The following is a 249,754-nucleotide window of genomic DNA, read 5'->3' as shown; positions in this document are numbered from 1 at the left end:
ACCCCGAGACGGACACCATCAGGGCCTGCAGCCTGTTGGAGTGGAGTCTCTCAGCTGTTCTCACCTGGTCAGCAGTGAGGCACACAAGGGTCACATGTGGGGGAGGGGGGAGAGAGGAGGAGTCAGGCTGGAGAGAGCTGTTAACCTGAGAGCCGGAGGAGGGTGGAGTAGGGGCCTGCCAGGAGGAGGGGGGAGTAGTGGGGTTGGAGGTTTGAGGGCAGACAGCAGCTGAGTTAGTGGGGGATGGGAAGTAGCCATAGCATCAAATCTGCTAAAGAACAGATTAAATTTGTTGATCCTGTCCAAGCTGCCTTCAACTCCTCTGCCAGTCGGCCTGAAGCCAGTGATGTTCCTCATGCCGCTCCAGACCTCCCTCATGTTTTTCTGCTGGAGTTTACGCTCCAGTTTCCAAACTAATAATTCAAGATTGTGGGGGGGGATCGGCCCCCGAAGTTGGACTGATGAATTTGTGTTGTAAAGTGGTAGGTACATAGGGGCTCAGATTAGGGGTGTGAGGAGACACTTAGCTCGGGAGAAATCACGATATAAGGTGCACGAGAACGACACGAAAAGATCCTTGAATAGAGTTTAAAAGATATACTCAATGTTGAGATATAGGGCGGGGGGTCTGGGAGGACCTCAAATCATCTGAAACTGGTGTGTGTGTATATATATATATTTTTTTTTAAAGACGAGTAGATTAGATTAAATAGATTCGATTTATTTGCCATTTGCACAGGTACAACACAGTACAGGTACATTGGAATTCTTGTTTATACCTCTCTGAGTCAGCTTTACACACGTGCATAAATACACACTATAATTAAATACTAAATCCCAGTCTGTATGTGAGTGTTGGGAGGTGTTAAAGGGGCTATATGTAGTTTTTCAATGAAATCACTGCTTTATTGTCAGTGGGCTCTAACCTTACTTAGAAATGAAGCACACGCCTGTTTTCTCTGTTGCATGGAACAGCACCTCTTCTGTTATAAATGTGAAGGCATCGGGGCCCTGTTTCAGAAAGCGGGTTTAGTGAAAACTCTGCGTAAGTTGAGCCTGAGATGAGGGAAACTCTGGGTTTTCGGTTTCAGAGAGCGAGATCAGATAAACCCTAGGTTTGTAACCCTGGCAACTTACGCTGTGAACCTAACCTGCTAGGGAGGAGGTTTACTTCAACTAACGCTGAGTTTCTCTGTGACTCCTCCCCTTCTGCGGAGCTTGAAGCGGCTGTCTCACACACAGTTTCATTTCCTCAATTATACTGTCGATATCAAAGCACATATTGGAACGCAATTACGTCTTTAGAAACATCGAAATCACGGCTAAATAGGCCATTTGTTTTCTTTTTTACCCAAAAATGATCTTGAACATCTGTCATCAATGTATGGACAGAAAGTTATCTTTGGACATCGTAAATTTATCCTCAGCACAGAATAAAATCTATAAACTACACTGTCCTTTATAACACAGTGACTCTGTGGACATTAAGGCAAAAAATTTAGGCCCTCTGTGCGCTACAGTGCTGCAGTTTAAAGTAATCTGTACAAAACTGATCAATGAACAGTAACCTTTCATATTGTAGTCGCACAGATTGAACATTCCTATAGTAGTTATCAACTGGATATGATGTGAATATTCTAAGTGAGGATGACTGGTGCAGCTGAAACAAATAGGCTAAATGTAGTTTAAAAGTGAGTTTTTCATTATCTGGTGATAGTCGGAATGTATTTTAACAGCATTTCATAAAATACGAAATGAGCAAGATTGTGACATAGACGTCTTAAACTTCACAGTCAGTTTGAACCTAGAAACATTTTACATTACAAAAAAAATCATTAATAGGCCTGCTGAGTCGGACTGTCATTTATGATCACAGGTCCATGAGGAGCCTAAACTATGTCTAATCTGTTCGATTAATATTTTCATCTTCCGTTATTGTCACCGGCATTTATTCCCGTCAGGTTCCAGCTGAATAAACAGGCCTGTAGCTATTTAAAATGAATAACAGGCTGGAGGAGAATTCCTGCACTTTATCAATCATTAAGGAAATTCCAGTCTGGTTAATTTTTGTTGTGGCAGCCCGGCTGACGGTGAGTGTCCTGGTTTTTTCTCCTTTTTATCAGTTTTTCAGTTTTTTTCCCCTTGGTTTCCTGTTCTCTGCCCGCCTCCCTGAGCACCCCTGTGTGCTCTCTCTCTCTCCTGAGCCCAGCCAACTACCTGCACCTGCAACTCATCAGCCACCTCGTCAGCCTGCCACACCTGCCAGTAATCACCTCATGACTGCCTGTATTTCAACCCCGGTTCTCCACACCATCCTCGCTTGATCGTCGTTGCTCCATACCTGGTGCCACTTCCGTGTTCAAGCTTCCAGCTTTCTTGTTTTTTCACACTTACCCTGTGCCTTGTCATTGTCTTCCCTAACCTGGTCTCTCTGTCTGTTTCCCTCCCAGGTACACTCACCCTCGTCCTCCATTCGGCTGGGCTCGTCCACTGGCCCACTCCTCTCCGGACTTCCCTCACGGGGTCCTCCCTGTTCCCCCACCTCTCCTCGCTTCCTCGGCCCCTGTGTTCCCCGGCTCCCTGGCCCCCTGTCTCCTTGGTTCCCCGTGCCTGTACGTCCCTCAATAAACCTCCTTCCCTCTGAGTGCAGCATTTGGGTCCTCTCTGTCCACACACACACCCGTAACATTAATGATGAATGAGCAATGCTCTATAAAATGCAATATTGTTAACGTATTGATCCTCCACTCCTGCGTTTTATAGCTAATCATGGTCCGTGTTGGCAGCATTTATATTTCTAGCTCCACCCGATTAAAATGGAGGCTCTGCCTTTATTTACCCGTTGCCATGGTGACTCGTAGTATCGGAGCACCATTGACGATGGCTTTTTTTCATCCCCATGCACGCGTTTCCATCAGGCTCAACATACTCAGAGTTGATTGAACTTATTCTGATCGGCCTTTCTGAAACGGAAAACTCAGAGTCTGACAGCTCAGAGTTCTTCAACCCAGAGTTCAGGTTTACACTCAAGAGTTTGTTGAACCTGCTTTCTGAAACAGGGCCCAGGTCAGGATGTAGCCCTCTCTCTGACTACACCACAACAACACAGCTGATGAAATCCAGTCCACTGACACCATAAAATGACCGGCTCCCAGCAAAACACAGACTCCAACATAAACTCCACGTACAGATACAAAACAACAATAAAGGTTTATGTGCTGAAGCCCGTCAGACCAAAGAGAATCAGATGATGTTGGAGAAAACAGTGGAAGGAGAAAAGCTGGAGAAACACTGAGAGAGTCACGTTAGCTCGCCAGCTAACGCTGAGCAGTTGCTATAATTGCCCATGCAATATGTAACGTTATGGCTTTCCACACCTTCACCAACTAACACCACCTAAATTACTATCCTGTGTACCCCCGATATTATGTCAATGTGTTGACTTAGCCTGCAAGAAATTATGTAATGGCAAAAAGCAAATGTGGAGCGATTTGTTTTTACTAGCCTTGATGCAAGCAAGCAGCAACCCTCTGGATCTGAACTAATAGTGCCAAAACGGAGTCAGTCTCCATTGACCCCCTACATCACAACTGTGAGGGGGTGAGTCTAGAAGAAGTTTGACTGGGAAGTTAATGTTTTGTTCAAAGAAGTTCTACGTGTGGGTTTGCTGCTGCAGGTAATATTATTATTGGTGGTAATGCACACTAACACGAAGGAGGTTAACCCTGTCCGTTAGCACGTCGGCCGTGCACAGCTATACTGTTGACTGTTTAAAGGAGCTGAAATTCGCAGACTTTTTATTAACTTTTCATTCACCTTAATTGGGTGGAATGGACACTGTTTACTCTTGAGCTGGAAATCTTCACAGATTGAGTAAAGTTTGATTGTGCAACCCATCTGTGAAGCACTGTTTTGTTATATTACTGGGAAAAGAGGTTGAGGTAATTGTTTACTCAACTGAGGTTATGTTGCCATCTATTTGGGTTAATATCACAGTAATGATACCTCCACCCTTTGTTCATTAACACAGGAAAGTAAAAGGATGGCCCTAAAAACGACCCTAAATAAATATTTTTGTTACAGTTCACCACTCTATCAGCTTTGTCTGTCAGTTGGCCTACACTGCCTGCTAGGACCACATAGAGCCACACAGATCTAGCCGTCCAGGTATCAGATTAAGATTTAGCTATTGCTTTACTGATAAGTTTAGTTTTGCATGCTACATAACGATACTAAAATAACGGGAATGTGCTAACTGCAGTTTTTAAAGAATTGTGCACAGAAGTCCATAACGTATTACAGAAGTGTTTGAATTTAGGATGATAACACTTTGGAACAAAAGGCGCCTGTTAGAAGGTAATGTTAAGTAGTAATGTAACGTTAATGGCCCACCAGTAACTTAGTACCAGTTCAACAGTAAATTTTTACATAAGAGCAAAATAATCAATATACAATCAAAGCTACTGACTGTTCAAGTGGTGTCAAGCAGCAAGATTCATATTGCACATATGAGTAAACAGCGTATTGCACACCAGAGAGGTTATCATGCTGAGGCGGTCTCAGAGTTCAGTAGATTTATGGCAGTTGGGGAAGAAGATGTCAACAACTTTCTACTAGGGATGCACCAAACGTTCGGCCACCAGAATTAATCGGCCGAAAAAAGCAAAAAAAACACTTTAACAGAAGTTGTCCAGTCCCTGAAAGGAAAGAAGGCTTGTGGTATTGATGGAATCCTCAATGAAATGATCAAATACTCAGACCATAAAATCAGATTGGCTATACTAAAACTATTCAATACTATTTTAGCAACTGGAACTTTTCCATACATCTGGAACAAAGGTTTAATAACCCCAATTCATAAATCCGGAGATGTATCCAGTAACCTGGGAAAAATATTCTGCAACATCATTGATAAACGACTTGTGAACTTTCTTGATGACCACAATATTCTGCATAAAGGCCAAATAGTTTTTTTACTAAATTGCCACACAACGGACCATATATTTACCCTCCAGACTCTAATTTATGAAGAATTAAACATTAAGAAAAGAAAGGTATATGCCTGTTTTGTTGACTCCATCTGGCACGAGGGCCGTGTCTATCGGCTACTTGAAAGTGGAATTGGAGGAAAAACATATGATTTAAATAAGAACATGTATACAAAAAGTGAATGTGCCATAAAGATTGGAAACAAACAAACAGCATTCTTCTCCCAGGGCCGGGGAGTGAGGCAGGGATGCAATCTCAGTCCAATTCTCTTCAATCTATATCTCAATGAATTAGCGAACCAATTAGAGAGTTCCACAGCACCTGGCTTCATCCTGAACACCACAGGGATCAGAGGTCTGCTGTATGCGGGTGACATGTTGCTTTTACCTACTAAATAAGGTTTGCAGCAGCACCTAATTCTCCTGCAGAGATTCTGTCAGACCTGGGCCCTGACAGTAAAGACAGCAAAGACTAAGATAATGATCTTTCAGAAACAATACAGAAATCAGGTTACACACAATTTCTATTTAGACACCACTAAATTACAACATACAAAAAACTACACTTACCTTGGCCTCAACATTACATATACAGGGAACTTCAACATGGCTGTGAAAGATCTGAGGGACAAAGCAAGGAGAGATTTCTATGCAATAAAAAGAAACATTAAAATCTATATTCCAATTGAAATTAAAATTTTCCAATTTGTACTAGAACCAATAATTCTATATGGTAGCGAAATTGGGGGTCAAAACTAAATAATGAATTTGACAAATTGGACAAAACAGACATAGAATCTTTCCATACCGAGTTCTGTAAGAACATCCTGCAGGTCCAGAGAAAAACACCAAATAACCTGTGCAGAGCAGAGCTCGGCCAATACCCCCTCCTACTAAAAATACAGAAAAGATCAATTAAATTTTACAATCAGTTAACCCCCAGACATACCCAGAGTCCCCTCAGCCAGCTGGTCCTGAGGCTCTCTGCAGTAACAAGTCCCCAACAGCCTCAGGACAGCAACACCAACTCAAGCAGATCAAACCAAATTATCAACAAGCAGAAAGAAAAATAAATTGAATACTGCAAAGAAACGAGAAAGAAGAGTAAGAAAAGTAAATTCCAATGTTATCTGACCCTAAAAAGAGAATTCATACAGGCAAATTACCTGAGTACAATAAAATGTCCTAAACTAAGAAAAATGTTGACAACATACAGACTGAATGAACACAGCCTGGCCATAGAAAAGGGTCGCCACAGACAGAGCTGGCTACCACAAGAGGAGAGACTCTGCTCCCAGTGTGACAGGGGACAGGTAGAGAGCTGCACTTTCTAACCTCATGCCCTAAATATAAAACACTAAGACAAAAACACTTTGCAAACATTTCCCAAATATACCCCGAATTCAAATTCATATCAGATACACAGAAACTCCCCTATACTGGGAGAAATGCCCAAATGTCAAATAATTGCCGCAAAATATGTCTCCTCATGCCGTGAAGTGAGGACAACCAGTGGAAACTCAGACTGATAAATAATTGTACAAATTTTCAAATTATTATTATTATTATTATTATGATTGCTTGATAATTTAGTAATTGTTTTGTTTTTACATTTGATACTGAATTCTTTTTAAAAAAATTACTATTGTTATTTTTTCATCAATTGATTAAATTTTTTATCTGTTAATACACACACACACACACACACACACGTTTACGGTATTATCTATTTATTTTATTTTAATGTATATATATTTTTTTCTAACACAAACACACATAAGCTTTAATTACTTGTTTAATCAAATGTATGGGGTTGATTGTTCTTATGTAGTTTGTGTGATGCTTTGGCAATATTGTTGTTACACATTCATGCCAATAAAGCTAAATAGAATTGAATTGACAGACAGGCAGAGGGACAGAAGGGGAAAACAGAGAGACAGACAAGCAGGCAGAGAAACAGCAGGGGAAAACAGAGAGACAGCAGGGGAAAGAGAGCCAGGCAGGCAGAAGGACAGCAGGGGAAAACAGAGACAGGCAGACACATCACATCACCATGAGCCCAAATCAAATGATCAACATCCTTCATCTCTCTGTAATAATTAAAATCAATACTGATTCTGTTAGGGTTTGCTGTGTGTGCAGGCAGGAACAGGTTTTAGGACCCAAACGCAGGACATAGAGGCAGAACAAGTAGTTTCTAAATATTTAATCTTAATATTTAAGCCCACAGAATTTACACCAGAGTCCACAATTCATCAAAGGTAATCCAAAACAGAGGTAGTCCATAGAGCAGCAAAACAATCCATAAATAATCCAGGGGAAGACAGAACAAAAGGATTATCCAAAAACAAGGCAGCAGAAACAGGCAGGCAAGCAAGACACACGGCAGTGGATGAACATACTGAACCAGCAAAAGCTAAACAGAAGCAACAAACATTTAAGCACTGGCTAACAAGGAGTGCGGGAGCAAAAACAGCTAATTCTAATAATGACAGCAGACAGATACAGCCAGGCAGGGTGATGAACTGACAACACAGACAGATACCAAACAGGCCCAAACTAACAGAGCTACTAACAAAGCCACAGACAAATCCCAACAGAAACATGAATACCCATAAACAGATATACAGGGCATCCCAGACCAAAACAAGATAAGACAAATGTGTCAGGGTTTGTGGTGTGGAGAAGGTAGGAGGACCCAAATGCAGGACACGTAGGCTGACAGATACAGTTCAAAAGGTTTATTAAACCAAAAGCGAGCACACTTACAATGAGTGGCTGAGTCCAGGTAATCCAATAAATAATAACAGTTCAAACAAACCAGGTTATCCAACTGAAAAAATCCAAGAAGGGAAAATAATCCAGAAAGCAGGGAAACAGAACAAAGAATACAGATCAAAACCAGATAAAACATGGAAACAGACCAGAATCACAGAACTGACATAAAACAGCCAAACAAGGAGTGGTAAATAACTAATACCAGGCAGACAGGTTCCAAAACACAAGACAAGAATCAAACAACAGTGGATCCCAAAACACAGAACAGGCAAGAATTAATCTAAACATAACAGACTAAATAACAGATACTGAACAGACCAATAAGCAAAACTCACAGAGACCTAAACTAAACCGGGCCGATGAGGCAGGCAGTGTGACAGATTCTGGTTCACCATCCAAGTGAACAGCAGCATCACAGAGTCATCCACCTTTGCTCACATACACCGCCATCTTTGATTGGCCCAAAATACATTTCAGCAGCTGGCATTTATGTTTAGCAGACTTACAATAGCTGAACCCTAGGACAAACACTTGTGTGGAGAAAACCTCCCCTAACTTACTGAAAAGTTTCCCCAGCAACAAAAACAACGGCGGTAGGCGCACACATTCACAAAAACAATGAAACACAGTTTCTTTAACAGGACAAAAAGGACAGACGTCGCTCGCACCGGGACTGATGACGGACAGAAACACTTTGACCGCCACGCTGACCTGCAGTGGAGACTGTTGTACGGGATGTACAACACTCTCCACTGCAGGTCAGCCACTCTCTTTGTCAGAGGAGGTTTGTGCAAACTCCTCCACGCAGGTTGGACACAGACCACACCACGGTGTGTCCACTCGACCGTGGAGTTTACTCTTATTCAAACACACAACCATCAGTCTATAAAAGGCATTCCCTTTTGCCTCATCCAAGTTTAAAATGCAGCGTGGTACATCTAAAAAAATTCCATCATTGTTCTCCAGATTGAGACTGACACATAAGCCAGGAAAAGAATCGTCCAATTGAGGTTTAATCAGTCCGACAGTATATTCCTCCAACCTGACAGATTCATGTTCCGACAGTTTATCTGTCCATTGTTCTAGCAGTCTAGCGATGGTTCTGACCGACCTCACAACCAGAACAGCTTCCAAAGCAGTGGCATCCTTCAGCTTCGGTCCAGCGACATCCACATCACCCAGTGTGAGCACTCGTGCCCTGCAGAACCGCTCCATCACGGCCGACCCGGCCCAGAAAGGATGATCCAAACGTTCCCCATACACCACCGGCTCCTCCAGCAGCCAGAGTAAGGAGTCACCGAGCACCCGTCTCTCCTTAATCAACAGCTTCCACACTGTGAACACTCCACGATAAAAAGGAGGCAGAGACTGGAAAATCTGCTTCCTTACATCCATTAGGAACAGTTTTAATCCAAAGCGATGGAAGTTCTGCAGGACCCATCGCGCCAGAGGTCTCCAGACCAAGTCTTTTGGGCCAAAAAGCAGTCTCTGGACAATCTGCAGCCGGAAAGCAGTGCCCCTGCTGGCCAACTTGTCCTCCCTCGTCTTTGGGAAGAAACAAAACAGACTGGGGAATCCAGTGCAACTTATCCCCAAATAAAAATTAACCAAAACATATTGGATCTTAGAGAGTAAATTAGATCCACACAAGAGAGTTTCTGCCACAGAGAGGAGGGCACCAGATTATTAATGATAAGCATCCTCCCTCTATAGGATATGCTCGGTAAGAGTCACTTCCACTTCTTTAATTGCCCTTCAACCTTTTCCAGCATGTTATCCCAGTTCTTCGACATCACCCACTCCTCACCCAGAAACACACCCAAATACTTTAACCCTCCTGTCTTCCAGGCTAGCCCTCCTGGCAGAACCAGATTATACTGCAACACATTTTCCACCACCACAGCTTCACTTTTTCCCCAGTTAACTTTAGCAGAAGATATGCGATGAAAAAACCCCACTGTCCACCAAAACATTGATATCCCTTTGTGTGTTTAAAACAACCATTACATCATCTACATATGCTGAAAGTTGAACAGCTGCTGAACAGCTGAATCATACCCAGGAAAACACACACCAGAAAGATCCTGTCTATTGAGCAGAGGCTCTATAGTGAGGGAATAAAGTATCTCCGTCAGAGAGCAACCCTGCCCCTCTCCGCACATTAAAAGGCACCCCCAAACCACCATTAACCTTTAATATGTTCGCAATGTCACGGTACAGAACCTGAATCATAGCTTTGAAACCTGAGCTGAAACCAAAAGCACTGAGTTTCTGCCACAAATATTCTGTGTTCCTTGTGAAGCGGCACCGCTGCCCAATCACAAACCACTCTGCCCTGCGGGCTCGGAGGCTGGCTCGGGTCCGCACGGAACCAAACTGGTCCATTTCCGGACAAGAAAGAACCAAATGACCCTCATCCCCGCATCCAAAAGACTTCATGGTAAACTTCAATATTTATCCCTTTCTCTACCACAGTCTGAACTTTCGCCACATCATCCAAAAAAATCACTACAGCGCTGTTCATTCGTGGGGACAGACATCACACTTTCAAAGCCTACAACTTCCCTGACAGCATAGCTAGCCTCCTCCACTGAACAGCTGACATGCGGGGAAACCCTCACTGCATGTCTGCGTGTTAGCTTCTCCAGCACCACATGGCTGCCAACCACGGGCATAATGCCCGGCAGACAACCCTCTACACACCTCTCTCACACACCAACAACAAACAACAACTACACAACATAAAGCACTTACAAAAAAACAAAAACACAGAAGAAACAAAGATAGAAACTCACACTCTCCGTAGAATCACTCTGCACTGACACTCACACATCCACTCAGAGAAATAGAGATCCTTTTTGTCTTTTGTACTTTGATGTACCCTTAAATAGTTGAGGGTCAATTTTTGGGCTAATTTACAAAGCCAAAACACACATCCTACAAAAAGGGACATATAAATGTTAGCACTAGCTAGCACTTCCGTTCGTGATAAAGGTGTTGACAGCCCCCCGAAGCCCCTACCCTTACCACAACCATCAGAAATGTTAGTACCTAAACCTAAGTCACTGAATGTATGCATGTCGACCGGCTAACCCTACAGCTGCGCACATCGGCCGTGCTAACAGGTAGGGTTAGCCTCCCTTGTGTTGCTGCAACTTCGGAAACGGTGGCGTTTCATACGGACGCTGAAGGGTACCTATAGTGTAAAATCCTTACGCTTTGTCACGCTGCCTGAAAGCGTCAGTTATGATGCATTGAGATGAGAATGTGTTGATTATTGTATAAGTAAGCACATCATCAGCATTGTACAATCCAGAGTCAAATTCTTTGTATGTGCACACAAGCGTACATAGCATCTGATGTGAAAAACTTCAAGAAACAACAAGAACAATTGTCACAGAACAGAACTTTATTTCTTTCAACTACTACTAGTAGGCCTGCATGCTAGCAGGATGTCCACTCAAGAATCACTTACCATTGCAAAAGGCATGGATATTGATTTTATAAAACAAGAAGAATTGGTGATACTCATTCCTACGCCTGCAAAGGAAAAACTGGAAGAGATTGTGAATCAATCCCAAACACACCAACTAAGACTACCAAATAATTGAGATATGCACTGTCAACAACTACCGCAGAATTAATTCAAATGCAAGAAAACATCATCAACATCCTCTCTGGAAAAATTAATGAGAGAGCAGATCAGCTCGAGAAGATGGTCAAGAAAAACTCTGCACAAGTTGTGAGTATGTCTGAGGCTCTTAACTCAATCCCTCCAGACGCCACCTCTCAGCGGCCAGAGCCACAGGGGCTTGCCGCTTTGATAACTACTGATCACACCCCCCGCCTGAGAGAGGTCATCCCCCCCTCCAGGGGAGTTCCCACGGCTGTTTGCCAGCAACGGCTGGAGGCAGGGAAACACTCCGGGGCCACCAGAATGGTGCGTGAAGCCGTCCACCCCCAGCAGGGGGTCGTTCCGGTGTGTGAGGAGCTCCAGCATGTTCATGTGGAGAGCCTACCACCTGAAAGAGGCAGGTCCCACCCCAGCCCATCAGGGAGGCGTCTGTGAAGACTGAGATATGGGACGTGACCCTGCCCAGGAGAACCCTGACTGACAAAGAGAGGGGGTCCCACCATTAGGCTAGATCCGAACCCACATACAGAGAAACAGCGACCAGGCGCCGCCTCTGTCTCACCAGGTCGAGACGCAGGCAGATGAACCACTGCTGTAACCTCCTCATGTGCCGGAGGCCCGGGGCGACCAGTACGTGAGCTGCCGACATGAGGTCCAGAAGCCTTATGATCGACAGAGCTGTCACCACTGCAAGGGAACAACACGGCAGAGTAGCTCCACCAGAGCCTCCACTCTCTCCTGAGAGAGCCATGCTCTCCAGAGAGAGGAGTCAAGCACCACACACAGGGGAAGGTGAGCCTCTGGGAGGGGAGAGGAGCGCTCTTCTTCCAGTTCACAGTGTAACCCAGGTGAGACAGGTGTGCTTGGCCGTCTGCACCACTGCCTCGTCCTGGGACCGCGCCAGCAGCAGATTGTCCAGATAAAACACCTAATGCCCAACCGCTGCAGTGGCTCCAGAGCACTTGGAGAAAGTGTGCGGGGCCAGGGAGAACGGCAGGCGGTTGTACTGGTACTGGGCGCCGCAGAAGGAGAACTGCAGGAACTTCCTGTGTTCGGGGATGACAGGAACATGAAAGTACGCGTCATTCAGGTCTATGTAGGTGAGCCAGTATCCGTGACGCACACACTCCAGCACCTGCTTTACTGTGAACATGTGAAAAGGTCTCTCCATAAGTGCTTTGTTGAACAGTAAGTAAGTAAGTAAGTAAGTTTATTTGTATAGCACCTTTCACAGATAAAAATCACAAAGTGCTTCACACTAAAATTTTATACAATACAACAAAGTAAAATACAATGTATAAGAAAACACAGATGGAAAACATAGAAATAAAAACCATTAAAAAAACCCATGTCTAACTAAAAGCCTGCTTGAATAGCATTGTCTTCAGTTGGTTTTTAAAGAATCAATAGAATTCACACAACGTAGAAAGGTCCACAGCCTAGGTGCCACTGCTTGGAATGAACGATCCCCTCTGGTTTTAAAATGAGTGTGGGGAACCACTAACAACCTCTGACCTGATGACCTCAAACTACGGGTTGGAGTATGAAGCTGTATCAACTCAGAGATGTAGGGAGGAACTTGACCATGCAAGGCTCTAAAAGTAAGAACCAGGATTTTAAATTGAATTCTATACTGGACTGGTAACCAGTGAAGTGCTGCTAGGTGTGATGTGCGCTCTTCTGTTAATGTGAGTTAAAAGCCTTGTAGCAGAGTTCTGAACAGCCTGGAGACGGTAAAGCTCCTTCTTGCTCAAACAAGTAATAGATAATCCAAATGAGAGGAAATAAAAGCATGAATGATCATCTCCAACTCACCCTTTGACACCAGTGTTCTTAATTTGGATATATTCCTTAGTTGGAAGAAACCTTTCAATAAGAATTACTCCGGAACGCCCCGCCCAACTCCTTCTCTCGGATTTCAACTGTCAACCATCGGATTTTTTACTGTACCATTTTCCCCGTGGTAAGTGTCTCTAAATGAATTATTAAATCATTGTTTTGCATTTCAGTAGAGCAGCAATGTAGAATATTGATGTCCACCTACACTGCAGCCGGTTGTATGTCTTAAAACCTATACAGTCTACGCTTAAAACCAGTGGCGGCTCCTGCCAAATTTCTCAGGGGCAATTGTTGCGATGATGGCTAAGGTGACCAGTTCAATGGTCTAAGTCTGCTGTAAGACAAGGATTGTTCCTTAGGCTACATACTGTACAGTATGTGAACAGCTACATACTTAAGTTCATTCTCAGTGTCTACAATGAATGAACAGTCCACAGTTAAGATCAACAGATCTTTAGACCTTTGGATGTAAAGGCAACTACTTTAGCAATAATGAAAAAAAGGATGACTCTCACAATCATCTGATTTATCTGTGACAAACCTTTTATTTTATCAGAATAAAGCGCAGTATTTACACATAAACAACAAGGCATGTAAGGGGAAATATAAAAGGTATTTTATACTGTTTTTGGTTTATTTTCTGTGTTGCTTTCCTACTTCTCCTTCTTCTTTTTACCCTGCTCAGACAAGATGCCAGTGGTGGCCACATCATGCTACCTCCTATTTTTTCTGTGGTTTCTGGCAATAAAAGAAAAAAACAACAACACATCAAATAATTGTTACTGGTTAAGTGTAGCTAACTTTAAATTGACTCCACCAACACATATAAAACATGGCTTAATAACAATCACATTTAACATAAGCATAAAATTCGGCTTAATAATAACTAATAACGTGTCAGAGTTGATGGCTAACGTTAGCTCCAATGTGCCATTAAATGGACGAGCAAAAATAAAAAGCCTTAACTTAATCCAACCTGCTAAACTATATTTCAATTTAAAAAATAATTTAATGCAATGTATGGTTTGAAGAGCGGATGACTTGGGCTGTGCATGTAGATAAAACTGTGTTGAAATGTGAAAAAGTTCTGAATGTTATGAGAAGTCTGGGTGGGTGTGAGTCGGGGGCTTGATTATGGGAGTTTTGTCTATGGATCTGCTTCTAAAACTGTCATGGCTAAGTTAGATGTGGTGCATGCAAGGGCTTTGAGGATCTGCTGTGGGGCCCTCAGGACTTCCCCAGTCCCTGCCCTGCTCGCTGAAATGGGAGAAATGCCCTTGTGGTTAAGGCGCATTAAGTTAGGGTTACAGTACTGGTAACATGAACTTAATAATTGTCAACATGAATGCAAGTATTTAAGTTGATCCAACATAATGTTTTAAGTTAGGTGAAGAAGCTTTTTGGCCACAATAAAACACATTTCTAAGTAACATGAACTTAATAATTGTCAATATGAATGCAAGTATTTAAGTTGATCCAACATAATGTTTTAAGTTAGGTGAAGAGGCTTTTTGGCCACAATAAAACACTTTTCTAAGTAACATGAACTTAATAATTAAGTTGATCTCTGCAAGAATTAAGTTGTGTTGTGCGAGTTACCTTTAGTATTTCTCATCATAGTCTAATCATGTCCAGCTAACTGTGGTCACTCGTCTGCCTTGAACATGCAAGAGAGGGAAACTGTGGGCCGTTTAAACGTCAACAAATTGTATTTTACGTTAACAGAACTTAAAATTAAATTGTTTTTTGATTAACTGAAAATGTTAAACTCTGTCATGATAGTATATTGAATCAGGAGGCATAATTTGTGTGTCATCCAAGCTCAGTAAAATAACAATTACAAGTAAAAAGTCTAACAGTATCTTAGAACTTGATTTTTTATTTCACAATATATATTTAAGTAATGACTAAAGGTTCCCTGAATTAGTTTTTAGAGTGTATGAGATGAATGTTACTGTGTCAATTTGTAAAGGGACTGATGATGAAACGCTCATCTCATCAAGCTGAGGGCTGAAATGATCTCCTGTGTCACGGGAAATGCAGGCAAATGGCGAATCGCAAAGTAGTAGCCTACTGTGTAACCTAGTGAATGATCAGGCTGCTGTAATCTGACTGTTTTCAACAGATGATATTATGTTTATTGGAACCTCGAGATGTTTCTGTGTTATAATGTCAAACTATCTACAAATATGTATTTTTACATTTGTGATTGCACACATTGGACAAAATTCCACAAATGTGTTAAAAGGAAGTTACAAATGTAACATGACCCACAAACTGACAGAAAGTAATCTGCAAATGTGCAAAAACAGTTGTGTGTAGAAGTCACTCTCTATTTTTGTAGGTACCCACATGGAAAGAATCTATATAAACATATATGTTTTAATATAGGTTTTGAATATATGTGACATAAATAAAATTGGCTGTTTTCCTATATTATATGTACATATATGTGCATACATGTACAGTGGGTACGGAAAGTATTCAGACCCCTTTAAATTTTTCACTCTTTGTTTCATTGCATCCATTTTCCAAAAATCAAAAAAGTTCATTTTATTTCTCAGTAATGTACACTCAGCACCCCATCTTGACAGAAAAAAAACAGAAATGTAGAAATTTTTGCAAATTTATTAAAAAAGAAAAACTGAAATATCACATGGTCATAAGTATTCAGACCCTTTGCTCAGTATTTAGTAGAAGCACCCTTTTGATCTAATACAGCCATGAGTCGTTTTGGGAAAGATGCAACAAGTTTTTCACATCTGGATTTGGGTATCCTCTGCCATTCCTCCTTGCAGATCCTCTCCAGTTCTGTCAGGTTGGATGGTAAACGTTGGTGGACAGCCATTTTCAGGTCTCTCCAGAGACGCTCAATTGGGTTTAAGTCAGGGCTCTGGCTGGGCCATTCAAGAACAGCCACGGAGTTGTTGTGAAGCCACTCCTTCGTTATTTTAGCGGTGTGCTTAGGGTCATTGTCTTGTTGGAAGGTAAACCGTCGGCCCAGTCTGAGGTCCAGAGCACTCTGGAAAAGGTTTTCGTCCAGGATATCCCTGTACTTGGCCGCATTCATCTTTCCCTCGATTGCAACCGGTCGTCCTGTCCCTGCAGCTGAAAAACACCCCCACAGCATGATGCTGCCACCACCATGCTTCACTGTTGAGACTGTATTGGACAGGTGATGAGCAGTGCCTGGTTTTCTCCACACATACCGCTTAGAATTAAGGCCAAAAAGTTCTATCTTGGTCTCATCAGACCAGAGGATCTTATTTATCACCATCTTGGAGTCCTTCAGGTGTTTTTTAGCAAACTCCATGCAGGCTTTCATGTGAGGAGAGGCTTCCGTCGGGCCACTCTGCCATAAAGCCCCGACTAGTGGATTGCTGCAGTGATGGTTGACTTACTACAACTTTCTCCCATCTCCCGACTGCATCTCTGGAGCTCAGCCACAGTGACCTTTGGGTTCTTCTTTACCTCTCTCACCAAGGCTCTTCTCCCCCGATAGCTCAGTTTGGCCGGACGGCCAGCTCTAGGAAGGGTTCTGGTCGTCCCAAACGTCTTCCATTTGAGGATTATGGAGGCCACTGTGCTCTTAGGAACCTTAAGTGCAGCAGAATTTTTTTTGTAACCTTGGCCAGATCTGTGCCTTGCCACAATTCTGTCTCTGAGCTCTTCAGGCAGTTCCTTTGACCTCATGATTCTCATTTGCTCTGACATGCACTGTGAGCTGTAAGGTCTTATATAGACAGGTGTGTGGCTTTCCTAATCAAGTCCAATCAGTATAATCAAACACAGCTGGACTCAAATGAAGGTGTAGAACCATCTCAAGGATGATCAGAAGAAATAGACAGCACCTGAGTTAAATATGAGTGTCACAGCAAAGGGTCTGAATACTTATGACCATGTGATATTTCAGTTTTTCTTTTTTAATAAATTTGCAAAAATTTCTACATTTCTGTTTTTTTCTGTCAAGATGGGGTGCTGAGTGTACATTACTGAGAAATAAAATGAACTTTTTTGATTTTTGGAAAATGGCTGCAATGAAACAAAGAGTGAAAAATTTAAAGGGGTCTGAATACTTTCCGTACCCACTGTATGTACACATATATGTAAATATATATGCACCTATATGTTCACCTATATATTAGTAAAATTATTAAAATCCATAGCCTTGTAAATTTTACATTTAGCTGACACTTTTATCCCAAGCGACTTACAATTGCTATGCATGTCAGAGGTCGCACGCCTCTGGACCAACGAGGGGTTAAGTGTCTTGCTCAGGGACACATTGGGGAGTTGAACCCGGTTCTGTCACACCAAAGCCCTGTGTCTTATCCATTGCACCATCACCACCACAAACAACAATGTTTCAGGAAGACGTGTAGACATCATAGCTTTCCATCTCCTCTCACTTAATTGCCATAGTTAAATTCCATAACATGCCAATTACATGTGATACCAATTTCACGTGTTTGCACATACATAAGTCCTTGCATAATTTTTTTTTAGTTAGTTCGTAGTTATTGCCTTGATAACAGAAAAGCCGCGAGGAGTCGAGGAGGTGGAAATTTGGGAAATGAGAAAGGCCCTCTATCACCAGTGGGAGGCAGAAATGCACTCACAGTGCCTAGAGTGCCGGAAAGGAACAGAAGAAGAAGAAGAAGCCATGAAGAAACGTAATGGAAAACATGGCGGCGCCTATGTGGACATATGTTTGGTAAATAGAGTACAGATACAAAAATCTTTAGACACACGAACCGACAGTTGATGTGAGGATGTGGACGAGCGGTAAGACAGCAGCAGCTTCTCTTAACCTCCTCCACCGGTTCCAGCGCTGCTGTGTGCGGACAGGGTGGAGGACGAGGAATGACGGGCGACAGCGGCGGCTCATGTCCTCAGCGGGGCCCCCTTGGAGGCTCTTGTTCTTTGGCTCTGATCATTTCGCTGTGGAATCTCTTAAACTCCTCACATCCAGCAGGTGTGAGTCCTACACTTTTTATATACAGTCTATGGTCCTACACAAAAAGCCTACCGTTACTATACCGCTTCCAGTGGTGCAAATATCAACCTCAAATGACACATAGGCAAGACAAGTTTATTTGTATAGCACATTTCAACAACAAGGCAATTCAAAGTGCATTACATAAAACATAAAAGCAACAAAGGGAAATTGAAAAAATAAAACGCTTTATAAAAACAGGATAAAAAACAGGTTAAAACAGGACAGTAAAAGTTACCGTGCAGTGACAATCAGGGCACTGAAAATCTAAAAAAATTTAAATGAAAACCAGACGTTACAGTGCAGTGAAAGGTACCAATCTATGGCTTTAATTTAATTAAATTTAATTAAAGGCAGTAGTAAAAAGAAAAGTCTGAATGCTGAAAGAAAGCGCAAAACATTCCTCGCTGAGCTCATCTTGTCATAAATCAGTAATATCTCCTCAACCATTATGCCTAGATGCATAATTCTCCTTTGAAAGGTCAGAAGCCAAGGAATAAAATCCATTGTACATTAACATGTTTATTTTTCCATTACAGACTACATGGAGATGAAATACAGAAAAAGTATGATATTTTCATCCTTGCCTGGTAAAAGAGCTATATTTTAATGCAATAAACCATCAAAACCATCATAAGATAAATTATAATGCACCTGAATATCTTCTAATACACCTGGAATACAACTGTAACTCTAAATTTGATGGAGAAAAAAAGATACAAAGAGACAAATCCATACATTTCCTGGGTGTCTGTGTAGCTCCTACAGGTTGCCAGTAGAGGCCAATAAAGGCCGCCTCTGCTAAAGCAAACTCTTCTTCTCCACTTCAATCTGAGGACAGAAATGAAACTTCCAGACAAAGCCGACCTCACCAAGATGGCGGCCCGCCAGACTGTCTCTGTTGACACAAAGGGCCACTGTTTTTGGACAGAAAACAGCTAGAACAGCGAAAATTGATTACGCCCCCTGTATCGGGTCAGTCCGTTACCAAGTTTAAGGGCAGGCCTGCTCCGCACCACACGCTTCATAGTACTTCACAGTATTGTGCTCATTTGTCACTGCTATGGGAGAGTGTTTCACTGTCTTATGAGTTATCATAGTCATTAATCTTTATGGTTATAATAACAAACTTGAGAATGATAAGTTACTTGATTCAATAGAGGAAAGAATTACATTTGGTCAACCAGATATCCAAACTTTAATATTGCTCTAGATAATGGTATTGACAGGTGGCCCCCTGGGCAGCCCTCCTCCCTCAGCCCAAACCTTAAAACACTTACAGGAAAATTTCACAGTGTGAGGAGAGAAACATTTCCTGATCTACGATCCTTCACTGGGATTAACAGGTCAGGATCCAGCCAGCCTCACATTGTTTTTTGGCTGTTATCCAGTAACATTTATAAAGAGAAAATTACAGTAAATATTCTTGAGACACCCTCCACTGACCATAGAGCAATTCATATAAGCATCCAATTTAGTGCATCTAATACAATCCATAGATCTTGCTACTGGAAATTAAACAATTCCATATTAAAACATGAAAAGGTTAAGACTGAAATTATTAAGTTAACTTACTCTTTTTTTACAACAAGGCTAAAAGGGAGAAATCCTACAACACTAACTGGGAGCTACTTAAGTTTGAGTCAGAAAATTCTTAAGACAGTTTGGAACCTCTGTTGCCAAAGCTAAAAGAGCAGAAGAAGAGGAAGTCATTAGTAAAATTTCCTCATTTTATCAGAGACCCCCCGAGGAAGTTTCAGAGGAGGATAAACTACTTCTTTTACAACTCCAAAACAAATTAGACAAGTTGTATCAACAAAAAGCAGAGGGAGTCTTTGTAAGGTCCAGGAAGAGGTGGCTGGGGGAGGGGGAGCAAAATTCTACCTACTTTTTCCGTCTAGAAAATTATCGATCCAAAATCAATTCCATCTATAATTTAAATATTAATGGGGTCGTTACTGATGACGCTAAATTAATTTCAGATCTTTGTTCGAAATTTTATTGCAATTTATACAGCTCAAAATATAACAAAGAAGTTACATCTCAATTTCTAAACTAATGTAAATAATGTGAAAGATTGATGTGTCAGATAAAGATTATTGTGACACCCCTCTTACAATGGCAGAGGTCACTGATTCTATTGCTCAGACCCTGCTAATCATTTCATGGTTAAATTTAAAAGACATCAATACAAACTATTTTTGTGAAGATCACCCAGAAACTGTTATGCACCTCTTTTGGTATTGCTCGCACACCAGAACATTTTGGCAAAACCTCAGCAGATTCATCATTGACTATTTGAATATTTATAAAGACTTTGCGTTATTTCACATTCATAAATGTAAATTCAGCACTAAAAAAACTAATTTTGTACTTTTTCTCCATGAAGTTGGATATTATATTAATCTGATCTCTGGCTCCAATAACAAAAAGACTAAAACTTATGGTCCTCCCTCTCGTTATAATGACCTAGCTTCCCCTGGCAAAACTCTATTGTATTTTGTCTACATAGTATGTTTGCATATTGTTACGTATATTTTGAAAAGTCACTTGTTTTTTTGCAATAATACTTAAAAAAAAAGTGTTTCACTGCGGTAACGTGAGCCACCAAATGCGAAATCGTGGTCAAGCCAGCCGCCATCTGATTTCTGTTGCTCCTAAAGCAGTGTTATTGTGGTAAGGACGGATTGCGAGTGAGCCGAAGGTGTTTTTTTGTGATGGTCTTAGTGATTAAATGAACACAAATACATACCACGGTAATATAATAATATTACTAATAATAACAATAATGATAATAGTTTTAATAATAATACGATTTATTATTTGTTATTAATACAAATACGAAATGTACCTTTTCTTTGTAATTTTGTGAACTTAATTTAAATCAGATTTGACCTTTCACCAGTGTAAACAGTTAGTTCAGTGTTGTCATGGCTTCTCCTTCCTAGTGTCCTCTACTGTCACTGGTACATATATCATAATGTTTTACTGTTCCAACTATGAGAGATTGCACTCTAAAAATCCCTCAAACAGTGAAAATTAAACAGACTGTTAACATTTCTGTGAACTTTAACCTTTGACCAAAACAATTCCTTAATAGGTGACACCATTGTTGTCAAGCTTCTATTTGAGGTCTGTCTTCATATTTTATGATTCACCCTTAAAAAACAAAAGAAAAATCATCAATTGAATAAATTGATTCATTGAACCACAGGGAGAATGAGTAGGATTTGTCAGAGAGCAGAGGACAGAGATGTCTCCATAGAGTCCCGACCTCATACTTATCAAAAATTGTTATCAATGTTTTAAATGTGGACAATTCAAAGGAACATTTTTACACTGTCTGCATTTTCTACACCTTTGACTGTTGACTGTTAGTTACTTATTGGTTTATTTGCTATTGTATGGTGTGTATGCATACATACACGTATATGTGTGGGTTAAAAATGTATTTTAAAAAGTGTTATATTGAGATCAAAGTTTACAACGACTAAACACAGCACAAATATATCAAAAGCAGCAACAGAACAAGCTTAAAATGTTACAACATTCTAAAATATTCTACAAGTATGTAAAAAAAGTAGTGTGAATATATTTTATAGACAGCTTTAACATGGTCGTCATCTTGGAATAAGGGAATTGTGTGCATGCAACTAAACTCCATGTTCTGTTTGTAGGAGCTCCCGGGATGGGGTAGTGGAGTCCCTTGAAGTTGTTACTCTGTCTGGTGAAGTCCCAGTCAAGAGGTTTGCTCAGCAGAACCACCTTCCAGTCCACAGCTGGCCGCCTGACAATGTGGATGGACGGTTTGATGTTGGGGTGGTGGTGTCTTTTGGCTGTTTACTCCCTGAGAGACTGATCAACAAGTTTCCACAGTGAGCATTTTTTGTGTATCAGTGATGTTTTAAAACCTGTGGACTGTTGCTCTGCTCTGGTCTGGCCAGGAACAAATCATGTTAAATGTGATGACAGCGTCCTCAGTACCCCCCTGAATCTTAAGCCAGTGGCTGACTAATAGAAATCTCATATCTGCCACTGGAGGTCACTTATCCAAGCTATAAATTATAAAAACTGCAGTTAGGTTAGGAATACATTGTACTAAACAAAGTAATGGCAGAGATCTCAGTGTGTCGCCACAATACTCAGAAAAGGTTAGACAGGTCAGGAAACACAAGTAAGTCAGACAGTGAGGCAGTGAGTCTGTTGGAAACATCCATCAGTTTACATTCTGCTTTAACGTTGTCCTACTTTACATGTGGGTTTGAGCATACACCTGTTTCCTTTACAACTTGTCTGACTGTCTCACAGTGCTGTGATTTACAAGAAGCGGTGTCTAAATACTTTTGGCCATTTTGTGTATTTATAAAACAACTTATTAACCTCAGTTACCACATAAAGCTACATGTTTACATGTTGTGCATCTTTGTCTCCTCAGAGTTTTTTGCCTGACATGTGGTGGGACAACAGATCACAAAACTCACGGTCCAGATCGATCCATGGTTTTGAGCCATGGAAACACGATCATTTTTCAGATCAGGGTTAGGGTTAAAATCATTTTAAAATGTGCTACTTTGGCTCTAATGGAGCCGCCTCTCTCTGTCTGTAGTCCCTTTCGATGTCCCGCCCAGTAAAACTGTTTCCTGGATCATGGTTCAACTAGGATCCGTTGCTCCACTACTGAAATGTGATAAGATTGCTACAAAAAGTCATCTCAAAACAATGTTCAGTGTATACGCTGTCCTCACAGCAACAGGGTGGTGTTGGCCTGAATCCATGGCCACTACATAAACTTGGACACAGAGGCATGACAGTCTAAACTGTATATAAACTATGTATGTGTGTCTGTGCACACACTCTTTCCTTGCAGCGGGATTTTAAATGTTCACCCCAGCCTGCTGCCAAGGTGGCGAGGTCCAGCACCCGTCTTCCACACCATCATTCATGGTGACACTGTGACGGGAGTCACCATCATGCAGATCCGCCCTCACAGGTGCACAGACAGAAAGCTTCTCAGTTTTCATCCTATTTTGTCCTCACTACAAACATAAACAGAATGTCCTCACATCCCAGGTTTGACGTGGGCCCCATTCTCAACCAGGAGTTCCATCAGGTCCATGAGAACTGCACTGCTGAAGAGCTTGGAGCTGCCCTAGCCACAAAGGGAGCACATCTGGTGAGTTGTTAGAACATGCCTGGTAGAAGATTGTTACCATATGACGTATGACATACTAACGGTATGGTCACGTTTTGATTGCAGCTGATTGATACATTGATGACACTGTCTGACAGAAGGGCACATAAAAGGGAGCAAGGACAGACGGGTGCGACATTTGGTATGTAGCTCCTGACTACATAGACCCAGTCATCCAAAGAAGGTTAAATTCAAGGACAACCGGACTTGGTTGAAGATACCAGAAGACGTTTCGTCCCTCATCCAAGAGACTTCTTCAGTTCTGACTGGCTTTTAGGGAAACTCGGCTATTTAACCTCAGTGGGGTCGTTTGCCAAGATGATCGATACCACTGCTTCGTTGTGCTCCTGGCTGTGGTAACGCCAGTCGTCATGGTCGTTACAGCCACCCATGGCCAAGTCTGAACGACCATCGTTGGCATCTTCACCTGAGGCCAATAGTTTGTGCTTGTTGAGTTTCCTGGGAAGTGATGAAAGGACAGCATTGTAAGCGGGGGATAAGTAGTGGCGTAGACCCCCTCCTCTGTTCAGAGACGGCTTCTCAACCCAGGTGTAAGTGGCTTCCTTGACACCTCTTTCAAACCATCCATCTTCTCTGTCTAAAATGTGCACCTGGTGGTCCTCAAACGAGTGTCCTCTGTCCTTCAGATGTAAGTAGACTGCAGAGTCTTGACCTGAGGAGTTCTTGTTGAGCCATTAATGTGTGTTGTGGTTGTTTAGTTTCCCCAATATACAGGTCTGTGCATTCCTCACTGCATTGGACTGCATACACTAGATTACTTTTCTTGTGCTTGGGTGTGAAGAAGAAGAAGATATATTTTATTAATCCCACAGTTACAGTTAATTGTGCGGTCTTTAGGGTGGACCAGTATCTGTCTTAAGCTGCGTTTCAATTAAAGGAACTATACCCCGGAACTAGGAACCTTGGGAGGAACTCACTGTTTTTCCACCGGAGGGACCAGGGTCTAAATTTAGTTCTAGGGTTTTTATTTTACCTCCAAAAAGTCCCTGCTCAGGGGGTAGTACTTACCGAAAGTACCGGTACTTTAGGGGGGTGGGGCTTGCTTTGCAGTGAATTTCTGAATGGGCGAGTAGAGGCTACTGGCTTTAACTGGAGAATCCCGGGTGATTTTCTATGACTGCTCATCTCTTTTCCACCGTTGTTTGCAAACCAATAAAATGCAGACCAATACTTACTTTTTTGCAGGGATGTGATTTTTCTGGATATTCCGGACAAGGATGTTTATTTGCGTTCAACTACCAATTTCACACAGGTCTGCGCATCAGTGGTATGTAAGGTGTTTTACTCCCCAAAAAGTCCTTGCTTTGGGGGGTAGTACAACCCAAAAGTACTGGTACTTCGGGGTGGGGGGGGCTTGCATTGCCATGAATTTGTGTGTGTGTGTGTGTGTGTGTGTGAGCCAACAGAGCAGCAGAGGCTGCAGCCTGATGATAGACAGTCCAGGGCCCGTTTGAAACCGTATTTTGTGCCATCAATAAAAACATTAGTTTTGTCATCCATTGCGTTTCAAGTTAAACCAGATTTGACGCTCGAGACATATTGTTATATTATAGGACCCGCTAGTCTCGATAGCAGTTATCCATAAGCTCGGACCTTATTGATTTTCAGGTTTTGAGAAATTTTTGAACCGGGTCCTTTTTAGAGCAGGGGAACGATCCCTATCCCTAATTTTGACCCATGTGTGGTCCAAATACTTGTACCAGTGGCTTGGTGCTGTTCTTCTGAAGGAGTTCAGGGCTTTGTTCTCCACTTCTTCCACGTAAATGTTGGCTTCAATAGGAGATACAGATGAGCCCATTGCACAGTAAAATCCTCAGTTGTACTGGAAATAGGTGGTGTTTAGGCGGAGGCAGATCTTCTCAGGGCTGCGGCTAGTTCTACTATCCAGTGGGTTTTCTTTTAGCAGTCATGTACTTATGGTTTCTACTGCCTCCATAGTGGGGATGCATGTGAACAAGGAAGTTGCATCATAGGACACCATGGTTTACTCTGGGTCCAATTTCTGACCTCGGACTTTGTTCATAAAGTCTTTGGAGTTTTGGATGTGGTTCAGCGTGTTGCCAACGAAGGGGGCTAGGACAGTAGATATGTATTTAGCAATGTTGTAAGTGACTGAGTTAATGTTGCTGGATGGTTTGAAAGAGGTGTCAAGTAAGCCATTTGAGAAGCCGTCGCTTAACAGGGGAGGGACTCTGCGACATCACTCATCCCCCACTTACAATGCTGTCCTTTCACCACTTCCCAGGAAACTAAAATTTTACCTCTTGGCCACAGGCAAAGTTGACAACATTGGTCATTCAGACTTGGCCGCGTGTGGCTCTAATGACCTGTTGTTACAACAGCCAGGAGCACGAACGAACCTGTGGAATCGATCATCTTGGCAAACGACCCCACAGAGGTTAAATAGCTGAGCTTCCCTTCCAGACAGTCAGAACTGAAGAGGTCTCTTAGATGAGGGACAAAACGTCTTCTAGTATCTTCAACCAAGTCCAGCTGTCCTTGACTTTAAGCTTCTTTTGGATGACCTGGATGACTGAGAACCTTCACAGACATAGAAACAGTCATGAATAGGGATGCACCAAATGTTCGGTCACTGAAACTAATCGGCTGATATAGCAAATACTGCACTTTTGGTGTTCGGCCTAATGAGTCAAAAGGCCTAAGAAATTTTACCCGACAATTACTTTGACATGTAGGCAGCACGGAAGCATTTCAAAGTGTCTGAGAAAGTCACCAAAGTCGCTGTTTGCAGACACTGCTCTGTTCTCCTAGCAATTCAATTAAATGTTATTTATATAGCGCCAAATCACAACAGTTATCTCGGAGTGCTTTTCATAAAAGAGCAGGTCTAGACCATACTCTGTGATGATATTTACAGAAACCCAACAGTTCCCACCAAGAGCAGCACTAGGCGACAGAGGCAAGTAAACTTCCTTTAAGAGGCAGAAACCTTGAGCAGGACCATGGGCGGCCATCTGCCTCCACCAGTTGGGGGTGAGGGAGAGAGAGAGAGAGATGGAAGGAGACTGAGAGGGGAGGAAGGCAGCCTATACAATATACACAGAGGTACAGACAGTAAAGGTGATGTTGCTATAGACTGAATGAATAATGATACAGATATTTATAGTAGTGTTAATGATAATAATCGTAATGTTAATGATCATAATAACAATAATAACAATAGGACTAGTAACAATAATTGTAGCAGAGGGTGTTGAGCAGGAACACAGGGGCAGCAGGTGATTTGCAACCACAGATCCAGACTCCACAGCTCCAGAGCCAGAAACACCTGCAGGAAGTGATAGGAGGAGAGAGGAGAGGGAGGAGAAAGCACAAGACTACGGGAAAGGGAAAAAGTGGAAATAGTAACATGCATTAATGGGATGAGGTTTGTTAGATCCCGAGTCACCCATGTTCAGGAGGTACTGGACCAGCTCTCCGTCTTAAAGGGTCTGATCCTCTAGGCCTATGGGTATTACCCTAGTAGGTATGACTGAGGACTGTTTAAGCTGGTGTCGAAGAGATTCGCCTGGCTTCTAACTGTCTTCTTCCGAACGCCTACCCTGCTTACTCTGAGATGGCACCTGACTGAATAGCCCTAGAGCCAGATACCACCCCAGCCACGCCCGTTAACGACAGCTCTCTTCTCATTGATCAGTGCACTTGGTATGGTTGCCAGGTTGGTATTTAGTGGCCAGGAAAATAGGCCCCAAGGATAAGTTAATTTCAGTGGCTAGAGCAACCTATAAGAACCTCAAAGATGTTAAACACACTTTACCTAATTGATTACTACCTTAGTGAGGAAATAACTTCAATGTCGACTATCATTCTTTAAATGCAGTGATTATATATTTTATTGCATAAAGTTAGCAAGGGCAAGCATACAGCTAAAACTGATTAAAATTAGTAAAAATAATAAAACTGTTTAAAATTCAAAACCTGATACAAATAGCTGGGCTTGAATGTTTTTGGTTTTCTTCTTTTTTGGAGAGAAAGGGAGGGGAAGGAGTTGTCCTGGCCAAGGAGCTCTTTCCCTCTTCTGCTGAGCTGATGACTCTGGTGGAAACCTGAGGCTTTGTCCAAAGCCCTCAAATTGTCTTCAAAAGTCTTCAGTCTTCGTCGCAGTTGAAAAGGAGAAAATCTTCCGAGTCCGATGATTCTTCAGTTGTCTTGGCTGTTATGGTTATCCTCCGTGGCATGATCTGTTGAAACTTTGCTGAAGAAATCTCTGAAGCGTTCCCTAGTTGTTTGCTGTTCAAATCCCCATCTCTTGTCTTGGCTCTTGGTCCGGTGCGGTGATGGTCTTGTTCCGAGTCCGATGCCTCTTGAGATCCGCCGAGGAATAACCCCGATCTCTTTCTGGCTTCTCTTTATATATCCTACTCCGTGGCTGATTTCTTTGTCCTATCAGCCACCACCCTTATCCTGTCTACGTGACTACTGGCACATAGATTGTTCATTTGTTTCAGAGATGTCCTTGTTCCCTCCACTCATTTCTCCTGCTGAACCTTCTCTCTCAATGACTCACAGTCATGAGGCTGTCACACTCAGTCCAGTATTTCACAACAAGCTTCAACATGTCCTAACATATTCCTTCTATCACATCTACATTACATGCACATTTCCAATCAATACTATCAAAGCATGAAGCACGAAGATAACTGAAACTCCACCTCCTTGGCCTGTGCTTCGAGGAATGTGAGTATTAATATGACTGGGAGGGGTGGATTCATTTAGGCTAACATATTCTCCATCACCCAGCGGGTTTCAGTAAGACAAAATAAATCAATATCATAATCTGATATTAGTTCATTTACTAGTACACCTTTAGAGGAGAGAGATCTGACGTTTAAGAGTCCACATTTAATTTTCCTATTCGTTTGCAATATAGAACTTATGGTTTTAATTTTTATGAGGTTTTTATGTACAGCTCCTCTTCTGTTTACCTTTTTAAATAATTTCGATGGTCGGGGGGCAGACACCGTCACTATAGGATTTTCGCAAAGTAACTCCTGGAATGGAGGAGCAGAGAAGTGTGTTAGACACACATCAAAGTGGGTCGGACTTGATGAATTCAGTGCGAGGATACACGTGTCAACGTCCGGTTTTCAAAATAGGGTGTCTATACAGGATGGAAATAAGATTAATTGGATTATATTCACAGAAAGTAGAAAACATATTACATTAAAAGTAAATGGACACATGTAATTTACTTCACCGGACCCTTTCAGGCCCCGGACCCACCCACCATAGTCTCTCCAAATCCTGTGGGGAAACACTGAGGAAAAAGCACATGTTGACTATTTAATTTATGCAGTGGTAAAAAAATTGGCAAAATAAATGGAAAAATCTTTCATTATATTCGACTTGGCTTCGGCCAAGAATTTTCATTTCGATGCATCCCTAGTCATACTAAATATAAAATATGAGGAATTCTTCCAACTTACATATTCGTTTCATCCAACAGCCCCAAAAATCACTGTGTCCATGAGCTGGGTGGTGTGGGAGGAACAGACTTGTGACCAAATTAGTCGCCTGTATCGTGCCATTGGATCCCGGGTAATGATAACTGACCTGGACTGTTGTTCACTTTGAGCAATGGAAGACCCTGTGGAATATCACTGTAATGAATCTTCTCTCTGCCATCAGGTTCCTTTGAGGACCACATGGATGGGCAGGACAATAAAACTTCTGGATTTTGTAGGAAAATGTAACATTTCGTTATGTGGTAAGTTTGTTAAATTCAGATTTATTGGACCATGAACAGAGGTGGGTAGAGTGGCCAATAACTGTACTCAAGTAAAGTACTGTTTCGTGTTTTGTTCTTTCTTCAATACAATACCTTGAAAAATCAATATTTGTGATTAAATTACTGAATTAAATTACTAAATTATTTAATCAACTTATCTCAGTAAGTAAAGTTAATAGTACTGTGTGTTAAGCAGAACAGCTTCAGTTAATTAACGTATGACCTTAGGCCCCATCCACACTACTGCGTTGAGACCTTCTGCTATGTTTGCACCTCCCGTCCAGACTAATACAGTTACTTTTTAATGCAGATGGGCAAAACGGTGACGCAGACGCTCACATTTGGCTTTCTGATTGGGTCTTATAACTAATGCAAAGCAGAAACACGATGCTACTGACAGAGTTTTTGATATGGTAGTTTTATTAAAATATTTTGATTTGTGCAAATAACATTTGCAGCATTCTACACTTGTACTGTGTATGTCGTCGGTTACTTTGCGTCGACTCCAAGTCTGTTTTCCACCGCCACAGTCACTTTAAACTCCCGTGTTACATTCAGTAATAGTTCCAGTTCGTTGTTGGTCCATGCAAAATAAATTCTGGTGTTTTTCTTTGGCCATATAGACCATCTGCTTCATGCATAGGTATCAGTTACACTGGGGACGCTACACCACTTTTTTAAAGCACAATTTGTTAAAAACTTTCTGAAATATATCTTGCAGTTAAATAACAAATGAAAATGCCTTTAGAAAAGTTTATTTGCACACTAAGAAAACATGCAGTGCAATTAAAATATAGATGAAACAAATGTGCAAAAAAAGGAACTTAAGCTCATAAAATGACCCCAAAATGTGAACTTTCCCACTTTTTGGCGAAGTTTTCCGTTCTCTCCCTGTGAACATGACAAAAGAGGAGGGAAGACTAAATCATGCCTGCATGTGTGTTGCCTCAGCAGGGATGATATTACATGAGAAAAGTAGATCTAGAGGAGAAAGAGATCTGAAAGCAGCACAGAATGCCTGAGAGCTACACTCACTGAGATTCTATTATATTTATATTAAAATGTCACGTGCTCCCTGAAGTTTGTGTTTCCTTTTACGTAAATAAAACATTTCCACCATAAATTGGTGCAGAAACTTTCACCAGAATGCAGGAAATGAAGTGTTTAATGGTCTGGGGTTCCACCAGACCCCCCGCTCATGTATCTTCAGCATTGAAGATATCTTAAAAACGCTGTTTAAGGATCTTTTTGTCTCGTTCTCGTGAACCTAATATTGCATGTTGTGAAGTGTCTCTTCACACCCCTCTCCACACACATGGCCAGTGTATGTGAACGGCCACTAGATTTTGTGGTAATCTGGATTGGATGTGGATTCGTTTTCAGTTGTTTTGATGTAGACGGAGATCAACTCTTATACACAGCTAAAGCGCTGCTGTGGACCGAGATCGTATTTGTTTTCAAACTCAGTTTTTAAACAAAAGCGGAGTAGTGTGGATGGGGCTTTAGTATTTTCCTATCAGCTGAATCTTTGCTGTCTGAGATTCCTCAGGTCTGATAGCTCTGAAGGGGATTAGTTTAGTTTTGAGAATTATAAATGGCTGTTAGGCAAACAGGACAACTATCTTATCAACAACAGTTTACTGGTCCATCTTGTTTAATACTTTAGTGATGTTGAAAGGGGAGACATCTCTAACCTCTCCTCTTTATAGAGGTCAGAGTGTCAGTCCAGCAGGTGCTTTGCTCAGTTGGTTTTGTCACTTTCAAATGGACTTGCTTGTAACCTTTGCCAGCATTCATTCACAAGTGATGAGTACTAGCCACTCACAGCACAGTAATGTGGGACTTGTTGAAACTCCAGCAGGAAAAAAAATTATGCTATTCAACCAGAGCAAACGAGACAAGTAGACAGCGCTGTGAGTGACAGGAGGCAGGGCTATGTGGGCGCTTCAGCTTTGTGTGTGTGTCAACTCGCTGTTGAGAGCATAGAACAGAAGCGTATTTTCAGTATCGATACTGTGGAAAATGAGTATTAAACCGTTTAAAATATTCAGTATTGGTAAGTATCTAAAATGTATATATTTCACAACGCCAGTTCTGTTAAGTGCAATTTATACATCTGCGTCGAATCGACGGTGTAGGTCACAGTGTGAGCCGCTATATTGGTCTATGTTTTACCCTCCAGGTCACCGCACATGTCACATGACTGAAAACTATGAATAGGGCCTGAGAAGCTTTGCATTGCAATGCTTTGGCATTGTACCGACATTACAATCCTACTTTTAACACTTTTTATTAGGAATCTTTTCAGGGCAGCGGCATTAAGATTTGATGTGTGTGTGTTTGCTGTTGCCCTATGCTACTCCAGTAAAGTGTAACCTGAGCTGTCCTATGTCACTGACATGCTGTTTGCAGATCCAAGGAGGAATCCAGTTCCTGGCTCAGTGCACTATCAGAAGGAGTCCGATACTCTGGCTGTCTGCTGTAAGGTCTGTTAACTCAACTGTTCAACTAGTACTGACAATAAGCTAAACTGCACACCTGTCCTTCTTTACTTTGTCCATACTGCCACATCAAAACATTGCACAGAATTATATTTATTCATTTGAATGAGTGTTTTACAGGATTTGTAAAATGTCCTGAACAACAGAATTCAGGTGGGATATAACCTGTGCAAATGTTCCATCATATCACTTCAATAATGTGACAATAATAAAAAATATATATTTTTTAGAATCAGTACAACAACAAAGTCATGACATGCCCACTACTGTGCTGCAATTACTTTCTCTTTTTAACACAAATTATGAATTTAATATAATTCATTATTATTTAAATTCTTGGGCAATTGCATGACGCGGTGATTGGGCACAAATGCATTCAAATTTATCTTGTTACATTTTACAAAAACTCATCCAATGTATCTATCTAAAGTAATAAATTAATAAAGAGAAAGAATACAAAATAAAGTAGAACTGCAAGCAGTTGTGATAAGAATCCAAGCCTCCCAACGCCAGCTGCGCCCTGCGGACGGCTAGATAGATAGATAGGGGGTCACAGTCCCCAGTGCTCCGATTACCACTGGCACCACTGTTGCTCTTACTTTCCACATCTTTTCTAGCTCCTCTTTCAGCCCTTGGTATTTCTCAAGCTTCTCGTGTTCCTTCTTCTTGATGTTGCTGTCGCTTGGGATTGCCACATCTATCACTGCAGCCTTCTTCTGCTGTTTGTCGATCAACACGATGTCTGGTTGGTTAGCCATCACCAGTTTGTCAGTCTGGATCTTGAAGTCCCACAGGACATTAGCTCGGTCATTCTCAACTACCTTAGGAGGTGTCTTCCATTTTGACCTTGGGGCTTCCAGCCCATACTCATGGCAGATGTTCCTGTACACTATGACAGCTACCTGGTTGTGGCGTTCCATGTATGCACTTCTTGCCTGCATCTTACACCCTGCTGTTATGTGCTGTGTGTATATTATATACACACACACTATATGTACAGTGGGTATGGAAAGTATTCAGACCCCTTTAAATTTTTCACTCTTTGTTTCATTGCAGCCATTTTCCAAAAATCAAAAAAGTTCATTTTATTTCTCAGTAATGTACACTCAGCACCCCATCTTGACAGAAAAAAACAGAAATGTAGAAATTTTTGCAAATTTATTAAAAAAGAAAAACTGAAATATCACATGGTCATAAGTATTCAGACCCTTTGCTCAGTATTTAGTAGAAGCACCCTTTTGATCTAATACAGCCATGAGTCGTTTTGGGAAAGATACAACAAGTTTTTCACATCTGGATTTGGGTATCCTCTGCCATTCCTCCTTGCAGATCCTCTCCAGTTCTGTCAGGTTGGATGGTAAACGTTGGTGGACAGCCATTTTCAGGTCTCTCCAGAGATGCTCAATTGGGTTTAAGTCAGGGCTCTGGCTGGGCCATTCAAGAACAGCCACGGAGTTGTTGTGAAGCCACTCCTTCGTTATTTTAGCGGTGTGCTTAGGGTCATTGTCTTGTTGGAAGGTAAACCTTCGGCCCAGTCTGAGGTCCAGAGCGCTCTGGAAGAGGTTTTCGTCCAGGATATCCCTGTACTTGGCCGCATTCATCTTTCCCTCGATGGCAACCAGTCGTCCTGTCCCTGCAGCTGAAAAACACCCCCACAGCATGATGCTGCCACCACCATGCTTCACTGTTGAGACTGTATTGGACAGGTGATGAGCAGTGCCTGGTTTTCTCCACACATACCGCTTAGAATTAAGGCCAAAAAGTTCTATCTTGGTCTCATCAGACCAGAGGATCTTATTTATCACCATCTTGGAGTCCTTCAGGTGTTTTTTAGCAAACTCCATGCGGGCTTTCATGTGTCTTGCACTGAGGAGAGGCTTCCGTCGGGCCACTCTGCCATAAAGCCCCGACTGGTGGATTGCTGCAGTGATGGTTGACTTACTACAACTTTCTCCCATCTCCCGACTGCATCTCTGGAGCTCAGCCACAGTGACCTTTGCGTTCTTCTTTACCTCTCTCACCAAGGCTCTTCTCCCCCGATAGCTCAGTTTGGCCGGACGGCCAGCTCTAGGAAGGGTTCTGGTCGTCCCAAACGTCTTCCATTTGAGGATTATGGAGGCCACTGTGCTCTTAGAAACCTTAAGTGCAGCAGAATTTTTTTTGTAACCTTGGCCAGATCTGTGCCTTGCCACAATTCTGTCTCTGAGCTCTTCAGGCAGTTCCTTTGACCTCATGATTCTCATTTGCTCTGACATGCACTGTGAGCTGTAAGGTCTTATATAGACAGGTGTGTGGCTTTCCTAATCAAGTCCAATCAGTATAATCAAACACAGCTGGACTCAAATGAAGGTGTAGAACCATCTCAAGGATGATCAGAAGAAATAGACAGCACCTGAGTTAAATATGAGTGTCACAGCAAAGTGTCTGAATACTTATGACCATGTGATATTTCAGTTTTTCTTTTTTAATAAATTTGCAAAAATTTCTACATTTCTGTTTTTTTCTGTCAAGATGGGGTGCTGAGTGTACATTACTGAGAAATAAAATGAACTTTTTTGATTTTTGGAAAATGGCTGCAATGAAACAAAGAGTGAAAAATTTAAAGGGGTCTGAATACTTTCCGTACCCACTGTATGTGCTGGTGCGACCAACTGACCAACCAGTGCTACCAGTGGAAAAGTTAGTCTGGAGCCCTGTGATGTCACAGTTGTCTCTGACACTACAGTTAAGCCTAAATTTTTAATTCTGGCATTTCACTGGCATTCTGCAACGTAACACCCTGGCGATCAGTGATCTCGAGTGGCCATTATTAGAGAAAAATAGAGATGATCGCCCAACTCTTGTAACCTCAGTATGAGTCTGACTTTAAGGTACACTGTTCCACCTGTGGCATTAATAACAAGGCCTGTTCTAACCCCAGACTGTTTTGAATGTAGTGACAATAGCACTTCCTTTTCTTTAGAATTTAAGTCATTCTGATATTTTTGTGGGTCAACCATTTATGTTGATCTGTGTTCCCTGTTCCAGGATGGCTGGGTGGGATTCAAGACAGTGGTCCTGAAGAAAAGGCTGACAGCAGCTGACTTCTACAATGGCTACCTGCATCAGACATCTGGAGGAGTGTTTGTCAGTAGAAAAGGAGGAAGTGAAGCACATCAGAAGAGCCAGAAGTCAATGTTGTGATGCAACAGCTATTATTTTCTTCCTTGATTTGAACACTGCAGACATGACATCCCCAAATAGAATTTAGTTAATTTGTTACTCTTGTCTGTTTTAAGACATCCATATGTATAGTACATTTACTATATTACAGCATTAGTACTGTATACTTGAAATAAATGTGCTGTTGACAGATACCAACAATTATGAAAAGTGTTTCGATTTATTGATTTCTTTATATATTTAACTGAAAAAACTTTTTTTGTATAAGATTTTAGTTACCAATTGTCTTGAATGTAATACCAATGTATACAGGAACGTGCCTGTGGTAAGGGTTGTGTTGACCCATGGTAGCATACTGTATTTTCAAGAACCGCCTTTTTTCACCTACATGACACCTGTGTGACAAATGCTCTGTATTTGTATAGCGCCTTTCTAGTCAAAGCGCGTTTTAACACTACATCGCATTCACCATTCACACACATTCATACACTGGTGGAACAGCCACCAGGGACAACCAGGGGTTCAGTATCTTACCCAAGGACACTTCAACATGCAGCCTGGAGGAGCCGGGGATTGAACCGCCGATCTTCAGATTGACGGGCAGATACTGTCTGTTATGATCTGGCTCTAGATAAACAAAAATGTAATTGAAAATTGCCACTGAGTGACCGAGGAGCTGAGTTATATTAATACATCACTATTACACAAACTACAATTGACAGTTTATTGATCTAGCAGGGATTTATTGGAATTGGTTTGCAGGTTAAATTCAGTTCAGTTTTATTTATATAGCGCCAAATCACAACAACAGTTACCTCTGAACGCTTTTCATAAAAGAGCAGGTCTAGACCGTACTCTGTGATGATATTTACAGAAACCCAACAGTTCCCACCAAGAGCAAGCGCTAGGCGACAGAGGCAAGGAAAAACTTCCTTTTAAGAGGCAGAAACCTTGAGCAGAACCATGGCTCAGGGTAGGCGGCCATCTGCCTCCACCAGAGAACATTGCACCACAGAGCGGAAAACATACCAACAAGCGCCCAAGCCAGAGAGAAGGAACAGAAACACCTGAAGGGGGCACTTACAGCCTGTGGATACCCTAAATGGACCTTTGTGAAAACAACCACAAGATCCAAGAAGAACAAAACTACAGGGGAGGAGGAAAAGAAGGTCAAACGCAACAACATTGGGATTCCAAACGTGTCTGGAGTATCAGACAAACTCAGGAGGATTTTCAACAAACAAAACATCCCTGTGTTTTTTAAACCCAAGAACACACTAAGACAGATACTGGTACACCCCAAAGACCCAAACACAAGAAAAGCAATCTAGTGTATGCGGTCCAATGCAGTGAGGAATGCAGAGACCTGTATATTGGGGAGACTAAACAACCACTACACAAACGCATGGCTTAACACAGAAGGGCCAACTCCTCAGGTCAAGACTCTGCAGTCTACTTACATCTGAAGGACAGAGGACACTTGTTTGAGGACCACCAGGTGCACATTTTAGACAGAGAAGATGGATGGTTTGAAAGAGGTGTCAAGGAAGCCATCTACACCAGGGTCGAGAAGCCGTCATTGAACAGGGGAGGGGGTCTACGCCACCACTTATCCCCCACTTACAATGCTGTCCTTTCATCACTTCCCAGGAAACTCAACAAGCGTAACCTATTGGCCTCAGGTGAAGATGCCAACAATGGTCGTTTAGTCCTAACAACCAGGAACACTAACGAACCAGCAGTATTGACGATCCTGGCAAACGACCCCACTGAGGTTGGGCAGCAGGTGACTCACAACCACAGATCCAGACTCCACAGCTCCAGAGCCAGAAACACCTGCAGGAAGTGATAGAAGGAGAGAGGAGAGGGACGAGAAAGCACAAGACTACGGGAAAGGGGAGAAGTTGTGTTAGTAACATGCATTAATGGGATGAGTTTGCATTGGATGAGGAGAGAAAGAAGAGGAGAGAGGAGCTCAGTGCATCATGGGAAATCCCCCTCTAGGCCTATAGCAGCATAACTAAGGGATGGTTCACGACTCACCTGAGCCAGCCCTAACTATAAGCTTTATCAAAGAGGAAAGTCTTAAGCCTACTCTTAAATGTGGAGAATGTGTCTACTTCCTGAACCCAAACTGGAACCTGGTTCCACAGGAGAGGAGCTTGATAGCTGAACGCTCTGGCTCCTAGTCTACTTTTGGAGACTCTAGGAACCACAAGTAACCCTGCATTCTGGGAGCGCAGTGCTCTAGTGGGGTAGTAAGGTACTATGAGCTCTTTAAGATAAGATGGTGCCTGACCATTAAGAGCTTTGTATGTGAGAAGAATGATTTTAAATTCTATTCTGGATTTTACAGGAAGCCAATGCAGAGAAGCTAAAACAGGAGAAATATGATCTCTTTTCCTGGTTCCTGTCAGAACACGTGCTGCAGCATTCTGGATCAGCTGAAGAGTCTTAATGGAAGTAACAGTCTAGAAGTAACAAATGCATGGACTAGTTTTTCTGCATCATTTTTAGACAGGATGTTCCTGATTTTCGCAATATTACGTACAGTGGGGAGAACAAGTATTTGATACACTGCTGATTTTGCAGGTTTTCCTACTTACAAAGCATGTAGAGGTCTCTAATTTTTATCATAGGTACACTTCAACTGTGAGAGATGGGATCTAAAACAAAAATCCAGAAAATCACATTGTATGATTTTTAAATACTTAATTTGCATTTTTAATTTTTGAGTTTCAGTATTATACCATGGAGCTAACCGTCTTTGTTTTAGTATTTTCTTTTTTAGAGGGGCTACAGAGTTGAGTGTCATTTGCAGCGAGCCTGCAGCACTATCAACAAGATGATCGACTTGGGAGGGACTGAAATTAGCATAGGAGTCCTCCGTTACTTTGTGACTTGATAATGAATTTAGAGCTGATGGAATCGCATCCTTAAATTTAGCTACAGCACTATCAGACAGACATCTTGCATAGAAATTTTTGCCAAATGGCGTGTAGTTCAGCAATACAAACTCAAAAGTTATCAAACAGTGGTCAGATTGTGGCATCGTTCGGAAACCACAAGATAAAGAGGGATTCTGTGGGAACACTATTAAATGTTCAATTTCAATACCATATACCAGAACAAGGTCGAGGGTGTGGTTAAAACAGTGAGTTGGTTCATGAACACTCTGAGAGAAGCCAATGGAATCTAACAGACAGTACTAAAGCTGTAATTCTCAACGTCCACATGAATATTAAAATCCCCTACAATAATAACTTTGTCCGTTTTAAGGACTAAAGTTGACAAAAACTCAACTCAAAACTGCAAATTCAGATAAGAATTCAGAGTACGGACCAGGTGCTCGGTACACTATAACAAAAAGAATTGGTTGCAGTGATTTCCAAGTCCACATTTAATTTTCCTATTCATTTGCACTATTGCTCTTGTGGTTTTAATTTTTATGAGGTTTTTATGCACAGCTCCTCTTCTGTTTACCTTTGATTTAAATAATTCTGATGGTCGGGGGACAGACACCGTCACTATAGGATTTTCAATAAGTAACTCATGGAATGGAGGAGCAGAGATGTTGACAAGGGCAAACATCCATCTCTATTTTCAAAGATGCACACATGAAAATTGTACATGCAAAATTAGATGTGTTAAATGTGGTGAACATATAACCAGCTGAAAATCCCTGCATTGTGGTCCATGCCTAACAAGTGGGCAGGTTTGGATTTTAGAGGCATGGCTCTAGAGATTTTGTCTCCACCACTTTTTTAAAGCACAAATTGTTAAAAAACATTCTGAAATATAGCTTGCAGTTAAACAACAAATGAAAATGCTTTTAGAAACCCCAAGGACCCCCAAAATCTTCTAGTTACGTGAGAGTATTTGCTGATCTGAGGTCTTTTAGATTTGAATGAGTGTGATGATGGTACATTTGGAAGGATCAGCGGCACCGGAAGACCTAGGTGAAATGGACCCCGAGTGGTTGGGGTTAGTGAAAAGCCACTGGGAAGCAGGCAGCAGGGCGAGGCAGACAGGAACGGGGATGACAAGCTGGACCAGACACCGGAGGATCAGAATCCGAAAGAGCTTTATTGCCAAGTTGTATTTGTCAGGTAGTAGGACTTTGCTTTGGTGATAAGGTGCCACACGTAGACAGACAGACAGACAGACAGTTGACCTAAATAAATGCAGAAATACACAAGTATGGAACAAACAGATGCAGAATGAAAATCAGGTTTATTGCCAGGTCCATTTTCATAGGTAGGAGGAATTTGCCTTGGTATAAATTGGTGCTTACAGTACACATGGACATGAATAGAAATATATCAAAAGAGATCAAAAATGTGGGGGCGCAAAGTGGGCTCCTCCAGGTCACATCCTCTGTTGGCATTGATCACCACTGGGGTACGGTAAACGCTACCATCGCTCGGGCGAGCGACCCGAATAACTTTTGATAGTAAGGTGGTAATGCCATGGGGTTTGCAGCGTCGGACTCGGGGGAGGATTTCCAGTTGACCTGATGTGTCACCCAGCCAGTTGGAGCGAGGTCGAATTTTCATAGGTAAATCTGATTCGCGACAACTGAGTGATGTGATTACATTGTACTAGTTGTGATGTGGCAGGAGCTCTTCAAGCTGGCCTCTAGCACAAGAGAGAGCTATGCTGTTAGTGTTAAGGTTTTGGCGACCATTCCACTGCAAACCATCTATTCTTATAGAACCCCCAAACCGTGGACTGGGAGCGAGCAGCAGTAGGCTTTGGCATACTGGTGCCGGAAGCCCCTTCTAATTGTAACAACTGTTCCCTCGAAACGACTTTGTGTGAAACTTCTGTTGTGATGATTCATCGTATGGTATAGCCGCCACAAAGAAGAGAGAGAGTCTGTGAACTTCAGTCATTTCGTTATAAACCAAAAACGGAAGTCACGTGGTCTATTCCTTTTATGGAAGTGAAAGCAACTGGTAAAACCTACATGTACCATGTAGTTAAAGAGATGATTTTAGACTAAAACTAAACCAAAATAACGTTTTTAGTAGGTTATAAAACTAAAATAAATCAGAGTGTGGAAAAAATAAAATAAATAATAAAATAATAACTCTTGCTATTAGGGAGATTAAACATTTGTAAGGCCATTGGTGACCTGTAACTTCAGATTAAGACAAGTAAACTAATGTTATATGTAGCTTAGGATAACAGTTAGCCTATTTATTTAAGTTTATATTATTAAATTCATATTTTAGTTTCGTAACATATTTATAGGCCTTCTTGCTATGTGTGAGCTCAACCAGCAGAGGTCACTCAATAAGGGTTTGACCTTTTGACTTTTGAAGGAAGGTAATTACTGAGTTTGAAGGGTGTGCAGAACTTCACCTGCCTTCCAGCTTCTCTTTCAATGGTGCTATTACTGTTAAAAATTCTCAGCTTCCACCATCTACTGCTGCCCCTTCTGTGTCAAAACAAAACTCTTCCAAAACAAATCTGTAGAGGTGTATACTTTCCTTTGCAATTTTCTCCAGTGTAATATACTTATTAGATTAGTTAAGTAGATTAAATATTTTAATGCAACCTGTTGCTCTCATTAGTTACTGTGTAGGCCTACTTATGTGTGAAACCTTGTGAGCTTTACTGAGAGTCAAAAAGCATCTCCTCTGGCTCTGGGGCTTTCAAGTCTTTTACTGCCTTTCTTGGGTTTAATTCTGTTTGATGAGCCATCAGGGAAAACTATGCACTGTTCAAACCTGTGTAAAGTAAAATAAAAGTGAAATTGAGTCCCAAGACTGGTGATGTGGGCATGTGCAGGGTTTGAGGACTGATGATAGTATCAAGGCTGGTCCCGGTCACCTACCATCACTCTCTGTTTAAATAAATGCTGGACTGGCAGGACAAAGCAGCACACCACTCCTTCCTCCAGCACCATAAAAGAGCCCTGTTGTCACTTTCAGATATTTAAATCATGATTTATGGGAAAGCACAGCTTGTAATTGTGGCTCTGCTTTTGTGCATAAGGAAACTGAAGTAAATGGGTGACCTGTACTAGACACAGCTCCAACCTGTCAACCCTACCCGGGTCACCCACCTTTAGTACCTGCACCCTCTTTACAGACAGCATCTCACATGTGTAGCCAAATACTATATGCTTTCAATGCTCCTAAAGCATTTAAAAATCTCTTTTTGTATTGCATTGGATGTATTTAAAGAAACTAGAGACAAAACTTGAGTATTGGGGGGAAATCTGCTGTTTACTTGGTCATCCAATCTGTTTCTTGGAGGCTGAGTGTAATATGTAATATGGTAACTGGATTGAGTTAATGTTCCTGATCATTTGGTGGGTTATGTGTCTGTTGTAATTTGTTTTCAAAAGTATGTACAACACTGTTGATGTGGTTCTATCTTTATCTTTGCAGACATGTTGCAACATTAAGATGTTATGAGGGATGTGTGTGGACACATTGATTAAGTGATTTGTATCAGATGTGAGAAAATGTCATTAGAAGTTGCTGTTGGTATTCTGTGATGTGACAGAGGAAATATCCAGAAGGTTTTTCTTCTGAATGAAAGGCTTAATGTCCAAATAAAGCTTGGTGTTCATCTGACTGATGACCCCTCAGATTGTTAATTGGCAGTAAAGGCTGCTCTGGAGAAGACTGAACAATGTACTCAGACTTTTTCATCTGTTTAGGGGAGTTTGGCCCCAGTGCCCTTTAGTAAAAAGACAAACAAAAAAACTACAGTGTTTGTGTATATATATATATATATAGCTAAATATTAACCCATGGTTTGAGTTTGATAACAAAGCTAGCAGTTTAAATTTGAGCTTGTATATCACTGAATTAGTTAGCCTGTGTGGTTATCCATTTTGTTGTTGTGATGGTTAAGTTTTCGGCCTAGTAATGCCACAATCTAGTTTCACCCTCTCAGGTAAGCTCCACCCTTCCTCTCCAGTAGTGGCACACACCTGGAGACAATCACCTCATTAAAAGTTGATGTTCAGGGAGCACTCTGGATCTCTCTTAATGCATTGTGTTGCAGTGTGGCTAGGGAGCAGGTTAGGATTTTGGATGGTATGCCATCCAACTTTTGTGAACAATTTTTAAATTGTTTTTATTACAGGCATTTTAAGCAGCCTGTTGCCAAGACGCTGTAGACTGCATGGCCTGTTTTGCTTAGTGATGGGCAAAGCAAGGCTTTGTGAAACATTGAAACGTTGAAGCAATTGTGCCGGAATTGTGTCAAGGCTTCGAAACACTTCGACACCCATCTCCACAGTGACACCTATTGGTCACTTTTGAAATCGACACATCTTGGTAGGGGTTTCATTGAAACAATAACTGACCAGCGTTTACAATTCTAAACGTCTTATCAATACATGACCAACAGGATTTCGGAGAAATCACCATACAACAAACACGCAAACGCTTTCAGATTGTCAGAGACAGCAGATGGGGATTGCAATAAAAGTGTGTTTAAATAAAACACATCTGTGTGTTGTTTCATAAGTAATCACTCATTTAGCTGATGCTTTTCTCAAAAGCAAATCACAAATGCTATGTCAGATGGCATACCTTGGGAGCAACTAGGGGATAAGTGTCTTGCTCAAGGACACATTAATCACATTGGGAACTGAACCCATGTCTCACACCAAAGACATATGTCTACCCCATAGAGACAACTTGTTCATGTTCAGAATCGGAATACTTTATTGATCTCCGACGGTGAAGTCTTTGTTGCAGATACTTGCAAGACATAAAAGGATTAGAAATAATAGGTAGTTGAAGTTAGTGAGTAGAGAATATAATAAAGTATACAAATCTAAGAATATAGCCTAATAAATGATAATAAATCTGGATATCTACAGTATTATACCATAGCTTATTAACAAAGGTATCATGATAATTAGCAGGAAAGATATAGGCCCTAGTGTAATAATAATTAATAATGAGTGCTGGCAGTGATGAAGTGTAATGGATTAAAAATTCATAACTGAGTAAAGTTTAAGTTGTTTTAAGAATGATAAATGAGAATTGGAACAATGTCTCACATTTGTTATATGTCAGGAATTGTATTCAGAAATTTTCAGCTGTTTTGGGGCTGAGTCAGGTTTTTTTTCATAATTGACATCCCCAGCCTTGGAAAAATTTGGCCACATGGAACATTTGTTGCTGGCAAAGATAAGTATTTTTTTTGCCATCATAGGCGGATATAGGCCTACTACAGCACGTCGCTCCAATAAATCAAATGATTGTGTGTCCTTGGAACAAATCTGTCAAATGAGTTAGAGGCTGATGTGCGGTTTGTTCCAAACACTGTGAATCAAGCGTAGAAGCGGCAGGTGTGCCACCTGTCAAAACTGGTGAAACGCACGGAAGCCTTGCTTCACTATGGTCACATGACATTGACGTTTTGAACCACGCTTTGGAGCAGTGTTTCGAAATGCCTGTGCTTCGGGATCTCAACACAGTGTCGACATGTCAGTATCAACCGTCCCATCCCTAGTTTTGCTAGAGTTCACCACAGAGATGGCAGTGGAGGTTGATACCCTGAGTTGCCTTAAACGTCTGCTCCTTGAATGAGGTGGAGTCAGACCTGGGTGGATGATTTACTGCATTAGTTGAGGGTTATATAGCCACTGCTCTTTTGCCTGCCTGATCAACTGCAGATTTTTGTGTCCTGATTTTAAATGGGGATTCTTTTTATGAGACTCTGTTACAAGTGGATGGGCCCTGTGAATGTTTTTGTCAACTACTAGGTTCTGCTAAGGGTGGGGCAATTTGCTTGTTTTTGGGCTGTGTGAGTTCCCTCAGCCCTTTTCCCTCTTCTTTGAGTGTTCTGCCAGACTGACAGGGTGGTGGACTGTAGGAGCCCCTCTTCCCTTCACTGCACGTCATGGTGTGTGTATATGATAGCTGTGTGCGGACACCTGTGGGTGGTGGTGTCAGGGCATCCTGGTGGCAATTCTGGTTTGGTAACAGTTTGCTTTTATCCTTTAGCATCTCATTTATTGTTTGCGCTTATGTAGTTAATAAAACTGCCCAAAACCTGATCTTTAAATTTTGATGATTAGTGAATTACCTTTCCAGTTGAAACGCATGTCTCTCTTGTAAAGAAATGCTCTGTAAAAATAATAAATCCCATGGGATAAATTATATCATGGATCTGTTCCCAAGCTTGCTTATTTGCTTTCAGCTTTATGTTAATCTTTTTCCTAAGGAGGACAGTAGTCCATAAATGTTCATGTAGCACAGAATTAATTTATAAAAATGTATTATATACATATTTATAATATGCCTGAGCTCCTCCTCCTTGTGTGCAATGACCGTTTTATGATGTGAAGACTACTGGATCTGAACGCTTGACATGGGCCTACAACTGTTGTAGACTAACTAAAGAACTAGGACTAAATCTACATCTGTCCACTGCAGGGGCTCTAACCACAGCCTGGAGGAGGAACTAGTATAAATTACTATTGGTATAATATAACCTTAACATTATTTACAGTAGGTTTTAGTCTTCACTAACCCACTGTGCTTGTAAATAATTTCTGGGCATATGTGAGTGAAAGAGTTGCACTGCAGAGCCCTGCTTCACTGTACTATTGTACATAAAAGCCTACTGTATATAAATGTGTATTAAAAGACACAAGTTGACATCATCCAAATCCACAAAAACAGTGCCACAATTACAAGGTGAGGTTACCATGAATCATGATGTAAATATCTGAAAGTGACAACAGGGCCTTTTTCTGGTGCTGGAGGAAGGAGTGGTGTTCTGCTTTGTCCTGACAGTCCAGAATTAATTTGAAGAGAGTGACGGTAGGTGATGGGACCAGCCTTGCTACTATCATCAGTCCTTAAACCCTGCACAGGCTCACATCCTCCAGGTATTGGGGAAAATCTGGGAGGTCCTGAGATGAGTACCAGGGAGAAAAACTAAATGACTCAATGATCAAGTACGAACAGTTCAGAGCACTGCCTTTCCCTGGTGGTTCATCAAACAGAATTAAACCCAAAAAAGCATTAAAAGATCTGAAAGCCCAGAGCTAGAGATCATTTTTGATTCTCATTAATGCTCACCAGGTTTAACACATAAGTATGCCTACATAACTTATGAGAACTACAGGCTGCATTAAAAATATTTACTCTACTTAACTAACACGAGTATTTTCATGTGCGAAAATACCAAAGGAAAATAAAGTTTACAACTCCACAGATTTGTTTTGGAAGAGTTTTGTTTTAACACATAACAGTAGTTTTTAGCAGCTATAGCACTACAGAAAGCTGGAAGGCAGGTGAAGTTATCAGCTTCCTCTGGTAGCAGTGCAGCCTTCTCTTTGATATAAACACAAGTCAAAAGGTCAAATTGGCGCCACAGAAGTGGGTAGAGTGACCTCTGCTGGTTGAGCTACCACACAGCAAGAAGGCCTATAAATATGTTAGGAAACTAAAACATGAATTAAATAATATAAACTTAAATAAATAGGCTAACTGCTGTCCTAAGCTACATATAACATTAGTTCACTTGTCTTAATCTGAAGTTACAAGTCACCAATGGCCTTACAAATGTTTAATTCTCCTTAACAGCCTAACAGGTATTATTTTATTAGTTATTGTTTTTATTTCAGTTAGCTCAAGTGTTTTTTTCACACCCAGTGCTACTTTAGTTTTATTATTTCAGTTTAGTGTTAGTCTAAAATCAACTTTCTAACTACATGGTACATGGGCTACTTTTATTGTGTAGGTTTTACCGGTTACTTTCACTTCCATAAAAGGAATAGACCACCTGACTTCCGTTTCTGGTTTATAACGAACAACGAATTGACTGAAATTCACAGACTCTCTTCATTGTTTGTTCAAAAAGGAATAATGATAAAATGAATAGCCAAAAATGAAACACGGGCCGTTTTTAATTGGTTTTTCGTTTTTTGATTCTGACACCAAAAACGGTTATTTGGTTTTTCGTTTTGAAACAAAAAACAGATAAACGGTGTTTTTGTTTTAGTATTACAAACGAATTACGGATTATCCGGAGATACCCAGAACCACATGGATCCGATTGCCTGCAGCTGGGGAGAAACGCCCAGCCACCAGAGATGCAGCCCACAAATCCGGGAGAGGAAAGAAAAGATGAGCGGGAGAGATTTTTGCTTCAGCGATTATAACTCGCTGAATTTTTTTGCTAGAGTTCTCAAATTTTTATACAAAGTACCCACATTTGTTCACTACAAATGGCACCAATTCAATCCTCTACAAGAATGTCACAGACCTCGTGAGTTGATGTCAAATGCATTGTGTTCCCTTGTTACAACTTACCCCACTACCGGGGTAGGTTTTAACACATGCTGGGGTAAATTGTAACAATAAGACAAACGAAGCAAAAATAGATGCCACACAATATGATATTCTTCAAAAACAGGTAGTGATATAAAAGAACAATGTTTCTGTCTCTATGTAACTATGACTATGACTATGTCTGAAGACTTGCATGCATGTATGTGTATGTAAATTTGTCTAATAAACTTACTTAACAGTATACTTAATAAATACTACTACAATGTACTAAATTAAAGAACATCTTTGTACAACAAAAAGGTCTGTGTTTGTCAATTTGTGTATATCAGAATGAGCTTTATTTGCCAGGTATGTGTACACATACGAGGAATTTGACTCTGGATTGTGCTCACGATGTGCTTACTTATACAATAATACAATACTAAAATCAAACACGGTACAGTATAGAGAACACATATATACACACTATAAAGAAAAACAATATAGACAGATTGAAAATGCACATTGCATATATTCTTAATCAGTCAGAATCAGTGCTTGAAGTGGGCCAGTAGTCACCCGTATGCAGTACCGGCACTTCTACATTTTACTTTTTGCCGTCCTGGGACTTTTCTTGTGTGCCGGCACTTCTCACAATCTGCATGTACGCTTCTCTGCACTTTCCACCAGCGGAGACGGAGTACGGAAAAGATGGATGACACTTTTTAAAGAAGTGTTCCAACCCACCACACCCCTGTCAGCCATTGTTTAGCTAGCTGTATTAGCATAGTGGTTTGAAATTTGAACGGAAAAAATGCATCACATGTTGCCTAAGAAACTACATTTCAATTCAATTCAATTCAATTTTATTTATATAGCGCCAAATCACAGCAACAATTATCTCAGCGCTTTTCATAAAAGAGCAGGTCTAGACCGTACTCTATGATCTATGATGCTTTCAATCTGATATAAGTCATACAATTTTATCTGCAATAGTATAGATACTAAACAAAATATAGTCTTGGTCAATTTACTTTCTTACCTGAAAACCAGTTTTTTCTCTAATCTGAATGTGCCTGTTTCCAGACTTAATAACCACCATGCCTGATCGGGGAGGAAGTAGGTAAATACTGAAATGATCAAATAACTCTTATCTTTAACTATCTTATCTCTAATTGGTGGAATCGGTGTTGTTACAACCATACCCGGTCTCCCCTATAGTTTATGATTTCATTTTTATACGTTTGAGTCTTTTTTCTTCTGTCAAGCTCAATAGATGTATTTTTGTTTTGTGTTTTACATTATTGATCTTTTTTTCATTTCCTGTAAGGTTTAAAGGTTCAAATGTACATGTTACATTTACATTAGTTTTTTAACTGTACAGTGTCCTACTCAGTACATATCTTGGTCACTTCTTCTTCTTTATTAAAACAAATAACAGCTGAAACATCATTTCCAGATATTTAAATATCAATATGGGTATCAGTCTAAAAAATCTAGAATCTGCCAGCGTTTAAGAAGTAGGCTAAAACTTAGTAAACGTGTTTTATTACTTACTTTATGTTGGTGAAATTGATGTCTAAACATTTCTAATAAGTTACGTTTTTTCTCTGATTTATCCAGCCTGCATCTTTTGCACTTTTTTTTAAACAGGGGCGAGTTCAGCGCCGACAAGATGTGGTTGAACGTTTTTTCCAACGGAAACGGTGGTCCTTGAACACCCTGCTGTGTACGCATTTTCCTGCCCTTTTAACACCGTTATGTTTACAAACTTGTCGCAGCTGATTGGGTAACACCTGAGATACGCCCACCAAACGGGAGAAAACTTACCTCGAAGCCCGTTGCAGAACGTTGCGCAAGGTTGCAAGGAAACATCTCGTTCAATCCGAAAACGTTGCAAACCGGTGCAAACCGTTTTGAGATTGAACTCGCCCCTGCTGCCCATGCTGCAGTGTGCTTCCTGTAGCCGACTGGCCCTGATAGGGCTGCTGTCTGTGGAGTGTACCACACTGCTCAGTAAGTGGGGGAGCTGCCGTCTACACTGTCACTACAATCTCAAAGAGCACTGCACGCCAAAGGCCGCTCAGAAAGACAAGTTCCTCCACTCAAAAATACAATTCTACATACAGCCATTTAAATGTATTTGGAATAAAACAGCATATAATATATAATACTGGCCCTTACCAGCCCCCCCCCCCCCCCCCGATCTGTCGAGTGGTAACGGTTCAAGCAGGACAGACTGCTGCCATTTTACAAAACTGCTAAAGTGACATACCACAACAACAACTAATTGGCATGTAGTAGACAGCTTGTTTCCGAAAGTACAGTGTAAATAACGTTATATTGTAAGCAAACATCCACAACGACACTTTGTTTTAAGCACAAGTCAAATTAACAGTGCCGTAAAAACACGGGTAAGTTGGTCGTTTTAAGTTGTCAAACCCTGTTGTAGCTAGCTAACGTTACCATAACATACCCACGGTGCTGGGGTATGTACTTGTTGTCTTGATTATTTAGCTAGCTAGACATTGTCATGACTTGATGTAGAACTGTACTTTTATCGGCTGGATCATAGTTTGAGAATGTGACAGCAGTGTGGTGAAAATTCGTCCTAATAGCGTGGGTTTGATTTAGGATGCTATAGAGCTTTGCTACACGTTTGAATTGTTTTTAGCTGAATGTTGATGTACCCGAACAGAGGGGTCTGCACGTGATGTCATCGAACGCGGAAGTCGCGACCCCCCCCCTCCCCCCTGTCAGGATCATAAGGGGCCTTTCTCATTTCCCAAATTTGTGACTCCTCGCTTCGCGTCTTAGTCCCTTCCACCCGAGATGCGAGCTGGATGAATCAAGGAAGCTTCATCATCTGTCCACTGTTTGAGCTGACAGATCATATGATCTGCGTTGTGAAGATATCTTACAATCTAAAACATGTCTGTCAACATTAAGATATGTAAAAACATCTCCAGGTTGCAATAAACATTATAGCATCTGTTGAAAATCGTGAGATTACAGTAACCTGTCATGACCTACACAGAAATCCAGTAACATAATTTAAAATAATAACTGGCGGTGCAGTACAGAGATTATTTCAGCCCTCAGCCTGATGAGGTGAATGTTTCATCATCAGTCCCTGAACTGTTGGAATGACGTGCAGACTACATGGGCACTATTATTACAACGTGAAACACAGCAGATAAGTGCTTAATGCTCTGGTTGGTATTACAGCCTAATAATTTGATGTCAGCAGCTGTAGGCATGAATCATCCACCTGCCCCCCCACCAACAAATTATTTTATCAGATTTAGAGGCCACACCTATCTGGGCATTTTACCCCACCTCTACCGGTCCCTGCTGCTTTCCAGGTGATATCTTTCTTGTGTTGGATTGATGTATGAGTGTTTTCATTAACGACTGACTGTCAGTCATTAAAGCGTTTCCATCCACGCAATAAAGTCACAGCAAGTATCATGGAACAAAACAAAGAACCTGCAGTTATTAACTAGACAGGATAGACAGAGAAACAGAATTAAACTTTCAGCTTCTATAATCCATGTTTAAACACCCTTAAGGAGCTGAAGATTGATCAGGAGGACGGCTGCTTTACTCCAAACAGGTTCACTGTCTGAACCTGGCCTGTGTGTGAGACTGTGTAGAAGAATGCAGATCTTTTTAATTAACATCAGATCTTGACTGATCCTGTCGGCATGTCAGGAGATTTGTCAGGAGAAATGTGCACAGCGTGCACAAAGCCTCCTTGATCCTCGAGGTGCCTTTTAGGACCTTCAAGATGGCGCGCTGAGATCGATTTCTGAGTCACAGGCTTGAGGATTGAGCAGGCACAAATTTGGGAAATGAGAAGGCCCAAGGCCTTTCATTTCTTAGTTTGTATCTCCTCCATTCCTCTCCTCCTTGGCTCGTGTTCGTCCCTCCCACGCAAGGAGAGAGGAGTCGAGGCAACAGGCATGGAAACGAATGATGATTAGTGGCACAGCTGCATCTTCTGTGCATTGTTTTTAGCAGACCAACACAAAGGCTACAGATCATATCTTCACTATCTGTCAACATTATTTACACTTATTCATTTAGCTGACGCTTTTATCCAAAGCGACTTACAATTGCCATATATGTCAGCACGCACGCCTCTGGAGAGAACCAAGGAACTTGGGGTTAAGTGTCACAATGGTGGATGGTCACAGTGGGGAGTTGAATCTGGGTCGCTCACACCAAAGGCAATTGTCTTATCCACTGTCACCACCCTATTATGACATGTGGTCGCCATAAGCATTATAGCATATACTGATGATAGCATCAGTCATAGGTTACAGCATCATGCACTCACTCATGCAGCCCTATTGACTGAAAAGTTTACTAAAAAAGAAAACACAGGCATTAAAACTGATTTCTTTCATGCCACTGCTCCTTGTACCTCGTGTACACTTATGATGACCATGAAAGTGAAGACCCTGGTTTCTGGACTCTGCATGGGCCTGCAGAGCAGATGTTTTTGAAAACCGTTTTTAAACACTGACTACTCATCAGAAAACTCTACTTTGATTGGTGCATTGTGGCTTGTGACTTGTGGCATGTGGGACTGGATACATGGATACACGATAGACCAGCACCCCCCAAACATGTAAATAAGATTACTGAACCCTAACTTAAAAGAGAACAGGAGGAGCATGTTGCTCTCAAGAGGAGGCGGCTAAAAGGAGCACATATTGGCACACTGGCATCCTGCATCTGGCTAGATCTACGTCAGTCCAATACAGAGGCACTATTCACAACCTGGAGGAGGATTAATATAATATTATTATAACAGTAACAAAAGTATAATGGTAATTTAATAGTGTACTGTTAGTGTAACAGTATAATACGTTCGTATTAATTATATAATGTTACCATACTGATTATAATTTCATAGGTGGGCTATACTATATAGCTTACCACTAATATAATATTAATTCCAGTTACAGCAGTTTAATTTTTGTGGGTTGTTTTCATTCATTAAATCCTCCAAGAAAAATGCTCTACATGGTCCTTGCTCTCTAATTTATTTGATGTTACTATTATTAAGTACTAACATGTCAATAATAACTATTAATGCAGAACAGTGAGTTCAACATTTCCAGAGTTTGCTGTAGCATTTTAGAGTGAAATAATTTTTAATGCCTGACTTTCATTAAACATTTTCTGAGACTTGTTTCAGTGTCACTACAACCTTTTCCAGTACAAATGTGTCAGTGCCAGGTTTTGTTTTCAGTAGGACATTTTAAAGGCACTGTCCTGTCTCCATAGGTTCAGAGTTTGAGATTAGTATTTCACTAAGTGCAGTGTCTGTGTTTCTCATAGTGTTGTCTGTTATTACAGCAGTGTTGTTAGAGGGCCTCTCCAAATCCCATTCCCAGTTACCCAGGAGTTCTGCAACATTATTTCCAGTGTGCGATTCAAACACAGGTTTACTGATTTTGCCACCCATTTTTGTTCACCCATCAGCTGTTAGCAAAATGTAGTTTCTGCTTTAAGGCAGTCCAAAATGTTGTATTATTCCACAGACCTGACATGTGTGATATCAGAAATACGCTTTACGTAAATGATTTGATTGCATGTTTTGCAATAAATAGGTACCTATCTATGGAACAAAACATATTCAAATTGAAAAGCAGCACATTGCAGGAAGGTTACGTTGTTATGTTACATACATCCTTGCAGTGGATCTCTGTTCATAGGTGTGGCTGTGTATGTGCATGGGAGTTTTTTGTGTGCACTGTGGGGTGCCCAGAGACCAAAGCCAGTGTCATTTGGCATAGACTTTTTTTCTGTTTTTACACAAACCAGTGCAGCCTGTAGGACAACAGCCCCCTTCCAGGCCGGAACCTAATTGTTAGCCCCTGGTTTAGCTAGTCCAGGGATTAGCTACTGGCCAGGGAGGGCTATTCACTCCCTCTTCCATTCCCTCTGCCCACTGGGCCTTATCACCATCAATCTGACACCCTGTTTATCTGACGCTGCAGCCAGATCTGCTGGCCTAGGAGAAATGCTCACAAAGGCCATGGATCATCAGCATTTTGATTGTGGGACACCAAATGGCCATTACTCTCTCTGTCCTTAGTGATCCCAGCAGCCTTCTGTCTCCATGATCTCCATGCAGGGGTTGGTCCCAGTCCCAGAACCTGGAACGCTAACCTGAAGGCCTGTCACTTTGTGTCTGTCGTTTGTGCCTTTCTTCCATCTCAAAGAACGGTTGTTCCTCAGCCAGGTTTTGTTTGCTGCTCTTGTGTTCCAGTGGACGGGTTCTCCCTGTGGATTTGTTTTTCTGTGGGCTGCCTTATTATACCCTTTGTCAGAGACTTACCAACAAGTGTACGGTCTGGAGTTTACCACCATCTTCTGATCACTCACTGTCAGTTTAGCTTTATTGTGTTAAAGAAGACGTTAGAAAAAGAAACTGAGTTTTCCATCATGGCTTCTTTTAAGCTGGATTTTCTTCCCGAGATGATGGTGGACCATTGCTCTTTGAATTCTAGTCCTGTGTAAGTAACTCCCTCTGGCCAACTTTGTACGTACTTTATGTTTCCTAGGATTGTCCCGTGTTTCTCTACAAAGGATTGGTCTTTTTTTAAGGTCTTTATGATGATTTTGTATATAATTAGTACTAATCATGAGCGAGGTGATAATAGGCCTAAGAATGAGAACCGCCCCTTTTCTTTGCCATTTGTTTTCTCTTTGCACTTTTTTAAACCTGATGTTTATCTGTGTTCATATGTAAGCTATTACTTCGATACTGCTTCACACTTTGCTTACTATACAAAAGGACCTGGTGGGACAATTCAGCAGCATACCTATGGCTCTACAAAAAGAGTCCGCTCTCACTCTCATATACTTGTCCCCCATGTGCACAAATTCTAGCCAACTGTTTAGGAATGTGATGATAATTTGCTAAGGTATTAGTAATTCCAAAACCATGCTATAATCACTTTAAACATTAGAGAATCTATAGTTTCTCAGGTGAAAATCAGATGTGTTTCCAATCTTTGGACAGTAACTGCACTCACATGTACTGAAATGTACATTAGCAACTCAACTCGGAGCCACTCAATAAGGCTTTATCAACACTGTTGTACTTTCTTTTGTTATCATGGCATTTGATATGTTTACTACTGAAAGCATTTGAAATCAACATGAAATCAATCAACTGCTTTAAAGCCTCCATCTAATGCACTAGTCTTTGTCTTTGTAGTGGGAAGAAGATGAATGGGTCTCTGGACCACCCCGACCAACCAGACGTTGACGCCATTAAGATGTTTGTCGGACAGATTCCACGATCCTGGTCCGAGGAGCAGCTTCGTGAGCTGTTTGAGCCTTATGGACCAGTGTATGAGATTAATGTTCTCCGAGACCGCAGCCAGAATCCACCACAGAGCAAAGGTCAGCCTGTAGCAGTATCACACACACAATCACTCCGTAGAAGTGCACTTCTACGGATTGTCGTTAAATAGAGCATATTCATGCTCTATTTAATATAGAGCATATTCATGCTCTATTTAACGACCCAAACTCTATTTGTTGACTTTTTATCAAAGAACCTTTGTTTTTTTTAATCTCAGATACAAAACTGTTTGGCTTTGAGGACAACACACACACAAGATCAGTAACATTGTTTACTGTCTGCTTACTAATGTGTAACAAATGTAATGTAATGTCTTGAGTATTTGCCCTGTCAAACAGTCCATCAATGTATCCTTTAATGTGTCTGTGTGTTTTCTGATAATAACAGAAGTAATTGTGTTTTTTGTGTTACTTATTCCATTACTACTACTACTACTACTACTACTACTACTAAAAATAATAATTTTTATGAAATTTTATTAAGTGTACATTGCATATTATCAGTAGTCTTTTGGATTAATAAGGATCTCATAATGGTCTAGTGGTATTACTGCCAAACTGCTGTGGGCCCCAGTTTTTTCATACCTTCATATCTTCCTGACATTTCACTGGGGTATACAGCATATGATGGTATTTACGTAAAAAAATAAAAACAAAAGAAAACTAGACATGCAAACGAATCTTAATGGGGTCCAAGTCCCTAGTGCAAGCCACACCTGGCGGCCTGCCAGCACGATGCAAGTCAAGTCAATTTCATGTTTTTGCAATAAAAGCGCCACCTAGTGGCCGATTGGTCCCTTGTTCTTTTTATTTCATTGCACATAATGTGTAAAACATTGTAAACATTTTAGTGGAAGTATTTGAATGAATATATATTTGTAAATGTGTTAATAGTATTAATTTAAATGTTTTTATCTACCTCATACGTATTTGTGTAAATTGTGTATATTTTATGCTACTGCAAACTGCACTTTCAGGGATGAATAACGTATCTACAACCCACCGATCTGTCGATCTATCTGCCTAGATCTGTCTACACTTGAAATTATAGAAATGGGTATGAAGTACATGAAGTGACACACAGGATGAGTGAATAATTACCTCTTATCACTCATGATGTGATTGGTTGCACTGATGGAACATCATTGCTATAATATTGGAGAATATAAAGTATGTTAATATTTCTGAGTGAGCAGGCTGGTGGTGTAGCTGCTGAAACTGAGTTGGACTGTTTAACTAGCATTTTGCTGACTACATTTCTTGAAGTATCTGAAATAAAGCCACTGAATGCTGTATAGCCAAGATCCAAATAGATTTAAAATACTACTTTATTTGAACGTCAACAACTTTTGGGTCTGGATCAGATCTTTGGTCTTTGGTCTTCTATATATTTTTAAAAATCTTCATCCAGATTTTTCATCTTCATTTGCTGTCCCATGTTTCATCCCCGTCAGATTATAGCTGAACAAATACAGTTTAATTTACAGACACTAAATAAAACTTTATTGTGTTAACTTAATGACACTTTTCTTTGTTCTGACTCCGGCTCTCTTTTAGAAGAGAAATGGGCACAATCCAGGTTTACATGCAGTAATATCTCTGTCCACTGCATCAAATTTTACCTTTTACCTATTTACCTGTTTACCTGTTAATTGAACTGGTGATTTCTCCATCTCAGGGTTAGTTCACTCAGAGATCAGGGTTAGGCTCAGAGTTTGTTAAACCTGCTTTCTGAAACAAAGACTGGAAAACATTCATTTCAAAACAGTAGTTTGGAAAATAATTGTATAAATAATTGATTTTGCAACAAAAGCGCAACCTTGTGACTAATTGGCACCAAATTTTGAGTTTGAGACCCTCAGTGTGGCATGGGAAACTACTGGCCCACGTTTCGTGTTAATCAAGACAGATCAAAGCAGAGATATGACATCTCTAACTGTTTGCAACCTACAGGTTCCTTTTTAACTTTTGGATTATCAAAACGCATTTTTTATTAAACTTTTGATCCTGAGGGTCCACAGATTCTACATGTAAAATTATGTACAGTTTAGACACACCACCTAGGAGTAGTGTGTAAAAGTAGGTTTTGCATGTTTTGCGGGGGAAAAATCTAGGCAGAAATGGGAGTGGCCCATAGCATGAGATGCAGCTCAATTCAGGGAACATGTGCATATTAAACTTTTGAATGTGCAATGTACTGTTTGGGAGTTACTGGCCAAGAAGTATTTATCTTGTGATTATATTATTATTATTTCACTTTTATAACTTACAATGTAGGCTGCAGTGTCACTTTTAGCCCAACTACTGCCACTTGCTTCCCCTGTTATGTTAGCTGTCTCTGGCCGATAAACGTTATAAGTATTACTCACTCGTCCTCTTTTTTCACCTTTTTTATCAACCAGTCATAATTATTAGGCTTTCTAAAGAAAATTCAGACAATCAGCTGCCATGACATTTTGCAATAACTAGATTATGTAGCAAAATAGCCTACCAATGCGATGGCTAAAGCCAGCTAGACTTCCCTCAGGCTTGGACCCCTAAAAATCTGAGCAATTTGACTAAGGTTCTAGGGCTGAACAGTTATTTGAAATCGCAATATGATGTACTGCAGTTTTTCAAATTGCAGGAGGTGCAAGGCAACATGTGTGTCAAAGTAAATATTGTCCTGCTGCAGAGATGTCCTGTCTCTTTGTTTTGCACAGATGCCTGCAAAAATCACACCATAATTATTAAAATATGTTTTTCAATGAAAATAAGAATAATTATATAAAAATGATCATTCCCTATAGTATTGCAAATCATTTCGCAGTTGCAATGTCAGTCAAAATAATCACAAAAACCTAAAATCATAAAAGCTGAGCTGCTGGTGATGGAAGTCATCGTAGCATGTGAGTGTTTATGGCTTTTTTAGCTTTTTTGGCACTGGTTTAGTGGCCCAGAATCATCTCACATGGCACTACTCAGTCAGTCAAATCTGTGCGTTGCAACTGGACACAGTGATTGAGTCACGCACAGCCTGTGTGGGAGACGAGATGAGATGAAGTCGGAGAAATAAGCGATTTAGATTTATTAAGTAATGTCACATGGCATCCTCTAAAAGACAAAAGTAGGCAGTTAAGATTTTAATTAAGAATGGACATTATATACTCTTAATAAAGTATATCTTCTTATGGTGCATTCAGAGCAACCGCAAATTTTGAAAGTGTGACACTTTCCTCAAGTGAGTACATTCGCTGCAAGTATTCACACACAATGCGAGAAGGTGATTTTAATGCGATAACGTGAATAAACACAACTCGCCATTACTACAACTGTATGAACCCAAAGTAAACATTTTGCTGTGATTAAATAGCAATAAACGGATTAAACTGATGCTGAAATAACTACAACATGATGCAGATTTGTTAAACATGCTTTGTGTGCTTTGCTTCGTCAGGTCTGTCAGCAAGACAGCAGGACAACAACTTCTAAAATGTTTGTTTTCTGAATGGAGTTTGGATCGATCAGGGTTATGGGTCACAGTAAAGTACAATGATAGCTCGAATAAATTTACAGACACATGTTTTCTGAACTCACCAGGTAGTTCATCCTCCTTGCTTTCTTTTCTCCAAATAATGTCCAGTTTTGTCCGTTTTTTATATAAATATGAAGTCGTCGTCTGACAGAGCTAACAACGCTAACAACAATACTGGAACCCGATGTGACAGAAGCTACCTGCTGAGAAGCTCCAGTGCAGATAAATCAACATTGAAATTCTAAAAACTAAAGTAAAAAGCTATTTTCATAAAAGCAGTTAACTCTGAGCTCCTCCCGCGAGTAAACGGCATAGAATCTGACCGACTACGGGTGTTTATTTGTCCAATAGTTGCAGCGCTGCTCCCTGCTCCTTTCCCCCAAGTTTAGCAGCTCTCAGCCGGCCTGCAGATTTTAAATCTCCCGCTCTGCCCGGCCCTCTACACACAAAGCTCTGAAGCCTTGGTGACGTACGGACAATCTCAACACTGAAAGGCTATTGCGACTCAGCGTCATGCAAATTCCTTTGCGTTGCCGGCCCCGCTCTACCCGTCTTTGCATTGACTTTATATGTAAACTCACCGCCCCGAACGCTCGCTTCACTTTTGGTCTGAAAGCCATTTTGGCCATTTTTAAATGCAGCGTTGTGAAGTGGCACTAACATTACCTGACAGAGCACAAGTCTAAACAATCTAAGAGCCAGTATAATCAAGCCACCAGAAAGAGGAGCATCTGTGTTTTTTGTTTTTTGAATTTAAAATAGTCTTGTTATACCGTAATAACATGATACCTCCCTAGCATTCCCTCCGTATAACAGATGTATAAGCATAAACACAAACTGTAATAACTGAGTCAGGTGTCTGACATGTGTCTCTTTCATTCCCCGGCAGGCTGCTGTTTTATAACATACTATACTCGCAAATCAGCCTTGGAAGCACAGAATGCTCTGCACAACATGAAGATTCTGCCAGGGGTAGGTGACAGCCTCTTTAAACTGCCCTTTCAATGCAAGCTAGTTCAAGTGGAAGCCTTGGACCTCTCTATGGTTGCCCATTAACAGCTATACCAAAGGTGGGGTGCAGCTTTAGTGTTGGACCCTATTGCTATGTGATTAATAATTGTTGTTGTTGTTATTATTATTATTTTGTTTGTAGAAGTGGTTGTGCAGACTAAACTGTCAACAGTGCAAAGGATTTTTTTTTATGTATGAGAGCCTGCAAATATTTAACAGGAAAAGAAAGTCCCATGTCAAGCACAAGGGTTTGCTATGATTTCTCTTCTTCACTGTATAAATTTAATTTAGTTGTTTGACAATGAGCAGTTGAGCTGTATACATTTATTACAATTATTTATTTGTCAGACAGGTAGAGAAAAAATATCCATTTAGGGGGAAAAGGAAACCAATGCCTCTGCCAGCTGGTCTGGGTTGTGGGTGAATGAGTTGGCTGAGGACAGGTCTGCAGGAGTCTAGCAGGAAGCTGCCTGGCAGTTTCATAGGCCCCCTGTGACGAGGTGTTGGGTGTGTGTTCGAATAGTCATAAATAATCGAATAGTTCATGGTACTATCATCTTGTCTTAAAAAACTATATTTATGGGTCCAAGCTTGAGGGGACAGGCGGTTCCAAGTACCAGAGGTGCTGGGAACCCTATTGAAACCATTTCAATTTTTATTATTAGGGGTCTAAGATCGTCTCTAAAATTGTCCCTAGGTGTGAGTGTGAGTGGTTGTTTGTCTATGTGTGGCCCTGTGATGGACTGGCGACCTTTCGCCCACTGTCAGCTGGGATTGGCTACCAGCCCCCCGCGACCCTATAAGAAGTTTTCTGATGGTAAGGCTGTGTTCAGACTGCAGGCCAAAGTGACCCAAATCCGATTATTTTGCTCATACGTGACTCAGATCTTTTTATGACTGTGTGAATAGGCCAAGTCACATGGAATCTTATCTTTTACAGATCAGATCTTTTTAAATGCGACCTGAGTCTGGAAGAGTCGACTCAGGTCGGAACTGATGCGACTTTGACATCACTCTAGAGCAGCTGTTGTCACAGTCCTGCTGTAGACGGAGCCACGGTGAACGAAAAAGGTCCACAAAAGCCATTATTAAACATGTGACTCCCCTTCTTGTCTACCTCGCTGTCATCTGCTCACAAATTCCCTTTCTTCCACCTGAAATCCACCGGACCGCGAGCTCTCTTCTGAGTTAACTATGTGCATGCTACTTGTCCTAGCGGACACAGTGGGGAGAGAGAGAGAGAGGGAGTGAGTTGTGGTGCAGATGCATTGTACAGCGCCAGAAACCATAAAGAAAAGAACAGAAAGTTGCAAACACTTGTCATAATTTGGGAGAAATGTGACCCGTGAGAGGACAGTGGAAAAATGGGAGTCTCCCACGATCTAACCCGGAGCTAACCTCTGCGGCTCTGTTTACTTCTGTAGGCTTACAACAGTGTGCTGCTGCCTGTGACGTCATGTTGTCCTTCTGCGCATGTGGGTCACGTTCAGGCTGTGGACAGTTCACACTGGAGTTTGATATGGGCCACAATTAACAATTCAACACACTCTGTCTAATGCCCCTTTTCCACCGCACGGTAGCAGCTTGACTTGCCTCGACTCTTCTCTACTTTTTTGGTTTTCCATTGGGGAGAAGTTGTAACTGTACCTGTTACTTGCTACCTTTTTTCGTATCACCTCCGTCGATGTTCCAAGCTAGCTGAGCTGAGCTGAGCTGAATAGAATACAAAGGAAAATGGAGGACGGCAGGCCAAAGGCAAGTAGTGTCGAGTCGAGTTGAGCTGAGCTGGTAACAGTGGTGGAAAATGAAGGGAGGTTTATTGTCACAATATATCAAACTATAGAATGCTACATAGCAGACAATATACATTAATACAGAATCAATTATAAAAATGGTAAACAGAAAGAAACTATCATCACTGGAGCAAAGGGGCTTAACCCTGCCTGAACTCTAAGTTGACTAACCCTGAGATGGAAAAATCATCAGTTCAATTAACTATGAGTATGTTCACTCTAAGTTAAGATTGGTCATAGGTGTCATTTACACTGGGGACTCTGGGCTCATGTGGCCGCTTTTTTGCTGATTTGTTCCCCATCACTTTTTAAAAGCATTTGTTAAATATGTTCGGAAAATTAGCTTGCATTAAAAAATGTTAAATAACAAGTGAAAATTCTTTTCTCAGATCCTCTGAGAGTTCTTTGCCATGAGGTGCCATGTTGAACTTTGAGTGACCAGTATGAGGGAGTGTGAGAGTGATAACACCAAATTTAACACACGTGCTCCCCATTCACACCTGAGACCTTGTAACACTAACGAGTCACATGACACCGGGGAGGGTAAATGGTTAATTGGGCCCAATTTGGACATTTTCACTTGGGGGGTGTACTCACTTTTGTTGCCAGCAGTTTAGACATTAATGGCTGTGTGATGTGTTAAGGGACAGCAAATTTACACTGTTATACAAACTGTACACTCACTACTTTAAATTGTAGCAAAGTGTCATTTCTTCAGTGTTGTCAGATGAAAAGATGTAATCAAATATTTACTAAAATGTGAGGGGTGGACTCACTTTTGTGAGATGTATAAATCACACTGTATATACTGGACATGGGTAAATGAAAGAAAAACCTGAATAAAAGATTGGAGAAACAAATAGCATGCAAATACTTGGTGCTCCAGGGCTTCCTGAGCAGTTTGGTGATGTTGAAAGTAATGTAAAGAAAATGCTGCGGCCTTAACAGTCACCAGATCTCAACCCAGTTTCACACCTGGAAGATTTTGACCAACGTGGAAGACATTGCTCTCTACCACCATCTCCATAAGACCAAATAATAATCTAAACCCTCATCTTCAGATCTACGTAGTGATGTCTGTGACTGTCTGATGCTATATGCTAGCATGTATTCGTACCGGACTGTTTTGGTACAGGACTTTCGTAACGGTGAAAATGTGCACCAGTTGCAGTCTTTTTGTGCGTGGAACATACGTTAAGTTTTAAGCACATTATGAAGGTGACTGAGCCCCGGTATGAAATTCCTTCTCGTCCACATTTCAGCCAAAAAGTTGAAGTGAACAGGCTAAAACTGCTGTTGTCTACAACCTGTCCAAGGCATCTGCTATAGCACTCAGAAATGATGGATGGACATCTAGAGCTACCGAGAGCTGCTTAACAGTCACTGCCCATCACATCGCTCCAGAATGGAACATGGTAAGCCATGTTCTGCAAACAAAGACAGTGTTGGAGTGGAAGTTGAAGAGGCCAGGAACTACAATTCCTGTCACAACAGACAATGCTAGGAATATTGTCAATGCAGTCAGTGAAGCTGGACTGGGCCCTCAAATTGGATGTTTTGCACACACAATTAATTTAGCGTCACAGAAAGCAACAGGTCTCAACCAGGCCCATCAGCTGCCAACACATTCTCATCTCAATGCATCATAACTGACGCTTTCAGACAGCGTGACAAAGCAGAAGGATTTTACGCTAAAGGTACCCTTCAGCGTCTGTATGAAACACCCCCATTTGCTACGTTGCAGCAACACAAGGGAGGCTAACCCTACCTGTTAGCACATCGGCCGCGAGGGTTAGCCTGTCAACATGCATAAAGTCAGTGACTTAGGTTTAGGTACTAACATTTCTGATGGTTGTGGTAAGGGTAGGGGGTTCGGGGGGCTGTCAACACCTTTATAACACCTTCTCATAGAGACGCTTCTAGAAATAACTACGCTTTGTCACTCTTTCTCAAATCGTCGGTATATGCCGCCCTGAGATGAGAACGGGCTCCAGCTGCACACATATTGGAGAGCAAACAGGAAATGCTTAATATACCAAAACACACCCTTAAGGCCTTTTCACATGGGAATTGAAACTCTGCTTGCGTAGTTGCGCTTCTCATGTGAACAGAAACCGAGACAAGCACGCCTTGAGTAAACGGGGCAGGCATCGCTTGTCGCTACGCCTGTTGCGATGCCTGCGTCTCCCTTCCTACACTCATTGAAAATGAATTACGAGGCACGTAAATTATTTCCCGTGTGAAAAGGCCATTATTCGTGATGTCACCACCCGCTGGAACTCCAGTTATGATATGCTTGAGAGGTACCTTGAACAGCAAGCAGCTGTATACTCTGCACTGACAGAAAAGGCCCTCAAGAAGAATAAAGAAATAAGAACGGTGTCTGACCAGGATGTGAAAATGGCAGAGGAGGTACTTGAGGTCCTTAAACCACTAAAAATCCTCATAACACTGATAAGCACTGAAGCTGCATCTTCAGTATCAATGATCCTCCCCCTCAAAACTACAATCCTCAAGTCTATGGAACCCAATGAACCAACTTTTGAGAGAAGTCAAGGCTGCCATCACAGAACACCTGAGGAACAGATACTGTACTTGTCATGACTTCCTCCAAAACATGCACAGAACTTGATCAAGGTTTCAAGGCCCTTCCTCATGTGGATGATGCCTGTTGTGACAGAATCTACAACAGCCTCATCACAGAGATTGTAACCATAGAAGAACAGGTATTGTTTTAATTTGCTTGTGCATAAACTGAATTCATTGTATAATTTGAAATACCTTCTGCTACAGTGCCAGTAGTACTAGTTTATTAAAGTTGTGACACTTTATTTTGCAGAGTGAGGAGACCACAGCAGTTAGTTTATCCCTAGTAACAGGACACCCAGAGGCATTACCTCCTCCTGTCAAGAAGTCAGCCATGGCTGAACTGTTTGGTGAACTCTTCAGGTGGGAAACAAGCCTACTTTGAAGCTGGTGAAGGAAGAGGTTACTTTATACAAGGCTGTGGACTGCCTTTCACTGGATTCCAACCCTCTTGTATGGTGGAGGACCAATGAGCCCACATATGCTCATATTGCCAAGTTAGCAAAGCGCTACAATGCTGCACCTGCTACCTCAGTCCCTAGCGAGAGGGTATTTTCTGCAGCTGGAGACATTGTAACTGCCAGCAGATCTGCCCTTTCTGTGGACAATGTGGATAAGTACATTTTTCTGACAAAAAACATGAAAGTTGAATGAATCTGAGCAGGCCTACAAGATGGAGCTGTTGATGCTGCACTTTAAAAGTTACACACACATTTCTTAAAAAAACTTCATAATAAACAACCAGCAATTTAATGTTTGCATTTTTTTCTCCTTACTGTACCAAAAATCAACCGAACTGTGACTGTAAAACCGAGGTACATACTGAACCGTGATTTTTGTATACTGTTACACCCCTACTATATGTCCTTAGTTCTGTCTGGCTGTGTTTGATAGATAGAAATTCTCCTTCGAAAAGGCTAATTAAAAAAAACCAACAATTTAAACATTTGCTTACAGTATTGTGCTTTTTACAATTAGATGTCAGCTTTTAGACATGTTTAGGTTTGAAATGGCATTACAGTGTTTCCCCCAGGATTTCTTTCAGGGGAGTAGACCCCACCAAAACTACTAGTGTCGCGGAGCAGGTATGTTATGGATATGTGGTGTTGTCAGTTGCCTGTTTAGGCTCATCAGCTTCTCCATTACCCTTGCTCTAAAGTTACTACGTCCTGATGGAGCTTGCTACAGCATTGCTACATTGACATATTGGGCAACAAGACCGCGGATATGGCGCTATAATCAGTTTTTTCACCCCAAATTCTGTTTTCTGTTTAGATTTTTCTGAGTACACATTTTGTCATCAGAAAGAGTGTGTAAAAATGTGGTGGATGAATTAAATTTCAACAATTCAGTAAGAAAATATTACAAATTGAATCAATATCTATGGAGACGATTCCTAATAAATGTAAGCCTATAGCAACAGTAGGGTATTAAAATACTATAAAACTATGTAATAGGGGGCAATTCAGAATTAATGCATTGTTGAAATATATGTAAGTTATTCCCCTATTGGGAATTGGTTATTACTTGAGAGCCTCCATATGCTGCTGAACAATGGAGTTAATTTGGTTTCAACATTATTTGTGTGAACACATATATCGATCCATGTGTAAATGTGTAATCTGTAAAAAGAAAATACTCTGTTAATCTGTTAATATATCAAAGCCTATAGCATTTCAAACTGCTTAAATTAGCCTAGCGTCTAGCGGACTTTTCCTCTACTCACAGCTTAACAAATTACATGTATAATACAGTGTATACTATTTCTTACTCACCGCTGGTTTAAATCGCTGCCTCTCCCGACACAACACCATGGTTGAATTTCATTCACCTTTTGTTGAAACATAACAGCTGATATTTCCTTAGCGACAGCAACAAGCTAGTGCTTTCAGGCAGATCTGCTGTACTCTGAAATACGGAAATGACGACGTCAGCAGGCAACATCACGTGGTCTACGAAAACAGCCGAGTGACACAAGTCGATATTTTTTTCCACCGGCGGAAAGAACCTGCTTGTTTCAGAACTCCGTTTTTGTAGAAAGGAGATCGACAAATACAAGTCGCACTCAAATGCCTGTTCGAAAGTGTCAAATTTTTACATTATATTACAAATATTCACGTATGCTTTTCAACAATTTATAAACTCAAACTGAACTCACAAATGCCTATTTGAAAGCTGTAAATGTTAGGAATATATTCACAAATGTGGGTAATCTATTTGTAATTATTTAACATATTCACAGATATTTTTTTAATTTGTGGAATGTTTTTGTGTATTTGCACATCTGTTTTATATCCAATCCAATCCACTTTATTTCTATAGCACATTTAAAAAACAGCAAGGTTACCAAAGTGCTTTACAACAGTATAATACAAAACACACATAAAAGTATACATGACATCAACAAAACTATCAACAACTAGGACCACAACCAATCTTTATGGTACACTAAAAGCCAAGGAGTACAAATGTGTTTTTAGGCAAGTTTTAAGAGTAAGAAGGGTGGGTGCCAGTTTAATATGGGGAGGTAAATCATTACACAATTTGGTGGCAATAGCTGAAAAGGAACGATCACCTCTAGTTTTCATCCTAGTTATTGGCACGTTTAACTGCATATGATCCGCAGACCTCAGTGACCTTGACAGGGTGTAAATGTGCAGAAGCTCAGTGATATATGAGATATACTGAGGTGCTAGTCCATTTAATGATTTAAAAATAAGCATCAACATTTTAAAATGTATTCAAAAATGTATAGGAAGCCAGTGAAGCGATGCCAAAATTGGAGAAATGTATTCATGTTTCCGAGTTCCTGTTAAGAAACGAGCCACAGCATCTTGGACTAGCTGTAGGCGTGAAAGAGAAGTTTGGTTCACGCCTATATAAAGTTCATTACAATAGTCCAATCTTGTTGAAATTAAGAGAAATGAATCACATTCTCAAGAAGATAAAAAGTTAAAACATGTTTAATTTTTGCTAATTGTGGATTTTACCACACTATTTATTTGCTCATCAATTGAGTCTACAGACAAATCACAAATAAGCCAGCAAGGTCTAGGAGTTATCAAAAAGAAAATATAATCTAAACAAAGACAAAAGAAAAAATTAAGTAAATATCTTGTAAAGCTTACAGAGGTCATATGATTTAACAGTTTTTTTGTTTGTACACTCAGGTATTGAAATAACATATTGCTGTAATGTTGCTTCAGAAAGCTTGGCTTCTTTTTTAAGAATTTTGACTTGTGTAAATAAAATTTGGTTAAAATAATTATAATAATAAAATTTATGCTCTGAAAATAAATTTTTGTCATTTGTAGTGGATCCAAACAATACATTTTCCCACCGCAATGCAAATTGAGGGTAAATATGGACAACAATAAATTGTGACACTTTACTCCAAAGTTTCTTGGTATTTGGGCAAGACCTTTTTCAGTTTTTGCAAGTAATAGTTAGTGGGGTAAAACCTGTGAAGCATTTTAAAAGAGATCTCTTTAACTTTGTTGGTTAAACTTATGTGGCAAAAGCCAAACTTTTTCTCAATAAATCTCTCCAACAAATGAGAACCAGTATGATAAAGCAGCGGGTATACTCCTAATGTCCTGTAGGAAAAGTTGACAAATTCCCTTATTCTGACTTTTAGGTTGCAGCGAAAAACAAATGTTCCCAACAGTTGTTTCCTTCACATCCACCAGTGTAGGGGATCATCAAATCCATTAAAACCTTTAAAAAGTGACATGACAGCTGAAGGAATCGCATCGAAGACGATAGAGAAGTGGTGAAATATGGATACTATAGTGATGAATAAATTCAATGTAGTTATAAAGTTGACCATGTTGGTTTAATAATTGATTTACAAGGAAAATGTTATTGTCATACCACTGTTGAAAGAAAATTTATTTATTTTTATACAAAATATGTTGTTCCAAATATAAAACCTATGAGGAGTGCAGAAATGCTTGACCAAGCCAGTAGCATTTGTTTATGAAATGAAGAAAGTTTAAGAGGAATTTATTCGATATTATAAGTGCATACCAACAAAAACTGGAGACCACCAACTGAAGAGAAGACATACTGGGGTACACACAAAATCATAACGGACTTTATCTATGGTTTTACACATTTGTTGATCTATATATAAAGATAGTGCAGCGTGTGTTACTCTTGATATTCCATCGGCCTTTGAGTAAAATCCTGCCTTTCAATAATAAATGGCGTAATAGCCATGGATTAAATTTCTTTTTCTTCATTTTTTCAACAAAGGGAATGAGACTATTCCTGCATCTTTGGGTTTCATTTTTATCAATAACAATACCTAAATAATTAATACAGTTTTTCACAGGAATATTAGCAATTAAATCAACACCACAAGTGCTAGGAATTCACATTTTTTAAGATTTAAGACCAGAGGCTTTACTGAAGACTTCTATTATGTCAATCTCAATAGGAACCTTGGAGCTGTCTTTTAAAAACAGTTGACTAATAATAATTGTTATATGCGCTGGTGTCTTGCTAGTGAGCCAGCTCCTCGAAATGACGGTGTGTCTGTGCGTTTCTTCTTTGTGTGTGGAGTTACCACGAAGCTCCACTCTCGCTGAAACACCAACCGAGACAGAGAGCAGTCTCAGTAACGTTGAACACCACAACAATGTTGCGTGATTAAAGTTCAAATAATTGAGCTTTTGAGGCAAGGTGGGGGGGGGGTAACAAGGGTACAGGGAAACACTGCATTATAAAACAGTAGCTTTTATAGTTAATTATTGACGTTGCATCTTTTTTTCTTTCTTTTTTTCTTTCTTTTTTTTTTAAACCAAAATAGCTATTACGTATTGGAAACACTAATAAATTTAAAAAAAATTAATAAATGAAATTCTTAAGGTAGTAATGATTAGATAACCAAATAAATCAGGGGGCGGCTGTGGCTCAGGAGGTAGAGCGGGTTAGCCGTTAATCGGAAGATCGGCGGTTCAATCCTGGCTCCCCCGCAAGTCGGCTATTCCGCCAGTGTATGAGTGAGTGTGAATGTTAGTTTCCGTTTGAGCACTTAGGCTCAGTGTATGAATGTGTGTGACTGGTGAATGCAGATGTAGTGTAAAAGCGCTTTGAGTGGTCGAAAAGACTAGAAAGGCGCTATACAAGTACGGAGCATTTACATTTACATTTACATAAATATGCTACCAGCATGAACACCATCTTTTTAAACTGTGTCAAAACTGGCCATCTTCATCCTATGACGATAACCAAACCCTGACTTCTGAAATGACTAACATGGACATGATGTCTCTGCCAACATTACTGAAATGCATTGCAGAACACACGTGCATATTCCAGTGTTATGACTAGACTGTTTTTGTTGCCTTCTTCAGATGCACCATCCAATCCAGATGAAGCCAGCTGATAGTGAGAAAAACAATGGTAAGGATTTCCTTTGATACTACAAGACAACTCTGTACACAAAAGGCCTATTTCTCTCAGATATTGTTCACAAATCTGTCAAAGTCTGTGTTAGTGAGCACTTCTCCTTTGCCGAGATAATCCATTCACCTCACAGGTGTGGCATAATAAGATGCTGATCAGACAGCATGGGTATTGCACAGGTGTGCCTTAGGCTGGTCACAATAAAAGGCCATTTGAAAATGTGAAGTTTCACTGTATTGGGGGGTCTAGGGGGGGTCTGGAAACCAGTCAGTATCTGGTGTGACCACCATTTGCCTCACACAGTGCAACACATCTCCTTCACATAGAGTTGATCAGATTGTTGATTGTGGAATGTTGGTCTACTCCTCTTCAATGGCTGTGCAATGTTGAAGTCAGGGCGAGACCCCGATGAGGATGGCGAGCATGCAGATGAGCTTCCCTGAGACGGTTCCTGACAGTTTGTGTAGAAATCCTTTGGTTATTCAAACCAATTGTTGCAGCAGCCAGAGATGAAGATGCTGGAAGTGGAGGTCCTGGGCTGGTGTGGTTACACGTGGTCTGCGGTTGTGAGGCTGGTTGGATGTACTGCCAAATTCTATGAAATGCCTTTGGAGACAGCTCATTTCACGGGCAACAGCTCTGGTGGACATTACTGCAGTCAGCATGCCGATTGCACACCCACTTAAAACTTGTGACATCTGTGGTATTGTGCTGTGTGATGGAACTGCACATTTTCAAGTGGCCTTTTATTGTGGCCAGCCATGTGCAACACCCATGCTGTCTGATCAGCATCTTGATATGCCACACCTGTGAGGTGGATGGATTGTCTCCACAAAGGAGAAGTGCTCACTAACACAGATTTGTGAACAATATGTGAGAGAAATAGGCCTTTTGTGTACTTTCTTAATGTACAGGAATTTATTTTTGTAATGTACACAAAATTAAAAATTTTTAGTTGTCTGTATGTGTGTGTTGTAAAATAAATTTTTTTAACTGATTTTTATTAAAAAGGGCATTTTGCAAGGTATTTTTAATGCATTAATAATGCATTATTCTCATACTGAATGGTTTCATAAAGCAGCTTCCCAAGATATTAATAGTGGCTATATACTAGTAAAAAATTACTAATAATACACTAATACACAGAAAGTCTTAGATCTTTTCCCTTTTTCCCATTATCAGTAACAGGTCAGCTCGACTGGACTTAGCTCGACTCTACTCGACTTGGTTTGGCCGTGCTCTGTTTTCCATTGCAGATAGTATCCAGAAATAGTACCCCTCAATGTAGCTTGTCGTCATAGCGACGCCAACTGCTGCGACATAATGTTCAATGCGACACACACACCAGCGATCCACAAACAGCTGTCTCTTGATTTAAGTTAAAAAGTTTCAACATTCCTCAGAATGTAAAGACAGATAAGCGGTATGAAAACCTTCCAGCTGTGTTTTCCTCTGCCGTTGTTGCTGCAGCGGTCTCTGTGACTGTGGGACCAGAGGGCTCTGTGAGCGGGTGGCTGGCTGGCCTCGCGTAGCTCCTCCCGTGGGTTGGTGCAGGCTTCACCCGCCTCCACTTGTGGAGTACCTCAACTCCGAAAACTCTCAAGCACATTTTTGTTCCACCATCACTTTTCATAAAACTGTCAATATTCGAAATCTACACAGTTGATTTCTCACCTCAAAACTTCTCAGAAGTGAAATAACATATGAAAATTGTAAAATAGAAAACCTTCTGTTGCTGGCCTCTGTCAGGTGTGCGCAATAATGATGCAGTGAATAGTGACGATTCTCTCTGACCAGTCAGTAGTCTGCCATGTTTTCACATCACATTTAATATCGCCTCAGCTCGCTTGGAACCTCAACACGAGGTGATACGAAAAAAAGTACCTGTTAGCAGTTACAGGTACAACTTTTCCACAATGGAAAACCAAAAAAAGGTGAGTAGAGTTGAGGCGAGCTGGTACCGTGCAGTGGAAAAGAGGCTTTTGAGTTCAGCTTGTGATGAATAGGGACAAAACCAAACGTGTTGCATTTATAATTTTGGTCAGTGTAGATCTGAGCGTCCACGCTAATGTGGATACATCAGAAAACATAGTTTATCTGTTAAGCGGGGTTCCGTCTACATACTGAAAGACCAACACAACAAAGAAATAGTTACATTGCCTCTTTTTTACCCTCTTAAATTTCCATTTTTCTCATTCACTCTGCAAAGAAAGACCAGCCTTTTCAAATGTATTCCCAATAGAGTGGACATGACTTGAAACATTTTTATCCTGCTGAGAAAACAAACCGTACCTTGATGTAGTATAGGTTCGCAATTTTTCAAGTCCTAGAGCTCAGTTTTTAGATCTTTAGGGGTATAAGTTGCACAAGAGTCCCAATTAAACACATGTGTTGAATGTTGTTGTGCACCACTTATCTTGACTCAGTGCAGGTGTGTTTAATGTTGTGTTGAATACAGCAGTGGAGGACAGGAAGCTGTTTATTGGAATGATCTCCAAGAAGTGTAACGAGAACGACATCCGACTGATGTTCTCTCCGTATGGACAGATAGAGGAGTGTCGGATACTTCGGGGCCCTGATGGACTCAGCCGTGGTAAGGCAGAATCTATTTAATTAGTGGCTTAATTATTTTCTGATTGTCTTTGTATTATTTGAGATGAATGTTCATTATTTAAAGCAGATAAAATGGATATATTTGTAATAATACATCAAGCGAGAATGTAAAAACAATGTCATGGCTCATCTTTAGTTGTCTATCCTTCAACTCAACTGTTTTAATCTTTTAAATTCATTCTTTTCTCATCAATCTATACTCAATAACCCATAATGACAAAGCATATACAGGATCTTAGAATTTTACACAAATTTATTAAAAAGAAGAAATTGAATTAAAGCTGCAAGCAGCGGTGGGCGTGCCCTTGCATGTGTAGCACGTCAAGGTATAAGGCAGCCGCGTTGCAGATTCTGGAGCTCTGCCAGTGTGGCTGTGAATTTCCAACGCACTTCGGAGGCAGAACAAACGTGTTTATCATCACTTCCTGTGTCCCCTAAGTGGCACTACATAGCACTTACTACAACTATAACTGAACATGTAGATGTGTTCGGGGCGGGACTGTTACAAGCATGTAAAGTTTGGTGCAGATGTGAGCATGTACACTGAAGTTAAAACAACTTCCTCTTTCATGGTGAATCCTCGATTTTGGACGCAACGCCACGGGCACGCTGTTTCACGAAAACTTACCGTTTGTGCAACTTTTAATCATCAGTGGCTCAGGGGAAATCTGAAGTTGGTTGGGCTAATTCTGTAGGAGGAGTTTGTTAAAGTATGGAGTGTGTAAAAAATCCAAAAATAACCATAAAATTCAAAATGGCCAACTTCCTGTTGTGTCAACGCTTTTTTGAACATCTGGACATGATACATGTGCCACAGAAATTTCGTACATGTAGGTAAAAGGTGCCACGGGGGCTGCTTTGTTGAAGGTCACGTCCTGTTGCAAGTAGGTGGCACTATGACCATGGGTGAATCTTGTCTAGTACATGTGTTCAGGGCAGGGCTCTTTTCAAATGTGTAAAATCTGGTATGGATGCGAGCATGTACAGTCAAGTTAAAACAACTTCTTTAACTTTAAAGACTAAAGACTTTAATTTTGCTTCCACACCACTGCTACGCCGTTAACTGCAAACTCACACACTTTACAACATAGCTTCATCAATGCGTTAAGGGTTTTTTGGGACAGTTTTGAAGTTGATATGTCCAACCTGCTCGGAGTAATACATTACAGCGTAAAACGTGTCACTTCCTGTTGCCAGCAGGTGGTGCTATGACTTTGAGTGAATATTGGTATATAGATGTGTTCAGGGCGTGGCTCTTATTATACATGTAAAATTTGGTGCAGATGTGAGTGAAGTTATAACAACTTCCTGTTTCATGGCGAATCATCGATTTTTGACAGCATGCCATGGGCAAACTGGTCGACTGGTAATAACCGTTTGTACAAGTTTTGTGCGAAGTTTGGTGAGTTTTCGAATATGTTTAGGACCCCAAAATTGCGGTTGCTTTGCAGAAAAAAGAAAGAAAGGAAAAAAAAAAATCCCTTCAGTTTCAATAGGGACCTTGCACAATTTGTGCTCGGGCCCTAAAAATAATCCCTTCAGTTTCAATAGGGACCCAGGTGAAAAAGAAATATACTTAAGTAGCACTTTTTATGGATGCACTTATCATATTTTTTTTTGTACTATGCTAAATGTATATTAAATGTGTTATTTTGGAACAACTTAAAGTATGTTAAGTGTCATTTTACTTAAAACTTTAAGATAATTGCAATATATTTTAATATACTTAGTTGTGTTAAAATCGACCTACTTTAAGTACCTTTACTGTAATTTAAATATACTTCTTTAAATTGAACTTAAAATACCCTTTTGTGCTATACTTGAAGAACAGTTTAAATATATTTTAAATGTGTTCCCTGAACATTTTTATTAACATTTCAGTGTATTAGTAATTTTTTGCTAGTATATAGCCACTATTAATATCTTGGGAAGCTGCTTTATGAAACCATCCAGTATGAGAATAATGCATTATTAATGCATTAAAAATACCTTGCAAAATGCCCTTTTTAATAAAAATCAGTTAAAAAAATTTATTTTACAACACACACACATACAGACAACTAAAAAACTTTAATTTAGTGTACATTACAAAAATAAATTCCTGTACATTAAAAGGTACAGCAGCATGTATCACATCTTGAGCAAAATAAATAATCAAATAAAATCAGTAAAATGATGACATATGACCAGTATTACTGAAAAGTATTTTGTCTATATCAAAGCAATATTACCTCTAATTAACTAACTACCATTGTAGGTACAACAAATAACACAAACATTCAGACTTGCTTAACAACTGTGCTGTCTACATGTCATTTCACATTAACACAGCAGTCAATTTGTGAAGTACAAAAGTAGCCAATTACTTAATGTATAACAATATTTTAATATAATTATTTTTTCACAAGAATATTTGTTTATTTAGTCTGACCCCATTGATATGTAGTGAGAGCAAAAACAGTGATGGTGTGCAGGAGCCAGACATACCTATGAGCACATTGAGCTTGTGAGGGTCCAGCTGGTCCTTTGAGGTTTTCTAAGCCATCTGAGTGAGGAAGAGATCCCAGGAAGCTCTAAAAGAAAAGAAATGCAGTTGCAAATGAGTTTAAATATTCAGTTAGGCCAGTACTTCCACCTTGTTTAGTTCTTCATTTCCATATAATTATAAACACTGTAACTCTATTCTTATAGCAAATCTTTATTATTATTCTTCATTTAATTTTCTTGAGCTAAGGCAGGAAATTCCAACTCTGGGTTTAGCATTAAGTTGGTTAAAGTTGGCAAAGGGAAGGTTCAACTTTTAAAAGTTGAATACAGGATATATGACCATACAAATGTACATAAAGTTGACCATTAATTTATATAACAACACATGCTGTTATACTGTGTTGTCAGCCATTGCAGGACACAAAAACATTATAATTATATTATAAAACAATTCTCACATACCCGTGTACACTTTAACATTGCTGTTATAACTGAGTTATTGGTCACTGTAATGGTTAACGTTACCCACTCCATGGTTGCAGTGAAGAGAAATCTCTAAAAAACAGTGTACCTTTAGAATTAATTTATACAAAACTGTGACTTGACAACTGTGGTGATGTCGTTACAGACTACATGGGCAGGAGTGATGATTACAGTGAGCAATAACTTACTGTAAACATGGACATGTGAGTATTAAGGTAGACTATAAAAATGTGAACCTATTCTTTAGCACACAGACAGCAACATATTAGTTGCATTTATTACTCTGATAAAGACCTCACTGGTCATTTTAACAGTACAAAAGCAGAATTGAGGGCTCATACACACACATGCACAGGCCTGCCTTGTTAAAATCTCATGCATCAAATTCCAGCAACAGGGTCAGATTTTACATTACCGAAATTTTTGAAACATTAAAAACTGCCTTACAGCAAAAAGCAGTACATTACTGTAACGTTAATTGCGTTACTTTTGCTGGCAGTCTCTGCGTCTGTCCTCTCCTGCTTGTACTTGCCAGGCACGCCTCTTTAGCTCTTTTCACATTTAACTTCTGCAGGGAGCTGACCGGATATTCTTCTCTTCTGTGTTCTTTTCTTATTATGTCTGTGGTGTCCACTTTCGCCAAGTCCGAGTCGGTAAAGTAAAACAAAGGAAACCTGAGAAACAAAATGATTTCTGGCAAAAAAGAGCTTCCATCTCACAGACAGTTAACATGTTAACTTTTGTGAAGAGGACTTTCGATTTGAAAACCTTAATTCTGATTGGTCCAATTGAATGCACTGTGCTAGTGGGCTGGGCGGGAAGGCACACTTCATTCCTGTGTACACATGTGTTGTTTACAAACAGAAACAAGTATAACTACATTATGATTTAAAGTATGCTTATTACTATAAGTTGTTGTTTGTTTAAGTTAACAACATGTGCCTCTTCCTTCTAGGCCAGGTTACCCTTATGAACGAGAACTCTGATCTCAACTAGCTATTTACCTGATAAAAAAAAAAAAAAGAAATAATATGCTTTTGAAAACTATATTTTAATGTTAAAAAAATATGTTTTAAAAATCATACTTCTGGAAAGTATGAGTCTTTATTAAAAGTTTAAGTATATATTTATTACCAATTTATTCAAAGTATACTTTTGAGAAGTATGTTAAAGCTCAGGAGAATATATCTTTAATATACTTTTAGTAAGCATTTTAGGAGTATGAATGTACTATAAGCATACTATGTGAATTTCTAGTACATTTTCAATGCCTTTAAGCCCACTTCTTTTTGACCTGGGGACCTCGCACGGTTCATGCTTGGGCCCTAAATATCACATTAACATAAGTATGTAGTAGGGCTGTACGTCAGTTTACATACCGCAGCAACGCACACACACTGTATGTGGCTCACAGTATGCATGACACACATACACACACAAAATGGGCTTCCATTCAACTTTAACAACTTACACCTGCGCTGTAGTCAAGTTATAACTAAATTTCCACAGAAAGCAAAACAGCTGCAGGCATCCGACACACTACTCTCGTTAGTTAGTGAGCTTCAAATGAGGCTTGCCGTTAACAGTTTCTCTCGACTGTCCCTCAGTATCACAACATTAATCCAACAATCCAGCCGAGCCTGCTAGCCACATTATCTGCGCAATATGCTAATGCCAAGTAAGCTAACTGTAAAAGTAAAGTAACAGTAAAACAATACAAAACATGGCAAAACTCACAGCTTCCAAGTTTGATGTCGGGTCACACACAACCCATTGTGATCCGTCGTTACGCTTGTGGAATCTTTGAAGCACTAATTTATTAATTTAGCCCTACGATGTAGCCTATGAAAACAAAACCAATGTGGTAGCTAACGAATGACATCTGCACTGGTGTGTTGACTGTTTCTTTTAGATGGTCTGTACTTGTAAAATGTCCATCGTGTCCAAGTCTTGTAACGTAATAGATGTTTCTGTGTTTCTCTGCAAAATGCTAACATGGGTCGCCAAATATACCTGGGTGGCTGTTAATTTAGCTGGGTGACCCGCCCAATTACAGTTTGTGTCTAGGAAACATTGATACTTGTGTTCAGTGTATCACAATGAGTCCCTGACCATGTCTGGAGGTGGTTTGGCCAATTGGATTACAATCTGTCCTCGGTGCATCTTGGACGCATTTACACTTATACTTTCATGTGGTCAACTGCTACCCTATTGCAGTCTGATCACCCAAAACACATTTTAATGCCCCACTGAGATGTTGACAGAATATAATTCTCTGTATGAATTATGATACATTGTTTTTCTCTCTTTCAGGTTGTGCCTTTGTGACATTCACATCAAGACAAATGGCCCAGTCAGCCATCAAGTCAATGCACCAATCCCAGACCATGGAGGTGAACTTCAACTTTACACTAAAAACACCATGCAATGTTTTAAACTTTTGACCTTGACTTAAAAATGGGTGTGTTCACTGTGTGTCTTCACTGTTGAAATAGCAGAGCATTTTAAAATATCACAGTTATTTGACTTGCTCTTAAGTTACAAGTTAATATATTTTAGTCAGTATGTCAAGCTGCCGGAGTACAAACGATTTCCTGTGCCTGTGTTTAGGGCTGTTCATCACCCATCGTGGTGAAGTTTGCAGACACTCAGAAGGACAAGGAGCAGAAGCGCATTGCCCAACAGCTACAGCAGCAGATGCAGCAACTTAGTGCTGCTTCCATGTGGGGAAATCTCACTGGGCTCAACAGCCTGGGGCCACAGTACTTAGCAGTGAGTTTATAGGGCCTATGTGTGCGTTAATGCAAAACCAAATGATTGACAAAGCAATTTCACCAGTTGAAGTGTTGCTGTGTCTTCCACTTTAGCATTGTTGTTTCCATATCTCCTTCTGGTTTTAGCTCTACTTACAGTTGCTCCAGCAGTCAGCCTCCACGGGGAATGCACTCAACAACCTGCACCCTGTTTCAGGTACACACACATGTACGCTTTAACAGACATTACCAAGGAATTATCAGTCAGTAATGGAAGATTAAGATTTGAATATATTAATAATGTACAGTATGTTATGTTACATGTACTGTATATTGTCTGCTACGTAGTAGAAGGGAGTTAGAAACTCAATTTCACTCTACAACCTGTTGTATTGTGACAAATAAATCTACCTTGTAATATGTATTGTTAGCTGAATAAGTCATGGCCTCTGGGATTGTAAAAGGTTCATGTCAAAATGGCTTAATTGTCCCTTGGATGCTGAGGAAATTTTCAATGTCCAGCCTCACACCTGTATAGCCAGCAAACTGCAGGGGAGAACACACCCTTGTTTTTCTACACATATACTAGCTGTCAGGAGAAGGTATGGGTGGAGTCTTGAACTTTACTGTTTGTGTATCTGTCAGGTCTTAACGCCATGCAGAACCTGGCTGCTTTAGCAGCAGCAGCAACTGCCACACAGGCCACGCCCACAGGCTCCAGCGCCATGACAACATCTAGTAGCCCACTAAGCGCACTAACAAGCTCAGGTAAAAAAAATTACAACAACAGTACTAGTCAAGGTATTCGCAGTAGGGCTTAGTGGTATGGTGGCATCCATGAGTCCACATAAACCTTAGAAATTGTACTCTCACTGTTAAACGTATGTACAGCTAAACTGTATATACATATATATTAACTATATTTTGTATTAATAAGCTTTATTTACTATATTAGCCTTCAGGAATCTACAACATTTGCTTATCTAACATGAAATCTCTTCTTTTTTTCTCAGATTGCCTATTTGCTATTTCTTGTCAGAGACACATTATATCATAAACTGCAGTTTTTGTGGAGTCAAATGACGGTGTGAAAATGTTGACATTGCTGAGCTCAGACTGTATAACGATAACACAGCTTGATGTAATATTTTTCAGTAGTGTTTATTATACATTAACAGTAAACATTCCCCGAGCAGGCTCCTCCCCCAACTCCAGCAGCAACTCATCAGTGAACCCCATGGCTTCTTTAGGGGCCCTGCAGTCTCTGGCTGCTGGTGCTGGAGCTGGCCTCAACATGGGCTCCCTGGCAGGTATTAACCCTAAACTATACTTGACTGAAAATCTCCACTGATTAGATTACTGTGAGGCAGTACGCTTGATGTCTCTGTCTTAAACATTTACAGAGCAGACGCAATTGAAAAAACAGTGACACTGATATATGTTTATTGAGTAATAAGAGCTTACGTTTTTTTGTTTTCTTGTAACTCTGCAGGCATGGCAGCGCTGAATGGCAGCCTTTCTAATGGCTCAGGAAACACCATGGAGGCACTGAGCCAGGCCTACTCAGGCATCCAGCAGTATGCTGCTGCTGCGCTCCCCAGTCTGTACAACCAGAGCCTGCTGTCCCAGCAGAGCGTGTCAGCCGCAGGCAGCCAGAAGGAAGGTGGGTACTGTGGGCTGGGAGAAGAAAAAAAGGAGGGCTTGGTAGACAGTACAGGTGAAGAGAGCACTTGCTAAATAACTACTGTATGAGCATGCTTCAGAATTTGTTTTGTCAGTTCAGTTTTAGACTCAAAGTGACCAAACACTCAGGCAAACAGAAACTTCAAGAGCTGCAGGCTAACATGTCAGTTGGAGTTTATAGTAATTCACCCTATTTTCAACAAAACTGACCTGTTTATTAGGCTACCATAGATTTTACAGATAAAAGAACAACAAATTGTCCTGAATGATTGGAAATTGCTCAGTATTCCGCAGTATTTTGTGTGTTTTTGGTTTATTGTTGGTGTGCTGGGCAGGTTGGTAAAGATATTTGTACTGTGTGTTGATGTCACCTTCACCTTAAAGAATGTTTTCTTGTTTTAAATCTGCTGCCTTAGCCAGTGACAGCCGCAGCACCGGTAAGACCACACCACTTTCTCAATGACATGTCCATAACAGACAGCTGTGTTAATGTTAACTGTTCTTCTCAGATACCCTTTTCATAATGAAGGTCTTAGTTGGTACCTGGGGCTCCAGGGGTCATGTGGTGCAAAAAAATTGGACAATCGCATGGGCTGACTGTGCATACACATTACACATGGTGATCACTGACGAACGAGGAGGGAGATGCATAAACAATCTGAACTGTGAAATGAACTTGTAAAAGTAAATAACACGAAACAACAAAAATGAAATCTGACAGTAGCTCATGAATACTATGTTGACCAGCAGTTTTTACCAAGCTGCTGAACAGCCGATAAAATCATTACGTTGTGATCAGGACACTGTCAGACAACAACAAACAGGATAATACCAGCAACAGTACTGTGATACTGACTGACTGGCTGTAGATATTTAAAAGTAGTGATTAGAGAATTATAAGCAACACAAGTAAAGCCAAATCCTCTGCATCTGAATGAGCTGCTATATGTATTTATGCTTGTAATACAAGAAAATGTAAAACAACTCTACAACTAGATTAGAAATGTGGCCGCTGAGGAACAGATGCTTCTCCTCTGAAACGCTTTACTACTCTACTAATCTTTACATTTACATTTTCTCATTGGCAGACACTTTTATCCAAAGCGACCTACAGTACATTTGAGGAACAATATACAAGCATCAATAAAACAGATCTACAAGTGACAACAGATACTAGTAAGAGCTAAAAGCGCATCAGTGGGGTAAAAAGTTAGGGAAAGAAGTAAGAGTTAACAAAAAAGTGCAATCAACACAACACTTACTTTGTGAGTGATGATAAAACAGACTCGTTTATTTACAGGCCCAGAAGGTGCAAACTTGTTCATTTACCACCTGCCTCAGGAGTTTGGAGACCAGGACCTGCTCCAAATGTTCATGCCCTTTGGAAATGTAATCTCTGCTAAAGTCTTCATCGACAAACAGACTAACCTCAGCAAGTGTTTCGGTGAGTTCACTCAAACTACTGTATATAAACTTCCTATGATTAATACATTTTTGATCAGTCTGTACGTGCTGCTGCTTTGAAATGATTGTAAGTGACTCTGCTGCAACTTTGCAAGGTTCCCTATTTTTACGGCAGCGCAAAAACAAGCAGCCCTCTGAACGTTTGGTAATTTCCTTACCTTGAAATGCGCTTTGCCTGTCTGTGTGGTGTTTAACATGACACACAGAGGGACGGAGAGGACTAAACAGGTGGGAGGTTCATTCAGACAATGCAAGTTTTTACTGTGCTGAGAATAGACGTCACTGCCACTTCTGTGATTTGATCTAATCTTAAAAACCTTGCATCAAATGCACAGTAACGATGAACTAATGCTTACAATGGAAATAAACTGCTTTAATAAACACCATCCAACTTTAGATGCTTTGAAAATGTTATAAAAAAATTTAGTTTTAGTTTAAAGTAGGAACGTCGAAGAATAAGTCTGCATTTTTGTATAAAGTTTTAATTCAGAAGGTAAATGTGAGGAGTTGGTGAGAATTCCTGTACTCTGGGTGTACCAGTTTCAAATGTTCATGTTACAATTATTATGAGGGGGTTGCTTGGGGGTTGTATTTTCTAAAAGTACTAGGACAGGGCTCATCATTTCTGATTGTTCGAGTAGAGGCTACTCGCTTTAATGTAGCATTTTGGGCATTTTGAATATGTTTTGCCACTACTGCTTGTCTCTTTTACACGTTGACTCAATGAACACATTTACAAACCTATAAATCACGATCAACAACAGCACAACTTAAATCTCCTCCATGGATACTGTGCTGTTGCAGTGTCACATAAATAATGATGCCTGAAAAGTAGTTCCTGTGATTAAAAGTTCTTGGTACTTTAGGTAGAAACACAGCTTTAGAGTCTGTATCTCTTCTTTTACACATCCTTTTTTTAAACATCCTTTTTAAACAATTAGAATGGTCACAGACTTTTAATACAGTTTCACAAGCCTGCCCATCTGCTCACCACGTCACTATCACCACACACGCAGCAGTTTTCTTTTCTCCAGCTGCCTCCTGTCTGCTTTGTTGCTCCTGCAGTGGCTACTCTGTGTCTGTGTGACTGGAAGAAGGATGAACCCATGTGGCCAGTCAGAATTAAAGAGCTGAGTCGCTCTCATCTAGCCCTTTGCGATTGAAGTTATAATAGTGAGGACGATAGAAATGATTGCCATTGTTAGTGCCTTCAGTAATCAAACCTTTTACTTGATTTGACGAACTCAAACTGCTGGAGCCTGTCAGAATGTATTTTTGTATAGGCTGTGGACTTTGTCCACTGTCACATTGTTAAGAAGGGATCTCTTTAGGGCCCGTGTGGACAGGAGGAATGAGTACTGCAAGCAAAAGTAGGTTCCTATTATTTTAAGATAGACTTGAAAGAAATTTGAACCATTCCTTTAATACTGGAGTTAGTGGTGGTTGGGTGTTGTAAGCTCTTGGGCATAGCGTGGGGATTGGTTTTGTTTGCAGTAAACTCTTTTGATTGTACCATCTCACACGGCTGATCCTCAGGTAACAGGACTGAGTAGAATTACAAGGGTTAGAGTACCTGTTTTCTCCGCTGTTAACTTTCAACAATCTGGATTTACAGCGATGACTGTATCTAAGGAAGGTAGAGTCCCTAAGTATTAGTGTTAAAAGGATAGAGTGGGAGCTGGGCAATCAAAGGAGCAAAATAAGCTAAGGTGAGAGAACTGCCCGTTTTTATTTTCTATTTAACTCTTTTAAAACGTTTTTGGGTTTTCCCAGTTGCTTTTATGTTTTATGTAAAGCACTTTGAATTAACTTGTTATTGAAATGTGCTATACACATAAACTTGCCTTGCCTAATTATTGTTATTGCCAGACTGCATATTCCACAAGGGATTATTATCATGTTAGTCTGCTGTTGCCATTCTGAGTGTTTGTATTTCTCCTTCAGGCTTTGTGAGCTATGACAACCCTGTGTCATCACAGGCAGCCATCCAGTCAATGAATGGTTTCCAGATCGGTATGAAGAGGCTGAAGGTGCAGCTGAAGCGCTCAAAGAATGACAGCAAGCCCTACTGAAGATGCTGAGGCGATGCAGATCTAGTTAGGCAGGGTAGTGTTATGGTAAGTGAAGTATGAATAACCAACTAAGACTGGTCTACTCGAAACCTGTCTGTGCATGACAGGGAATGGCTGCTGCGCTGCCTCTCCGGGTCATTACAACAAGTCCCAGCTAAGAGACACATGAAGCTACATGCAAGAGTTTTCAGGCTAGGCTGGATTCTCCCTGTGTTATGTTGTGGTTTATGCAGTTTGTTTTTCTTTTAACAAATAAGAGAAACAAATGTATTTTCATTTAAGTTGAAATGTTATCAGTTTGCTGTGTTACATAATACACATATTGTCTAGCTGACAATCTAGCTGATTGTTAGGATGTGTTGCACACATCGACAGTCAGGTGCCAAACCCATCTGTTTGTTCTTCCTGTTCTACCTCCCCTGAACCACCCAGACCCAGGACAAAGCTCCTGAAAGGAGGCAGCAGCTTAAAAAGACAGAGCCACATTCGTTTAGGAACAGAAATCATTGCTCGGTTTTCTTTTACATTTTCACAAACCAAAATGCTTTCCCTTATGTATGTGTTGGGTATGTGTATTATCTCTTGAAATGGAGACAGTGTATGTGATATAGACCTAAATTAGTTTTAAGGCACAGAAGCTTAGATTGTTTAGAAGAGGGAGCTCCACCAAAACATGCACCTGGCATTTAGACATACGTATGGGACAAATGAAAGGAAAAAACAGAATAAACATGTGGAGAAACATATCAGATGCAGATGCTTGGTGCAGCAGCGCTCACTGAACGATTTGGTGAGGCTTGTTCCACAGCGTGGTGGCCTGACCCTATACTGAGACACTTCATGTGGGCTTTTCCTTTCAATTGTCACCCATCTGTATGTGTCTAAATGTGTGTGTGTGTGTGTGTGTGTGTGTGTGTGTGTGTGTGTGTGTGTGGGCATAGTCCAAATCAGTGACTGTTGGAGCTGTTGACATCTTATTCCCGTTTCTCTTGTGTTTCAACTCTGAGCTAAAGTCACTGAAGTCAGGTTTAACCAACACCCCTCCATGACCTTCCTCCTGATCTGCTGTGCTTGTATGGTTGTCTCTGTTAACTGAGTTAATTTGAAGATGACACATTAGCAGCTGTTGCATGGCTTACACTTATCAAGTGGCCTTGGGCCTACACTTTTGCTTATGGGTTGTGTTGTATACAAACAATGGCTGGAATGGATTTCTGTATGACTAAATATTATACTTCTATCAAGTTGTGTACTGACTGCATTTATTGTATTTTTCACATTTCAAATGCAGTTGAATTTGGATGTAAGTACAGACTTTTCCAGAAGACTGAAACACATGATGTTTTGGTGGTGCTCCTCCTGTGCGTCTGCACTGAGACAGGTCCAAGGTCAGGCTGATAAGGCTGTGAAGCCCTGCTGTCAGCTGTAGCTTGCAATACTGTCATATCCAAGAGTCTGTCTAATACAGAAGTAGTGCTTTGTATACATACATTTTACAGTTTAAGTTAGTTTCTACCTTCAATCCAGGTGTTTTGTAAAAAATCTTCAACATCCCTCAGCTGTCCTGCTAGCTAGCAACTAGCCAATATATACAGCTACACCAATTTGTCTCTCACAGAATGTCTTCTGTATTGGCAAATTAGTGTCACTACAACAGACAAACATGTTAGTTGCATAGAAATTATGTTTCTTTTAAATAGAACTAGCAAACAAGACAATTGTTGAGATGTATATTTAAACTATCATGCCTTTTCTATTTTTATATAGGTTTTATACTTCTCCTGTGTGTTGGGGAACTATTTATTGCCTAAATTATTTATCTGAATTGAAATTATTTTGAAAGACAAATGTAAAGTCCAACAGTCTATGTCATTGTGGCATAAACTGTGTGTAGGATCCATCAGTGCTGCTACAGACTTCATAGAACCCCCCTCTGTCATCCATGCATTTATTCATCTGAATAAATAACAAATTTTCCAAAAACATAGAGAGCATAGTTTACACGAAACGTCAGCATGCGCCTGTTGCTTCTGTCTTTCTTTTTGAAAAAATAGTCATCTGATGTGTTGTGAACAACTGTGCCCCAGGCAAAGTCCTGGGTGTATTTCTAGTAGTAGAACTAGTTCAGGTCCTGGTGTAAGGTCCAAGTCCAAGTCTGGGCAAAACAGTCTAGACAGCCAGAGTAAAAGTATGCGATGTGAGTAAGAGCAGTGTGCTCAGAGAAGCTCTCACTCCTACAGAGCATGCATGTCAGTGCAGTTGAAGGTCACCGTGTCTGGTTTTAAGTTAGTGCTGGACATTTCTTGGTATATCTTATACAAGAGCATTATTGCTGTTGCACAGAAACTAATGATTATGTATCTGGAACCTTTTAGTCATAACTGATCCGGCTGTGTTGTGATTTAAGATTCTATGTGTGTACAGTGTAAGGCCATAGGTCCCTTGTGACCTTGTTTCATTTTTGCCGTGGCACACTAGCTGCTGTGAGGATCTGGGGCAGCAGGACGCTGTGTGTGGGACTGAGTCAGAATAAGCAACAGTGTGGGTGTTCATGGTGATGAAGGAACCCAGTTCAGAGGTGAGGCTCACTAACTGTCTTTTATAGTAGTTTGAAAACAATGGAGCGCTATGCTACAGAGGATTAAGATACACACACAGACAACAATACCTGTTATTTGTGACTATAGAAAATCTCACCAGACGTATGCTTTTTAAATTGTGGGTAAAATGGAAGATGTCAGAAGTGAAGCAGGAGGCATATTATTTGTCAGATGGAACATGATAAGAATGTTCATGTGTAAATGGAAAGACAAAAGTAACAACTTTCAACTACACATCATGTATCCATGTGATTTTTCAGATGCATGCTGTGTAGCTTCAGATTTTCCCTTTTGTTCCAGGCAGCAGTTTGTTTCTGTTCATTTCTTCATGGCATGGAAGTCAAATAGTTTACTCCATCAGCATAAACATCCGTTCTGCATTCATCTTTGTTAAAGTTGCATGTTTATAAAGCAATGCAGACTTTTTAAAGCGCTCTGCACTAAAACTATTACTAAGCAATAACTGACAAAAATCACCTGCTGTTCACAGTGACGGTCCTGAACAGTTCACAGTCGGCTCGGAGAGTTTCATAAAGAAATGAATGGAAACCAGTAACTGCCCTGACTGGTTGAAATATTACATCAACGCAGCAACATGATTTGCACAATGGTTGGCTATGCTGTATAATTAGTAGTACTTCAAATACCTTTTTAGAAAATTATTCAGTAATTTGAAGTAGCATGCAGTATGGCACCTTAACAGCTTCTAATCAACGATTCTAAAAGATTAGTATAAAAAAGTTAGTTCCAGTGGCACTGCTCAGCCTCTATATGTGATCACTTGTATTTGGAAAACATGCTGGACTGTAGCTGCTGTTCCAGAACTCTGCTTCCACCTGCATGCTGTGACTGACTGTGCTGGCATTTTAATTAGGCTGACGTGTGTGTGTACTGTTGTTGTTATCCACATCAGTTCCTGGTAGGGCTGGGCTACATAGCCAAATATGTTATCATGATAAAACATTTCATATCTGTCGATAATTATCAGTTTAAAAAAAGTTAAAAGGCTGATTTTTGCTCCTGAGTGAACGTTTAAGAAACCAGATGGTTAAAGTGGCTAAATGTAGTTTTTTAATTAAATCACTTATTTATAAATCAAATTTTTTCTTCTTTTTTGTCAATGGGCTATTCTGCTTCTTATGTGAGGACCCCAGGTCGGGATGTCGCCCTGTGCGCGCTCCCGAGAACAAAATGCAGACCACTAAGACGTAAAACAAGTGGCTCCCAGCACAACACAGACTCCAACATAAACTCCACGTAAGGATAAAAAAAACAAAGTTTTATGTGCTTGGCCCATCAGACCAAACAGGTTCAGATGATATCAGTTGAAAACAGTGAACATCGGAAAGGCTGGAGAAACAAGAAGAGAGTCACATTAGTTCACCGGTTAAGCCAAGTAGTTGCGTTGTCCGGTGCAAAGTTGTATGGATTTTCACATTACTTCACCAACTAACGCGACCCATGTTACTATCCTGTGTACAACAAGTGTTGGCTTAGCCTGCAAGAAATGATGTAACAGTAAAAAGCAAATGTGGAGCAATTTGTTTACTAGCCTAGGGCAGCCAGCTAACGCTACATTAGCTCGGACCTGCCGCTGCTTGCTTCGTTCAATTTAGATGCTTCGATCGATCGCTCACCGACCGTATTCAGCTGATAATGGCTTTAATTAGATTGATCAGTGGTCTCAGGCCGATCAGATGATGCAATACTCGCCAGACAAATTTTCAAAGGCAGCTAAAATGTTTCACTACGCAGTCTGAGCAGTTTTCAAAGCTAGCTAGCACCAAAGTCCTTTTCAGACAGGAAGCGACTGATGCCCCAGTTAATCATTTACAATGAGAGTTGAGCAGCAATCAGACAAGCGGAGCAACAAGCCGGAGCGATCACGTGAAACTGTCACAGTCGTGCTCATCTCACCAAAATGGAGACCTTTTGCTACGTTTCCGCCTCCCGTCCACATTAAAACGGCGAATCCGTGGGCAAAAACTGAGGACCCGTGTTGCTTTCAGTAACAGTCCCAGCTGCTCCTCTCTCTGCCCCTCTTTCTACTCCTCTCTGCGCCCCTCTCTCTGCCCCTCTCTGTCCCCCCTAAACCCCACAGAACCTGCCTGAGCTTTCCACAACAAAAAGCAGCTACTTCAGAGTTTATCATGGACTCAGGATGCCTGTTCTCCTTTATCTCCTAAATAGTTTGGCTACATCCTTTTTTGTTTTATAGTACTGTTTTTATAGTTGAAGTAAATTTATATTTTTGTTCTGTTTTTGTAGTTTATTCCACAGGAAAGCTATATTTGTTAAGCTATAAGATGTTTACAGTAAGCAGGCAAAGGCTCCTATGGTTTAAGACTCTAAGACAGAGGAAGTGGAATTTGTTGCCCATGTTTCCTGGCAATAAAATAAACAGTTGTCATCTGATGACTTTATCATTTGTTAATTTTAATACTTAATTATCATCACCGGCTCTGTACCGTGCATACAGCGCAGTGAGACACCGGCATATTGGCGCAGTACTCCCGGAAAAAGGCAGATTGACAGCGGCTATAGAGAGACAGGGAGACATGCTGGAAACTCAGCTAAACTCCCACTGCACTGTTACAGTAATATTTTTATCAGCTGCAGGTTGAACTAATCCATGCTCGTTACATGATAACAGTACATTTACTGTATACTTCATCATTAGCTCACCTGTCTGCTTTTCAGTAACTAACTCTACTATCTGTGTTTCACGGATGGCTCAGCAATGTGAACACAGCTAACCGAGATTGTTGCTACACTTTATAACAGTTAAACCGCAGTAGGTAACTCTACACTAACAATAATGGATGGGTCTTCCTCTGTGGTGTTGTTGCCATTTTGTTGCAGAACCTATTGTATATTATGTGAGTCACATTTGTTACAGCGACTGAAACGTGGAGAAGCTGAGTATTGGTAAAACAACAATAAATCTAAATTTAGAGGTGCTCTGATCAGTATTTTTTGGGCCGGTCACTGATCACTGGGTCTATTTGAAGCCATTTATCATGTAGCATTATACAGTATACTGTTTATTTATTCAATTGGTCCTAAAAACAAGCCGGGAACGTTGAAGTAACAGAGCCTGAACATGTCTGGAGAAAAACAACGTCGGTGTTTCCACGTTTATTGCAGGATTTCTGTATTAAAGTGGTTGTGTTTCGCTCATGAGTTCAAGTGAGCATGCGTACTTGCACACACCTGGTTACAATCTTAAAACCACACCGCTAGTGGCCACTGGAAACTACATAATGCCCCTTTAATTGTGTTTTAAACTTTTCTTTATGGTCAGAACATGACAGACACTTTCTAAACAGTGGATCACTTAACAAATCTGAGGTAGAACATTCAAAACACTTATTGATAAAATCAGTAAAATAAATTTTCAGTCCCTTTTCCTCAACAAAAAAAATATTTTAATCATAAGATTAAGTGCTGATTCAAATGAATTAAATCAAACATTTATTGAACATTTGTTATATTTATATTGAGGAAAAATTATTGCAATAATTATAATTGTTTTATTGCCCAGCCCTAGTTCCTGGTAGCATGTGGCTCATCCTGACGCTGCCTGTGTGAACAAAAAGACGAGCATTCTTGTGTTTTCTGTGTTCCATTGCTGTTTAACCTAGGTTTGTCTCCCTGTTGTTTTTCTTTTTGTTTTTTCTAGATCTCTTCCTGTTTACCCTAGCATGTTGATGTGGCGTCACAGTTCATCGTCCAGTCCTTGTCTTCTGCGCTTCTCTGATGCTTCCAATTTCACCTGTGTTTGACATTTATTACCCGGTGGTTTAATTTTGTTGTTTCCCATATGTGCTGCCAACAGTGGCATAAGAAAACTGCCACTAAACATGTTTGAAAGTTACTTTGTAATTATTAGAAGAAAAAAGAATCTATTTTTCTAGACCTGACCACTAGATTTTTGCAAAATCAGTTTGACCTGAGTCTGACCTTTTAACTTTGGGTTTATCTCCTTCTCTGTGGAGCAGTCCTTCCAGTGCCCCATCAGTTTTTTTGTGTGACAGCAGCTAATCTGTCTCTCAGTGATGTTGTATGTGAGTGCGCACGTGTTCGAAAAACCTTTCAAGCGAGTTAGTGATCACATGTTGTTGGACAAGGTAATTTAATGCTAGTCTGGCTAAGGATATATCCTTGGGAGTTCCCATTCAAATCAGTTTTTACTTTAAGCCTGTCAGCTTGCCAGTGCAAACACATTATGCTGTTCTGCTCTTTTTTGTGTCGAGTATCAGACACAAAGACTTTAGTCACATTATATTTACTATCCAAGTTTTTTTAAGTATCGGCCCTTAAATTCTTGGCAAAATGTGGTCTAGATTGTGTTAAAATAAAAGTGATGAATAAACTGGAGCAAAATGTTTTGCACAATCAGTATTTTCCCTTTTATTGGACTTTCTTTGCAGGTCAGACTAGTTGTAGAAGCAGGTGATTGATTGGTGCGGCAGGTGGCGTCATGTACAACAGGTTTAACTGAAGGTACTGACTCAGACTTGATGTCTGACTGGTTGCAACATTAAATTATTTTTGTGTAGAACTATACAGACCTAGTGTGCTCGGAGACCTTTATCAAACACAAGTGGCCTTCTCATGAGCAGTGGTGTGTAGTTTGTCTTGTGTGTATTTATTGAATATAATCAAGAGACCTTACAGACCTTCATAGCTGCAGTCGTTAACAATTGAACATACAATTTGAAACCTTCAGCGTCTCTCTCTGCTGCTCGTGTCACTCTGCAAAGCCCACAAACCCACAAGAAGGAGCTGGTTGCCATGGATACCTTATCCCTCATAGGGCTTGCTCTTCTTGGTCAGAGTCTTGCGGAGAACCCGATCCCTCTCGCTTCCACTCGCCCTTCAGACCCTTTGGCCCAGGGCAGTGCACCCCAAGCTTTAGAGGCATCTGCAACAATGCCTAACACAAGTGGGGATGAGAGGCTAGTTCACCGCTTCCCACTCAAAAGTTATTCCCCAATGTTTGTCATCATGCCTCTTTGCTGCTCGTTGATATGAGCCCCATGGCATTGAACATGCCCAACTCTCCATGTGGAGCCGGGCTGTGTTCACACGTGTTTCGTACTCCACGCTGTTGTTAGCACACGAGGGACGGGCAGTTCTTTCATTGCTGCTGGGTGTTTCAGACATTGTGTTTGCTGAAGACATTAAGCTTGATTAAGTGAGAGCATGCATGTGGAGGGGGGCTGCGCAGTGTGTGCATGATTGACGCTGCGTTAGAGACTGCTCCTGGCTCTGATTGGTTGGTTTGAGCTGGGAGCAGTGGGTTCTTGTAAATGGCATCAGGAGCAGTAGGAGGAGCCAGAGCAACCAGATTATCTATCTCATGTACTGCTGTCAGGAAAAGTCATAATTTCAGCAAATATGCCAAAAAGTTTTTTTATAAAAACTACCTACTAAACCTTTAAGCCAGGCATACACTGCACGATTTAAAAAATCTTGTTTAATTTCAATTTCACACACTGTACGAGCCAAAGGTCACAAATTACGTGCTCACACTGTGATGACCAACCTCAACCTGAGTGTTTACGCTGTATGGGTATACAACGGCTCATCGCCCCTGCTGACCATTCTGCCTATTGACAAGTGTCAGTAAAGATTTGTTTGAAAAGGTCTGAGGCAGGTAGAAGTTTGTTTGCTAGCAATAATGCTTCAAGGCAGAATTTTTCTGCCTTGATCATCTGTGCCGTCCAGTGAGTCGAGACTTATTACAGTATGGCCTGTCCGCTTTGCAGAGAATTGAAGCTAAGCTTGCTATGTTTTATTGTACGGATTGTCACCTTGATAGCTAGTGTTGTGTCGTCGTGGCACTTTCAGAGGCTGTTCACCTCTTCACACAGGCGCTTTGAGAAAAATAGGTACTGATTGTGGGGAACTGACTTGTGGCTCTGTGCGACATGTTCAGGAGTATGTAGTCGGTCCTCTCTCCCCCCTGTACTCTGCACGGCAAACAACGCCTGACAAAGCTGAAATTCGGCCCAACTATACAGTGAGTTATGTGGCTCAGAAATGGGGTTGAAACGGGCTCAAACCATAAAGCGTATGCCCAGCTTTACTCATTCAGGCTGCAGGTGTAATTCACCTTTCACCCATGATTTCATCCTACTTGAATATTTGGTACAACTTTATTTTACTGATCCCACAGAAACTGAATTGGTATTGTAATTTTATATATAAATAAAGGAGGGTTCTTGGATAGAACTGTATAACTTGGTGCAAATTCAGTTGGTCCACTTTTTAACCAATTAGTTCCTGTTAAATACTAGTGTAATCCACAGTATTTTAGTCCGAGTATAGCAAGTCAACTGAGCATACAAAAATGTGAAATTTGTCTACAGGCAGCAATACAATTCAACAAATAAGGAGAATAAACTCATGACTTTGGAATTATTAAGGTTCTATCTGATGTTTTTGTAAAAAATGTGAAATGAAACTCTTATTTGAGAAGTTATCAGCATTTCCTGTAGGCTTTGGTGCATTTATGGCCCTAAAATGAATATCTAACTTGGTTTTTATGTGCTTCTACCTGCAAAGCACCAATCGGTGCCCCATATGTACACAGGAGGACCAATCAGGTTCTGCCTGTTTACCATGCCACCTCAGTGCTCTGTTACTGTGGAAAGAATGAACTACTAAAGATGAACTATTGCTCGGTCTTAAGTTCTGAAATCTCAAAGTTGATGAATTTATGGAAGTTGCAAGTAGTTTTTTTAACCTGGTTTGAACCTGTTAGATTACTGACTAATGTTAACGTCACGGATTATGCTACTGGTTTTTAGCAGGAACTAATGTATATTAGTAACTAAAAGTTACTGCGCCTTCTTCAGAGATGACAGCAATAAGAAACAAATGTAATATTTAGACTAACACTATCACACTCCTGACTGGGTTTACTTCTGTTTATAACTTGTGAATTGCAGCAGACAGGCAGTGAGGATAGTGCATCAGACTGCATTGATGACCTTGTCCAGGCAAACAAGTGGAACCTAATTTGGGGCAGAAAAGATTAGCAGCAGAGGGGCAGTAGCATACAGAAAAGTCGTTAAATGGGGAGAGGAAACATTTGCCAATCTTTTCTTTTTTTTGTTTTAAAATGCATTCTTTGTAAAAACTTTAGTGAAAATTGTGGAACCTTTCAATAATAATTGGATTTTATTTTTTTTTTAAGATGGAACCTTATAATTCCCAGGTCACAAATGAGTAATGAACAAATATTTACTAACTAAACTCAAACTCAAATAACAGTCTAGAACTAGGTCTCTCCAGGAAGGTAAATTTAGTTTTTCTACTAGGGCTGACTCCAAATAGTCGAAGATTCTATGCTTCAATGGGCGGAGCCTGATTCGTCTGTCAATCTCACAGTCGAAGCTTCGCTGCGAAACGAGGATCACGCCATTTTGCCGATATGGGGGTGCTCAACATATGATTTTACATAGAACTACCAGTTTTCTCCCAATAAGTTAATATACAGCCTATTAAAATATACATTTCAACATAATGCTGTAAATAAGAAAATGAGAAAAGAAAAAAAAGGCTTAATAAATGTTTTTAAAGTGCGTCAATAAATCCAGATTTGTAACCCTAACCCTGAAGGTAGGGGGCAGCAGTGTGTGAGTGTGTAGTGGCAGAAGACCCTACTAGGCACAACAACGGTGAAGTTAAGGCTTCACCGTTGTTCTGCCTAGTAGGGTTGTCAGCACCTTGCGGGACGTTTGGATCATTTATCACCATTGATGAACCACACAAAGAATATTACATCGTTTTTAAATAGTACTTGAAATAGACCCGTGAGGAACCCGCGACGTGCATGCAGCTGTTGGCTGCAAGTCGGCCTGCATGCAAAACCGCCCCCCCCCCCGCTTCCAATAGCTGCACACAAACACAGTACATGATTCGACTATAGGCAAGACTTGACAATTCTGATTCGATTATGTAAATCCTTAGTCGGGGACAGCCCTAGAAATTAGACGTGTTAAAATAAAGCATTACAGAATATTCTCCAAACACATACTTAAAGGACCCTCACAGTGTTTCATTAGTAATTAATAACATTGCTGCATACATTTATCAGTACCTTACGTGGAAGAACATGATTATGTTCTCCTACAAACCATTTTTTAATGAACAAAAGATTTTTAACTTCAACTGTTTCCAAACCTTATCAGAAATACACTTCCAAAAAACTAGTTAACCTATTGTGTAACCTAATGTTCAACCAGGAACTGTCTGGTCAAAAAAGAACAATAATAAAAACTTGAACTGCAAGCAGTCCAAGCCTCCCGGCGCAAAATGAAAACATCATCGCACAGAGGCGTGTCCTATACCATATGAATCGGCAGCATCCCCCAAACACATAGACATAAGGTTTATGAATGTGCGATGTACTGGCGCGTAGTTATGAGGCAAAATGTCCTTTGGTTGAAAATCCCATTGAAATGAATGGGATTGTCCGATGGTATTTCAGTTCCAATTATAGCGCCACCTATAAGCTGAATTGCACCAAACTTTTCAGGTGTTATCAGGGGCCTGTGGGGAACAAATGACCCAAATTTGGTATCAATCGGAGTTGTGGTTGTGGAGATATAAAATGCATGTAAGTCAATGGGAGTTTTTTGAATAGCGCCAACAAGGGGCTAGCTGTACCACATTTTGCACAGCCCCTCAGGGGGCATGCCACATAATGTCCTCAAGTTTGGTGTAAATTGGACATCCCTAAGATAGACTTCACTTCCTGTTTTTTGCGTTTGGCGTAAAAAATGTTTGAATTTGTGGATAGAAATTTCCATAACAAACTTTTATCAGTTTCATCCAGTCTGTGCTAAGTTGGACTTGCGGCTTTGGAGGCGTTAATTCAAACAGGTTTTTCAGTTATCGCGATTTTGCGAAAAACAAACGTCATCGGACAGAGGCTACAGTACGATTTGGCAACACCACCCAAACATGCAGATATAAGGTTTATGAATGCACGATATACTGCGTGGTAGTTATGAGGCAAATTGTCCATTGGTTGAAAATCCCAATCAAATAGGATTTTCCCACGCTATTTCAGCTTCAGTCATAGCGCCACATATAGGCCGAATTGAACCAAATTTCTCAGGTGTCTTCGGGCCCATGGGGAGGAAATGACCCAAATTTGGTATCAATCGATCTTGTGGTTATGGAGATATAAAAGGAATTTAAGTCAATGGCATTTTTTCAGACGTCTTTAATCTGCAATAACAGCGCCAGGTATGGGCATATTTTAAGGTAAACTCTGGTTCCTGGAGTCAAGAGACCATCCCGAACAATTCGGCTCAAGTTTCATGCAAGGGTAAGGTAAGTCAGAGATCGGACAGTGAAGCCGACCAAAGCCTGCATGGAGGAATCCAGACAAACACACTGAGCCATGAAATTTTTTGTTAGCGCAGCTATGCTTTTACACAGCACCACCTGGGAGGTAATTGCACAGCCCCTCAGGAGGGCATGGCACATAAGATCCCTAAGTTTGGTGTAGATCGGCCATTCCAAAGCTAAGTTATGACATCACTTCCTGTTTTTTGTATTTCGCGCAAACATTTGTTAGCTTATAATTAGCAAATTTTTTCGTGGATCGAAATTTCAGTGTCTTCGTCCAGAGATGAAGTCTCTACCATGTTTGGTGCCGGTGGGACTTTCCGGTTTGGAGGAGTTAATAAAAATAGGTTTCAGTTTTTGTGGAAAAAAAAAAAGTTTAGGTGGAAATGGCCATGGCCTATACCACAAGATTTGGCTCGATCCCCCCGAACGGTGGATAGAAGGTATTTGATATGTGCCTTTGTATGCGGACGTTCCAAGCCCAAATGCGTTGATCTTGCTTGAAGTGCCCCCTAGAGGTTGAAGTGTGCAAATTTTTAGCACCTGAGGTCCTCTCAGGTGTCTGTACTTACCCTATGAGTGTAGCACTTACCATCTAGGCCACAGTATCACTTTTAGGCCAAAACTTAAAAAATAAAAGATAGAAATAAAAACCAATATAACAATAGGATTCCCATGCCATTCTTTGGCTTGGGATAAATAAAATAAACAAGATGATAAATCTGAGCAGACACCTTTCAGTACTTGAAAATTTTCAACAGTACTATGGAGACATTTTAGTTGATACCAAAAACAGAGAAATTGTTGAGACCCGGCCTGAGTTTTTGTCAGTTTACAGCAAATGGATGTATTTCATCAGCACAGCACCATCAGTCTGGATGGGCTGGGCTGAATTACAACAAAGCGGTAACATCAAATCAACAACAGTAGAAGAAGCGATTGTTTTCATTTGGTTGATTGTGTAATCATAAGGCAGAAAGAACTACTGATATATCCTGGAGTAAAGTCTGTGTTCTCTGCTGTGGAGCAATCAGGTTGTCTACATTTGGTTAATTTCAGTGGGGGTTCTTCTCATGTTACAGGATCGGGTACAGTATTTCTTCCTAGTGCAGTCTGTATGACGGTATTCATTTTTGGTTTAACGTATTTTCCCCATTTTGTTACCACAACCATCTGCACACTGAGACTGAAACTGTTTAGACGTTACAACTCTGACCAAACTCCCTGCTCATACGTGCAGAACACGAACTGACAAAGCCTTTAAGTATTTCTGTGAAGTTGCCTTTTGCTCCATTGTGTTGAGGTAAATGCAACTTTTGTTGAGTTTTACATTGTAGTGGTTTTAATGTGAATTGCTAGAGTTAACCCCCTGTTAGTTTTTATTTTCTTTGGGGTGGGATCTGTGTCTCCAGTGCTTGGGATTGTTTTTAAGCTTTGGATCTTTGCTTTCTGCACCACATGAAGGTGCAATGCAGTCCAGCTGTCATCTCTGTGAGCCAACTATGTGATCCCTATTGCTTGGTTGGTTTCTGTACAAATAAAATGTTTGACAAACCTTCATATTTCCACTGTTTTTTGTCTGAACTCCCAGTGTGCTTTGTGTTGGATTTCTGGAAGGTATGTACTGCCAATGTTTTTAAATACATGATGGACCTACTGGTTCAAACTGTCAGGATTCAGAGTAAATTGGAGCAATGATATTGCTCAGGAAATGTTCTTCATAGTTTTAAGACCATTTATTGCGTTTTGGATGTGTTGCCAAATCCCAGATCAGTATGGTTTGGGTTTATAATTTAACTGAGGGTGTGCACTGAACAGTGACATTAGAAGGGCTGTTTTCTGACTAAGCAGTGACAAAATTTGACTGAGATGCGGGGGAATCATGGGAGTTGAGCTATAGGAAAAAAAAAAAACCTACACATAAAAACTTAATGAGATCAGGCACACACTGTCATTTAAGATGGAGCAGATTGTGATTATAAAAATTTAAATTAGTAAAATCTGCAAGTAATGTTTTGCAAGGTCCAAGGACAATGTGACAAATGACTGAAGAAAATCTCTGGGCAGGAGTAAACAACATGAAGAAGAAAAAAAAAGCACATGTACATAAGTATTCACAGCCTTCACTCACTTGCAAGCTTGGTACACCTACTTTTTGGCAGTTTCTCTCATTCTTCTTTGCAGGACCTCTCAAGTTCCATCAGGTTGGATGGAGCTCAGTGCACAGCCATTTTCAGATCTCTCCAGAGATGTTCAATCGGGCTCAAGTCTGGGCTCTGTCTGGGCCACTCAAGGACATTCACAGAGTTGCCCTGTAGCCACTCCTGTATGCTTAGGGTCATTGTCCTGTTGGAAGGGTGCAGACCCAGTAGTCACTCTCTATGCAAGCATTAGTGACTTGAATTTGTGGAGGTTGGTAAGTAAAAGGAGTGACGAGTCCTTTTAGGCTGATCAAAAACCCGACGCGCTGTTGCTTTCTGAACAATTTGTAGCTGGAAGACCCTCTAGGAGGGCACTGCAATAGTTGAGGCGAGAGATAACCATGGCCTGTACCAGAAGCCGGGTGGCGTACTGAGTAAGGTAGGGCCTGATTTTTCTTATGTTCTATAGAGCAAAGCAGCAGCCACATGATCTGAAAAGGACAGCTGGTCATCAATCATGACACCCAAGTTTCTCACTGGAGTGATGGTTGAGGAGTCAATTTGTTGTTATCTATCTCTCTCTCTCTCTCTCTGTCTCTCTCTCTCTCTCTCTCTCTCTCTCACTCTGTGGGAGCTGACCGGAGCAGCAGTAGACCGGTTGATTTTGAGTGATTTACAGGCTAGTTATAACCGCCACTTTGCCTGTGAAAAAGGCAGCAAAGGTATCAGCAGACAAGTTTGTGGGTGGTGGAGGTGGAGGAGGATTTAGTAGCGCTTTAAAGGTGGGAAATAATTTCCTTGACTCAGTGGCGCTGCTAATTCTGTCATTATAGAACACACTTTTGGCTGCACTGATGCTTGTTGAGAAGGAGGATAGGAACAGTTGGTAGCCCTTATGGTCAGCAGGGTCTTTGGTTTTTCGCCATTTTCTTTCAGCGGCTCTGAGATCAGTACGGAGCCCTCGGATGGTATCAGTTAGCCAAGGGTGGGGCTGGTTTGGGGCGAGCTGGTTTGGTGGATAGAGGACACAGGCTATCCAGGCATGAGCTCAGTGTAGAGCACAGAGATTGTGCGGCATCATTGACCTCGAGTGAGGAAAATGTATTGAGGGGAGGCAGAGCAGAAGTTACCACTGAGGCCAAGTGAGTGGGAGACGGGTTGTGGAGGTTGCTGCGGTGTGAGACATATGGTGCTGGAACAATGGGCTGTTCCTGTAGGCATGTTGTGAACTGGATGAAATAGTGGTCAGACGTGTGTAGAGGTGTGACTGTTGTGACTGACATTCGGTGCCACAGTTTCGGACAAGAACAAGGTCATGCACCTTGCCAGCTTTGTGGGTCAGGGGACTGAGAACCCGAGTTAGATCAAAGGACTGAATCAGAGACAGGAAGTCTGCTGAGTTTGATTTGTCTAAGTGAATGTTCATGTCACCGAGGACAAGTAACGGACTGCCATGCTGTGGCATTGAAGACAGCAATGTGTCTAACTCGTCCACAAAGTTAACCATTTGTCCTGGTGGATGGTATATCACAGCGACCTTTACTGGAGCGGACAAAAAGACAGCATGATATTTGAAGGAGGCATATTGATTGGGGGGTAGCAGTTGTGTGAATTTCCATTTGTTGCTAGCAGTGTTTTCTGGTTTGGTCTCACTCAGCGCCAAAAGCCAGAGAGATAATGTATTAGCATAAGCAGCGATAAAGTCAGCTTTGTTGACTACAGACTGGCAGTTCCATGACCCAACGGAGAAGTAAACAGATGTGGGTGCTGTGCCTAATGGCATGATTCCTCTTGTGTGCACCGGAGACAACAGGAATGGTATGGTAACACAGGGCGTAAGTGGTGTTTTAGCACTAGAGTCTAATTGCATACAGGTGAGATCGCCCTCCAGATTAACAAGACAAAAGGTTGGTTTCAGTGGGTAGGACACACACCCAGTTGTTTGAGACCAAATGATATAATGCTCAGTAAAGTGCAAAATTATAGAACATCAAGGGCTGGATTTACTAACACCGTGAATAAAGTGCTAAATTGCGTGTGCATTTTAAAATATTGCATGTGTAATAGTACCTGTTGTGGGTGATTAACTCAGAATTTTTGCCGAAGTGACAACAGGACCAAAACAATGGAGGTTGCAGTATTTAAATGAGGGTTTTGTGTGTTTAATAGTTTCCACAATGGAGAGTCGGGAGGGAAAGCAGCCACTGCGTAAAAACCTTGGTTTGTTTCATTCCGTGTGTCCTGAGTATGTGGAAATCATATGTTCCTGCCCATCCTGCCTAAGATTGCACTAAGTACTTCGGACAGCTTTGGGAAACCCCAGCAGAAACAGCTACAGTAGGCTGGAATGACCCAGACGCGAGGAAATGCAGAGTAACAAGAAGTTTGGGCCTGGCAAGTATTGCATGACTAGTAACTGGCTCCAAATCAGCCCTTAAGTCAGCCAACAGCTCCAATTTGGCAAAAATGAAGGTAAAATGTGCACATTATATGTTCCTCAGTCATGCCAAAAATATTGACATGAATGAAAAAAAAAAAAACCTTTTTCCAATTCAAATTTGCTTTATTGGTATGAATGTTACATGCCCAGTGGTGCTTGTCCTGTCTTTAAGAGTGCACCGATCACTCAGTTTGGCTGACGTCAGTTTGGCTTTTTCTCCCCAAGCTGTCAGACTCTTAAACTCTAATTCATCCTCAGCACTACTCCAGTGATCAGTTTATTTCTGTTTACCATTTTTATAATTGCTTCTGTATTAGTCTTCTGCTATGTGGCAGAAGAGTTACAAAACTCAATTTCACTTTATAATATAACCTACCTACCTACTCTACCTACAGGGCTGATTGGTGGAGTGCTGCAGAGATGGTTGATGTTCTGGAAGGTTCTCCTCTCTCCACAGAGACATGCTGGACCTGCTGACCTTCAGGTTCTTGGTCACATCCCTGACTAAGTCCCTTCTCCCCCAATCGCTCAGTTTGGCTAGGCGTCCAACTCTAGGAAGAGTCCTGGTTGTAACAAACTTCTTTCATTTATGAATGATGGAGGCCCCTGTGTTCCCTGGGACCTTCAATGCTGCATAACATGCACTGTAACTGTGGGACCTTATATAGACAGGTGAGTGCCTTTCCAAATCAATTTCAATCAGTTGAATTTACCACAGGTGGACTCCAATCAAGTTGTAGAAACATCTCAAGGATCAGTGGAAACTGGATGCACCTGAGCTCACTTTGAGGGTTATTGGGCATATGGCTGTGAATACTGCTTTTTTCGTCTTTTATTTTTAATAAATTTGCAAAGATTTCAAACAAACTTCTTTCATGTTGTCATTGTTTGTTGAATTTTGAGAAAAATAACGCAAAAAGAACTGTTCACCACAAAACTTGCTCCTGTGGAATGTGAGAGAGCTCACAGAAATAAAAAATTCAGGCCAAGGTCAGTGGCGATTGTGCTGCTGCGTTTTTAAGGACAAACAGCGAATTCTTGCCAGGTCAAGATCTACCCTGAGGAACATCTCAATTTATATCAATGAGGACCTTTCTGAACAGGTGAGGAAGAGAAAAGCTGATCTGCTACCTGCAATAAAAAGGCAAGAGCAAAAGGGGATTATGCCATCATCAGCTATGGTCGACTAATCGTGAGGCCAAGGAGCAGGGAATGAGCTGAGACAAAATGTGTGAGATTTCGTGGGTTGGTATTAACTGGGTAAAGGCATGGCACTGACCTCACTAAAAAAAGTGTTGGGAATAGCTCAATAGCTATATAAATGTTAAGAGTTCAACAAATAAAGATCATGAAATATCTAGTTATGCCCTCCTCAAATTTTGCACCCTCTGGACACCTTCATGGCAAAAATGTACATGCACAAATAAAATGCTATAAAATCATTATACATCAAATAATTATTTTCCATGAAATAAATATTAGGGAGATGGGTCTTTGGTGGTGATTATAGTATTCGATATGTCAAAGATTTGCAACAAAATTTATTTGATTGCATTAGTATTTTTTTATGTAGTGTCAGATTTAAAATTCTGCACCCTCTGGACACCTTTGTGGCAAAAATGTACATGCGCAAGAAAATTTATATAAAATCATCATACATCAATATTTTTTTCTGCTTTTTATTCATAATTCCCTTAAAAAACTTCTTCCCTGCTTAAAAATACCAAATATTTAATTATTTTCATCTTTAAATGGCAGTTGAATTATTTGAGACATTTGCAAAATACTCCCACTGGACACCTTCGTGACAAAAAAGGCCTCATAGACTTCAATTTTTCAAAGATTTTGCAAAAAAGAAGAGTCCCTGCAAAATTTCATGCCACAAGCTATAAAACAGCCAAAATGATCACTAAATAAAAAAAGTTGAAAAAAATGTACTAAAATGCCGGAGGAGGGCAAAAAGGTTAAACAAGATGCTGAGAAATGCAAGAACTCACTTATTTTCTCAGCTTATATGAAATAAAATACAAATAAATACAATCCTAAAATCGACTCTATAAATACAGTAATTTCTCCTTCTGCTCCGCAAGCAACTGTGTCTTCTAAATCAGTGAATTCCTTCACTTCTTTGTAAGTAAGATCAGAGATGTCAGGGCAAACATCTCACCATCACTTTCTCAGAACTCTGCATGTGACCTGTCTCCCACTCATTCTTGGTCCTCTTTTAAACCTGTGACATTACATGACATCACCTTTCTGCTACAAACATTGAAACCCTCATTTTGTCCCATGGATGTTCTCCCTACTGTGCTATTTGTACAAGTGTTTGATTCTATTGGCCCCTGTATGGTGGAGATGATTAATACTTCACTTTTAACTGGTGTTGTTCCTAGTTTTTTTTAAAACATGCTGTTGTTAAGCCTGTACTTAAAAAGACCAGTTTGGATCCATTACAACCTAGGAGCTACAGGCCAATATCTAAACTTCCATTCATGTCAAAAATTCTAGAAAAAGTTGTAGCAGAGCAACGTCTCGGGTTACGTATGTAACCCTGGTTCCCCGAGAAGGGGAACGAGAGACTGCGTCGGTTACGACACTATGGGAACGCCTCTAGGCGTAGCAGGTCTGAACGTGAATGAAATCACTCCAATCCTATTGGCTTGTTGCTAGAACGGTAAGGTGTGACGGAATAACCGGAGGAGTATAAAGCACACCTGTACACACTCATCATTAGCTTAAACTATGAAGCAGGCGCTTCAGGCGGGGAGAGAGGTGCGGCGGGCCAACGCAGTCTCTCGTTCCCCTTCTCGGGGAACCAGGGTTACATACGTAACCCGAGACGTTCCCCTTCGAGGGAACTCGAACTGCGTCGGTTACGACACTATGGGAACGAGATACCCACTAAACCGTGCCGAAAACCCCGCCTGCCCCTGTGTGCAATAAAGTGGCACGACTAAGAGGAGAGCGCACGAGTGCCAGGTTGCAAAGGAAGGTCAAGACTGTAAAACCGAATGAATGTGTGCGGAGTGGCCCAGCCAGCCGCTAAACAACATCCTGCAAAGAGGCCCCGGAAAGGAGGGCACGAGAGGCCGCCTTGCCTCTGGTAGAATGAGCCCTCACAGCCACAGGTGAAGGCAAACCGCGCACCTGATAGGCCAGGGAAATAGTCTGAACAATCCAGTTGCTAATAGTATGTTTGGATGCAGGGAGTCCGGCCCTGGGAGACCCAAAACATATTAGCAGCTGGTCAGCCTTCCTCCAACGGGAGGACCTCAGAGTGTAAATACTCAGTGCTCTGACAGGGCAGAGCAGATGAAGTCTCCCGTCCTCCGCCGTCACATGAGGTGGAGGATGAAGTGCCTGCAGCACTGTGGACCCTGCCGCACAAGAAGGCACTTTAGGGATGTATCCTGAACGAGGGTGCAGGATAGCCCTAATAGTCCCCGGGGCAAACTCAAGGCTTTACGGAGAAACCGAAAGCGCTTGGAGATCCCCCACCCTCCTCAGAGAGGTGATAGCAAGGAGAAAGGCCATCTTGAGGGTCAAGTGCTTAGCCTCAGCTGACTCCAGGGGTTTGAAGGGGGCCTCAGCCAACGCCCCAAGAACCACTGCCAGATCCCAAGTGGGAACCTTGGACCGAGTCGCAGGTCTCATCCTCTGGGCACCACGGAGGAAACGTACAACCAAGGGAAGTTCCCCAAGAACCCCTCCCTCAGAGGGGTGTAGAAAGATGAAATAGCTGCCACGTACACCTTGAGGGTGGAAGGGGAAAGACCAGCAGAGAACCGGTCCTGGAGGAACTCAAGTACCTGAACCACCGGGCAGGTAACCGGGTCCGCCGACCGCTCCCTACACCAAGTGGAGAAAACACTCCACTTCAGGCCGTACATCCTCCGTGTGGACGGGGCCCTGGAGCTCAGGAGGGTCTCGACTGCTCCGGCTGTTAGACCCGCCTCTAGGTACTGTGCCCCCTCAGGGGCCAGACCCACAGTCGCCATACGGCGGGGCAAGGGTGAACAACCCGGCCCTGCGCCTGGGACAGCAGGTCTCTCCTCAGAGGGACCCGCCACGGCGGGCCGTCCAGGAGCGACATGATTCCATGACCGCGCCCCAGCCCGTGAGGGAGGCGTCTGTCGAAATAACCAGCCGGCGATAAGACCCTCCCAGCACAGGCCCCTGGGACAGGAACCAAGTTTCCTTCCAAACTGATAGGGAACGAAGACACTTGCGCGTAACCCAAATCAGACGGAGAGGATTTCCCCTCGGGGAAAAACCCTTGTTCCTTAGCCACCACTGCAGGGGTCTCATGTGCAGCAGTCCAGATGGTATTACGCTGGACGCAACCGCCAGGAGACCCAACACTCGTTGAAAGTGTTTCATAGTGATGGCGTGGCCTAACTTCACCCCTTTCACGGCAGCCAATATGGTGTCGACACGTGCCGGAGACAATTGTGCCCGCATCGTTGTCGAATCCCATGCAACCCCTAGGAACGTAGCCCGTTGGGTGGGCGCCAGCACGCTCTTCTTTGCGCTGAGCCTCAGCCCTAAATGCCGCAGACGAGCCAGAACGACATCTCGATGCCGAACCGCCAACTCTCGAGACTGGGCTAGGATGAGCCAGTCGTCGATGAAGTTGAAATCCGGATGCCCCGGAGCCTCAGCAGGGCCAGTGCTGCATCCATGCACTTGGTGAATGTGCGAGGGGAAAGTGCCAGGCCGAATGGAAGAACCCGATACTGGTAAGCCACACCCCCGAAGGCGAACCTCAGGAACTTCCTGTGAGAAGGACGGATGGAGACCTGGAAATAGGCGTCCTTTAGATCTATCGTGACGAACCAATCCTCAGATTGGATGTGCGTCACGATGGCGGGGATGATAAGCATCGTGAACCTGAATCTCCTCAGAGACCGGTTAGAACCCGCAGATCCAAAAATAGGGCACGCAGCCCTCCGTCCTTCTTGGGGACTATGAAGTAACGGCTGTAGAACCGGCGTCTCTGTCTGGGGGGAGACACGTTCCACGGCCCCTTTCCTCAGCAGAGTACGAACTTCCTGTCCCAACACCGGACCTTGCTCCGGGCGGACCACAGTCCAAACCACCCCCTCGCTTCTGTTGAACTGGAGGGCGGGTTTGAACTGTAGTCGATACCCATCTATGGCAGTGCGCAGGACCCGCGGAGAAATGTTTGTCAGGCTCCGCCAAGCCTCTGCAAAGTCTGCCAACGGAACCAGCCCCTCGGGGCTGGTGGTCGGTGTCTCGTGTGATCTTCTGGTGGACCCCTGAAGCCCCAGAACGGCAGGGGGGAGCCGCCGAAGATCCACGGTGAGTGAGTCGAGATGCCGTCCGCCTGCAGACCCTCGGGGCAGGCAGTACGGCGCGGACTCGTTGGTGGCAGGTGCGTCCTGAACGTGTAAACGGCGGGATAACATCACCTGTTGCCACAGCGGAGGGGACCTCGGTCGGCCTCCGGGGGGGGGTGCCGAATGGAAGAACCCGATACTGGTAAGCCACACCCCCAAAGGCGAACCTCAGGATCTTCCTGTGAGAAGGACGGATGGAGACCTGGAAATAGGCGTCCTTTAGATCTATCGTGACGAACCAATCCTCAGATTGGATGTGCGTCACGATGGCGGGGATGATGAGCATCGTGAACCTGAATCTCCTCAGAGACCGGTTAGAACCCGCAGATCCAAAAATAGGGCACGCAGCCCTCCGTCCTTCTTGGGGGACTATGAAGTAACGGCTGTAGAACCGGCGTCTCTGTCTGGGGGGAGACACGTTCCACGGCCCCTTTCCTCAGCAGAGTACGAACTTCCTGTCCCAACACCGGACCTTGCTCCGGGCGGACCACAGTCCAAACCACCCCCTCGCTTCTGTTGAACTGGAGGGCGGGTTTGAACTGTAGTCGATACCCATCTATGGCAGTGCGCAGGACCCGCGGAGAAATGTTTGTCAGGCTCCGCCAAGCCTCTGCAAAGTCTGCCAACGGAACCAGCCCCTCGGGGCTGGTGGTCGGTGTCTCGTGTGATCTTCTGGTGGACCCCTGAAGCCCCAGAACGGCAGGGGGGAGCCGCCGAAGATCCACGGTGAGTGAGTCGAGATGCCGTCCGCCTGCAGACCCTCGGGGCAGGCAGTACGGCGCGGACTCGTTGGTGGCAGGTGCGTCCTGAACGTGTAAACGGCGGGATAACATCACCTGTTGCCACAGCGGAGGGGACCTCGGTCGGCCTCCGGGGGGGGGGTGCCGAATGGAAGAACCCGATACTGGTAAGCCACACCCCCGAAGGCGAACCTCAGGAACTTCCTGTGAGAAGGACGGATGGAGACCTGGAAATAGGCGTCCTTTAGATCTATCGTGACGAACCAATCCTCAGATTGGATGTGCGTCACGATGGCGGGGATGATGAGCATCGTGAACCTGAATCTCCTCAGAGACCGGTTAGAACCCGCAGATCCAAAAATAGGGCACGCAGCCCTCCGTCCTTCTTGGGGGACTATGAAGTAACGGCTGTAGAACCGGCGTCTCTGTCTGGGGGGAGACACGTTCCACGGCCCCTTTCCTCAGCAGAGTACGAACTTCCTGTCCCAACACCGGACCTTGCTCCGGGCGGACCACAGTCCAAACCACCCCCTCTGTTCTGTTGAATTGGAGGGCGGGTTTGAACTGTAGTCGATACCCATCTATGGCAATGCGCAGGACCCGCGGAGAAATGTTTGTCAGGCTCCGCCAAGCCTCTGCAAAGTCTGCCAACGGAACCAGCCCCTCAGGGCTGGTGGTCGGTGTCTCGTGTGATCTTCTGGTGGACCCCTGAAGCCCCAGAACGGCAGGGGGGAGCCGCCGAAGATCCACGGTGAGTGAGTCGGGATGCCGTCCGCCTGCAGACCCTCGGGGCAGGCAGTACGGCGCGGACTCGTTGGTGGCATGTGCGTCCTGAACGTGTAAACGGCGGGATAACATCACCTGTTGCCACGGCGGAGGGGACCTCGGTCGGCCTCCGGGGGGGGGGGGGGTGCGGGAGGGGAGAAAAAACTCCCCTACCCCGGTCTTCAGAACCTCTTCCCTGAGCTCCGTCGGGACTGGATGACGGTCCTCAGATCGCGTCTCACAGAAGGCTGAGGTTGAGAGCGCCGCCTCGCTGCCCTAGCCCCTCGGGGGGGGGCCCCCGAGAAGCGACACTCTGCTTCCTCTCCTCTCGGTAGGAGCTCGTAGAGGGAAGGGACCTACGCCCGGCAGCCTCAGCTGCCTGGGGTGCAGACCGGCGAGGGAGGTACCGGCGGAATGCATCGCCCTGCGTCTAACGCTCCGTGGTTCTGCGAGGCTCCGCCAGATCTTCCCTAGAGGGACCCCCCCTCTGAACCATCTCCTGTAGCAGGTCGGCTTGGTAGGCTTGAAGCACCGCCATGGTGTGCAAGCTCGCACCTGCCTGGCCCGCTGCCATGTACGCCTTCCCCACGAGCGTGGATGTGGTGCGACATGGTTTGGATGGTAACGCCGGCTTCTCCAGGGAGGACGCAAGTCGAGGGGAGAGATAGCTCGCAAGCACATTCTCCACCCGAGGCATCCTCCCATAACCACGGTCCCTAACCCCCATCACATTACTGTAGTTCAGTGATTGGGGTGTGGAAAGCCGTGTAGAGAAGGGTCTGCCCCATGATTTACTCAGTTCATCATGTAAATCAGGAAGAGATCGGCATGGAGGTGGTGCGTGGTGCTTAAGAAACCTTTCATCAAGCTTACCACTAGCCTGTGGTGTCTGCTCCTCCTGTCTCTTGGTGTTGAGCTTAGCCACGGCTCTAGTCACCACCTCCAGCAGCACGTCATAGTCGGGCGCGGCCAGATGTCGCCGCCCCGACACCCGGAAGTCATCGTCCACTGCGCTGAGCAGGTCCGCCTCCTCAGAGTCGGATTGCTGCCGCGTCTCCGGATCCAAACCGCGAGCGGGAGAAGCCGAGAACGGGCTCCCGAACGAGGAAAGGAAGCGTCGGAGCCAGCGGATGAAGGTCGGGAAAAAGCCTCAGCCGTCCCGAAATCCTCCGACAGATCAAGCTGTGAACCCATGAGTGAAGCCGCCGGGCCGCCTCAGCGGCCGCAGGGCCCACACCACAGGGAAAACACATCCGACCATCCTCGGAAAAGAGAGCCATGCTGTACCTCAGTACCCGCACGGAAAGGGCTTCGCAACGGGCGCAGGCAGCCCCCTCGAGAGCTGCCCGTCCATTTTCATATTCTATCTCTACATATGATTGGCTACTCAGCCCTGCACACTGCCCCTGTGCCTGTCACTGTCCTCCTCTTTCTTCTCTCCCTCCTCATCAACACGCCTGGGGTCATCATCACCAGGTACCTCTGCATCACCTCCACCATAACAGTTAATACTGTACATACAGCGTGCTCCATCCCCAAACATGAGACACACATCTCATGAGAATCTCCATCCGTGATGTACGGAGGGCAAGAAAAAAAACACACCTTCTGTACATCTGGTTGCCGGACATGCTGGTAGACTTCTTCTTCAGGTAAGACACACTGCTTGTAGGACTGGAGCTTTCTTCAAACAACATACAGAGCGCCTGCTGAATAGAAAAAAGCTAATGATGAGTGTGTACAGGTGTGCTTTATACTCCTCCGGTTATTCCGTCACACTTTACCGTTCTAGCAACAAGCCAATAGGATTGGAGTGATTTCATTCACGTTCAGACCTGCTACGCCTAGAGGCATTCCCATAGTGTCGTAACCGACGCAGTTCGAGTTCCCTCGAAGGGGAACTCACACTTGTCATAGAGAATCACAAGCTGTTTGACAAATCTCAATCTGGTTTCTGTAAAAAGCATTCAACAGAAACTGCATTACTTAAAGTTTATAGTGACATTCTGATGTCAGCTGACTCTAAGGAATACACAGTTTTGGTTCTCTTGGACCTTTCATCTGCTTGATCACAATATTACGATAAATGGACTCCATGATCTGGTTGGGATGTCTGGATCAGTTTTAAAATGGTTTTCATCCTACCTTTCTGGTAGAAGTTTCAGTGGTTATGTGAATCAGATCATGAAACTGCAGGAAGGTTGTGTGGGGGTACCTCAGAGTTCTGTTTTGGGACCCATCCTGTTCCTTTTGTATATATTTCCTCTTGTACAGATAATTAGTCAATTCAGTGAGATATCTTACCATCTGTATGCAGATGACATTCAACTGTACTGCTCGTTTAAGGAAACTGACTTCCACAAACTGTTCTTTAATTAACTGCTTGACCAGTATCAAACAGGGGTTATGTGACAACTTCCTGCTTCTGAACTTAGAGAAAACAGAAACGCTGATTATTGCACCTGAAAGTAGAATCCCTCAGATTAAACACATATTGGTGACATCTGTCCAGCCGAGCCTCAGGAGCTTAGGTGTTGTTTTTGATTCAGCGATGTCCTCGGAGTATCACTCAATTAGTCAGAAACGGTTTCTTCCAACTGAGGAATTTTTCCAAACTAAGAACACTGGTGTCAAAGGGTGAGTTGGAGATGATCATTCATGCTTTTATTTCTTTTCATTTAGATTACTGTAACAGTCTTTTTACATGTTTGACCAATCGTCTCTAGGCTGTTCAGAACACAGCTGATAGGCTTTTAACTCACATTAACAGAAGAGCGCACATCACACCTGTTTAAGCAGCACTTCACTGGTTACCAGTCCAGTATAGAATTTACTTTTAGAGCCCTGCACAGTCAGGTTCATCCCTACATAGCTGAGTTGATACAGCTATAGCATGCATACAATACCTTGCAAAATTGGTCACTAATCGGTGGAGAGAATAAGTAGGCCTACTAGAGAGGAGCTGGTGCAGAGCAGAGAGGGTCAGTCAAGGGCCCTACTTTGTGCTGAAAAGTGGTGGGGACATAAGGGCTCAGATCAGGGATGTGATGATACATTATGTGGGAGGGGTCCTCCCCCAGAAGATTTTGAGCATTAAACTCAAAATATTTTTTTTATATGAGGGAAAGCTACATTGCATTGCATGTTTTCTTATTGTGCAAATAAAACTTTTCTCAAAGGATTTTGTGTTAGTTCACATTTCTTTGGGCAAGCTATTTTTCAGAATATTTTTTAACAGATGCTTTCAAAAAGTGAACAAAATCTACATTTCCAAATTAACCTTCCCAACACTGCCCAGTGTTACAGCAGTTTAATTTTTGTGGAATCTTTCCATTTATAAAATCCATTTGCAAGAAAAAACAGTCTACATTGGTCTCTAGTTTATTAATTATTTATTAAAAGTATCAATAATTATTCATGCAATTGCGGCAGGTTGCACTGTTTAATCACTTGTCTGCTTCCCATGTATTTATTTTTTGGGATATATATAGGTGTGAAATACAGTTCTTGTTTTATCTCTGTTACAGCTAATGTTCTAACGTTACATACTGCAACTGGCTTTACTGGTGGGCAACGTAGCAAACATTTAAAATACCTTCAGAAAGGTTAAAAATAGTATGTTCATGCCGCTACCAGAGGTGTACTGATGCTGAAATTCAGCTGGGTACTTTTGGAGAGGACTTTTATGCGAGTTTGCAGTTATTTTGATACTAATAGTGTTTTTGCTGTATAAAGTTATCAGATTATGCTTAAGACCTTCAAGAAACATTAGGATGAACTGCCTCTTCAGTTTGTATAAGCAAGGCACCACTGCACTGAACAAGACCAGGTCAGGCAAGCCTGAGCTGGGTGTGCATAAAAATCAAATCCCTCATCTTCAGCTCTGAGTAGGCTTCTCCCTGGCTCAGCTTCCCCTGTGCTGGACTCTGCTGATTGCATAGCTACATATGCATGAGAAGAACATCAGTAATAAATATGACTAACAATAATCCATTTTCATATTCTATCTCTACATATGATTGGCTACTCAGCCCTGCACACTGCCCCTGTGCCTGTCACTGTCCTCCTCTTTCTTCTCTCCCTCCTCATCAACACGCCTGGGGTCATCATCACCAGGTACCTCTGCATCACCTCCACCATAACAGTTAATACTGTACATACAGACATTCAGATATTCCTCACATAGAAGGATGTTGTCTGTGTGATAACACATTGCAAACTATTGTTTATAATATAATATTTATGCTTATATATAAATACATATAGAAATAATTTCAGTATATAATAAATTACTAATTGTTCCTTCCTTCTGCTGCTGGGTCCTGCCTCATCTGCACCTGCCACAGAAACTTTTCCACCAAGGAAGCAATCAGTTAATTTGGCGCATTCAGCTGCCTCTTGTGCCGACACCTTTTTCTTCTTAATTCTTATTTTTTCGGCTCAACACATTTCTTTTTCCTCTTTCTTTTCGCCATATTTACCATCTCTGTTGCCCTCATCACACAAACCTGGCTGAGTTCAGCCCCGACAAAACATAGCAAACCGGTGCAAAAGATTTTTGATTGAACTTGCCCCATGGAAAGTAAACTCCTTTGAATTCAGCAAACACAAGGATCAATCCAAGTTGGGAGGGGCCGCTTGTATCCCCCTTCAATAGTGAAAGTATTGGTTTGGCCCAGACTGACAGACACCTAAACAGCTTTCTGCTGCAGCTGACCGGTCCACCAGCACGGTCTCAGATCATTCAGTAAAACATTAGAAAGTGAAAAATGTCAGTATTTAGGGACATTAAAAGCCATATGAAACTGTGTCTTCAGCACCCCTAAAAATAGTCTAAAATCGCCCCTGCATTGATCCCACTCACATATTCTTGCTAAATTCCTAGATATTAAAGTCAAGTCTAATACTATGTGCACATCCACTCAAGTCCCTCTCCCATCATTTAAGCAAACCATGTTCCTCTTTTCTAGCAGTTCTTCAATTACCTCACCATCTGCATCTGTTCTTATCTCCCCATAACATGATATGTGCATTAAAGTTTACGATTATTTGAATTCTCTCTGTTTTGGATTTAACCTCTATTGTAGCATTTACCACCCCCGCTATGAAAGTGACTAGCTTCTTTAAATCAACCATTAATATTCCCTCCTTTGCCTGGTCTGGTTCTTTTGAGGGTTGTTTTTCTACTCTGTTTCTTTCATCACTCCCCCTCTGACTAACCATCTTCACTGCCTCAGCATATGTGATCTTACTCTTGAGTTTTTACCTGCTGTACTTCCATTTAAGAAGAAGAAGAAGATACTTTATTGCCACATACATGTTGCGAAATTCATTTCTCATCCCCCAGAAGCCACACTTACTACAATCTAACAAGTAAATAAATAAATAAATAAATAATTCCAACCACTTGATCTTAAAATAAAAAAATCACATTCACGAGGAACAGATAATGATAATAATCAATTATAATATTAAATAAAATTGAATGAAATGTCTTAATCATTGCACAAATAAAATAAACTAGACACAAAAAAAAATTTAATAAATAGGATAAAATAAGGATAAAATAATATAAGGGGTTATTTCAGCTTGTATTTAGTTAGTAAAGCATCAGGTTTCACAGCTCGGGGATTGCTCATCTTCTCAGACCACATAATCTTGATATATACAGCACAGAATACACAGCTGTAAAACAAGTGTTTAAATATCAGATTTGCAGAAATGGCAGCCATTTACATCTAAATGAAATCTGACTGGCGGCACAGTGGTGCAGTGGTTAGCACTGTTGCTGCACAGCAAGAAGGTTGTGGGATCAAACCCTGGTTGCCGCGGCCTTTCTGTGTGGAGTTTGCATGTTCTTCCCGTGTCTGGGTGGGTTCTCTCCGGGTGCTCCGGCTTCCTCCCACCATCCAAAGACATGCAGGCTAGGTTAATTGGTGTCTCCCAAATTGCCCTTAGGTGTGGATGTGAGTGTGAGTGGTTGTCTGTCTATGTGTGGCCCTGCGATGGACTGGCGACCTGTCCAGGGTGTACCCTGCCTTTCACCCAATGTCAGTTGGGATTGGCTCCAGCCACCTGTACGCAGGATAAGCGGTTGACGATGGATGGATGGATGAATATTTCTTAGTGTATATATTTAATTTCTAGTAATAAGTAAACATTTTGTGCAGTGACTTCTTTTTGTGTCCATTAAATTTATATTTCTTCTTATTTGGCCTGAGTACAAAACTGCGTAAAACAATTTCAGTAACACTTTCTATGAAGGTCATTGCTAGAATGACTTATGCACTCATTCATAACACAATATAATGCTTCCATAAGACATTATAACAATTATTAAACTTACTTACAAACATGCATTAGGTGCTATAGAAAAGTTCATAATTCATTGTAACCTTTTGATTTAATGTTTTCTAACTAATGGTAATACCAGATCTAGATATATAGACACACACACACACACACACACACACAATAACCATTGACTCTGCCAAGTTATAAATATAGTAACTGTGCTGATGCATTTCAACAATTTATAATTAGAGATTGTACAAATTGGAATAATGTTTTTTTTTGTAATAAAGCATGTCTTGTTGGTTTTAAGTGTTAAAATGTCCATCCCTGTATAATATATTATAGGTGGACATAATACCACATGAACTAATTAAAAGAAATTATAACACGTATTTATTTGCTTAGTAGTGACACATTTTGCGCAGTTTCTTCACTTTATGAACAATATGTATGAATTTCGAACATTCGAACATTTTGCAGTTTTGCACAAAAACGCAACTAAATTACATCAAGGAAACTCATTCTCAGGGTGGTGAGAGATCGCTCAAGAGAAGACCTGTTGCCGACCATAATACATCATGTAAGAATATTAAAAAGTAATTGATTGGGAATACTGGTTGGCAATAGGGGTGTGAATCTCTAGGCACCTCACGATTTGATTACGATTCAGAGGTCTGCGATACAATTATAAAATGATTATCAAGCCTCACCACCTTATTGGCAGGAAAACCTTGTTAATATGACCTCAGAATCATTACACATAGGACTGTTCATGTTTGCCTTTTGTGTCTTAATTTACTGCTTTATACATTTGTCGAAATTAACAAAAAATAGGCAACATGAGAACCACATCATTACAAGTATTTCATTTGTACATTAAAATCCAAAAGAACAATCTCATCATTAGCTTAAAAGGACAAGTTTGCATCCCTAATTTGCTTTAATGTTACTAACCTCAGCTCCTCCATGGTCAACATAGTCCTTTCTTTATAATTTAACTATCAAGATGTACAGTATGTGTACAGGACAGAGCTGTAACCTGACAACTTAATGCTGATCTTATTCTCTGCTAACCTTCCCTGTCACTTTCTTTTTTCTGCACCTGACCAGACAGGTGAACAGTAATCAAGGTGGGATAAAACTAATGCCTGTGTCACCAGCTGTCAGGATGCACGGTTGGGTGAGCAGGTTGGTGGACCCAAATGCAGGATACAAGGCTGACAGGTACAGTTCAATGGGTTTATTAAACCAACAAACAAAAGGCGAACACACTTACTGGCAGAGTGGCTGATTAACAGAGTCCAAAAACAAGGTAATCCAAACAGAAATCCAAAGAAACAGGGTGACAAGATGAGCAAGACAGGCTAAACAGGACAACACACTGCAAAACACTGTACAATGACCGGACAAGGACTAAACAGAAACACCAGGTATATATAAACACAGAGGGACTAATGATCAGGGCGGTCGCAACACAGGTGACAGACATGAGACTAACGAGACACAGGCAGGCAAGGAGATGAACTGACAGGAACACAGAAAGATACCACACAGGGCCAAACTAACAAAACTACCAACAAACCCACAGACAAATCCCAACAGAAATATGAATAGATATAAACAGATATACAGGGTACAAAAGACCAAGGACATAAGACAAGAATCCAACTGGAACTCAACACAGAACAGACAAGCAGGCAGAGGAATAAAATCAACATTCAGAAGCCAATCTAAAGGCAGAAAAATAAACTAAACATCATAAAGGCAAAACTAAAACCGGACAGACAGGCAAACCGAATAGCAAACTGAATGACAAGAACAGACCAAAGCAGAATAATCAAAATAATAATGAACTAAACAGATCAGAACCACCCAACCAGACTCCCCAACCAGATACACAGACAGCACCACACCAACCAACACACAGAGTAAACTAGACACAAGACAACAGACAGGACTGAAACCCAAAGCACTCAGGACAGGATCGTGACATTCAACCAAAAAACATGCATGATCGAGGAACAGGTCAAAAAACACAAAGTCCAGCAGCTGGGCTGAGGACCACGCCTGAGCTGCTGGGCTGAGGTCCACGGACTGGACACAAGGTGCTGGAGTCGGTCTGGCCACCGACTGGACAGGCCACGGCCGTGGTTTCAACACATCGAGGCCCAGTTCCAGCTGAGAGGAATAACATAGGACGTTACGAAGTATTTCCACGTGGTATCGGCCTTAGATGCCTCGACGACAGCCAGGGCTATGGCGCTGTTAGAGGCTCTTCCGGCTGACGGCAGGTACGACGCACTCAAAACAGTCCTGTTGAAACTCCTTGAACTGTCGGAGCTGGAGAAGGCGGATCGAGGTGGTGTCCAGCAAACAATGTGGGCTTTGTTGATCATTGGCAGACTTTCTGGGGAAGACCTGGTCTGATCCGGAGAGACGGCATCCATCCCACTTGGGAAGGAGCAGCTCTCATTTCTAGAAATCTGAGAATCTAAAAGTTTATTAGTGGACCAAATCCATGACAACCCAGAGTTGAGACCAGGAGGCAGAGTCGCAGTTTAACACACTTCTCTGCCCTTCTTTTTCAGGAGTTACTTAGTGAAAATCCTATAGTGACGGTGTCTGTCCCCCGACCATTGAAATTATTTAAAAAGGTAAACAGAAGAGGAGCTGTGCATAAAAACCTCATAAAAATTAAAACCACAAGAGCAATAGTGCAAACGAATAGGAGAGTTAAACGTGGACTCTTAAACATCAGATCTCTCTCTTCTAAAGGTGTACTAGTAAATGAACTAATATCACCTGGCCCGTACTCTGAATTCTTATCTGAATTTGCAGAGTTTTTGTCAACTCTAGTCCTTAAAACGGACAAAGTTATTATTGTAGGGGATTTTAATATTCATGTGGACGTTGAGAATGACAGCTTTAGTACTGCGTTTATCTCTCTGTTAGATTCCATTGGCTTCTCTCAGAGTGTTCATGAACCGACTCACTGTTTTAACCACACCCTCAACCTTGTTTTGGTGTATGGTATTGAAATTGAACATTTAGTGGTGTTCCCACAGAATCCCTCTTTATCCGACCACTGTTTGATAACTTTTGAGTTTGTATTGCTGAACTATACGCCATTGGGCAAAAAATTCTATACAAGATGTCTGTCTGTGCTGTAGCAAAAATTTAAGGATGCGATTCCATCAGCTCTAAATTCATTATCAGATCACAAAGTAACGGAGGACTCCTATGCTAATTTCAGTCCCTCCAAAATCGATCATCTTGTTGATAGTGCTGCAGGCTCGCTGCAAATGACACTCGACTCTGTAGCCCCTCTAAAGAAAGAAAATAATAAAACAAAGACGGTTAGCTCCATGGTATAATACTGAAACTCGCAAATTAAAGCAAATATCGCGGAAACTTGAAAGGAATTGGCGTTCCACCAAACTGGAAAATTCTCGTTTAATTTGGCAAGATAGTCTTCAAACTTATAGGAAGGTCCTCCGTAATGCCAGAGCAGCGTACTACTTGTCATTAATAGAGGAAAATAGGAACAACCCCACGTTTCTTTTCAGCACTGTAGCCAAGCTGACAGAGTCACAGCTCTATTGAGCCAAGTATTCCCATAGCTCTCAGTAGTTACGATTTCATGAGCTTCTTTAATGATAAAATTCTAGCTATTAGAAACAAAATTCACCAAGACCTGCCCTCAACTGGCACCGACTTATCTCTAAACTCAGGAACCTTAGAAACAGCTGTAGAACCAGATATGTTGAGACTGCTTTGCTTTCCTCAATCTTTACCAACTAACTCCAATAATTTCTTCATCTAAACCATCAACCTGCCTCTTAGATCCCATCCCGACTAGGTTGCTTAAAGATGTTTTACCCTTAGTCAGCACCTCTATACTAGATATGATCAATCTATCTCTATCAACAGGCTATGTACCACAGTTCTTTAAAGTAGCTTCTAAAAAAGCCCAAACTTGATCCGGATGTTTTAGCCAACTATAGACCTATATCTAACCTTCCATTTCTCTCTAAGGTTCTGGAGAAAGCAGTTGCTAAACAGCTGTGTGACTTTCTACAGAGCAATAGTTTATTTGAGGATTTTCAGTCAGGATTTAGAGCTCATCATAGCACAGAGACAGCACTGGTGAAAATTACTAACGACCTCCTTATTGCATCAGACAAAGGACTTGTCTCTGTACTGGTTTTATTAGATCTTAGTGCTGCATTTGATACCATTGACCATCAGATCCTATTGCAGAGACTGGAATATTTCATTGGCATTAAAGGAACCGCTCTAAGCTGGTTTAAGTCCTATTTATCAGATCGATTTCAGTTTGTACATGTTAACGATGAGTCCTCCGTGCATGCCAAAGTTAGTCATGGAGTTCCTCAAGGATCTGTCCTCAGACCAATCCTCTTCACTTTATATATGCTTCCCTTAGGCAATATTATCAGGAAACATTCCGTAAGCTTTCATTGTCATGCAGATGATACTCAGTTATATATATATATCGATCAAGCCAGATGAAACTCATCAGTTAGCTAAACTTCAAATGTGCCTTCAGGATGTTAAAACCTGGATGACCTGTAATTTTCTAATGTTAAACTCAGATAAAACTGAAGTTATTGCTCTGGGGCCTAAGCACCTCCGTGACGCATTATCTAAAGATATAGTTTCCCTGGATGGCATCGCCCTGGCCTCCAGCACCACTGTGAGGAATCTTGGAGTTATCTTTGATCAGGACATGTCGTTTAAGTCTCACATTAAGCAGATTTCAAGGACCGCCTTTTTCCACCTACGTAATATTGCGAAAATCAGGAACATCCTGTCTAAAAATGATGCAGAAAAACTAGTCCATGCATTTGTTACTTCTAGGCTGGATTACTGCAATTCCTTATTATCAGGCTGCTCGAAAAAATCTGTTAAGACTCTTCAGCTGATCCAGAATGCTGCAGCACGTGTTCTGACAGGAACCAGGAAAAGAGATCATATTTCTCCTGTCTTAGCTTCTCCGCATTGGCTTCCAGTAAAATCCAGAATAGAATTTAAAATCATTCTTCTTACCTACAAAGCTCTTAATGGTCAGGCACCATCTTATCTTAAAGAGCTCATAGTACCTTACTACCCCACCAGAGCACTGCGCTCCCAGAATGCAGGGTTACTTGTGGTTCCTAGAGTCTCCAAAAGTAGACTTGGAGCCAGAGCGTTCAGCTATCAAGCTCCTCTCCTGTGGAACCAGGTTCCAGTTTGGGTTCAGGAGGCAGACACCATCTCCACATTTAAGAGTAGGCTTAAGACTTTCCTCTTTGATAAAGCTTATAGTTAGGGCTGGCTCAGGTGAGTCCTGAACCATCCCTTAGTTATGCTGCTATAGGCCTAGACTGCCGGGGGATTTCCTATGATGCACTGAGCTCCTCTCTTCTCTACTTTCTCTCCCTCTGTATGCAACCTCATCCCATTATTGCATGTTACTAACACAACTTCTCCCCTTTCCGGTAGTCTTGTGCTTTCTTGTCCCTCTCCTCTCTCTTCCTATCACTTCCTGCATGTTTTCTGACTCTGGAGCTGTGGAGTCTGGATCTGTGACTGCGGGTCACCTGCTGCCCTTGTGTTCCTGCTCGACACCCTCTGCTGCAGCGACTATTGTTACTAGTACTATTATTATTATATTCATTAACATTACGACTGTTACCATTAACACTACTATAAATATCTGTACCATTTTTCATTTAGTCTATAGCTCCATCACCTTTACTGTCTGTACCTCTGTGTGTATATTGTGTAGGCTGCCTTCTCTCTCTCTCTCTCTCTCTCTCTCTCACCCCAACCGGTGGAGGCAGATGGCCGCCCACCCTGAGCCATGGTTCTGCTCGAGGTTTCTGCCTCTTAAAAGGAAGTTTTTCCTTGCCTCTGTCGCCTAGAGCTTGCTCTTGGTGGGAACTGTTGGTCTTCTGTAAATAGCATCATAGAGTACGGTCTAGACCTGCTCTTTTATGAAAAGCACTGTGAGATAACTGTTGTTGTGATTTGGCGCTATATAAATAAAATTGAATTGAATTGAATTGAATCGCCTACTGTCCCTGAACAGCCTTGGCGACGGCAAGCCGTCCGAGTTAATGAAGAGGATGCTAGTAGTGCTGGGCGCACCGCACTGGCCACTTCCCCTCTCCCTTCCTCCAGAGAGCGCAGGCTGTGGAGGCAGACAAGATTTGTCTGGCAACAGTTTGTCCATGCATGGCCGGCGCTCATTAGCAGCTATGGGCGCTGGCCGTGACTGCAAGCTGTTATTCATCATTGACACCTTGTCCGGCTGGTTGATTCTGGGGCTCAGCACAGTGTTGGGTCGGAAATAAGGACCGGCCGGGCCAGTGAAAGACCTGGTCCCTACCCTAACCAACGTATTAAACTCAATATAAATACTCTATTAGCTTTCTTCTTTAGTAAAAAACTGCATAGTCAAAGACTTCACTGGAGACGGTCAAGAGTCGGTGCAAAAGAGTTTATTCCAATAAAGGACAGATAAACCCGAGTAACATCCTTGCAGGTCTCAGGATGGAATTGAGCTGGTGGTCAGCGAACATCACCTTATATTCACCTTAAGCTCCACCTTGTCTCCACCTTCCAGGTGGGCGTTACACCTTAACTCCACCTTATCTCCTCCTTCCAGGTGGGCGTTATACCTTAACTCCACCTACAGTGTTCGCTGACCACTCCTCTCTTTTGGTGAATTTTTTTTCCTCTGCTGCCATCTAGTGGCTGTTTCTATGTACTGTTAATGTCACAATTTCCATTTTTTAGCTATTATTATGTGTAATTATTGTTACAATTTATCCTTCTTTATATTTTTGACATTACTAGACTAGAAATTCACCAATATGTTCCAACTTCAGTCTCACCGTATTTTTTAAAAGTTATACAGGCATAATTTGACACCATTAAAACTCAAACACTTACAATTGTATTTTTTAAAAGAATTAATAAGGAATAACATATTTGATACATACATAACATGATTCAATAATGAACTACATGATTCAACAATGCCAACCATGAGGGTGCTGTGTCTCATACAAGTGTGGTTTTGGCAGTGCAGAGCTTTGTTTCATGCAGTACCTGGCCGTACCTTGCAGTACCAGGCGCCATTAATCACTATGTGTCATGATCTCATTCTTGGCCTCAGTGTGCCAGGATCTCAGGCCTGGCGTACGTGACTCACAGCAGGTACCTACTACCAGTGTGTATGTTACGGTTGACTAGGTTTTGCCTGCGCTGTCTGAGCAGCTGCTCTGCTCATGCTGGCCCTTTGAAAAGGCACATGTTCATAAACACACAGAGTATAGGAATAAAATATTGTTCATAAACACACAGAGTATAGGAATAAAATATGAGTTGGTACACGCTTATTAAACATTTAGTAGTCAAACTTTTCATTGAAAGAATAACAACAGTGGTCAACACCTTTACCCCGTGAGACCACAGTCATTCTTCCAATTGCTACACTATAAACACTTCAGAGTAATTCTTCTAAGTTAGGCAAAGTGTACCAGAAAAAAAGAACAAAGAAACACCAAGGAATTATTCAACACTTCCCTCCTTTGCGGCTGTGAGGCCGCACTTCCAACCATCTACACTGTAATGCACTGATAAAAGGGACCTACCATCCCGTGATTAATGGTTCAACACGTGTTTAGCACATAATTGAGGCAAACACGTGGATCCTCCACCTTGACTTGTGTTGTGTATCATGTCAGTAATACAGTAAGTGAAATAGTGCTTTTAAATCATGGGGTGTCACTGAAACTTCAGGCCATGTTAATCATCATGAAATGCGGATTAAGTGACAAGAAAAGTACCACCCATAATTTTTGGTTCTACACATGTTTGCATACGGATCCAAACAGCACTTTTATCTTAATATGAGAAATAAACAAAAATGTAAGTCAAATATGTCCTCGTTCTGGTCAAGGGGAATCATTGAAATGTCTAGCCCACCCGAGACTCAGCGGTTCAACATGAATACTTGACACATGGATCCAGGACTTAACATAGACATGTATGTGATAGTTACTTTGACGTGTGCTGTTTTTTGGCTAACATAAATTTAGCAAGCTCAAAACCTTTCACTCCTGTGCATGAAACAATCATGTGTGTAAGCTGTTTTTTTGCTATAATATGTAATGCAAGCATAAAATTACTCAATAGATAAAAATGTAAAGTTAATATTTAGAGAAAGGCATATAACAAGTAATACATGAAACTCCCAGCCATTGGGGGTGTGCGGTCGTTGCTGCTCCGTAGCCCCCATTGCTGCTTGCCCTGCCGCCAGGTCGGCTAATGGTGCTGATGGATCTGAAGCTTGACTTGGGGCATCCTCGAACACTCTTTCTATGCGTATAAATGCCATGAGCCTCTGCACACTGGGTAGATGCTTGGTACTGCACGCCAATCATGGGGTGGAGGTTCCTGTGCATCGAGGAACTGTAGCGATCCCTCAGAGGTAACAAAGAGGTTCACCGGTGGTGTGTCTGATCTTGTGGGTGTGGTCATCATCACTGCGGCCGAAGTGGTTGGCTGTTCTGCTTGTTGTGTAGGCACCTCGGCTCTCAGATGACAACATGGCTGGGATGATATATCCCCTGGTTTGTCAGTGTGAGTCGGTGGCGCATCTAGGTTCCAATTAATTGGTGTGCTTGTTGGTTGTTGTGGGCATGGTGGAGCTGGTGCAGTCCACATCTGGCCTGGAGAGTGTGGTGGTGGTTGAGTAAGTAGCTGCCTCAATATGGATCCCGGGGGTGGCTGCAGCCCAAACCCTCCTTGGGTCGGCGCCACTGGTGGCCATGACCGCGAAGTTGATGGCTGTGCACTGTTAGGTTCCATAGTTGGCCATGGGTATGGAGGTGGTGGTGGATGCTCTCTATGTACTGACTGTGTGGTGAATCCTGTGCCGGCCAGGGTAATCTGATAATTTCTGATCAATGGTGGCCTGTGTTGAGGTTGTGGCCCTTGTGTATAATTCTGGCTTCTCCAGTACTCCCAACTTCCCTGACTCTGTCCTAACTGGGGAGGATAATTTGGCTGGTTGCCTGCTCCAGCATTTCCTTGTCCTTCAGCCATGGTTGTATCTATTAAACGAATAGAACAGACAGTTAGTCCTCTGCTGGCACAACGTTATGTCTTGGGCAGGCTCTGTACTTAGTAGTGGGTTTCTTCCCTGTGTGTAGGAGGCACAGACATAAGTTTCGTCTATGCAGTGACTCACATTTTTCTGACAATTGCCTAAAATGATCACTGCCCTGCCTTGTCAATGCTGGGTAGGTCGTAAAAAAGGTTGTGGTACCTGCCTGAATGCTAATTACCTCCTTCTGTGTTGTGGTAACTATGGGCATGCAACAGGTCTTATTTACTAGCTCATAAGTATAGGATAGCTTTATCTTGCTACATCTTATAAATAATCCTGTATCTTCCTGATATACTCTTGTTGTCCATCTTTCGCAACAAACGGCACTTAAACAAAATCTGTAGGGTGGAGGCAACAAGGGGTAATCTTTTGATTGAACTGACCAGTGATAGTGTTGTAATTTTGTTTTGGAATTTGCAAGTATCACTGGTCCATATGGTAACATGTCTAAAAGGGGTTGTAGTTTTTCATTATATTGTTGGGCTTTCCCTCTGTTTCGTTTGCCTGAGCTATTTCTGCTTCGTTTTGGTTTCTGATCGTCTGTCATTTTGATTCAATTATTCCTTAATTTGCCAAATGTCCTGGTCCATGATGATGTATTCATTCTCACTCAAAGATGGTTTAGATGGTGCGGATTGAACTGCCAGGTTTTCGTATGCTGATGAAACTTCCATCCCGACTTTTATGGGCATCATCTCTATCCCTACATCCACATCATTATAGATGTGGAGCGGGTATTGTCCTGTGACTAATGAAATAATTCTGCCTATATAATCCTGATCAGTGGGAATACACAGCACATAATCACCATAGCTATCAAAATCAACGAGCCAACTACCATTCCTATTGTTTGGAGAATTTTTGTCCAGGACATGTTCTGAAACCACTCCCATATGGATGTCTGTTTTGTGTTCCAATTTGAGTGTTTAACCTGTTCATCCCTCATTTGTTTTAATGATTCTAAAAGCTTAGTGAGATTCCCTTCTTGCCCTGTGTTCATGGATATCACTGTTCAGCACTCATCTCCGAATTACTTACATACACCCTGTTCTTCAGCTAACATTGTGTCTAGTACAAACCTGTTCTGTATTGCCATCAGTGATGTAGTATGTAGTTGCTCGCGGACAGTCTCTATGGCCGATATTGTCCAATTCATGTATCTTTGATGATTCCACCAAAGATAGGATACCCAACGACTGTTTTGCACTATGTATTGTGCATTTATGGCTTGGCCAAGTAAGGGGACTGACCCTACTATTTGTCCTGATATAATCCAATCTTCTCCTAATGCTCGGTATTCTGCCGGGACACCGTGAGGTTCCTGATTCCAAGCTACATATACTTTGTCTTCCTTGTCAGTCTTCAAGCTCCTAGCAATACGGTTTGAGTCTGCTATGTTTGCTTGACTGAGCACTGTTATCTGTCCTGTTACCATGACTGGAGCACATATCCCAATCCAGTTTGGTGGCAACTCTACTTTCAGCCGGTCGCTGTCATCACATAACCAGAAAATGTCTGCCATAGCATATGTGCCTCCACCAAGGAATGGTATGGGGATGTCAGCACCATTCTGATTTCGCTGAGCTCTAAATGGAGCATAGTCTGCCACCACCTGTTGGTATTTATCACATTTATCGTGTGCATGCACTGTTTTGCCATTCTCTACCTTTCGCTTGCGGTGACACTGTACTTTGGCCTCTGGTCCGTTAACCATCATAGTTTTAGTATCCACTACGCAGATGGGAACACTGTGCTTTCATTCCTAACGGCCATCTGTGGTACCCAATGTTCCAATAAAGGGTCCATGTAGGATGGACAATTAGTTCTATTCTGTGACCATCCGCCAAGCTTCTTAGCCATCATTCTTAGCATGCAATAAGCAAAACAATCATTGTGGTGTTGGCACGCATCAAAACTTATGGGTAATATTTGAGGAAATCTTTTGCCAACAGGCTATGCAGGATTGAGAGCTAACCTGCTGAGCAGAATATTGTAGCCATTGACGAAACATACTTTCTCCCTGTATCACGGGCTTTACTCTCGGTTTGGTCCTAGTCTGTTGTATACTGGACTTGGTCTTTTGTAACACCCTGGGCTGTCGTTTGTTAGGGCTAGGCTTCAGTGTTGCTTTTGACTAATCATCTGACAATCCCCTTCGTTGCTGGCGTGGCGGGGACTTAATCAGTTTTCGGGCTAGTTGTCTATCTACAGCTGTTCCTGTCACTTCATCCATACACCTGTTAGAAGTACGCTTGCCGTTATTGCCACCCCCCCTTCAGCTTCGCATTGTTTATCAGCTGGCTGATTCTCCAGTATGTAGCCTCCTGGGCCTTGAGTCAGAATCTTTTTGAGAATGAGAATCAGATGATCTTACATAGGTCAAATTCAGTTTGTCACTTTTTGGCCATTTACCTTCCTGCACTGCTACTGTTACTACTGCTAGTGCACATTCAATCATCTGTCCCTGTTTCGGAGGACTGTTCTCTTTCTGGGGAATCATATCCCGAACCTGACACGCTAATAATACTAGGACTGCTTTCATTGCTACCCACATCACCAGCTGCCTGTCTTGGAGTTTCTGTCTGACCCTCTTCTGGGTCTGTTTCTTCGGGCTCTGTTTCTGTTCTTGCATAGGGACTGTCTCGCTCTGAAAGTGATCTTCCTCCTGATCCTGTTTCATGTCCTGCTTCTGGGCTGCTTTCTGTCGGACTTGCGTATGTACACGAACCTGTACATGATCTTGTGGTTGCTCTTGTACTTGAACTTCAATCTGACCCTGTTCCTGACTCTGTAATTGGGCTTGGTGTTGGCCTTGGGATTGTGTCTGCATAGGGACTTGGTACTGGTCTTGGCTGGGTTTCTGCAGCTCCCTGTTCTGCTCTATACTCTTGGGCATCTCCTTCTGAACCTGAGCCGCCTGATTCTTCTGATTCATGGACATCTCTATCTGATCCTGACTGTCCTGCTGAATCAAGGGGTGTACTATCTGCATCTGTGACATCTTCTCTTGGAGGTAAGGATCCACTACTGGTTGTGCTGTCACTGGTTCGTCTAGCGCTGGTCCGTCTGGTGGCCAATCTGTCGGATCGTCTCTCCCCCTGCAGGGCGGGCTCGTCGCTCCTTTGTCTGTCTCCTTCTGGGCTCTGGGATCGTCTAGCTCCCTGCGGGGCGGTGTCACCGTCCCCAGTGGATCCCGTGTGCCCTCCTCCTCTGACTGTCTCAGTTGCTCCTTCTGGCTCATTTGCTCTGCAGCAGTGGTTTAGATGGAACCAAACGTTCTTACCTTCTACTTTTAAGGCTGATGGTGCAGCAAGGACAACTTTAAATGGGCCTTCTCGTCTGGGTTGGTTCCACTTTCTTTTGAACACCTTGACGTACACACACTCATTGTTGTTGGCGCTCTGGTATGGCAGCATCTCTTTCCTCGGTGGCTCCTTTGACCTGTTGGAAGATAGTTCTGTGGATTCTAGTTAAATGCTGGACGTAACTTGAAAACTCATTTTCTAACTGTTCAAGAGATGGCCCTTCATATGGACCTCTCAAATATGGAACAGGCATTGGCCTCCCAGTGCACATTTCATGCGGTGTTAGATGCATTATTCTGTTAGTTTGCGATCTCATTGCCATTAGTGCTAGCGGAAGAGCATCTACCCACTTAAGCTTACCTTTGCTGTCTTCTATTATTTTAGCTAGTTTTGCTTTCAAAGTCCCATTAGCTCGTTCCACTGTCCCTTGTGATTGTGGATGATATACACACCCAAATCTTTGTTTAATGCCCAACATTTGGAGCATTGTCTTTATGACCTGTGCCACAAAGTGTGGTCCGTTGTCTGAACTAATCTTGTCTGGTAAGCCGAATCGTGGAAAAACTTCCCTGCATAAGAACTTTGCCACTGACTTATAGTCTAGGCTGGCGGTTGGTGTTGCTTCAATCCATCTACTAAATCTGTCAACCACTACTAGGATATACCTCATCCTGTTTACCCTTTCTGTCATGTCTACATAATCTATTATAAGATGCCAAAACGGGCCATCTGGCGCTGGTATGTGAGCCAGAGGGGCTGAGAATGACTTTCTTGTGTTGAAAAGAGCGCAACCCTGACATTCGTTCAATGTTCTATCTATGGTGGCTGCCAAATATGGTGACCACCATACTGCCTGTAGGCGCCTGAGTACCTGTCCCCTGGAACAATGGTCTGGTCCATGAGCATTCCTTATAGCAAAGCGTGTTAAACAAATAGGCAGCACAAAATGGCCATGTGAACCCCTCCATAGTCCTTTCTGGGGTCCATCCTCAGTTACTTATCTGGCCCCTTTCTTTAGCCACATGGACTTCTCATACACGTCAGCTGCTTCTTGTGCTGCAATGAGAGATGACAAATTTGTAAGTGGTTCACAGTCTTCACTTGCCACCATTGGACCCATAACTTCCCCTATAGCGGCTTGTTTAGCGGCTTCATCTGCTTGGTTGTTACCTCTAGCTATCAGTGTGTTTTTTGATGTGCTGGACACTTTATGATTGCTACTGCGGTTGGTTCTTGGATTGCTTCTAATAATGCAGAGATGGCTTCTCCATGTATTACTGGAGTTCCGTCTGCTCTGCAAAACCCTCTCTGTTTCCAAGTATTGCCATGCACATGACACACTTCATATGCATAAGCTGAGTCTGTGTATACATTCAAACGCTTTCCCTTCACCAGCTTACAGGCTGCTGTTAGAGCCTTGATTTCTGCTAACTGCGCTGAACATGGTTGAGGTACACTGGTGGTTTGAACGTCTGTGAAGGTATTATCTTTGTTTAGCTGTACCACTGCATATTCTTCATGATTACCTGTGGCGTCTCTGAAACAAAAGCCATCGACAAAGAATGTCAAATCAGCTGAGATTGGTTGATTGTGCAAATCCTCGCGTATCCTCGCGTATAAATGCAAAAACGTACTGATTTCAGTGTCCAGTAGTTTGCTGTAACTTGCTTGAGTCCTTCTATCCTCTTCTTTGTTTGTTTTTGTTCTCTCCTTGCGTTTCTCTTCAGTTTGATGCTCTGTTTCTGAGCTCTGTTTTCTGAGCTCCTTCTTCAAACTGTATCTCTTTTCCTTTTTCTCTTTCTTTCTCCTTCTTTTTCCGCTTTTTCTCTCCTCTGGCGTATTGTGGTCACTTCTTTTGCATTTTCCTCATAAAAAGTCGGTGTTTATCCAATTCAGCCACAAACTGCCTGCTGTACCCTGTCCAGCCTAGGAAAGACAACATGTCTTTCACAGTGAGGGGTTTGGTATGGTGCAAAATAGATGACAGGTGTGAGGGTGCCATCCCTGTACCTTGTCTGGAAATGATTCTTCCCAGAAATGAAACTTGCTGTCTACAACACTGCAATTTGGATCTGGAGACTTTAAAACCACAATCGCAGAGCCTAGAGAGCACAGAATGAGTCGCAGTCAGGCAGGAATCAGAGTCTGGAGCAGCCAATAATATGTCATCTACATACTGTATCAAAACTACTCCGTCAGGGAGCTCAAGATCTGATAGCTGCTATTTCAATATCTGGTTAAATAGACAAGGAGAAAGTATGAAACCCTGTGGCATTCGAGTGTAGCGAGTACCCTGGATGGTAAAAGAGAAAATATCTCTAAGATGGTCAGCCAGTGGCAGACAGAACATTGCAGTATATGGATTAGGCACAGGTACTGTTGGAGTGAAAACAATTGCATTAATCCTACGTAAATCATGAGCCATGCGATATTTGCCAGTGTTCTGCTTCTCTACTGGCAAGATAGGTGTGTTCCACTGTGACTGAGATTCCTCCAACACCTCTGCTGCTAACAGTCCCTCAATGGTGTCTGCTATTCCCTCCTCAGCTTGTTGCTTGTATGGATACTGCTTCTGCCAGATAGGAGTGCAATCCGAAAGGTCAAAGGTCACATGTTGCACATCCTACGTCTGTAGGGCCTGCTGACCATAATGCAGATGGGAGTGAATTTAACGTCGCCTCTGTGTCTTGATGGTCTGTTCTTTCCTTACCATGGAACCTCTCAATTTGTCTGTGTTCCAAAGTAACTGGATCTATAATGGCCTTAACAATTTTGTAAGCCTTTTCAGATGAAGAATAAAAAACATAGGGTAACTGGGTGAAAACCCAGTCAGATATTGATTCCAAGTGCTTCAACATAGGGCCGAAATCCTTAGCCTGATGGTCTGAACTTATAGCTAAAGTGATATGGGGTACAGCTTCACCCTGCAATTTATACCTTGTCATCTATTCATCAGTGAGTTCAAAAACCGCAGCCACGCCTTCTTTTCCCACCAGGATACAACTAGAATTAATATCCCACTTGCAGTCAATGATTTCATTGAAGAATGCCTGCTGATAGATTTCATCCCTGTCCCTATCATAGAAAAGGGTCACATGGAGGGGGTCCAAAGGAGGGGAGGGGTGTAGCTTTAGGATCCAGGGTTGCCAGTGTCGATACAGGTGCTGTATTCCTCCTCCACATGCAGGATCAGTTGTCAGTAGGCCCCATTATATGTCAGCCCATATTCCTGGCGCTGTGGGAGACACATCTGCTGACAGCAACATCTGAGAAGTTTCCGACCCCTTCCCAGACCCCTGAAACCTTCATGTTGCCCCCCAGTAAGGAGGGTCCACGATAAGGAGGGTACCACTGACGGGTGGCTGCTGCTGTTGAACCATCTGAGCTGCAGAATTTCTGCCTTCTTTCTTTGCCTCATTTGCCTTTTTTCTAGCTTCCTCCAGTTGTAACTTTAACAGCTATACCGGAGCAGAATCTAAGTCACCTTTTTGTTGAGCTTGCTTATCTCTGTATCTTTTCAAGTGATGTGTAAGGTGTTTTTCCCACTGTTCAGTGGAACACCCAGGATTTCCTTCTATGATTTGTTTTACCTGCTATGGGATCCCTGTCATTACTGCTTTTCTATAGAACGTAGTTTGCAATTCACTGGAGCCTGGATGTGTATCCAGTATCTGTCCACTCTTCCTTACATCTGCTCAAAAAGGTTGACACCGGTTCTTCTGGTTTTATGGAAAGTGTCAAAGTATGCATTGCTCCCACTAGAGCAGGAAATTTCTCTCGCATAGCTCGGCCTATGTCAGTGGCACAACGGCCAAACAATTGAGTGTGTTAACCCGCCTGTACCTGCGACATTCTCAATTTGATCCACTTCCCACATGTCTCCCCATTAAGGCTCTCCAGTCTCCCAAACCCAGTGACCCAAAGTGGATTTACAAAATTTATTCATCCACTGAGCTCCTCCTTCAATCGAATGAAATTCATGTCAGTGAAAGAGAATGGTGTGTACACCTCTCCGGTACCTGTCCTTTATAAATTAGTGGCATTTGTTTACTGTATTTGGATTTGTTCCTCCTCCTCCTTCCTTTCCCTGTTGTCCCCACCTTCCATTCCCCTTTCCCCCTTCTCTTACAGGTGTTGTCCTTTCTCTGTGCTGTCTGTTTGTGCCCCCCCATCCCCGTGTCTGCCCCCCTGACAAATCAATACATAATTAAATAAATAATAAAACGGACAAAGGAGTATTTTAATACTCTCTTGTTAAAGTAAAATCTGTCTGGCACAACATGGTATCCAGGTCATTATACTCTATACCAGGCTGCTCTCTGAAACTCCGCAAACCTCCTATTACTCCTTTATACACAGTGTACATTCACTTTCACGCCGACAATTATTTAAACCACACTACACATTAAACATTCAACAATCATACACAGCAATATCACTTATCGCGATCAATGTAAACAAATGATTACTCTCTAATAGGGAAATTGCCAGCTTGGTGGAAAGGAGCAGTAATTATTCCTATCAGGAAAACATTGAGGGACCCATCATGTCCAACGAACTATAGGCCAATAACGCTTACGTCACATATTGGAAAGATAATGGATAAAATCATAACAGAAAGATTATCATTTTAAATGGAAAGCAGAGGAATTTATCAACTCATCAGAGTGGATTTAGGAAGGGTAGAGGAACTATGGATCCTGTTATGTGTTTGGAAACAGAGATAAGGAAAGTGCAAGTTAATAAAGAATCTGTAATGGCAGTGTTCTTTGACCTAGAAAAGGCATATGATATGGTTTGGAAGGAAGGATTAATGATAAAATTTAATATGATGGGAATAGGAGGTAGGGCATATAATTGTAGTGTGGATGGATTAGCAAAACAGGCTCTGAAACATGAGGAGATAGATCATGTGCGTACCACTCAGCAAATCTGAAGCCAAAGGAATAATCAAACGAAGCATCATTAAGGAGTAGCAGAACAGCTGGGACACAGAAAACACAGGACGACATCTCTACTACAGCAGGAAGTGGGCGCAGGGAGGACAGCTAGAAGGAGCAAGAAAGAGGAGAACATCATGACAAGGCTGAGGGTAAGTGACAAGCACCCTTCAGGATTATGTGAACACTGTCAACTAGAGGAGTCAGTAGAACATGTAATTCTTCACTGTCTAAAATCTCTCCAGAACGAGAAACATTGAAGAAAGTCAGAAAGAAGAACTTTAGAAGAGTCTAAAAAATGTATTTGCATCGGGTTAGGGAAGCTATTTTGTTATTTGAAAGAAACTGGATGTTTATTCATTAAGGGATAGAGAACTCTGTTCCACACACTAAAGTCTGCAGTGTCTACATTTATATTTATTCATCAGACGCTTTTATTCAAAGTGACTTACATTGCTATATATATCAGAGGTTGCACGCCTCTGGAGTGTCTTGCTCAGGGACACCTTGGTGCCTCACAGTGGATTCGAATCCAGGTCTCTCACATGTGTCTTATCCACTGCACCACCACCCCAACCTCTAGTCTGAACAACTACCGCCCTGTGGCTCTCACCCCCATTCTGATGAAGTGCTTTGAGAAACTGGTTCTTCAGCACTTAAAGAACAACATCCCAGCCAGCCTGGACCCTGCTTTCAGAACCAATAGATGCACAGAGGATGCCATCTCCACTGCCCTCCACTCAGCCCTCACACTCCTTGAGAAAAACAACACCTACATCAGAATGCTGTTTGTTGATTTCAAGAAACTGATCAGCTCAACTCATCATCAACTCAGCACTCTGGGTTTAAATGCAACACTCTACAACTGGATATTGGACTTTCTCACAAACAGACCCCAGTCAGTTTGGATTGGCAGACTCACCTCCTCCACTCTAGTGCTCAACACCGGAGCCCCCCAGGGCTGTGTGCTCAGCCCTCTCCTGTTCATGCTGTACACCCACGACTGCATCCCCGACGTGGAACTGTTGTGAAGTTCGCAGACTACACCATGATCATTGGCCAGATTTCAAACAACGATGAGACTTCATATCGGGAGGAAACTCATCATCTTGCAGAGTGGTGCTCAGAGAACAACCTGCTGCTCAACGTCAGCAAAACCAAGGAGCTGGGCGTTGATTTTAGGAAGAAGGAGATAAAGACACACACCCCTGTCTACATCAGTTTTAGGTTCCTGGGAATCAGCATCACAGAGAACCTGACATGGTCATCTCACATCTCCACGCTGATGAAGAAAGCTCAGAAACGACTGCATTTCTTGAGGAAGCTCAAGAAGGAGAAATTCCCATGCCAAGTTCTTGTCAGCTTTTACAGAGGAGCAATAGAAAGCATTCTGAAATTCTGGAAACAACTGGCATGGGATGTGCACGGCCCAGGACCGGAGGGCTCTGCAGTAGGGGAATTAAAACTGCTCAGAAGATCATTGGTACCCATCTCATCATCAGTGATATCGGAGGTGAGTACATAGTATATGAGGTACTAGAACTCCACTCACAGGTTTGTCAGATGGGGGTGAGGGTAAAGTTTACATGGCAATTAGCAATTTCAATAAGTAAAGCAGCCAAAGCACAAATCTGGGAAAAAACTAATCAAAAGTGAAAAACAACAAAGAAGAAGAAGAAGGCTAGGAAGGGAAGTGATTTCGGTTGGAAATTTTGGAGCGAAACTTGACTTGAACTTGAACACACTCGTACAGAGAAAAACTAGAATTTGGAAAAAGGAACAAACATGCCATTGTTTTCTGGGCTCCGAAACGCGCAGGACTTGGCGGTTGGCATAAACTGGTTTGTGACTGGATCAGAATGGCAACTCAGGAAGCAGAAGAAGATGGTGAAATGGATTTTGGCGACTGGACTCCAGTTACTAATAGGAGAAAACATGCAAGAGGTAGACTGGTTCTTGAGTCAAGGAAGTAAACATAGTTTGGAAGAGAACAGCTTAGATGAGGCAGTGGGTTTGTGCGGAAAAGGGCTGTGAGAGAGGAATTTAAAATCATCCTAAAATTTTGAAAAGAAGACGAGCATGTTGGTTTAAGTCTGATAGCGGTGTCTAGGGAATTACAAAAGAAGCTAGGAGATGTGAAAATGGCAAAAATTTTGAGAGACGGAAGCTTATTGGTAACATGCAAAATGGAGGAACAGAAAAATAAAGCCTTGCAAGTGAAAATGTAAATGCTCCATACTTGTATAGTGCCTTTCTAGTCTTTTCGACCACTCAAAGCACTTTTACACTACATCTGCATTTACACACACTGAGCCTAAGTGCTCAAACGGAAACTAGCATTCACACACATTCATACACTGGTGGAACAGCCGCCTGTGGGGGCAAATCGGAGTTCAGTATCTTGCCCACTTCGACACGCAACCAGGGGGAGCCAGGGATCGAACCGCTGACCTTCCAATTAATGGCCAACCTGCTCTATCTCCTGAGCCACAGCCGCCCCAAGTGGAAAGTAGAAAGTATTTGCAAGAAAATAATAAGTTAGAGAAAGATTCTGGGTGAGAGTAGAGTAACAAAGGGAGTGATAACTGGGATTCCAGTAGAGGAAGAGGACAACTCAAAGGCAGTATTTGTGGAGGTGAGGTGAGCAGAATAAAGAGACTGTTAAGAACAATGAATGGTAAAATGGTTGATAGCTTGTCTGTTCTTCAGGAGTTCCAGGAGAGTCCAGAAAAGGTTAAAGTAGAGTGAATGAGCTTTCCAGTTAGGCCCTATATTCCTCCACCACTTCGCTGTTATAAATACTAGAGGTATGTGCATATAGACAGTGGAATGCAAGAAGCTTAATAGCAATTGGTCAGGAGTTTCAGGGATTTATTAAGATTAAAAAAATAAACCAGGAATCATATGTGTTCAAGAAACATGGCTTAAGTCAGAATTAGATTTTGTTATTAAAGGATATGATAGCATCCGTAGAGTCAGAGGGGAGGGGAGTAGAGGAGGATGTAAAATATTTCTAAAACAAGGAATGCAATATAGAGTTTTGGGGAAAGGAAAAGAGTTGGAATATTTAATAATTGAAGAGTGGACTAAAGAAGGAAATATAAAACAAACAACTTTTATCTTGAAGCCCATACGATACACTTCCAGGGGAATTGCTTATGATACTCATTAAGTTTATCTTGAAGTCTAATTATTTTTTGTTTGATAACAAATACTATTTGCAATCTGAAGGTACAAGCATGGGTTCACCATTTGCTCCTAATTATGCTAATTTGTTTATGGGCTTGTGGGAAGACAGACATATTTTCAATAATAATTCCTTTGCGAACAACATCTTGTTATATATTGCTGATATCCTCATGGGGTTTAAAGGTTCTGAGGATGAACTTAGGCAATTTAGTGAATACATCAATAACACTTATCCAACTCTGCATATCACTATGGTACACAGCTCGACAAAAGTACAATTTCTGGATCTTTTAATCACAGTAAATGAAAACAGACAACTGGAGACATCTATTTATCGAGAAGAAACAGACAAAAATACTATTTTACACGCTACTAGTTGCCATCCTAGCCATGTCATTAATAATATTGGGGCCAATCATGGACTGACCTACACTTTTAATTTATTGTTTTATGACATAACAATGTATAGTAAAACACTGGGTCAAGGAGAGATAGCCAGTCAGACTTCATGAACTGATACAGCTTGTTGTTTGTCAGAGAAAGGAAGAACAACCCAGAGCTCTGTAAGTTTTATTCATTTACTTGTAATAAAACTGATTAATTTGGACCAAAAACATCTTCTCCTATTGCTTCATTAAAGAACACGCAGGACCAAGGACTTTCAAAAACAAAGACCTGCAGGCTGTAGAGAAAGCATTAGGCCTGAAACATTTGGTAAAGTGTGTGCACAAACTAAACTGAGCTGGGTAGAAGCTCTACCAATCATCCTAATGTCAATCCGCAGCTCAATTAACTCAATGGCAGGGTTTACTCCTTATGAGTTAACGACAGGACAACAGTTCCCGGGACCGGGAGCTGGACTGCTCACTGAGGAAGCAGATGAAAGCCCAGTAAGGTATAATTCAATTCAATTCAATTCAATTTTATTTATATAGCGCCAAATCACAACAAGAGTTATCTCACAGCGCTTTTCATAAAAGAGCAGGTCTAGACCATACTCTATGATGCTATTTACAGAAGCCCAACAGTTCCCACCAAGAGCAAGCACTAGGCGCGACAGAGGCAAGGAAAAACTTCCTTTTAAGAGGCAGAAACCTCGAGCTGAACCATGGCTCAGGGTGGGCGGCCATCTGCCTCCACCGGTTGGGGGGAGAGAGAGAGAGGGGGAGAGAGAGAGAGAGAGTGAGAGGGAGAAGGCAGGAGAGGAACAGAGAGAAAAAGAGGGGGATGGAAGGAGAGAGAGAGGAGGGAGGCAGCCTACACAATATACACACACAGAGGTACAGACAGTAAAGGTGATGTTGCTATAGACTAAATGAAAAATGGTACAGATATTTATAGTAGTTAGTTAGTAGTTAATGATAACAATCGTGATGTTAATGATTATAATAACAATAATAACAATAGGACTAGGAACAATAATTGTAGCAGAGGGTGTCGAGCAGGAACACAGGGGTAGCTGGTGACTCGCAACCACAGATCCAGACTCCACAGCTCCAGAGCCAGAAACACCTGCAGGAAGTGAGAGAGGAGAGGGACGAGAAAGCACAAGACTACCGGAAAGGGGAAAAGATCTTAAATTATATTCTGTATTTTACAGGAACCCAATGCAGAGAAGCTAAGACAGGGGAAATATGATCTCTTTTCCTGGTTCATGTCAGAACACGTGCTGCAGCATTCTGAATCAGCTGAAGAGTCTCAATTGACTTTTTTGAGCAGCCTCATAATAAGGAATTGCGGTAATCCAGTCTAGAAGTAACAAATGCATGGGCTAGTTTTTCTGCATCATTTTTAGACAGGATGTTCCTGATTTTTGCAATATTACGTAGGTGACAAAAGGCGGTCCTTGACATTTCCTTAATGTGAGAGTTAAAGGACATGTCCTGATCAAAGATAACTCCAAGAATGTCACATTCTGTCTGTCGGCTATGTTTAGTTTAACTCTCTGTGGGGTTTTGAAATTTTGATCAGTTCAGTATCTGTCATATAGTTTGTTGTGTTTTGGGTTTCACCCATGTCTGTCTGTGTCTGTCACTCACGTCTGTCTTCTTGGTGTCTTAGTTCCCAGTTCAGTGTTTTATTTCTTAGTCCTGTACCTTAGTTCATGTCTATTCCTGGTCTGTGTACTTCTGTATTGCCTTGCCCATGTCTGATCTGAGTTCTGTTTTAGCTTAGCGTCAGTCTGTGTTCCTTAGTGGCGTATCGCCACTAATGATGGTATCTGGATTAGTTTGTTATTTGTATTATTCTGATCTGTTACTTCTTACTTTGATATGTTTAGTGTTCAGTACTTGTGTTCTGTCTGCTCACCTCCAGTAATCTGCCTGCCATCCAGTCTCTCTATTTTCCCCTTCTGTCTCTCTGCCTCGTTAACCCTGATCCCAGTCACCTGTGTTGCTCCCGCCCTGCTCATTAGTCCGTGTATAAATGTTTGGTGTTTCTGTTCAGTCCCTGTCTGGTCATTGTCGCATGTCACATGTATAGGTATGTTCTGTCGTATGTTGAGTTTACTACCAGTTGCTGCTTTTTGGACGTTGTATGTAGATCGATCTGATAAATAGGACTTAAACCAGCTTAGAGTGGTTCCTTTAATGCCAATGAAATGGTCCAGTCTCTGTAATAGAATCTGATGGTCAATGGTATCAAATGCAGCACTAATAAAGATCTAATGAAACCAGTACAGAGACAAGTCCTTTGTCTGAAGCAATTAGGACGTCGTTAGTAATTTTCACCAGTGCTGTCTCTGTGCTATGATGAGCTCTAAATCCTGACTGAAAATCCTCAAATAAACTATTGCTATGTAGAAAGTCACATAGCTGTCTGGCAGCTGCTTTCTCCAGGATCTTAGAGAGAAATGGAAGGTTAGATATAGGTCTATAGTTGGCTAAAACATCTGGATCAAGGTTGGGCTGGATCAAGGTTTAATTACAGCTACTTTAAAGTACTGTGGTACATAGCCTGTTGATAAAGATAGACTGATCATATCTAGTATAGAAGTGCTGACTAAGGGTAAAACATCTTTAAGCAGCCTAGTCGGGATGGGGTCTAAGAGGCAGGTTGATGGTTTAGATGAAGAAATTATTGAAGTTAGTTGGTAAAGATTGAGGAAAGCAAAGCAGTCTCAACATATCTGGTTCTACAGCTGTTTCTAAGGTTCCTGAGTTTAGAGATAAGTCGGTGCCAGTTGAGGGCAGGTCTTGGTGAATTTTGTTTCTAATAGCTAGAATTTTATCATTAAAGAAGCTCATGAAATCGTAACTACTGAGAGCTATGGGAATACTTGGCTCAATAGAGCTGTGACTCTGTCAGCTTGGCTACAGTGCTGAAAAGAAACGTGGGGTTGTTCCTATTTTCCTCTATTAATGACAAGTAGTACGCTGCTCTGGCATTACGGAGGACCTTCCTATAAGTTTGAAGACTATCTTGCCAAATTAAACGAGAATTTTCCAGTTTGGTGGAACGCCAATTCCTTTCAAGTTTCCGCGATATTTGCTTTAATTTGCGAGTTTCAGTATTATACCATGGAGCTAACCGTCTTTGTTTTATTATTTTCTTTCTTTAGAGGGGCTACAGAGTCGAGTGTCATTTGCAGCGAGCCTGCAGCACTATCAACAAGATGATCGATTTTGGAGGGACTGAAATTAGCATAGGAGTCCTCCGTTACTTTGTGATCTGATAATGAATTTAGAGCTGATGGAATCGCATCCTTAAATTTTTGCTACAGCACAGACAGACATCTTGTATAGAATTTTTTGCCCAATGGCGTATAGTTCAGCAATACAAACTCAAAAGTTATCAAACAGTGGTCAGATAAAGAGGGATTCTGTGGGAACACGATTAAATGTTCAATTTCAATACCATATACCAGAACAAGGTCGAGGGTGTGGTTAAAACAGTGAGTCGGCTCATGAATACTCTGAGAGAAGCCAATGGAATCTAACAGAGAGATAAACGCCGTACTGAAGCTGTCATTCTCATCGTCCACATGAATATTAAAATCCCCTACAATAATAACTTTGTCCGTTTTAAGGACCAGGGCCCGTATTTATCAAGATTCTCAGAATTACTTATAAGAACACTGCTAAGAACTGTCTTAAGAGTAAATAAATTCTCGGCTCAAAGCTGCGCTTAAAAGTTATCAAGCATCATAGTCCAAATTTGAGTGAAGGGTAGGACTAAATCTTAAGTGTCAGTCTTAGTGCTGATTTATTGACTTAAGACTAAAATGAGAGCTTTGAGAAGCTTGATAAATACCAACCCAGGTGCTTGGTACAATCAGACAATTTAGAGGAGACATGCCACTCAATCGCATTCTCAATACAACTCTATGGGGAAAGCCCGTAACGGCAAAGATGGCAGTTATCCGGCCCCTCCGGCTAGAAAGCCAATCGTCTGCTTTTAACAGCCAAAGCGGGACACATATACACATATACGTAAGGGTCCGCATTACTTCTACTGCACATGTGCAGAAGTAGTGCCATGCGTAGCAGAAGTAAAACCGGTTGGTTAAACCTTATTTTTTTGCCTAGGTAACTCCTGAAATGGAGGAGCAGAGAAGTGTGTTAGACTGCGACTCTGATTGTAATGGGATAAATTTAGGAATATTAGTGATCAAGAAATGAGAAATTGATAGAAATAAAGATGTTGATAATTTAACTGTTTCATTTTGTAAAGTTGTTCTAGAGGCTACAGAGAAGTCAATAAAGAAGGCAGGTAAGCGTAAAAATAAGATACCATGGTGGACAAAGGAATGTGAAAGAGCGATTAAATTTCAAAATAAAGCTTTTAAAGTGTTAAAAAGGAACCACTGTTTTCAGTATCTTATTGAATATGAAAAAATACAAGCAAATTAGGAAACTCATAAAAAAGTGCTAAGAAAGAGTATTGGAGAAAATGTTGTTGCTCAGTAGGAAGGGAGACAGGAATTGGTAAAGTTTCGGGGATGATAAAAAGAATAAATGCGATAAAGAGTTTCCCAGTCTGATATGATGGAGAAACAACAGCAGTGAGATGAGGAGAAAGCAGAGATGCTGGCTAAAACTTTTGTAACAGTTCATAGTTCAATAATATGAGTGAAGAGGGGAAAAGAGGGAGAGATACAGTAAGGGAGAATGAAGAGTTATTACAGCAAAGAGAAAACCCAAATGACCTACTAAACAAACCATTAACAAAGACCGAACTAAAAGGCGCTCTCCAGAAAACCAAGATGTCAGCACCAGGAATGGATCAGATCTGTTAAATAATGAATATGAATGAATAATTACAGATTAGGGGTGGCTGTGGCTCAGGAGGTAGAGCGGGTTGGCCGTTAATCGGAGAACGTGTAGTGGCTCCCTTCTTTGACATAGAGAAGGCATACAATATGATGTGGACAGAAGGATTGTTAATTAGACTGTCTCAATTAGGTATCAAAGGACGAATATAGAGCTGGATTAAGGACTTTTTACAAGGAAGATTAATACAAGTTAAAATAATAATAATAATAATTAATAATAAAAATCAGGGAAATAGAGAATGGGATGGGGTTTTCATTTTTTGCGGATGACGGGGCGATTCGGAAGAGGGGAAGAAACCTGGAATTTATTGTAAAAAAACTACAGGAAGCTATTATGAAAGTAGAGGAGTGGTCATATAAATGGGGTTTAAATTCTCAGTAGATAAAGACAATGTTTTTTTTATAAAGAAAATAATTGCTACTGAGACAAAACTACAGTTACATGATCAAGAATTGGAAAGAGTGAATCACTTTATGTTTTTGGGGTTATGATTTCATGAAGGAATCACAGGGGGTGTACTTATCCAGAAACTACTGGACAAATGTAGGAAAATACTAAATGTTCTGAGGTTTTTGGTGGGAATATGAGAGGCATATATTAATAGTTACCACAGTTACATCCAGGTCTACACAGATGCATCAGAGAGTTTAGTTAATAAAATAGGAGTAGCTTTTATTGTTCCACAGTTTCATCTTACAATAGGGAAGAGGATTACTGATGCAGTATCAGTGTACACAGGAGAAATGCTAGCAATTGTGTTAGCGGTGCAGTGGATAGAGGAAACAAGACCAGAACAGTCACTCAGACAGAGCAGACATTTTGATATAAATACTGCAAACATTATATAGAATCCAAATGATGGGCATTGCAGTCATATTTTTGTGGTTGCCAGCACATATTGGCATTAAAGGAAACAAAATCATATAAGGCTGAAGAGGAGGCCACAAAAAGAGAAGACATCGATGTGGCAGTCAACATCGGTAAGACAGAAATAAAGAGCGTTGAAGAAAAGGTGGCAAAAGCAATGGGAGGAAGAGAGGAAAGGACGGTGGTTTTACATAATTCAGAGGAGAGTGGGAGAAATGAGATGTGCAGAAAGAAACAGGAGTGAAGAGACACTTATATCAAGACTTAGATTTAGGCACAGAGGATTAAACAGTACTTTAATCAAAATAGGTAAACATAACACATACACGTGTGACAGTCAAACACATCATGGTACACTGTCAGAAGTATGAAGTAAATGATCCCAAACCTTATAAAGGAAAGAATGCACTTCTAAGAAAGAACTTAGAAATAACTCAAGAGATAAGTGCTATGGAATTATTTTTAATTATCTTAGAGTAATCAATATGGTTGAGAGGATCTGAGTTTATTTTATATTTTATCTATGTTTGTTTGGTTTGTAGTTATTGTGTGTTTGGTCTAACAGAAGTAGTAGTCGTTCTGAGCCACACTCCATACCAGGTGGTGGCGGTAATGCACCATTTCGTTGTTTGCCAACCACCAATAAAATTCCGAAGAAGAAGAAAGCCTTTCCGGGTCAACTGAAATTCAGCACAGGTCGAAGGTTGTTATTGAATTCGCTAACAACAACGTCTGCGATTAAACAGTATTTGAGAGCCTCATCGGTCTGATCCGCCACACAGTGAAGGGACAACATGGCGACCACCATCAGTACTCAGCGAGGACAGGTAACGTCGCGCGGTGGGCTTCGACTTTATTCAGTTTGTTGGAAGAATCACAGGAAGGCAGCTAGGCGGAACTAGCGGGACTGTTGAGCAGTTTTTCAACATCTCTGACAGTTAACTGACTGCAGTCATTAAACAGCAACAAACAGTTGCACACAGCGGTCTGCAGCACCTGCCGTTAGCGAGGTAACATCCGCTACTAATGTTAGGTTGGAACAGCTAAGAGTCTGTGTGTTTAACCAAACGTTAAACTTGGATTTTAATCTTGGATTTAACTAACGAGTCTCAAGTGCCCGGGTCTGATGCAGAATAAATTCACCAACAACGACTTGATTTGTCGTGTAAACCAAAAACCGAAGAAACTGAAAACCATTCTTTGTTTCATACTTTATACAGACTATGGACGAATTCAATCTCAAAACGTTTTGCAACGGTTTGCTACATTTTTGAATTCAACGTTATATTTCCCTGCAACGTTCCGCAACAGGTTTAGAGTTATGTTTTCTCCCGTTTGGTGGGCGTGTCTCAGGTGTTCACCCAATCAGCTGCGACAAGTCTGTAAACACGACCGTGTTAAAAAGACAGGAAAATGCAGTGCGCTTGCGTACACAGCAGGGTGTTCGAGGCAGCACCTTTCCGTGGAGAAAAACGTTTTGCTACGTTTTGTTGGCGCAGAACTCGCCCTATGGTTTTATATCAGAAACGAAAGTAAACAGAACCGTATTTCCGTTTTTGTTGTCTGAATCGAAAAAAAAAGAAAACGATAAAACCAAATAAAAAAACAAAAAAACATCCAGTTTTGTTTTTTGTAAATTCTATTTTCTCCATTTGAAGGAAGTCAAAAGACAAAACAGCAATACAGGGGCGAGTTCGGGGGGGGGGGGCACCGCCGTCTATACAAGCTTAAAGTACTAAAATCATCATTAGCTGCAGCCCTACTACAGTTCATAATATAGTTTAAACTCACTAATTATTGTGTGTGCAGAGCTGTTAACACTAATTAACACTAGTTAATTTGGTCTTCATTAGGGTTGTAACGGTTCTGAAACCGAGACAGAAAACCGCAGCACAAAAGTCTGTGGTCTCGTGTTGCGGTTTCGAGAGACAGAACCGCGACACTAGTGGTGTGCATCTTTGCTGGTTTCACGATTCGATTCCACGATGCATCACCTCGAGGGTGGGAATTTCTAGGCACCTCATTAACATTATGAGGCTATGATGCGATTGTAAAACAAATTGGATAAAGATGTATTTTTCTCACTGTGTGACTACTTGGTACTTTTAAAGCAAAGTATTTATCGACAATCCAAACAATTAGGTAGTAATGAAATGCAGATATTTAATGTTACTTCATATTATGTAGCTAACAATGCATAGCATTATTACATTATTACAGCATTATTACTGATCTCTTTTTATCTCTGAGGCTGCTGTTAGTATAGAGTCAGATGGGGGATGAACTACGCACTTTACAATGCTCCAGCCAAACCACGTTCACTCCACCTTAATATATCTGTTCCTTTTTTTTGTCTCGACTAGTGTAGTTACATGTTTGTTTCCTGTCTTGTAAGTTGATTTTTGTAATATTGTATTGAGCACCATGGGGCTTGAGAAACGGTACTGGGTTCATCACATAACGTTAGCGTTAACTGCCTTAACTTATCTAGCAGTTGGAAAACAACAGACAGACTTTAATTAATGGACACGCTGTGGCCTAACGTTACACTGTACATTTACTGCCAGACTGAAGCGTAGCGCTAATCTTTTCCTCTGCCTTGCTGCTTTCACCATCACCTACTGCCGCCTGTCACGTAGCTGTCCTTTGAAGAAGGAGAGGAAGCTAGCTGAGCGTTACTGTGCTGCACCGTGTGCTGGTTAAAATCATTAACGTTAGTTGCGCATTGATTTTATTGATCACGTGTGAAGTTTAGTAGTGGCAGTCACTCATTCAACAGCTGTCTGTCCAGTGTACCACAGGTCTCTGTTGTGGTCACTGCATTTCCGAATTCCGCCCTTTTCGTTCCGCCACCATTACATTATCATTTAACCTGTAGATAATCGATTCTTGACATTTGTGAATCTATTCATAATCGTCCAAGTCCACATCGCGATGCATCTAAACATCAATTATTTTTCACACCCCTACGCGACACAGCCGCTCCCTGGACAATTTAGCTCTCATTAAGACAGTGCAACTGTGGCCACGGCAGTGGCGGCTGGTAGGAGAGTGGGAGGCAGTAGCAGTGTATTTCGAATGTGTATTGACATGTAATTTTCCTCCTTAATTTAGTGTTTATTTACTACTTGGATCTGCTCCTCTTCTTCTTCACACCAAGCCTGCACCTCTGATCTCTCACAGCAAACACGCCGGCTTGTTCTGCCTCTTCCTGTCTCTCTCTCCCTGTATGTGTCTCTGTTGACTTTCTCCATCAGCAGTACATTTCATAAAGTCACTGTTTAATAAACTCACCTGTAATTCAGTTTTCAAGTGTGCTGCATGTGGATTGAAACCGACACTAACGTTAGTGCGTGACATCTGCAGTGGTGCGTTCACTGTTGCTCCGTAATGTAAAATTTCCACCGTGTCCACTAAACGTAATACCAGATAACGCTGTAAAGTGTATATATATGTCGAACACTGTATTTAGAGTTAGTGCAGTGTAGGCCTATATTTTGTAAATATTACACCTTTGACCAATTTTATTGTCTTCTAACTGCGTGTCACATGACTATTTTTCTCCAGTCATAATTGAGTGATCATGCCTGCAGCTTCTACTACTTTTAGTTAATCCAAGATGGAATATAATAATATTAATGCCCCCCTTTTGAGTGTATTAAAAATATCGTCGGAATGACCACTTATTCAGTACCCACGGCTTTTAATATGGAAATGCTGTCACAAAGCCGAGCTGAAAGAATAAGGTTAATATTTTCGTATTAGCCTAGAAAACCTCATCTACAGGAGAAACATATTTAAAGGAAAAAGCTAAAGAATGCCCGAAATGATTATTGACTTGGCTGTTTTTTTTTATATGCTCACTATTTACATGCTAAAATTATGAGGTTAGAGGTGGGCTTTTTAGGGTTGGGCATGTGGTTAAAATCTCTCCTAGGGCTCCAGCACTGTCATGGCCAGCCCTGAATCATGTCCCTACCACATTTTGAAATGGCTGATTTTGTCCCCATCACTTTTTGAAATCATTTGTTAAAATTGTTCAGAAAAATAGCTTGCACCAAGATATCTTAGATGACAAATGTAAATGCTTTGAGAAAGGTTTGTGCACAATAAGAAAATGCAGAAAAGGCAGTGCTATTTAAATATAGAAGAAACAAATGTGCATTGTCCAAAAAAAGTTAAAACAAACAAGCAGCTGATTACTGCATTATATTCTATTTTTATATTCATGAATTGTCACCTGCCAGCTGAATTTTTGTTTCCCTTTATTTAAATAAAGACATTTCCACTGTAAATTGGAGCAGAAAATGTCTCCAGAATGCAGGAAATTAACTTTTTTATGTTAACATTTTTGGGGGGAGGACCCCCAGACCCCCCTGCTCATGTTTTTCTATTTCTTCAAAATAGTGTTAAAAATCTTGTCTTGTTCTCATGCATCGCCACTACTCGTGATCCAAGTGTATCATCACACCTACTAATCTGAACCCTTATGTCCCCACCACTTTTAACACAAACTGAAGCCTGTACTGTTGTGTCAGTTTTCCCCTGTTGTATTGAAAATGAATATAGAATATTCATATTTTTCAAGGCACTGTAGAGTCACCACATCTATGCCGGTATGTCACAGCCAAATCTCACGAGAGGATCATGGGATATTACTTTTGGGTGCGGAATTGTGACACATGAGTAGAAAACTGTGCTTTGAGAATGCGCAGAATCTGGAGTACAAGTCCTTGCTCTGCTGCTCGCGAAACTTTAACCTGCTTGCTCGCTCGCGGTAAATTTTTTTGTCAGGTGGGCGGATCCAGTCGGTATTGTATTACTACATATGATTGGTTACAGTTCCTGTCCTTTGCACCAACAAGCTGGATGCCAACTGCCAAAAAACAAAAAGAACAAGCAGCAGAAGCAGCAGTATCGTGGCAGACCATCAGGAGGTATGTCTCAGAACTTATAATATTCACTGCATATTGGGTGTAAAATAGCTTATCATTTCCTCAGCTTGACATTGAATTATACAGATATTTAGTACCTTACAAAGCTGCTGCTTTCTGCCTGTAGCATGTAGTTGGCTAGCAAATCTGTGTAAGCTTGACATCAGTTAACACAAGTTGATTAGCATGTTGTTTTTTCTTTGTCTGTATAACAGACAAAGAAAAAACAACCGCCGAATGGCGATTGGATCGGCTATCATCCCTTCACTCAACGATAGCCGATCCAATTGCCATTCGGCACAAGCCTAGTGACCACTGAAATGTTTCACTGACACCTTTACAAATTATATTATTTTCAGGTCCTCTCACTATGTTGATCAGTGATTCTGAACTTTTATCCCAAGGGCCCGTGTCCACCAAAGTGTTTTTTCCTGAGGCCAGCGTCTTTTTTTCAGTTCATTGCAATGTGAGTGCCGCGTTTTTACAACATGGTAAAAATGGCAGCAGCGTTGAGCGTTTTTTTCCGGTCGACGAGAGTTTAAAAAATGTTCAACTTTGTGAAAAACGCTGCGCTCGTTACTGTCACTTTTTACCCAGCCGTCCAATCACAGTGCAGGAGGAGCGGGCCAAATACCACACCGTAGAAACGGTTACTAAACTGGAACCGGCCTACGTCCAACCTCTGCTCTTGGACCAAATGGTGGTACTCGCCAAGATGTTTCCTCGCCCACAAAATCTTATGAACCCGTGAGTCCGTCCTCTCTCTCTACCTGCTTCAGCCTTCTCTTCATGCAGAGCAAGGGCCAGAGCAAGCACTCTGTGTTGACATTTTTACATCCAATAAAGTTAGGTAGAACTACTTGCAACATCACTTCCGCGGATTTTATGAAGTATAGCAACCAAAGCAGTCGGGAAAAAATACTGTGCCTCAAAAATGCCCGCTAGCTTGTTATTTGACTGATTAGTCTGTGAGTTTGGGTTTCATAGCGACGTGAGTTACACAGCTGATCTCAGCAGGCAGAGGAGAGATATCTGGAGCAGCACATCCCGCGATCTGAGAAACATTCGCTGCAGAATCCATTTGCTGAAGAGGAAAAAAAAAAAAAAGCTGTCTCGAGGTGGGATCAAACCATGGGTTGCAAGTCCTGCACCTTACCAACTGAGCTAACTGATTAACCTATTGATATAAGCCAATATTATAGCTTATATTCTCATCCACCATCTAATGGTTAAATATTGCTCCAATTCAAAATTTATTTGCAGACCCCTGCTGTATATTATTACAACTTCTCCATCTAAGGTACGTATTCAACATAGTGTCTGCACTGCCTGAATTTTACCAGAAGTAGAACAAGAAGAATGTATTGATGAAACGCGCTCTGTAGTGGAAGTGAAAGCCATTGTGGCCAATATGGCCAGGTTTAGATCTGATGGACTCAATAAAGTGTGTTCTTATGATCAGTGTGATGCAACATCATTTACATTCTGACCTGGATGGTCATTGTGAAAACTCTTCAGCTTAACTTTAGGGTCTGTTATATAACAGCTTCATACACATTTGTTTTCTTAAACATTTCCTTTAACTTCTCAGTTTCCCAGGCCTATTCAGATGTGGAAAAGACTTGAGGATGGACATGGGAGATGGGAGACATGGGAGACAGCAGATGAGCTCGAGAGAGATGGTGAAACACAAGAGGACTGTTATTTGCCTACTGGACAGGCCCATCACGAGGAAGAGGAGGCGAGACCCTGCCCGGAGGAAGCCCGGGGCCCCCGTCTGGAGCCAGGCCCAGAGGGAGGGCTCGTCGGCGAGCGCCTGGTGGCTGGGTTTGCCTCTGAGCCCGGCCGGGCATAACCCGAAGAAGCAACTATTCTTCTCTGGAGTTGCTCAAGGTGTGAGGCGCCAGGCGGGTGTGGGGATACTCACAAGTCCCCGGCTGAGCACCGCTACGTTGGAGTTTACTCCGGTGAACAAGAGGTTTGCCTCCCTACGCCTTAGGGTAGTGGCGGGGAAAACTCTGACTGTTTGTGCATATGCACCAAACAGCAGTTTAGAGTACTCTGCCTTCTTGGAGACCCTGAATGGGTTCTGCAATGTTCAAAGCCTCTATTGCAGAAGCCGCAGCGGAAGGCTGTGGTCTCAAGGTCTTAGGTGCCTCAAGGGCCGGTAACCCTCGAACACCGTGGTGGGCACCGGTGGTCAGAGAAGCCGTCCAACTGAAGAAGGAGGCCTTCCGGGATTTGTTGTCTAGGAGGACTCTGGAGGCGGTTGCAAGGTACCGACGGGCCCGAATGGCTGCAGCCTCTGCTGTGGCAGATCGGAGAAGTTCGGAGAAGACATGGAGAAGGATTTTTGTTCAGCACCAAAGTGTTTCTGGAGAACTGTCCGCCATCTCAGGAGGGGGAAGCGGGGAACCGTCCAAGCAGTGTACAGTAAGGATGGGACCCTGTTGACCTCAACTGGGGAGGTAATTGGGCGGTGGAAGGAACACTTTGAGGAACTCGTAAATCCGACTGACACGCCCTCTCTAGTAGAGGCAGAGCTGGAGGCTGATGGAGGTTTCCCGTCCATTTCCCTGGAGGAAGTCACTGAGGTAGTCAAAGCCCCAGGGATTGATGACATCCGCCCAGAAATGCTAAAAGCTTTGGGCGTGGAGGGGCTATCTTTAATGACATGTCTCTTGAACATTGCGTGGAAGTTGGGTACAATGCCCAAGGAGTGGTAGACTGGGGTGGTGGTTCCCCTGTTCAAAAAGGGGGACCAGAGAGTGTGTGCCAATTTCAGGGGTATCACACTTCTCAGCCTCCCCGGTAAAGTCTACTCCAGGGTGCTGAAATGGAGGGTTCGGCCGATAGTCGAACCTCAGATCGAAGAGGAACAATGCAGTTTTCGTCCCGGTTGTGGAACAACTGACCAGCTCTTTACTCTCACAAGGATCCTGGAGTGGGCTTGGGAGTATGCCCATCCAGTCTACATGTGCTTTGTGGATCTGGAGAAGGCGTATGACCGGGCCCCCAGGAGAGACTGGGAGGTGCTGCAGGAGTATGGGGGGGAGGGGGGGGCCTTCTCAGGGCTAGCCAATCCCTGTACAACTAAAGCGAGACCTGTGTCCGAGTACTCGGCAGTAAATCGGACTCTTTGCAGGTGAGGGTTGGCCTTTGTCAGGGCTGCGCTTTGTCACCAATCCTGTTTGTGATATTCATGGACAGGATATCGAGGCGCAATCGTGGCGAGGAGGGGCTGCGGTTCGGTGGGCTTGGGATCTCGTCACTTTTTGCTGATGATGTGGTCCTGATAGCATCATCGGTCCGTGACCTTCAGCTCTCACTGGATTGGTTTGCAGCAGAGTGCGAAGCGGTTGGGATGAGGATGAGCACCTCTAAATCTGTGGCCATGGTTCTCAGCAGGAAACCGGTGGAATGCCAACTCCGGGTAGGGAACGAGTCCTTACCCCAAGTGAAGGAGTTCAAGTACCTCGGGGTCTTGTTCATGAGTGAGGGGAGACTGGAGCAGGAGATTGGCCGGAGAATCGGAGCAGTGGGGGTGGTATTGCACTCGCTTTGCCGCACTGTTGTGCCGAAAAGAGAGCTGAGCCGTAAGGCAAAGCGCTCGATCTACGGGTCAATTTTCGTTCCTAACCTCACCTATGGTCATGAAGGCTGGGTCATGACCGAAAGAATGAGATTGCGGGTACAAGTGGCCAAAATGGGTTTCCTTAGGCGGCTGGCTGTTGTCTCCCTCAGAGATAGGGTGAGAAGCTCGGCCATCCGTGAGGAGCTGAAGGAGGATGAAGATGGATGGACGGACAGGCCCATCACCTCAACGGAGAGAGACATTTAGGCTTCAAATTGAATTTGACCATCAATTTGTCTCTGTTTTGAAGTTTAGAAGAGAATATTAATACTGTGAGAAATAAATTGAAATTAAATCTCCAAAATTCCAGTTTGTTATTCTAAAGTTTTTAATAGTAAACCATAAAGCTATGTTCTGACAAATTTGAGGTATCTGTGCTTTAGTATTTCCCTTTTATGCGACTATATCCATATACTAATCATGTATACACTACATATCTCCAGATGAGTTGATTTTGAATGTTTGTGACTGAATGTTCCTTTTATGATTTGAGAAAATGATTACTCCTACTTAAAATAAAGTAAGAACTGGATAAACAAGCTGTTTTCTCTAAGCTCATGTTGGCTTTGTAGAGGTACATGGTTCTACACTCACTACAAACATGATCTTACTAAATATGATGCAGATAGATTAAACTACCCAAACGTATGAGCTCAAACATCTACAGCAGTAAAATGCAAACTACACATTAATGCAGCAGTGTTAACCCAGAGTCATCCGATATAATAGTTTCACACTGACAGGGAACATTTTACTGTACAATGAGCCACGCAATGCGCGGCTGTTGCGTGTGTGTGCGTGCGTGTCGAAGTGTCCCCGATTTGCCCCAGTGTATGAATGAGTGTGAATGTTAGTTTCTGTTTGAGCACTTAGGCTCAGTGTATGAATGTGTGTGACTGGTGAATGCAGATGTAGTGTAAAAGCGCTTTGAGTAGTCGAAAAGACTAGAAAGGCGCTATACAAGTACGGAGCATTTGCATAGGAATATAATCACATAATAACAAGTAATTGTATAGTGGGGAGATGGTAACTGTGGGGAGATGGTCACAAGATGGTCTCTGGTGTTGGATTGAGCTTTCTCTTGCTGTCAACTAACTCGCATTATAATAGTGATTATAATGCATTATAAATGCTTGTAATGTATTCCAACTATGAGAATTATAATACACTATGCTTGCCAAAGTGTCAGTGAGTGACTAGCAATTAGTGGGATTATTGTTCTTGATCTTATAAATCACTATAAAATACTTTATAATATGTTATATTAATAATTCTGTATAAATATGAGTATTTTATTACAGACATGGGCCTCATAGAAAGCTTTACCAGTTGTCCATCTCTCTCAGGTGAATGCTTTCTCTTTGCATTGTCAGTCTGAATTCCTGTGTTTATGTCTATTCAGGTATATATTGGTGAGCTTTCCAAGGACTTCCTGCGGATCACTCCCACCCAGCAGCAGCAGCAGGTCCAGCTGGATGCCCAGGCAGCCAGGCAGCTGCAGTATGGAGGCTCAATGGGCACCATAGGGCGACTCAGCATTACTGTGGTCCAGGTAAACATAGTTCAGCTTTGCTGTTAGAAATGCAACTCAGTCTTATATTTGGACTAATATGGATAAAATCTTTGTACCAAATGTGTATGTGTATGTACTTTTTAGTATTTTATGTTTAACAAACAAAAGCATTTCCATTTTCTCCTCCTCAATCATTCCTCCATCCTGTTCTTTCCTCCAAATTCCCCCAAACACAGAACAGATCACACTGCCTTAATGTCAAATAGCACATAACTCTAGTAATATAATATACAAAATAACATTTAAAAAATGCAGGGGAGTATTAAAGAACAAAACAAAACAAAAAAGGAGGGTGGGTAACAGGAGAGAGTCAGAAAAGGGGGTTGGAGGCCGGTGCCAGTATCTGAATTTCTGAAACAAGGAATGACAAAGAGTCAGCCATTGGGTGTTAAATAATGACTGGTGCTTGGCCGAAACCAGGGTGAACCTCTGACAACTAGATATACCTGTTCATATGCTGTTGTTGGAGCGTGAAGCTCGACGCAGGTCCTAGAAGATGTGCTCCTTGCACCTCGTCCTCCCGTCCTGCCTCTTCTTACTCTGACCCCCGTAGCCCTCCCTGTCCCGGTTTGTGCTTGGCTCTGGGTTACAGTCCTCATCAGAGACAACAATGCTGTCACCGTGGAAGCTCGTGGAACATGCAAAACAATGTACATGTTATGAGTCTAACACGAAATGCACGTTCGTGTAGTGTAACTGATGGAAATGGTAAAATGTGTATCAGCCTGTTTTTAGCTTTGCCCAATGTTACCGCAGCTTTTAGCACAGCTACCTGATGCTAACAGTTAGCTAGCCAGCTCGTTACTGATTAAAACTCGGTCTTTTTAAACCTATCCAATAATAACATGCTAGCTTGATAGTGAGTACTAACAGCCGGGTTAGTTGTTTATTTTCATAATGATAAATTTAGATTCAATTCAATTTTATTTATATAGCGCCAAATCACAACAACAGTTATCTCACAGCGCTTTTCATAAAAGAGCAGGTCTAGACCATACTCTGTGATGATATTTACAGAAGCCCAACAGTTCCCACCAAGAGCAAGCACTAGGCGACAGAGGCAAGGAAAAACTTCCTTTTAAGAGGCAGAAACCTCGAGCAGAACCATGGCTCAGGGTGGACGGCCATCTGCCTCGACCGGTTGGGGTGAGAGAGAGAGAGAGAGAGAGAGAGAGAGAGAGAGATGTAAGGAGAGAGAGAGGGGAGGGAGGCAGCCTACACAATATACACACAGAGGTACAGACAGTGAAGGTAATGTTGCTATAGACTAAATGAAAAATGGTACAGATATTTGTAATAGTGTTAATGGTAACCATCGTAATGTTAATGATTATAATAATAATAATAACAATAAGACTAGCAACAATAGTCGTTGCAGTAGAGGGCGTCGAGCAGGAACACGGGGGCAGCAGGTGACCCGCAGCCACAGCTCTAGACTCCACAGCTCCAGAGCCAGAAAACCTGCAGGAAGTGATAGGAGAGAGGAGAGAGACGAGAAAGCACAAGACTACCAGAAAGGGGAGAAGTTGTGTTAGTAACATGCAATAATGGGATAAGGTTGCATACAGAGGGAGAGAAAGTAGAGGAGAGAGGAGCTCAGTGCGTCATGGGAAATCCCCTGGCAGTCTAGGCCTATAGCAGCATAAATAAAGGTTCGTTCAGGACTACCTTAGCCATCCCTAACTATAAGCTATATCAAAGAGGAAAGTCTTAAGCCTACTCTTAAATGTGGAGATGGTGTCTGCCTCCTGAACCCAAACTGGAACCTGGTTCCACAGGAGAGGAGCTTGATAGCTGAACGCTCTGGCTCCAAGTCTACTTTTGGAGACTCTAGGAACCACAAGTAACCCTGCATTCTGGGAGCGCAGTGCTCTGGTGGGGTAGTAAGGTACTATGAGCTCTTTAAGATAAGATGGTGCCTGACCATTAAGAGCTTTGTAGGTAAGAAGAATGATTTTAAATTCTATTCTGGATTTTACTGGAAGCCAATGCAGAGAAGCTAAAACAGGAGAAATGTGATCTCTTTTCCTGGTTCCTGTCAGAACACGTGCTGCAGCATTCTGGATCAGCTGAAGAGTCTTAATGGACTTTTTCGAGCAGCCTGATAATAAGGAATTGCAGTAATCCAGCCTAGAAGTAACAAATGCATGGACTAGTTTTTCTGCATCATTTTTAGACAGGATATTCCTGATTTTCGCAATATTACGTAGGTGAAAAAAGGCGGTCCTTGAAATTTGCTTAATGTGAGACTTAAACGACATGTCCTGATCAAAGATAACTCCAAGATAGATAGATGTTTTCTTACCCCTGATGTGAGCCGCTGCTCTCCGCTCGTCACACTGTCCTCGTCCTCCTGCGATGTCGGCAATGCTCATTCACGTGTTTTGGGGGCGTGGCTTTGGAAGGAGCCCAGAAGGGAGAGGGTAGGAGTTTCTCTGTTGGATACTTTCAAAATCCAGCAGTTTCTGGCTGGTTTCTCAAACTTACCTACCCTGCCTTTAGTTCGCAAGTGTGAATAAATCATTTGAGACATTTCACAGTGCACAACTCACCGCTGATGGCATAGCTTCTCAGCTTCAGATTTCTGATACCATTTCCTCTGCCGATGCATCGGTGAAATGGCCGTCAGTAAAATGCGTGTTGCAGACTGTATATAAGACAGTGGCAGGTGAAAATGCTGTCCTCCAACACCGCACGCACAGATGCCATAATGAAAATGAACAGGACTTCCGGTTCGAATGTCACCGTGACCGCAGCACTGTGAACGGGCTCCCAAGGAAACCTATGAAATTTAAACCTTTACCCTGTTAAGACAATGCAGATTTGGGTTTAGAGGTAGATAAGTGTGGGGGTAAATGAAATACACCAAAACTAACACTTCGACGGCGCAACATAGTGGGTGCTTAAACCTGGGAAAATAGCGCTAGCTTCCCTGCTAACGGATTCACTGCTCGACACGAGGCCGCACACTGGTGGACTGCTACCGCACGGTGATACGATATGGCCAACATAGACGTGGTACTTCAGGAATTGAGGGACTTTCGCCAAGAAAACAATGTGAGTTTGGGGGAAATTAAGGAAGAAATGTCTAAGATGAGCGCGAGAATGGAGGCTGAAGGACGGATTGAGAAGGTGGAGGAGAGGATTCAGAACACAGAGGACGCCATGATGGAAATAATAAAGTTACAAATAAGATTGGAGGATAAATTAATGGACTTGGAGAGCCGCACGAGAAGGGAAAACGTCCGCATCTACGGTATACTCGAGACAGCAGAGCGGGACTCTCCAACAATGAGTGATTTTGTGGAGAAGCTGCTGCGCGACGGGTTGGAGCTGTCTCAAGATGAGCTTGACATGTGCATTGAACGGGCGCATCGTTCTCTAGGCCCACCACCGCCAGACGACGCACCCCCACGCTCTATTATAGTGAAATTCCTCAGCTTTAAGACCAAAGAACTTGTGCTCCGTAAGGCATGGAAGAAAAAAGGATTTACCTGGAATGGCAAACAAGTAAGTTTAGACCATGATTACCCACCTCTCATCCTAAAGAAACGAAGAGAATACGCAGATGTGCACAAGATTCTGAAAGAGCAGCAGATCCCCTTTCAGACTCTCTTTCCAGCTAGGCTAAAGGTGAAATACACTGAAGAAACCAAAATCTACAACACAGTTGTGGAAGCTACTACAGATATGTCCACTAGAGGCTAAGCGGTGAAGGTCATCACATCACCAGAAACAGCGTTTGAGCAACTGAAGCAGCTGACCTGGAGCAGAGTTGGCAGAGGAGCGGGGAGCAGCGCAGCAAACAAGAGGCGGGACCCCGGTTACAAAGAAAAACTCAGAGCCTTCAGGAGGACCTCACCTACGCCTTCGGGAAATTGAGGTTTACCCACTATGCTGTTTCTTTCTCTTACAACTTAAAAAAAACTGTTATTCAGTTTAATGGTGTGCAATAAGCAGATAAGTAAGGTTTTTGGATGGTGTTCTTCTCAGTGAGGCCTTAGCTTTTGAGGGCCTCCTCCACCGATTGATGAAGAAGTTGCCCTTGAAGGCGATGCTTCCTAGGGTCCACCCAACCCTACCTTGGAAGTTAGAACTACCTCAGTTTGATTTTTGTCTTTTTTTGATGTTATTTGTTCATGTGTTCCATGTTCAGTGTTTACAAGGGTGTGTGGGGAGCCTATTAGAATGGTTGTATACGTTCTATACAGTGGGTACAGAAAGTATTCAGACCCCTTTAAATTTTTCACTCTTTGTTTCATTGCAGCCATTTTCCAAAAATCAAAAAAGTTCATTTTATTTCTCAGTAATGTACACTCAGCACCCCATCTTGACAGAAAAAAACACAAATGTAGAAATTTTTGATTTTTGGAAAATGGTTGCAATGAAACAAAGAGTGAAAAATTTAAAGGGGTCTGAATACTTTCCGTACCCACTGTAATTTAGATGAGTAGCAGACCAGTGAAAATGGTATCAATCAATATTAATGGCCTACACAATCCAATAAAAAGGTGGAAAGCCCTATCTAACCTTCAAAGAGAGAAAGCTCAGGTTGTTTTTATGCAGGAAACACATCTGTCGGATAGCGAACATGAAAAACTGAACAAGCTTGGTTTTAAACAGGTCTTTTATTCTCACAGTTCGGGGAGGCGAAGAGGTGTGGCGATCTTAGTGCACGGCACTCTGAACTATGAACATATATGAGAGTATAAAGATAAGGAGGGTAGATATATAATGGTAACTGGCAAGATTGACGGTATTACTCTGAGTCTCTTAAACATGTATATTCCCCCAGGATGCAAATGGTCCTTGTATAAACAGATCCTTGAATTAACAACAACAAGTAGTCAAGGAATTCTGTTATGTGGCGGTGATCTTAACCTCACACTAAACGCCAAATTAGATTCTTCAAACGGGAAAGGTGATCCGAGAAACATTGGGAAAAGAATATTATACCTGATGGATGAATTAGGATTAGTTGATGTGTGGAGGGACTGCCATACAACCGATAGGGAATATACCTACTATTCATGCGCACACAATGTCTACTCAAGGTTAGACTATATCTTCATGTTTAGAACTGATCTCCTCAGGGTAAAAAATTGTGAAATAGGTCCCTGTACTATATCAGACCATAACCCGGTCTATGCTGATATCTGCCTGAACAGGAAGAAAAGATCCACCTTATAGAGGTTGAACACAAACATTCTTAATTACCCAAAGCGCTTGAAGAAAGATATAGAGGAGTACTTAGAATATAACGATAAGGACGAGGTGTCACCGGTAACACTATGGGATGCACTTAAGGCAGTGATTAGGGGGGAAATAATTGGTATTTCCTCTCACCTGAAAAAAGTAGGTCTGCAAAAACTCCGGCACTTAGAAGACAAGTTGTTAGATCTGCAACACCAACACTCTGCGTCTCATAATGGTAATATTAAATCGGATATAATAAAATTGAAAAAAGAAATAGATGATTTGAACACCATGGACATACAGAACAAACTCATTCTTATAAAGCAACAGTACTATGAGGTAGGGGGGAAATCATTGAAACTTCTTTCTTATAAGCTTAGGAAACAGCAAGCGGAGAGATCTATTCACAAAATTAAGAATCCCCTAAAGGATCGAATAGAAACAGGAAAAAATTCAACAATGCTTTCTGGAGTATTATAAGACACTATTAATACCTTCCTGTCTGAACTTGAGTTACCAACAGTGACAAAGGAACAAAATAAAAAGTTATCCACAATAACTAAAGAAGAAATTCAGTTGGCAATTAAAAGTTTAAAGGGAGGGAAGATGGCAGGGGCAGATGGATTTGGTCCGGAATGGTACAAAATAATGCAGGATTTTTTGGCCCCAACGTTGCTGAAAACATTTAATTGGGTGATGGACCATAAGATAGTCCCACCCTCATGGAATGAAGCAATAATTTCTATCATCCCAAAGGAAGGAAAGGATGGATTGCAATGTAGTAACTATCGTCCTATTAGTGTTCTGAATATAGACTATAAGTTGTTCACCTCTATCATGTCATTAGAAACAATTTTACCAGGGTTAATACATAAAGATCAGATGGGTTTCATCAAACAAAGACAGACTCAAGACAACATTAGGAAGGTTTTACACATAATGAGGCAGGTTGATAAGCGAAAATTAGAGACCTTAGTACTGAGTTTAGACGCCGAAAAGGCATTTGATTCGGTGAGGTGGTCCTTTTTATATAAGGTGCTTGAAAAATTTGGTTTTGATAAATCTGGAATTGAGGTTATTTCAGGGTTATACAATAACCCAACTGCTAGTATCAAAATTAACGGAGACCTCACTGAATCATTCAGATTGGAACGCGGGACTCGACAAAGGTGTTGCATCTCGCCTCTCCTCGCCGCCTTGTTTATCGAACCTCTAAGCCAGTGGATCAGGCAGAGAGAGGATATAATTGGAATAAGAACAGTAGGTGGGGAGCAAAAATTGGCACTTTTTGCTGATGATTTACTACTGACTATATCTTACCCCACACATACTATATCATTGAACTGCTACTAGAATATGGCTCTTTTTCAGGGGAGGTTAATGTAAATAAAACACAGGTATTAACTCTGAACTGTGACCCGCCAGAAGAAATCAAGGATAGTTATAAATGGAAATGGGAGGCAGACTGTATCAGATATTTAGGGGTGGTATTACACCGAGACTTCGCTAAAATGTTTGAAGCTAATTATGGCCCTTTGAACCTAGCAATAAAATCGGATGTACAAAGATGGAATACCATACCTTTTTTGGATTTACATTCTAGGATTGATTCAATAAGATTAAATATTCTCCCCCGAATGCTCTACTTATTCCAGTGCCTACCAATATTCATACCTCAAAAACAATTTGTAGAGTGGGATAGAATGCTGTCGAAATATATTTGGAAAGGGAAGAAATCCAGAATTAAGTATAAAACCTTACAATTGAAGAAAGATAAAGGAGGTCGTGGTCTTCCTTGTTTACGAGAATACTATTGTGCTGCACAGTTAAGACCATTAGTATGTTTGTGTTCTTCATATTACACTGCAGGATGGAAAGATGTGGAGGGGACAACTGTTAATACCAATAGCAATACCAGTTAAAGCTTTATTAGCTGACATCAAATTGCAGAATAAGATTCTTTTAACAGACGAACCCATTTCACATGTAATGATAGCTGCTTGGAATGAAGCAATTAAGATTTGTGGTTTGGAAAACACTTCAAAAATCCTAAAATGGTATGTGTACATTTCAGATTTTACCCCGAACCAGCATGACGATAGATTTAAAAATTGGATTTTAAAAGGATTTACAGATTTTTATTCATTTGTCCACAAGGGGGCACTCCAATCTTTTGAATCCTTGCAAAGAAAACATGGATTAGGCTCTGCTGACTTCTTCAGGTATCTTCAGGTCAGACACTATTTTAACCATGACCTGAAAGTGAATTTAAACAACCTAGGATTCGTGGAAACATTTATATCATTAACTACAAAATTAGGGGCACAAAACAAAATTATATCCAGGTTATACAACAGCATCCTGCGGTGTAAAAAAGACAGCACACACTATGTCAAGGCGAAATGGGAAAAAGAAGGTAATCTGAAAATCACAAAAGAATGTTGGGAACACATATGCGAGATACAATGGGTTACAACTGGTTCTAATGTATGGCGTGAATTTTGTTGGAAAAGTGTAATGAGATTTTTTATCACCCCTGTTCAGAAAAGGTATCGGGGCATTGGAGATACTTGCTGGAGATGTGGGGGGGTTGGTGCCAACCATTTCCACATTTTTTGGGACTGCCAAGTTATTTCTCAGTATTGGTCTAGAATTCATGAGCATATACAGAATGTTTTTGCACTTGTTTTTCCATTTACCTTTGAAACCCTATACCTAAGTAACGTATCAACGGATAAACTGGGCTGGAAGGACAAGAAACTTCTATACATCCTATTGGGAGCAAGTAAAAAGGCTCTAACGAGGAGATGGCTCAAACCAGAACCAACAACTGAGGACTGGATAAACATTGTGCAAGAGATCTACACAATGGAGAAACTGTCCTTTTCACTCAAAGTGCAGAGGGACACTTTCTATAGGATATGGTCCAAGTGGACGGAATATGTTAAGCCTGTTAGATCTGATTTTTTTTGTAAACACTGCTGCTTCTTACTAAATGTGCACAGATTCGAAAGGTAAAATGAATAACATAGATATTATGGAAGTAATTTGGTTTCCCCCCCACCCACACCTGAGTTCTGATGTTAATGTAATAGAAAGTTAAAAATGGTAAGCAACTTAATGTACTCCATATGTCGAACAATTGTGAAATTCAACATGCTTTTTCAATAAAAGATAATATAAAAAAAAGAAAAAAGAAAGAAAATGAACAGCACACTAAACCAAGAGGAGGAAACTAAAAATAAAATGAAGACCTTCTGTTAGCTAACCTTCTGCAATAACTATTGCTAGCTAACTATACCTGGCTGCCTACAACTTAGTTAACTTACCTAACTAAACTAGACAAACCAACAATCAGACACGGAGACATTACCTACTGTAAGTTCTAAGTGAATGACGAGCCGTGACGGCGTGACAGCTACCACAGTTTCTTTAACAAGGCATGACAGTGCGCCTGCGCAAGCTTGGAGAATGACGTATGACTTATGGAATTACTAAAGTCATACGTCACCACCCCGTTTTAACAACTAAGCAATGCGAATGCGAGTGGTAATAGCTTCGCTTGAATTTGACTGCCTGAATCTGAGCAGATCAGCAAAACGCAACTTTCAATGACTCTTAATGAAATCTTGATTACTTACTCTGGTACAGTTGGACTGGAGAAAAATAGTCTGTGAACAGTTAAAGTTTGCTTTATTGCCAGAACTGGAAAAGGCTGATTTGCTGGCTGGGTGTGTGCCTCGGGTGAGCGACTGTCCACTCGGATACGTTCGAAGTTGTGGTCGAAGTATTGATGTTAAGCTGGGTTTACACTGTACATTTTCAGTCCGTTTCTGACCCGATTTTGGAGCCGCATGATACATTTTACAGTTTTAGCGAGAATTATTGCTTCATCAGGCGTTATTTACAAAGAAACTATTCCCAAAATAAAGCACAGGAATAAATACTAGTCATTAAGAAATAAAGTTATAAACAGTTAATATAAACAATAGAATAAAGCCCTTTTATATTCCACACCACATGCCTTGTTGTTTTTGTGTACAGTGTAAGCATGGCGGACAGCACGTATGGGTAACAGTGGTTACACTCTTAATATTACTGTGTAACTACTACAGGGTAACAAGAGGAGAACATTCAAGATGTTTTATACCTGTCTGCATACCCTATTTACTACTAAATACTCATTATGTGTTTGCGTGTGTGTGTGTGTGTGTGTGTATGAGACGTTATGACATGACTGTGTGTGTTTGTTTTTTACTCCAGCCTGCCTTTTAGTAGTTGATGTAGTAGGGATGAATGGAATGAAATAGACCCATTTCTCAGCTTGTTCCCGTGCCTCTGTAGGTTCTGTCAAAAGTCCTCACTTTCCTCCTCCTGCAGTTAGTTGAGTTGGACGTCCATATTGCGAATATCAAATACGTTTGCAATGAGATTGGGTTTTCATTGAAAAGGTATTTATGTTCTTTTGTTGTAGTGGTTACACAAGAAACACCAGCGCCATTGTAGAGTTTAATCCTGGAGCGTTTCTTTTTAAAGGTTAAGTGTGTAAGTTTCAGTGACATCTAGGGGTGAAGGTTGCGAATTGCAACAAATTGCAAAAAAACTCAATCAGCACTCAACGGCCCCATGTATAGATGTTACAGTTACAAATCATGCAGACCTCACTTAGAGACGGACCAGCGAGTCTAAGCTGGACTTAACAGGCCTGATCTGACTGGAGTGTTTTTGAGGCTGCAGCCACTGACCTGGACGAACTAACTGACACTGTGACATCTTACATCAGTTTTTGTGAAGACGTGTGTGCCGACCAAAACCTTCCGCACATACAACAACCAAAAACCCTGGTTCTCAGCGAAACTCAGGCAGCTTTGAAGAGGAGGCCTTCAGAAGTGGGAACAGAGTCCCGTATAACCAGGCCAGGAACGCACTGACTAAAGAAGTCAAAACAGCAAAGAGGAGCTACGCTGAAAAGCGACCCTGCGTCAGTGTGGAGAGGCCTGCAGACACTATTAACTACATCCCCCAACACTGCTGGTACTCAACGACTGGCTGACGATCTGAATGTTTTCTATTGTACCTCCTACCTCCACCTACCTCATGTACATAACAACTGCACATAATACTTATTTATTCCAGCATTATTTGCACTCATCACACTGTGTACATGTATGCTTGTATGTGCATGTGTATGTGTACCTGTATATCATATCCACCTCCGACATGTACATAATAGTAACATTAAGATGGCAGCATGTCAGTGTTAAGTGTTTTCTGTTTTTACTAATAGGTTTTTCTCTAACTTTTTAGTTTTTTAAATATTTACACTGAAGTAAAGCAAAGCATTTATATAGTGCATTGCAAACGGCATTTATTATTTATATGTGGATTTCTCCTTCCTGGATTATCTAACTGGGATACTGCTTTGATTCTCTGAACAATACCCCTGCAACTGTCTGGACCTCCTGCTCTCTCTACCTGTCTGGCCTTTCCCTCGGACCACATTCACTGCAGTGCCTTTCTCCATTTTTCACCCCATTGCAACATCAATAAATGAAGTGATACATGATCTCTCATACTCTTGTAATCCATTATTTTACTGTACTGTAATCATGCATCAAGTATGACCACTGACAGATAACAGGAAAATGGAAGCCTCACTGTTTCTGCACCACAGTCCATTATAAACTACATAATGCATGAAGTTTATAAAGGCATTGTCAGGTGAGGATCAAGGCTCCTCTCCACACAGTCTTGTTATCGTATCGCTGTTAGCAGTAAAGTGCTTTCCAACCATCTGAACTTCCATGCTGTACTGTTTTATTGCCAATTTATCAGCTGATTGTCTGAGGAACATAACACATTTCTGTCCAGGTATCTTTTCTACCAGGGCAGTAAAAGTTTATCTGGCTGATAGGATTTTCCATGCTGTACTGTTTTAATGCCAATTAATCAGCTGATTGTCTCATGAATGTAAGACAACATTTGACACTTTTAGGTCCAGGCAAAGTGCTGGAGAATAACTAACATTACATGACATTACAATCCAACTACAGATTTGTTCTACCAGGGCAGTAAAATGTGAAACTGGTTGATCTGAGCTTCAATGCTGTAAGTTACCGTTTTATTGCCTCACCAGCTTAAGGGGCACATTTCTGTCGACATAGCAAGGCCAAAACACACACTGAAGAATAATGATAATGAAATTTCAATCCAACTATATATTTAACAACACTGACAGGGAAACACGTCACTTCTATCTGTAATCATAGCCAGCTTCTGGCTAACGCTATCAAACAACAGTTTGCATTTTTATCGCTTAAGGTGGACTAACTTAATTGACAGTCTGGCAGAAAACAGACAACTTCAGCAGTGCTTTGTCCCATATCAGAGCCTTCCATCTGGGAAAATCCATAATGATAGTTTATATACATTGTTTCTGCCGTCATTTGTCTGTACCTGTCCCGACTCGTCTGGCTTCATCATGTTTTCGCTTCTTTGACGACGAAGATCCACACATTGTCGGCTCGTGCTAAATAATACGTGTAGTCCTCTTTTTTTGTCCAAATTTCGCTTGTGTTTTTACTTCTAATACACCAGATGACTACTCAGAGACACTGTTGTGGTGCAACAATGGCAACGTCCATGTAAGGGGGACCCGCGGTTATGTAGATAAAAATGGCTCATTCGAAGTTAATAAAAACACAAGGGTTCATTATGGTAAGGTCTGTATACACTACTGAAACCATAGTTATGGATCTTGCATTTCTGTAAATAAATCCAAAGAAATATTACACACTGAACCTTTAAAACGGCAGACAAATACCTACATCAGAGGAGCTGGTTAAACTGTCTGGTTACTGAAGTTAATCAACATCTTTCAGCCAGTCAGAATCAAGAATTTTCAGTGGCTATGGTACAGGCCATGTTAACTAATGTATAGACTCTTCATTGCACATTTGAAGTCATCATACAGTGTACCATCATCCCCGAGTACATTTCACAATTCATGGGCCAGGTGAACTGACTGCATCCAACGTGATTCTATAACCTAACAGAGCTACCTTGTTTGTATTGCTGTATAGGCCAAGCTGGCTAAAAACTACGGTATGACCCGGATGGATCCATATTGTAGGATCCGACTGGGCTATGCAGTTTACGAGACACCGACTGCTCACAACGGAGCAAAGAACCCGCGCTGGAACAAGGTGATCCAGTGCACGGTGCCTCCTGGGGTCGACTCCTTCTACCTGGAGATTTTTGATGAGGTGAGGAGCACACAGGGTTGTGGATCATCTGAACTGCTAAATATGTACAGTAGTGCTTTTTGAAAGGTCAGTTAAACCATCAGTGTAGCTCATGTAATTGTTTGACATGCTGTCCGTTACTTGGCCGCTATCAGACAGACATCTTGTATAGAAATTTTTGCCCAATGGCGTGTAGTTCAGCAATACAAACTCAAAAGTTATCAAATAGTGGTCAGATAAAGAGGGATTCTGTGGGAACACTATTAAATGTTCATTTTCAATACCATATACAACAACAAGGTCGAGGGTGTGGTTAAAACAGTGAGTCGGTTCATGAACACTCTGAGAGAAGCCAATGGAATCTAACAGAGAGATAAACGCAGTACTAAAGCTGTCATTCTCAACGTCCACATGAATATTAAAAATAAATTTGTCCGTTTTAAGGACTAAAGTTGACAAAAACTCTGCAAATTCAGATAAGTTTTCAGAGTATGGACCAGGTACTCGGTACACATGTACCGATGCAAGTTTACTGGGTTTAAACTGAACTACATCTATGCTATAAGCAGCTTCTGAGGATACTGCAGTCAGGTGTAGGAGACATTTCCTGTTCCAGACAACAAACTCTAAAATGCAACTAATGACCCATGGAAAATCAGTTACTGTCTTTTTGCATGTGTGTATTTAGTGATCAGATGAGCATGTCATTTCTTGTCTGTTTCCATGTGTTTTTGCTGATGTGCCGTGCAGAGAGCGTTCTCTATGGATGACAGGATAGCATGGACTCATGTCACCATCCCTGAAGGCCTGAGGGAGGGTAGTGTGGTTGACGAGTGGTTCAGCCTCAGTGGCAGGCAGGGTGACGACAAGGAGGGCATGATCAACCTGGTGATGTCTTTTGCTGTGAGTAAATTTACACAAACCATCAAACGGACTAAGTTCTAGGTTCTCTGGTAATGTGGTCAGTATTGATGCACAGTCTACTCTGGGATAGCCATCACAGACATAACATTCATGAGCAACTCCATAACATCCAGGACAATAGCAGGTAAACTGAGACTATTTAACAAGCAATTTTTTTCAATTATTTTTTACCTTGCATAAAACTGCATCAGGTTTTTAGGATGCATCTTTAGCCTCACCTTAAATAGACAATTATGAATAGATAACATCAGTTTTACAACTATTATTCTGAACTTTTTCATAAAAATCTAGTGATGCATTGAAATGAAAATTCTTGGCCGAAGCTGAATTTAATAAAAAAAAAAAGAAAATTTTTACCACTGCATAAATTAAATAGTCAAAGTTTGCTTTTTCCTCAGTGTTTCCCACAGGATTTGGAGAGACAACGGTGGGTGGGTCCGGTAAAGGAAATTACATGTGTCCATTTACTTTTAATGGACACATGTAATATGTTTTCTACTTTCTGTGAATATAATCCAATTAATCTTATTTCTATCCTGTATAGACACCTTATTTTGAAAACCGGACGTTGTCGCGCTGAATTCATCAAGTACGACCCACTTTGATAAATAATGTTGTATGTGGTTCTCGTACGGTGTAAAATGAAGACTTCACAGCCTCTTCAGGTTGGACTTTCATACTGCAACGCTGCGTCTAGCTAAATCGTCTTCTCACAGACGAGTGACAGAAACGCAGCGGGTCAGACCATTAGTTGCCTTTTCTAAGAAGTCATCCACAGATGGAGTGGATGTGCTGGGATGGACTGGATGTGCTGGGATGTGTCTTCTCAGACACTTTAAAACGCTTCCACACTGCCGACATGTCAACGTAATTGTTGGGTAAAATTTATTCGGTCTTTTGACTCATTAGGCCGAACACAGGAAGTGCTTTTGTTGCTATTTTGGGCTGATTAATTTCGGTGGCCAAAAATTCTGTGCATCCCTAAAAAAAATCTGTAGCTATGAGATCCATTGTTGCACTCACTCATACTGTTTGTCCACCTCATCATCAGACATGTCTGTCACCAGCCACCCTTTACCTTCACAAACGCATCAGTTCTTCGAGGTACACTTGCACAAAGTCAAGGATTTTGTAGACATATCATGAGGTGTATGATTAAACAGTTAAAACAAATATATGCTAATGATCATCAATTGAATATGTAGGCTGAAACGCAATTATTAAGAGACAGAAAACAGCTGTGTAGGAGGCTGCTGAAGATGGTTTACAGAAGTCAGACACCATGGCAAGACTGAGCACTTGTACAAGACACAAGGTAGTGATACTGCAAAAAACAAGGTGTCTCCCAGGCAGACGTTTTAATGCAGACAGGGGTTTCCAGATGTGCTGTCCAAGCTCTTTTGAAGAAGCTCAAAGAAACAATGCTGGGCAATGCTGAGGACCGTAGACAGTGGTCGGCCAAAGAAACTTGCTGCAGCAGATGAAAGACACATCCTGGTCCCTTCACAATCTGAAGATGTCCAGCGTTGTCATCAGCTCAGAACTGAAAGAAAACAGTGGGGCCCTGGTACACCCATCTACTGTTATTTTATTATTATTGCCCTCTGCTCTGCTGGTGTGGATGTAACCTCCAAAGACTTCAGGTTGTGGAGTGCAGAGGGTGCTGGGATGTGGTACTATCAGGAGTTAGATGATATATGGTCAAACACGTTCAGTAACAGCAGTACAGCTCTTAATCTTATCTTTTTGTCTTTGTGCCAGTCTTTACCAGCAGGGATGATGACACAGCCTGTTGTTCTAATGCCCTCTGTGTACCAGCAAGGAGTCGGATATGTGCCCATTTCAGGTCAGACACACACACACACACACACACACACACATATTGTGAAAACAGGTTAATGTATAATATCTTCTGTGGCTCTAGACAAAGTCTCAGAAAATAACCCTGATGATGTCATAATGATCTCATCATTTATTGTTGTCATTTATCACAGCTGAGCCTTGCAAATATACTACAGTACCTGGACACTGATGTGTTTTTCATGTTTATTTCCAAACCATGCATCTGCCACATTGTCACCTATGTCATTCCTGTACTAATAGGGGTGCCTGCAGTCTACAACCAGGGCGTGGTGCCCATGCCAATGCCAGCAACCATGCCAGCAGTTGGGAGCCAGGGACCAGTGTGCAGCGAGGAAGACCTGAAGGCTCTGCAGGACATGTTCCCCAACCTGGATAAGGAGGTGGTTCGCACCGTGCTGGATGCACAGCAGGGCAACAAGGACGCAGCCATCAACTCGCTGCTGCAGATGGCTGAGGAGCTCTAACTGAAGAACGCAATTGTACAGTGGACATGCCAGCATACACACACACACACACACACACAGATAAAAACAGTCTTTACTCATGGAGAGGTCGCCCACCCTTTTGCATACACCCAGAGTGTGGTTGATAGCTTGCCCACATACTGCAGCCATATCTGAGCTCCCACCAGCTCAGCTCCCTTTATTGACTCCTTGTTGGCCAAAGTGCATGAAGCCTTCGCAAAGCATCGCAACAACTGTGTTCACCTTTGGTTGTAAGATGATATCAATGGCAGATATGTTTGGGGAGTTCTTTAAGTCATGACAGGATCATTAAAGTTTGTATCACAGTAGAGACTCAAACTAAATATTCAATTGGCAGTAGTGTTACCTGATGGGTATTGTAAATCTTACTAGCACAAATCATAAGGCGTTTCTTGATTGTTTCAACATCACAACCTTTCACTGGCATCATGGGAAACCCAGCCCGTATTCCCCCCAGTGATCCCACTGTTCAGTCCATCTTCTGCTTATGTTACTGTTGTTAATAGTGTATGGAGAACCTGTCTGTAGTAACCTGCAGTGAACTGCTTCTGTTCCAAATGAAGCTGTAAAATGTTTAGTGCACTCAAAATCTGATCAATTATTATGGATGTATGATGATATAGAATTATATGTTGAGAATTAAAAGTGAAAAAATGTTGGTGGTACTGAGGTTCAGAGGAAGTATCCCCACTGAAGCAGTTATTCACAGTGACGACAAGTAGTTTTTGCAAAGTTGTGATGTAACCCATTTTCAGTAAGTGATGTAAGGGTGTGTATGGAGGACTGATCCTGACAGATTAAGAAATAAATACAGAAATAAATCAATGCTCAATAAATAAGCATCCGATTAAATGCACAAAAAATTAATTCAATAAATAAATGGAGGCAGTAATTAAATTATACAATGAGACATAAATGTATATATCTCTTTTAATTAGCTTCTTTACTTATTCACCTTTGTAATAATTTCCTTATTTATTTGTTGTCTGTTATAATCTTCAACTATTTACTTCTTTTTTAAATGTATTTATTTATGTGTGTTTTATTATTTTTGTCTGTCTTATTCTTGCTTTGCATTTTCTAACCTATTTATTTCCCCAATGGTATTTATTTCTGCCTGTCCTTTTTCCATTTCTCTATGCATTTCTGCCTCGTTATGCAAATGAGGAGGGGCTGTGTCTCAAGGGGTCAACTTCTCCCCTATTGGTGGATCAGTGAAACGGCAGAGGTCGACTCTACGTGTCTTATTTATTAATTGAGCACTTATTTATTTCTATATTTATTTCTTAATCTGTCAGGATCAGTCCTCCATAGCTGTGATATCCTGTTGACTTACTTTTTAGAATAACTTTTGATAAGCCTTCAAAACCAAAACTTTCATCCACCACAGTGCTTCAGAGAAAGCGGCCTAAGATGACTGCGACCAGACTTGTGCTCCGGTTCCCAGAGGCTGACGCCTAATTTTTGGGGTGGCCTTCATTACTCTAGCGCCACCATCAGGTGAAAACTTGTACATGAGGGGAAAAACACTTCTCCATGCTTCATGATCAGCTTTTAACAACACAAGCAGAGCTTACACGTTAGTATTAGTATATGTAGGTTACAAAGTCTGGTTGTTGATGTGCTGTCTACCAAAGGATTTATTTAAGAGGTGTTGTCTGATGTCAGTCATTGTATTGTATATGTATGTGTCACATGATTCTGTTGTGTTTAAATCACTGCTGCACCACATCCGGAAGTCCAGGCAGTTTGCTCCTGGAATTTGATTTGCAGCTTTTAAAATGTTAAATTATTAAACTTCCTGGCACAAACTGCAACATTTTAAGCCAGAAATCAAGAACAGGTAGTACAAATGTTTAGTTCTTTAGTAGCTTTAGGAACAACTAAACACGAGCTCTCGCCTGGACACCTGTTTCCTGTTTTAGCTAAACTTAATTTGTATCCTCCAAAATGTCCAACTGACATCAAAATGTTGGTGAGACAAATTGACCTCACGGTATGCTTAGAATGTACAGATGTATCAGTACTCCGATTCCCACAGGATCAATAAGAATGTTGATGCAAGTGTCGTATTGCAGAAATATCATTTTAATAATTATCCAAGAAATCTGCAGTTAAAGAAAGTTTACATCATGCTAATACGTTGTGAAACTGAAAAACAGCACACACTGGGGTATAAATAACAAAACCTGATAAGAAGAAGGAGGTCTAAGTTAAGCCCTGCAGTGTTTCTGAGGCTCAGTCCAGCGTTCAGCGTCTCCTGCGGCGCTGTGCTTTGGCAGTTGTCCCCGGCACACACTCTGCTTTGCTGCAGCTGCACGTGTCCACTCTGCTGTAGGTGTGCTGGACCCTGGAACCATCATCGCAGATCAGGTCCACCTGAATTGGAGTGGTGGTGGCCTCTTGGCAACACTCACACTGGTGCATCATCATGTTAGCTGCTGCAGAGTACCTGTACACACACACACACACACACAAAAACCCGCTCATCATCTCCACTGATTACAACAGTTCCTTTAACAGTTGGGCATAAAGTGGTCTGCATTATTATCTAATCCTGTGGCTCTGTCCTTTTTTGGTCAAAATCCAGTTCTAAGATCTTCATTAGCTTTGTTTTTTGTTTGTTTTGTGCACATACAGTTCTTGTTGCTAGAGTTAGCAACAAGAACAGCCCTGGGGCTTCCTAACAGGTTCATCTAAGCAAAGTGTTGCACAATGTTTATATCAGGGTAAAACGCGTCGGACATTGGGTGAGCACTACTATGGAAGCCTAGTGTTCATGGAAAATTATGTCATTAGGCCCTACAGATGGCAGCATGTGCTGACAGCCTCCTTTCACACTAACTGAGAAAGCTCACAACCAAAATCCACCTGAAGAACTCAACCTCAATTTACACTGATAGTGGTTTTGCCAACTTAGTTGAACTTCAAATTTCGGGCTAAACAGACTCACATGGATGAGCTTCCACAGCGTCCAGCGCAGAACGTCATGTTAACCAGCTGCGTGGTCCTACAGCCGCTCACATCGATGACTGTCTGCTTACTCTGAACCTCACAGAAGCTCCGCAGCGTGCCTGGAACACACATAATTTATATGTATCTGTGTGTTACCTGTTATTCAAAACCACTTACAATTGCTATTTATGTCAGAGGTCACACACTTGGAGAAGCTAGGGTTTAAGTGTCTTGCTCAGGGACACATTGGTGGACGTGTCACAGTGAGGGAGTTGAACCCGGGTGACTGCACCACCATCATGTTAGGCTCCAACAATGCCATATTAAGAAGTCAAATTTCTATTGTAATGTATTTTTGGTTTAGAAGTTATTCAAATACTGCGTCTCTAATTACTTACAGGTTTTGCAGCACCCACTAGCGTCTGTTGTCTCAGTGCCCTGGAGGAGGAAGACAAGTCATGCTGCGTGTTAGACATGGACAGTGCGGGATGAGACAGGGGGAGCGGTATCAGCTGTAGAGATACTCACAGGTTCACAGTTCAAGGGGTTGAAAGAAGGACAAGTGGTCTTGGTCTCCTTGGTAATAAACTGTCCATTAATGTTGTCACAGGTGTACTGCACGCAGTTGTCGTCATGGGGTATAAAAGTACCATTGACCTGAACCAACAGGAAAGTCAGATGATCATCACAGAGATAATCATATAGAAACAACTCTGCCTATAGGCCACTACATGTCTGGAGGAGAGGAAGTCTACCGAGAACTACGACCACCACATGTGATAAAGGGGACATTAATAGGTTCTGGGATTTGATTTGATTTGATCACATTTTTAAGCCTTTTTAAATATATAAATGTTTATGTTTTGAAAAAAGACTAGCCTTAGTGCAATGAAATAACTTGAATGAATTAAATAAAATCAAATGTTCAGTTTGTCTTACTTTCACTAACAATAATTACACACAAATTGTTATTAGGTAAAATGATCTACAGCCACATCCCATTTCTCATATTGTTGGCTTTAAAATGGGAGGAAACTCCAGCTGCAGCACTTACCTCAATAACATGCGTTGTTTGGTCAGGTGTGGTGAAAATACAGCTGTTCTGAATGCACGTCCCACAGCACTTCCCAGATACGGTCTGATATCCGTAACCCTGGAGACAGTGTGAGAGAGTCAGGGGGAAGGCGAAACAAAAAAACAACTCCTTTGGCTTGGTAATATGAGATAATGCATGTATGTTCATGTTTAGCTCCTTTTTTTTCTTCAGCTGTTTTATTGTCTAGTATTTTAGTGGAACTTAGAAATTCCATTTTTGTTGACACTGTCAGACAGCGTTAATTCAACTACATGTTCTGTACATGTTTCTGATGAGGTTGTAGTTTATAGTGCTGTTGTACTGGACTGCATTATACTGAGAGATATTTCTCCACAGTTACGAACAGTCCAGTACTACAACACGCATTAGCTTGTTGGTGGCCACTGAGTGTGAATGTATCTCTGAGGTCAAGGTCTGTTCCAATGACACTGCGTCTGTGTAAGAGTGTTTGTTGTGTCCTGAGAATGAGCTTACTGAGGGGCAGGTTTTGTTGCAGACAATAGGTTTGCAGGCAACGATGTTCAGCTTGGTGATTGGATCCATTTTGGGACCACAGTAACACTCCTGGCAGGGCCCAGGTTTAACGGACTCCTCTGATAAAGGTCCCGGGGTTGCTTGTCCTGCTCCTGATGGCTGTCCCGGTCCTGATGGTGCTGTTGTTGTTCCAGAGGGTTGTCCTGGAATTGCTGGTGCTTCTAATGGTGGTTCTGATAGTGATTCCGGTGTTGGTATCTTGGCACCAGGCTATAGAATGCACATTTAATTAACTCCTCTCAAACATGAATTGAAATGAAAAGGCCTGTACTGAAACTCATTCCATGAAGATTCTGGTGACTGTAATACTGCATCCTCACAGTTTTGTGGACCCAGCCGTAAAACAAATGTCTCTTCTTGTGACTGACAGACCTTGTACGTGTTTGTTTAGTTTTTCTGGCATGCCAACGGGCTGATGAAGAAATAAGTGGTTATGGGTATTAGTCTAGACTACAACAGCTAGAAAAGGGACTTCTTTTTACTTCCTGATGTATTAGGGAAAATCCCATGAGACAGGAGGAGATTCCTTCCTTCACTGTTCCCACAATCAGTGGATCGACTAAATGTAACAGTAGTTTAACTTTTGAATTCATACTGAAATCATGTATCTGCTATTACTTAGCTGCACCATTAACATCAGTTCTCTCAGAAGCCACCTTTTCAGGTGGCAGTGGTGCAGTGGTTTAGTCCACACCGAAGTTTGAATGAAAGCGTTCACACCAACACAAATGAATCAAAGCAACGTACCAGGGTTAGTCTGAACCTGACCAAACAGTTAACAGTGTTAAAGCTCCCACTAATTGCACTTGGCTCTGTCTCTCCTCCCTTTGGGTGCTTTCACGCCTAAGCTGTTGATGTGGTTGAGATTAAAGATGGTTTGAAAGCTGTCATTGGTGCGCAAGAACAAATACAGAACCACTTCCAAGTAAGCTCTGATTTGGCCATCCACTGCACATAAAGAAGGTATGTGACATGGATCCCATCTCTCTGCTAATCATGGCAACTGCCAAGAAAACTATCCGCTCTATGCTTTTGCAAGGTCATTTGGTAACCAGGGCAACACATATGCACATCAACATGTGAGTATTGAGATTTTCCCTGATACATCAAAAGGTGAAAAGGGTTAAAACAGATAGGTGTACTAATCATGTATTTTGATTGCTATACGACAGCATAGTTTTGGCGAATGGTTTTCAGTCTGTCGACTGCTCATGCTCATCACCAACTATTTCTTTGTGAGATAAAAGGATGCATAAAGCAGATATACATGCTGTAGCACTTCATTTCTGCTGATGCAGAATGACTTACACCAAAACTATCGAATAAACGAGTTACCTCTCTATCCATATGAATACATGCTTTTTGGTCTGGACTAAGAGAACTGAGCAGTAAAGAGTGACCTCAGAGTAGCTTTCTTTAGTCAGGAGTATATACAGTATAATAAATACCAGTATGAGTCCACATACTGTGGATATTAGAAAGCAGTAATAGTGGACAGTAAGCATTCTCACTATGATTCAACCTATAAAAGATGGTGTTCATTATGTAGTTGGACTGTTTGTTGATAACTCCTGTACAAACTCTGCAAATCTGCATATCTCTAGGCCTGGCATTTTTCAGATACTTTTCAGAATGCCAGTCCACATCTATCACGCAGTGGCCCATCTTGACTTCCTGTCTATTACCTGACCCCGCTTCTTCCTGCACCCCTGTCCCCTGATTTAGCTGGACAGTATAAATACGAGCCACTCCCCCCTGGTGTTTGTCTACCTCTATGTGAGTCTTCCAGCTCTGCCTGTCTTTGTCCCTGTCCTGTAAAACTGACTGCTACCTGGCTTTGACTGGCTTCCTGCCTCAGTCCTGTTGGATGTGACAGCCTGTTTGGAGTGCTGAACTATAAGACTGTAAGACAGACTTTTATTCTAGTAAAGCACCTGTAATTCAAACTTTTCTGCCTGCCTGTTTCTGTATTTGCCTCCTCTTTCCTGGTGGACCTGATGTATTGCTATCTGGAGTTTGGGCTGTGTACTTACCTTGTACTCAGTCATGTTATAGACACAGACACCTTTAGGAACTGCAAAAACAAAAGACATGAGTCAAGTTATCATTTACACTATTTTATTAGGTCAGTAAGGTGTGCTAAGTTTATATATAAGCATCTTTATTACTGTAGCTCTGTGTGTGTACTGGATTCAGAAAAACAATGTTATTCTAGGTAAATACGCATTTTCCCCAAAGATGAAATAATGTAACTCTCTAAAAGCAAATTGTGAACTAATATTAACATGTATTAATATAATGTATTGTTTGAAGCTCCCTCTTGCCCTTTCTCACTCTCTCTCTCCCTCACCCCCAACTGGTTGAGGCAGATGGCCGCCCACCCTGAGCCATGGTTCTATTCGAGGTTTCTGCCTTCTAAAAGTTACTTTTCCCTTGCCTCTGTCTCAGAGTGCTTGTTCATGGTGGGAACTGTTGTGTGTCTGGAAATGATATTACAAAGAGTAGGTTGTAGACCTGCTCTAGTGCAATGAGATAATTTCTGCTTTGAATCGGCACTATATAATTAAAAATGAATTGAACTATAATTGTTTTTTTATACTACAGTGTTAATTTTCATTTTTTGTTTCCGGCACAGTGACTATAGATATAAATGATCGTATAGCTAACTCTGGTGCAGCTGTGCACTGTCCCTGTCAAAAAACAAACAAATGATAGCTCACTGGGTCATGTTTCATGAGCACATACAGTACAGCATTTTATATTAGACATCGATAGGTAATGCTATGTTGATAGACTAGAGTCACTTACCACACTCAAAGGATTGGCAGCAGGTGCTGTTGGTGATGTTGAGTAGGAAACCCAGCGGGCAGGGGATGGAAGCGGGACACAGGTTTACATTGCATTCTGTTGGGGATGATTATCAGTGTGTGAATGTGGAGATCTGCCTCGATTTGTCTTTGATAACAATAAATTAAAGAACCATAACGGTAGTTTTACATGTTTAGATGATTTAGGTGAAAGGAGAGTTTGCTGAAAGTCTGCTTTGCTGGTTAGTGAGCAGCTCCTGTGAAGCACTTGAGTTTAAAGGTCTTTCTCCTGGGCCTGAATCATGTTTCAGCCCTGGAGGTTGCTGCTCGGATTGAACCAGTGACCTCCTAGACACAAGTTGACTTCTCCAACCTTTTTTCCAATATTAATGGTGACATTTGACAAAGCATATTGTTTTGGTCTTTGTTCTCTCCAGACAGCTGCTGGTTTCTATTCATTACTTACCTGTGAACATTGTCCTTTGGAGCCTTATAGCTCATCACATACTCGCTTATTATATGTCTGCTTGAATTCTTGTTAAAATTACTCTTGTGAGGCAGGGCAGGTATGGCTGAAAAGAATGCTCAGCAAGGTAACACTGATGTTCAGTGTGATGGAAGCCCTAAAGCTTCTTTTACAATACAGAAAATAACTGAAACCACTGGCTTCACGAAGGCAGGAAAAGTATGGTTTAAAACATGCTTGTTTGTAAAGTATCCATGTATATCATTTGAAAACAACACTGGTTTGGTCCCACAGTTAAATCAATAAATATAAAGGTAACATAGTTCTCACTTAGAAAGTCAGTGAGATCAATGTAACGGTCAAGTAAGACCCACTGTCCACCTGGTCTTAACATGTGATCTGCAACTCAGTATCCTCTGGATGAAGACACCTGAACATGGGCCTTTGCAATGACTTCTCGTATTGATGAAAGTTCCCATCATCTCTGTTCTGCCCACATTGTGATTGGATTTCAATATGCAAATTAGGTAGGCAGGTGAAGGGAAACATCTTTCCTTAGCTTTTTTTCACAGGCAGCTGCAGATATTTGGGACATGCACAAGTGGCAGAAATTACAAATGCTGCCCATGCTGATTGTTTTGTTCCGTATAAAGATTTGTAGTTTTGTAGTTTAGATTGGTTACTGACTCAATCATGTTTTTCTGAGCTAAGCATCACATCACATCACAGCTTAAATGCACTTCAGTATGTCCATCAGCGAGCAATTGCTTCCTGTTTAGAGTATTCAGTTTGGTGGCACCCAGTTCAATCCAAACCAGGGCACTGTTGATAAGGTTAATAGCTCCGCAACTGTATCCTACTGTATATTACGCCTAAACTGCCTAAGGAACTTTCACTCACCAGTGAGGATAGCCTCAGTCCAAAAAGCTACTGTATGACGCTGATTCAGTACACTTAGCTTAGTGTAGATTCATTCATACATGTCCACCTTAAGATGCAGAAGATCCAGATGTAGTCCGGCAGGTTTCTTGCATTCAGATTGCGGTGTGCTCTGTATGAATTGACAGCTGCATCAACCTGCGTTTGTCTTGATCCAGATAAGAGTTTCAGATCACATGCTAATATCAGGTGGAGATGGGCTATATTATATGCTACACCAATCCCATGAAAATGAAGCCTGTGGGCTGATCAAATTTTACTGCGTGTTGTTCTGACACTATAACTGACCACAAGACTGTGTTGTGCAGCAGCCGTCTGTCTTGTTGACCAGCTGCTGGCCGGGCTCGCTGCATGTGGGGCTCTGAACTGATGGGCACTGAACAGGCTGACACTGGATGCTCATGGAATCTTCGTCACACACACAGGTGTTGCAGTCACTTGTCCATGTGTCACCAGGCTGGTTAAGAGAGAAACACAGGAACCAGTTCAGACACAGGGCATGCTTCACTTCACTGCTAGTGGTCGTGAATGGATGTGTCAGGCATGTGAGTCCTCACCTGTTTGGGTTTTCCATCCGATCCAACACAATCTGAAATTGACACAGAAGCGAGATTTGTAGGTGTGACAACAGTTTATGAAAAATATTCCATGACCCAGTCTAACCAAGTTTTCAATAGATCTCCTCTTACCACAGGAGGTAACACACACGTCATGGACTGTGTTGAATAGGATGGTGCCATGAGGACAGAAGCAACCCTCCTTAGTGGATGACTTGCTATCCATCTGGAACATCTGGTTGTATCTGATGTCAGAAAGAGAATTATGGGTGATTACATAGGTTAAATGTTTTGAGGAATTGTTGCACAAAAGGCTCTAAGAGTGGAAACCTTCGCTAATGATGACTTTCAGTTTATATCTGCATGACTATAATCGATTCTCTGTCTCATTAAATTACATATCATTTATATCAAAACCAGTTCGACCCCGAAATCCATTCACTGGTTTTTGAGACATCTTTCTTAAGAAACAAAACACCTTCCGCTCCCTGTTTAATTCAATGCTTCAGTGACAGCAGAAATGTGAGTATATAAATCAGGTAGGTGTGTAAATGTTAAGCTACCTCAAAAAACACCAGACTGCTGATATTACCTGTCATTGCATGTAGGCTCCACAGTGGGGCCACAGGCCATGTACACTTGGTTGCTTGGACACTTGTGCTCTGTAAGACAGAGATACGTACATGTTTTTCAGAAATCCAAGCAACAACTGTAGTACTCTATATCCATTATATCTAACTTACCACACTGCCCATCAGTAGCATTCCTCCAGTCAACACAGACTCCTGCATTTGAACACTCAGTGGCATAGGCCTCCAGGCTGGAACAGGTGTTATTGCCACCGTTGCAATTGTCAGACGCACAGGACGACACAAATGGTCCCGGGGATATCACTGCGTGACACGGCGCAAATACACTAGAGGGGAGCCAGGACAGCAGGACAAGTGATCAGAAGACTTTGCATACACAGAGTGACCAGAAATACATAAACACCATCTAAGATGTAATAGAAAGTAATAAAATAGACCTGCAATATGTTTTAGTTGTGTGATTCAGTTCCATGGTGTCTTCTGACTTAATAATATGCAAGCCTAAGAGAATACAGAGGTTTTTCTTTTTTGGGGTTCCCCTCACCTGCTGGTCAGGAGATCACAGATGGCAGGTTTGCAAATAGGCTGTGTTGTTGAGTATGGTGGTTTTGAAGTGGTTGAAGGTGGTGTAGTAGTTGTGGGGCTGACACAGGGTGTACCTGGGACATGCCACTGGCTTGCAGAGTCTGAACAGCTCTCCACCTGGCCGTTTGGAGAACGGCAGTCATTGGTCTGGAAGTTGTCACAGGTCCCTGGAAAAGGAGAGGGAGCAGGATGAAGCCAGAGCATTGAGCATCACCCAAGAAGCAGCCCTACCATTTGAAGTAGTAGTAGGAGCGATTTAAGAGAATTTTTGGCATTTAACATGTCTCAGATTTAAAATTTCATGACCTGTCATACATCACACACAACTAGTCTGCTTTTCAGGTGTAAACACACTAATAAACACACTAATTTGACTAACCACAATGTAAAAAAAACAACGTATACAGGTGCATCTAAAAAAATTGGAATATAAAAGTCAATATTTTTGTCCTGTAATTTAAGTGAAAAAGTGAACAGAAACTTTCATATATTTATAGATTCATTACATATAAAGTCAATTTTTTTTGTTTTAATCTTGATGATTACGGCTTGCAGCTCACGGAAATCAAACATCCATATCTCAAAAGATTAGAATATGAGAATAAAGAATGTATACTACAGAGATCTAGACCTTCTTAAAGGTTGAAAACTTCTAGAAAAAGGTTCATTTATGCACCGCTGAGGTGTTATGGAAGGCTAGATTGCTTTGATAGCGGCCTTCAGCTTGTCTGGATTGTTGGTCTGGTGTTTTACTCTTGCCAGTACCACACAGATTCTCTATGAGGTTCAGGTCAGGTGAGCTGGCTGGCCAATCAATAACAGTAATACTATGGTCAGCAAACCAGTTCCTAGTGGTTTTGGCCCAGTGGGCAGGTGTCAATCCCTGCTGGAAAAGGAAATCAGCATCTCCATAAAGGTTGTCAGCAGATGAAGCATGAAGTGCTCTAAAATCTCCTGGTGGACGCTGCATTGACTCTGGACTTGAGAAAACACAGTGGACCAACACCAGCGGATGGCCAAATCATCACTGACTGTGGAAACATCATACTGGCCTTCAAGCAACTTGGATTCTGTGCCTCTCCACTCGTCCTCCAGACTTTGGGACCAAGATTTCCAAATGAAATTTGGAACAAAAATGAAAGGCCTGAAATATTTCACTGTATGTCTACAATATATGAAAGTTTTCAATAACGGAAAAAATTAACATTTTCACAATATTGTATATACAGTAAATAAAACTGCCAGGTTGTAGGTTACAGTTAGCTAGCTAGATCAGGGGTTTAGTGTTTGGGTAACTCACCACACTGTCCCTCAGTGTTCCCACCAAAGAGAGAATAAGGAAGGTCAATGCTGAAGGAGGAGCCCCTATATGTTATGTTGGCATTGATCTCCGGTATCTCCAGTGTGATCACCATATCCGTGCTAGTGAGACGCAGGACAGAATTGCTGTAGGCAGGATAGATTCGTTTCCCATTCACATACACCTGTAGGACAATAGGACAATGAGACAAAACGGATTAGTGAAAACTGGGAACCAAGCACACTAGCGTTTCCAACTCCAGATTGAGTCAGTACTCTCAAATAATGCATGAACTGAAATACTAACACTGAAACAACAAATGACACTTTGAATCATTGCTTACCACATTAGTTGCTTCTCCTGAAGTCTTCAACTGAGTCAAAACTACGTTGTAGGATTCATATATAACAATGAGAGCCTGGGGACAGAATGTGCTTTCTGAAGGATCACAGTAACTATTATTTATTATAATGGTCAAGTTATATTTAGTAATAATCTCTTTGACCAGGTAGGAAGAGCAGTTATCGTTGAAACTGTATGATTTCCCATCAAATGTCATGTAGTGGAATCCTCCCCAGACACTGCACACACCTGCAGGGTAACAACAATCAAGTATGGAAATTAAAAGTAAGAACCGGATTTGGAAATCAAAATGCTTCACAGGGGCATAGACATAACAAAAGTAAGCAAATAAATCATTAAAAATAAGCCCAAGTCCATAACTCCACCAAGATCTCATGCTTGATTTGTAGATTTATGTGTCTTATTTGGGGCCCAAAGAATGATTAAGTTTTTTTCTTTTTCAGTGTTCAGTTGTAGGGGCTTCTGGCACAAAGAAGCGAGGGACAAGAACGAGGACAGGACAGTGAAAATCTGGTCAGAGGCCAGCATCTCCTCTCTCAGGCATGCTTTGAGTGTACAGACTGGCATTGTTTTATGATGCTTGTGATGCTATTAATGAACTTACAGACACTGATGGGACAACAAAGAATCCACTTGATGCGGAAGCTAAATTCTTTCTATGTTTCCCAGAGTATCTTTATGTAACTTTAATCATTTGTTTATTAAAAGTCTTTTAAGATTTTCTTTTATCTCCTGGTTTTATGGATTGTCTGTGAAGGACAAGCACAGCCTCAGCAGCATTGTAAAAATCTGCTGACAGACCTGAGCTCCCTCTGGAAAAAAATGGGTGCTCCAGAAGGCTAGGCAGGTCCTGAGTCATTCTGACCAGGTTCTCAGTCAGGAATTCTGTTTGATGCCCTCAGGATGGCGCTACCTTGCCCCCCCAAGAAAACAGATATGCATATTCTTTTATTCCTTCTACCAGGCTCTAAAATAGTGCTGACAGCGGCAACTAGACACATGCCAGGCATTGTAAACCTCTGTATTTATTTACTTAGTTTATTATCTATTTATTTATTTATCCTCTTGAATTATGGTCCCTGCTTGGTCCATGTATTGCGACCTGTGTATGCTTTGATCTGGTGCCCAAATGCTTATATGACATTGACAGGGTTTCTGACTGCTTGATTCATTGTAGTTGTTGTTTTTGTCTTGTGTGATATGACTGGCAAACTGAATTCCCTAAAGTTGTTTAAATTGAATTTGAATTGAAATGCTAATTGATGTGTTAAGTACACTAACTCAGCAAATTTGTGGGACTGTCCTTACTGGCTGTAGTCCTTATTGTGGAAATATGTTTCAAACCAATACAGCACAGTGCCAGAAAGTCCCATCCACTTTTCTACTCTGTCAGAAGTATCTTATTGTCATGATATGGTTGAAGATATAATTCTTATATGCATTAATGATTTAATCAGCTATTTAATCATTAACACATTGTGTAAAGGTAACCACATTTAGATGTCATTCACATGATTTTAATGCAGATGTGGATCCAAATGCAGTAACAATAACAAACTGCTATAAATGGAAAGTCTTTGCTAAGTGCAGGTCTCTCTCCTCCTAGGCTTGATAGGCTAAATATGATTATTAAAAACAAAAATATAAGCAATTAGGTTCAAATTAAATGTCACAGTTTTGGTTTGTGTTCATCAAACTTTGAATTTGAATCAATCAGTCTAATGTAAAATCCCATGAACATGTGTATGGTGGCTCCTCATGTAGAATAAATATAGGCCTATATAGGCTAATACAATATAATCATTTAATGAGAAATAGCCTAACTTTTTTTCAGGTAGGGTTGAACGGCAGCCAAAGTGAATGTTTTGTTATCAAGATCACTACGTTATTTTTTGAGTTTGGAGATCTCTAGAAATATCATCGAGTGATCCTTCACTCACAGAATGCATCTAGAGGGCTGCCCCAGGATGAGTCCAAGAGCTGACTGCGTAATGAGCTGCTGCCTTAGTTATAGTTAATGTGACGCTGAATACACGCAGACTGTGGCTGCAAAAAAAGTAAAAACCACAGTGCTTTTGGTTTCTTTTTCTAATTATCAATCATTTGCAGAAGGATTGTGTTGTTGCACCCCGATCCAAGATTCTTCACCATATATAAAATTCAAAAGTGGTAAAATGTATTGACTTACATTCACATTCATAGTGGAAGCAGCATCCATTATCATCATAGATCTGGACAACTTTGCGTCCATTGGCACAGATGGGTTGTTGTACTGTGGGACAGGGAGTAGGCATCACTGTGACCTTGCCATTGGTACAGGTAGCTGTGGTGCAATTGCTATCCTTCCAGGACTCTCCATTCTGGACGGGGATCAAGAGGTAATAAGTCATGAAGGAAATCATGAATGTGTAAAACAATAAAGAGGAATTTAATGGATTTTTCGAGATGCACTGCTAATTTCTGCCTCGACTCGACTTGGCCGTGCTCCGTTTTCCATTGCAGATAGTATCCAGAGATAGTACCCCTCAATGTAGCTGGTCGTCATAGCAACGCCACACACAACTGCTGCGACGTAATGTTCATTGCGACACACACACCAGCGACCTACAAACAGCTGTCTCTTGATTTAAGTTAAAACGTTTCAACATTCCTCAGAATGTAAAGACAGATAAGCGGTATGAAAACCTTCCAGCTGTGTTTTCCTCTGCCGTTGTTGCTGCAGCGGTCTCTGTGACTGTGGGACCAGAGGGCTCTGTGAGCGGGCGGCTGGCCGGCACACCAGCTCCTCCCGCAGGTTCACACAGGCATCCCCGGCAGCCACTTGCAGAGCTCCTCAAGTCCGAAAATATTCAAGCACATTTTTGTTCCGCCATCACTTCTCGTAAAACTCTCAATATTCCAAATCTACACAGCTGATTTCTCATAAGTGGATTTAGTGATGAAATTACATACAAAACTGTAAAATATAAAACTTTCTGCTGCTGGCCTCTGTCTGGGCGCGCAATGATGATGCAGTGAATAGTGACGATTCTCTCTGACCAATCAGTAATCTGCCTGTTTTCACGTCAAATTTTAGTATCGCCTCAGCTCCCTTGGAACCTCAACTGAGGTGATACGAAAAAAAGTACCTGGAAGCAGGTACAGGTAGGTACAACTTTTCCACAATGGAAAACAAAAAAAAGGTGGGTTGAGCTGGTATTATGCAGTGGAAACATAATCACAAATAAAAACACACCTGTCTTGGTGGATTCACATTATTGCAGTCAAGGGAAGTTGTAGATGAAGGTGTTGATGGAGTGGAAGTAGAGGTAGGAACAGATGTGGTGGGAGGTACTGAGCTTGAGATTGTGGCCTTTGTAGTGGTGCTGAACACTGCTGTGGTAGAAGGTGCAGTTGAGCTGGGTGTCGTTGTTGTGGGACATGGACTGGATTGTGTCTCAACTTTACAAGATGCATTGCAATATGCACGGTAACACCACCCTAAGCCATCTGTGACATTGTACACCAAGTCCCCTGTAAATATCAGAGCAGAGATAAAGTTTAGTGCACAAAGTTATTATACTGATACATAAATTTGTGTGCCAACCTCTGGGGGCTGTCAGAATTACCATGCAAAGACCATGAACTTTTCCTCTCATATACACACATGAAACCAACCCCATTCACGTACTATATTGAAAATTACACACACCTACAAGTGAAATGCTTTTACATACACAACTGAAAAGCTCTAATGAAAACTATTGAAAAGCTTTAAACACATACTAGATAAAGTGTGCTCATATGCACAATTGAAAATGTTTCTCCCACATACACATATAAAAGTAATTTACATACCTCAAAAAATGAAGTCTGGTTTTGGAGTGTGTAAAGATTTTGAATTGTGTGTGTGTCCGTTAGGGTGTTGTACATGAGTCGGTACGCTAGTGAATGGCATGTGAATGTAACGATCTTCTCAACACTGCAAAGTCTGCTGCAGCTAGGCCCTATGCTGCCAGTACAGTAGATTACTCTGAGCAGCATGCAGCGGAATAAATTAGCCTACCATAAAATAGATTTGTGTACTGATGGTCTGAATAACTTGTCACTAGTGGCTTTTTAGAAATAAAGTTGCTAAGAGGGTCTGAAATCACATGCAATAATAACTTTGTATGTGTGTCAGATACATATACCACAAAAGATTCAGTGGTTGTATGAACTCATTATTTATATTCATAAACTTGTATGTGCATGTGGCTTCCTGTATAGTATGTGAATGAGTTTGGTTTCATCTGTGTATGTAAGTGGATGTGAGCAGACAAGTCAAGGTAATTTACAACCCCTGGTTTGAGCCCCTCATGTATTAACAAACATTTGGGTCACACAGCAAACCAATGATTTCTCTAAAAGATGAAGAAGGTAATTTAAATGTCCAATGTGTAGCCTAATATTTAGGAGGATCTATTGACATGACAATATACATAACTATACACATACATAACTATGTTTTCAGTGGTGTATAAATACCTTACATAAACACAGCTATGCTATGTTGAAGCTATGTTGTGCCGCCATGTTTCTACAGTAGCACAAACGGACAAACTGCTCTACAGAGCATGTTTTGTTACTATGTTGAATACAAACAAGCAAAGAAGTATTAATAGTAGTAATAGTTGGCTGGTTTATTAGAAGTAAGAAGAGAAGAGAGAGAGTTTGTAGTATCCATGTTGATTCCACATTCCAACTTAAGAGTACATGAAAAAGTCAAACCAAAGTTGGAAGAATGACTTCACACCTCGGGAAATGGGACCAAACCAAAATTTCGATACGTCAATCTATCAAAACACACCCCTGGCCATTCCCTTTTTTCCCGTCCTGACTGACTGAATGTATTGTCTCAACTTAGGGGTCCAAGCAGAAACCTCACTGCTGGAACCTATTCTTTCTTATTTTTCTCAGCTAAAAGTGTTCATGCGGCAAAAACCATAACACCAAAATTGGCAGGTTGGTTGGTGGTGCTGTAACAATCAATTTTACATTTTTGTAATTATCTCCAAAAAGGCTTGGCTTAGAGTCAAGATCCTTTAATTATTTTAATTTCTAAATGCATCTTTGCTCTATTGGTCTTCAGCTCTAAAAAGTCCTATTTTAACAACTCATCAGAAATCATTTGGCCAGTCATCCCGAAACTTTGGCAGGATCATCTACGGACTTTGCTAATATAAAGTTATCAAAGAAATGTCAATACGTCAACTTTGAAATTATACATTTTGTGCCTTTAAGTCCATATGGCTGCATGGATTCATAAAATTATTTGTATGATCTAGGGTCACAACTGCATAAAAAATTATTGATTAAATTTTGACGAGATATATACATGTTTTCAGAAATATTTGATGTAAGACCTTCAGTGAAGACATGAAAATCAAATTTGCTAAACAACTTAAAGCTAGGGTAGGTGACGTTGGAGAAACTACTTAGGGACAGGTAGATTTTTAGGCCTCCCCCAAAGCCACTCCACCAAAACACAACACTAGGCAAGTAGGCCAGAGAATTTATACATATACAATAAAAGATGTATCTGAAATCAATTGCCTAACCTACCTTTCATTGTCAGGTCATTCCTGATTTGTTCCTCACGCTATCCCTAGTAACTCACAATTTTGTGTATTATATTGGAAAGTGTAAAGTTCTTTCATGGATAATCATTTAATGCGGGTGTGTTATGTGTCTATTTGAAAATGTTTCGCAAATGTGTAGGTTATGTTAAATGTTGGTTATGTTAGGTATTAATAAAATAATTAAATTTGTGATTATTAATGAAAAGAAAGGCTGTCAATATTTGTACAAAGATCCCCTACTTTGTTTTGCATGCAAGGGGAAACAATAAATGATGTAAATGTGCTTTTGAACTGAATTATACAAATTATGGATGAAAGGATTACTATTCAATGTAAATGCTCTGTAAGTGCTCAAACAGAAACTAACATTGACACACAGGCAGAACAGCCATCAGGGGCAATTTGGGGTTCAGTATCTTGCCCAAGGACACTTCAACACGCAGCCTGGAGGAGCTGGGGATTGATCTGCCAACCTTCCAATTAACTGGCAACCCGCTCTGCCTTCTGAGCCACAGCCGTCCCACTCAATCATGCGTTTTAATTGGTTGACAAATGTATATTGTCTGCTATGTAGAAGAAGGGAGTTACAAAACACAATTTCACTCTATAACTACAAATAGAATACCTACAAATACAATTCTGGAAAAGGAAAAATGGGGATTAGGCTTGAGGCTAAGAATGTACAATGGAATTAGTTAATTTTAGACCGATAGTGGGATCCGAGCCTCTTCTGTAATGAGACCACATCACAAAAGAAACAACATAACTGTGAAAATGGACAATGAAGAATCACCTACCAGGACGATGAGAAGTTCCATTGACAATGCAGAGACATGTTGAAGTTGTGGTAAAAAGTGGTAGTGTGGAAACAACTGTGGTTCTTGATGGTCTGATAGTAGTTGTACCTGTTGAGTAAACAGTTGTGGGGCCTGGAAGTGTCTGTGTTATGGGACGAATAGAAGTTGTTCCTTTAACTGTTGTTGCTGTGGTTACAGTTGAAGCCAAAATAGATGTTGTAGTGTTCAAAACAGAAGGTTTTGTAAATACAGTGGTTATTTGTGGCTTTCCTGTGACAATAACTGTTGTTTCTGGCCTTGTTGTGAAACCTGCCCCTGAGGTTGTTGTTTCAACCTTTACTGTTGTTGCTTCTGATGTGGTTGTTTCAACAGGTTGTACTGTGGTTCCCTTAGTTGTTGTTGATGGTACTTTAGTAGTTGTGGTACCAACAGAAGGTCTTGATGTTACCACAGTTGTTTCTGGGCTTGTTGTTGTGAGACTTGGCACCAAGGTTGTAGTTTCAATAACAGCTGTGGTTGAAACTGTCACTGGGCCACTGGTGACTACTTTGGTTGGTTTTGTTGTCTCAACCTTTACTGTTGTTACTTCTGATGTGGTTGTTTCAACAGGTTGTACTGTGGTTCCCTTAGTTGTTGTTGATGGTACTTTAGTAGTTGTAGTACCAACAGAGGGTGCTGATGTTACCACAGGTGTCTCTGGGCTTGTTGCTGTGCTACTTGGCACCAAGGTTGTAGTTTCGATAACAGCTGTGGTTGAAACTGTCACTGGGCCAGTGGTGACTTCTTTGGTTGGTTTTGTTGTCTCAACCTTTACTGTTGTTACTTCTGATGTGGTTGTTTCAACAGGTTGTACTGTGGTTCCTTTAGTTGTTGTTGATGGTACTTTAGTAGTTGTGGTACCAACCGAAGGTCTTGATGTTACCACAGTTGTTTCTGGGCTTGTTGTTGTGAGACTTGGCACTAAGGTTGTAGTTTCAATCACAGCTGTGGTTGAAACTGTCACTGGGCCAGTGGTGACTTCTTTGGTTGGTTTTGTTGTTTCAACCTTTACTGTTGTTGCTTCTGATGTGGTTGTTTCAACAGGTTGTACTGTGGTTCCCTTAGTTGTTGTTGATGGTACTTTAGTAGTTGTGGTACCAACAGAAGGTCTTGATGTTACCACAGGTGTTTCTGGGCTTGTTGTTGTGAGACTTGGCACTAAGGTTGTAGTTTCAATAACAGCTGTGGTTGAAACTGTTACTGGGCCGGTGGTGACTTCTTTGGTTGGTTTTGTTGTCTCAACCTTTACTGTTGTTGCTTCTGATGTGGTTGTTTCAACAGGTTGTACTGTGGTTCCCTTAGTTGTTGTTGATGGTACTTTAGTAGTTGTGGTACCAACAGAAGGTCTTGATGTTACCACAGTTGTTTCTGGGCTTGTTGTTGTGAGACTTGGCACCAAGGTTGTAGTTTCAATAACAGCTGTGGTTGAAACTGTTACTGGGCCGGTGGTGACTTCTTTGGTTGGTTTTGTTGTCTCAACCTTTACTGTTGTTGCTTCTGATGTGATTGTTTCAACAGGTTGTACTGTGGTTCCCTTAGTTGTTGTTGATGGTACTTTAGTAGATGTAGTACCAACAGAGGGTGCTGATGTTACCACAGGTGTTTCTGGGCTTGTTGTTGTGAGACTTGGCACTAAGGTTGTAGTTTCAATAACAGCTGTGGTTGAAACTGTTACTGGGCCAGTGGTGACTTCTTTGGTTGGTTTTGTTGTCTCAACCTTTACTGTTGTTGCTTCTGATGTGGTTGTTTCAACAGGTTGTACTGTGGTTCCTTTAGTTGTTGTTGATGGTACTTTAGTAGTTGTGGTACCAACAGAAGGTCTTGACGTTACCACAGTTGTTTCTGGGCTTGTTGTTGTGAGACCTGGCACTAAGGTTGTAGTTTCAATAACAGCTGTGGTTGAAACTGTCACTGGGCCAGTGGTGACTTCTGTGGTTGGTTTTGTTGTCTCAACCTTTACTGTTGTTGCTTCTGATGTGGTTGTTTCAACAGGTTGTACTGTGGTTTCTTTAGTTGTTGTCGGTGGTACTTTAGTAGTTGTAGTACCAACAGAAGGACTTGATGTTACCACAGGTGTCTTTGGGCTTGTTGTTGTGAGACTTGGCACTAAGGTTGTAGTTTCAATAACAGCTGTGGTTGAAACTGTCACTGGGCCAGTGGTTACTTCTTTGGTTGGTTTTGTTGTCTCAACCTTTACTGTTGTTGCTTCTGATGTGGTTGTTTCAACAGGTTGTACTGTGGTTCCTTTAGTTGTTGTTGATGGTACTTTAGTAGTTGTGGTACCAACAGAGGGTGCTGATGTTACCACAGGTGTTTCTGGGCTTGTTGTTGTGAGACTTGGCACTAAGGTTGTAGTTTCGATAACAGCTGTGGTTGAAACTGTCACTGGGCCAGTGGTGACTTCTTTAGTTGGTTTTGTTGTCTCAACCTTTACTGTTGTTGCTTCTGATGTGGTTGTTTCAACAGGTTGTACTGTGGTTCCTTTAGTTGTTGTTGATGGTACTTTAGTAGTTGTGGTACCAACAGAAGGTCTTGATGTTACCACAGTTGTTTCTGGGCTTGTTGTTGTGAGACTTGGCACTAAGGTTGTAGTTTCAATAACAGCTGTGGTTGAAACTGTTACTGGGCCAGTGGTGACTTCTTTGGTTGGTTTTGTTGTCTCAACCTTTACTGTTGTTGCTTCTGATGTGGTTGTTTCAACAGGTTGTACTGTGGTTCCTTAGTTGTTGTTGATGGTACTTTAGTAGTTGTGGTACCAACAGAGGGTGCTGATGTTACCACAGGTGTTTCTGGGCTTGTTGTTGTGAGACTTGGCACTAAGGTTGTAGTTTCGAAAACAGCTGTGGTTGAAACTGTCACTGGGCCAGTGGTGACTTCTTTAGTTGGTTTTGTTGTCTCAACCTTTACTGTTGTTGCTTCTGATGTGGTTGTTTCAACAGGTTGTACTGTGGTTCCTTTAGTTGTTGTTGATGGTACTTTAGTAGTTGTGGTACCAACAGAAGGTCTTGATGTTACCACAGTTGTTTCTGGGCTTGTTGTTGTGAGACTTGGCACTAAGGTTGTAGTTTCAATAACAGCTGTGGTTGAAACTGTTACTGGGCCAGTGGTGACTTCTTTGGTTGGTTTTGTTGTCTCAACCTTTACTGTTGTTGCTTCTGATGTGGTTGTTTCAACAGGTTGTACTGTGGTTCCTTAGTTGTTGTTGATGGTACTTTAGTAGTTGTGGTACCAACAGAGGGTGCTGATGTTACCACAGGTGTTTCTGGGCTTGTTGTTGTGAGACTTGGCACTAAGGTTGTAGTTTCGATAACAGCTGTGGTTGAAACTGTCACTGGGCCAGTGGTGACTTCTTTGGTTGGTTTTGTTGTCTCAACCTTTACTGTTGTTGCTTCTGATGTGGTTGTTTCAACAGGTTGTACTGTGGTTCCTTAGTTGTTGTTGATGGTACTTTAGTAGTTGTGGTACCAACAGAGGGTGCTGATGTTACCACAGGTGTTTCTGGGCTTGTTGTTGTGAGACTTGGCACTAAGGTTGTAGTTTCGAAAACAGCTGTGGTTGAAACTGTCACTGGGCCAGTGGTGACTTCTTTGGTTGGTTTTGTTGTCTCAACCTTTACTGTTGTTGCTTCTGATGTGGTTGTTTCAACAGGTTGTACTGTGGTTCCTTAGTTGTTGTTGATGGTACTTTAGTAGTTGTGGTACCAACAGAAGGTCTTGATGTTACCACAGTTGTTTCTGGGCTTGTTGTTGTGAGACTTGGCACTAAGGTTGTAGTTTCAATCACAGCTGTGGTTGAAACTGTTACTGGGCCAGTGGTGACTTCTTTGGTTGGTTTTGTTGTCTCAACCTTTACTGTTGTTGCTTCTGATGTGGTTGTTTCAACAGGTTGTACTGTGGTTCCTTAGTTGTTGTTGATGGTACTTTAGTAGTTGTGGTACCAACAGAGGTGCTGATGTTACCACAGGTGTTTCTGGGCTTGTTGTTGTGAGACTTGGCACTAAGGTTGTAGTTTCAATAACAGCTGTGGTTGAAACTGTCACTGGGCCAGTGGTGACTTCTTTGGTTGGTTTTGTTGTCTCAACCTTTACTGTTGTTGCTTCTGATGTGGTTGTTTCAACAGGTTGTACTGTGGTTCCTTTAGTTGTTGTTGATGGTACTTTAGTAGTTGTGGTACCAACAGAGGGTGCTGATGTTACCACAGGTGTTTCTGGGCTTGTTGTTGTGACTTGGCACTAAGGTTGTAGTTTCAATAACAGCTGTGGTTGAAACTGTCACTGGGCCAGTGGTGACTTCTTTGGTTGGTTTTGTTGTCTCAACCTTTACTGTTGTTGCTTCTGATGTGGTTGTTTCAACAGGTTGTACTGTGGTTCCTTTAGTTGTTGTTGATGGTACTTTAGTAGTTGTGGTACCAACAGAGGGTGCTGATGTTACCACAGGTGTTTCTGGGCTTGTTGTTGTGAGACTTGGCACTAAGGTTGTAGTTTCAATAACAGCTGTGGTTGAAACTGTCACTGGGCCAGTGGTGACTTCTTTAGTTGGTTTTGTTGTCTCAACCTTTACTGTTGTTGCTTCTGATGTGGTTGTTTCAACAGGTTGTACTGTGGTTCCTTAGTTGTTGTTGATGGTACTTTAGTAGTTGTGGTACCAACAGAAGGTCTTGATGTTACCACAGTTGTTTCTGGGCTTGTTGTTGTGAGACTTGGCACTAAGGTTGTAGTTTCAATAACAGCTGTGGTTGAAACTGTTACTGGGCCAGTGGTGACTTCTTTGGTTGGTTTTGTTGTCTCAACCTTTACTGTTGTTGCTTCTGATGTGGTTGTTTCAACAGGTTGTACTGTGGTTCCTTTAGTTGTTGTTGATGGTACTTTAGTAGTTGTGGTACCAACAGAGGGTGCTGATGTTACCACAGTGTTTCTGGGCTTGTTGTTGTGAGACTTGGCACTAAGGTTGTAGTTTCGATAACAGCTGTGGTTGAAACTGTCACTGGGCCAGTGGTGACTTCTTTAGTTGGTTTTGTTGTCTCAACCTTTACTGTTGTTGCTTCTGATGTGGTTGTTTCAACAGGTTGTACTGTGGTTCCTTTAGTTGTTGTTGATGGTACTTTAGTAGTTGTGGTACCAACAGAGGTCTTGATGTTACCACAGTTGTTTCTGGGCTTGTTGTTGTGAGACTTGGCACTAAGGTTGTAGTTTCAATAACAGCTGTGGTTGAAACTGTTACTGGGCCAGTGGTGACTTCTTTGGTTGGTTTTGTTGTCTCAACCTTTACTGTTGTTGCTTCTGATGTGGTTGTTTCAACAGGTTGTACTGTGGTTCCTTTAGTTGTTGTTGATGGTACTTTAGTAGTTGTGGTACCAACAGAGGGTGCTGATGTTACCACAGGTGTTTCTGGGCTTGTTGTTGTGAGACTTGGCACTAAGGTTGTAGTTTCAATAACAGCTGTGGTTGAAACTGTCACTGGGCCAGTGGTGACTTCTTTAGTTGGTTTTGTTGTCTCAACCTTTACTGTTGTTGCTTCTGATGTGGTTGTTTCAACAGGTTGTACTGTGGTTCCTTAGTTGTTGTTGATGGTACTTTAGTAGTTGTGGTACCAACAGAAGGTCTTGATGTTACCACAGTTGTTTCTGGGCTTGTTGTTGTGAGACTTGGCACTAAGGTTGTAGTTTCAATAACAGCTGTGGTTGAAACTGTTACTGGGCCAGTGGTGACTTCTTTGGTTGGTTTTGTTGTCTCAACCTTTACTGTTGTTGCTTCTGATGTGGTTGTTTCAACAGGTTGTACTGTGGTTCCTTTAGTTGTTGTTGATGGTACTTTAGTAGTTGTGGTACCAACAGAGGTGCTGATGTTACCACAGGTGTTTCTGGGCTTGTTGTTGTGAGACTTGGCACTAAGGTTGTAGTTTCAATAACAGCTGTGGTTGAAACTGTCACTGGGCCAGTGGTGACTTCTTTAGTTGGTTTTGTTGTCTCAACCTTTACTGTTGTTGCTTCTGATGTGGTTGTTTCAACAGGTTGTACTGTGGTTCCCTTAGTTGTTGTTGATGGTACTTTAGTAGTTGTGGTACCAACAGAAGGTCTGATGTTACCACAGTTGTTTCTGGGCTTGTTGTTGTGAGACTTGGCACTAAGGTTGTAGTTTCAATAACAGCTGTGGTTGAAACTGTACTGGGCCAGTGGTGACTTCTTTGGTTGGTTTTGTTGTCTCAACCTTTACTGTTGTTGCTTCTGATGTGGTTGTTTCAACAGGTTGTACTGTGGTTCCTTTAGTTGTTGTTGATGGTACTTTAGTAGTTGTGGTACCAACAGAGGTGCTGATGTTACCACAGGTTTCTGGGCTTGTTGTTGTGAGACTTGGCACTAAGGTTGTAGTTTCGATAACAGCTGTGGTTGAAACTGTCACTGGGCCAGTGGTGACTTCTTTAGTTGGTTTTGTTGTCTCAACCTTTACTGTTGTTGCTTCTGATGTGGTTGTTTCAACAGGTTGTACTGTGGTTCCTTTAGTTGTTGTTGATGGTACTTTAGTAGTTGTGGTACCAACAGAAGGTCTGATGTTACCACAGTGTTTCTGGGCTTGTTGTTGTGAGACTTGGCACTAAGGTTGTAGTTTCAATAACAGCTGTGGTTGAAACTGTTACTGGGCCAGTGGTGACTTCTTTGGTTGGTTTTGTTGTCTCAACCTTTACTGTTGTTGCTTCTGATGTGGTTGTTTCAACAGGTTGTACTGTGGTTCCTTAGTTGTTGTTGATGGTACTTTAGTAGTTGTGGTACCAACAGAGGTCTTGATGTTACCACAGTGTTTCTGGGCTTGTTGTTGTGAGACTTGGCACTAAGGTTGTAGTTTCAATAACAGCTGTGGTTGAAACTGTACTGGGCCAGTGGTGACTTCTTTGGTTGGTTTTGTTGTCTCAACCTTTACTGTTGTTGCTTCTGATGTGGTTGTTTCAACAGGTTGTACTGTGGTTCCTTTAGTTGTTGTTGATGGTACTTTAGTAGTTGTGGTACCAACAGAGGGTGCTGATGTTACCACAGGTGTTTCTGGGCTTGTTGTTGTGAGACTTGGCACTAAGGTTGTAGTTTCATAACAGCTGTGGTTGAAACTGTCACTGGGCCAGTGGTGACTTCTTTAGTTGGTTTTGTTGTCTCAACCTTTACTGTTGTTGCTTCTGATGTGGTTGTTTCAACAGGTTGTACTGTGGTTCCTTTAGTTGTTGTTGATGGTACTTTAGTAGTTGTGGTACCAACAGAGGTCTGATGTTACCACAGTGTTTCTGGGCTTGTTGTTGTGAGACTTGGCACTAAGGTTGTAGTTTCAATAACAGCTGTGGTTGAAACTGTTACTGGGCCAGTGGTGACTTCTTTGGTTGGTTTTGTTGTCTCAACCTTTACTGTTGTTGCTTCTGATGTGGTTGTTTCAACAGGTTGTACTGTGGTTCCTTAGTTGTTGTTGATGGTACTTTAGTAGTTGTGGTACCAACAGAGGTGCTGATGTTACCACAGGTGTTTCTGGGCTTGTTGTTGTGAGACTTGGCACTAAGGTTGTAGTTTCGATAACAGCTGTGGTTGAAACTGTCACTGGGCCAGTGGTGACTTCTTTAGTTGGTTTTGTTGTCTCAACCTTTACTGTTGTTGCTTCTGATGTGGTTGTTTCAACAGGTTGTACTGTGGTTCCTTTAGTTGTTGTTGATGGTACTTTAGTAGTTGTGGTACCAACAGAGGTCTGATGTTACCACAGTTTTCTGGGCTTGTTGTTGTGAGACTTGGCACTAAGGTTGTAGTTTCAATAACAGCTGTGGTTGAAACTGTACTGGGCCAGTGGTGACTTCTTTGGTTGGTTTTGTTGTCTCAACCTTTACTGTTGTTGCTTCTGATGTGGTTGTTTCAACAGGTTGTACTGTGGTTCCTTTAGTTGTTGTTGATGGTACTTTAGTAGTTGTGGTACCAACAGAGGTGCTGATGTTACCACAGTGTTTCTGGGCTTGTTGTTGTGAGACTTGGCACTAAGGTTGTAGTTTCGATAACAGCTGTGGTTGAAACTGTCACTGGGCCAGTGGTGACTTCTTTAGTTGGTTTTGTTGTCTCAACCTTTACTGTTGTTGCTTCTGATGTGGTTGTTTCAACAGGTTGTACTGTGGTTCCTTTAGTTGTTGTTGATGGTACTTTAGTAGTTGTGGTACCAACAGAGGTCTGATGTTACCACAGTGTTTCTGGGCTTGTTGTTGTGAGACTTGGCACTAAGGTTGTAGTTTCAATAACAGCTGTGGTTGAAACTGTACTGGGCCAGTGGTGACTTCTTTGGTTGGTTTTGTTGTCTCAACCTTTACTGTTGTTGCTTCTGATGTGGTTGTTTCAACAGGTTGTACTGTGGTTCCTTTAGTTGTTGTTGATGGTACTTTAGTAGTTGTGGTACCAACAGAGGTGCTGATGTTACCACAGTGTTTCTGGGCTTGTTGTTGTGAGACTTGGCACTAAGGTTGTAGTTTCGATAACAGCTGTGGTTGAAACTGTCACTGGGCCAGTGGTGACTTCTTTAGTTGGTTTTGTTGTCTCAACCTTTACTGTTGTTGCTTCTGATGTGGTTGTTTCAACAGGTTGTACTGTGGTTCCTTTAGTTGTTGTTGATGGTACTTTAGTAGTTGTGGTACCAACAGAAGGTCTGATGTTACCACAGTTGTTTCTGGGCTTGTTGTTGTGAGACTTGGCACTAAGGTTGTAGTTTCAATAACAGCTGTGGTTGAAACTGTTACTGGGCCAGTGGTGACTTCTTTGGTTGGTTTTGTTGTCTCAACCTTTACTGTTGTTGCTTCTGATGTGGTTGTTTCAACAGGTTGTACTGTGGTTCCTTAGTTGTTGTTGATGGTACTTTAGTAGTTGTGGTACCAACAGAAGTCTTGATGTTACCACAGTGTTTCTGGGCTTGTTGTTGTGAGACTTGGCACTAAGGTTGTAGTTTCAATAACAGCTGTGGTTGAAACTGTTACTGGGCCAGTGGTGACTTCTTTGGTTGGTTTTGTTGTCTCAACCTTTACTGTTGTTGCTTCTGATGTGGTTGTTTCAACAGGTTGTACTGTGGTTCCTTTAGTTGTTGTTGATGGTACTTTAGTAGTTGTGGTACCAACAGAGGTGCTGATGTTACCACAGGTGTTTCTGGGCTTGTTGTTGTGAGACTTGGCACTAAGGTTGTAGTTTCGATAACAGCTGTGGTTGAAACTGTCACTGGGCCAGTGGTGACTTCTTTAGTTGGTTTTGTTGTCTCAACCTTTACTGTTGTTGCTTCTGATGTGGTTGTTTCAACAGGTTGTACTGTGGTTCCTTTAGTTGTTGTTGATGGTACTTTAGTAGTTGTGGTACCAACAGAAGGTCTGATGTTACCACAGTTGTTTCTGGGCTTGTTGTTGTGAGACTTGGCACTAAGGTTGTAGTTTCAATAACAGCTGTGGTTGAAACTGTACTGGGCCAGTGGTGACTTCTTTGGTTGGTTTTGTTGTCTCAACCTTTACTGTTGTTGCTTCTGATGTGGTTGTTTCAACAGGTTGTACTGTGGTTCCTTAGTTGTTGTTGATGGTACTTTAGTAGTTGTGGTACCAACAGAGGTGCTGATGTTACCACAGGTGTTTCTGGGCTTGTTGTTGTGAGACTTGGCACTAAGGTTGTAGTTTCGATAACAGCTGTGGTTGAAACTGTCACTGGGCCAGTGGTGACTTCTTTAGTTGGTTTTGTTGTCTCAACCTTTACTGTTGTTGCTTCTGATGTGGTTGTTTCAACAGGTTGTACTGTGGTTCCTTTAGTTGTTGTTGATGGTACTTTAGTAGTTGTGGTACCAACAGAAGGTCTGATGTTACCACAGTTGTTTCTGGGCTTGTTGTTGTGAGACTTGGCACTAAGGTTGTAGTTTCAATAACAGCTGTGGTTGAAACTGTTACTGGGCCAGTGGTGACTTCTTTGGTTGGTTTTGTTGTCTCAACCTTTACTGTTGTTGCTTCTGATGTGGTTGTTTCAACAGGTTGTACTGTGGTTCCTTTAGTTGTTGTTGATGGTACTTTAGTAGTTGTGGTACCAACAGAGGGTGCTGATGTTACCACAGGTGTTTCTGGGCTTGTTGTTGTGAGACTTGGCACTAAGGTTGTAGTTTCGATAACAGCTGTGGTTGAAACTGTCACTGGGCCAGTGGTGACTTCTTTAGTTGGTTTTGTTGTCTCAACCTTTACTGTTGTTGCTTCTGATGTGGTTGTTTCAACAGGTTGTACTGTGGTTCCTTTAGTTGTTGTTGATGGTACTTTAGTAGTTGTGGTACCAACAGAAGGTCTTGATGTTACCACAGTTGTTTCTGGGCTTGTTGTTGTGAGACTTGGCACTAAGGTTGTAGTTTCAATAACAGCTGTGGTTGAAACTGTTACTGGGCCAGTGGTGACTTCTTTGGTTGGTTTTGTTGTCTCAACCTTTACTGTTGTTGCTTCTGATGTGGTTGTTTCAACAGGTTGTACTGTGGTTCCTTTAGTTGTTGTTGATGGTACTTTAGTAGTTGTGGTACCAACAGAGGGTGCTGATGTTACCACAGGTGTTTCTGGGCTTGTTGTTGTGAGACTTGGCACTAAGGTTGTAGTTTCAATAACAGCTGTGGTTGAAACTGTCACTGGGCCAGTGGTGACTTCTGGTTGGTTTTGTTGTCTCAACCTTTACTGTTGTTGCTTCTGATGTGGTTGTTTCAACAGGTTGTACTGTGGTTCCTTAGTTGTTGTTGATGGTACTTTAGTAGTTGTGGTACCAACAGAAGGTCTGATGTTACCACAGTTGTTTCTGGGCTTGTTGTTGTGAGACTTGGCACTAAGGTTGTAGTTTCAATAACAGCTGTGGTTGAAACTGTCACTGGGCCAGTGGTGACTTCTTTGGTTGGTTTTGTTGTCTCAACCTTTACTGTTGTTGCTTCTGATGTGGTTGTTTCAACAGGTTGTACTGTGGTTCCTTTAGTTGTTGTTGATGGTACTTTAGTAGTTGTGGTACCAACAGAGGGTGCTGATGTTACCACAGGTGTTTCTGGGCTTGTTGTTGTGAGACTTGGCACTAAGGTTGTAGTTTCGATAACAGCTGTGGTTGAAACTGTCACTGGGCCAGTGGTGACTTCTTTGGTTGGTTTTGTTGTCTCAACCTTTACTGTTGTTGCTTCTGATGTGGTTGTTTCAACAGGTTGTACTGTGGTTCCTTTAGTTGTTGTTGATGGTACTTTAGTAGTTGTGGTACCAACAGAGGTCTTGATGTTACCACAGTTGTTTCTGGGCTTGTTGTTGTGAGACTTGGCACTAAGGTTGTAGTTTCAATAACAGCTGTGGTTGAAACTGTTACTGGGCCAGTGGTGACTTCTTTGGTTGGTTTTGTTGTCTCAACCTTTACTGTTGTTGCTTCTGATGTGGTTGTTTCAACAGGTTGTACTGTGGTTCCTTTAGTTGTTGTTGATGGTACTTTAGTAGTTGTGGTACCAACAGAGGTGCTGATGTTACCACAGGTGTTTCTGGGCTTGTTGTTGTGAGACTTGGCACTAAGGTTGTAGTTTCGATACAGCTGTGGTTGAAACTGTTACTGGGCCAGTGGTGACTTCTTTAGTTGGTTTTGTTGTCTCAACCTTTACTGTTGTTGCTTCTGATGTGGTTGTTTCAACAGGTTGTACTGTGGTTCCTTTAGTTGTTGTTGATGGTACTTTAGTAGTTGTAGTACCAACAGAAGGTCTTGATGTTACCACAGTTGTTTCTGGGCTTGTTGTTGTGAGACTTGGCACTAAGGTTGTAGTTTCAATCACAGCTGTGGTTGAAACTGTCACTGGGCCAGTGGTGACTTCTTTAGTTGGTTTTGTTGTCTCAACCTTTACTGTTGTTGCTTCTGATGTGGTTGTTTCAACAGGTTGTACTGTGGTTCCTTTAGTTGTTGTTGATGGTACTTTAGTAGTTGTGGTACCAACAGAGGGTGCTGATGTTACCACAGGTGTTTCTGGGCTTGTTGTTGTGAGACTTGGCACTAAGGTTGTAGTTTCGATAACAGCTGTGGTTGAAACTGTCACTGGGCCAGTGGTGACTTCTTTAGTTGGTTTTGTTGTCTCAACCTTTACTGTTGTTGCTTCTGATGTGGTTGTTTCAACAGGTTGTACTGTGGTTCCTTTAGTTGTTGTTGATGGTACTTTAGTAGTTGTAGTACCAACAGAGGGTGCTGATGTTACCACAGGTGTTTCTGGGCTTGTTGTTGTGAGACTTGGCACTACGGTTGTAGTTTCAATCACAGCTGTGGTTGAAACTGTCACTGGGCCAGTGGTGACTTCTTTGGTTGGTTTTGTTGTCTCAACCTTTACTGTTGTTGCTTCTGATGTGGTTGTTTCAACAGGTTGTACTGTGGTTCCTTTAGTTGTTGTTGATGGTACTTTAGTAGTTGTGGTACCAACAGAAGGTCTGATGTTACCACAGTTGTTTCTGGGCTTGTTGTTGTGAGACTTGGCACTAAGGTTGTAGTTTCAATAACAGCTGTGGTTGAAACTGTTACTGGGCCAGTGGTGACTTCTTTGGTTGGTTTTGTTGTCTCAACCTTTACTGTTGTTGCTTCTGATGTGGTTGTTTCAACAGGTTGTACTGTGGTTCCTTTAGTTGTTGTTGATGGTACTTTAGTAGTTGTGGTACCAACAGAGGGTGCTGATGTTACCACAGGTGTTTCTGGGCTTGTTGTTGTGAGACTTGGCACTAAGGTTGTAGTTTCGATAACAGCTGTGGTTGAAACTGTCACTGGGCCAGTGGTGACTTCTTTGGTTGGTTTTGTTGTCTCAACCTTTACTGTTGTTGCTTCTGATGTGGTTGTTTCAACAGGTTGTACTGTGGTTCCTTAGTTGTTGTTGATGGTACTTTAGTAGTTGTGGTACCAACAGAGGGTGCTGATGTTACCACAGGTGTTTCTGGGCTTGTTGTTGTGAGACTTGGCACTAAGGTTGTAGTTTCGATAACAGCTGTGGTTGAAACTGTTACTGGGCCAGTGGTGACTTCTTTATTGGTTTTGTTGTCTCAACCTTTACTGTTGTTGCTTCTGATGTGGTTGTTTCAACAGGTTGTACTGTGGTTCCTTAGTTGTTGTTGATGGTACTTTAGTAGTTGTGGTACCAACAAGGTCTTGATGTTACCACAGTTGTTTCTGGGCTTGTTGTTGTGAGACTTGGCACTAAGGTTGTAGTTTCAATCACAGCTGTGGTTGAAACTGTCACTGGGCCAGTGGTGACTTCTGGTTGGTTTTGTTGTCTCAACCTTTACTGTTGTTGCTTCTGATGTGGTTGTTTCAACAGGTTGTACTGTGGTTCCTTTAGTTGTTGTTGATGGTACTTTAGTAGTGTAGTACCAACAAGGTCTTGATGTTACCACAGTTGTTTCTGGGCTTGTTGTTGTGAGACTTGGCACTAAGGTTGTAGTTTCAATCACAGCTGTGGTTGAAACTGTCACTGGGCCAGTGGTGACTTCTTTAGTTGGTTTTTTGTCTCAACCTTTACTGTTGTTGCTTCTGATGTGGTTGTTTCAACAGGTTGTACTGTGGTTCCTTTAGTTGTTGTTGATGGTACTTTAGTAGTTGTGGTACCAACAGAGGGTGCTGATGTTACCACAGTTGTTTCTGGGCTTGTTGTTGTGAGACTTGGCACTAAGGTTGTAGTTTCGATAACAGCTGTGGTTGAAACTGTCACTGGGCCAGTGGTGACTTCTTTAGTTGGTTTTGTTGTCTCAACCTTTACTGTTGTTGCTTCTGATGTGGTTGTTTCAACAGGTTGTACTGTGGTTCCTTTAGTTGTTGTTGATGGTACTTTAGTAGTTGTGGTACCAACAGAGGGTGCTGATGTTACCACAGGTGTTTCTGGGCTTGTTGTTGTGAGACTTGGCACTAAGGTTGTAGTTTCGATAACAGCTGTGGTTGAAACTGTCACTGGGCCAGTGGTGACTTCTTTAGTTGGTTTTGTTGTCTCAACCTTTACTGTTGTTGCTTCTGATGTGGTTGTTTCAACAGGTTGTACTGTGGTTCCTTAGTTGTTGTTGATGGTACTTTAGTAGTTGTGGTACCAACAGAGGGTGATGATGTTACCACAGGTGTTTCTGGGCTTGTTGTTGTGAGACTTGGCACTAAGGTTGTAGTTTCGATAACAGCTGTGGTTGAAACTGTCACTGGGCCAGTGGTGACTTCTTTAGTTGGTTTTGTTGTCTCAACCTTTACTGTTGTTGCTTCTGATGTGGTTGTTTCAACAGGTTGTACTGTGGTTCCTTTAGTTGTTGTTGATGGTACTTTAGTAGTTGTGGTACCAACAGAAGGTCTTGATGTTACCACAGTTGTTTCTGGGCTTGTTGTTGTGAGACTTGGCACTAAGGTTGTAGTTTCAATAACAGCTGTGGTTGAAACTTTACTGGGCCAGTGGTGACTTCTTTGGTTGGTTTTGTTGTCTCAACCTTTACTGTTGTTGCTTCTGATGTGGTTGTTTCAACAGGTTGTACTGTGGTTCCTTTAGTTGTTGTTGATGGTACTTTAGTAGTTGTGGTACCAACAGAGGGTGCTGATGTTACCACAGGTGTTTCTGGGCTTGTTGTTGTGAGACTTGGCACTAAGGTTGTAGTTTCGATAACAGCTGTGGTTGAAACTGTCACTGGGCCAGTGGTGACTTCTTTAGTTGGTTTTGTTGTCTCAACCTTTACTGTTGTTGCTTCTGATGTGGTTGTTTCAACAGGTTGTACTGTGGTTCCTTTAGTTGTTGTTGATGGTACTTTAGTAGATGTAGTACCAACTGAAGGTCTTGACGTTACGACAGTTGTTTCTGGTCTTGTTGTTTGAGACTTGTCACTACGGTTGTAGTTTCAATCACAGCTGTGGTTGAAACTGTCACTGGGCCAGTGGTGACTTCTTTAGTTGGTTTTATTGTCTCAACCTTTACTGTTGTTGCTTCTGATGTGGTTGTTTCAACAGGTTGTACTGTGGTTCCTTTAGTTGTTGTTGATGGTATTTTAGTAGTTGTGGTACCAACAGAGGGTGCTGATGTTACCACAGTTGTTTCTGGGCTTGTTGTTGTGAGACTTGGCACTAAGGTTGTAGTTTCGATAACAGCTGTGGTTGAAACTGTCACTGGGCCAGTGGTGACTTCTTTAGTTGGTTTTGTTGTCTCAACCTTTACTGTTGTTGCTTCTGATGTGGTTGTTTCAATAGGTTGTACTGTGGTTCCTTTAGTTGTTGTTGATGGTACTTTAGTAGTTGTGGTACCAACAGAGGGTGCTGATGTTACCACAGGTGTTTCTGGGCTTGTTGTTGTGAGACTTGGCACTAAGGTTGTAGTTTCGATAACAGCTGTGGTTGAAACTGTTACTGGGCCAGTGGTGACTTCTTTAGTTGGTTTTGTTGTCTCAACCTTTACTGTTGTTGCTTCTGATGTGGTTGTTTCAACAGGTTGTACTGTGGTTCCTTTAGTTGTTGTTGATGGTACTTTAGTAGTTGTGGTACCAACAGAGGGTGCTGATGTTATCACAGGTTTTTCTGGGCTTGTTGTTGTGCGACTTGGCACCAAGGTTGTAGTTTCAATCACAGCTGTGGTTGAAACTGTCACTGGGCCAGTGGTGACTTCTGTGGTTGGTTTTGTTGTCTCAACCTTTACTGTTGTTGCTTCTGATGTGGTTGTTTCAATAGGTTGTACTGTGGTTCCTTTAGTTGTTGTTGATGGTACTTTAGTAGATGTAGTACCAACTGAAGGTCTTGACGTTACGACAGTTGTTTCTGGGCTTGTTGTTGTGAGACTTGGCACTACGGTTGTAGTTTCAATCACAGCTGTGGTTGAAACTGTCACTGGGCCAGTTGTGACTTCTGTGGTTGGTTTTGTTGTCTCAACCTTTAATGTTGTTGCTTCTGATGTGGTTGTTTCAACAGGTTGTACTGTGGTTCCTTTAGTTGTTGTTGATGGTACTTTAGTAGTTGTGGTAGCAACAGAAGGTCTTGAAGTTACCACAGGTGTTTCTTGACTTATCGTTGTGACACCTGGTACTGGTGTCGTGGTTTCAACAACAGCTGTGGTAGAGATTGCAACTTGGCCTGTGGTGACTCTTGTTGGCTTTGTTGTCTGAACTGGTACCGTTGACGCTTCTGATGCAGTTGTTTCTACAGTTTTGGCTGTCGTTTCTTTTGTGGTTTTTGATGGTGATGTAGTTACAACTGTGTTAAAATCAGACATACTATGTTCAGTACGGTTTCTGTACATGAAATATTTAATCTTTTTCAGCAGTTATTTTGAACAAGAGAGCAGGATCAATAGCTATGCTGTATAGATACAGGTACCTGAGGTTTTTCCAGCTGTGCTGAATGTAAAGGGGGTTGTTGTAGGGCCAGGGGTGGTGGTTGTTAAGCATTTGTCTATGTTCCCCTTCATGATTCCATTGTCCCCACACTCCGCTATGATACAATTTCCTAGCCCATCCGTGGTATTATAGATGGTTTCCCCATATTCGTAGGTTTTTCCATTAATGTAGCATGTACAAGCTGCAGATCGAGCAGGTATTATTAGTAGTAGTATTTATTCATACATTTCATATATATACACAAATAAATTATTATATAAACACACTGTCAGTGAATATGTGTACTTACAGTTTACATTGTAGCTGCATTTTATTCCAGAGTCTGTACAGGAACTTTGAAAAAGGAGGATATTTTGGTCATGTCATTGCATTTGGAAAAATGCTTTAAGACACACAAAATAACATTTGGGAATATTGGAAAACAAATTTAAGAGACATTGTTCCTCTACTAATTCCTCCATTACTTTTCAACAATAGTGTATTCAACTATGCTATTATTGGACATATCTGGAAACATTGGTGGGAAAGCTGAAAATTAGGGATAACTTTAAAAGGCTGCAGTGTAGAAAAATATATTATAGGTTGTGCCTCTTGGCATACATACTTACGAAGCAACTCATCTACTTTTTTCCTTTAATCAACGGGAGGAAGTCGCGGAATTATCACCATTAACTAGGGGTTAAGTAACTTGCTCAGGGATACATTGCTAGCTCACAATGGATTCAAACCCGGGTCTCTGACACCAAAGGCATGTGTTTTATCCACTGCACCATCTCCACTATTCACCATCACCACTATTGTTATAAAAGCTGTGCTGACATTTCTCATTAATATGCTTTACTCACAGGTTTGTGAATTGGCTTTTATATGAAGCTGGTACAATGTAATGTAATGTTTGTTTCTAAAGAGATAAGACAGAGGCCTCTGCTCTCCTCTGTAGTGGTCAAAAGCAATGTATCCTTGCAATCAGCTTTGATCATTCAAAATATGTTATATTTTCTAGTCAATTATTTTGTATCACCAGCATGAGTGTCCAAATGTGGTATACCCATCACTGCCTACTGTGTACTAAGTTGAATCCTTTGTCTGAGACATACCAAGTGTAACAGTTTTTCGATGGAACCTTATCTCCAATGCTGTAATGGGTGCCTTGTTCATCATAGCATCCACATTGGTCCCAGGCGACACACTTCATGGTGTCTTCATCAAAGTAGGGCTGGGTTGGGGGACACTGTGGATAGCAGCCTGCAACACCATTATAGCATTTTGATTACTCAAATGGCTCTTTTGTCTGTCTATCCCCTTACAATTATCTTGTATTAATTGCACTTTTTTTGTTAACTCTTACTTCCTTCCCTAGGTATTTACCCCATTGATGTGATATGAACTATGAGCTCTTACTAGTATTTATTGCTGCTCTTACTAGTATGTATTGTCAGTTGTAGATCTGTATTTGATGCTCTGATGCTTCTATGTTGTTCCTCAAATGTAAGTCGCTTTGGATAAAAGCGTGAGTAAATGTAAATGTAAATGTGATTAACCAGTAGAAATACAAATATACCAAAATGGTAAACTACTAACTGCTCATGGTGAGAATTGTTGGGTGTGTGTAAATATTATTACAAAGAGAATGATCTAGACTTGCTCTATCTGAAAAATGCACACAACAACATTCACATAGGACTTTTATCCATTTTCAATCTCCTTTGCGCACACTCCTGGTCTTAAAGCACAGATTCCAAGAAGATGACATGCCAGTAGATCTTTCTAATGTACCTTCCAGGGCGGTGATGAGGTTGGAACAGTTGCCTGATGGATTCCTACATGTTTTCATGCAGTCAGCTCCACAAGGCTTATAGTGCCACTCACAGCCACCAGGGGAGTTATAGTAGTCACAGAAAATAGCTGCAAGAGACAAAAGTTTTTCTCAGCTCATTACAAATGTCAGGGTGTTACTGTAATTAATACAACAAATACATTTTAATCTTTTGGCAATTTCTGATTTTGTTTTAGCACCCCAGTTTCCCTTGAAAACCTCAAATCCTGTAGTTCAGATATTCCTGGTGTGATGATGGCCAAACTTACGACACAGTGTAGGAGTTCTCCATTTAACGCAGGTCCCAGCTTCATTACATGCTTTGGCATAGGCAGCCACAGCAGTGCAGAGACACTCACAGTCCCCACCGGTGTCACAAGCACAAGAGTCTCTCACGCAAGAATCAAAGTATGGACCAGGGTCAACCTTGAACACACAATAAAGTACTGTTTAGCAGAATAATTATGATATAGCCCTGTTTATTCTGAAACATTTTGATTAAACAGATGGATGGGCAGGCCACACCAAATGTGGAACAATACATTTATTTATATAGTTTCCCAAATACCATGGCAAGTAGTGATAATTTTTGTATATGTATCACACATATTTATGCATTTATTACTTACTTACATTTATTACTTAAGTATGTTTTCTTTGAAGTACTATACTTCACTACATTTGAAATCACAGCAGTTCCTGAGTAAAAAAAAAAAATCACATTTGCTGGTGGCTCAAAGACAGGACTGACTGTTACTCAGCTTGCTGCGGAGAGTCCCCAGCTGCAGAACCACCAGGGCTGACCCGTGGTGCTAGCACAGCGCAAATCGCTAACGGTCTAAAGAGGATAGGCTATATACCAGCAGATCAATAATGTGAAGCACAGCACAGTAGACACCAGCTAGAATAAAAATATTATGAACTCTGAATAAATTATGACGTTAGTCTCGTAATATTGTGATTTTTTTCTGGACATGTCAGAGAAAACTTTGGGAGATATTCTGAATGTGCAGAAAGTTTTGAACATGAGCAAAAAACCTGCTGAAACACAGGAGCTATTGAAGTCAAGGAGTTTATAACTGAATTAAAATGAATTAATTTATCATTGAGGTGAAAAGGTCCCACGTAGGCCAATTAAAAGAGGTTATTTCCCCAAATGGAGATTCAAAAGAGAAGGGAAGTCCAAGCATGTGTAAGGCAAGTTTATTCGTATAGAAAATTTCAACAACAAAGTGATTTACATAAAACATAAAAGCAACAGGGAAATATTAAAAAGTTTAAAGTTTGTCTACTGACTCAGCAGGGATTTTATTTGAATTAGAAAAGTTGATCTACAGGAGAAAACATATTTAAAAGAAATAGCATACAGAATGCCTGAATTCTATTGCATTGCAACTGTCACATACCGCCTGAATATTGTGTTTTGCTTTATATAGATGGAGATGAACCATAAATTGGTGTAATGCTCAAAATTTCACATCTCGCCATGGGCTCCAACACTGTCATGGCCGGCCCTGAGTAGCACATGGATCATGAGTAAAACAGGAGCATCGGGAGTCATCCAGCCAGAGGGAACGATCACCAACCGTCTGCAGCGTCCCTAGCTGTACTCTCACTGCAGACTGCTGGTGATCATTCCCTCTGGTTGGATGAAGCCTGACGCTACTCATTTTATGCATGATCCATGATGATACAGAAGATTTAGAAACGGCAATGGCAAAAATAACATGTCATGGGTTATTAAGAGAAGCCGAGCACCCCGTAGTTTGCACCCTGCTTGTAACACAGGTAGTTGGTAAAAGAAGTTTTCATAGTTTAGTAAGAGGCTTTGCTCAAATTAACTAAAAAGACATCGGTGCATGACATTGCTAATATTGGTGGGCACTAGCAACCTGCTGGTAACTAGTTAATGCTACAAGTTATGCTATGGTCTATATTAATAAAAAATGTATTATGCTAACGTCTGTGAAGTCACATCAAAAATTTGAATGTAGTCTAAATAGGGATTTTATTTTTATTTTATATACAGTCCAGTGTTTCATAATGAAGCAAAAATATTGACAAAACTTCTCTAGAGGTTAAAAAAGTAACTAAGTAACTTTTACTCTGAGTAAATTTTAAGTGAGTTACTTTTTACTTTTATTTAAGTAGATTTTTACTTGTAGTTAAGTAAAAATTCATCAATGTAACAGTAATTTTACTTAAGTACAATAGTTTAGTACTCTTCCCACCTCTGCTTATTTCACCCAGTGTGCACAGGCATTGTTATCTCCTTCATCATCTCCTTTAGTTCTCATGTATTGGTTGCTGACTATAACTGCTGGGGCCGCTTTCACACACATTTTGTTGGTGTTTGCTCTCTGCTGTAGTGTACATTCTCAAATAGTTGTTATGGGGCGTGGTTAGCTCAGCCAGGGTTCAAATCCAGTCTGTAGACCTCTGCTACGGGTCGCCCCCTATGTCTCTCCCTCGCTTCCTAACTCTATCCACTGTCCTGTCAAATAAAGGCTAAAGAATGCCCAATAAATATTTTTTTTAAATGTTGTTAATAACTACTAGATTTAAGTTATCCTGACATTTCAAATGAACATAAAAAACATGAATATCCAGGGTTGTTTGGCACACTTGTCACCATTTGCCGTATTACTCTGGCATAGGGGTGGGAATCGCAGGGTACCTCACGATACAATATGATATGATACGATACGATACACAATACATGGCTCACAATAACGATAACATCACAATACAGCAATTCTGCCATAATCGATATATTGCAAGACAAACCTAAAATGATACATCACGATATCTAACTATGAAAATGCCTAAAAGTTACCCAAAAGTTATTTTATTTATTCACTGCAAATCCAAAAGGTTAGAAAACAGCACAATTCTGCAGCACACATTTTTCAGTCTGTAAATTAAAACTACCTAACTCATCAGAAATTTCTTTATAAAAATGCAGATTTACAGTTTTTTTTGCTGAAAGTACAAATTTCTGTGTACCACCTAAGTCTAATATGGACAACCCATTATACTGATAACAGTTCAGTGACACAGGATTGTGCTGCCTTTTGTCCACTTAGTAATAGCTGTATTTTTAGGCCACTGGGAATTTTGGGTTTGAGTTTTGACCTTAGTCTGTGTGGAGTGCTGAAACAGCAGAGTAGCAGATCAAGTCGGTGAAGTTAGAGCTCAGGAAACACACTGTATGTATTTTAAGTATTTGCACAGTATGTCACTCAGGGTGTTAAGTAGGGGTGGGAGAAAACGTCGATTCTTAGATGCATCGCAACGCGGACATGGAAGATTCTGGCTCTAAATGTGAGAAAAAAACGATTATTTTTGTTAATTGGTAACGTAATGTTGACAGAATCCAAAAAGCGGAACTCATGACTTGACCGTCTGTGGCGTGCACATAACAGAGACCAGTGTTCCCCCTGTATTCGGCACAATACAGCTGAATAACCACTTTACTTAAATGTCACAGAATCATTAATATCAATGCGGAAGTATTGATTTTACCTCGCACACTGTGCGAGCGCGGTGCGAGTGGCAGAACATGACTGAAAGTTAGCGGAGAAAAATATTAGCAGTACGTTTCTGTCTGTCTGTCCGTTAATAAAAGTCTGTAGTTTCTGCAGCTGCTGGAAAAATGAAGGCGGTTAGCGCGAGCTAACATCTCCCCTGTACAGCACGGTTTTGGCTGTTTATAACGTTATATTACTGTTGCTGTATGTCATTCTAACTTACCTAGGCTACTTGTCAAGGGTTGAGAACATAAGGTATAAGCTTAGATTAAACTGGTTTACAGCTCTGTCCTGTACACATACTATACGTCCTGATAATTAAATTTATATTGTTGTTGCTGAGGTAAATGAAGAGCAAATTAGGAGATGTTTCTTTTGGATTTTTGGATTTTAATATGCAAATTAAATGCTTAGTAATTATCCAGGGATCCTGTATAGAAAAATGTATGCATCAAGATCAGTGTAACGCGTTGCTGTAATAATATTACTAACTAACTAATAAACTTTTCCCAGTAACTAAGTAGTGTAACTAATTACTTTTCTAAAACAGTAATATTATTACTAGTTACTAAGGCAAGTAGGGTTGGATGTCTCCAAAATTTCCATCGGACGATGTCTACAATTAAACATCGGGATGGACCAGCTCCGGCTCCAACACGATGGACGATATCAACGGGTGTGCGGGCGCGCACGCGCGGTAGTCTAATGTGCATGTGTTCTCGCACAGACTTCGGTAAAAAAAATGTTTGATTATTAATTTACGGTACACGTCGCGGACCAGCTAAAGCTACAGTGAACGAACAGAGATGTTGGTTTCAGTTGTTTGATAGACTGCGTCATTAATAAGCCGAAGTGCGGCTCACCTGCTGCCGTGATAAAGGATCGCGGGTGGAAATATACAGAAAAAAGACGAGTTGTCAGTCTTTTAGGCTTTATAAACATACAGCTGACGGAGTAAATGAAGCAGACAGGGTGGAGAGAGAGGCGTAGGTGTCTGTGTGTGTGTGTGTGTGTGTCAGAGTGTGGGGAGAAGAACATTCCGAGGCAAGTGCTAAACAACAATAAGAATGTTTGTGGTCATTAAAATCTGCTTTCACAGGTTGGTATAATATGAATATTTGAGATTTTACAATCACGATGCCGGCTCAATGTCGTGATGTCTGTCAGCCATCGCCGATGGACGATGGCATTGTCTATCGGCCCAACCCTAAAGGCAAGTAACGCTGCGTTACTGTTACTGAACGCACCATCCTTGACGTAAATCCACGACTGTGCAGCAGCTCAGCGGCACCGGACTTTGTTGTTCATGTCCGCCAAAACTAAATGAACCTGCTAAAAAGAATGGAGAAGGAGAAGGAGGCGTCTTTTCCACAGCTGGAAGTAGCTGCTCCATTATTGTGTCACAGTCTAAGATGCAAAGAACACTGTCATCTATTGTAAACTCTGTGTGACCAGCAAAAAGCTTTCAGTGCAAACATTTCTACATCTGATTTATTGAAGCATCTGCTCACAGCAATGTGAAACTTACAGAAAGAAACTCTTGGTCTGTCACTGCTTGGACTCTTCGGGAGTGAGTGGCTTTAAAGTAGAGTTTTATAACTACTGAAGACTGCTCTTATAAACAGGCTACATGTGCAGAAAAACAGCTGTTTAAAAGGGATTTACTTGCTTTATTTTTTTATTTCAGCCGCTGGTGTTAAGAAACTTTAGGCCTATATGCTTTGTAAAAGCCATAGGCTACTCTTGCTGCTGTTATGACTATGATATTAGCTAAAAAGTCGGGAGAGACTACTTTGTTTCGGGGTGAAGGGGGGTGGTAGTAAAAGCAGTGTTTCCCATAATTAGCCTATAATTTGGATAATTATCAACACTGACCAGCACGTACTGATTTTCAAATTTTTACTAGACATGTTTAAAATCATATTTGATTGAGGAGCTGTATTGAGAAGCGTATATTCGTGTAGCGTTCAAGCATACATGTATATGGCGTATGTGTGTTGCTGTGAGTCCTTCTGCAGAAGACTTGAATACAATTCAGTGTTTGCCTGAGCTATTTATTTGAAAACCTCAGATCGCCAGCACAGTATCTTGCCCAAGGACACTTTGACAAACAGCTGGAGTTGCTGGGAATTGAACCACCAACCTTCTGATTAAAAGGCACCCCACTCTAACTCCTGAGCCACAGCTGCCCTGTATTATGTATAAATAAATATGTTTAAATGCAAATGTTTTCTAAAATTGATGATTCGGGATTAAAGTCATGTTGTGTATTTTTGCACAAGCATAAACATCCCCATGATGGGTTTGAGTAGGACCCTATATTAGCTCTTGAAATGGGCCCCCAGATGCTTAAGGCCGTCACTGGTGGATCCATGCAAGTGTGTTTGGTATCAACATAGTTACCTGTGAATGACAACTCTGGAAGGTGTCACTGGTGATGATGCTGCACTGTTTCTGAGACCAGGCTCCCCGGTAGCTGTTGCGAGCACAAGGATCCATGATGAGTTCGGCGTTTGGGCAGCTGGATGAAACCTTCCAACTGTTAGCAAAATCTAGAACGCCTGCTACTGTCTCCTGTGAGCGCGTTGTGTAGTCATTCTTACTGTTGCCGTCGTAGTTTCCACACAGACCACAGACTTGACCCTGAGATAGAGAATGATAGGAATAATAAAATTGTTTATCAGGCAGCAAGAGAACCCTGTCATGCTTGAATTTACCAGACAAATCCAGGTCCAGATTTCACTCTCCTTTTATCACCACCAGCTCCTGTGGAAACTGTCCTATCCTTAAGCTAGATGCAACGTTCAAAAGCTAGTCACTAACCTTTTCTGAGTTGATGAGAGCAGACATAAAGCAATAAGCAAAAGAGACTGAAAAGCTCAGTAGGTATATACTAATTCTTCCATTTTCCTTTGCAGTCATTTTACTTAATCGACATGTTAATTTAAATAATTGATTAATGCAAGTTGCTTTGCGGAAGGTGTGTTCTCACAATTAGCCAGCTTGGAATAACTGGCTTAACCAATAATTATGCTTTGTGCTAAAGCCACTTGTCAATCAAGACATGCAGAATTGGTTGTTTACCTGGAATTCTGGGCTGAGTTTAATGAAAAGACTGGTCTTGTGGTCCCACATGAGCACAAGTCCCGGCTTGATCATCACCACCAGGTAAATACCCATCTTTTGAACCTGAGCAGGGAACACCTGGCTGCTGCCCTTTACTACCTGGAAGTTCTCATCTTTAAGTTGGAATTCGTTATCCTGTGGGTATTAAACATACATTTTGTTACTGCACCAGGATATATTTACATTGGCATCTACAGCGGCACATTAAGGCCATTGCAGAAAACAATGAATACAGAGGGAGGGGGTAAAATTCAGAGAAGATTAGTGGTAAATTTACAAGAAATAAACATATTCTCGGAAATTATAAAGTCAGAGACGGGCTTGTGTTATTAAAGGCTCTGTTTTCAGGTATCCAGATGTTAATAACCACTGTTAATAACCACTGGCACCATAATTTATTAATTCTTAATCTACATACAATACATAGGCATAATAGCATGACCATTGGATGAATATTAGTTTTAGATTTAACCTTACCGTGGAATGTACAGTTCAATGTATTTTGCTTGTTTCCTCCCTTGATAAATCATTTTAGTATTGCTAACTTATGAAAGGCATTATAAAGGCTTATCAGATTTGGTGTTTGAGGCAGAAGATGTGAACGGTGTAAGTGTGTTGTGTCTACCCCGAGGAAGATCTTGATGGTCTTGGAGCAGGAGGTTCCTGTAGTCCCACATGGGACATTCTCAGTGATAATTCTGAAGCTTCCATTGCTCAGACCAGAGCCACAGTAGTCCTGAATGAGTCACAGACAGAGGATGCAATTACCGGACACCATTGGTAAAATCCTGACGTTTTTCACAAAACAAACTCCTTCATTGATACAATTAGGTGTCAGCATTTTTGTGCAAAATCTATTCAGTGTATTTAAATTGACCAAATACCTCTCTATGTAGTAGCTTTCGTTGATAGGGACCCACTCTTGCACTGGATAAAGATTGCCTACCTAAGATGAGGGCATTGTCAGCCCAATCTTATGTCAATAAGATCTTTACTGTTCACTCTCCTACAGCCGTATCCCAGCAAGCAATAGTTGTCATTTCACCATCTATTGTAACTATAGACCAAATTTAGTCCGGCTATGAGAAACCCACTTCTAGCCACAATAACCTTAACTTTTTACCAAAATAACTTGATGTATGATATACCACGTTGTAAGCAGTCAACAGTTTACAAGGTTTTTGGTTGAATTTCTTTCACATGTTCTGTGTGTAGCCTGCGTGTAGCCACAATCTAGCTATTAGCCAGACCAAGTTATTAATTGTTGTTTTATTGAAATGGTCTATCTATACCCATGATTTAGTTCTCAACGGCTACGTGTAGTCTGCTTTTAGCCCACTCGGTGAAATCGAGGCGATCAGTGGTCTAATATGAACAGTTTGGCTATTCAGAGCAACGATGGCTAAGTCCAAAATAGTGTTAAAATTGGTTACATGTACTTTTACATGTACTAACTACAATTATCACTTAATTGAAATGGTCTCTCTGTAGCTCTGATTTGGATAGACTATATGTAGTCTGCTTTTAGCCCACCCGGTGAAATCGAGGCAATCAGTGATCTAATATTACGGCATAATGTTACACAGCCCTGTTTCAGACCAGCGATGATCACAACCAAAATAGTGTTAAAATTGGTTGCATGTAGATTTCACCCACACAGATTGTGAGCTGTGTGACATTATATCCTCAAACACAAGTAAACGTTTTCACACTTTCATTTTAATTTAAAACAAAATGCCTTATGATTCTCAGCTGCTAGATGGCAACTGTAAGCCTTACTGAGACATGACTACTGGCAACATCAGACTTGATAGTTAGAAGACATCAGAGTTGTCAGATCTTGCGATAAACATTTCAGCCACTTTTATTTCTCTAAATAACAGTTACCTGTCGTAGAGCAATGAGCGAGAGTTTACAGCAAACGCAAGAGGACATTTACCCCATTTATTTTGTCGTTATTGATTTTTATTACTGTAAGTTCTTAGAATTGTTTGTATTTTTATTATAATATTTATATATAATTGTATTTATAATATTTTATCAATAATTCCTTTAAATCTTTATCATGTATATTATCTTAAGTTGTCTACGTTGTAATCTTTTTTCTTAATAAATCTTTATATTTAATTTGTTTGTGTAGGAGACAGTTTGATAGTTTATATTTATTTTTGTTTGTAAATTTAGTTTAGTTTAGTTTAGATATTTTTGTGTGATTTGTTAATGCTCATGTCCTTGCAGGTCCAAAAGGCATACAGGAGTGTGCTGCAGTCTAATGGTGTGGCTGACTGAAGGAGCATACAGTTTTTAGACCTTTGGTGGCTTGTATAGATGCCCTTAATACTTCAGAAAACATTGAGTTCATTTTCTTTCAGCTTCTGTAAGCAAGAAGTAAATAAACACTCATATGTTGGAATGCACCATCTGGACATTATTATATTTTTTTGGGTTATGTATTTCTACAAGTAAGCAAGCGTCATAAGCCATTATTTTGTTGTCTACGGAAGGTGTATGTGTAGTCTTTAAAAAACTGTTTATTTGATGACTTGTCTATTCTCAGGCTATGGTTAGAATTCTACCAAATATTCACTGCAGCCCAAATTCAGCCTGTTTTAGCCTAGAAGTCCGGGCTGTGTTTAAATGGTTATTAGACGTCTTTTGAACGCAAAATTGTACTTACTGTTAATGCTAATGCAACATTTTCTCAAGATGCAGCTCAGTGCTCAACTGGGGAAATATGTGGTAGCTTTCATTATGAAGAAGCCAAAGGAAATGCAATGTATTTCTGACTGTGGTGATTATTAATCCAAAATCTTGTCACAAAAGAAGTCACGGGTAATTTCAACCCATCATCACTCTCAAACTCATCACATATGGACATATTATTATTATACATATTATTTATATAGTGCCAAATCGAGCAGAACCATGGCTCAGGGTGGGCGGCCATCTGCCTCGACCGGTTGGGGGTGAAGGAGAGAGGGAGAGAGAGAGAGAGAGGAACAGAGAGAAAGAGAGAGGGATGGAAGGAGAATGAGAGGGGAGGGAGGCAGCCTACACAATATACACACAGAGGTACAGACAGTAAAGGTGATATTATAGACTGAATGAAAAATGGTACAGATTTATAGTAGTGTTAATGATAATAATGTTAATGTTAATGATTATAATAAAAATAATAACAATAGTCCTGACCTTGACCAAGTGTCAATGTGTGTCAAGTAGGAGTGAGAATGCGTTGGTAATTTGGGGCATTTTTTGACAACAGATATGTTTTTAATATTGCAGTGATTAATGGAACTTGAAGGAGCAGCCACAGTGAGTTAGAAGAAGAGCTGCAGAAGATAAGTTGCACACCTCCAACCCCTCAGTAAGGCAACCTATTTTACTGTGTGTATGTCATGTACAGCATGAAATCAGATAATGGTAATGATAATGGCATGAAAGAAGAAGGCAGAATATTGAACGGCCTTTTATTAAAATAATGTTTGTTTGGCTGCACTGTAAACAGACATACATAACTAAATCCAATCTAGCTTGAAATGTTGACATACAGAAATTGCTCTTCTGCTTTCTTTCTGACTAAATAGCTGCTCAAGGATTGCTTGATGTTTCAATAAACCACATTTTCTGTCCACAGAAAATAAGATTTTAGGGATTACAACGCCATTCACTGTACATCTGTTCATCAGCCCCTTTACCTGTAGGAGCGTGTATTCACACTGTCCACTGAAGTCAAACCTCTTAGCATCAAATGTGACATAGTGACCATCGCCGTAGATCCCACAAACTGCATCACACTCGTTGGTGGTACATGTGAACATCCTGTCACTGCAGTAGCTGGGGAGACACACCACACACAAATGTTCATCAAAACCTGCCTACAAAAATCATCTAATAGCATATTTTATACCCATGTAGGTGGTTTGTTTATTAGAGAATCATCCATTATTATTAGTAATATTAAATTGTAATTTAGAATTTAGAAAACTGTGTGAATATAAACTGCACTCTCACTCCTCCTGTCCTTGTCTTGTCCCAACAACGTTTAGATTTTTTTTTAAACCTATCTATAACTTCTGGGTATTTTTTGTGTAAAATCATTTCAGATTCTATTTAATGGAATGTGTTTTATAACAAAGCAGATCAAATGTGCTTGTGAACTACTTGTACAAAGAACTGGTGTCCTTCTATTGGAACACATGATCCATTTAATATTCTTAAAAAATGCTGCTCAACTGATTATGACTCCTACAGACCTATGTTCTTAAAAAACATTGAAGAAACAAATCCTTTGTGGCAATTTAATGCAGAAAATGTTATAAACCAGGGGCGGCTGTGGCTCAGGAGGTAGAGCGGGTTGGCCGTTAATCGGAAAGGTCGGCGGTTCAATCCCTGGCTCCCCCTGGTTGCGTGTCGAAGTGTCCTTGGGCAAGATACTGAACCCCGAATTGCCCCTGGCGGCTATTCCGCCAGTGTATGAGTGAGTGTGAATGTTAGTTTCCGTTTGAGCACTTAGGCTCAGTGTATGAATGTGTGTGTGACTGGTGAATGCAGATGTAGTGTAAAAGCGCTTTGAGTAGTCGAAAAGACTAGAAAGGCGCTATACAAGTACGGAACATTTACAAACAGGTTTTATTGCAAAGAGACAACTAGCAGATCATCTAAGACTTATGATAAATATATAAAAATGAATATACAGAAACTCTAATTTTGGTAAGGTATTCAGACACCCAGGCACCCTGTCTGATAAAAACAGAGGTGACAGTGCCTCACCCTGTCGAATCCCTCTCTGCTGCTCAGATATGTGTATGAAATCCCCGGCTACTACTGAAAGAAATTAAACTATTGTAATAGGAATTAATATAGTTAATATTGCTCTCTACAGTAAATGTACAATGGAGTGGTATACACTCAGAACTTAACCACATCATTACCAATGGAAGTTATATGGAATGTTAGAAGGATAACTGTGAGAAATAAAGGTTTTGACGTTGGACCTAAAGTAAAAGTGTGTATATATAAAACATTTTAGGACAACATGGGAAGAGGATCTAGGAACACACTTTAATTATCAGCAGTGGATAAATATAATTTCTCAGAGACATCAACACACACACTGGAAGGATATTATAGGAAACATCCCAACCGTGGAGCATATCACATTTAATTTAAGAAAGAATTTAAAGTGACAGATGATGAATATGCATGGATATATATATGCTGGTTGTACTTTATGTGTTGACCTGTGTCTTTTATCTTTATATTTGTGTTTTCATAAAAGGCCATCTTTGAACTTGCTTGCATTGTTACAAACATTGTTTTTTCAGTTTATTTATTTTCTCAGGATAAAATTAAATCTGAAAACATTGTGACAGGAATATTTAGTGTGTGTGTTTACATAAAGGTACACACTCTACTGACATGTATGTAAAGCACTGTACAAACCAGGTGTTGCAGCCCACAGTCAGTGTCTCTCCAGGCTGGTAGACCTCTCCATTGTGCAGACATGGACAGCTGGTCTCGTTGATACAGCCTCCCGCTCCATCTGACACCAGGCCATCAGGGCACATGCAGCCTGATGTGCAGCCTGTACTGATCTGTAGCCAACCGAAGCGGAGGGTGAAAAGAGGTTCTGTATGTCTAAGCGTTTGACTTCTGTGAGTGCCGAGCTGTACTTACACAAGTCATGTCCAGAGTACTGCAGCTCTTCTGACACTCAGTCCCAGTGGTCCCAAGTTGAGCCGTGAAGCAGTCGAAGTAAACCATTGGGGCAACACATGTTGGTGAAGCTGGGTGATAAATAACACATTCATAATAAAGAGTATTAAGATCATGTCAAAATTCTACAGCTCATATACACAATTCCAGCTTGGATATAATTAATGAATTTAACAACTCGTTAATTATATCATTCACAAATTGAATTCAGCAGTTCAGCACAAACAAATTCAAACCACTTTTGGTTATTAGAATTAAAGGGATTTGAGTGTGTTTATGTGGGAACCTACATTGTAGTTGTGTCCCCCCTGAGCAGCTGAGAGCTCCTTGTCTGCAGATACTGTGAGAACAGGTGTGAGGGGACATGAGAAACAGTTAATGTTAACAGATTGCATGTATTGCTGTCACACTGTTTTGACATTCAAGGTGTATCCTGATGACTTTGGTGATTCCATGACTTTTCATCTAGCACCACGCACTGGTTTGGTAAAAAGTCCAATGAGCAAACATTTGGTAGAACCATTCAAGTTTCCCACATGATAAAGTATAATAAATAAAGTGTAATCCTCTGACTTTTCATGTAGCGCCATCATTAGGCCAAAGTTTGACTTTACTAATAGCCATTACTGCAACAGTCCTACTTTCTGTTTAGTGCAAATTAGCAAATGTTAACTAGGATGGTAATTGCAAGCATTATTATATGAAGCATCAGCATGTTGTGTTGTCATTGTGCGCATGCTGCCATGCTAGCATTTGCAGCTTCACTAGCAAGGACCACGCCACAACAATATGGAGGAAAGAGCATGAAGGGATGTGGATAGGGGTGAACAGATGGAGGGATGAGGTGGGAAGGTGAGTGGATAAAGGAACAGCTTGACAGGTGATTAGAGGTGTGGTTGAGGCGTGGCCCTTAGGGGTGGGAGAAAAAAATCCATTCTTAGATGCATAGCGATGCAGATGTGAAAGATTTTTTGAATCAATTAACAAGTGTCAAAAATGGCTTATTTAAATGTTAATTAATAAGGTAATGTTGATGGAACGCAAAAGGCGTAACTCTCTTAATAAACAATGCACAACTTCTGATTTTCACTGTCACACTGTGTGAGCACGGCTACACATCGAATATTCAGTCTTCGATAGCTGTGTTGGCTCCGTGTGTGTCCTGTGTGTGCGTAGCAAGATGCATTGATAACCGTTTTATCAATGGCCACCCCTGTGGCCCTGCTCCCGAACGATAACCTCACATTTGAAAATACTTAGACAGTTGCTAGCTGTAGAGGCTTGATTCCAGTACAATGGCTCATCCTAAAATAACTCCCTGTTGTCTGCCTAGTACATTTTGTTTGAGTGTCTATAATCTCAGTTTGCTGCACGTTATAAACTATATTATAAACTTTTACCTGACCCCTAATGCTCTTGACCACATATTTACCATGTGATGCCGTCTTTGCTGACAACCTGTCCAGCTGGAATAATGCTGTCTTTATCATAACAGGGACAGCTCGAACTGGACACACACTGTCCCTCCTCGTTCATGTAGGTTCCCTCGGCACAGCCACAGCCATCCACTGCAGTGAAGTCGGCCTGGCAGGAGTAGTCAGCCTGGCTGAGGGACTGGCAGGTACGACCGCAGCACGTCATGTTGTAGTCATACACTGTTTGTTCTGGACATGATGAACTGAATTTGCCTAATGGGTGAGATGAATGGGACCATGAGAGTGTGTCTGCGAGATGAAGCAGACTTTACATGTACATAAACTGTTTCTTGTGGCAATAGCAAAGGCAGTCCTGGGGTTCTCTACTGTCTCCATCAACAATTTCAACATTTCAAGCTAGATCTGATTTAATACAACACAAACAGATGCTGTGCATGGTTTACATCACTGAATCATTTTTGTTTACTGCTGCAATAAACAAACTTTCATTTCATAAAATTTAATTAAGTGCTCTAGATTTGTTGATGTTGCATGTGATCAGCAACCTCTCTCTATTACCACAGCAAAACAAAACACTGCTTGATGTTTTACTCACTACAGATGGTCGTCCTCCAGCCGGTGATCTGGATTCCTGCCGCTGAGCAGGCATAGACATACGAGGAGACTGCTGCACACATGCACTCCTCACTGTTCTCGCAGTTACAGCTGTCATACTTGCAGTTCTGTTAGGAGACACAGTAGGCATGGACACATTTATGAGAATACAGTAGTTAACTTTATTAGTTATTACAGCTTTGTGTGGGCAGACCTACTTCTGTGTATCTTTTGGGGCTAATGACAGAGTGGCAAGGAGCAAACACTTCCTTGGGATCCGATAGTTTGGAGCACCAGTGCTGGGCATAAGTGTCTGAAACACAGACACATACAGAGAAGTGGTTACAAAACATTCACTCTAAAATTGACTATGGTGTAGTATAGTTTCATTCATATGGTATATTTTCAAATATGACATGACATGACAAACGTGTCAAATGACAAATGTGAGAAGACACTGGGGCGGCTGTGGCTCAGGAGGTAGAGCGGGTTGGCCGTTAATCGGAAGGTCGGCGGTTCAATCCCTGGCTCCCCCTGGTTGCGTGTCGAAGTGTCCTTGGGCAAGATACTGAACCCCGATTTGCGGGTGAGTGTGAATGTTAGTTTCCGTTTGAGCACTTAGGCTCAGTGTATGAATGTGTGACTGGTGAATGTAGTGTAAAAAGCGCTTTGAGTGGTCAAAAAGACTAGAAAGGCGCTATACAAGTACGGAACATTTACACTGGAGGATCCTGTACCTTTGCTGATCCCCTGGCTGCAGGGGTTTCCAAAGTGTGGAGCGATGTCAGGGCAGCTGGCCCGGGTTTTCCATGTGTTGGCGAACGCTGTAGCGGTGCCCTCCACCAGTCCAGTATTGACCAGGAAGTCATCAGCCATTATGTTGTTGAAGTTCCCACAGAGACCTGTTGGATGGGGTGATGGGGTGACACTCATTTACACAGATATAAAAGTGTTTAAATAACACTTTGTTTGATAAACGCAACATTAAGCTGCGCACACAAATATGGAGGAGGTGTTTGCCAGACACTGACACAATGTGGGGGCATACCAGAGGTGGTTCCTTTGAGTGATGTGTCAGCTGAAATGAAGACCTGCATCACGGGGGACAGTTGGACCATCACCTTTATGCCCATGTTGAGGCTGATGAGGACGTAGAAGGATGATGGCCTGAAAGCACTCAGCTCCGCTGTAGCAAACAAAAGAAAAACTCAATATTTCATAAATTTGTCAGTCACTGAAATATAGACGTTACTGGGTCTTCTTCATTCATTTCAGTGCTGCCTCTCGTGTTCATCTTCTGATGTTTATGTTGGTCTTATTTCTGTTCATACATTGCATCAATAACCACAGTCAAATGGGCTTTTTTCCAAACTGTATGTATATCACCATGAAAGTTTAGAAGCGAAACGTATGCATAAATATACACTTTTTTTTACAAGTTTTTGTTTTTTATTTTTGAAATATGCAAATTAGGTTTTTCCTCATTGAATATGCGCTGATTTGCATGTCACACAAATATATTTTCCAGCACATTTGTAAGTGTTAGATGGATTTGTTGGGTTTTATTGTGAGAATATACTAAACGGCCAGACATTTACAGAACTTTTTTATCGTTCAATGTTTATCTAAAAAAAAAAATCATGGATTTATTCAAAATACACTAGTCATATGTGTGATGGACCCTTTTTTTCTACATATGTACAGATAAAATACCGCATAAAGTGAGAATGGTAAAAGATAATTTAAAAAACCCTCTGTAAATGACCTGCTATAATAACTAAGTTACAGTGTAAAGTTATGATGATCTAAAGGCCTTGAAGGGCGAGGAAAATTACTTGGCGTACAAGAAACATTTGAAGTTTGAAATGAACACATTTATAGATATATAACATACAAACCTGCTAACAGTTTTCTTGACAGACTTAGTATTAACAAACAAATAATAATAAAAATGTTCATATATATTATTCAAGATTGTTTAGTACATTTCATTAAAGTATGGTAATAATTAGTTAATAAAATAACTTAAAATCTGAAAATTGACAGATTTAAGCAAAATCATCATATTGGACAGTTGTGTCTCGCCTTAAACATGGTAGATTGTTTTATTCTGTGAATAGACTATGGCTGTGACTAAGGACTCTGGGGGTATTTTTAAAAAAAAGCCTTTCCAGCTGTTTATATAAAGCGCTGCATGTAATAATAATCTTTATTTATGGAGCTCTTTTCAAAAGCATGTTACAGAGTGCTTTATACAGTGTAATACTATTTGAAATAACTCACGTGTAAACAGTGGAAGCTGGGAAAGAATCTGGTTCACATAGACCTGCCCGGATGCCTGGACTTTAATAACCTGTCAGTTTGTGGAATGACACATTTTAGATTATATCAAATAGGAATCCAACAGAATTGCACAACTTTAATATAATGAGGTAAGCCATCAACCACACAGACTATTATCAATGCAAAATACAAAAGTATACACAAAGTGTGTGTGTGTGTGTGTGTGTGTGTGTGTGTGCGCTTACCATAGCATTGCCGTATAAGGCCAGAGTTACAGCTCTGAGGCAGGTCTTACTGTCAGCCAGACCGCACTTGACCAGGTCCACCAACACAGTGTATAAGGAGCCATTACTTTGCTGCAATACACAATGGGAAAAAAGCCTGAGCTTTAATAATGACTGGAAGACTAAAAAGTGGTTATAGTAAAATAAAGACATTACAGAGAGATATTACATTCATGTCACCAATCACTGATCTGGTTTAGGACACAACTCAAATATCTCTGCTCATTACATGGATCCATCAAATGGGTCGTTGTCTGTCCATAAGGTTTCATGGTCCTAGTATAGTATGGTTTAGTGTTTGTTGTAACTATGTGACAGTACATTAGCAGTGTTGCAGATGACGACATGCGCTACCTTCGCCAGAACGTAGGAGCAGTCCCCATGAAAGGTGTAGGCTTTTCCATCGAAGGTGTTGACGTGAGCTCCACCTTCCACGGAGCAGGTTCCTGGACAGTTCTCCTGCACACAATTCCACTGTCCACTCTCGCACACACTGTCAGCCACACACACACACACACACACACACACACACACACACACACACACACACTCTCATCAGTATTATCTTTTTGGTATAAGGTAATGGATTACACTGTGTATTGTTGACAATATTGATCTGGTGTTATCCTATCCTATCAGGGGAAATAATTGTGCCTGGACTCTTTGCATCGTCTGCTGTCAGAACACATGTGAATGCAGCAGGTAAGAGGGTATAATACAGCAGGTTAGGCTGCATGTAATGATACAAAGAATATGAAGGTAAAATGAAGAAACGATCAGTCTCACTGATTACATTACAGCACACAAAACCATGTTTCATGCAAACTTGTAACTAATGGCATAGGAACATTGGTGACAACCAGGGACATCACTAGAATTGAAAGACAAGGGGGAATTAGCCCCCTGGGTATGCGTAACTTGCGCTTTTGTCACTGTATTAGAACTACACTATGCCCAGGTGTTAACAGGTAAAAAGTGACATACATTTTCTCTTCTTCCATTTCTCCTCTGTTGAACAAAAGTTTCTGTAATGTTATCTTTTAGACACATCAAAGCTGCATGGGGGCAATTCATTTAGGCCAGAGTGAGTTCTTCTGTAGGCTGTGACTTAAATCCTGTCCAGATGCTGATGTAAATTATGTGATAAAGTAATACCATATCTAATTCCTCTCTCTCTTAGATAAGTTGCAGGTCCAAAGAATGCTATTTAATTACACTAATAACTGTCACTGCACTGTGGACTGGTTCAATCAGAGTGTGATTTTGCTCTGTAGTTTGGCTTGCATACACAAAAGAACCTCTCAGGAAATACTATAATAATCATGGACCTTCATATGCCTACACCTGCACCTGCCTTAAAAATCAAACCGCAAAGTCCCCAGGAAAGACCCACCTCTACAATGGCATAAAGCCATTCATTCCCTAATAGTTGTGAAGGTGACTTATACCATGGATGAATCCACATGAAATCCATCCAAATTAAATGCATATACAGTGAACAAGAAGTAAATAAGAAGTAAGGATTTCTGTTTTTGCCTACAATGAAATAAGTGAGTTTATCTATAAAGTGGTCATATTATGCTCATTTTCAGGTTCATCATTTTATTTAGGGGTTGTACCAGAACAGGTTTACATGTTTTCATTTTCAAAAACACCATATTTTTGTCATACTGCACATTGTTGCAGCTCCTCTTTTCACCCTGTGTGTTGAACGCTCTGTTTTAACTATTGAGTGATGCATAAAAGATCTTTGTTGGGAGTTGCACATGCGCCGTTCCTAGTTAAGAACTACGAGCCGGTAAGGTTTCCCTTACCAGCTTAGCAAACATAGACTGGAGCAAGACTTTCAGAGTCATGAGTTCACTTGTTTTAAACTGAGCTCTGTCTCTACATCACAGTAACAACTTTATGTCCATTGACTGCCTGGAGGGTAGCTAGTGTTTGGAAGAGAGAGGAGAGGAGTTGTTTTTGAGGGCATGTCTGACTAGACAGTATGACGCGTGTTTTTTTGTGACATCACACGGAACGGAAGTAAAGGCTGGACTACAAATGAGCTGTGATCAGGCAGTTCAGAACAATGTTTTCTGTGGGAGATAGCAACGGTGGCTGACACAAGACAAGAAGTGTTGTCTTCTGAGACAGCAGAGAGTAGCCAGTCAAGAAATGAGGTTTCTTTAGGTAGATATATTAAGAAATTATATTTTACTCTATTATTATTGTTAATTGTTCATCAAACAACAGCAACATCAAAGTGCCACATGATGTCTCATACTCCTGTACTCATTATTTTACTCTACTGTAATCGTGCATTTTGTTAGACGTTACATTGACGTTGACAGCGTGACATCAGACTGTTGCTGACGTATTGCGGTAAGCGTGTCGACTCATTTCCGTTTCCGGTGCTTATGTGTTGGTACCGTGTTGTGCTGCTCTCGCTAAATAACAGTTACATTTGTTTGATTACAGCGGCCAACTGTTCGCTAAACACTTATTCTTTACAGTAATTTTGCCTAAGCACTCATAGTTCTTTCCATCTTTTAGTGACTGCTGTTCAATCTCATAGTTGTTCTAAAGTTTTGGTAACTGACGCTACAGTACTTTCGCTTAGCCGTTAGCGACTTTAGCTTAGCAGCTAGCGATGGCTTCTCCTTCTCCCTCTCTCTCTCCTACTTTCTCCTGCTCGGTGTGTCAGATGTTCAGTTACTCCTCTGCCTCCTTTAGCGGTAATGGTACGTGTAATAAGTGTAGTTTATTTATAGACATGGAGGCGAGGCTCAGTGATTTAGAAGTCCGGCTCCCCACCTTGGTAGATCAGTCTTTAGCTACTGTAGCTAGCCAGTCCCCGGTAGTCGGTGCGGAACGGCTTGAGTTAGCCTGTGGTAGCCGTCCCCCAGCATCTCCTGTGCAGCCAGGAAAGGGGGGCTGGGTGACTGTCCGAAGGAGGAATAGTCGTAAGCACTCAAAGTCCACGGGGCACCATCAACCTGTTCACGTTTCTAACAGATTTTCCCCACTCAGTGACACACCCGCTGAGAAACCAACTCTGATCATTGGCAGCTCCATTTTGAGAAACGTGAATTTAGAGCGGGCGACATTGAATCTTATTTGAAACTGCTGGCTAAGGATAAACGTAAATACAGTAAGATTGTTATTCACGTCGGCGGTAATGACTCCCGGTTACGCCAATCGGAGGTCACTAAGATTAATGTTGAGTCGGTGTGTACATATGCAAAAACAATGTCGGACACCGTAGTTTTCTCTGGACCCCTGCCAAATCTGACCAGTGATGACATGTATAGCCTCATGTCGTCATTCCGCCGCTGGTTGTCGAGGTGGTGTCCAGCAAACGATGTGGGCTTTGTTGATCATTGGCAGACTTTCTGGGGAAGACCTGGTCTGATCCGGAGAGACGGCATCCATCCCACTTGGGAAGGAGCAGCTCTCATTTCTAGAAATCTGGCCAAGTTTACTAGTGGACCAAATCCATGACAACCCAGAGTTGAGACCAGGAGGCAGAGTCGCAGTTTAACACACTTCTCTGCCCTTCTTTTTCAGCAGTTACCCACCCAAAACCCTACGCAGAGTCGCAGTCTAACACACTTCTCTGCTCCTCCATTTCAGGAGTTACTTAGTGAAAATCCTATAGTGACGGTGTCTGTCCCCCGACCATCGAAATTATTTAAAAAGGTAAACAGAAGAGGAGCTGTGCATAAAAACCTCATAAAAATTAAAACCACAAGAGCAATAGTGCAAATGAATAGGAGAGTTAAATGTGGACTCTTAAACATCAGATCTCTCTCTTCTAAAGGTGTACTAGTAAATGAACTAATATCAGATTATGATTTGATTTATTTTGTCTTACTGAAACCTGGCTGGGTGATGGAGAATATGTTAGCCTAAATGAATCCACCCCTCCCAGTCATATTAATACTCACATTCCTCGAGGCACAGGCCGAGGAGGTGGAGTTGCAGCTATCTTCGACTCTAGCCTACTAATCAGCTCTAAACCTAAACCAAACTATAACTCATTTGAAAGTCTTGTTCTTAGTCTTTCGCACCCAAGTTGGAAATCACTGCAACCAATTCTCTTCGTTATAGTGTACCGAGCACCTGGCCCGTATTCTGAATTCTTATCTGAATTTGCAGAGTTTTTGTCAACTTTAGTCCTTAAAACGGACAAAGTTATTATTGTAGGGGATTTTAATATTCATGTGGACGTTGAGAATGACAGCTTTAGTACTGCGTTTATCTCTCTGTTAGATTCCATTGGCTTCTCTCAGAGTGTTCATGAACCGACTCACTGTTTTAACCACACCCTCGACCTTGTTTTGGTGTATGGTATTGAAATTGAACATTTAGTGGTGTTCCCACAGAATCCCTCTTTGTCCGACCACTGTTTGATAACTTTTGAGTTTGTATTGCTGAACTACTCGCCATTGGGCAAAAATTTCTATACAAGATGTCTGTCTGATAGTGCTATAGCTAAATTTAAGGATGCGATTCCATCAGCTCTAAATATATTATCTAGTCACAAAGTAACGGAGGACTCCTATGCTAATTTCAGTCCCTCCCAAATCGATCATCTTGTTGATAGTGCTGCAGGCTCGCTGCGAATGACACTCGACTCTGTAGCCCCTCTAAAAAAGAAAATACTAAAACAAAGACGGTTAGCTCCATGGTATAATACTGAAACTCGCAAATTAAAGCAAATATCGCGGAAACTTGAGAGGAATTGGCGTTCCACCAAAGTGGAAAATTCTCGTTTAATTTGGCAAGATAGTCTTAAAACTTATAGGAAGGCCCTCCGTAATGCTAGAGCAGCGTACTACTCGTCATTAATAGAGGAAAATAGGAACAACCCCAGGGTTCTTTTCAGCACTGTAGCCAGGCTGACAGAGAGTCACAGCTCTATTGAGCCAAGTATTCCCATAGCTCTCAGTAGTTACGATTTCATGAGCTTCTTTAATGATAAAATTCTAGCTATTCACCAAGACCTGCCCTCAACTGGCACCGACTTATCTCTTAACTCAGGAACCTTAGAAACAGCTGTAGAACCAGATACATGTTTAGACTGTTTTGCTTCCCTCAATCTTTACCAACTAACTTCAATAATTTCTTCATCTAAACCATCAACCTGCCTCTTAGACCCCATCCCGACTAGGCTGCTTAAAGATGTTTTACCCTTAGTCAGCACCTCTATACTAGATATGATCAATCTATCTTTATCAACAGGCTATGTACCACAGTACTTTAAAGTAGCTGTAATTAAACCTCTTCTGAAAAAGCCCAAACTTGATCCGGATGTTTTAGCAAACTATAGACCTATATCTAACCTTCATTTCTCTCTAAGGTTCTGGAGAAAGCAGTTGCTAAACATCTGTGTGACTTTCTACAGAGCAATAGTTTATTTGAGGATTTTCAGTCAGGATTTAGAGCTCATCATAGCACAGAGACAGCACTGGTGAAAATTACTAACGACCTCCTTATTGCATCAGACAAAGGACTTGTCTCTGTACTGGTTTTATTAGATCTTAGTGCTGCATTTGATACCATTGACCATCAGATCCTATTGCAGAGACTGGAATATTTCATTGGCATTAAAGGAACCGCTCTAAGCTGGTTTAAGTCCTATTTATCAGATCGATTTCAGTTTGTACATGTTAACGATGAGTCCTCTGTGCATGCCAAAGTTAGTCATGGAGTTCCTCAAGGATCTGTCCTCGGACCAATCCTCTTCACTTTATATATGCTTCCTTAGGCAATATTATCAGGAAACATTCCGTAAGCTTTCATTGTCATGCAGATGATACTCAGTTATATATATATCGATCAAGCCAGATGAAACTCATCAGTTAGCTAAACTTCAAATGTGCCTTCAGGATGTTAAAACCTGGATGACCTGTAATTTTCTCATGTTAAACTCAGATAAAACTGAAGTTATTGCTCTGGGGCCTAAGCACCTCCGTGATGCATTATCTAAAGATATAGTTTCCCTGGATGGCATCGCCCTGGCCTCCAGCACCACTGTGAGGAATCTTGGAGTTATCTTTGATCAGGACATGTCGTTTAAGTCTCACATTAAGCAGATTTCAAGGACCGCCTTTTTTCACCTACGTAATATTGCGAAAATCAGGAACATCCTGTCTAAAAATGATGCAGAAAAACTAGTCCATGCATTTGTTACTTCTAGGCTGGATTACTGCAATTCCTTATTATCAGGCTGCTCGAAAAAGTCCATTAAGACTCTTCAGCTGATCCAGAATGCTGCAGCACGTGTTCTGACAGGAACCAGGAAAAGAGATCACATTTCTCCTGTTTTAGCTTCTTTGCATTGGCTTCCAGTAAAATCCAGAATAGAATTTAAAATCATTCTTCTTACCTACAAAGCTCTTAATGGTCAGGCACCATCTTATCTTAAAGAGCTCATAGTACCTTACTACCCCACCAGAGCACTGCGCTCCCAGAATGCAGGGTTACTTGTGGTTCCTAGAGTCTCCAAAAGTAGACTAGGAGCCAGAGCGTTCAGCTATCAAGCTCCTCTCCTGTGGAACCAGGTTCCAGTTTGGGTTCAGGAGGCAGACACCATCTCCACATTTAAGAGTAGGCTTAAGACTTTCCTCTTTGATAAAGCTTATAGTTAGGGCTGGCTCAGGTGAGTCCTGAACCATCCCTTAGTTATGCTGCTATAGGCCTAGACTGCCGGGGGATTTCCCATGATGCACTGAGCTCCTCTCTCCTCTACTTTCTCTCCCTTTGTATGCAACCTCATCCCATTATTGCATGTTACTAACACAACTTCTCCCCTTTCTGGTAGTCTTGTGCTTTCTCGTCTCTCTCCTCTCTCCTATCACTTCCTGCATGTTTTCTAGTTCTGGAGCTGTGGAGTCTGGATCTGTGGTTGCGGGTCACCTGCTGCCCCCGTGTTCCTGCTCGACACCCTCTGCTGCAACGACTATTGTTGCTAGTCTTATTGTTATTATTGTTATTATAATCATTAACATTATGATTATTACCATTAACACTACTATAAATATCTGTACCATTTTTCATTTAGTCTATAGCTCCATCACCTTCACTGTCTGTACCTCTGTGTGTATATTGTGTAGGCTGCCTCCCTCCCCTCTCTCTCTCCTTACATCCCTCTTTTTCTCTCTATTCCTCTCCTGCTCTCTCTCTCTCTCTCTCTCTCTCTCTCCCTCTCTCTCTCCTTCACCCCCAACCGGTCGAGGCAGATGGCCGCCCACCCTGAGCCATGGTTCTGCTCGAGGTTTCTGCCTCTTAAAAGGAAGTTTTCCTTGCCTCTGTCGCCTAGTGTTTGCTCTTGGTGGGAACTGTTGGGCTTCTGTAAATATCATCACAGAGTACGGTCTAGACCTGCTCTTTTATGAAAAGCGCTGTGAGATAACTGTTATTGTGATTTGGCGCTATATAAATAAAATTGAATTGAATTGAATTGAATTGTTACATCTTGGGAGGATTGGCTTATCTGGACTAACATACCAAGGCAAAGAACATGTCAAAAACTTCACATCTAGTGCATCAAGTATGACCACTGACAGATAACAGGACAATGTAAGCCTCACTGTTTCTGCACCACAGTTTGTGTGCACAGTAGCGAAGCAATAGCCTACAAATACGTTTTATTTTTAATGCAAATTTTAAAAGTAAGCATTATTGGTTCACTTGATAGGCACACTGTCTTGTTATCATAATGCTGTTAGCAGTAAAAATGTGAGTGTTCTCCACCAGGGCAGTAAAATATAAATTTAGCAGGCTGATCTGAACTTCCAACTGTACTGCAGTACAGTTATATTGTTGTCTCGCGTACGTAACCAACGCATTTCTGTCCATGTAGCAAACCCAAAATACATAGCTGGAGAATAACTACATGAAATTAATCCAACTACAACACTGACAGGGGAACACATTACTTCTCTCAGTAATTATGGCCAGCTTCTAGCTAAAGCTATTAAACAACAGTTTGCATTTGCATTGCTAAAGTTGGACTAACTTAATTAGCAGAAACAACCTCAGCGCCACTTAGAAAACTTTTGTCCTGCATCACCGCCTTCTATCTGGGAAAATCCATAATGATTATATCTTTGATTTCTGCTGTCATTTGTCTGTACCTGTCCCGACTTGTCTGGCTTCATCATGTTTTTGCTTCTTTGATGTCGAAGATCCACACGCCGACAGGCTCCTGCTAAATAATATTTGTAGGCCTCCATTTGTCCAATTTTCACTTCTCTACGTACTTCTAATAAACCAGATGACTACTCGCTACGCTGTAGATTGCTAAATGGAGGAAGAGAGAGAAAATAGCCATGCATGAAGAAGAGACAGGCCAGGAAAAGAGACAGAAAGTGTCCAGAGTATGGGATCATTTCAAGCTAAAAGAAACAGCTCTGTACAGCTCGCAACAACACGACGTCTTCAACATCTGAGCAGAAAGCACCCGGTCTACGCACAGTGTCCACGGAGCAGACCACCAAACAAGGTAATGCGCCAAGCAAAAGTATTTCTTGTCCAATTACTTGATGAATCAATGTACAGTGTACACTACTTGATTACTAATTGCTGCAGCCCTACTTGTGTCCCTAAAGGAGTTCTTCTAACAATTTTAGTATGGCGCACATAAGATTTTGGAGATTATGATTAATTTCTTCTCCACACTTGAATAAACTGGAAAGATGTTAACACTAATCTCAACAACACGTTGAGATGATGTACAACCACAGCGGTTGTATTTTTTTGTATTTGACACCTCAATAATGGCACCCACGTTCTCATCTTACCAGGATCTGCAGGTGTAAGAGTAGGACTCTCCCGACTTGTAGACTTTGTTGTTGTGCACACATGGACACTCATCCACTACAACACAGCCAGTGTTGCTGATGTCATCAAAGACCGTTCCTGAGAAGTGGATGAGAGATAATAATCATTACTACAGAATGTTTTATGTCACATGAATGAGACTGCGTATGCCTGCATACAGCATATACATATAATGTAGTGAAAAATGTGTGGGGATACCGGGAGGGCAGCTGCAGCCATCGTGGCAGTGGCTGTCACACGTCTGGCTGGCCTGAGGGGTGGAGCAGCTGTCGGGACATGAACTGCTACACTCCAAGAACTCCATGCCGTATGGACATTCATTGTCTGTGGAGACCAGAAACACTTGAACATTGCTGTACCAGTAAGGATCAAACAACACCGCAGCTGATGTCTGTAAGTCAGGGACAGAACATCCAAATAAAATCAAGCTGAGTCATCTTTAGCTGTTAGCAGCCTTACAGCAAAAAGTTGCATTCCTCCATTGTTGGGGCTTGCCACCTGCGTGGACACACTCTCTGGAGAACTCTGAGATCGTTTTACAGAGGATGGAGTCAGTGGTGTCATTAGAGTTGCACATATCAGCCATACAGGCTGCACTGAATGATTCCATGTCCAGAAGGTTTTGGCAACTCCTGAAAGGAGCACTGGAGAAGATCTGGTCACACAATTGCTGAAAAATAAATCAGTTAAAAAATCAGTCATATAAATCCAGTTTGGAGTCCAAACAATCTTTAGATATATAGATGATGTGTCCTGCTCTAAGAATGAGAATGCATACACAACATGGTGCACACCAGTGTGAGCTTCAGTGTGGTGATGAAGCATGGTGTGCCACAGTAGGGTTGTGAGGTGCAGTGGATAAGACGCATGGCTTTGGTCTGAGACCCGTGTTCAAAATGTAAAATATAAATGCTATGTCTAGCCTTTTTAACCACTGTTACACGACATCGCATTCACACACATTCTTACACTGAGCCTAAGTGCTCAAATAGACATTTCCATTCATATTTAAACATTGTATTTATGTGTGTGTTTTAATATTTTTGTCTGTTTTATTCTTCCGCTGCATTTTCTACCCTATTTATTTCCCCAATGGTATTTATTTCTGCCTGTCCTTTTTACATTTCTCTATGCATTTCTGTCTCATCATGCAAATGAGGAGGGGCTTTGTCTCAAGAGGTGAACTTCTCCCCTATTGGTGGACCAGTCAGATGGGAGAGCTCTAGGCCTACTCTACCTGCACACATCAACAAGCTTGCTCCTCACACAGTCAGATGGCTTCCTTCAGTGTGTTGAGGTGTTTAGCAACTCTATTTGAAGACAATACTACCAGCCATGTCTTCCTTCCCTTTTCGTGTGGACGCTCTGACCTACAGAGTTTTCAATTAGCGACTTATACGGACACAGAACTGCAGGAAAGTGAGCTGTTGTTTCTGAGAGCCACATGGTCAGTTAGCCGCAGCTAAATCTGGAGTGCACTCCTATTCGAGTGTTTACGGTAAATGCTCCCACATGGAGCAGCTCGTTGCTCTGCTGTTTTCAGCTGTTTTCAGTGCTTATTTAAACTTGGCACAGCTCAGTTAGTGTAGGGTATCTCATCATTCATGCACTTCATGAGATGTTTAATGTAAATGTGTTGATGAAGAGTGAAGAAATACCTTATCGCCACAGCTCAGGACCGGGTTGAGCTCAGGCTCCTCACAGCTCTCTGTCGGCCCGTTCACCTTGTAGGTATCAGCATAGTCTGTCACAGACAGTGCAGCTCCTACAGACAGGACAGTCATTGTGATTAATGAGCCCAGTATCTTGCAGTGAAGTAAAAACTTCCAATGCAATGGCTCATTTTGCAGTAAATTGCTGTAATGACAATGACTAACAATTTCAAGTCAATGTGGAAATATGTTTAAGTACTATTAGTTTTTATAAGGTAAAAATCAGCATATACTAAAATTCTTGCAACAGTCACAAGTTCTAGGAACTTGTTTGGGTGTTTGTGCCCTATGACCAAACTCTCCCAACAGGTTGCATAAATCAATGGGTGGTCTAAGGTGTTAGCTCAGAGATACTGTATGTAAGTTTAGGTAAATAGAAAGTGTTTGCTGAGATTAATACAGGTTGAACCCACAGTATATTTGTTTCGCCTGAGATATCACAATGTTGTAGTAAACGGGCAAATTCCTGGAGGAACAGGACTTACAATGGGTTTTTAGTCATTTTCAATTCACATTACATCAATAACATTTTATTTGTATAGCACCACAGAAGTTATCACATTGCACATTTGGGATTTAAAATACATGTTGTCACATTTTTACTTTGATATCAAAGTATTAATTTTTATTGATTATGGTTGACTGTGATTCATGAAAAATTCAAGGAGACATAGGTCACTACTTTCACACAGAGAGCAGCCAGAGGTGGGTAGCCAAAAACTGTAGTAAAAGTACTGTTACTTTGCAAATACAAGGACTCAAGTAGATGTAAAAGTATTCATCAAAATAACTACTTGAGTAAGAGTACACAAGTATTTACTAAAGCATTTCTTGAGTAGCAAGTCAGTTGGTCAATAACTGAATAATGACTTAAAAAACTAATGGGTCTTTTCCCCAAGAATTTTATTTGATGTGGATGAGACTAGAATTATTTCAAATCGCCTTCCTCAGGTAAAGGTAAATAAATGAACATACATTTGTATTTATTTGTGATGAAATTACAAGTCATCATCTCCTGATTAGATAACCTGCCACATTTACACCAGGACAATATTTCCAATGTGTATCCATCAAGTGTTATTACAAAATATTGCATTAATATTATAGTCTGTTAGTACTCCAATAAGTAAACATTGTTTAAAGGTGTGTAAGATTTAGTGGCATCTAGTGGTGAGGTTTTGAATTACAACCATCTGTCCAGTCTACCACTGCCCCCTAACCTTTCAAAGAGCGTAGGACAGCTACAGTGGCAGACACAGCACAAAAGGTGTCTCTTCTGAGACAGCAGAGAGTGGCCAGTCAAGAAATAAGGTTTCTTTAGGTATATTTCTTAAGAAATTATATTTACTAGCTTGTTTACTGTGATGCTTATTTGGAGTTGAACTGAGCTTTTACTTTGAAAAATTCTGAACAACATTAAAAGAGTCTGCTGCCTGCTTGACACACTTCTGAAAGAGCCGTCAGAAAACGTGATTCCCCTAAATGTCCTCTGCCTGGAGATACTGGGGAAATGCAAAAGCTTCCGTATGTTGACGTATGAAGGTCAAACACTGAAACAAAAACAGTGCATCACATGCCGTGATGTGGGAAACATTTGCTGCAGAATTAATTTGTTGAAGAGAGAGAAAAAAATTGTCCCAAGGAGGGATCGAACACACAACATTCTAAATGAAAGTCCTTGACTTTACAAGTTGAGCTAACTGAGTACCACAACTTCTTCAAATATTATGGCTTCTCATCCACCATCTAACAGTGTGAAAGTAGGTAGGCCTATGTATGCTGTGTTCTAGTTTGTTTTCAACATGACTGCAACCTGCAGTAGGCTATATTATCTCTCCATAATGCTGAAAAGGATCTTACCGTCTTTCACTAAATCATTGGCGGTGCCGTCAAAGTTTCCACAGAGTCCACATGTCTGGTTCTGGTATTTGTTATCTATTTCAATCTGTGAACACACCCCAAACATACAGCAATCATTTCCCAAACTAGTAATCATTTATGATTCAAAGCAGGTTTTTTAAGATTTGATCACTTTATTAATAAAGGTTTTGCATATATCAGTCTGTCTAATTAGCCATATTCAAATTCACATCACAAGTTGTCTGCACTCTTTCTACTTCTAATTTTAGGTTTTAAACAAAGGCTTGTGAGGCAGAAAGGGCAGGGAAGCTGGTCTAAATCAAAAATGCAATGTCAACTCTGAAATGAGTAAACTCTTTTTCCAGTGTCCAGCCTGTCAGTTAGACTGCAAAGTAAAAGTAATGTCATGTATCATCTGTAAGATCCAACACTGTTCCTATGCAGTCCCTGCTAGTGTAAGCTAAAGGTGGCTTCCACTCAGCCTTTTTAAATATAAATCTAATGCTATTATTCTAAAATGATCAATCTCCAACAAAGAAATCATTAAATCACTCAACCACATGTTTACTTAACGCTGCTACATTTACACTGTGGTTTTCTGCCTTGGCTTTTTTTACATATATTGTTTGCTATCCAGGTGAACTGTAACAAATATTTGTCAGGCTCCTCCCTGTTACCTCAGCCATGGAGATTACTTTTTTTGTATCTCAAAACAGATCTCAGTGAAATTTGAAGTTAATCCATAGGTGAAGGGAAAACTGATTTTGGTGTGGATAGTGTCATTTTCAGTTTTCACTGTGGAGAAACATTTCTTTGAACCCTGAAGTCCAGCTTATTTGACATGAATTGCCAACCTTTATGAAAAGTACTACAGCAAAACAATTCCTTTAAATACACAGCTCAGTAATTATGGCTCTCAGAGTGTATAACAGTGTCACAGTAACTGTAGAGCTGGTAACAACAGAAAAGGAAATGTTTTTTTCATTTAGTTGCTCATAGAGGAATATGAGTAAAAACAAATGTTTGAATCTATTGAGCCAAAAGGGGGAAACTCTTTATTTAGAGGGTGGCAGTTATGTTCCTAACAAAAACTGTGGACTGTGCTCACTAAAACACTATGGCTCATAGCAGTTAGTTAATAAGTTAGCTTTAAGAGCTTTTGGACAACAATGGAGTTCTGTGGCAAATAGGGCTAGTGATAATAAGTTCATTGTTGGTAGCTACTGCCTTTAAACAATGAAAACTCTTTAAGACTCAGTGCGTTTCTTTGTATGCATATGCACACATAACAAGAATGTGAAGGAACCGGCTTATGCAGTTACATAGAGTCAGAGCCTGTTGAGTTGTTTACAGTAGGCTCACAATGTGTAACTTTGTCAGTGTGTTTACAACCCCATGAAGATACTCAAAACTAAGGACAGACGTGTGTGCATATGTGAGGGTGTGCATACATCCAGAGAGTCATCCAGGTTCCAAATAACTCTGATTCCCAGCTTAGCTTCGACAGAGACGCTAGATGAGGTCCCCTTGACAGTCACCCCGAACGTGACAAACGGCAGCGACACCCTGCAGAAAACAGAAAGTGAAAATGAGACCGACCGACAGAAGCAGCAGCCGACACAGGAGGTCAGATTCTAATGAGATGCAAAATGGGAACGGTGTTTTCTGTGAAGCAGCGGATGGAAGTGGCGAAAGTGGCTCCAGCCTTTCCAGGGTGACTCAGGAGTTCACAGAAAATTGCTGCGGCATGCTGTTAATTTTTCTGGAAATGACTGCGTTCAAAGTGTTAATGATAGTAAATTGTTAAATTTAAAAGCAAACAAATGACCTAAAAGAGGTGGGTGTTTCTGACCTCAGCACTGACACTAAGTCATTTATTTCAATGTTAATATCAAAAGTATTTATTCTTTCAGCTTTACATGATATCAATAATAAAACAAAGAAGTCAAAGGCAGTTTGTTTATAGCAAAATGTGACCATGAATCTATGCCTTTGTTTGCACTTCACTTTACCACAGTGTGAAAATCAACTTGATTTGAAACGTGCTGGGGCAGCTGATCTGCCTTTACGTCTTATTTTAACTGAGCACTAAAATTGTATCATGTGGTTAACTGGTCTGGACTGAACTTACGTCTCGCCATTGACAATCGCTGAACTGTTGGAGAGCTCAACTACAGTACCGTCCAGCTTCATGATGATTTTGCTGATGGTGGGTATGTTGTTGACCGACTTGCGTCTCATCTGGACGTTGAAATTTTCGTAGGTGTTCTTACACTGGGAAGCCAGGACATGGTTACAGGTAGAGGCCAGCTGGAAGAAATTTCCATCAAAGGTCTTCCAGTGATAGTGTCCCCAAGTTGTGCACACTCTGCCGATGTGAGAGGCATTAGCTGCAACAACATTAATGAATTATTTAAACATCTTTTCTTACTGAAATGAAGAGTTGAGCAAAAATCAGTTTGGAGCATTTGCACAGTTACCTGAATTCAGGTTCAGTGTGTTTAGAGAAGGAACGATGGTTACTGTAGTAATGAGAGGACATAATCATTTTATCAAACAGAAATAAACTTTCCAACACTTCACTCAAGCTAAATAATGCTGCGTGAAATAATCAAACCCAAGATGCCACAGACTATTTAATCAAATACAACTATTATAAATATCTTAAAATCATATATACATTTCAAAACTCCTTCTATGCCTTCTATATGTTCAAACAACACTTGGTAAAATGACATGATTTGTAGAGATTATAAAGATAGCATGATTTAGACATCAAAGTAAATTATATAAAACAATATCACACACCAGAAGCATGAATTCCCCCATTCTTGGCCAGTAGCACTGGGCCACCTGGGGATTTCTATGAATCCCCGCAACCAATTACAAGATATATACTTTTTTGTATTTGTGCATCTGAACATATACTTCAAGTTTGGTTAGAATAGCTTGAGCCAATTTTGATTTATCTATGTGATTTCATTCATGAAAAATTTAACTGTGACACAAAAGTAAAAATGTATAATTTAAAAACGGATTTAATTTTAGATCTCTGTAGTAAGTCTATAGATGATCCTGAATGATTGTTGATGAGGTTTTTGAGAAAACTGAGAAAGCAATGGACAGTTTTAGAGCAGAAGACCGTTGGAGCAAAGACGCAGATGAATTTATAGATTAAATTGCTGAAAGAATTTTGACTCTAAGCCAAGCTGTTCTTGAGATAATAATTGCAAAAACATAACCGTGATTGTTACAGTACCACCTTGAGGTCAATGATGTCTATTTTGCACCTGCGTAATGGGTTGAATTTGCAACCCACCTGCCACACTGCAAAAACTAAGCACTCAAAAACAAGAAAAAATATTACTTAAAATAAGCTAAATTATCTGCCAACACAACAAGAATATTTCACTTGCTACTTAAGGAAAAAATACTCGAAACAGGTGAAATTCTCTAACATAAAACCTGCCTGGTAAGAAGAAATATCTTGTTGGACAAAAAACAAGTATATTTTGCCTTCAATTAAGATAATTAATCTTACCAAGATTTTAGTTTTTGCAGTGCAGTTACAGTGAGTTTTGCTCTGACAGTTTTGCTGCACAAATAGTTTTAGCGGAGAAAAAGAAGAAGAAATATTAATGAGAACAAAGACAACAGGGTTCCAGTAGCTACGCTGCTTGGACCCTAATTAAGCCTGTTTTTATCTTCTGTTAAAAGGGCGTGAAGCTGTAGGCAGGTGTCAGGTCATCACTCACCAGTCTGAGTGACTGTGCCAATCAACAGCATCAGGTAGATGAGCCATAATGTGGTTTGGCATTCTGTGGTCCCCATGTTGGTCCTGAGGACTGACCTGCTATGAGAGGACTCACCTGGAGGACGAACTCTTTATAACCTGCTGGTCAAGGAGGAGCTATACCAGTTCCTGCAGGTAAGAGAGAGAGGACTATCCCTCTTCACTCTAAATATCTTCAGTGCTGTTGGCCTGTGACATTTACTGTTGAATAACTAAAGTGACTATTTGTTTGCTTAGCAAACATATCATCTACGCCATCACTACATCATGCAGCTTGTTCAGGCCTCTGATACAAAACCTTTGCAGCAGGCTCTTTGAAATGGAAAAAGAATAAAATGGCAGAAAATTATTTCAACATGCCATGATGGGTTAAATTACTTAATGGCTTCTTAGCTTTTCGGCAGTCATGTAGATAAAGGATAGAAAAAGATCCTGGTTTCTGTTCATTCCCAAAATGTCAATGCTTGATCCAAGTTTTTTTAAATCTTTGACCACTAACCTTCCCTAACCTTAACCAAGTGCTTTAGTAGCTGAAACTGAACAGCATCTGGGCCTGTGTGTGCTTTGTCTCTAACTATAACCACACTTAATTTGCCTTGCATAGACATGGTAAATAGCATGAACTCTTTTTATGGTTATTCTTGGTTGCTTACAGCACTTGTTTAGGGTCTGCAGTGACTTGAGACACAACGTGTTCACAATCTTTCCATAACCTTAACCAAAGAAGTGGAATACATTTCTGAAGGTTAACCAAACCGTTCTCACTCCCATGTCGTCACATATGGACGCATAGTCAAGACTCATTGGAATCAGTTTGTAACACACTTAGCTTGACAGTTCAGCGCACTGATGGAAGCCCTGTAGTGTCGTTTATGAACACTAAAGGTAGGTGTAGGATATTTAAGACGAAAGAATGAGCGGGCCAGAAACCAGGCTTTCACCCATGAGAACAGTGTTCATTTCCGTGTGAAACAAAAAGTCAGCAGTGAATGTTTTTATTTATAGGTTACATAAGTTATGTCACGTAAGTAACATAGTTATTTTAACCTAAGCCATGATCTTTTCCTAAAACCATACCAAGTACTTTTGGTGCCTAAACCTAACCAACCACATTAACCATGTGCCGTTTCACAACATTAACCACTATTTTTGTTTAAAAGTCTAGCCGGATGGTGCATATTTATTGTTGCAAACTTGACCACAGAGTTCTACACGTCCAAAAACGATAAGCATACCCAGGGCATTAAAAAGCAATGACAAAGCGTCTGGGACGAACTGGGAGTGAGAATGTCTTGGTTTAACATTCAGTTATTTAAATCTAGTCAATAAAATTGAGAGAGTAGCAGGTAGCTGTTCCATTTTGCTATAAGTAATTTGTTATAATTGAACTCCTTAGCGACAGGAAACCCCCAGACCTTCAGTAAACCCTCTGCAGAACCAAGACTGCAGTAAAAATTGCCCACCGCACACAACAATCTTCATAGCTTAATGACATATTCCAAAACATCCCATAAAAGTTGTCTGACCTTCCACCTCTGTAGTTAAGGGTTGGTCGGTATTAGAAAAATAAAAATACTTTGGGAATGATCATAGTGATGGTTGTTACTGCTAGAAAGACACTAGTCTGAAAATCTACGTGACTACTTGATCACTTTCAGCTCCATTGTCCAAGAAACACCACTTTCACAAAATATGTCTGACTCAATACCCCATCATTAAAAATCCTTTTTCTGCCACCACCAACAGATAAAGGCTTTAGAATCCACACAGTCAGTTGGTTGGTTCATTGGTAAAGCTCTGGAGAAAAACCAACTTGTCATAGAAACTGCAGTTTCTCTTGTGAGTGAAATACTTTGAAAGGAAGTGATAGCAAGTGCAAAGTAAACATTGGTGATGCATTGTACTGTATATGTTAAACATGGTTTATTTCTGTTTCTTCTACTAGGGAGAAAATATTTTTGGTCCTGTGTTTGACATTTCAAAAACTCAAAAACAGATTTCAGAGCCACAGGCCAGGGGTCTCATTTATAAAACTGTGCATAGGAAAGACTGCTAAAGGTACACAAAGACATTTAAGCCAGTGTGAGAATGACGTTCCTTTTGGTGAAGCTGAAGAAATAAACATGAAGTTGTTTGGTGGGTAGAATACGCACACATACGTAGTGCTTCTGCACCAGAGGAAAGGATGCACTGGAGCTCAACCCCCTTAATAAGCAAACTGCAATAAGCAGGAAGTCTCCCTCCTGAGTAGTGACGGTGGTGGAGGGGGACAGATAAGAAAGACACCCTTGATGACCCAGGTTCATAATTTAACTAATAATATTAAATTATATTAAGTTTTATTGGCCTATAAGATGTCGATTTATTTTACTCAATAGTTTCCATTTCAAACCATTTCTTCCTTCTGCCATGTGAGTCGCCATTTCTCTTTTCTCCAGTTAATATGTTTATGCATGCCTCAGAGTGCGTGGAGGACCGCACATTCTCCTGTCAAGTCTGTTTTTTATAGATCACAGCCTTTGCATGGGAAGTGGTGTACGCACATTTCTAGCCCTGTTTTGTATGTATGAACCATTTATAAATGAGGTACAAAGCTCTAATATTCTTCTTCTATAATATGCCATGACTGTGTGAGGAAGCTTCATTCACTCCATCATGCACAGCGGCTGTGGCTCAGCAGGCAGAGAGGGTTGACGGTTCAATCCCCAGCTCCTCCTGGCTGCATGTTGAAGTATCCTTGGACAAGATACTGAACCCCTGGTGGCTGTTCTGCCAGTGTATGAATGTTAGAATGTTTCTGTTTGAGCTCTTAGGATGAATGTGTGTGAAGTTGAGTAAAAAGTGCTTTGAGTGGTCGAAAAGACTAGAAAGGCGCTATACGGAGCATTTACTGTACATTTACATGGCTCCTACAAACAAATGTGACTATGCTCACCCAAAACATTAACTCATGTAACATCTCAAAACAGATTTGCCACAAATTGGGGACAAATGCAGCTCCCTTCAAAATCCATCAACACAACCTCCACTATAGTAGTAACAAAACAAAAATCCTTGCGTGATACTCCCCAAAATCCAATCTACAATGCCAATTAGTAAATACCAAAGGCACTTTATCTATACTGCTTAAAAGCACCTCAACTCATTTTAGCATTCACAGACCATAAGTGTCACAAACCAAATTGGTCACCAACATACTAATCAACAATTAATTTTCCACAGTAGGCTAGTTTTAACCTTATCAAATGGGTTTGCTCAAACTCATGAGCGCGCAGTCTGTGAATGATGTTGCATTCTCTGATCATTCTTGTGTTTTCTTTGAGAGTGCGATCTGCGTGCACACAAATGTACAAACAGAGTAATCACAAAACGGCATATCACTGAAAACACTAGTGAAAAATTTATTGAGGCTTTCTCCTTGACACCTGCCCTCTCATGGGTCTCAATGAATGAGCTTGTAGATCATTTCAGTTCTAAAGTTACAAATGTTATTGATGCCATTGCACCAGCCAAGGTGAAGGTGGTCTCTGGCAAGAGAAGATCTCCATGGAGAAAATGCCTCGCTGGTTAGAACTCAAAAAAGAGAGTGTCGAAAAGCTGAACGCAGGTGGCGGAAAACAAATCTCCAGGTTTATTATGACATCTATAAAGAGAGACTTTGCATTTATAATTTAGAACTGAGAAATGCAAGGCGGTCCTGCTTCTCTGACATCATCACCAAAAGCATTAATAATGCACGTGCCCTGTTTGCTACTGTCGACAGGCTAACCAACCCTCCTGTGTCTGTAGCCTCTGAACTTCTATCCACCAGGGCCTGCAATGAATCTGCCTCCTTCTTCACAGACAAAATTCAAACAATTAGACAAGCAATCAGTGCCTCAATATCAGGTACAGGATATGTCTTGTCCCTGTGTCCACTTAAAAACAATTCATATAGCATGAGACAATTTGATTCTATTAACCATAAAAACCTGGTGGACATAATACAACATCTGAAATCCTCCTCATGCTGCCTTGATATTCTGCCATCAGGTTTTTTCAAAAATGTGTCTATATGCATGGCCTCAGATCTACTACAAATTGTCAACATGTCTCTCCTCTCCGGTGTTTCCCCATAGGCCCTGAAATCTCAAGCCACTCTTAAAAAAAGAGCAATCTAGACAGGTCACTAATGAGCAATTATAGGCCCATATCAAATCTCCCATTTTTAAGTAAAATCATTGAAAAGGCTGTTTTTCAACAGCTTAGTGCTTTCTTGGCACTAAATAACTATTTTGATGTCTTCTAGTCAGGTTTTCGACCACACCACAGCACTGAGACAGCTCTTGTTAAGGTCTTCAATGACATCCATTTAAATACTGACAGTGGCAGAATTTCACTCTTAGTATTATTGGATCTCAGTGCTGCATTCGACACGGTCGACCACAACAGACTTGAAAACTGGTTTGAATCCTACTTAAAGGACCGGGACTACTTGTGTCTATAGGTAATCACATATCTGAGCTGACAAAAATGACATGTGGAGTTCCCCAAGGCTCCATTCAGGGGCCTCTTTTGTTTAGCATTTACATGCTTCCATGTAAATGCTTTTTCAGATTATGAAAAACAACAAAATATGTTACCATAATTATGCAGATGACACACAGATTTACATAACCATTTCACCAGGAGACTATGATCCTATACAAGTGCTGAGTAACTGTACTGAGCAGGTCAACGATTGGATGTGCCAGAATGTTTTTCAATTAAACAAAGATAAAACTGAAGTTATTGTTTTTGGAGCCAGGGAGGAACAATTGAAAGTCAGCGCTCGACTTCAATCTGTAATGTTAAGAACCACAAATCAAGCCAGAAATCTTGGTGTAGTCATGGACCTGAATTTGAGGAGCCGCATTAAGACAATTACAAAGTCAGCCTATCACCTGAAGAATATATCGAGGATTAAAGGACTTATGTCTCAGCAAGACCTGGAAAAACTACTGTAACAGTGTCCTTACAGGGCTCCCTAAGAAATCCATCAGACAGCTGCAGCTGATTAAGAACGCTGCTACTCGAGTCCTCACAAAGACCAAAACGGTGGATCACATCACTCCTGTTCTGAGGTCTTTACATTGGCTTCCTGTATGTCAAAGAATTGATTTTAAAATCCTGCTGTTAGTTTATAAAGCACTAAATGGTTTAGGGCCAAAATACATTTCTGATCTTCTGCTTCGTTACGAACCATCCAGACCTCTAAGGTCGTCTGGGGCAGGTCTGCTTTCTGTCCCCAGAGTCAAAACTCAACAAGGAGAAGCAGCATTCAGTTATTATGCTATGCTATTATGCTGATATCTAGAACAAACTCCCAGATAACTGCAGGTCTGCTGAAACTGTCAGTTCTTTTAAATGAACACTGAAGACTTTTCTTTTTACCATTGCTTTTCATTAAATATTTAAGATTTTTCTTTTTACCACTGCCTTTAACTAGTAGATTGATAACTTACACTGCAATGCAACTTTTACTGTCCTGTTTTCTTTGTCTTTGTTTTTAGCTTTTTACCATTGCTTTTAATTAAATATTTACACGGTGAGAAGTGACTAGGTAGTTGAGTGAAAAGATAATGAGAGTGAGATTGAACAGAGTGAAGGAAGTGGTCTTAAATCTCGCACCTGAGTGATTTGCAGGAACCTCTGTCACCCTGTAAACGTGCAGGTGGGTCCAGAGTATAACTGGATCAAAGTGGCCTGCGGACAGACATGTCGTGGTTTCTCTGTAGTGTAGGTTTTTGGAGTTTCAGTGGACCCAAAGATTGCTATGGACCTGTGTACAGACTAGCTAGAGAGAGTAGATTAAGTGTACTTCTCTGTTTATTCTCTTTTCAAAATAATTGTAACTCAATTATTTGCTAAACCCCTCAGCCTGTTTTGATTTTCCATTTAACTCTTAACCCTGATTTAACACTGCACTGTAACTTTTATTATATTTTAATGTGTATTTTTTCAATTTCCCTATGTTGCTTATAAACTTTTTAATATTTCCCTGTTGCTTTTATATTTTATGTAAAGCACTTTGAATTACCTTGTTGTTGAAATGTGCTATACAAATAAACTTGCCTTGCCTTGCATCACACATAAAGCTGGAAACTCAGTTAAACTCCCATTGCAACCGTACAGTTATATTTTTATCATCTTGAAATTAAACTAATCCATGCTTGTTGCATGATAACATTACATTAGCTGCTTTCATACAGACAGCATGCCATAAACATGTAAAGAATGTTCAGCATTCAGTGACAGCAGGGCTGGACTGGGACAAAATATTGGTCTGACACTCCCCACAATACACCATCCTTGCATATAACACGTGTACCTACTGTAATAGTCCCTCGAACCAGTGCAAGTGAATCAGTGCACTCATTCTCACTCACATTACTGACTCCATGGTGATCAGAAGTTTCCATGGAGTAAATAAACTCATAATCAAGTACAAGTAGCCTAAAAGTCATTTTCACAGCAGCATGGGATTAGCCAACGCGATGCTGACATAAAACCTCACCTCAGTCATTAAGACAGTTAACCAAAGTTAGGACTACATTAGGAAACTCTGACTCTTTGTCAAATAGCCTATGCAAGTGCTGTATGACAGTGAGTGATCACCAGCAGTAGGTGACAGTCTCACTTTTTGATTATGTTAACTAGCCTCATTATGTTAACTAGGCCCGGGCTGTCACGGTCACTCTGTCCCTCTGCTTCGCTAACACATGCCTCCTCCTCTGCCTAGTGGTGTCTGTGGATCTCCTTTACTCCTTCAGGTACCTGTGGCTGCACTATGTCGGGTACGTCAGCTGATGTTGAAGCTATTGCAGACCATGTAGCAAAGAAATCGGTTATTTTCAACCATTACCATTACCGAATGGGCCGCTTTCCATGCTTTATGGCCCATTTCTTTAAACAGTTAGGACTAAATAAATAAATAATTCACGTTACACCAGTATGTATGCCAGATTAGAGAGTGTACGTGTGTCTAGACCTGCTCTTTTATGAAAAGCGCTGTGAGATAACTGTTGTTGTGATTTGGCGCTATATAAATAAAATTGAATTGAATTGAACTGAATTACCAGTCCATCCCTGTGTGACAGGATTATGCACACACACACACACACACACACACACACATACCAGACAGCTGGGCTTTTCATAAAAGAGCAGGTCTAGACCATACTCTGTGTTGTTATTTACAGAAGCCCAACAATTTCATATGTTTACAAAAGTTATTGGCTGTTATGTTAATATTTATGCAAACAAAGTGTTAATTCAACCCGTTCTCACTCCCAAGTCGTCACATATGGACGCTTGGTCAAGAGCCATAATCGTCAGTTTGTGACGCACTAGGGATCCCTTTGACGTCATAGTTCGACGTATTGAGGGAAGCCCTGTTGTGTCAGTTTTTGATGGTAACGGCAAGTATGATATTTAAGAGAAAAGACGAAGTAAGGAGGTGATTGGGGTGGATAGAGGGCCAGAACCCGGACCTTGAAGCAGGAGAACAGGGTTTGTGTCCCGTGCGAAACAAAACATTAAATGTTTTTATTTAGGCGAGTGAGGTAAATTGACATTAACGTTAGTTAACTTAAATCTTAATTGACATACATAGCTATTTTAACCCAAACCATGATCTTTTCCTAACCTTAACCAAGTAGTTTTGTTGCCTAAACCCAACCAACGAAACTGCAACGTTTCACGACTTTAATTATGCGCGTTTCAACATGGCAATGTATCGAAACATTACGTTTTATCTTGAAAGTGTAACCGGATATTGCATATTTATTGTTGCTAAGCGTTGCTAACTTGACTGTGGGTCCCTAAACGTCAATAATTGATGCAAAGGGCTACCCAAGTCTTTAAAAAGCGACGACAAAGGGCCTTGACCATGCGTCGGACATTTGACGAGTAGGGAGTGAGACTGTGTTGGTTAATTTTATTTGTAGTTCTCAATATAAAACTTGTTGAAATGGTTTCAGTGTGTATATCAGTACATTTTAATCTTTTTTCTAGGACTGTAAAGCGACTGAGGGGCAGCACTGTGGCCTCACAGCAAAAAGGTCATGGGTTCAAACACCAGTGTTCCTGGCTTTTTTGTATGGAGTTTGCATGTTCTCCCCGTGTCTGCGTGGGTTTCCTCCGGGTACTCCGGTTTCTGGTTATCAAAGAGTTGGTCCAGATCATATAATAATGGTAGGATGGTGTGACAGAGGTTTGCAATCACTACAGCTGGAAGACATGGATGGATTACTGAATAGACCCGGGCAGTCAAAGCCTCTGTGTGTTGGTGAGTTAACGAGTTCAAAGCTGCTTTTTAAAGCACTTGCATGAGTTGTGTGTGCTTACCATGTGCATGGTTGGAAAGGGCACTTTTGTCTCCTAGTGCCCATCCCCTCAGTCTGTTCAGAATCTGTGTGTGAACTGATGTGACGATGCAAGAAGGGACGAAGAGTAACTGAGAGACTGGTGTGCTTTAAATTACTATTAGATGTCAAAATCTATGTAAAAATATAAGAATAACTTGCAGCTGCGAAGCAGTCTAAATAAATAAATGAAAAATTTACACTCAATGTCTGATCAGCACATAAGACATCTAAATGTCCGCACCCATTACTTAGTCGGCTATGGAAATTGAACACAATATATGACATTGTTTCGAGGAAGACATGACGTGTGTTACTTCAAGGAGGTGATGGATTGTTGGGCTTGTGTTGATGTCGGAGGCCTGCGTAAATAATCCACAGTGACTCAGCTCCCAAAGTCCAGGATATGCATCCTGTGTTGCATCTTTAATAAAAATTCTGCTTTGTTTTACTAACTAGTGTTTGTGTTAGGTCAATAAAGACTTGTGTTGCGCCAAATGTCATTCATGTAAATGTGATGTCAATACAAAAAACGTTATGCAATATATTACAAAATCATTCCAAAATCTTGCGCAAGTAAAGCATGAAATAAAATCTGCTCAGAATGTGTGGTGTGTACGGTCAGCTGTGATCAATCAATCTATCAAACTTTATTTCTAAAGCACATTTTAAACAACCAGGTCGACCAAAGTGCTGTATATTGACTTGAAACAATAAATAGACAAAATACAACACCAGACAAATACAACATACAGCTCTCATGCCGGATTAAAAGCCAAGGAATAAAAATGTGTTTTAAGTTGCGATTTAAAAACCGGAAGGCTGGGGGCCAGTCTTACACAAGGAGGCAATTCATTCCACAGTCTTGGGGCTGCGACTGAGAAAGCTTGATCCCCTCTGCTCTTGAGCCGTGTTTTAGGGACAAGAAGAGACCGGTTCGCAGACCTTAATGACCTAGAGGGAGCATGCAGCTTCAATAGATCAGTGATATATGCTGGAGCTAGGCCATGAAGGGCTTTAAAAACAAACAATACAATCTTAAAATCAACAGGGAGCCAGTGAAGAGAGGCAAGAACAGGGGTGATATGATCTCGCTTACGAGTTCCAGTAAGGAGACGAGCAGCAGCATTTTGAACCAGTTGTAGTCGAGAGAGGGAGGCCTGGCTAAAACCTACATACAGAGCATTACAATGATCAAGGCGTATTGTGATAAATGCATGTATAAGTCACTCAAAGTCTGTGAAAGATAAAAAGGGCTTAAGCTTAGTAAGAAGTGTGGAGAAGAAATCTGCTCGACACTGTTCTTGATCATAAAAGTTTATTACATCAAGGAGTTCAGCATCAATTACATGCTCTGCAGCAGCTTGGAGACTGACCCAGCCTGATGGCCACTCTGTCTCTCTGTACATCAAACATAGCTTATATAGGACATGTGTAGGTATCTGTTAGATACCATAGAAGGGCACAGTGCTATAGGATATGTGTAGGCATCTGTTAGACACCATATAAGGGTCTGAGTCTCCACATAACCACTAACCTCTGCTCTCCCCATAAAAGGTCACTAATCCTCTATCCAGCTGCTACAGTGCTATTCTAAATTCTTATGCGTCAAATGCACATATATTATACACAGAAGCCTAAGTTGAAAGAAACTTGCTTTCACAACAGAATTGATCTGCTTCTCCATTTTAAAATTCACATTCTCATTTACTTCCCAGGTTCGTCACAACAGACTTAACATAAGGTTGCAAAGGGCCCAGGTCTATTTGTGAGACATCAGAGGCGCCACTGGGTCTAAAAATCATGACCTCAGTTTTACTCTCTTTTTAACCAATCTTACCATTTTTTATTTTGATTGGGAGGTAGATTTGCAAATCATCTGCGTAGAAATGGAAGCTGAAGTCTTTTTAAGATAGATCCAAGGGGAAGCACTGTATTCCTTTCAGGTCGAATCCTTTTTTGTTCTTCTTTTTAGACGGCCAGGGAGGTGAATGCACTCCTCTCTTGTTTTTGTTCATCTACATGAATTGGAACCCCTGAGCTATTAGTAGTCAGACTGTGATTAGAGGATGCTAAACCCTGCTGCCATTAGGCAGCTGGAGTGACGCGACCCTGCATACCCTGCTACCCCTCAGGTAGGCCTGCATCCTTCCTGTTGTGTCCTCCTCTGCATCTGACGCCTTTTCTCAGAATCATCTTTTTTATCAAGCAGGTTAACCAAGTAAAGGTTTGATAAAAATACCAGGTCCTGGGTCAGTATTCATCAAACTTTTCAGCCTGGGTTTGAGTGGCCCTGACTCGAACCCAGGCCACTGCGGTAAGGACTCACCCTTTATACATGGTGTGCACGCTGTAGTGGTGAACTTACCAGCACTCCACTAATTTCAGACTTGAGAGTAAAATCACTTCATTATTTTCTCATCTAGAAAATGAATAAAAATCAGAAACAGCTTTATTGCCAAGCAGATTTACACCTTCATGTGATTTACTTGGGTAGTTTGGTGCATAACAATAAACAGTAGGCAGACAATTTAAGAAAGATCAGGGCACTAAGCAAAAACAATGTTGGAGCAGCAGGATTTGGCACTTGGCCTGATGTGACCCCAGAGTCATCAGACAAGGCTGTCCATTGGCTACAGCAAGCACATTCACTTTCTGTTTCTTTTGGTGTGTAACTCAACAGGCCCAGTTAAACAGTTAGTTCTTGTATTCTTTTTGCTTGACAAGCTCAAGTTGAACATTAGACTTTTGTCACATTTAGTGACTATCATATTGATGTTAATTATTGTGCATTATCCCTAACAAAAAAATGAATAACGCAAATCAATGAATAAAATAGTCAAAACACTGTAATAAGTAATCTTATAAAGTAGATAGAACATGTAAATGTAAATGCAATAACCAGGGGGCACTGTTTCGCTTATAGCGTTTGAAATGATCCAAATATCCACTGTACAGCAAATGAAGTCATTGAAAATGAAATGTCAAATACAAATTTCATTGTCAAATTGACCTCAGGGTCGTCACAAGGATCACTTCCGGGAACTGGAGCTTTCTTCCCTGGTCCTCCCATCCTTGGACTGACTGCAGCAGGATTGCTGTGCTCAGGGATGATGGCCTCATTCCTTCCTTGATAAAGATGATGGCACGCATTGGCATTGCTCTGGCTTGATGTTTCTTTCTTTTCTCATGCTCCAAGGTGGCCGCGAGCAAGGTTGGTACCTTGTCACGCTGCCATCTGTATCTTCCCTGGGTCACTGCTGCAACCCGACAGGATGTGCGCCATACTTCCCTTCCTTCCACAGAGCTTGCAGAGTGGGTCTTCTCTCATGTCCCATCGCATGTTCACTGGGGTTGGAAGGGTGTCGTAGAATGCCCGCAGCAGCAAAGACATGCAAAATGGTTCCAGCTTTCAAAGGTTGGCCCATAAGATCTTTCTTTTGGGGAGGTCCCATTTTGTCCAGGAAACATGGGGCCCCAGCTCAACAGCTCTCGCCCTCCTTCTCTCCTCTTCCACGTTCCTCACTTCAGCCTGGACCATGGCTCTCCTCTCCCTGGGTTGGACTTTGCCCCATTGCTGGAAGTGTGTTATACCTAGTCCTTGCTTTCCTTCACATGATGTCCCTTAGCTTTCATCATTATTGTGGAATTACATTTTCATTTTCAAGTTTATTTTAATAAAGTCACCTAAGTGTCCATACATTCAAGATAGTGTTTTTAATTTCTTAAGTCCATCATAATAAAACAGTAAATGCAAGCTATACAATATTACAATCTGCGTATGAACAGAATTTCACCTGAAGCCATTTGTAGCTCGGAACATTGACCGCCCGCTGAGTGCTTGATCTGGGATGTTGATGGGGCAGGTCTCTGTAACGATGTTGGCACAGCAGTCTCTGATTTCTCATTCCTTGCAGAAATGAGTCCCATTTCATTCAGACCTGGGGCCTCATGTTTAAACGCTGCCTACACACAAAAAGGTTACGTACGCTGGTTTTCACCCTCATGTGGGATGTAAAGAAATGAACGTGATGTGAGAATGTATGGACCTTCCGCAAACTTCAGTGCCAAAACTCACCAAATTTTTCAAATAATGTTTCCACTCAAATTTCTGCACATATATCAATGAAGTAGTCAATCAGAAACCTAATTATGTCTGTTAATACACAATAAAAGTTCTCTTTCCCTAGTCTTTTTGGACACGTCAGACCTTAGGAGGTGATGCTGGCGTATTTATGGTCATTTGCATAGTAATTTATGGGAAGAGCCAGGGTGGGGTATGTGGCTCATGCATGTGCCCTAAATTTCATGTTGATTTGGATGTATAAAGGAAAGGTCTGGTTGATCGGGCTAGATGGATCATCTGAGGAATACAAAATATTCTTTCAACTTCAACCTCAGCACACAGTATAGTAAAATCTCTTCACTCTCTTTATACCTTATAGATAGTCCAACTAATTTCAAAATTGACCTAAGCACATATAAGCTCCAATAACTAAAGTTAAGTAAAGTGGTGCATGGTGGGAGGGAGGCACAACAAGGTTAAGTAGGCCTAAAGGTTAAGTAATCATGAGGTAAGAGGGATTACTTAGCAATTACTCAGTTTAATAGAGGTTCTCATAATGACTACTACTGATTAAGTAATGAGTAATTAATGAGTAATTACTAATTTTGTGCACTTGTGCCTGACTGAACTTCAATAAGGAACTACTCATGAAGCAAGTGGTCACTACATCGATTCACAGATATTAATGACCTAATCATTATGTAATAATTCTTTAATTCAGTATCTCTCAGTCTGATCTCTAGTAACTTTGCATTCTCATCTAAATAGTCCTTGATTCTGAGATATTAGTTCCTATCTCTGGTTCTGAGATAGGAACTACTTACTAATTATTTGGTCATTCCTCATTCGGTCCTCGCTTGTTCTTTAATAAGTACTCACAGTTTTGAGGACCTTGTAAGTGTAAGTGTTCTGGAATCTAATGATTTTACAGTGATGCACAACTTGTGTACTTTCTTTCATAACTACACACTTACTACTGCTCTCTAACTGTCTTTAAGTGATGGTGGCATTCAGAGGTAAGTCACGACAATTAGCTTTCATTGACGTATAAAGTTAAATAAATGTTAAATTAAGTACACAGCCTTGTTTACCAAGACTCCTATGAATACCTGTTCTCTCCACCCATTAGCCTGTGAAACATCTGACTGGTGTGTGTAGTGTGGTGCCGCCTTTGCCAAAGGCATTGTGTCACACATAGGGTTTGTCTGTGACTCTGTGTGGAGCTCTGTGCTTCCTGGTGCTGTGTTTGGCTCCTCTGTCATCACAGATTGTTGCCGTGATCTTTCTGTCAGACCTTTATCTGGGCAAATACTCAGGGTTGGGAAGTAAACTGGAAGCAGGATGTGGCTACAGCCTGCCTGTATGGAGGTGAAAGGCTTCTCACACATTTGCTTGATTGATGGGCTCTCGCTGAATGTGGAGTGTTACCACAGTAAAGGTGGAGGCGTGTTTACTTACACGCATTCAGTTTAAAATTGAATAGCAACCACATCATGGCTGGGTCTATTAGAAACCTCATGCATGTATTGTGTTCAGTTTCCCAGTGCTACTGAGAGCACTGAGATAAGATGCTTCACATCAGCACAAAGAGATGAATAACACCTGTCAGTCAAAATGGTACATTATAATCCCAACAAACATGGTATTGCATTCTGTTTTACTGGAGATAATTTACAAAACACACAAAAACGACAAAAGTCAGGTTAAAGGCTTTGATGTATCCGAGGCTGAGTCACATGCATGCCAGGACATGACTTGCAGTTGCAACTAGAAGTCCTTCATGCTAGAATATCCTGTAAAAATAAATAGTGCCTAGCTAGAGTTCTACTGAACTGCACTTTAAGGTAATGCTTTATTTTACAGGTAATTTATCTTTCCTAGAAAGGAATAGAGAAGTGATTGTGAATTCTGAGTAAGGTTCCTGGAAAGAACGCTGGAACTGGGTACTAATTACATAGACGGTGTTCAGTTTGTATATTTTGAAAACCATAGTGTGGGGCTTTTACATATAAATTAACGGCCAAATGAGTTCACACGATGCAGCCCATCACTGCCAGGTAAATCTCTCTGTATTCTCTGTATACTGGAGATGTTTAAATCTAGTGAACCGGTAGTGATGTGTTTTATGCCAAACCAGCATGGTTTGCCATAGCTGAAGTGGGTGCAACTCTCGACAGCAGCAGCAACGCAGTATATCATGTGTCCAAAGTGTTGTGTAATTACTCTCAATGTCAGTAGGGGGAGACAAACGTTCCACTCTGCATGTTTAAAATGTAGCTTGACCTAGACAGTCTTTTAGTCTGTACACATCAGGTCAGGGAAAATGTATTTAACATTTATAAAGAACAAAGTTTCCAATCATAAATTAATATTCACTGTTTCTCTGAAAACCAACAATTGTACATTGCTGACTAAAATCAAATAACTGTCTCAGAACTTTGTCTATATTTTCTCTAATAATCAATACAAAATGACATTGGTCTTATAAGGACATCATATTTCTTTAAAAGGACAATGTTATTGGGAATCATTAGTAAATTAGACCCATACAATCCAGCATTACCCACTTGTTTTATGTAAGGTTGCTCTGAGTGCATACACCATGCAGTGCTGGATTATGGACTGAAATAACTGTTGCTTCTAAAATAAAGTGAGTTATAGTGTAATCTTCTATCCTTTTTACTACTAATTATGGAATTTGTATCACAAATGAACATTTTGTAAAGAAATCTTTTCAGCTTTACATATTAGAACTGTAAGATCTAAAATATGATGTGTATTACCAAATTAATTCATTTACATTTAAAGTAAGTCCTCTTGCCCTTGCTTTAGGTTGAAATCTCTCTGCTCAACCTGTTTTCTTCCAGGTTGCCATTAAAGGTGGGAAAAAGTGCTGTAATGAAACTTCAACTCGTATAGTGATGCTATTGACAGTAAACACGTGAGGCACTACATTAGAATGAATTGGTCTCCATGTTGATGTTTGGTGTGGAGGTCTGTGCCAGTTTGTCAAATTTGGATAGACACTCACACATACACACTTACACACACATGCAGTAAGACACCATGACAAAGCCTGTAGATACAGTGTGATCTTTATTAATGAGAATTTTATAGGTTAGGAATCTTATCAGGCTAAAACTAAGTACATTAGACATAAATAGAGAAATTATGTATGCAGATGAAGTTGACAGTGATTAAATTATGACTGCTCACTTCCGGTCCTATGAAATGTGTTTATTACACAAGTGACCAATGCATAATGCTGGTTTTGTTTTTTGCCTTATCTCCTGCGTCGGCGTGACTTGGCGCTGGAGGGAGTGGCCATTTGACCTCTGCCCACCACAGAGCACTCTGTCTTGAGGCACCCGCAGGTGTCGATGTGGGTGTAGGTATAGGTGAGCTCGGTGTTGTCGGGGCAGGAGAGCTGGACCTGCCGCTCGGATGTGGTCAACTCCTGGCAGCACGAGCAGGTGTGCTGCAAGGATCTCATTTTGGTAGAGTATCTGAGAGAAGAGAGAGAGGAGGGCGTGAAGAGAAAGAAAAGAGGGAGGTGAGAAAGAAAGAAAGAAAGATACAGAGCTACAAAGTTGAAAGTTGAAAAAGCTCCCCACTAAGGTCTTTATCTGGTATAAGTCACAAACAGAATTGAGCAAAACCT

The 249,754-nt window shown here is 41.3% G+C and overlaps 5 protein-coding genes, 1 long non-coding RNA gene and 1 pseudogene across 20 annotated transcripts; 4 read left to right on the top strand and 3 right to left on the bottom strand.

The window, feature by feature from the left end:
* Nucleotides 1–17,895: 17,895 nt before the first annotated feature.
* Nucleotides 17,896–35,062, top strand: mtfmt (mitochondrial methionyl-tRNA formyltransferase). Of its 2 annotated transcripts, XM_038693460.1 has the most exons (9): nucleotides 17,897–18,214; nucleotides 21,913–22,110; nucleotides 23,103–23,225; nucleotides 23,306–23,408; nucleotides 23,493–23,568; nucleotides 28,915–29,006; nucleotides 29,097–29,175; nucleotides 31,609–31,682; nucleotides 34,725–35,062. In XM_038693460.1, the coding sequence occupies exons 1-9, from the start codon at nucleotides 18,012–18,014 to the stop codon at nucleotides 34,878–34,880; spliced, it is 1,104 nt and encodes a 367-aa protein (XP_038549388.1). In that variant the 5' UTR covers nucleotides 17,897–18,011; the 3' UTR covers nucleotides 34,881–35,062. The 2 variants fall into 2 exon arrangements, with proteins under 2 accessions (XP_038549389.1, XP_038549388.1); XM_038693461.1 differs by lacking the exons at nucleotides 23,493–23,568; nucleotides 28,915–29,006 and having other exon boundaries at nucleotides 17,896–18,214.
* Nucleotides 35,063–48,359: 13,297 nt separating this feature from the next.
* celf1 (cugbp, Elav-like family member 1) lies at nucleotides 48,360–98,736 on the top strand. Of its 14 annotated transcripts, none has more exons than XR_005440691.1 (15): nucleotides 48,360–48,534; nucleotides 53,361–53,548; nucleotides 57,913–57,995; nucleotides 67,774–67,822; nucleotides 70,257–70,418; nucleotides 75,722–75,801; nucleotides 76,019–76,180; nucleotides 76,309–76,378; nucleotides 76,807–76,929; nucleotides 77,358–77,471; nucleotides 77,654–77,824; nucleotides 78,261–78,281; nucleotides 79,145–79,288; nucleotides 81,253–83,958; nucleotides 87,663–88,378. XR_005440691.1 is itself a non-coding variant. In XM_038694329.1 (15 exons), exons 2-14 carry the CDS (start codon nucleotides 53,371–53,373, stop codon nucleotides 81,378–81,380), a joined length of 1,485 nt encoding a protein of 494 aa, XP_038550257.1. In that variant the 5' UTR covers nucleotides 48,360–48,534; nucleotides 53,361–53,370; the 3' UTR covers nucleotides 81,381–81,425; nucleotides 98,329–98,736. The 14 variants fall into 14 exon arrangements, 13 of the variants coding, with proteins under 13 accessions (XP_038550257.1, XP_038550254.1, XP_038550256.1 ...); XM_038694329.1 differs by lacking the exon at nucleotides 87,663–88,378 and adding an exon at nucleotides 98,329–98,736 and having other exon boundaries at nucleotides 81,253–81,425; XM_038694326.1 differs by having other exon boundaries at nucleotides 81,253–81,425.
* LOC119883597 lies at nucleotides 60,493–63,357 on the top strand. Its single transcript, XR_005440692.1, has 2 exons — nucleotides 60,493–62,553; nucleotides 62,667–63,357. It is a non-coding gene; the product is annotated as an uncharacterized LOC119883597 (long non-coding RNA).
* A 39,908-nt stretch (nucleotides 98,737–138,644) lies between the features above and the next one.
* Nucleotides 138,645–164,384, top strand: LOC119882786 (toll interacting protein). The gene is made up of 6 exons (XM_038693038.1): nucleotides 138,645–138,677; nucleotides 147,821–147,970; nucleotides 160,270–160,452; nucleotides 161,182–161,334; nucleotides 163,117–163,201; nucleotides 163,459–164,384. Exons 1-6 carry the CDS (start codon nucleotides 138,645–138,647, stop codon nucleotides 163,680–163,682), a joined length of 828 nt encoding a protein of 275 aa, XP_038548966.1. The 3' UTR covers nucleotides 163,683–164,384.
* Nucleotides 164,385–165,838: 1,454 nt separating this feature from the next.
* On the bottom strand, nucleotides 165,839–217,515 carry LOC119883210 (annotated as a pseudogene).
* An 8,719-nt stretch (nucleotides 217,516–226,234) lies between these two features.
* LOC119883208 (mucin-5B) lies at nucleotides 226,235–226,940 on the bottom strand. The gene is made up of 3 exons (XM_038693775.1): nucleotides 226,738–226,940; nucleotides 226,477–226,602; nucleotides 226,235–226,356 (listed from the first exon to the last, which is right to left on the bottom strand). Exons 1-3 carry the CDS (start codon nucleotides 226,886–226,888, stop codon nucleotides 226,235–226,237), a joined length of 399 nt encoding a protein of 132 aa, XP_038549703.1. The 5' UTR covers nucleotides 226,889–226,940.
* A 96-nt stretch (nucleotides 226,941–227,036) lies between these two features.
* LOC119883206 (mucin-5AC-like) lies at nucleotides 227,037–233,681 on the bottom strand. Its single transcript, XM_038693774.1, has 6 exons — nucleotides 233,606–233,681; nucleotides 231,982–232,240; nucleotides 231,302–231,416; nucleotides 229,851–229,935; nucleotides 227,937–228,043; nucleotides 227,037–227,156 (listed from the first exon to the last, which is right to left on the bottom strand). Exons 1-6 carry the CDS (start codon nucleotides 233,679–233,681, stop codon nucleotides 227,037–227,039), a joined length of 762 nt encoding a protein of 253 aa, XP_038549702.1.
* Between the last annotated feature and the right edge of the window lie 16,073 nt (nucleotides 233,682–249,754).

The sequence above is a fragment of the Micropterus salmoides genome, unplaced genomic scaffold (assembly GCF_014851395.1).
Source record: "Micropterus salmoides isolate LMB-PRFRI ecotype aquatic unplaced genomic scaffold, ASM1485139v1 Ms_hic_scaffold_3, whole genome shotgun sequence".
Taxonomy (NCBI): Eukaryota; Metazoa; Chordata; class Actinopteri; order Centrarchiformes; family Centrarchidae; genus Micropterus; species Micropterus salmoides.
Note: the sequence above shows the minus strand (reverse complement) of the source record. Positions and strands in the feature narration are given on the sequence as shown.

Coding starts and splice junctions, on each gene's coding strand:
- celf1 (XM_038694329.1), top strand. CDS start 53,371: ATGAATGGGTCTCTGGACCACCCCGACCAACCAGACGTTGACGCCATT. Junction 70,419..75,721: donor CCCTGATGGACTCAGCCGTG/GTAAGGCAGAAT, acceptor TCTCTCTTTCAG/GTTGTGCCTTTGTGACATTC. Junction 77,825..78,260: donor CGCAGGCAGCCAGAAGGAAG/GTGGGTACTGTG, acceptor CTGCTGCCTTAG/CCAGTGACAGCCGCAGCACC.
- LOC119882786 (XM_038693038.1), top strand. CDS start 138,645: ATGGCGACCACCATCAGTACTCAGCGAGGACAG. Junction 138,678..147,820: donor TCAGTACTCAGCGAGGACAG/GTAACGTCGCGC, acceptor ATGTCTATTCAG/GTATATATTGGTGAGCTTTC. Junction 147,971..160,269: donor TCAGCATTACTGTGGTCCAG/GTAAACATAGTT, acceptor ATTGCTGTATAG/GCCAAGCTGGCTAAAAACTA.
- LOC119883206 (XM_038693774.1), bottom strand. CDS start 233,681: ATGGGGACCACAGAATGCCAAACCACATTATGGCTCATCTACCTGATG. Junction 228,044..229,850: donor CAATGATTTAGTGAAAGACG/GTAAGATCCTTT, acceptor TCCTGTCTGTAG/GAGCTGCACTGTCTGTGACA. Junction 227,157..227,936: donor TCCTGAGCTGTGGCGATAAG/GTATTTCTTCAC, acceptor CACGGGTCTCAG/ACCAAAGCCATGCGTCTTAT.
- LOC119883208 (XM_038693775.1), bottom strand. CDS start 226,888: ATGGAATCATTCAGTGCAGCCTGTATGGCTGATATGTGCAACTCTAAT. Junction 226,603..226,737: donor GAGGAATGCAACTTTTTGCT/GTAAGGCTGCTA, acceptor TGGTCTCCACAG/ACAATGAATGTCCATACGGC. Junction 226,357..226,476: donor TGGCTGCAGCTGCCCTCCCG/GTATCCCCACAC, acceptor TCCACTTCTCAG/GAACGGTCTTTGATGACATC.
- mtfmt (XM_038693460.1), top strand. CDS start 18,012: ATGTGGACGAGCGGTAAGACAGCAGCAGCTTCTCTTAACCTCCTCCAC. Junction 23,226..23,305: donor ATGCAGATCCGCCCTCACAG/GTGCACAGACAG, acceptor CTCACATCCCAG/GTTTGACGTGGGCCCCATTC. Junction 31,683..34,724: donor CTCTGGCTGTCTGCTGTAAG/GTCTGTTAACTC, acceptor TCCCTGTTCCAG/GATGGCTGGGTGGGATTCAA.